Below are 288,358 nucleotides of genomic sequence, written 5' to 3' on the forward strand. Positions count from 1 at the left end.
AGCCATATGAGGGCACCGACACAGACTGTGCGTTTGGGGTCGTGCACCGGCACCCACACGACTGCCAAGCTGGGAGCAGTGGCTGTGTCTACAGCCTGTGCATCCCAATAGATATCACTGGGACTTGGCTGCATGGGGATGCAAGGAACACGTCATTGTGGCATTTTGTGAAGCTGAAATGTGAGCACTAGTTGCTCTCTGGCTCCATTGGGGACTATTGAGGGCAAGTGTGTGCTCTTGATTCTTACCAATTGGGCTTCTCTTCTAGATTTCTAATGCTGTCTGGAAGAATCTGATTGCTGTGTGTGGCTCCATTGCACTTCTTTATTTGGGTTCTGTTGAGGGACAGCCATTGTTTTTGAGTTTCAGCACTAGTTTTGAGGACTTCTGGAATAAAAGGGCCTTGTTGTGGTGATTAGATGATTGCAAGGGTTGGTAGCTACTCTTGCACATCTTTTTAAACCTATCTGAAATTTTCACCATGCATTTAGTGCAATTCACACTCACACTCACTCTGTCAAAGAAAAGCACTTCTAATGTTCAGATTTAAAATTTTCTTCCTGATGTTTTGCTTTGTGACCGATTTTTCTTCCCCTTTTAAAGAGATATGGCCAGCAGTGGTAGTAGCCAAATGTGACAGACAACGGTAGACCAGGTGGAGACCTAAGGATGAACTCAAGGCACACATACTTTCTACATAAATATAATATTTAAACATAGGTGTGGGCACCCTGTGCAGTGACCATTCCCCCATGCTTCCTGTCTCCACATTTCAGAGCTGCCAGCTTCCCTCCTCTCCTGCCGGCTGCTGGAGATGAAACGTGGGGAAGAGGCCAGTGAATATTTCATTTATTGGACCCTTCCTTTTCTAAAGGAACACAGTGAGTGATCTGTACAGATTTCTCCCATGTTCATTCTTAACGGAAACATAGGCCACAGGAAGCAGCTCGGCACAGAGCACGTCCCATGTATTCACTCTCCAGTGCAGCTGAGGCTACAGAGGGTCTGGTAAGACCCTTGATATGTGGTTGTCCTCTGGGGTGCACACCCTGATGCAATAGGCTGTGCACGTCAATGGTTATAAATGCATTTTGTATGCAGCGTGTACCTCTTCAAATCCAGTAAAATTAGTGGTGACTGCCTCACTGTGCTGAGCAGAGCTGTAGGAGTGACCCAGTAGGTCCTCCTACTACAGGCATTCAAAAACGATAAGGGGGGCATAGATACAACAGTAGATGGTCGCTTACAGGCAGCACCTGCACAAAGGCAAAGTGCAGCAGTAGTTTTATGCTGGACTACTGGACAGATTGCAAATAAATACACAAAGGGCACCAAAAATACTCATGCCCCTTGTATGTAGTTAAAATGTAGTATCTGGGAGATCAGCTTTAGGACCCTGTGCATGTTTGCCCCCCCCCCCCCCCCCCCCACGGATGTGATGTGAATGTAGCCCAGGCAGGCTATGAATGTGCTTTTTATGCCTAGCGTGGTTAGTTTGTATCCTGCCAGTCCCCCTGATTTTACACAAAGGAAGCAATACAAAGAGAACCGGATACTTTTTAACACAAGTACATGGCCTATATATTGGGAATATAAATGTACACCAAGGTATATACAGTGACTTGGAATCTTTTTTCTTTCTTTCTTTGCCATCACAGAGGTGTTTTGAAGTGATTTTAATCTTTATGGTGTAGTGTATAGCAAATACTGACTCAAAAGAATATTCAGTTATACTACACTTAAGCCGGCTCAACAGGAACTGGGTGAGATCAAACCACGTAAGAAAATTGCTCCATTAGGGCCAACCTTATGTGAAAGCCTGATCTCCATTTTCTTTGAAAAGAGTTGGATACACCAGTGGTGATTAAGGTGTGTCGCATTAAAGGGGTGTACACTTATGTAATCAGTTATTGTAATTTAAATTATTGGCAGACATCAGAAAGCTGCTGTGATTCAATGACAATAAAACATACGCCAAGGAGGTAGATACTTTTTTCTTTTTTTTTTTTTGGAAATCCCGGTACCTAGACATCACAACAGTCCCCATCCCCATGCAGTTACCTCTAAATTTGTATACCTGCTGCTGCAGGTTTCTTTCCCTTGAAATGTGTGCATGAGGTTCTGATATTGTAGAATGTACTCTGAAGGCTGCTCATCCTTGCGTTGTACCCGCATTGGCACTTAGCGACTGAGCTGTGGCTGTTGTCATAGACTTGTGCATACAGTAGGCGGCAAAAAGCTGAAACCTGTTCTTGGATGGCTGTGTTGTATTTTACAGCCTCCATTCATTTGAAGGTAATGATGCATAATAAAATGTATCATCAAGCAAAGTAGTGCTGATCTGTTATCTTGACAAAGAATATCCAACCAAATAGCATTTGTTTTTGTAATGCCCTACAAAGCAGTGGTCAGTATTGGCAAAAAAAAATACATATTAATGCCCGTTCCTTCACTGTACTCCTTCCACTACTTTTTTTTTATTTATTTTTTTTTTATATATATATATATAGCATTTGCATTTAAAAAAAGCAGTTTGCATTTAAAAAAAAAAAATGTTGGGACAAGGTTCTCATTGATGGGAAAGACTTACTAAAGCCAGGAAGAGGTTGCATTTCCAATAACAATAGAGTTCTGTGTCGTCAACCTTAAAAAAACTATTGGGGGGGGGGGGGGGGTTGTTATTAGAGTAGCAGAGTAAGGCCCCTTTCACATGGGCTGTCCAATCAGGTCCGTCTGTCAGTTTTTCAGGCAGACCTGATTTCACCCTTCATTCATGCCTACGATGACACCTGCCGCTGTTCTGTCTGCAAAAATCTAGACGGCTGGTGGTCCAATTTTCCATCCGTCTGGCAGATGGGATTGGATGAAAATGGACCGGCGGGAAAGACTCTGCACAGTGAGTGGAGACGGACCTGTCATCCACCTGCTCAGCGGGGATCAGAGGAGTGATTTTTCTACCCAACAACCCCCCGCGCTAAGCAAGCGGATTCCGTCCAATGAAGGCATCTATGTGAAAGGGGCTGGGCCTTAGGTGGACTTTACTAACAAATTGAAGCTGAACTCCAAGCTAACACAATTTTTTTCCTTTTTGGTAAAGGTTTTAAATAAATGACTTTAATCTGAATATTGTAAACACCCTTATCGGGGTTAGATGGTTTGCCTTGACACTATGCTACTTTGGACAGCTTGGTCTGGTTAACGAAGTTGAAAGACTCGCTGGCTGGATCATCAAGTAAAATAAAGGAAACCATGCCTAAAAACGAATACAGCCACCACATCTAAGGATGAGTAAGCTGAAATTTAATAAACATGTTTTTGGGTTTAAATGCATAGTTGTAGGTTTTGGGTTTTCTTTTTTTATAACTTGCAGTGTACCCCTGAACTTGATAGAGAATTGACACTTTAGCGTCAATTCCTTGGCGCAGGCCTCTCCCTTATTGCATGGCACAGCTCTCTTCTCTTCTATAGTGTCTAATTACTATGTTGACAGCTCTTCTGTCCCTCCCTACCGAACCTGTTATGTAGCAGCCAGGGAAGAAGCAAAGGTGAATAACTTCAGTAACGGCTCTGTATCTGCTGGGGCTGCTGACATCATATCCAAGATGGCAGCACACCGCAACAGTCTCAGATTTTGGATGTCTAGACAAGGGAGGTTTTTAAACCTAAATAACTTGCATAGAATATGTTAAATGCACATATTTTGAGGGAAGATCGTTGTTAAAATAAATAGGCTGGTAACCAAGTCACTTTAAAACCCTTAATATATTTGTTTTTGTATGAGTTGTAGAAATTTTCTATAGCAAATGACTTCCCCGAGGACTATGTTTGAATGAATCTCGGCTCTCCTTTGCAATTCACTGTAGATAACAAAAGTAAGCTTATGGTTGGCTGTTGTGTGTAGAAGACAATTGCAGTATTTGTATAAACCTATCTTAAAGGATAAGTTCACCTTTGAGAACATGTTCCACCCATTTTTAGGGTGGAACATGTAACCTATGCCCACTCAAATCCCCCCTCCTCCATGACAGCAGGCTGGGGATCCAATTCCCACACCTGCTGTCACTATTTGAAAAGAGCGTGGCCATGAGGGGCTCCCCCATACACTTGCATCATTCATTCAGTGTCCTGTGAATTAACTACAAGTACCGACAGCCTTTTCAAGAGATGGTTTGTAGTCCTTAATGCTCTAGCAGGGTGCTGTTGAGCACTGCGGTAGTTCATTGATTCTTCCCATCATTGTGTAACTGCTGTTGGGGTTTTTTTTTTGGTGAACTTACCCTTTAAATGCATGGACTGCACCTAGAACACTGGGGAAAAAAACAACACTGACTCTTTCCAGGTATACTGTATAATCACTCATTCACAAACTCCTAATTTTGACAACACCAAAAAGGGTCTGGTCACTCCTGTGGCATTGACTGCATTGGTGGCCCACAAGAATGTGGACACATTCTATAATCAACTTGGGAAAGCAATTAAAAAAGAAAGGGTTAAGTGCATTCATTTTTATTCCATTATATAAAAGAAAAATACCATACATATAAAATTTAAATATTTGTATAGATTCAGTGTGCATATATAATATGAGGTTGTCTGTGCACCAAAGCATTTGTAGATATGCTACATTTTTGAAGAAAATATTCTGGTTTATGTGAGATATTTGCCCTTAGTGTGTATAATGCCAATATTAAATTGCAAAGCTACTAATGGTTAAGCCATCTATGGGGCCCTATGTTTTAGCTGCATTGTCTGCACCCTAGCACTTAAAATGTTACTTATTTTGTAACATGTTTGAATGTCTGACTCATTCTAGATGGCGTAACCTCAACGAGCCCTAAGTGTATATGTCTGGCATAATCATTATGGTTTCTCTGTGAAACATCCACCATACATTACTCACACATAATAGTGTGTAATATCTATTCAGATGCTGTATGTAACAATTTGCTGTGCAAAATATGGTTGTTGAAATGCAACTTTATATTATGCAATATAAAATTCAGATAAAGAGACACAATGAATTGTTGACTTTTTTTTTTTTTTCGTTTTTTTAGCGACCATTTTGATGTGTATCTAACTTGCTTGCAAAACTGTAAAATCCATTTTAAAAGGAACATGGAAAAATACAGGAGGCTGACTGCTTTATGAAAATACTTGGTGCCTGTTCTTAACGAATAATTTTGACTAATCCAACGTCACCATAGAGCAAGTAAAGTCTGATATTTATCCACATACCTTGCTTCAGGTGGGTCTGGACCAACAGGGAAACCAGGCAGTAAGCATTGTTCCACGTGATAAGAAAAGCAGCCTACATATTCTGTTTCTGCTGTAATAAAGTAGATTTTGATGAAGAGTTTCTAGGGTAATATTGGAACCCCATACTATGTAATGCCCTTTTGAAATCGTAGCAGAATAGTGCCAATGGTCATATTTTGGGAGCATCGCTTGTGTTAGGTACCTTAACCACTTAATCTGGTGAAACTCTGCACAGAAGATACCAATCAGCTTCTAGATTAGTTACCATGCATAGCTGCTTCAGTTTTAGTAAATCTCCCCCTAATGGTCTTATTTAGGTAGGAAATATCAAGGTTAAAAGCCAGAGAACCTAATTTCTTGTATAGTTTCACCTCCATGGGGTACTACTGAGCAAATTGCATCAGAGGTGAATATGCCTCCTTCTAGGTCAGCCTAACTGACATACATCTATCCCTGAAAGCGTTGGCATTTGCCAGCACCCAAATCCAGTGACTTTTGGAGAAGAGAATTTCAGAAGTGGTAAATTCCAAATTAGTATGCACCATGTCCGCCAGGAATCCCACTGTGGTCCTTAGTATCTGCAACAGTCCCAGACCCCAAGATTCCGCTTTGGAGGACTTGTTTACAGAGGATTTCCAAGTCTCAAGAGCTTCCTCCTTTTCCTCGTCTTGAGGATGCTGTCTAATGCCAAACGTTTATTCTTTAGAAAGATAAGCAAAGACAAGACTTACATAGTGACATCTGGTAACATATGCTAGGGTGATGGCTTCAGAAGGAGGAAGAGATATCAGATGTTACATTCTCCAAAGTGTAGATTTCCTTCCCTCTCTTCCTCACTAGCCATTCAACCCTACTCATTTTCCTATACTGTTTCATAATGTTATGTCAGGTGTACAAGAGTAACACCCATTCTTGCATATATGCTTTATATGGCTTCAGTCTAAATTTAAGTTGCATAACTCCACCCATTCTCCTGACATAGTAACTCAGAATAGAAATACCTACACAGCAAAAATAGGATTTTTATAACAGCTTACCTGTAAAATCCTTTTCTTTGAAATACATCATGGGACACAGAGCCATTACTATGTGGGTTATAGGACACTGGCACGCCCTGAGACAAAAGTGCACTCCCTATATAACCCCTCCCACTACTGGGAGTACCTCAGTTTTGTAGCCAAGCAATACACGTGTATACCAAAGAACGGAAGGCCCTCTGTGTCTAGTGATTTACTTTAAAAAAAAGGATTTTACAGGTAAGCTGTTATAAAAAATACTATTTTCTTATCGTACATTACGTGACACAGAGCCATAGTAGTTACTATGTGGGATGTCCCATTGCAATGGCAACTGAAAGGAGGGAGACGCAACAAAAAAGCAGGGCATTAAGAGACTTGAGGACTGCCTGCAGTACACTGCGCCCAAAAGGTAATATCCTCATGACCTTTTACATCGATTTAATAGAATCTGGTAAATTTATGGATTGAAGACCAAGTTGCAGCCTTGCAGAGCTGAGCCATGGAGGCCTGGTGATGCACTGCCCAAGAAGCACTAACAGCCATGGTGGAGTGTGCTTTAACATGAAAAGGAGGAATCTTCCTCTTTAGACCATAAGCTTGAACAATCACTCAACAAATTAATTTGAAAATAATAGATTTTGATGCTGCCTGTCATCTTTTAGGAGCTTCTGGCAATACAAACAAAACATCTGTTTTGAAAATCTGAGCGGTCTCCTTTAAATACACCTTGACCGCTCTCACTACATCAAGGGATTGTAGTGACTTTGCTTCCCTAGATCGAGGTTCTGGGAAAAAAGAAGGCAGACCAATATCCTGGTTTAAATGAAAACCTGTCTGTACCCTTGGTAGGATTTCAGGACGAGGCCACAATACCACCTTATCCTTATGAATAAGCAAATATGGCTCTTTACAAGAAAGAGCCGCCAATTCCGATACCCTTTTGGCAGAGGATATGGCAACCAAAAAGATTATCTCTCTCGTCAAAAGAACCAAGGGCATATCCCGTATAGGCTCAAAAGGCTATTTCTGTAAAGCCGATAAGACTAAATTCAAATCCCAAGGGTTCAGGGTTGTCCTGACAAAAGGATTAATCCACGTTATCCCCTGAATAAAGTTACAAACCAGAGAGTGAGAAACAAGAGGCCGTTGATAGTACTCAAGGCCAGCTTCATTTCCAATCCCATCTGCAGGAATTCAAGGATCCTACCTACCTGACATACTTTCTGGGGTGCCAACCCCTGGATCCACACCAGGAGACATACGCCTTCCAGACTCTATAGTATATGACTGGAGGCCGGCTTCCTAGCATTAACCAAAGTAGACACTACTGAAGGAGATAACCCACAGTCCTTTAGAATGTGGGTTTCAATAGCCAAACTGTTAAATTTAGCGTTTGTAAGGTAGGATGGAATACTGGACCTTTGCGCGAGAAGGTCTGGCCACAGCGGTAGGGTCCAAGGGTCCCCTACCGCCATCTTTATGATCTCGGCAAACCAAGATCTTCTGGACCACCAGAATCACCTCTTTCCCTTCCTGCTTGATCCTGCGAAGAAGGCCCAGAAGCAGCAGAATTGGAGGAAACGCATATATCAGTGAAACTGATCCTTTGGAAAGACCAAGGCATCTGTTCCACATGCCAGTGGATTCCTTGTCCTTGACACAAAGTTGTGGACTTTGTTGTTGAATCTGGATGCAAACAGATCCACGCCCGGAACACCCCATTTTTGACATATCGACAGAAAGATGTCGAGGTGAAGGGACCATTCTCCCCTGGAAAAAATTGTTGGCGACTCAAGTAGTCCGCCTGCCAATTTTCTATCCCTGGAATGTTGTTTCTGCCCAAAATAGAACATGATTCACCTACTTTTGGGCTGCACAACTTCTCATGCCCCCTTGGTGATTGATGTAAGCCATAGCCGTGGCATTGTCGGATTGAATTCTGACAGGACAATTTAGTAATCTGAGTGTCCAGGGCCTCTAGGGCCAGACGTACCACCTGAATTTCTAGAATATTGATGGGTAAGGTACTTTCTGACTTGGACCACTTCCCCTGAACAGAAGTCTCTTTCAGGACTGCTCCCCAGCCCAAGGTTGGCATCCGTTGTTACCACTTTCTGGGATACTAATAGAAAGGATTTTCCCTGTTGAAGGTTGCTGGATATCAACCAATTGAGGCTCTGATGCACTTCAGGGGATAAGCGCATTGGAAAGTCCAAAGCCTGGATCTTCTTGTTCCAGGTTGACAGAATACTGTTTTGCAGCAGTCTTGAATGAAACTGCGCATAAGGAACGGCCTCGAATGAGGCCACCATCTTCGATAACAATTTCATGCACAGCCCAATGGAAGGATTTCTCTTTGTTTTGACAAGTCGAATCAGTCCCTTTATGGAGCTGATCTTTCCCTGGGGTAAGAATACCTTCTTTTGAACGGTATCTATGATCAGGCCCAAGTACTGTAATCTCCTTGATGGTTTTAAGGAGGATTTTTCTAGGTTGAGAATCCAGCCTAGGAATTCTAGGTAGCTTACGGCTGAGATTAAACTTTGGTTTAGACAGGTGACTGACTGATCTACTAAAAGCAAATCATCTAGGTAGGGTAGAATTGTTATACCCTGAGTCCTTAACCTGGCTAAAGGAGGAGCCAGGATCTTCGAGGTAGAGAATCGTAATTTCCAGTTTGTGGCTCTGCCCTTCAGTTTAGCCACAGGACCGTGAGTGTTCACGAAGCATAGAAACTTCTGATGAGCGGGAAAAATTGGCACGTGGAGATAGGCATCTTTGATATCGATCAATGCGAAAAATTCTCCTCCTTGTAGAATGGAGACAACTGATCTGTCCTGACAATTTTCCTGCCAGATCTTTGAAAATTGTAGAAGGCTCCCCCCCCAAGCGAGCGGGGGCAACCCTTCATAAGGAGGCTTTAGTATTTTGCTTTGCAGGCTTCCTGCCCCAAGTCCTTTATTGGCCCTAGGACTGCCCCTGAGGTCGTCCTCTTGAACCCGATGGTGGATGCGGTCAATGCTCCTGGCACTGGAGAAGATGCACGTTTAAAGGAAAAACTTTTAAACTTCTTTTTTAGTAGTAAAAGAGAACTTTTCCCATTAGAAATTCTTTGGATATACTTATCCAGATTGTCTCCAAACAACCGTTCACCATGAAATGGGAAACTGGCCAAGAGCTTTTACATGACGCTTCGGCTGACCTATTCTTCAACCATAGGACTCTGCGCATATGTACTAGCCCTAGCATAAGCCGTGAGGCTTGAACAATAGAACCTTTCATAGCATCAATTGTGAAACACAGTGCCTCTGATATGCCAGCCAATTGCTGGGCCTGTCGATCAGGAATAATCTTGAGTACCTCCACAAACTGGTCCTTTATGGACTGAGATACTCCAATCGCCGCAAAAGCCAGCTGCACAACTGAACCTGCAAGAGCAAAGTTGTTTTTAAAAAGAAATTCCAACTTTTTATCTGTTGAATCCTTCAAAATTTGCGCATTGTCTACAGGACAAGTCAGGTTTTTATTTACAGAGAATATAGCAGCCTCAATTGCTGGAATCCCCCATTTCTTATAGAATTCCTCCTCCATAGGATAAAGTATAGAAAACTTTTTTGGAGGAAAAAGCTGTTTATCTGGGTGCTCCCACTTCGAATACATCAGCTTTTTTAGCCATGAATGGATAGGAAAGGCATCAACAGATTGGGGAGGCTTTAGTGATCCCAAACCAGAGGTGGGCTTATCAATAGACTGCTATACAGGCAGTAAAAAAGTTGAGCAAACCAACTTAGTAAGGGAGTATACCAGTAGTCTCTCTTGTGAGGCTGCTCCCTCCATATTAGAATCTTAGAAAGAGGAGATATCAGCCTCTTCCTGATCCTTTGAAAGAACTTCATGATCTCCTGCCCCTTGTTCCTCAGTATGAGGGTCCTGCTATGCTTGGGTCCACTGTGGGAAGCGAACATAGCATCAATCTTCTGTTTCAAACTTAAAATCTTCTGTTCCAAACTTAAAAAACCTCCTGAGTAATAAATATAGGGGATCAAGTGTCCAAAGCTGCTGCAACACCAGTCCCCCCTGACGGCTCACTCTGACTGGCCGCATCACTCTCAGAGGAGGATGTAATTTTTTTTTTAGACATGGATTTAGGTTGCCCTAAAACAATCGATCCTTTAGAACCCTTTGAGGTGTTTCTTGTCCCCCTTCCACTCATAGCCTGATGCACAAAGCAAAGGCACTACCAGAAGGAATGCATACACTGCTAGGTCTATAGTCCAGCACAATTGTTGCTATTAATGCCCAGCCTGATGCAGCAGTAAAAAAATGTGTCAAAGGAAATGCCCGTGTCACCAAACCTGTTAACGCCACCTTTTTGCTCGTGTCCCTCCACAGCCTGCAGTAGCACAGTGTGCTTTTAAAAACTTGTCTCCTCCGTGTCCTGGCATCGGAGAATGCCAACACTGCTAAGCCCCGCCACCCGCATTGCCTACAGCTCCACTCCCCTATTTTAAAATAAGGATTTTCCTGTGCGAGCTGCGGACCACAGGTCCTCTCCGACCTACTGAGAGAAGCATGACGAGGGGCCGGGTTACAAGCCGCTGAGCGGCGCGCTGATCGTGCTTCCGTCCTTTAAAAAAAATAAAAATCGGTGGAACGCTCGCTAAGAAATCACTGCGCGCGGAGTGGAATTTCCAGCTAGAGACGAGCTCAACAGCCTCAGTGCTGGGCGAAGGCACCTTCTAATGTAAGCAGCCACCTGCTATCTGTTTTAATTTTTTATTCAATAAACAGGATTACACTATTTCGATCTTTGCATCCTTTTTATACATATCTCCGGCTACTCATATTGGTGGAAAGGAGGGGGTGTTCCCTACACAGCTCATCCTGCTTATGGTAGCAAGCGATCTCTTGCTCAAGGCTTTTATGTAACCTTCTTTTAATTAACAAGGTCAACAACTTCTGGTAAGCAGACATCCATTCCAGAGCACTTTTGGGTGTATAGTGCAGTCGGTGAAGGTGGTCCATTTACAAAGCAGAAGCAGCACTTTTTTGATGTCTATTTGCACTTTGGAGTGGAATTTTGCCTAATGAACTTTTCTTTAAGACTGAAGATAAGCTTTGTTTAGCACTTGCAGAGCACATGACTGAACATTTTTCATTATAATTTTTATGTATGCACTATTTATACATAATTTTGCAACACTGATGTAGTTGTGGTTTTGGGTGGTTACACATTTATATTGTTATTCGTTGTGATCATGGTATTTATCACTGATTGAGCATTATTATGAATTTAGTTATCCAGCGTCCCCACCTCATTTATCATACTTACACTAGAATTCTATATCTAGCACGGGGGATAGCAGCTTCAGTTTTTCTCATTTATTAATATTTTCTTATTTATAAATTTTTTGCCGCAAGGATTTTATTCATTTTTAGCCCTCAGCAAGGATTGCTCCAGCGGAGCACAGCACATCTTTACTCGTGACCAACTCCTTAGACACTGGCGTACTCCCAGTAGTGGGAGGGGGTTATATAGAGAGTGCACTTTTTGTCTTAGGACGTGCATGTGTCCATCACCTGAAGGTAGCCTATAACCCACATAGTAACTAGTATGGCGCTGTGTCCCGTGATGTACGATAAGAAATGTCTTTTTTTCTCCGTCAGTAGGGATGAGCTTCGCGTTCGAGTCGAACATACGTTTGACTCGAACATCGGCTGTTCGCCTGTTCGGCGAATTCCGAACGTTATGGGCCATTCACGCCAAATTCGTATGGCGCTCACGGTCCACAATGCACTGCGTCATCGCAGTGCATTGCTGGCTCATGATTGGCCAAGCATGCACTGTGACCCCACATGCTTGGCCAATCACAGCGCCAGCAGCGAGGAGAGCCATGATGCCTGTGGCCAATCATAGCTCAGGCTGTGTAGTACACGTCCCACACTATATAAGGCCGCCAGCGCGGCGGCCTAGTGTAGTGTGTTGGCGTCTGAAACAGTTAGTGGGTGTTCTGTGTACCTTCAACACAGTACACACCGATCGTTATCGGCCGATTTTCGATCTTGCTCTTCTGTAGTGGTTGTTGTCTGTGTGCCCTGACCGCAGTATACACCGCTATATTCACCTCACCTATATAGCTAGTGATCTATCTTTTATAATAGAGCTTGCAGTCAGTAGTGTTAGGAGCTTGTGCGTGCTGTCTGCGTGCTCTGTACCCAGTACACACCGCTATATCCACCTACATAGCTCTTATCTATTTGAGCCCACTTGCCAGCTGCAGGAGTTATTGGAAGTTGTGTGTGCCTCCAGCACAGCACAGTATACATCTGTATATACCCCTTTATCTCTGGTGTTCTATAATAAAGGCATCTGCAGGAGTTAGTGGGTTTTTTGTGCCTCCAGCACAATATACACCTGTATCTACCCTTTATTGCTGTTCTCTAATAGAGGCATCTGCAGGGCTTAGTGGGTGTTGTGTGACTCCATTACACTGCTGTTTTACCCAACTCCCTTCAGGCCATTACCATGTCTGGAAGGCCAGCAAGGAGAGGCAGACAGGCGCGAGCCGATAAAAGAGGGCAAGCAGGCTCTGTGTCTAGAGACAACAGTGCTGGTCGTGGGCGTGGTGCATTGTCATCAGCACGTGGCCATGGGACACGCTTGTCCTTCTTTTCGGCAGCTGGACATGTTGAACCGCAACATGCCAACGACTTGGTAGAGTGGATGACCAAGCCCTCTTCATCCTCTCTCACCCAGTCTCAGGGTACTAGCAAAGCAGCTGCCAACGCATCGTCTTCCCTCGTCTCAATGTCATCATCAGTGACTCCTTCCCTAGACCCACCACGTCCTCCTGAGGAGTCTCCTGAACTCTTTGAGCACAGTGTTGGGTACATGCTCCAGGAGGATGCCCAGTGTTTTGTGGGCTCTGATGATGACACTCAGCTAGAGGAAGGCAGTAGCGTGAGTGCAGAGAGAGGGGATGCTCAAGAAGGACAGCAATCTGGCAGTCATGTTCCACAAGCTGCAGCATACTGCCAGGTTTGCTACAGCGATGAAGAGGGAGGGGATGATGAGGGCACTGACTCCACGTGGGTGCCTGGTAGGAGAGAGGAGGAGGAGGAGAAGGAGGAGGCACATGTCCAACGAGGCAGGATGCCCTCCGGGGGCCAGCTTAGGGGCAGCACACCGACTGAATCACACCGCAGAGCTCCGCCTGTGCAGGGCGCTGCCTCTGCGCGTTATTCTAAAAGTTCTTTGGTGTGGGCCTTTTTTGAGACGAGTGCATCAGATCGCACCGCTGCTATTTGCAACATATGTCTCAAGCGTATCTCGCGTGGCCAAAACATCAGCCGCTTGGGCACCACATGCTTGACCAGACATATGTTGACCTGCCATGCAGCTCGTTGGCAAGCGTACCTCAAAGACCCACACCAAAGAACAAAGCGGACCTCTCCTTGCTCCTCATCAGCTGGCATCTCCAACCCCACTAGACCTTCAGTCCTCTCTGAAACCTGCTCTGAGAGGAATGAAAGTGTAGAATTAGGTGTGTCACAGCCAAGTGCTTCCGGGAACTCTGCTAGCGGTACACCCACGCCCGATTATAGCAGGCAAATGTCCCTGCCCCAGCTGCTGGACCGGCGAAAGAAGTTAACTCCCAGCCATCCACATGCCCAGTGGTTGAATGCTAGCTTGGCTAAATTGCTAGCACTTCAACTGCTGCCTTTTCAGTTGGTAGACTCGGCCCCCTTCCGTGAGTTTGTACAATGTGCGGTTCCTCAGTGGCAGGTCCCCAAACGCCACTTTTTCTCACGGAAGGAGATTCCAGTTCTCTACCGGCATGTGGAAGGCAATGTCCTTGCCTCGCTGGACAGGGCGGTCAGTGGTAAGGTGTATATTACCGCTGACTCATGGTCCAGCAGGCATGGACAGGGATGTTACCTGTCTTTCACGGCCCATTGGGTCACTCTTCTGGCAGCTGGGAAGGATGCAGGACAAGGTGCAGTAGTGTTGGAGGTTTTTCCGCCACACGCCTCCAAAATGCTACTATTGGTTGTGACACACCTCTCTCCTCCACCCCCTCCTCTTCTTCTTCCTCCATGGCCTCTTCCAGTGCTCTGTCCTCAGAACCAGCGGTGCTCCGTAGGCGTTCCAGGGGCTACGCAAGTACGCAGGCAAAACAATGCCATGCCGTGCTTGCGCTGGTTTGTTTGGGGGACAGGAGCCACACTGGGGCGGATGTTTTGTCAGTTCTGCAGGTGCAGGCCGAGAGGTGGTTGACGCCACGCCAGCTTAAGTCAGGAATGGTGGTTTGTGACAATGGCACCAACCTCCTCTCCGCCCTCCGAGAGGGACAACTGACCCATGTGCCCTGTGTAGCTCATGTCCTTAACCTGGTGGTGCAGCAGTTCTTGGGCAGGTACCCCGGCTTACAGGATGTACTGAAGCAGGCCAGGAAAGTCTGTGTGCATTTCCGCCGATCATTTAATGCCTGTGCTCGGCTGGCTGAGCTCCAAAAGGAGTTGAACCTGCCCAAGAACCGCCTTATATGTGACATGCCCACCAGGTGGAACTCAACGTTGGCCATGCTGCAGCGCCTGCACACGCAGCAGAGGGCCATCAATGAGTACCTGTGCGACTACGGCACCAGGACAGGGTCAGGGGAGCTCGGTTTTTTTCTCACCACGCCAGTGGGGCATGATCAGGGATGCATGCACTGTCCTGTCACCGTTTGAGGAGGCCACAAGGATGGTGAGCAGTGACAGTGCATGCATCAGTGTCCACCTCTTGGAGCATACGCTGCGTGGAATGGACAGGGCACTTGAGGCAGAACAGAGGCAGGAAGAGGAGGACTTCCTTGCCTCTCAAGGCCCCCTTTATCCAGACAATGTTCCTGCTGTGCCACCCATCACACAGGAAAAGGATGAGGAGGAGGAAGAGGAGGAGGAGGATGATGATTGTGTCAGCATGGAGGTGGAGGCTGGCACTCAGCATCAGCAGCAGTCTTGTAGGGATGATTTACAGTACCAAGAAACACGTGGACTTGTATGTGGCTGGGAGAAGGTAGCTGCGGATCACATTGCCCTTAGTGACCCAGAGGACTCCGGACCGAATGCCTCAGCTAACCTACGCTGCATGGCCTCCCTGATCCTGCAAAGCCTGCGGAAGGATCCTCGTATTCTTCGGATCAAGGACTGGCTGGCCACTCTCCTTGATCCACGGTACAAGGGTAAGGTTGCCGACCTTATCTTGCCATCGCAGAGGATGAGACATCTCCGGGAGGCCTTGCAGAAAGGTCTGTGCAACGCGTTCCCAGAGAGGTTACAAACTCCTGGTCCTGGACAACGTGTTGCTGAGGCATCGGTAAGAAGGAACGGTGGAGAAGGTGGCCGTCTGACTGATGCTTTCAGACAATTTTTTAGTCCGCAGCCCCAAGGTATGATCGGTTCCAGCAACCATCGCCAGCGTCTGATTTACATGGTGCAGGAATACCTAGGGGCAAGGTCAGACTTGGACACCTTTCCCACCGAAAATCCTCTGGCTTACTGGGTCTTGAGGATGGATCACTGGCCAGAGCTTGCACAGTATGCAATTGAGCTACTGGCCTGTCCTGCATCCAGCGTTTTTTCGGAACGCACCTTCAGTGCTGCTGGTGGCTTTGTTACCGATCACAGGGTGCGCCTGTCCACCGAATCAGTTGATCGACTGACCTTCATCAAGATGAATCAGTCTTGGATCACCCACAGCTACCAAGCACTTGAAGCTGATGTATCCGAATAATTTTTTTTGAAATATCACATCCCTTCAAGACTGCCTATGCTGATGCTGAGTGACTGTCCTGTTATGTTGATTGTCTATCCTCTTCCTCCTCCGCTATTATGTTGGAAGAACATTTCTGGTTCTGGGTGATGCCATTAGCCCAATTTTTCTGCCCCTGTTTAACAGGGGCGTTTAAGTACAATTTTTGATGCAATGCTTTGCAGCAGGGCTAATTCCTGCAATAAAACTAGAGTATATGGGAGAGGTTGCAGTGTCGTGGCACCAGCACCAGTGCCTAAGGCCCAATTTTTCTGCCCCTGTTTAACAGGGACATGTAATTACAATTCTTGATATAATATTTCACAGGAGGGCCCGTTCCTGTGCCCACCCAGAGTAACTGTGAGGACTTATAGTGTTGTGGCACCAGCACCACAACCACCAAAGGTAAATTTTTCTACCACTGTTCAACAATGGCATGTAATTACAATTCGTGATATAATCGTTCACAGTCACTTTAAGGGCTTACAATGTTGTGGCAAAACCAACACCTTGTTCCGCCATTTCTGCAGAGCATATAGGGCAGGCCCTTACTTTCAAACATCCAACTTACAAACATCTCCTACTTGCAAACGGAAGGAGACAACAGCAAGTGAGATGAAAAAAGATGGACGACAAAACAAATTATACAGGGGTGATAACCCTTCCCTATGTTTTCCAAAAAGCTTAAAAATAGTTTTTTTGACTGGAGCTACACTTTAAAAATGTACCAGTTGAAAATTACAGATTCAACTTAACACAACAAACCTACACAGTCCCTGTCTTGTTTGCACCGCCTGTATACTGCTGTTCTGAGTATATAGGGCCTGGGGGCCACACGCATTTCCTTTTTTGAATATGGGTACAGGGTTCCCCTTGATATGCGTACAAGACCCAAAGGGGCTGGTAATGGGCAGGGAGGGCTACCCATGCCATTTTTCTCAATGGTTTTCAACCATATTGCAGGAACCAGATATAACATTAAGGCTGGGTTCACACTGCTGCGGGGGGAGATCCGGATGTGATTCGCACCGCAAATCACATCCGATCTCCGTAGCGATGCGAGTTCAGCCATACAGATAGAATGGCTGAATTCGCATCGCTCCCGCAGCAAACTCGCACGGGACTCTTTTTTTGGTCCGCAACAGAATCGGATCGCATGGGGGTTCACACCATGCGATCCAATTCCTGTGCGAGTCGGCAGATCGCATTGCGATATGCGGACGGATCTGGGGGTGTCATTAACATATCATTGACACTCCCAGCCGTCCGCATAGGGCAGTGTGAACTGCCGGCGGGAGTAATGCGATGCGGGAAAACGCCGCGGATTCGCGGCGTTCCCGCATCGCAGCGGTGTGAACCCGGCCTAAAACCGCAAGCAGTTTTCAATGATGTTATTTCTGTTTAATGTCATTTTGTGCAGGGACTGTTCTAAACACGGGAAACACGTGGCACTTCACAGGCATACTACAGACACCCCCCAGGCACCATATTTAAAGGAATAGTTCACTTTTTTTTTCACTTTAATCATCATTAAAATCAGTGCTCCCGCCAAAACGGCCATTTTTAAAAACATTTTAGGCATTGACCCATGTCCCCTGGGGCAGGAGCCAAGTCCCCAAACCCTTTTTAGGACAGTATCTTGCATATTAGCCGTTAAAATTAGCACTTTTAATTCCGAACGTTCGAGTCCCATAGACGTCAATGGGGTTCTAAAGTTCGTTCGAATTTGGGGTCCGTTCGATAGTTCTGGTGCGAACCGAACCGGGGGGTGTTCGGCTCATCCCTATCCGTCAGTAACCAACATTACAATTACATTACAACATTCATGTGTTTCATATATTTTTCAGAAACGTATCACTTAAACTAGTAATAAACTCAAAATCTCTAACACAGCATCAGACCAATGCTCCAGCAGAGAGCTGATTATGCATATTTATTTTTTTTATAACCCAATACATCTCCTTTTTAATTTGCTGGAAAGACAGTACCGCCTTCTTAAAGCAGCAGTTATTTGCAGGTATCTTATAGAAAACCTACTCCAAAGTAAGAGGTTTCAGTACACAAAGACTGGAGAAGAACAGAAAATGTTTATTCACAAGCAAAATAATTTTAAAATGTATTCACAGGCAAAACTACATTGAACAGCAGCCAAGTGGTTTTAGTAGAGAAGTGTTAGGAGACATATCAGAACATCGTAAATAAAACTTCTGTTCCCCAACTGTCAAACTTTTTAGCAACATACATAATCAACAGGTACTTGTAGTCTCCTTATAATTCACCTCCACCCAAAAGGACTGAGTGGACTTTTTCTTCAAGGTGCTTACTCATTAGGGAGGGTGCATTTAGTGCACAGAATTATATATTCAGCTTAGTAGAGCAGATCTCTTCCTGTTCCCCAGCAACTGCATCCTCATGAATCAGGACTATAAACACCAGTCCTACCATCTTCTCTGAAATGCCTATTGACTGGTTTTACAGAAGATCAATGCAAAGCATAGATTCGACATTTTATTTACATCATGTCAGCAATTTCTTTTATCTTCGCTTTTTCATGTTCTTTGGATTATATCTGTAATAAGAAAACAAAATACAAAAGTTATATTTTGTCAAGTCCATGCTTTAACCATCAAGCCATTTTCTGCCAGGCTCAGGCTTTCACTTTGCACTTGAACCTATTACGCATACATATACAGTGAACCCGGAAAGTATTCACATCGCTTCACTTTTTCCACATTTTGTTATGTTACAGCCTTATTCCAGAATGGATTAAATTCATTATTTTCCTCAAAATTCTACAAACAATACCACATAATGACAACATGAAAGAAGTTTGTTTGAAATCTTTGCAAATTTATTAACCACCTGCCGTCCACGCTATAACGCGGACTCCATTTGCCGGGAGGATGTCCCTGGATGCCCTCCCGTGCTCAAGTGGCCTGCGCGCCCTGTGACCAGCGAGTCTATGAGACTAGCCTGATCACAGATCGGAGTAAGGGGTCGATCCCAAACCCCTTGCCACGTGATCAGCTGTCAGCCAATGACAGCCGATTATGTGATATAAACAAACCCGGTAATCTGCTGATGGCGTGAGGAGGGAAAAAAAGGCGTTCACCAGTGGCTGCGAGAGGGACATCGGTCCCGATAGTGAAGGTACCACCAATGCCCACCAGGGCCATCTACCAGTGCCCACTGCACCACCCATCAGTGCCTAGTATGTCACCTCACAGCGCCACCTATCAGCGCCGCCTATAAATTATTCAGTGCGTGACTACCAGTGCCCATCAGTGCCATCTGTCAGTGCTGTCTTATCTGTGCCTATCAGTGTCATCTTATCTGTGCCCATCAGTGTCATCTTATCTGTGCCCATCAGTGTGGCATTATCTGTGCCCATCAGTGTGGCATTATCTGTGCCCATCAGTGTGGCATTATCTGTGCCCATCAGTGTCGCCTTATCTGTGCCCATCAGTGTCGTCTTATCTGTGCCCATCAGTGTCGCCTTATCTGTGCCCATCAGTGTCGCCTTATCTGTGCCCATCAGTGTCGCCTTATCTGTGCCCATCAGTGTCGCCTTATCTGTGCCCATCAGTGTCGCTTTATCTGTGCCCATCAGTGCAGCCTTATCTGTGCCCATCAGTGCAGCCTTATCTGTGCCCATCAGTGCAGCCTTATCTGTGCCCATCAGTGCAGCCTTATCTGTGCCCATCAGTGCAGCCTTATCTGTGCCCATCAGTGCAGACTCACCAGAAAATATCAATGAAGGAGAACTACCACCCATTTTCAAAATTTTATAACAAACTATTAAACTTTTTTTTTTGTTTTGTTTTTTCAAAAATTTCTGTATTTTTTTGTTTGTTTAGCAAAAAAAACAAAAACAAATGGTGATTAAATACCACCAAAAGAAAGCTATTTGTGTGAAAAATATTTCATTTGAGTACAGTGTTGTATGACCATGCAATTGTCATTCAAAGTGCATCAGCGCTGAAAGCTGAAAATTGGTCGGGGCAGGAGGGGGGGTTTAAGTGCCCAGTAAGCAAGCGGTTAAAAATAAAAAATAAAATCCCATGTACATAAGTATTCAGCCTTTGCTATGATGCTCAAAACTGTTTCCACTGATCAGCCTTGAGATGTTTCTACTACTTGATTGGAGTCCAGCTGAGGTAAATTCAGTTTGTTGGTCATGATTTGGAAAGGCACTCACCTGTCTATTTAAGGTCCCACCAGTTAGGCCCCTTTCACACTGGGGCGGTTTTCAGGCGCTACAGCGCTAAAAATAGCGCCTGTGTAGTGCCTGAAAAACTGTCCCAGATGTGCAGTCACATCTGGCAGCCTATTCTCACACCAGACAATTCCAGGAGATGCCCCCCCCCCCCAGTACACTACCTCCTACTCAGGTACTGAGGTCTCATATTACACTCAACTCCCTGCTCTATGCTGTACAGTGTGTGATGTGAGATCCCCACCACCTATGTAAATTCTATAGGTTGAACTGATGTAGAGGAGAGATGGCTGCAGATAAACAGGTAAACTTATGTAGGATTTGTTTCCTCTCTGTGTATCACCTGAGGCCAATCAAATCAGTTGGTATATGTATGGATTAAAAAAAAAAAAAAAAAACTTATATAAGAATGTGTTGGTGCTATTATTATACAGGATTTGACGTATTTGCATTCCACCCACAGAACGCATATAGGTCATTTCCTGCCTGTCACTGGTGTGCTGCACTTCCGGTATGCCAGTGATTGTCTTCTAAATCCATTTCCGGCTCACAGTATGTCGACGAAACGCGGTGTGAGGAATCTGGTCACGTTACGTTTCCAAGCTCGACAGTCGGCCATCACACTGTATGGAAACATTGATTGTTTTTATTGAATTGGAATGCACTTTTTACTGTGTTGTTTGAGTATTCTGGCCTTTGTTGTACTATTAATAAATGTACTTGTCAGTAACACTGAGCAATTACTTTTTTTATACCTATTTACATGATGTCCTGATGTGATGAGTGTCTGCCTAAGGAGGATCCTATTAGTGTTCATGCAATCTATCTCCCCAGGTGTATAGTGAAATACATGTGGAGGATTTTCAAGCGTGTTTGACTGCTTTTGATTAAGCAGTCCACTTATTGGGGTAAGAGTCAGTGTGAACCTTTTCCTTTTGGCGACTGTTATAAGAAATGCAACAGTAAGGGCCGGTTCACACTGCGGGCGATGCGAGGCGACACCGACTTGCCTCGCCGCGACCTGCCGCGACCTCAGCGGCGATTTGCAAATGACTTCTGTATAGAAGTCAATGCAAGTCGCCCCGAGGTCGCCCAGAAGTAGTACAGGAACCTTTTTTCTGAGTCGGAGCGACTCGAGTCGCTCCTCTCAGAACGGTTCCATTGTACAGAACGGGGGCGACTTGTCAGATTGCGGCGAGGCAAGTCGTGTCTCCTCGCATCGCCCGCAGTGTGAACCGGCCCTAAAGCGTTGTACTGAGTTAGTCATGAGCAGTGGTAGGAAAGTAAAAATGTAGGCGATACCTTTCATGTGTCTAACTGAAAATATTTTGAGGTACAAGCATTTGAAAACATTAAGACCCCTTTCACACTGGGGGGGGGTTTTCAGGCATTTTAGCGCTAGAAATAGCCTCTGCAAAGCACCTGAACACCGCCTCAAATTCATTACAGTGTGCCTTTTTCACACTGGGGCAGTGCGCTTGTGGGACATTATGAAAAGTCCTGCAAGTAGCATCTCTGGGGTCGGTTGGGAGAGCTATATTTAGCGCTCCCAAAATGCCCTGCCCATTGCAATGAATGGGCAGCGCTGCAAAACTGGATTTTTTTCTTTACTTTTTTGGGGGTAAAATGTGTCCCTCTAGTGTGCACAAAAATGAGCAGCTCTTTAGCGCCAATGGCCAGCTCTGCCAGTGTGAAAGTAGCCTTAGTTGCCTTCTTCAGACATTGTTTTAGGAATGCAAACAACCATATTTAACTGCTTCCCACCTGCCCTAGATTCAAATGACAGCTGAGCGGGAGCTCTTCCATCCTCACCCCTACCCTAGGGTCTGCGCTGCAACGTTAGCGGATAACAGATCACTGTACTGGACTGATGCCGGTACCGCAGTGATATGTCATGACATGAAAGTTGTTTGCAATGAGTAGTTTTCATTGATAGCCATTTATTGTGTACTATTGTATTGATCTCTGTGATTGGTCACCGTGATCACATGGTACAAGGCAGGGCTAATCACAGTGCATCTGTACCATGTGATAGCTGTGGCCACAATAGTACACAATGAATGAATGGATGGATGCCATTCATAAAAAGGATCGCTTATAACAGTGCTCATCACTGTTATAAAGCAATCGTAGTGCGTGTATATAATATAATATAAAAGAAAAATCCAGATAACTTCCCCAGAGTAGTACAGTGCCACTATGGTAACACTATACTGCTCTGGTCACAGCACGTAAAAAGAAAAATGTAACAAAAAGAAAAAGCAAATGAAGTTTAAACAATTGAAAACCTTTTTTTTTTTTTTTTTTTACACTACATACTGTCACCAGTCCAGTCATATGGTGAAACTGTTCTGCTCTAGCGACAGTATGAAAAAAAAAATGTTTTTAAAGATTTGATTTTCTAGAAAATTGCGATAAAAAAATGACTTACCATGCCTCTTACTAAATACCTTTGACTGTCTACTTTCCAAAAAGGGGTCATTTAGGGGGTATCTGTACTATCCTTACATTTTAGGGTTTTAAGAAATTAGATAAGCCATCAATACATCAGGATTGATCGATTTTCAGATATATGCCATAGTTTGTGGACTCTAACTTTCCTACAGATTAAATAATATACACTGATTTGGGCTATTTTTCCCAAATAAATTTGCAAATTTTATAACAAATAAGAAAACGTGTTTTGTTTTAAAAAAATGTTTTATTTTGTTTATAGCAAAAAAGAAATAATCCAGTGGTGTTTAAATACCACCAAAAGAAACACACAAGCAAAGCTGCTCCAATTGAGTGATTAACCATCCATCTACCAACCACCTGTGGTGAATGTGCTAGCACAGCTTGTCTTCAAAGCTACAGAAAACCACCAAAAGAAAGCTCTATTTGTATGAAAAAAACGATAAGACCCCTTTTACACTGGGGCATTTTTCAGGCACTTTAGCGCTAAAAAAAGCACATGTAAAACGCCTGAAAGAAGCCTCATCTGCAATCCCAATGTGAAAGCCGAGTGCTTTCACACCGAGACCCCTTTCACACTATGGCATTTTTCAGGGGCCTTAGCGTTAAAATAAGTGCCTGAAAGAAGCCTCAAATGCAATCCCAATGTGAAAGCCCAAGTGCTTTCACACTGAGGCGCTATGCTGGCAGGGCGTAAGCAAGCAGCTTCTTTGCAGCGCATTTGGAGTGGTGAATACACCGCTCCTAAAGGGCCCCTTCCCTTTGAAACCAATGGGAAGCGCCTGCAAAATGCCTGCAAAGTGCTTTTGGCAGCAGCGCTTTGTGGGCGCTTTTAACCCTTTATTTGGCCACTAGCAGGGGTTAAAAGCGCCCCAATAGCTCTCGAAAAACGCTAGTAAAGTGCTGCTAGTTTAAGCGGCGTTTTATGAGCATTTTTTTCGGGCGCTGACATTGTGAAAGGGCTCTTAAAGTACTTGGGCTTTCACATTGGGATTGCAGATGAGGCTTCTTTCAAGAGCTTTACAGGGGCTTTTTTAACGCTAAAGCGCCTGAAATACGCCCCAGTGTGAAAGGGGTCTAAAAAATTAATTGGGACTAGTGTTGCAGGACTGATTATTTGTCATTCAAAAAAGGTAAGTATACTGATTTCTTCTTTACAGGGCTAGATAGGTTAGTGTTAGATAGTGGCCGTCTGTAGATTCAGAGGTTTTAGTGTTAGGGTGGACTTACACTTTAATGTTTACTTTTCTTTAAGTTCTTAACGACAATCTAAACTCAAGAATAAAACTAATATATTGCAGCTTACCAGCCCTTACATAAAGAGGCTGCAGTTGTTGTTTTTTTCTGCAAACTTTTTTTACCTTTATTTTCACCCACTGGCCCTGCCATTCACTGTACTGTATCAAGTAGCGTTGTCACCCTAGGCTACAAGCCTGCGTTGGACTACAGAACACTTCCTTTTGCCATCATCCACATAACATAGAGGAAGGTGCCCTATGTCTCAGAATTGAGCTGGGCTCATAATTCAGCTTGAGATTCCAGTGCAGCAGAGGCAGGTTGCACAGAAGGTTAGGGTTAGGAGCTCACTAGATTTTTGGCAGTATCAACAGGTACTGTGTAAAGTATTGTATAAAGCAGACACTTTACTACCATCACTGTGCCTCCTGCTGACTATTCTATACAAATACCAAGTAAAATACACAGTGCCCAGGCCTGGCAATAACCTGCTCATACCTGGAAAACACTGCTGCTTCTATTTTTTTCCAACAGGTTTCCCAAGGAGGTGCTAAAAGGGCAACACCTTGCAGTGTAACACTTTCAATACTTGTGTCTATCATCTGCAAACTAAACATTACATAAAAAATAAAAATAAATAATGGTGTAAAATTGTAATCACTGCTGAAAAATATTTGCATGTGTGTTAATAAGTGCATGGGTTACACTATAGTAATTAGACATTTTCACTTCTTCCTTGAGCCTGGTTACTGAGCCCTATTTATTTAGGCACGGGAAATGCTGCAGCCAAATTGCATCATCACTTAGCTGGGAAAATAATTGTAGATGGCTGCTGTTTCCAGGCAACTCCTGATTATCCTTCATAGAAGACAGGAAGGAAAAAGCACACAAGCGACTGCAAATAACACGAAGGGCAGCTTCCCCCCGGGCTCTGACAAACACCCTAAGAGTACACAGTGCTGCCACTCTGTGCCTAGGGAAACACACAAGTCATTCTAGCTCATATATGGAGATTCAATATACTTCCATATGAAGCACAATCATACAGGTGCACTCAGAAATGCAGGCAGACAACAAAGCCTTCCCTATCACGTCTTCTCTAATAATCCAAGCATAGATGTAAGATAGTTATCCAGGAACCTCTTTTCCTTAGCCTTTGGAAATGCACTAGAAGCATTCTCTAGCACACTCCTCTTCTATAAAGACAGCCTAAAGGCCCGTACCCACGTCCCGAAAATCGTACAAAAAATACCGCTTTCGACGTGATCGTACAATAATCGGCTCGTTAGTACAGAGCTTTCGAGAGCCGATCACGACAGTTCATCAGACAAGCGCGAAAATTTTCCTTGTGCGATACCAGATTTTTGTTTAGTCAGTACAGTTGTCGTCTGAAAATACAATACAAATACACTACAACACATGACATCACTTCCGATTTTTTATGTCCTACGAGAATTTTCATGACTTTAGTAACCTATTTAATTTCTACTTGTGCCTAGTAAGTGAAAAAGGTCAGACGTTTGATTTGTTGTCCGATTTTCAGATTGTGTGTACGGGCATAAGACCGGGTTTACACTGGCACGACGCGACAGTCGTACCACTTTGGATCCGACATTGCCTTGCGACTTGAAGTCCGACTTCAATGAACAGGGATCAGACTTTGATCCCCGATAATACCAGGCACAGTGTCTGGTATGAATCTTTAGGGGGAACTTCACGCACAATGTAAAAGAAAAAAAAACGGCATGTGATCCTCCTCGCTGGAGCATACCAGGCCCTTTGGTCGGGTATGGATTTTGCAGGAGAAACCCCCCAAAATCCATACTAGACCCTTATCTGAGCACACAGCCCGGCAGGTCAAGAAAGGGGGTGGGGACGAGTGAGCGGCCTCCCCCCGAACCATACCAGGCCGTATGCCCTCACCCCAAAGCACTTTGTTCCCATATTGATGAGGACAAGGGCCTCTTCCCAACAACCCTGGCCAATGGTTGTCGAGGTCTGCGCGGGGGGAAGCTTATCGGAATCTGGAAGCCCCCTTTAACAGGGGGCCCCCTACCCTATGTGATTAAGTATGGGTTACATTGTACCACTACCCATTCACCTAAAAAAAAAAAAATGTCAAAAACAAAACACATTACACAAGTAATTTATTAAGGCAGCTCTGTCATCTCTTCCGATCTCTTCTCCCCTCTCTGGCTCTTCTGCTTCTTCCGCTGACGTCTTCTCTCTCTCCAGGTCTTCTCCCCTCCCTGGCTCTTCTGCTTCTTCCGCTGACGTCTTCTACGGCTCTTCTGCTGATGTCTTCTCCCCTCTCCGCTGATGTCTTCTAGCCCTCTCCAGTTCTACTCCCCCCTGTCCGCTGTCTTCTGCCTCTGCTGGGTGTTCTCCTTATGATGTTGACTCCATGCTCTCTCCCGCTCTAATGCTGGGTGTGCAGTGTGCCACTACTTATATTGGCATGGGGCTGGGCCAACCGGGGCATAATGGGGTGGTGACGTCATAAGAGGGAGGCCTCCGGGGTGACATCACCCGGTGACCCCACCCCGTGCCAATATAAGTAGGGGCACACCACACAACCAGCATTAGAGTGGGGGAGAGAGCGTCAAGTCAACATTGGAAAAAGAACAGAGGGAGAAGACAGCGGAGAATCGGCAGAAGACAGAGGGAGAAGAACCGGATAGAGAGCTGGAAGAAGAAGAACCAGAGAGGGGAGAAGAACCGGCAGAGGCAAAAGAGCCGGAGAGGGGAGAAGAAGTCGGAAAAGACGCCTGAGCTGCTTAATAAATAAAACCTTTGTACTGTTTTGTTTTTGACACTTTTTTTTAGGTGAATGGGTAGGGGTACAATGTACCCCATACTCATTCAAATAGGATGAGGGGCCGGGATCTGGGGGTCCCCCTTGTTAAAGGGGGCTTCCAGATTACGATAAGCCCTCACTCCCCCATGTTGAGGGCATGTGGCCTGGTGCGGTTCAGGAGAGGGGGGCACGCTGCTCGCATGTCCCCACCCCCTTTCCTGACCTTCCAGGCTGTGTGTTTAGGATAAGGGTCTGGAATGGATTGGGGGGGGGGGGGGGGGGCACGCCGAAAAAAGAGTGCTCGGATAAGGGCCTGGTATGCTCTTGGAGGGGGAACCCATGCCTTTTTTTTAATTTGGTGTGGAGTTCCCCCTTCAAGATCATCAGAGCACAAGTCGCATGCCAAAGTTGGATCAGTCAAGGCGGCAAACCCACTTCAGTGATATTCAATGGGGTGAAGTAGGATCAAAGTCGGACCAAAGTAGTGCAGGGAGCATTTTCAAAGTCTGACTGACTTGTGTTGGATCAGTTAAGATGGCTCCCATAGGGAAACATTGATTTTCACACGCCATGCGACATGAGCTCCCAATGTCGGAGCGTTTATCGCACCAGTGTGAACCCGGCCTTATGCAAGGTTTCTCATTATGCACAAAGTCAAGGCACACCAGTCTGAGGGTTCACACCAGGTGGTGCGTCTGAGTGTGCGCTTTTTTGCACTGTGTGTGTGTAAAAGAAGCAAAAAGGCACGGACATGATTTTTTAAAATTGTGCCGCACAAAATACACATGGCACAGAATTACCATGCATTTTAGTGAGTGTGAGCACATGCGCATTTGCTAGATGTGTTTGGTTGCCTTTAAAGTGTTACTAAACCCACAACAAAAAGTCTGTATATGCAGTAAAGCTGGTTATGGATAGTACAAAGTATAGGGGGAAAAGCTGTACATGCTCTGTTTGGTGTGTATTGCTAGAGGGTTTTTTTTTTCTGGGGAGACTGCATGTGATCAGCACTGTCCAGAGAGAGAGAGTCAGGGGTCCTCCAATCTTATAGGACAGTGAGAGCAGTATGAAAACTCCTCCTACAAACTTTAACCAGACACTGATAGAAGTCGCAAGACTACTCTAATTCCTGATGAGAAAATGTTTTTGGCAGTTTATATTTACTAAAATAATTGCATTTACGTGTCCTGTTTACTGTTGGAGACAAGATATAGTGAATGCAGATTCCTGGGTTTAGTAACACTTGAAGAATTAATGGCACCTGTGTGTGTCTGCAAAAGGAAGAACATTTTTGTGGGGGAAACACGTGATTTTGCACGTGCTACTGCATTGCATCTGGTGTGAACCTGCTAGCACCCAACCCCCACCAACCCTCCCCCAGAATCACCCTTCCTAGTATAAATGCCTCCTATCCCAAATCCCTTCACCTTGCACAAAACCTCTTCTCCCAAGCTCAGAAAGGAGGGAGAGAGCACAGCCTGCACCTCCTCCCGGCTTTACCCTCCTCTCTGCCGCTGTCACTACTCCTGTCAGCAGCCCATAAAGCTGTGCAGGTGCTCGGCATTTCCTTAGCAACTAATGACGACACTGGTGGATAGGAGAGCGGCCCGAATAGTTAAGTAGTGACAGAGGCAGAGGAGGAGGAGAGAAGCGGGGGGTGGTGTGGGTGTGCTCTCTCTACTCTTTCTGTACACATGAATTAACACAGGATAGCTCAGATAGGAGTGTACAGGGAGTTAATTTGTCCTTTTGCTGCAGCACTCTGGTTGAGAAATGCTGTTCCAATGTATTATTAGAGTTTTTGTTCTAAGTTCTGATAATTCAATCACAACCACCGATCAAATTCAAGCCTGTCTTTGATAAGTAAATCAAGCTCAAATGATTATGATCAATAACGAGAACAAGAGAGAGAAGAAATTGCACAGGGCCCAAAAAGGTTAACACACATACTACACATTTAAGCAGCTCTCTTGAAACTTGTCTCTCGAGGAATGTATCAGGTAAAAGCAATCCTGTGCTAAGAAATGCGTTGGCTGCCTCTGCTGACCCCTACATAAAATAATAACCATCTGGCAGTCGTGATAATGAAATGTAATGCTCTGTCAATGACATGGGAACAGGTATGCAGACCAGGAGTTCTGTAGGTTTGTAATGAAATGAGCAGGGCAGCAGTTCACTGCTTTATAAGAACAAAACAAAGCAATGTTATAAGCAGCTTTGAATTAAGCCTTGTCGTTACAAACTGTAAAATGTATCCTGACGTAGAAGACTTTGAAGCGACCCTGTAAAGGTAAACCAGAAGCAGCCTGTAAAATGAAGGAATATTTTTCTACTCACTATAACATCCCATTCTCTGAGTTCTCTAGGCAAGATTCTTGACTGCATGGTTATAGTGCCATTTTCAGGAGGAGGACACTAGGCCAAACCCCCTATCTGCTATAGACAGCTCAGTTTGTTACAAAGCAGTACAGAAAATATATGAAATGGGTGGGAGCTGTGTCCCCCAAAGGACTACCTAATCTTGTGCAAGACCATGTTAAGGGGATTAACAGGACAGAGCCATCAGCTCCAACACACGGCATGCAGAAGTAATAGCCAACAACCAACCCTTTGTAAAGAGTCCCCGAGGGTAGATTCCTAAATATTCAAAGTGGAGCCTCTGCAAAGCTGACAGAACCAAATACAAGTCCCAAGATGGCAACGGAGAATGCACAGAAGCAGATACATATCTAACCCCTTGAATGAAAGTAAAAATCAAGGAGTGCATAGCCAGCGGACTTTGAAGGAAAAACTGCAAGGGCCGAACCCTGACTCTTAGTAGTACTCAGTGCCTTCTTCAAAGTCTGAAACGTAGACTAACACATAAGCTAGAGAATGCAGCACACAACCAGCACCGAGACAGAATTTTGAGAGGAAGGGGGCAATATCCAGCGACTCATCACAGGCATACTTGAGACTCTGGTCTGCCAGCTCCATATAGATCAGGGACACTTCTTCCTTACCCAAGCCCTCATGAAGAAACTTTGCTCATTCTGTGAGAATTTGGGACACTAGGGCTGAACATGGAACGCACAACAGCTTCAGTCTTCCCATTGGCCGGGTCCTTGAATAACAGGTATTAATCCACTGGAATAGTAGTAATCTTGTTGAGCCTAGAGATTTGTCCACAACTGGAGTAAAATTCCACTTTTTTGAGAAGAGCCTCCTCAGAGTAATACTGAACTGAAAACAGTTTGGGTACCACAAACGTCCGCTTAGGACGTTACCATTCCTAGTACACAAAATAGACAGGACATCAAAAACCTTGTGGCACAAGGCAAAAATAGGAAAACAGAGACTGGAATAAATACAAGATGGCCACGGCTATTATGCTCCCAAAAAAATAGCCGCCTGCCAGGAGAGTCTTAGACGACCCATTACATATGCTGGTACAGCTGCCCCAGAGATGCGCCATGATTGTGATGGGAGGAAGTAATGGACACCAGGGAGGCACATACAAGGTACCTGTGATGCACCGCACCATGTAGCTGCCTTTAATCCAGGGAAAGAATTCAAAATGACCGCCACTAGCCAGCAATTACTCCCCGTGACTAATGAGGGAAGAGCAGCAGTATTCTGAAGGGAAATAAGTGTCCAAGGAAAGAATTGACAAACCCCTAACAGACCAGCACACAGGGGAGAAGGAAAAGTGGTGAGACAAAGACAAGGTGCCCAGGTCCCACCCAACCCCCATAAAGGGAGAGGGGGAGCTAAACACTTACCTGCAGCAGAAAGCGGGTACCTCTCCCAGAACAGTCTCCCACTGGTGGGTGGGCTGTCGGTCCCAGAGTCACTGTGACAAGAACCTATAATGTTGGGTCATATGTGTCCCGCCCGTGAGACAACACACAGGCCACCCCGCTCCTTGATGGGGCTGTCACACATGACCCAACACATAGCTAGTGGTCTGCATGCGCTTGCTGGCTGGGCTGGAGTGACTACTAGGATCTATATTATTCAGCCTGTCATCCAGCTTGACTGTTAATTGAATAACTCTCAGAAAAAAGAAAAAGACTGAATCTGCTAAAATTAAAGTGGAGGGTCACCCAAAAAAAAAAAAAAAAAAAATGCATTAATAAAAATAAAAAAAACACTTTTTTTTCACTTTCCTGAAACGCTGTTGATAGGCAGTCTTCCTAATCTGCCTCTTCCTATTCCGTGGCGCTTCCTCCTCTTTGGTGAGCGGCCCCGTTGCCTTCTGGGACATGTGTGTCCCAGAAAACAATGGGGCCATTCACAAAGCGACGCGCGACTCGCGCATGCACAGTAGGAAACGGACAGTGAAGCTGCAAGGCTCCACTGCCCGTTTCCCTTCGTTAGGATGGAGGCGCTGGCAGGCGATCCGATGGATGGATCGGCCTCGGGGCGACCGACATCATGGGATTGTTGGACAGGTAAGTGTCCTTATTAAAAGTCAGCAGCTACAGTGTTTGTAGCTGCTGACTTAAAAAAAAAATTTATTGGCAGGAATGCCCCGTTAAAGGGAAAAAAAACAATGAAACTAAGAGTCCCAGCAAGTCCCTACTCCTTGAATGTATGCAAAAAACAGAGACGCCTATGAAGATAGGGAGTTTTGCCTTCAATAAGAATTGCCAATAGGTGGTGCTTTGTTTTTTTTATGCCTATTGTCTTACTACTGAAGGTGGTGTTATAACACTGCTGACCGGTGTCCTTAAATTAACATAAGAGAAAACGTGTTTCATACTTACCTTTCCGGCAGGTGGGGAGTCAAAAACTATTGTTGCCACTGGTATCTAACATTATCCAACATTTAATGTTGGATACCAGCAATGTCTGAAACTCTACAACAGTGAACACTTGTTTCACCGCCCAACAAAATAAGAAGTATTAAATATTCTTCTACAGGCTGCTTCTGATTTACTTTTTTATCACTTGTAGCAACAGGGTTCGCTTTGAAAGTTTTAAACATAATATGAATATACAAAAATTATTAAGATGAGATTTTGCATTTGTCAGTAACCGAGATCAGTTTTAGGCCCCTTCCACACTGGGGCGGGAGGTTCATCATATTTTTAGGGCTGCTTTACCGTCATTTTAGTGGCGTTATAACCGCCCCACTAGCGGCCGAGAAAGGGTTAAAACCACCGCAAAGCGCTGCTGCAGCAGTGATTTGCCTGTGGTATAGCTGCACTGCCCCATTGATTTTAAATGGGCAGGAGTGGTGTATACACTGCTTCTTCACCACTCCAAAGATGCTGCTAGCACAGGCTTTCAGGCTGGAGACACAGCGGCTGTTTCAGGTCAGTTTTCAGGCGCTATTTTTAGCGGAATAGCGCCTGCAAAACGACCCAGTGTGAAAGGAGAACTGCAGAGTGAGCATTATTTCAGGGGTGGGCCTGAAAGCAAAATTTCACTTCTTTCCAAATCTCCTGTGACTAGTCCAGCAGTCACTGTTTCAGTATCAAATTTTACTGCAAAAAACATAAGTGGAATCTTCCAAATTGCAGTCTAGACTAGAGCTCATTTAGAAGTGGCTGCTGCAGGCCCTGGGGGAGGAAGTACTTAGGGCAAAAACTATAGAAGAAGAATCTATTTCTTAAATGAGAAATTGCAACTTGTTCAAGAGAGGAGGATTAACACCTTGAAGTCACCTCTACATTATTGCTCAGTCTGGAGTGTATCTTTAAATTTTCTCAGCTGGTCAGAAAACGACATGAAACGATCTTGTGCAGCATGCAGAACAAGTTGTAATTCTAAATTTAAAGGGCTGAATTCAGTTTGTAACATTTCAAGCTGCTCAGAACTTATCTAACAGAGAACAGAAGAAATTAGACTTTTATGCCTATTCTTCAGTTACATAAAACTATCAACCAGGAATGGAAACCTTTTTACGAATTGCTTCCTGTCAGCTTTAAAGCCTCAGTGACTGGAAAATGTTCCAAGCCTTATTAATAATACTGACTATTTTAATGTCACTTGAGTAATAGAACGCATATGTAATATACGGTAGTACTGAAAATACATTTCCAGGCTCAGTGAACAGCCGTCTAAATGAATTGAGTCAGTGAAAAATATTAGATTGCAGATCAAAAGCGATTTTGCATGCACCATAAAAATGAAGCAACCACAAATATGTTTCTGTAAAATCCATCTGCCATATATGTTTGATTATAATGGATTTTCCTTAAGTGTATACTGACCTGAACAGATCCTCAGCCAGGGATTGTTCTCTAGCTTGCTGAGTCTGCTCCTGTAAAGAGAGCAATAATAGGTTCAAATGTTACATAAATGTCATTATGCAGCAAGCTCATATTAGGTTCACACAGACAGGCGTGGAGGAGAAAATTGTGATAACTACATGATGTGTGCCAGAATACAAAGGCCCAATATAGTAAAATAGCAAAACTCCCCACGCACAATAACACTACAACAATAATACTACACATTACAAGGAGATTATGATGTGGTCATGTTCATCCTTGCTTCACTCTACAGTAAGTGACCGACCCAGACCAAACATGCAGCGTGAAAGAAAACCCTTTACATTGCATGATTGTTCCAGATCAGTGATTAGGTAGGGAAGTATAGATAAAGATTATGTGCCATCGAATCAACATAAAAGCCAAGGAATGAGCATTATTATTATTAGGAGAGACAAGCAATGGCCACTATCAGATTCACTCAGTACAGGTTTCCTATAACATAATTCTACCATTCTCATCTCCCAGCTGACAGTTTACAGACACAAGGACCAGCAAAAAAGGAGGCAGTTTGGAATTTAGTACTAATCATCTGCAATGTAAATCACAACCTATAAATCTACACGATCATATCTATGACAAGAAATTTACATTATTGGCTAGTTAGATATCCCATGCCAGCAGCATGGACTAGCACCACATGATCAAAGCCTGTAGACCCTGCAGGCACAACTATTGTAGGGCACAGAAAAGCAGAATTTTAAGAGCTTGCGTGCTGAGCCTTCCCACATAACACAATTTGATTGAAGACTGTGCATATACCAGGTGATTCTTTTGTGAGCTTAGTAAATAAGGTGAAACTGTGTTCTCTTTAAAGTGGAATAAATGCGGTAGTAAACCGAGTGCATGTTCCTCTGAAATCACTGGCTGCATGCAGTGTGAATATCTCCTAAAACCAGCGCAAGTTTAGGAGATATTCACACTACTAAGTTTTTCAGCTTGTACCTACAGGCAAGCCTATAATAAGGCTTGCCTGTAGGTACAAGCTGAAAAACTCCACTTTTGAACTTGCACTTACATGTAAGCCTATAATAAGAATTACTTGTAGGTACAGTGAATGTCTACGAGTAAGCACTGATTATGGTGCGAAATGCGTCAACATTTTCCTGTACCCTGTTATTCCTTTTGCTGTGGACTTTTTTATTGTGTTTTGATGTGACCCACGTTGTTTCAATTAAAGATGGGATTTCAAGTCTTTTTCCAGTGTGCGGCTATCCTGAGTTTTGTCCTGCTTGTTTGCTTACAGTGAATGTCTTCTAAACTTGCACTGTTTAGGACAGGGATCTCAAACTGGTGGCCCTCCAGCTGTTGTGAAACTACAAGTCCCATGAGGCTTTGCAAGGCTGACAGTTTTAAGCACGACTCCCACACTCAGAGGCATGATGGGACTTGTAGTTTTGCAACAGCTGAAGGGCAGCCAGTTTGAGACCCCTGGTTTAGGAGATTTTCACACAACATGCAGCCGGTGACATCACCACTGTATGCACTCTGAAGAGGCAGCACAGCTTGCTGGATCTTCAGAGCTCAGTGTCAGAGCCGAGGGATCCAGTGTGCATGCGCGGAAGTGGTATAATCGCGGCCTTGGCCACTCATACAGCTGGAGCCTGGGAACCTGAAAGGAAGAAGGTTGAAGATGGCAGTGCCAAGCAGCCGTGATAGCGCTGTGCTGGAGGGCTCGGTGTACAGTTAAGTCTGTCAATGTTCTAGTATGTGGTGCATACTAGTATATTATAACTTAAACCTGCGGGGGGGGGGCCTATTTTTTTTTCCTATCTTTTTGGGCGGTTTACTACCGCTTTACAATGGAACTCTAGCCACAGGCATCTTTAAACGTTCACAAGGTAAAAAAAAAAAAGTTCTTATGTAAGATGTATTACATGCTCTCAGCTCCATCCTGTTTGCTGTATATTTCATTAATTTCTAGCAGCCTGATTTTACAACCAGCACTCTACTTTTGGCGCTGACTTTAAGAGCTTTGGCTCCCATACAGTGAAGAGATTCTGTTGTTTACTCTCTTTTCTCTCTCCTTGTATATTCAAAAGACACTTTGTATTCTGTGAACAGAAAACAAGGCACTCTGTAAATGGACAAGAGTGTACACTAAAGTCACAATATCATGTACCTGTTCCTACTCTCACCTCATCCATTCACAGAATGCCTTCTATTCTGTTTATGTCTTGAGAATGGACAAGGGGAGAGGAAAAGGATTACAAGAAATGCAGTGTATGTAGAAATCCTTCTAAAGTACATTAATTCAAAGAAATTATCATCTTCTCCTGGCTTTCATAATGTAATAAACATGCCCAGAGCGGCTAATGTTATTTCAAGCCTGATGACGTTATGTACAGTATCTACCACAGAAATGAAGAATTATACACACAGCACCATATACAGAGATTTTCTGGAAAGCGAGAGCCATTAGTGAAAGGTCTGACATACTGTGAAATGAAATGTGATGTATACGTCAACTCTTTTATATCTAGCCCAAAAGAAAAAAAACAAAAAAACAAACATAAACAAGATTTACTGCTCCAGGGAATGAAATAAAAGTTTTCATGTCAAGTAAAACCTTGGATTGCGAGCATAATTTGTTCCGGAAACGTGATTGTAATCCAAAGCACTCATATATCAAAACTTATTTCCCCCATAAGAAATGGAAACCAATAATTTGTTGCACATCCATTTAATATAAAAATGATTACAGCAATACAAAATACAGTAAAAAATGTACTGTAAAAATAAAACAAATTAACCTGCACTTCTGGAGCTACAGATTATAAAAGAGTAGTTGCCATGGCTAGACAACTTCAGGGTAATCTTCCTGTAATGTCGGATCCAAATCACATCAATTAAGATAAGGATCCGACATGAAGGCAACTTCCAGTAAAGTCTATGGGCACAAGTCAGATAGAAGTTGCCTTGAAGCAGTAAAGGAACCTTTTTTAAAGTCGGAGTGACTGTCAGTCATGCACCGTTTCTGGTTAATGTTGTTGTGCTTTGTGCCTTGCAATGAACTTTGATTCACTGCAGAAGGGGACAGGGAAGTGTAATAGTATAAACTATACATTGAATAAAGAGCCATTCAGATGGTGGGGTGCTAGCCAGAGGAAAGAATATATAAGAAAGCTGTGTTGTATTCTAGGCACCAGAGAGGCATATGTACTAGTAAATAGGTCAAGAAGCACAGCATGTGATTTTATTTCAAAGCCGATACTGTTAACTTGTCTTTCTTTACCTCCATCTCCTGTCGTAGCCATTGTTCCAATTCTGAATTCTTCTTCTTGTCATGAGCTATTAAGTCAGAGCCTCCTATGATATGAGGAAAGCTTCCAGCTCCCGGATAAGCAGTCTGTTAAAATTAATAAAATAAATATATTAACCTATTTAAAAGAAGAAATAAAACTGTAATTTTATGGTGTCCCAAAGCTCAAACGGTGGTACACACATAGCAGAATTCATCAGCTTAGGACTTGGCTGATGCCACTCATTTATTCTTCAGCCAGTCTGAATCAGGAACAAAAACTAAAGCCTTGCTTCCATAGACCAACAGCAGCTTTTATTCCTGTAATTACATCACTCATAATGATACAATGGGGTCAGCATGGTACTAAAAACTTACCTGTCCAGGCATCTCAGGGTGAGGGAAACCGGAAGTGAAGCCCTGTGGCTTCACAGCCAGTTTTCTTCTGTTCCTTGTGAATGGTCCCATATTCTTCTGGGTCCTGTGAAGGCTGCAGGGAAAGGGGGGGGGGGAACTTCTGTCTCAGATCACTGTGGCAATCTGCGCTAGAAGTGGGAGCAAGTACCTGTCAAAACCAGGTACCCGCTCAACCCCCCCCCCCCCCCGAACAGTGCCAAATGTGGCAGTGGAGGGCAGGGGGGGGGTTGCAAATAATTGGAACGTGCCCTTTAGGGTGCAGCTCTACTTTAAGCCATGTTTTTACCAATCCCCAATTGCTCCACCCCTTTAGCTGCAAAGGCAGAAGGATTATACCGCTATGGAATATTACAAATTAAAATAAGGAGTGGCGTATTGGCATAAATCTCATTCAGGACTCCCATAAACAATATCAGATCCAAAACCAAACATTTGGGACTTTAGAACATGCCAATAGGAGTCGGATATACACAAACTTGGTTAACAGTAAAATTAACTGGGATCACCTTTGCATCAATGTAAGACTGAAAGAATGGATAGTGCCAGTAAAACCGCGTTTATGTTCTAACAAACATCTAAGTTGGAACGTTAGTACCACAATTTCATTATTGTCCCAATTCTCGCCCAATAGATAGGATTTAATCTTTTGCATGTTTCCCTGCCATGCACCACCTCAAACATCAGCCATACCAAGAGTGCACAAATAACAAAGATTATAGAAACAAAAACATTAAAGAATATACTGAAGATAATAATATTAGGCTACCAAATACTCCATGGGGAATTTAACCACCAAGTACATATATGGACTATCACAAATTCAAATGAGGAGTGGAGTACGCGCATAAATCTCCTTCAGGACTGCCAAAGGCATCATCTCAAAACTGTTAACAAAATTTGTGCATACCCGACTCCCACTAGCATGTTCATGTTTGGTTTTGTCAGGAATATATCCCGTCAGGTTTGATGGGCACTATCGCTCACCAAACGGGACCCATTCAAGTGGATCTAGCTGTTCTGCACCCGCCCATTTGCACCATGGTAGTGTGGCATTTAGCGGGTTGAACGGGTAGTGAGGAGGTGACATATGATTACCATTGGAAATCAAGTTCCTGCTTTCAGGAACTTATTTTCTGCCACTACTTTGAACTTCAGCAATTCATCTTCACAATGTCTAGATGCCTACATGCATTGAGTTGCTGCCATGTGATTGGCCGATTAGCAATTTGTGTTACCAAACACTTGAACAGGTGTACCTAATAAAGTGGGCGGTGAGTGTATTTATTAAAAGTACAGCATCTAACAAAAGTACAGCATCTAACAAAAGTGAGTACACCCCTCACATTTTTGTAAATTTTATTATATCTTTTCATGTGACAACACAGAAGAAATTACACTTTGCTACAATGGAAAATAGGGAGTACACCCCTAAGTGAAAGTGTCCAAATTGGGCCCAATTAGCCATTTTCCCTCCCCGGTGTCATGTGACTCAGTGTTACAAGGTCTCAGGTTTGAATGGGGAGCAGGTGTGTTAAATTTGGTGTTATCGCTCCCGCTCTCTCATACTGGTCACTGGAAGTTCAACATGGCACACCTCATGGCAAAGAACTCTCTGAGTATCTGAAAAAAAGAATTATTACTTTACATAAAGATGGCCTAGGCCAGGGTTGCCCAACCAGTGGCCCGCGGAGCCCTCTGATGTGGCCCTCGACCTCCTCCTGCCCACATCATGGGTTGCAGACCCGCCATCCCAGAGCATCCGTGTTGTTAATGAAGCTGGCAAAGCAAGAATCTGTGGAGTAGAGCTGTATAAGCTGATGCTTCCTGTATAGCGCCATCACTTGCCACAGGTGGAGTGATGCCAAATACACTCTGCCTGGGTCAGCAACAGCAGGCAATACCTGAATAGATTATTAATGGTTATTAAAGGTCAGTTTATTACTAAAATTGCAGTATATATATGGGCATATCTGCGCAGTGGTTACTGGGCTGCTTTCAAACTGATCCGCAGGTGCAGTGCACCTTCAGGTTACATGCACTGAGGCATAGACTTCTGTTATTACTTGCAGGTTTGCTGTACTTTCAGAAAGTGCACCACACCTGCAGGATATAATAGAAGTCTATGGCAAAGTGTAGCTAAACCGCAGGAAAGACAGAGGTGCACTGCGCTGCATTAGTGTACAAGGCCCCTTTCACACAATCGGTCCAACTCAGCAGATGTAAACAGATTTGTGTCCTTTTACACTTGCCTACCACCAATCTGATTCGCTAAAAAAAGAGGGGATCAATCCCCTTCCGCTAGGGTGGATCAGATCAGTGGACTCAGAGTAGAGTGGGCCGTGTCCACTCTGCATGGACCCGTCATCCGCCTGCTCTGCTCATTGTGGCCCGCAACCGGTTACCAAGTCGTTTAAGTGGCCCTCTCTCTTCAAAAGGTTGGGCACCCCTGGCCTAGGCTATAAGAAGATTGCCAAGACCCTGGAATGGAGCTGCAACACGGCGGTCAAGACCATACAGTGGTTTAACAGGACACTCCGAACTGGCCCCACCATGGTCGGCCAAAGAGGTTGAGTGCACAAGCTCAGCATTTTATCCAGAGGTTGTCGTTGGAAAGTAGATGTATGAGTGCTGCCAACATTGCTGCAGAGGTTGAAGGGGTGGGGGGGGGTCAGCCTGTCAGTACTCAGAACATATGCCGCACACTGAATCAAATTGGTCTGCATGGCTGTCGTCCCAGAAGGAAGCCTCTTCTAAAGATGATGCACAAAAAAGCCCGCAAACCATTTGCTGAAGACAAGCAGACTAAGGACATTGATTACTGGAACCATGTTCTGTGGTCTGACGAGACCAAGATAAAGTTATTTGGTTTAGATGGTGTCAAGCGTGTGTGGTGGAAACCAAGTGAGGAGTACAAAGACAAGTGTGTCTTGCCTCCAGTCTAGCATGTTGGCGGGAGTGCCATGGTCTGGGGCTGCATGAGTGCTGCCGGCACTGGGGAGCTCCAGTTCATGGAGCGAACCATGAATGCCAACATGTACTGTGACATACTGAAGCAGAGCATGATCCCCTCCCTTTGGAGACTGGACCGCAGGGCAGTATTCCAACATAACGACCCCAGACATACCTCCAAGACAACCACTGCGTTGCTAAAGAAGCTGAGGGTAAAGGTGATGGAATGGCCTAATGCCTACTGTGCATCTGTGGGTAATCCTCAAATGAAAGGTGGAGGAGCGCATGGTCTCTAACATCCACCAGCTCTGTGATGTCGTCATGGAGGAGTGGAAGAAGACTCCAGTGGCAACCTGTAAAGCTCTGGTGAACTCCATGCCCAAGAGGGTTAAGGCAGTGCTGGAAAATAGTGGTGGCCACACAAAATATTGACACCTTGGACCCAATTTGGACATTTTCACTTGGGGTGTACTCACTTTTGTTGACAGTGGTTTAGACATTAATGGCTGTGTGTTGAGTTATTTTGAGGGGAGAGCAAATTTACACTGTTCAGTGTTGTCACATGAAAAGATATAAAAAAAATTACAAAAATGTGAGGGGTGTTCTCACTTTTGTGAGATACTGTATTTATAGAACACTCAGCTACCAATCCAAGGTTCCTACCTCACACGCATACATTCACTCACACAAACTAGGGTAAATTTAGACAGTAGCCTATTCAAGTACCAGCATATCTTTGAAGAGCGAGAGGAAACCAGAGTATCCAGATGAAACCTGTGCAAGCACAGGAAGATGATGCAAGCTCCATGAAGATAGTGTCCTGATTCAAATTGGGGACCCCAGTGCTGCAAAGCAAAATTGCTAAGCACAGAGTCACCGTTTCTGCTCAGTATGTGCCTCCTTACCCTCCTCTCTTGGGCCAGGGATCTTCTCCCCGCACCCGCTGTCACAATTCAACACCACGGCTGTGCAGGACTCCACCCACGCCATTCATTTAAAGATCCCTGTTAATCAATGACCAGTACCTCAATGAACTACCACAGCGTTAATGAGTGCTCTAGGTAGGTCACTGAGATTCCAGTCATTCAGTAACTGCCTGCACGTATTGGAGGTTCAGGCAGACAGCTACACAGACAGCCTGCAGGAGTGTGGCATTACACCCACTGCTGATCCTGGGTGCAATGCTTTACAGGCTCCTAATAAATAAAATGCATTTTTTTACTTGCAAAATAAAAAAAAATTTGTGAATGTATCCTTCAATTTAGTAGTGATTTAAACCTGCCAGTTACAACAAAAATAGGGAAGGATCAACTGAAATAATAGCCACTGTAATAAAAAATAAAGCAAATTATGTAAACAGTATCCCCTTCAGTGATTACCTTTTTGAATTTTTTAAAATTAGATCCATTTCTTTGCTTGGCATTGGTGGTATACTGACTGCATCCTGCTGGTCGACTGACAACAAGTGTTCGAAACTCTGTCAGCAAAACTCTGTTTGGAAGGTTGTCATCATTTTCTTTCTTTGGGTGCACCATCATCATCATAGTCTGTATGAAGGATTTTGAAAGTTTTAATTGAGAGAAGATCATTTACTGTATATATACTTTTTATATATAAAAGAGCCACATTAAAATGCACTGCAGAAAACCCCTGTGAAAAAACGTTATCTTTTGTATCCGACAGCCACACATTCGAGAATTTGAATCCTAGATCCTGTGTGTGGAAATAGGCAGTGCGGCCTGTGACTTCGGGGTCAACATCCACAGCATTATTCAGAGTGATGCTTATCTGTCCATATTGGAAGTACAACCTGAGGTAGAAATTGGAACTAGGAAAGGATCGCAAAAAAGGGATTTAACTAACAAATGCTACGGCTACAGATTAGTACCCTTGTGACCTAAAACTGGGGTCAGATGGGGCATCTCATAGGATCTAATTGCCTAGCTCACTGATTTATACCCAGCATAAAGCACTATAAAATCCAGAGTTCGAACTGTTTGGTGTCATGTACTTGCATGGGGGATTGGGAGCGGAGCCATCTGACAAAAGGTAATAAACAAACTCAGAAGCCCCCATGGGGGTACCGCTACACATCCCTACCCTATTTTCCTTCTTCTCCCTGCCTTGCTTGTTCTCCTCTGCCTTCCCTCTAGCACCCGTTTCCCTCTTCCACCTGCAAAATTTCTCCAACATACAAGTGATCCTTCTCCCACAGATAGCCATGCAAGAACCACCCCATGTAAGACCTACCTTGTTCCACTATGGTGAATTAATTATGGGCTTTCTTGTGACATTACTTTGAATAGTCATTTCTAGTCTGTACGATCAAAATCCCACTGCCTTATGGATTATTCTACCACTGGATAATTAATGTGTCATTTGCACTGTATTTCGTAGATAAATATTACTTTGATGTTCTTGTTGTCCCTCATCTGTGGAGGGGTTGGGACTCCGTATAGGTGTTCCTGTACAAAATCCACCATAATTTGTATATGCAATTACTTTTATTCCCTTTCAATAAAAACAAAGTGAAAGAAAACTGCAGTTGGGTTCTGTTAGTTAAAATAGCCTATGAAAGGAAAACATAATAGCCACCATTGCTGACCTTCGAAAAATTGTGTCTTTCAGCCCTCAGACCACGTAATTGTGAAATGCAACTGGAGGCTGTAAACATCTCTGTACATGTTCACAAGTGTGCAACTCAAGAAATGACGACAACCATTTTAATGCACAACAACCCTATTCATCTCTATGGGGAGTTTAACCTACACAGTGCGTTGCAACACAGAGATAATATTTCCAAATCCAAATGCACACCATAGGAATTGTAACCTCTATGTACTGTGATGGAATGCCTTGCACTGGCCACAGTATGACTGTAAAGATACAGTAAGACACAGCTTCATTCACCCTTGTGCTGAAGGCATTTTGAATGAAGCAGATACCAAGATAATTTTATTTCAACCAGAACATGTGTAAGGGCAGGTATAGATAGTTGCTTAAAGAATATGTAAAACCTTACAATATTAATTTGCTTACAATGGCTGTAAAGCCTCAAGGTTTTTCACCTTAACCACTTCAGCCCCAGAAGGATTTGGCCCCTTAATGACCAGACCATTTTTTTGCGATACGGCACTGCGTCGCTTTAACTGAATTGCCGCGCGAAGTTGTGCCCGAACAAAATTGATGTATTTTTTTCCCCTGACAAATAGAGATTTATTTTGGTGGTATTTGATCACCTCTGCGGTTTTTATTTTTTGCGCTATAAACAAAAAAAGAGCGACAATTTTGAAAAAAATAAATAAGAAATAAAAGAAATATCTAAAAACAAATCACAATAACATACAGCAGCTATGCACAATAACCCACAATATAACAAAAAAAGTGCAGCTATTGAAATAAAAGAATGATAATAAAAAGTGATAATTAACCACTTCAGCCACGGACCATTTGGCTAGCCAAAGACCAGAGCACTTTTTGCGATTCGGCACTGCGTCGCTTTAACTGACAATTGCGCGATCGTGCGACGAGGCTCCCAAAAATAGTTGACGTCCTTTTCCCCCCACAAATAGATCTTTCTTTTGGTGGTATTTGATTGTCTGCATTTTTTTTGCGCTATAAACAAAAATGAGCGACAATTTAGAAAAAAAAAATTGCTATAATAAATATCTCCCAAAAATATATTAAAAAACAAAACTTTTTTCCCCCTCAGTCTACGCGATACGTTCTTCTTCATATTTTTGGTAAAAAACCAAAAAAAAAACGCAATAAGCGTATATTCATTGGTTTGCGCAAAAGTTATAGCGTCTACAAAATAGGGGATAGCTTTATGGCCATTTTATTTTTTTACTAGTAATGGCGACGATCTGAGATTTTTATTGGGACTGCAACATTATGGCGGACACATTGGACAATTCTAACACATTTGGGACCATTGGCATTTTTACAGCGATCACTGCTATAAAATTGCATTGATTACTGTAAAAATGGCACTGGCAGTGAAGGGGTTAATCACAAGGGAGCAGTGAAGGGGTTAAGTGTGTCCTAGTGTGTGCTCTAACTGAAGGGGGGAGGGGACTGTGCAGGGGAGATGACAGATGTCTGTTCATACTCTGTATGGACAATCTGTCTGTTCTCCCCTCAGAGAACTGGAAACTGCGTGTTTACACACATCCCGGTTCTCAGTGTGCCCCAATCGATCGTGGAAGCCCATCGGTGATCGCGACCGCCGGGTACTCGTATCGACTCCGTGGGTGAGTACCTCATCTAGAGGCCTGGAATGATCATCCAATATGCTGAGCTCTCACCTCCAGATGATACTGGGCGATACTCCACTCCAATCCACGGTCAAAAGTGCAAGTGAATATAAAAGAAAACAAAAAGGAAAACTCCAATAGTGCAAAAATAGGATTTTTTGTACTCACTGTAAAATCCTTTTCTCTGTAATTCACCGACTGACACAGCTCCTCTCTTAGCCATATGATTGTTACGCCACCTTTAGGAGAAGACTAGGCATAACATGTTATGAAAAACACAGAACTTTTAGTTTCGCCCAAGGGGCGGTCCCTTAGGTAACAACCCCCCAGCCTGCCATGCAGACCTCAGTACGTCAACAAGCAGTATAATGTAAAGAAAAATAGGAGGGGCGGGTGCTGTGTCAGTCGGTGAATTACAGAGAAAAGGATTTTATGGTGAGTACAAAAAATCCTATTTTCTCTTATATTCACCGACTGACACAGCTCCTCTCTTAGCCATTGGGACGTCCTCAAGCAGTGCCAAAATGAGGGGTGGAAAAACAACATAAAAACTTCATCAACCATGGCAAGTGGGAACTAGTATAACTTTACACACAAAAACTACAGTGTGTGGAAAAAAAACACCACAAAAAAAAACAGTTAACTGCAGTAACAAATGCAACAGTGCACTGCGTTTTTACCCAAAAACCAGGAAAAAATTGCATATGCATGGACGCAACACCACCTTATCTTTGTGGATAACCAGATAGGGCGACTTGCAGGACAAGGCCGCCAGTTCTGAAACCCTCCTGGCCAATGTAATGGCCACTGGAAAGACCACTTTTCTGGGAAAAAGTCAACAGAGGGACCTCAAATGGCGGCTTTTGCCGCGCCGATAACACCAGGTTCGATCCCATGGGGGTAATGGTGGACGCACCGGAGGAACTACATGCCGCAACCCTTGAACAAAAGTACTCACTAAAGAGTGAGATGCCAGGGGTCACTGAAAAAAAGACAGCCAATGCTGATATTTGTCCTTTAATGGTGCTCAAAGCCAGTTTCTGGTCTACTCCTTGCTGAAGAAACAGCAGGACCCTGTATATAGAAAAGGAGCGCGGATGCCATCCTTTCACCTCACACATGGAGATGTAGGCCTTCCAGGTATGATGATATATCTTCCAGGAAGATGATTTCCGTGCTCTCAGCATAGTTGGGATCACAGAGTCCGAAAGACCCCGGTTCCTCAACACCTGGCTCTCAATAGCCATGCCGTTAAAACCAGCGATGATAAAGCAGGATGAAGAATCGGACCTTGAGACAGAAGGTCTTCGTAACGGCAGTTGCCAGGGAGCGTCTGCCACCAGGCGCACTAGGTCTGCGTACCAGGGACACTGGGGCCAATCTGGGGCAATTAGTATTACTGTGATCCCCTTGGCCTCCACTCTGTGAAGCAGACGTGGTAACAGCTTCAGTGGAGGAAAGGCATAGATCAGCTGGTACTGATCCCACTGAGCCACCAGCGCGTCTGCCCACAGATGTCTTGTCCTGGACACGAATCTCGGCACCTTCCGACTGAGATGGGAGGCCAGAAGATCCACGTCTGGTGTGTCCCACCGCAGGCACAGTAGCCTGAACACCTCCGGATGTAACGCCCATTCTCCTGGGTCCAGCATCTGGCGACTTAGATAGTCCGCCTGCCAGTTCTCCACTCCCGGGATGTAAATGGCCGACGGGGCCGGTACATGCCTCTCTGCCCACCAAAGTATGTGAGCGACCTCCCATGCGGAGGCCGAGCTTTTTGTTCCTCCTTGGTGATTGATGTATGCCACTGCCGTGGCGTTGTCTGACTGGATCCTGATCGGACACTCTCGCAGTCTCATCGACCATGTGGAGAGGCATGGCCTGATCGCTCTCCGTTCGAGCAGATTGATCGGCAACTTGGATTCCTCCGCCGACCAGAGGCCCCAAGTCGACTGAACTCCCATTATGCCACCCCAGCCGGATAGGCTGGCATCCGTTGTGATCACCGTCCATTTCAGAGGTAGGAACGACTTCCCAGACTGAAGTACCGGGGACCTCAGTCACCAGATCAGTGAATCCCTGACTAACTCGCTCACCTCGATCCAGGACAACAGAGATTTGTCCCATTTTGTCAAAATCTCTTTCTGCAGGACTCTGCCTCGAAGGAGGCCACCATAAGTCCCGGGACTCGCATGCAGAAGTGTAGCGACGACCAATTGCGGTTCATCAGCAGTTTCACCGCGGCTCTGAGAGTCTGCAGCTTGTCTGAAGGGAGAAATACTCTTGCTTCCATGGAGTGCAGCAGCAAGCCTAGGTACTCCAAATGCTGAGTTGGTATGATCACTGACTTTCTTAGGTTCAACAGCCACCCAAATTCCTGTAGGGTCTGCATGGTGATCGCCACATCCTCCTCTAACTCTGAGGCGGAAGATGCTCTCAGGTGGAGATCGTCTAGGTAACCCACGGTCGCGATCCCGTGTTGCCGTAGCAAAACAGGAGCCAATACCTTGGTAAAGACTCGGGGGGCTGATGCCAAACCAAAAGGGAGAGCCACAAACTGATAGTGGGCTTCCCCGACTGCAAATCGCAGAAACTTTTGATGCCGGAGGCATATAGGTATGTGCAGGTACACATCCTGGATGTCTAAGGATGCCAGGGAGTCCCCTTGATGGAGTGCAGCGGCTACTGAGCGAACTGATTCCATTCTGAACCTCTGTACTTTTACAAAGTAATTGAGGGCTTTTAGATCCAAGATTGGACGTACCCCTTCAGTCTTGGGGACTACAAACAGGTTTGAGTAGAACCCCTGGAAACGTTCTGGTTCCGGAACAGGTACTATATCACCCCATGATTCAGCAGGTCCCTTACTGCCCCCAAGAGGGCCTCCCGGCGAGCTGGGAGTATGGGTATGCTGGAGGGGAAGAATCTGTTTTGCGGCCGAGAGGCCCACCGGGCTGCAAACTCCCGAAGGCGACACCCCACCCGTGTTGCGGGTGGGGGCAAACCTTCATGCGTGTGGCATTTTTAATGTCATCCAAAGAGGCTCCAAAGAGCCCGTCGTCAAGGAAGGGTAGATCCGTCAGGGCTTTTTTGGATGCCTGGTCAGCAGACCAGCATTTTAACCATATCAGGCTCCTCAGCACCACTGCTGACACTGAAGCCCTGGATAACAGAGGGAGGGTATCCAGGGCCGTGTCACAAATGTACTTAAGGCCCTGCACTAGTTGGTCTGCTAGTTCCACGCACACAGGAGAAGCCTGTTCTCCCAATTCGCGGTGCAACAGTTTTGCCCAATCAGTGTCTGCGACACAAGTGTGGATGCCAGTACTGGTCGCATGGTTGACCCCACAACCAGAAACAAGGAACTGTCCGTGGGAACCTTAAATGCAGGAGTCCCCTTTACTGGGATCGTGGTTACTTTGTTTAACCTGGATACTGGGGGGTCCACGACCGGAGGAGCCGACCACTTTTTGAGAAGGCTCTCCTCAAAAGGGTAACACACCGCCATGTATTTGGGGACTGAAAAGGTCCGTTGCGGTCGACCCCATTCCTTGTAAATGAACTTGTCAAAATAAGTCAGATACGGGAACACCTTAGGTGAGCGGGCTGGCTTACGGGACTCAAAAGGGACCACTACATCAGCGGAGGGATCGGCTGGCTCCTGAATCTTCAGGGTATCACGCACAGCTGTGATAAGTGCTCCAACAAGCGCTTTGTCGCGCATGGACCCGGACGGGGACTCATCCTCACTGTCCTGGTCAGCGTCACCTGAAACGACAGAGCAGGGGTCACCAGCCTCAGCAGGGCCCAAGTCTGCGTCAGAGCTCTCCCCAGAAGATGGGGGCAGGGGCCGCTTATTAGCAACTTTGCGCCCACGCACCGCCTCCATCTTGGCAACGAACGAATTGAGGACCGCCGACAAAGCGTCCAGGGGCACTGCACATTCTGCAGGCGAACCAGTTGCAATTGCCTGGATTTCGGGAGAAGAAGAAACCAGTTTCTGAAGCCATGCTGACCCTACCCTGTCTGACACCTGATGGGGACTTAGGACAGTGATGGTCCCACCCTCCTAACTGCTGCTGGCTGAGGGGCTCTTTCCCACAGGACTCACCACCCTGACAGGTTCTGCGCTGTCTAGCAAGTAGTGCCTGTGTTAATTGTCAGCTCCCAGGTGCAGAAGAAATCACACTGTGTCATGCAGAGCTGCTGCTTATGTGCTCAGGCTCAAAGAAAATGGTCGCTGAGCGTCCAGTATAAGGACATAAAGCACAGAGAAAATGGCCCCTGGACTACAGGAAAGCATGCTGCTCCTAGAGACTGACCAAAAAATGTGCTCAGGCTTCAAGAACATGGCCGCCGGGCGTCCAGAATAAAGGAAAAAAACACAAGGAAAATGGTAGCTACAGGAGAGCATGCTGCTCCTTGCCCTCACCTAAGATGGCCGCTGAACACTGAAAAACCATGAGGGAGAGTGACAGAAAATGGAACAGCGCTGCAGGGATCTCAGACACCCCCAGGGAGAGAAAAACACACATCAGGGCACAGCCAGCCAGTGCAGCCCCCCCCCCCCAAATGAGAGCCCCTGCACGACACACACACCACTCAGCAGCCACATGCAGCATCCCCCACAGGGAACGAGGGAGGGAAGATAGGGACAGGGAGAGAAGAAAGGGAGGTAAGGGACCCCCGAATCGACCTCCCAGGGAATGCCCAGCTGCTCAGCCCCACCGAGGCAGGAAGAGCCGTACTTGCCAATCCTGAAGAGCTGGGAGACATTTCATCACAGACCCACTCTCCGATCAGTACGGGTTGGCTGCTGACCATGGCACACTGATGCAGACATCAGTAGCCCAGTCATGTGTCGCAGAGCATTAAAGCTCACCAACCACCTCTGGAGCTGAGGTATGTCGTGGCTGACCCAGCGCATAGCTCTGGTCTGCACACGCTCACTGGCCAGGCTGGGGATAAATATATATATATATACACATATATACATATACAATTTCTTCCTCCGTTTAGGCTGATATGTATTCTTCTACATATTTTTTGTAAAAAAAAAAAAAAAAAGAAGAAAATTGCAATAAGAGTATATCGATTGGTTTGTGCAAGAGTTATAGCATCTACAAAATAGGGGATAGATTTATGGCATTTTTATTATATATATAATTTTTTTTTTTTACTAGTAATGGCGGCGATCTGTGATTTTTATTGGTACTTCGACATTGCGGCGGACAGATCGGACACTTTTTTGGGACCACTGACATTTATACAGCGATCAGAGCTAAAAATAGCCACTGATTACTGTATAAATGTGACTGGCAGGGAAGGGGTTAACACTAGGGAGCGATTAAGGGGTTAAATGTGTGTCCTAGGGAGTGATTCTAACTGTGGTGGGATGGGACTGCCTGAAGGAGGAGACATATCGCTGTTCATACTCTTTACATTGACAGACCTCCATTTTGTGTCTTCTCAGGAGCGATCGTGGGTGCCCGGCGAACCAACCTGCTGCAGTACAACCGCGGCGGCTGGTTCGTCTAGCCCTTAAAGCATTCTATGCATTAAGGTGAAAACCCTTCTGTGTTGCACCCCTTCTTACCGGAGCCTGATCCAGCGATGTGCACAAGTGCATCGGCTCTGGCCACTGTCTTTCTCCTCATTGGACAGATTGATAGCAGCAGTAGCCATTGGCACACACGTACGGGTGCCCCCAGGGAAAGCGGCTTTCAGTGGGGGGCCCCCAATGAAGAGGAGGAGCCTGGAGCACCAGTGGGACACCCCAGAAGAGGAGGATCGGGGCTGCTCTGTGCAAAACGATTGCATAGAGCAGACAAGCTTAAGGGTAAAAAAATCGAAGTGCCCAAGTATAATTTTGCAACTTTGACATGTGTTAGTAAAACCATACATATCATCAACTACTTTGTGCATCCAGGTGAACTACACCTTTTTGTTTCAGGACAAATTGGGCTTTCACTTAGTGGTAAATAGTAATGGATATATCCTGATTTATTTAATTTTAATATCAAAGGAAAACTAGCCTAAAATAGTAAACAAAAAAAACAAAAAATTTTATTTTATTTTTTTAATTTGGCTGTATATTTCTTGATGCTACCATAACCTTCCACCAAAGAACAACCCAAAATAAAATTCTTCTGCTCCTGAAGATCACAGCAATAACACGTGTATGTTTGTTGTTTGTACCCGTAGTACAGCTACGCATTTTGCTTTTTTTTTTATCCTACCTAAAACACACTGACACTGATACTAATTTAAAAAAATACGGATCCCGACCTTTGACCGAAACATATGCAATGTAAACATATGAGATCATATCTCATCGCCGGCTCTCACTCCTCACACAGAGACAGCGTGTGAGGAGGGAGAGCAAATGGCTGCAGCGTCAAGGTGAAAAAAATTAATAAAAAAGTGGGAAAATAAAGTGCTCACAGTGCCATCTGTCCCCAGTGTCACGTATAAGTGCCATCTGTCATCAGTGTCACATGTCATTACTGCCATCTATTAGTGTGATCTGTCAGTGCCACGTATTAGTGCCATCTGTCATCAGTGTCACGTATCAGTGCCACTTGTCAGAGCCACGTGTCATCAGTGCCTTATGTCATGAGTACCCCGTATTAGTGTCATCTGTCATCCGTGTCACGTATTAGTGTCATCTGTCATTAGTGTCATGTATTAGTGCCACGTATTAGTGATACATATTAGTGCCATCTGTCATCAGTGTCATGTGTCAGTGCCACGTATTAGGGCCATCTGTCATCAGTGCCACATCAGTGTCATGTATCAGTACCATCTGTGCCACGTCACTGTCACGTGTCATTGTCCTGGTGCTCCAGGGCCTTCACAAAGTTTAATAGGTAGTCAAGAAGATAGAGGTGTAATTTATGTTCCTAGAACACCTGATGGTGCTCCCTGCATGTTGGGCCTCTCTATGTGGCCAGGCTGTGAAAAATTCCCACACATGTGGTATTGTAATACTCAGGAGTAGCAGAATGTGTTTTGGGGTGTCATTTGTGATATACACATGCCATGTGAGAGAAATAACCTATTGCAATGACAATTTTGTGGAAAAAAAAAAAGTCTTAATTTTGCAAAGAATTGTGGGAAAAAATTAAATCAAAAACCTCACCATGCATCTTACTAAATACCTTGAAATGTCTACTTTAAAAAAGGGGGTCATTTGGGGGGTATTTGTACTTTCCTGGCTTGTTCGGGTCACAAGAAATGAGAGGCCACCAGTACATCAGGTGTGATCATTTTTTTATGATTTACACAACAGCTTGTAGACTCTCTAACGTTCATAAAGACCAAATAATATCCACGAATTTGGGTTATTTTTTACCAAAGACATGTAGCAGTATAAATTGTGGCCAAAATTTATGAAGAAAAATTAATCATTTGCAAAATTTTCTCACAGAAACTGAGAAAATTCGTTTTTTTTCAAAATTTTCGGTCTTTTTTCATTTATTGCACAAAAAATAAAAAAAACAGAGGTGATCAAATACCACCAAAAGAAAGCTTTATTTGTATGAAAAAAAAAAGGACAAAAATTAATTTGGGTACAGTATTACATGACTGAGTAATTGTCCTTCAAAGTTTGAGGGCACTGAAAGCTGAAAATTGGTCTGGTCACGAGGGGGGTTTAAGTGCCCAGTTGTCAAGTGGTTAAACAGCCATTAACACCTTCCATAAATAAAATTACCTTTTTGTCCTCACATGGGGACTCTGGTTCCTGTTTCACTGTCGGTTCAGTTTTTATTTTCTGTTCTCTTTGCTGAGAAAATAAATAAATAAATATAAGAGGCATATTAAATACAAAAAGAAACCATTTCAAATAGAGTTTAGCATCATTACCAGGATTCCATCCCTGTGAATGGTGGATAATCTGTGTGTGGAATTTTCAATTAGTGGAAAACAAAGTATGCCACATTACTTACAAATAATTAATCCTCTGAGGCATTGCTACAATTTCTGGAATGTAAAACTAGCAGCGTGTTTCCCCCTCTCTATTCATGCACAGCTTGTGAAAATGGACAGGGCTGTGAAATCAGTCTAATAGTCTGGTATGTCTGACCAAGGCCAAAAATATGACACAGACTTATTAAGAGCTGACCTTATGATCAGATAAGATGGTGGGGGGAATAAAAGCTATTGAGATTATACTGGACCAACTCAAGGACAGAACACAACTGGATCCAGACTCCCAGGTTAGTTAGCCTTATGCCGCGTACACACGATCAGACTATCCTGCGGACAACCCGCCGGACTTTGCAGTGGAGGTCCGCCGGACTTTTCGAACGAGCGGACCTGCCCACACAGGACCAGACTGGTGGACTAGGTCTGGCGGACAAGCCGCCGGACTATGGCGGGGGTCCGCCGGACTTTTGAAATGAATGGACTTGCCCACACACAGTGTAAAGTCCATTCATTTTGAACATGGCTCCAGGTAGACGGAACTAGCGAAGGAAGTCAGTCAATGTCACCGCCTGCCTCCATCAGTGAGATTGACATTTCGTTAGCCCCTTTCACTTGGTATGGATTTAAAGGGGAACCCCTATGCTGAAAAAATGGCATGGGGGACCCCCCGGTCAGGAAAGGGGGTGGGGACGAGCGAGAGCTCCCCCCCTCCTGAGCCATACCAGGCCGTGTGCCCTCAACATGGGGGGTGTTTTGGAGAAGGGGGGCTCTGCGGGCCCCCCACCCCAAAGCACCTTATCCCCATGTTGATGAGGACAAGGGCCTCTTCCTGACAACCCTGGCCGTTGGTTGTCGAGGTCTGCGGGTGGGGGGGCTTATCAGAATCTGTGAGCCCCCTTTAATAAGGGGGCCCCCAGGTTCCGGCCCCCTACCCTATGTGAATGAGTATGGGGGATGATGTACCCCTACCCATTCACCTGGGGAAAAAAGTGTACATAAAAAAAAACAAAAAAAAACACAACACAGGTTTTTAAAACACTTTATTAGACAGCTCCGGGGGTCTTCTCGACAGACTCCTCCGCTATCTTCTGCTCTTTTGCTAGCTCTTTTACTAGTGAAGGAGCCCGGCTTTCTCCATCGTCGCCACCGTCCGGGGGTCTTCTTCCGACTTCGGGGGTCTTGTCCTGCTCTTCGGTTCTTCTTGCTGGGCCTCTGTTTCTTCTTCCAGCTCTTTTACTAGCATTGGCCCGGTCTTCTGTCACTGTCACTGCCTTCTGCTTCTTCTTTTCTTCCGATGTTGACACAACGTTCTCTATGGCCGTAATGGCAGGGACGCATTGTGCGGCGACTTATATAGGGATAAGGGGCGGGGTCACGGGTGATGTCACGTGCTGCCCCTGCCCCTTATGATGTCACAGTCCCGGAGGATGCTGGGCCCCTGCCATTACAGCCAGAGAGAGCGTTGTGTCAACATCGGATGAAAAGAAGAAGCAGAAGGCGGCGACAGTGACAGAAGACCGGGCCAATGCTAGTAAAAGTGCTGGAAGAAGAAAGCGGTGGCCCGGCAAGAAGAACCGAAGAGCGGGACAAGTCCCCGAAGTCGGAAGAAGACCCCCGGGCGGTGGTGACGACAGAGAAAGCCGGGCTTCTCCACTAGTAAAAGAGATAGCAAAAGAGCTAGCAAAAGAGCAGAAGATAGCAGAGGAGTCAAGCGAGAAGACCCCTGAAGACCACCACAGCTGTCTAATAAAGTGTTTTAAAAACCTGTGTTGTGTTTTTTTTTTTAAGTACACTTTTTTCCCCAGGTGAATGGGTAGGGGTACATCGTACCCCATACTCATTCACATAGGGTAGGGGGCCGGAATCTGGGGGCCCCCTTATTAAAGGGGGCTCCCGGATTCTGATAAGCCCCCCGCCCGCAGAACCCGACAACCCTGGCTGTTGGTCCTCATCAACATGGGGACAAGGTGCTTTGGGGTGGGGGGTCAGCAGGGCCCCCCTTTCCCCAAAGCACCCATGTTGAGGGCACACGGCCTGGTGCGATTCAGGAGGGGGGCCGCCCGCTCCTCCCCACCCCCTTTCCTGACTGGGCTGCGTGCTCGGATAAGGGTCTGCTATGAACTTTGGGGGGACCCCAACACCATTTATTCAGCGAAGGGGTTCTCCTTTAAATCCATACCAGGTGACGGGGCTAGCGAGGTGTCAATCTCGCTGATGGAGGCGGCAACATCGACTTCCTTCCCTAGTTTTGTCTACCTGGAGCCACGTTCAAATTGAACTGACTTTTCTCCGTGTGTGGGCAAGTCCTTTCATTTCAAAAGTCCGGTGGACTAGTACACAGATGGGCGGATTGTCAGTCGGACTGCCGAGTCCGGCAGACAATTTTGAGTCAAGACTTCTTTCTAAGTCCGCTGAACTTTTGAGAAGAAAAAGTCTGCCTGAGCCCACACACGGGCTGATTGTCCAGCGGACGCTGGACCAAGTCCGCCGGATAATCCGATCGTGTGTACGCGGCATTAGACATTCCAAGGAGATGCACAACTACTATAGATGGAGTGGTTCTTCACAGACAACATTCTATACCAGGGGTCTCCAAACTCTCTAAACAAAGGATCAATTTACTGTCCTTCAGGCTTTAGGAGGGTGGGACTGTGCCCAGTGGGAGTAAACAATGCCTTATCTTTGGTATTAGGGGGAGAAATAGTCAGTGGTGCCCTGTTCCTGTTGTCAGTGGAAGAAATTATGCTCAACGGCCAGATAAAGGCAAGCAAAGGGCTGCAGTTTGGAGACTGGTGATCTATAGCAACTTCACACAATATGTATAATTGAGCAGCAAAATAATAATGCATGTTATTCAGAATATAACACAGATATGGCAATGTCAAGTCTACTCAATTTACCATACATTTTTTTTTTATATATAAACTTCCTACGATCAGACAGATTAAGAGTGACTTGCACACTTGTGGGAAGGGACTCTCCCTCTGACAATGTCTGAAGCTGTGATAGCTTTCGTTCCAAAACCGGGTAAGATTTTGGAGCATTGTGCCTCTTATCGCCCTATTTCGCTATTAAATGTGGATGCCAAGTTGCTCACGAAGATCCTGGCTCGATTGAACATGGTTATCACTGCCTTGGTAGATCCAGACCAGTCTGGCTTCATGCCGGGCAGAGAAACCAACATAAATATCAGGCGGGTATACACCCATATTACCATAGCAGCCGAGGATTCCCCAAGCTTCCTTTGATGCTGAGAAAGCATTCAACTGTGTCGAGTGCGACTATGTCTGGATTGTTTTGGGTTTGGGCCCAAATTCATTGACTGGTTGAAGCTGCTATATTGGAGTCTAACAGCAAGATTTAGGGTCAATGGGGTGCTTTCTGCCCCCTTCCCCTTATCCAGAGGGACACGACAAGGACGCCAACTTTCCCCAGGATTGCTTGCCTTGGCTATTGAGTCCTTGGCGATTCTAATGCCCCATGACCCCAGGGTGAAGGGAATTCCAGTTGGATCCTTGTATGAAAAACTCTCCCTTTTTGCAGATAATGTTCTGATGTACCTCCATGATGCGGCTTTATCCCAGCGCTTTATACCTGTTGGATATCATAAACCAGTTTTGGTCATTATTCGGGTGTCCGCATTAACTGGGGGGAAATCGGTCCTTTTTTCCATTCATCCCTCATGGTCAGGTGGAGTGACACATTAGCCATTGCAGTGGGTGGAGGAATTCAGTTACCTTGGTGTCAAGGGTGTGAAATAGATTGGATGCTTGAGAGGATCAAGGAAGCATTTCATCTTATCTAAATCAATGCTTGATGGTCACTCTGTGGCCGATTATTTCTGGTGAGCGCAACTGATTTTTTTACTTTGGGTGAAGCACAGGTTTTCCTATTGAAGTACATTTCATGTTGAACATTTTTATATAAATAATATTTTGATATCACTTTTATTCACATATCAATTGGATGGACTTTTGATTCATTTTGTTTTTTAGTTTGGACAGGTTAACCTTTATATACAGTTGTGCTCATAAGTTTACATACCCTGGCAGAATTTGTGATTTCTTGGCCATTTTTCAGAGAATATGAATGATAACACAAAAACTTTTCTTTCACTCATGGTTAGTGTTTGGCTGAAGCCATTTATTATCAATCAACTGTGTTTACTCTTTGTAAAGCATGACGACAACAGAAACTACCCAAAATGACCCTGATCAAAAGTTTACATACCCCAGTTCTTAATACAGTGTATTGCCCCCCTTTAACATCAATTACAGCTTGAAGTGTTTTGTGGTATTTGTGGATGAGGCCCTTTATCTTCTCAGATGGTAAAGCTGCCCATTCCTCTTGGCAAAAAGCCTTCAGTTCCTGGAAAATCTTGGGCTGTCCTGCATGAACTGCACGTTTTGAGATCTCCTCAGAGTGGCTCAATGATATTAAGGTCAGGAGACTGAGATGGCCACTCCAGAACCTTCATTTTATTCTGCTGTAGCCAATGACAGGTTGACCTGGCCTTGTGTTTTGAATCATTGTCATGTTGGAATGTCCAAGTAGGTCCAATGCGCAGCTTCTTGGCTCATGAATGTTCCTCCAATATTTTTGATAACATACTGCATTCTCATCTTGCCATCAATTTTGACCAAACTTCCGGTGCCTTTGTAGCTCACACATTCCCAAAACATCAGCGATCCACCTCCGTGTTTTACAGTAGGAACGGTGTACCTTTAATCATAGGCCTTGTTGACACCTCTCCAAATGTAGCGTTTATGGTTGTGGCCAAAAAGCTAAATTTTGTTCTGATCACGCCAAATGACTTTGTGCCAGAAAATTTGAGGCTTGTCTCTGTGCTGTTTGGCGTATTGTAAGCATGAATACTTTGTGGCATTTGCGTTGTAATGGCTTTCTTCTGGTGACTCGACCATGAAGCCCATCTTTCTTCAAGTGCCTCCTTATTGTGCATCTTGAGACACCACATGTTTTCAGAGTCCTGTATTTCACCTGAAGTTATTTGTGGGTTTTTCTTTGCACCCTGAACAATTTTCCTGGCAGTTGTGGCTGAAATTTTACTTGGTCTACCTGACTGTGGTTTGGTTTTTAACAGAACCCCTCATTGCCCATTTCTTGATTAGAGTTTAAACACCGATAATTGACATTCTCAATTCCTTTGATATCTTTGTATATCCCTTTCCTGTTTTATACAGTTCAACTACCTTTTCCTGCAGATCCTTTGACTAATATTTTGCTTTCTCTATGACTCAGAATCCAAAAACTTCAGTGCAGCACTGGATGAAAAATGCAAGGTGCTGTCAGGAATCCAGAAACTCATTGACCTTTTAAAAATGCATTACAAGCAAACAGATCACAGGTGATGATGGTTACCTTTAATAGCTATTCAAACCCCTTTGTGTCAACTTGTGTGAATATTATCAGGCCAAAATCCCCAGGGTATATAAACCTTTGATCAGAGTCATTTGGGTAGTTTCTGTTGTCATTATGATTTAAAAAGAGTAAGCACAGTTGATTGATAATAAATGTCTTCAGCCAAACACTAACCATGAGTGAAAAGTCCAGTCGTATGTACACGGCATAAGGCTGTACATTTTTGATTTCACTCCTCACTGCCTATCACAGTTTCGGAGGCCATGGAATGCCCAGATGGCACAAAATCCCCCCAAATTACCCCATTTTGGAAAGTAGACACCCCAAGCTATTTGCTGAGAGGTATGGTGAGTAGTTGCAGATCTTGCTTTTTTCTTAATTTTCAAAAACAAATGAGAGCTGCAAAAGACTCACCATGCCTCTCAGCAAATAGCTTGCAGTGTCTACTTTCCAAAATGGGGTTATGGGGGGGGGGGGGCATCTTTGCATTTCATGGCCATCAAAACTGTGATAGGTAGTGAGGAGTGAAATCAAAAACGTATGCCCTTAGAAATCCTGAAGGCGGTGATTGATTTTTCGCGGCCCCGTAAGCGGCTAGGCTCCCAAAAAGTCCCACGCGTGGTATATACGTACTCAGGAGATGCAGCAGAATGTATTTTGGGGTACAATTTCACATATAACCATGGCATGTGTGAGCAATATATCATTTAGTGACTTTTTGTAAAAAAATAAATAAAAACATTTTTGTTGTCATTATTCAATCACTTGGGACAAAAAATAAAATAAAATATTCAATGGGCTCAAATGCCTCTTAGCAATTTCCTTAGGGTATCTACTTTCCAAAATGGGGTAATTTGGGGGGTTTGTACTGCCCTGCTATTTTAGAAACTCAAGAAATGAGACAGGTAGTCAAACTAAAAGCTGCATAAATTCCACAAAACGTACCCTAGTTTGTAGACACCAACTTTTGCGCAAACCAATAAATATACGCTTATTGACTTTTTTTTTACCAAAGACATTTGGCTGAATAAATTTCGGTGTAAATGTATGACTAAAATTTAGTTTATTGGATTTCTAGTAAAAGTAGAAAAAAAAAAGTAGTAAATATTTTTTTTTCTAAATTTTTGTTTTTTTCTGTTTATATCGCAAAAAATAAAAAATCGCAGAGTCAAATACCATCAAAAGAAAGCTTTATTTGTGTGAACAAAAAGACGCAGAATTTAGTTTGGGTACAACATTGCATCGCAATTACCAGTTAAACCAGCGCAGTGGCAAATTGTAAAAAGTCCTCTGAGCACTTAATTAATATTTTGGACTTCTTGTATTGTTTAATATTAAAGCGGGAGTCCACCGGAACTCCGCGTTTTTTTTTTTTTTTAAAGTCAGCAGCTACAAATACTGCAGCTGCTGACTTTTAAAATAGTGACACTTACCTGTCCAGCGCGCCCGCGATGTCGGCACCCGAAGCCGATCTCTAGGTCGCCTGTCGGGTCCTGCCGCCGCCATCTTGGGTATGGGAATCAGGAAATGGAGCCTTTCGGCTTCATTTCCGGGTTCCCTACTGCGCATGCGTGAATCGCGCTGCGCAATAAGGACGCTCCCCGCTGCCTCTGGAATCTGTGTGTTTCCCAGCAGGCAGCGGGGCACTTGCGGGAAGGGGCGGGCACTTGCGGAAAGGGGCGTAAGTTACGCCCCTTTCCGCAGAAAGCTATCCCGGAAGTGGGTGCAGTTACCTGGATTATCCAGGTAACTGCACCCCCCTCCCCCCTGAAAGGTGCCGATTGTGGCACCGGAGGGGGGGAGGGTTCCGATGAGCGGAAGGTCCACTTTAGGGTGGACCTCCGCTTTAATTGTGTGTACAATTATGCGCAGTTGGATTATTTGAACACGTTACATTGTTGTTAGTCATAGAAGCAAGCGCTGTTTTTTTCCACAGAGAATATTTCTCTTGTGGATTATAAAATTATGGAAGGGACAGCAGCAGCCAGCGGTCTTGCAAATCTGATATCATAGGCAAGGAAGCTTCTTATTTAAATGATGCACATCCATCATCTCAGTAAATATGGACTGGGAAAACAAATGTACAAAGGCATGGAACCACAAGCAGTTACACAGAAAAAAGTTTCTGCCCGAAGTTCTGCTTTCAAACCCCTTAGTTGCGACCTTGGCTTTAAGGGTTTATACCGGGATGATGTATGCATTATCCCAGTACCATTTTTTAAAGGGGGCGGTTGGCTCTTCAGGGATAACAACCGATGTGACTAAGCTGCTCGGCTGTTATCCTGGAGGAGCTGTAGGGGACACCCCCCCCCCCCCCGCCGATCTTTCCGGGCCTCCCATCCCACCAGGAGACCCTATCCACGATCCGGCACTTCCGCCGGCTAGAGTGAGACTGGAAGAAAGCTTAAAATTGCTTTCTTACAATCTTCTTTGTGTAAACATGGAAGCGACGTCACAACGTCACTTCTGGCTTACTCGGCTGCCAATGGTGGCATTTAAAAAAAAACTGTTTTCAGAATCGCAGTTTTTGGCGATCTGAATACTTTGAAGCGCAAAGGAGGAATTTGGGGTCTTTTAGACCCCCGATCTCTCCATAAAGACTACCTATCACCACCTATTACTTTCACAGGGGATGTTTACATTCCTTGCGACAGCAATAAAAGTGATTTCTTTTTAAGTGGCAATGTAAAAAAATAAAAATAATTTTAAAGTGCCCCCATCCATGCAAGGACCTGCAGCAAAGAAAACGCACATGCAAGTCGCGCCCGCATATGTAAACGCTGTTCAAATCACACATATGAGGTATGCCTGCGATCGTTAGAGCGAGAGCAATAATTCTAGCACTAGACCGTCTCAGTATAACCTGGTAACCGTTTTTTTTTTTTTTAAAGTGCTCCCTATGGAGATTTTTAGGTAATGTAGTTTGTTGTCATGAATGTGTGCAATTTGAAAAGCATGTCATTTTAGGTATCCATTTACTTGGTGTAATATCTTTCACATTATACAAAAAAATTGGGCTAATGTTACCGTTTAGTTTTTTTTTTATTCATGAAAGTGTCTTTTTCCTGAAAAAATTGCATTTGAAAGATCGCTGCGCAAATACAGTGTGACAAAATATTGCAATGATAGCCATTTTATTCTCTAGATTCTCTGATAAAAAATATTTATAATGTTTGGGGGTTCTAAGTAATTTTCTAGCAAAAAATATGGATTTTAACTTGCATGCAACAAATGTCAGAAATAGGCTTAGGAATGAAAGGGTTAAAATGATTGTAAACATTCTTTTTTTTATTTTAAATAACAAACATATCATACTTACCTCCGCTGTGCAATTAGTTTTGCACAGTGCGGCCCTGAACCTAGTCTTCTGGGGTCCCCCAGTGGCGCTCGCAGCTCCTCCCCACATCGGTAAACCCCCAGGAAGAAGCGCTCTCCCTGAAGGTTACCTTGCAGGCGTGCTCCTGAGTCCAGCATTTGCGTCCATAGACACAGAATACCAGACTTGGCCCCAATGTCATTGGATTTGATCGACAGCAGCGGGAGCCAATAGCTGCGCTGCTATCAATCTATCAAATCAAGAGCCGAGAAGTCTGGGCAGAGAAGGTGAGTAAGTCTCTGCTGAGGGAACTAACGGGCTCAGGTGAGTAAAATGGGGGGGCGGTCAGTGTCCGAAGTTTTTTCACCTTAATGCCTCCTATGTAAACACAAGGGACCTGCGTAACAAGGTTATGGAACTTTATAAAGATGTAAAATTATATAAAAAGATATTCAAAAATATGAATTTGCCAGTCAGTACTGTTCGATCACTTTTCGATCACTTTTTAAGAAGCAGAAAATTCAGGGGTCTCTTAATACCAAGCCAAGGTCAGGTAGACCAAGAAAGATTGCAGCCACAACTGCCAGAGTAACTGTTTGGGATACAAAGAAAAGCCCACAGGTAACCTCAGGAGAAATATAGGCTGCTCTGCAAAAAGATGATGTGGTTGTTTAAAGGACTACAGTAGGACGATACTTGAATAAAAACGAGCTGCATGGTCAAGTTGCCAGAAATAAATCTTTACTGCACCAATGACACAAAAAGCCCGGTTACAATATGCCCGACGACACCTTGATACACCTCACAGCTTTTGGAACACTGTAATCTAGAGTGACAAGACCAAAATAGATCTTTATGATCACAAACATAAGTGTTATGTTTGGAGAGGGGTCAACAAGACCTATAACGACAAGAATACCATCCACACTGTGAAGCAAGGTGGTGGCTCACTGATGTTTTAGTGAAGGTAAATTGGTTATCTGGAACTCCAGGAGTCAATGCCCTTAGTTTGTAATTATGTACAATTGATTAGTCAGTCTTTCGGGAAAAACAAAGTTGAACCACGGTAAGGGGATGATTTAAAACTGATGTTTATTTGGGGGGGGGGGGGGTGATTAAGCTCTAAAGCCACGGGGATTATTTTGAAAACTGATGGCAAGATGAATGCAGCACATTATCAGAAAACAGTGGCAATTTGCATTCTTCTGCATGAAATCTGCGCATGGAACGCTCTTGGACTTTCCAGCACAACACTGTCCCTAAGCACGAGGCAAGATGAATGCAGCATATTATCAGAAAATAGTGGCAATTTGCATTCTTCTGCATGAAATCTGCGCATGGGACGTTTTTGGACTTTCTAGCACAACAGTGACCCTAAGCACAAGGCCAAGTTGACCCTTCAGAGGTTACAGCAGAAAAAGGTGAAGGTTTTAGAGTGGCCATCACAGTCTCCTGACCTGGAATAGCATCAAGCCACTCTGGGGAGCTCTCAAACGTGCAGTTCATGCAAGACGACCAAAGACTTTGCATGACATGAAGGCATTTTGCCAAGGCGAAGGGGCAGCTATGCCACCTGCAAGAATTCAGGGGCCTCAGACAACTATTACAAAAAAACTGTACTCTGTAATTGATGCTAAAGGGGACAATACACAGCAATAAGAACTATGGGGATGCAGACTTTTGAACAGAGGTTATTTCATTTGTTTACTTGTTGACATGTTTTGTTTTATGATTGTGGCATTCTATTATGACCTATAGTTGAATATGAAACTCATAAGAAATAAAAGAAATGTGTTTTGCCTATTCACGCATGTTTTCTTACAAAATGGTGCATACTGTATATTATCAAGTCTCCAAGGGGATGCAAACTTTTGAGCATAACTGTATGTGTTCATCATGCAGTGGGGTCCTCTTATTTTTAGGCATTCCCCCCCTTCTACTATATTCAGCAGTCTGATGTCATTGTAAATAAGGTCAGCCGCATGGTTTTCCCATATCACTGTGCTGTGGCTCTCCTCTTTCTTCTAACCTCGGTTCTGGATAAATGGGTCTCAATGGCCTGAAACTCTGCCACCGACACCGATTGAGGTTTTTAATAATAAATGTTCCAGGATAATAAAACCACCTACCGTAAGACTAATCTGGGTTTTTGCCAATTAAACGTTAACACATTGCTTAACCACTTTCAGACCGGACCATTTTGCTGGTCAATGACCAGAGGTCTTTTTACAATTTGGCACTGCGCTGCTTTAACTGGTAATTGCGCGGTCATGCAATGTTGTACCCAAACAAAATTTGCGTCCTTTTTCCCCCACAAATAGAGCTTTCTTTTAAAGGTATTTGACTGACTCTGCGATTTTTATTTTTTGCGATATAAACGTAAAAAGACCGCAAATTTTGAAAAAAAATGATATTTTCTACTTTTTGTTATTAGAAAAATCCAATAAACTCAATTTTAGTCATACATTTAGGCCAAAATGTATTCAGCCACATGTCTTTGGTAAAAAAAAGTCAATAACTGTATATTTATTGGTTTGCGCAAAAGTTGTCACATCTACAAACTAAGGTACGTTTTCTTTCTCATTTCTTGAGGTGCTAAAATGGCAGGGCAGTACAAAACCCCCCCAAATGACCCATTTTGGAAAGTAGACACCCTAAGGAAATTGATAAGAGGCATGTTGAGCCCATTGAATATTTAATTTTTTTGCCTCAAGCCATTGAATAAATGACAAAGTTGTCACTAAATGATATATTGCTCACACATGCCATGGTTATATGTGGAATTGTACCCCAAAATACATTCTGCTGCTTCTCCTGAGTACGGGGATACCACATGTGGTCGACTTTTTGGAAGCCTAGCCGCGTACGGGGCCCCGAAAACCAAGCACCGCCTTCAGGATTTCTAAGGGCATACATTTGTAATTTCACTCCTCACTACCTATCACAGTTTTGAAGGCCATAAAATGCCAAGATGGCACAAAACTCCCACAAATGACCCCATTTTAGAAAGTAGACACCCCAAGCTATTTGCTGAGAGGCATGTTGAGTCCATGGAATATTTTATATTTTGCCACAAGTTGCGGGAAAATTACAAACTTTTTTTTTTTTTTTCACAAAGTTGTCACTAAATGATATATTGCTCACACATGCTATGGGCATATGTGAAATGACACCCCAAAATAAATTTTGCTGCTTCTCCTGAGTATGGGGATACCACATGTGTGGGATTTTTTGGGAGCCTAGCCGTGTACGGGGCCCCGAAAGCCAAGAACCGCCTTCAGGCTTTCTAAGGGCGTAAATTTTTGACTTCACTCCTCACTACCTATTACAGTTTTGAAGGCCATAAAATGCCAAGATGGCACAAAACCCCCACAAATGACCCAATTTTAGAAAGTAGACACCCCAAGCTATTTGCTGAGAGGCATATTGAGTCCATGGAATATTTTATATTTTTCCACAAGTTGCGGGAATATTACAAACATTTTTTTTTTTTTTTTCACAAAGTTGTCACTAAATGATATATTGCTCACACATGCCATGGGCATATGTGAAATGACACCCCAAAATAAATTCTGCTACTTCTCCTGATTACGGGGATACCACATGTGTGGGATTTTTTGGGAGCCTAGCCACGTACGGGGCCCTGAAAACCAAGCACTGCCTTCAGGATTTCTAAGGGTGTAAATTTTTGATTTTACTCCTCACTACCTATCGCAGTTTTGAAGGCCATAAAATGCCAAGATGGCACAAACCCCCCCCCCCCCCCCCAATGACCCCATTTTGGAAAGTAGACACCCCTAAATTTAGGGGTACACTAGTGAGACTCACAGGTAAAAAAGCACCTAGGCTGTCAGCGACTGTATCAAAACGCTACAAAAAAACTGTTAGCGATCGCAGGGATCAGGCCTGACTCTGGGAACGCTGCAGTTATGTGTGTTGTGTTTTGTAAGTGACAGTGATCGATCGATACTACACTTGGGTGGGCTGGTCTGGGCTTGGCGGAGGGGCTAAACGCAGGTGCTAGCAGGTATCTGGGCTGATCCCGCTAACAATGCGTTTTGGGAAACCTAAACTGCTGGTGACGCTAATATAGATCTGATCAGATACTATATTACTAAGGGAGGTATATGCTTTGTGCGTGGGTGTTAGCGGTACTGGCACTAACCTGACGCTGCCTGGGGCGACGCAGACCTTATCTGACCCTCAAACTTATATCACCCGCCGGGTGATCAGGGGGTTAAACCTTTATTAGGTAATAAATGGCGGGTGCCCTGAAGCTATAAAAAAATAACTAACCAACCAGCGTCACCTGTAACAGTTATATGGTGATCACTGGTGAAAGGGTTAACTAGGGGGCAATCAGGGGGCTTTATGCGGTAGTATATGGGGGTCCCTGGCGTTATAGAAAGCTGCGGCGAACCTAAATACCTACCTGCCTAACTAGCGTCACCTGTGACACTAATACAGCGATCAGAAAAACGATCGCTTATTAGGCTGGGTTCACACTGGAGCGATGCGGGAACGCCACGAATCTGCGGCGGGTTCCCGCATCACACTGCCCTATGCGAACTGCTGGGAGTGTCAGTGAAATGTTAATGACACCCCCAGATCAGTTCGCATATCGCAGTGCGATCTGCAAACTCGGACAGGAATCGGATCGCATGGTGTGAACACCCATGCGATCCGATTCTGCTGCGGACCAAAAAAAGGGTCCCGTGCGAGTTTGCGGCGGGTGCGACGCGAATTCAGCCATACTATCTGTATGGCTGAACTAGAATCGCACAGAGATCGGATGTGATTTGCACTGCAGTGCGGTGCGAATCACATCCGTTCTCATAAACCGCTGCAATGTGAAGCCAGCCTTAGTGACACTGGAGACGGGGGGTGATCACGGGGTTAAACCTTTATTGGGGGGGTTAGGGGGGTACCTTAGAACTAAAGGGGGCTAACCCTAACTGCCCTAACAGTTATTACAGTCACAAATTACACCAATGCAAAAAAAAATTAAAAATGCAATTGGTGTCACTGTGACTGGGGGTGCAGGGGTGATTGGGGGGGTGATTGGGGGGGTGATCGGGGGGTGAAGGGGGGGTGAGAGTGTGCCTGGCATGTTCTACTGTGTAGTGTAGTGTTGGTGCAACTCACCGATCCTCTCTCCTCGGTGCCGGAACGAAAAATACCGACACGGAGGAGAGATTACATCACTTCCTCTGCCTGTGTTTACATTACAGGAGAGGAAGTGATGTCATGCTGCACTTCCATTCGTCAGGAGCGATCGCGAGGGGGTGGCCATGAATGAATGGCCGCCCCCTCATCCCCGATCGGGCCCCGCACCCGCGAGAAGGCAGGGACGTACAGGTACGCCCATATGCCTGCCCGTGCCATTCTGTCGACGTACATCGTCGTGCGGCGGTCGGCAACTGGTTAAAGTCACAACCCGCTGACAAAAAAAAATATATATATTAAACCAATACATATACTGAGAAAAGAACCCTTTATAGATATAAATTAGCCTACATCATTTGTCAAATACATTATTAAAACCCAACTACAATTAAAACTATTTTGTAGATAAGTGTGGAAGACTCCCGCATATTGCTCTCCGCTTCCTATCTGATGATGTCAATGAACAGGAAGTCAGTAGAAATCTCCCCAAAAGGAGAAAGAGAGCAATAAAAACAAACTTTATTGTAGAATAACCCCGTTCAACTGGCTGTACACATATTTGGGAACACGGGGTGGGCATTACTCTCTGCTGCCACATACACTGATCAGCCATAACTTTATAACCAGGTTAAGTGAATAAAACTGATTATCTTGTTAAAATGGCATCTGAAAGTTGTTAGGATATATTAGACAGCAAGTAAACATGTCCCTGAAGATGTGTTGAAAGCAGAAAAAAATGGTCATTGCAGTTTGTTGTGTATGGGGGGCAACAGACCAGTCAGGGTGTCCATGCTGACCAGTGTCCACAGCCAAAAGTGTCTACAATGGGCACATGAGCATCAGAACTGGACCACAGAGCATACAGCATACAGAATACTGCATCCATACAGCATCCTGGTCTGATGAACCACCATTTATTTTCCTTAAAGTGGATGGCTGGGTGCTTTTGGTTACATGGGGAAGAGATTCCACCAGGATGCACTATGGAAAGAAGACAAGCCAGAAGATACTTTGGGCAATGTTCTGCTGGGTAACTTTGGGTCCTGCCATTCATATGGCTGTTAATTGAGACGTCCCACCTACCTAAACATTGTTGCCAACCAAGTACACCCTTCAAGTAAACGGTATTCCCTAATGGCAGTGGCCCCTTTAGCAGAATAATGCGCCCTGCCACACTGTAAAAATGTTTTAGGAATGATTTGAGGAACACAACAGCTAGTGTGAGTTGTTTACTTAGCCTCCAAATCTTAATCAAATCAAGCATCTGTGGGAAGTGCTGGAAAACATTTGATCCAAGGAGGCCTCACCCTCTCTATTAGTCATATCTCCAAAAATACAATTCTAGCCTCCTCTCTGCCAAGCAGAACTATTTTATCACTCTCATCAGCAACCTATCATCCCGTCCCCGTCAACTCTTCTCTACTTTCAACTCTCTACTTCGTCCTCCACCGCCTCCACCCGCCAACTCACTCACTGCCCAGGAGATTGCTAATCACTTCAAACAGAAGATTGATACAATTCGCGCGGAGATCTCTACTGTTCTGATACCCTCCAAGCTTTACACATCATGCCCACAGGCACAATCATTACTTCCCTCTTTCAACCCCACCACTATAGACGAAGTTGCTAAACTACTTGGTAATGTCCACCTTACCACCTGCCCTCTGGATCCTGTACCCTCGCCAATGCTGCGTTCACCCTCTGACTCTATGCTACACTCTCTAACTCACATCTTCAATCTCTCCCTCTCTTCTGGCATCTTCCCCAACTCTCTAAAACATGCACTTGTCAAACCCATACTTAAAAAAGCCTCACTGGACCCATCCAATCCAAACAACCTACGCCCCATCTCCTTGCTCCCCTTTTTATCCAAACTAATCGAACGTCTGGTCTACAACCGACTGAGCGTCCACCTCGCTGATAATAGCCTTCTTGATCCCCTTCAGTCTGGATTTCGTCCTCAACACTCCACAGAAACTGCTCTCCTAAAACGAACAAACGATCTACTAACGGCCAAAACCAATCGACATTATTCTGTACTCCTCCTCCTGGACCTCTCTGCTGCCTTTGATACGGTTGACCACCCCCTCCTTCTCAAAAAACTCTACACCTTTGGTCTCCGTGACTGTACTCTACGATGGTTCTCTTCCTACTTATCCAACCGCACCTTTAGCGTTTCTTACAACTCTACTTCCTCCTCTCCTCTTCCTTTCTCTGTTGGGGTCCTCCAAGGTTCTGTTCTTGGACACTCCTATTTTCAATCTATACCTCCTCCCTGGGTCAACTGATAGCCTCCCACGGCTTCCAATACCACCTCTATGCTGACGACACCCAAATCTATTTCTCTACCCCTCAGCTCACTCCCTCTGTCTCCTCACGTATCACTAATTTACTATCGGATATATCAGTCTGGATGTCACACCACTTCCTCAAAATCAATCTATCCAAAACCGAACTTATAATTTTTCCTCCCCCATATGCCCCTTCCCCTGATCTCACTGTCAAAATTGATGGCACAACCATAAGCCCATCCCCTCATGCCAAGGTTCTAGGTGTAGTCCTGGACTCTGAACTCTCCTTCAAGCAACACATCCAATCACTGTCCAAATCCTGCCGCCTCAACCTCCGCAACATCTCCAAAATACGCCCCTTTCTAACCAATGAGACAACAAAGCTCTTAATTCACTCGCTGGTCATCTCTTGCCTCGACTACTGCAACTCCCTTCTCATTGGCTTACCTCTACATAGTCTATCACCTCTTCAATCCATTATGAATGCCGCTGCCAGACTCATCCACCTTACCAATCGCTCAGTGTCTGCTACTCCTCTCTGTCAATCCCTCCACTGGCTTCCACTCAGCCAAAGAATTAAATTCAAAATACTAACAATTACATACAAAGCCATCCACAACTCTGCCCCCAGCTACATCACTAGCTTAGTCTCTAAATACCAACCTACTCGTCCTCTTCGTTCCTCTCAAGACCTCCTGCTCTCTAGCTCCCTCATCACCTCCTCCCATACTCGCCTCCAGGACTTTTCCAAAGCCTCCCCAATCCTATGGAATGCCCTACCCCAATCTGTCCGCTTATCTCCTACTTTATTAGCTTTTAGACGATCCCTGAAAACACTTCTCTTCAGAGAAGCCTACCCCACCCACACCTAACTGTATTTTCATTTTCTCCATCAGCTCATCCCCCCCACAGTTAATACCTTTTGTTTCAACTTGACCCTCCCTTCTAGATTGTAAGCTCTAACGAGCAGGGCCCTCTGATCCCTCCTGTATTGATTTGTATTGTAAGTGTACTGTCTGCCCTCATATTGTAAAGCGCTGCGCAAACTGTTGGCGCTATATAAATCCTGAATAATAATAATAATAATATCTGACAGGTTTCTTGTGCTCCAAGGGGATAACTGCCAGAGCTCTGACGCCGCTTACTTTAGTCACAGTTCTTTCAAGAGCAGAGTCACTGGAACTGCTATGCCCACCCCTCCCCTCAGTTTCACATTCACAGAAGCCTTTGTAAAATGTGAACTGCATTCTCTGCTCAAATTCATCCCAAAGGTGTTCCATCGAGTTGAGGTCAGGACTCTGTGCAGGACAGTCAACTTCCTCCACCTCGAACTCGCTCATCCAGCTCTTTATGGAACTTGCTTTGTGCACTGGTCCTAATCATTTGGTGGAGGAGGGATTATGGTGTGGGGTTGATCTGCAGGAGTTGGGCTTGGCCCCTTAGTTTCAGTGAAGGGAACACTTAAGGCGTCAGCATACCAAAACATTTTGGACAATTGCATGCTCCCAACTTTGTGGGAACAGTTTGGAGATAGCCCCTTCCTGTTCCAACATGACTGCACAGCAGTGCACAAATCAAGGTCCATAAATACACGGATGAGCGATTTTGGGGTGGAGGAACTTGACTGGCCTGCACAGAGTCCTGAACTCCACCCGACCAAACACCTTTGGGATGAATTAGAGCACAGACTGCGAGCCAGGCCTTCTCCACCATCATCAGGCCTGACCTCACAAATGCGCTTCTGGAAGAATGGTAAAACATTTCCATAGACACTCCTAATCCTTGTGGACAGCCTTCCCAGAAGAGTTGAAGCAGTTATTGCTGCAAAGGGTGGGCCAACTCAATACTGAATCCTACGCACTAAGACTGGGATGCCAATAAAGCTCATGTGCATGTAAAGGCTGGTGTCACAATACTTTTAACAAAATACTGTATATAATAAATGATTTAGGTATGCAAGTTAGTCAGTGTTATTGTTGAGTTTACTGACAGTGATGCCTGGACTTCTAGGCATCTGATTTCTGGCCATAAAAGATGACTTAAAAGTAGAATCTTCACCCAAAAATACTAACTTGTATTTAAATTGAATATTCTCATTTCATATTTCTTTCTGTACCCTACGGACTAAGACTGGGATGCCATTAAAGTTAATGTTCGTGTAAAGGCTGTCGTCACAAAATTTTTGACTATATAGTGTAGAGTCACTTTATTAAAGCGGAGTTCCACCCACTTTTACAAGGTGGCCTTAAACTGAAGACCACCCCTCGATTTTGGATATCTATTTTTTATTTAATATTGTTTCTTACCTACGTTTTTAGAAAGAATACATTTCCATCCTAGCCCGACCGTGGCGCAGTACGTCATGTCCTCTTCTGCGGCAAACCCTTCTCCTCCTTCCCCGCTGCCTTCTGGGACCTGTATATGTGTCCCAGAAGACGAGCTGGTCATTCACAAATCACATCGCGACTCACATATGGGCAGTAGGAAAAGGGCTGTGAAGAATGAAGGCTCCACTGACGGTTTCCCTTAGCTGGAATGGCAGCGCCTGCATCCGAGCCAGTGGACAAATCAGCATGGGGGGGGGGCAACATCATGGACTCCCTGGACAGGTAAGTGTCCTTATTAAAGAAGTCAGCAGCTACAAGTTCTTGTGGCTGCAGACTTTAAAAAAAAAAATTGTTTGCGCCTAGAACTCTGCTTTAAGCATGTTGTGATAAAGAGATTGTAACTAGAGGTGTATACTGTATATTAATTATTAAAGGGGTTGTACAGGGTCGCATTTTTTTCACCTTAATGCATCCTATGTATTAAAGTGAAAAAACATCCAACAATACTGGCCCCCCCAGCCACCCCGTTTTACTTACCTGAGCCCTTTCACCTGCAGCGCTCGCCCACCGATGTCCTCTGTGCCGCTCAGCCTGGCCCTTGATTGGCCAGAGTGGATGAATGTCAATCACATCCAATGACGCAGTGCGCCGGGGACGAGTGATACAGTGAGCGGCTATAGCCGCCAGCCATGTCACGGAATCGCGCAAACAAAAACTAACCACCATGCGAGAGAGCTCACATGAAGGTGGTTAGTTCTTGCGGGGAGGAGTGGAGACAGCCAGCGAGGAACCTCAGAACACCAGGTTCGGGGCCACTCTGTGCAAAACGAGCTGCACAGTGGAGGTAAATAAAACATGTTTGTTATTTAAAAAAAAAAAATAATAATAATTTGTCTTTACAACCCCTTTAAGGTTTTATCTCAGTCCAATCTGCTGATGTGAGAACAGTCACTCAACTCATAAATTGCTCTTACAGGTCACTGCTTTGCAGCCTACATACCTTTAGAAACCAATGCTTTTATTAGGGAGCACATTTAATCATTTTATTCCAGTGCAGATGTGTGTGAATGATAGATGGTGACAAGCATACAAAGGCTCACCACGGACTCAGCAAACACAAGTATGAAACATTTTGGCAGAGCTGTCTGATGTTGGTGAGATTAACTATATTACAAAAATATATTTTTTTTCTTCTTTACTAATATAAAACAAATAAAACTTATAAGTAATATAAAACGGATGTGATCTTCACAAAATCAATTACTCGATAAAAATATTAAAACTTGAATACCCAAACGTATTTTTCTAGATTTGGATAGAGCAGAGAAGGGTAGAGTCTGAATTTATTAGTCTATGGTGAAGTTTAGACTTACATCTACACTGCTGTGCCTCTGCTTTGCCATTTAAGTGTGTCTGACGCCTCATTGTCTGTTTTAATCCTGTAATTGCGTGGAGCTTCCCACTTCGCTTGAACGGGCTTGCTGCCTGTCCAACACCTCAAAAGAGAATTTGTGGCCTGGGCACAAAGTAAAGCATTGCTTCCTTGGCATGTGAACACTCCCATCTGCTGCCTTTGCAACTTCATGGGTGGTGGGGCACTAAAAACACAGAGGCACAGGTCTAAATGAGCCCTTAGTCTACACTGGGTAGATCCTATTTGTCCTTGTGACCATTGTCTCGGACACAGAATTAACTGGAGGTCACCAGAACAGGACCTGTTTTTGTGACAAATGTCAAAGAAGGGCTTTACATCACTTTGAAGAACTTTCCTCCCACTTCCTGTTATGTCTCCAGGATAGGAAGAGAAGGGAAATCTCCCCAATTAGACACAGGAAAAACTGACAAGGGTTTAACCCTTTCTTGCTCTACCCAAACCTATAGACTATATAGCAGGGATATGCAATTAGTGGACCTCCAGCTGATGCAAAACTACAAGTCCCATCATGCCTCTGCCTCTGGGTGTCATGCTTGTGGCTGTCAGAGTCTTGCTATGCCTCATGGGACTTGTAGTTCTGCAACAGCTGGAGGGCCGCTAATTGCATATCCCTGCTATATAGGATAAAAAAAAAAAAAAAAGTCAACCGAATGGAACAACATCAAAGCCTCCAAATGTCAACTGATTTAATGGAATGGCATCAAAATGTGGGCTGAAGGTCACCTAAAGGCCTTGGTAGTGTAATAAATCCAGCTGCAATGAATTGTGTATAATTCAGATAACAGAAAGCCAGAAGACATTCTGGCTTTTTGCACTCTAGAGCTGCTTTCTAAGTTATGTTGCAAACAACTCAGTACACATTAACAAAAAACATTTATCTTCAGAATTAAACCTACAGCCCCCCGCGATGCACAGCTGCAACACATTTCTGCAAATCCCCCATCCCCCCACCCCACTACTGGGTTCCACTGGAAAGTGGGTGCTCAGGGTGGAGACAGTACCAGCTGGTGTTTACAGGTTAACATTCTAAGGCTAACCATAGATCAGGGGTAGACAACCTTCTGAGCACAATGCTTTCAAAGAAATTGAGCGTGCCAATTTTATAACATAAAAATGTCAACTTCGCACTCTCAATCACGAAAAGGATTTTCTATAAAGTAAATGCTGTGAACTACTTTAGTATGTGAGAAATTAACATTCCTGCACTCTCACGCCTCAAATCAGCATCCCTGCTCATCTGCCCCACCACTGTAAACCCCCCTTCTCTGCTCATCTGCCCCATCAGTGTACCCCCCTTTCTTATATGTCCCACCACTGTACCTCCCAGCATATTTGCTCCACTGCCGTATCCCCATGCACTTTTGTCTCACTACTGAATCACCTTCTCATCTGCCCTAACACTGAACCCATCTGATCATCTGCCCCACCACTGTAACCCGCTTTCTCATCTGCCCCACTAATGTACCTCCTGCACATCTGTCTCACCTCTGTACCCCCCCCCCTGTTCCCCCATGCTCATCTGGCCCAACACTGAACCCTCCTGCTCATCTGCCCCACCACTGTAAACCCCCCTTCTCTGCTCATCTGCCCCAGCAATGTACTCCCTTCAACTGCCCCATCAATTTACCCCTTTTCTCATCTGCTCTCCCAATGCAATTCTCTGCACATCTGCCCCACCACTGTACCCCCTTGCTCTTCTGTCCCACCACTGTACCACCCTGCTCTTCCGTCCCACCACAGTGACCCCTTGCTCATCTGCCCAACCAATGTTCACCCTTTCTCATCTGCCCCACCACTGTACCCCCTTGCACATCTGCTCCACCACTGTACCTCGATGCACTTCTGTCTCACCACTGAACCATTTTCTCATCTGTCCTAACACTGAACTTATCCGCTCATCTGCCCCACCACTGTAACCCCCTTTTTCATCTACCCCACCACTGTAACCCCCTTTCTCATCTGCCTCACCACTGTAACCCCCTTTCTCATCTGCCTCACCACTGTAACCCCCTTTCTCATCTGCCCCACCACTGTACCTCCTGCAAATCTATCCTACCACTGTCCACCCTGCTCTTCTGCCCCACCACTGCAACCCCCTACTCATGTGTTCCACCAAAGTACCTCCTTTCTCCTCTGCACATCTGTCCCACCTCTGTACCCCCTGTTCATCTGTCCCACCAATGTATCTCCTCCTTTCTCCTCCGCCCCATCACTGTTCCCCCCCTGCTTTTCTGTCCCACCACTGAACCCCCTTCTTATCCCTCCCACCACTGTACCTCCTGCACATCTGCCCCACCACTATACCCCCCTGCTCATCTACCCCATCAATGTACCCCCTTTTCTTATATGCCCCAACACTGTAACTCCCTGCACATCGGCTCCACTGCCATATCCCCATGCTCTTTGCTCTTCTGTCTCACTACTGAATCACCTTCTAATCTGCCCCACCACTGTAACCCGCTTTCTCATCTGCCCCACTAATGTACCGCCTGCAAATCTGTCTCACCTCTCTGTACCCCCCGTTTTTCTGCCCCACCTCTGTTGCCCCTGCTCTCTTGCCCCAGCACTTTAACCCCCTGCTCGTCTGTCCCACCAAAACACCTCCATTCACTTCTGCCCCACTGCTCTACCCTTCTGCTTTTGTCCCACCACTAAACCCCCTTCTCATCTGTCCCAACACTGAACCCCCCCTCTGCTCATCTGGCTCAACACTGAACCCCACTGCTCTTCTGTCCCACTGCTGAACCCCCTTCTCATCTCTTCCACAACTCTACCTCCCTGCACATCTGCCCCACCACTGTACCCTCTTCTCATCTATGATATGCAGAGTGGTGAAAGGAAGCAGAGATGAGACACATGTACCTGTCCTGGCACACTCATCCTGCTGATCCAACTCTCGCATGCAGACCACGTGCTTGTATATGATGTCACATACAAGCATCTGGAATGGATGCGCAATGATGAGCTCAAGTCAGAGGTATTTTCTGAAAGCAGTGGGCCTGTGTGCAGGATCATAAGTTGGGCTCCTGCAGCTGAGAAAAAGTGTGGCACTCTACACCACAGGAAAAGTTGGAGGAGATTTTCATTGCTGGCTTAAAGGGACAGTAGTAAGTGACACAAAGTTTCAGGAATAATTATAATAATTATAATAGGAATAATTTCAACAAAGTTCCCAGAAACTCAACAGTAATTCCACAAACGGTGACCTGATTGTGGTTTTCTCAATTACAGTGAAATCCCCTCTTTGTGAGATTGGTAGTGGCAACCAAGCAAGTCATCTTCCTTCAGATGGTGGATGGGGCTAGCAGGACTGTGATTGGCTTTAGCAGTTCCCAATGACAGTCCCCCCCACCCCCTGGAAACAGGGAACCCCTCCCCCCCAGCCGAACTGCACCCAATCTTTAACCCTTTACAAAAGCTGTTGATCGCAGCTACAGCAAAATTAGAGAACCAAACAATGTTTCCCATCTTTTACAATGTGTGGGGGTGCAGTGCCTCCCACTCAGTGCAGGTGCTGCGTGGGGAATTCCGAAACGGGAAAGCATTAGTGTCTCACTGACATTTTCCAGCGCTTGTGATGGGGAGGGAGTTGAGTGCCAGTGTTCCGTCGAGAAGTGCCCCCTATGTACCGCTCATGTGCCGTACAGAACAGCACAACCGATTTTCCGATCAGCTGTGCTGATGTAACCACGGCGCATGCGCACATCGTAGGCGGTATCTCTCAATGGTAGATACCATTTCACAGGCACAATTTAAACATATACAAAAAGCAGGGGAGACCGTAGTTCTCAGATTGTGCGTCGCTGCTGCTGGAGGGCAGCTAGTGGCTGTGTTGAAGAGCTGGTTTTGTCTGTGTTGCAACCCACTCTTTCACACAGGCAAAACCGGCTGTTCAACACAGCATACTCACTTTGCAACACAGACAAAACTGGACCATCAGCACACTGTAAAGCCACCCCGCAACAGCGAGGCACAATGTGAGAACTGCGCCCCCCCCCCCCCACTGTTTGTATAGGTTTCAAATCATGGCCGTGAAATGGTATCTCCCATTGAGAGATGCCTCCTATGAGGTGCCCTTGCGCCCTGGTCACGTCACTCCAGCTGATTGGCAAATCAGCTGAAATGCGGCTCCGTCCTGCGCATGCGTGGGCGCTATTCAATGGGGGGCACTTCTCGACAGAACACTGGCAAAAGAGGCTTTGTGTGCCTACCCCTGCCATGAATTCATTTTTTTTTTTGTTTAGCCAGCAGGCTAAATGAAAAAAACAAAAAAAAACAAAAAAAACTAAAAATCATCAGATGCCGCCATACACACAATCAAGGTGGATAGAGAAATCCTCCCCACTGAGACATATTATTCTGACAGCAGGGACTCCCCACACTCAGAAAACACTGATCAGCAGCTGTAACCACTCAAGATAATTTTTCCAATAAGCCCATTCTACGGACGTTGATCAGTAGATCTGCTGAACGGGACAAATTTCGATCCATCTATGGCCAGCTTAAAACTGTATTAAACCCAAAAGGAAACATTTATCATATTGCAGCTTACCAAGTCTTAGATGTGATGGCTGCATTTTTTTTTTTTTTTTTTTTTTTTAGACTTTCTTCTACTTTCATTTGGTGATCCAGCTAGCAAGTCTGAGGTTTTTCAGAGCACAAACTCTCCAGCAGAATGTATCAGTTTACATGGATGGACCATTTAATAACGGCAGGGGCGATTAAACTGATAAAAAATCTTTTATTTAATCGTGCAAAACCTTTATCCCAAAAGGAAAGAGAATGTTTTCTCTAGCTGATTATAACATAACATGTTAGCTGGAGTTTGGCTTCAATTTGTTACTGGTTCTAAATCTGCTAACACATTAAATATTACACCCCTTTCCCGACTGACAATGCTGCTATCCGTTGTGGTCTCCTGCACTCATTCTTCTAAAATTGTGTGTCTAATACAGAAGGTGTGTTTCTGGCCAGATCACCAGGTGAAAAGATGGGGGAAAAAACAGAGAGAAAACCGATGCAGCCACCACATCTAGTGACTGGTAAGCTTCAATATAATAGTTTTGGTTTAATACCGCTATAAGACCCAGCATCATGTGACAGGAATATTAGGCCCAATACACCAGTTAGGTGTGTTGAAGTGTGGTTTATGCACACAGGCTGAAGCTGAACTCCATGCTGGAACCTTCTCTAAAAGTAAAAAGAAGACAAAATTTGGGGTGTCCAGGTGAATTCTTGGCAAGATTTATCGTAGATCTGATACTCTTACACTGATACACTTACCGTAATTCTGATACTGTTTCCAGACAACAATGCTTTGAGGTCCTCTCCAGAATTTCCTGAATCCAAGCGTTGCCTTTTGACCATGACTGGATCTGTTTTTGGGATTTTCTTTTCAACCTGATCACTAATTTCATCATTTTCTACATCAGATTCTTCCACCACATCATCATCAGGTTGCTTCCTCTTCATTGATGCATCTTTCACTGTACCAGACATGGAGGCATCATTATTACCTTTAAGCCACCGATCTGACACGTCTGTTTTCTCTTTAGATACGACATTGGGCTCTGTATCTAAATCCATATCATTAGAAGATAGAATATCCAAGTCTTTCTGTTTTACTGAAGAGATGTTTTTACCAGGATTTGAACCCCGAGAAACGCTGTTCTCCACTCTAGCTATCTTGGCAGTAGACAGTTCTCCTTCATCCACACCTCTATCCCTGTAAAGAAAGAAAAGGTTTATTCCATCCTTGGTCCATGTTAGATATCAGAATCTCCATTTAAAGAGAGCTAATATTAAGAAACAATTGGAATTCTGAAAACTTTGTGGAGTGAATACACACAATGATGGTACTTAGTATATTATATATACACACACATTTTTTCCCCCCTTGCATACTTTTTGCATGTTTTCCCACATTTACATGCAGACAAGCTGTCTAATATGGGAGTGACAAAAATGTGAATGAATGATAGGGGTGGTCGAGTAGTTGCAACAGTATATTTTTAAGAAGATTAAGAAGAATTTAAGAAGATGAAAGCAGTACTAAAGCCTCATAATTTGTAACCAAACCTATTGCTATACATTATTGTATCGCAGAGCAAAAAAACAACGTCTTCCTAAAAAGTGCAGAAAAAAAATCACATCAGTAGTGTCAGTATACACTTCCTGCTGCAGCCTACTAGATGGACAGCCCAATCTCTAATTGTAACTGCAAGTCACATAATTACACACCTGTGAACTACATGTCCCATCATTCATTGTCATTGCCTCCCCCCGGGAAGAGAAGCTGAAGGGGTGTGTCTTACTTGTTTTCATATTGGGATGCTTGTGCATGTTGGTGCAGGCAGTGTCCACACATTGGCATGTAGTTCTATTCCTAGGAGCATGCATGATAGGGTGGCTCCATAGGACCCTTCAAGGGAAAGCAGCCACCCTAAAACCAGAAACTGGGGCCAGCGAAGAGGAGGCAACGTTCAAGACAAGAAAAATGGCAGTTGAAATGGCTTGAAAAAAGTGAGGATTTAATTTAACTTTAAAGGCTTATGCACACAGCCAGTTTTTTGCCTGCAGTGTTAAAACACGGCAGTCTCTGGTGGCCGGGAGGCACAGGAGCAGCTGTTCTCTGAGGCACTCACATTCACGGATGTTTGTGTTCAGGGAGCTAAGCCCAGACACAGTATTTCTGCATTCAAGGCAAACATCCATTAACGCATATGGCCCTGTATATGAGAACCACACAACAGTGTACAGCTGTCGTATATTTCAGCCCGTCATTGATGTTCACAGGGCTGATGGCACTGGCCAGTACATTGCGCCTGTACCTCCCAGCTGCCGGAATGCCTTTTTTTATGAAATATGGGCAAAAGCGCAACCAGTGAATAAGGTCCAAAACTCTTTAAATATAAAAAAAAACTATAGGAATCACCCCTGGCAACATACGTGACAGTGATCAGAAAAAAATCTTATCTTGGACATTAATGTAAATGTGGGAAAAAAAAAAAAGTATAAAGTCTAAAAAAACAAAACGGAAGTTCAGATGAAGCCATTAACCCCAGCAGCGCTAGATGTTCAGAGCTGTGAAGAGGACCAGGAATCATTGCGGAGAAGATTTCTACAGGAACCATCAGTCTTGCAAGACGTGGGAAATTCTTCATTACAGGTAAGTTATGTTACTGAAGCTGTAGATTAAAAACTTAAAGTGGAACTTCCCCTGAAAAGGGAAGTTTTGCTCTCCCCTCCTTCTCTAATCATTATGAAGTTTATTTTTTATTTTTCAGGGAGTGGGTACCTATTTTTAGCAGGTACCCACTTTGGCAGGCCCCCCACAACCTTATGGGACAAGTCACACGTTCCAGGAAACTGAAAAACCACAGAGAAAACGCAGTCCATTTCCCACATGCGCAGTGGGAAGCTGGTTGTGAAACACTAGAGAGTCACAGCTGGCTTCCCACAAGCAAGATGGCAGCCCAGGGATCTGCAAACTGGTAAAGAACTGGCCCAGGTGATGACAGCGCAGGATCCATGGGATCCATGTAGCTGTATGCTGAGTGAAACCATTTGCCAGGTGAATTAATCTGAATGTAAGCAACAGATAAAAGGCTTTAAAATCAGGTATGTTCTATTGATACAATACTGAATCTGAGAACTTTTTTTTATTTTCAATATTTTTATTGATTTTATGCAAACCGAAAGAACAATAAAACATGACATGTCAGCCTTACATCATCAAGAAATACTATAGTAGATGGTTGTTCATTGACAATGGACGTTAAGAAAAAGGCACATGTTATCGGTAAACATCGGTAATACACACTGCAAGATCCTAAGCTAACAAAACCAAACATGTATTAAGCTTCGGTCAGGATCTATGTAGACACATCAGGATACCCGATCGCCCTAAGGAGAATAACTTTGAGGGAATCTAACGGGCGCGGGACTCAGCTATTCAGGCAAGATTGTCCGTTAGCGGTAACTTAAATACGAAGTCGTCACTGCTTGGTGCTGTTATTAGGGGTGCATCTCACACCTACACCCTATTTCGGGCGGTCTAGGAAAGAGTGACAGAAGGCCCCCCACCACCCCGAAAAGGGTACTTGCTGTGGTAGGAGACCCCCCCACCCCGCCCCGACCTAGATAGGCTGACAGAGACTGGACTAGTTAAAACATAATGAAGGACAAATTAGTAATAAACTAGTAGCACGGAAGACTGAGTACCTTAAGGAAGCCCGGAAAGCCAAAGCGGCGCCGGGTGCAGTCTGTGCATAACACTTATAACCAACAAGAATTATAGTAACCATTACACCCTGTACCATCTATGAGGGAGTGTAAGGCCTTATAAACTATCAGGTGGGAAAATAGAACAGTTAACTGAGCAGGTATCAAGGAGAGAATGGGATCAGTCCGCTCCAATCTCGTCCTAGAGTAATCCAAAAATAAAAAACAAAACAACAAAACAAAAAAAAAAAGGGGGGGGGGGAGTAGGAGAGGGGGAAGGAGAAAGGTGAGGGGGGATCGAGGGGGGGTGGGGGGGTCTACCAGGGTTTCTGAGCATAAGGATTAGTCAAGTTATAAAAATGCAAGTTATAACCCCTGAACGAGGGGGATTTTGTGGAATGTGGCCCAGGGTTCCCACACTTTCTCAAAGAATGAGGCCTTGTCCTGCATGCGACTGACCAACTTCTCTTGCGCCATAATCCAGGAGATCTTTCGTTTAACCGCCCCGAATGGGACTGTATGTTGTTTCCAGTGGGCTGCTATCGTGATTTTGGTGCCTAAAAGGATAAAGAATATACGTTTCTGAGAAGATTTATTGGCTTTGTCCACTTTGCGGTTAAGCAATGCCACTTCCGGATTTTGGGGAACTGGAAGCGATACCAACTTGCGAATTAGGGCAAATACCCTGTTCCAAAGGCCCCTGATATGTGGGCAAGTCCACCATGTGTGGAGCAATGAACCTATATGTCCGCAGCCACGGAAACAAATTGGAGACACCTCCGGAAAGATCTGTGCCAGTCGGGCGGGAACCCTGTACCACCTAGTGACAAGTTTAAGGCTAGCTTCAATCAGGGATACATTGAGGATCCCGGTGAAAGATCTTTGGAAGCAGGAGTACCATAGGTCACTATCCCACGAAATATTGAGATCATTTTCCCAGGCTAATGCATAGGAAGGTTTGGTCTTAACAGAAGCTAGAGCTGTATAAATCGTAGAGATCCCTCCCCTCTGACTCGCTATGTCCGAACACCATGACTCGTATGTCGTGATAGTAGGAGGATTTGGTCTATCGGGCCATTTGGAGTGCAAGAAATGGTTTAGTTGGGAGAATCGAAATCGTTCAGCTAGTGGCATCTCGAGTTTTTTCAGGCAGAAAGAAAGTGAGACAGGGCCCGAGGCGTTAAAAAAATTTCCAATCCTGAGTAGCCCTTTATTGAGCCACCAACTAAAGGCTAGGATATTCATACCCGGCGGGAAGTCTGGATTGTGAAAAACATGCGTTAACGGTCGTAATTTGGAGATCAATGCAGGGTTTTTATGTAACCGATCGCATAGGGCTAGCGAATGGGAGAGGGTGGGAGACATGATAGGGGGACGGCTTCTAGGCGGAGCCCAGATGAGATAGTCAATGGTGTAATGAGGGGCAGCCAGTCTTTCAATAGCAACCCAATCCGGTTTGGGGCCCCGGGAATAAACCATAGAGATCTGGGTTAATTGAGCTGCTTGGTAATACCACCAAATGTTAGGTAGCGCTAGGCCTCCTTGCTTTTTGAGTCTATACAATAATTGTTTTGATCCTCTGCAACCCTTGGAGCCCCAGATGAATTGAAGGATTTTAGATTGAAGTGGTTGGAGTTGGGCTTTCTTTACGGGGAGAGGAAGGGATCTAAACAGATACAGGATACGGGGAAGGAGGGTCATTTTGACCGCAAAGATGCGACCTAGCCAGGAGAGACCGAGATGGGACCAGGTTAGTAAATCTGCAGATAATTTTGCAAGGGCGGAAGGATAATTGGCCGAGTAGAGAGTGTTCATATTAGATGTTAGTCGGATGCCTAGATAAGGTAAGGAATCACGGCACCATGTAAAAGGGAAATGATTCTGTAGTGTACTTACTATAGGCAGGGGAACGGTGACATTGAGAGCTAGGGATTTTGATGCGTTCATTTGTAGACCCGAGGCTAGTCCAAATGCTTCCAAGAGGGCAAAAACATTAGGTGTGGAGATCAGTGGGGAAGTTAAAAAGAGGAGGAGATCATCCGCGAATAAAGCACATTTGTGTTCTTGTGGACCACAACGGACTCCTCTAATATCAGGGTGAGCTCTAATGGCAATGGCTAGAGTCTCTATGGCTATGGCAAATAGCAGGGGTGACAGTGGGCACCCCTGTCTGGTGCCTTTTTTGATGTTGAACGTCTCTGAATAACATCCTTGTAGACGGACTTGTGCACTTGGGGTAGAATACAAGGCTTTGAGAGTACCCAGAAAAAGGGGACCAAAGCCCCATTTCTCTAGGACTCGAAACAGAAAGGGCCACGTAAGTGTATCAAAGGCCTTTTGCAAGTCAATGGACAACAAAAAGCCGTCCTGTGAGGGACCGCCATCCCAATGTGAGTTAAGAATAGAGATGATATCTACTGCTCGCCTGATTTGGTCCGGACCTTGTCTCCCCGGGATAAAGCCCACCTGATCCTTGTGAATATATCGTGAAATAAATGATGAGATCTTATTAGAAAGCACCTTAGTTAAGATTTTTAGGTCATTGTTGATAAGCGAAATTGGGCGATAGTTTTGCACCAAGGATGCGTCTTTGCCAGGTTTAGGAATGACAGAAACATAGGCTAAGTTCAGGGCTTTATCCAAGGGAGAGCCGGACCGGATGGAGTTGAAGAAATCGACCAAAAAAGGGGCCAGGACCGGGGCAAATTTCTTATAATATCCCACAGAGAAGCCATCAGGACCTGGGGCAGAATTACTTTTAAGATGTTTGATCACCTCTAGGACTTCAGTAACCGTAATTGGGTCTTCTAGTAGGTTTGCATGTTCAGGTGACAATGTCGGGAGGGAGACAGTATCCAGGAATTGATCCACGGAGGGTTGTGGTTTATCCTCGTCAACTTTATATAGGGAGGAGTAGAATTTATGAAAGGATGACATGATACGGAGGGGATTCTGTGTTAGAATTCCGTCCTGATCTCTAATTTTCGGGAACGCCGAGGGACGAGGCCTCGGGGATAATTTGGCTGCAAGTTTAGAACCCATCTTGTCTTTCTGATAATAAAACCTGGCCCCAGACCATCCTAAGTGTTTCTCGGCCTCGGTGGTGAGAGCCAAATTGAGAGCAGTCCTAGCTGCTTGCAGGGCTTCCAGGGATTCTCTAGTGGGGGTACGTTTATGAGCTTTGCTTAGTAATCGGAATTCCTTGGATAGAGAATCTACGTGAGCCTTCCTCCCTCTTTTTAGTTGGGACGAGATTTGGATGATTCTCCCCCTGATCACAGCTTTATGTGCCGCCCAGAGAACATCAGGGGCTGTAAAGGGATCCTTATTAAGGGAGAAGTATTCTTTTATGGCAGTGGAGATGTCTGCACTATGAGCTGGGTCACTAAGGAGACCCTCGTTAAGACGCCACGTGAATCTATTGCTGAGGTTGTGGGTGGACTGAACGTGAAGTAGTACAAGTGAATGGTCAGATAATGATGTGTCCCTGATTTCCGATCTTATGGCCAATGGAATAGTGTGTGATTGCACAAAAATGTGATCGATCCTGGCATGTACCTGGTGGGGGGCTGAGTAATGGGTGAAGTCTTTACATGTGGGGTTCTTTTCTCTCCATATGTCCACTAAGCCTCTCGAGTGTAGGGTAGCCGCTATCTTAGTGCTCTGTTTAGGAGGTTTTCTGTTGCGAGCTGACCCCTTTCCTGTTTTATCCAGGGACTGGTCAAATGGGATGTTAGTATCACCCCCCATTATTACCTTACCCTCTAGTAGAGGGTCCAACGTGGACATCATGGAGTGAAAGAAAGCTGATTGTCCCTTATTAGGAGCATAGTACGACACAAATGAGTAGATATTTCCATCCAGGGATCCCTTAACCAAAATAAACCTACCTTCCTTATCTCTAAATATGTCTGTTACGGTGAATCTAAGGTACTTAGATATGCATATTGCGACCCCTTTAGTTTTGTTTTTGGCGTTAGCCAGGAAGAAGAGGGGAAATCTACTATGTAGGAAGGAGGGATTATACGTGGATTTGAAGTGAGTTTCCTGCATGAGAATTACATCTATCTTTTGGGCTTGGTATAATTGAAATAGTTTTCTCCTTTTGATGGGAGAGTTCATCCCCTGCACATTATGTGTTGCTATACAGAAGGAAGGGGGAGTTGCTTGATCAGGCATAGCGAGTCAGAGGAAATAGCCAGTATGTTATATAGGGATCTCTTACCATATCCTTGCGAAGAGAGGGACCATCTAGACGTAGGAAGGCCTCAGCAAAAGGAAGTGAGGCTGTCAGCTTAGAGGAGCCCTGGTAGACCCGGGAGAAGAGGGGAGGAAAAAAGGGGTAAGGAAGGAGTTGACTGATCCTGCAGAGAAAGTGCAAAAGACATCGTAACCACCTTAAAGCTATGGATATCTTTGAAAGAACAAAAACAGATAAAACACATACAATGCATGAAACAATCTGCAGGGGAGAATGACACACGTCAGTCCCCTGCATGTAAGGCCCGAGAAGCCTAGTCTCGGGAAAAAGTCCCAAAAAGGGAAAAGTGTGGGAGCCTCTGAGTGAGGGGAAGAGAAGGCCCGTCACTCGGAGACCGGTGGGGGCGCAGTGCAAACCACCCCGACCGAGACCCACCTAAGGCCCAATGCCCCTTCAAATGAAATGAGGGACATCGGAAAACCCGCTTAAAAAAAAAAAAAAAAAAATTATGAAAAACCAAGCAAATAAAAATAGAACTGTAGAACAAGAATGGGAAAACAATCATAAGTGGGAGAGCCGTAAGCTTGCGATAGCTATCGAAAGCCACGTGGAGAAGAGTCATGTAGGAAGTCTGTGGTAGTGCGAATCGCACCCGTCTGAGAAGGAATGTACCCTTACAAAAAGGGGGGAGAAAAAGGAGAATGCGTAAAATACGCGCTGTAACCATGGATTCTAAAACCAAGAGTCATTAGCATAAAGAGGTAATCATTGTCGACTCATTTAGAGACAGTCTTTCAAGTTGGGCGTCCATCCTTGGGACGTTTAGCCTTCTGCTTTTGCCAGAGGGGCTTGTCGGGACTTGCAGGGGGAGGCCTCTTCGCAGAACTGGAGGACTTGGGATCCGCAGGGTCAGCAGGAGAGTGAGAGATGAGGCCCAATTGAAGAAGCAGGCGTTCACCATCGGTGAAGTTGGAGAAGCCATATTGTTTATTGGAATAAGTGAAGTGCAGTCTGAACGGGAAAGCCCAGCGATAAGCTATGGAGTTTTGTGTTAAAATTTGCAGGAGTGGTTTCACGGATCTCCGCAGTTGGATCGTGTATGGGGATAGATCCGAGAAGATTTGGACTGGATGGCCCTGGAAGGATAGATTTTCAGTTTCTCTGGCCTTGCGCATGACTTCTTCCTTAGTTTTAAAGAAGTGGGGTTTGACCACAATGTCTCTGGGTAGGCCATCTTGGCGAGGGGGTTGAAGTGCTCTGTGAGCGCGATCCAACTCTAGACGATGGTCAGGCAGATCAGGTAATAGTGACGAAATAAAGGCGCGTACCACCGCGTCTGTTTCTTTAAAAGATTCAGGTAGGCCTCGGAGCCTAAAATTATATCGGCGATTCCTGTTTTCAAGGTCATCTAATTTAGAGTAAGCGGTGTCCAGCTGCTCCTGTAGTTCAGAGATCCTGTCAGTATTTTGTATGGTTCTGGCAACAGTCTGGTCAGTTTTAAGTTCTATTGCTTCAATCCTGGCCCCAAGTTGCTGTAGGTCAGCTTGAATGATTGAGGTAATATGGGATGCGTTCTGAGCTAGGCCTCTGGATAGCATTTGGGAGAATGTCTCTAGCAGGGCAGGGATATCAGTGGGATTAGTCTGGATAGATGGGGCAGCCCCACGCGCCGCCGGTGAGGAGAGATAGTCCTCCATAGAAGTGAGTGGGGATCTCCCATTAAATCTCCCCAGCAATGATTCCGTGGATGCTGGGGATGAAAGTGATGTCAGCTGGTAACTCACAGACTGAAGATTCGGATCCGTGGAGTTAGGGCCGGATGTGAGTTGATCCTCGATGGATGGCATCGGATGAAGACGAAGGCCTTGTGCGACGGGAGCGGCGTCCGCCATCATGGCGGCGGATGCGGCCTGGAACTCCGGAGTCAGCTGCCGGGATAAGCTGCGTCTCGCCGTGATTAACGGTCGTTAAGTGGGTGGCGCTGATCCGCGGGGACGAGCGGGTGAGTTTGCGGTAATGATCTCTTCTCCGTGTGGCTCAAAGGCTGCGGATCACGGTCGGGGCGAACGGAGCCCTCAGGACATGCGACCGTCCATGGAGCTGCCGCGCATGCGCCTCCTGAGAACTTTTTTTAAATAAATAAAAGTTAAATATTATTTGCACTCCTGATTACCAGAAAGGCATAAATATTTAGGGAAAAATAATACTGTTATTACAAACAAAACATTATGGACTTCCAACTTTTGTGTCCTTATTTTATGTCAGTGTGATTATTAAACATTTATTCCATTTGTTTGTTTTGACTACACTAATAGGAAGTAGGTTTCATCACTGGAGACTGCACACAAAATAGTAACGTCTTCCTCTATATTTGACTAACAAATGTGCAGAGCGTTTGATCAACCCACCTTCACAATGGGTATATTATAACACAAGTTCTCAGGAAGTGGTATGTATAACCTGGGCCTACTTCCAACAGGGTATATTTCTTCTTAAAAAGTAAATTGATCATGAAGAATTAATAGTCGTTAATAAACAATATCTAAATATGGACCTGACAAAGTATTTTGGTTAAAGTGTCTCCCCATGCAGGGCCACTAATAAGGCAGTACAACCAGTCCTGTTGTACTGGACCCAGGCCCCATCAACTAAACAGGGGTGCCCAGGGCTGCTTTATTGTTCATTTCAGTCTAAATAATTAAATGAATGATGTAATACAGATAAGGCACCAAGTGAGTTTAATTACCATTACATTTCCTTGGGCCCCATCAGGTTAATAGAGGGGCCCAGGAGGTGGGATGAAAAGAGGAACTTTTTTTTGTCGTTTTCAGGGCAAAGGCGGAAGGATGGTGCTGCTGTTCTGCTATACGGGGCCCCATGATTCCTAACAGCAGCCCTGTCTCCATGTAAAACATTTTTCTAAGTTCTGAATAGAGTGAGGAAGGGTACTTCTGTTATTAGGTTAACCATACATTATACAATTTTCCTTTAGATTTGCCAAAACCATATATTATGAGGTTAAATCTAAACACAATTTGTCTGCAATCAGGCAGGTCCTTGCACTACATAGTTAACCACTTCAGCCCCGGACCAATTGTCAGCCTAAGGACCAGAGGTCTTTTTACAATTTCGCACTGCACTGCTTAAACTGGTAATTGTGCGGTCATGCAATGTTGTACCCAAACGAAATTTGCGTCCTTTTCTTCCCACAAATAGAGCTTTCTTTTGATGGTATTTGATTGCCTCTGCGATTTTTATTTTTTGCAATATAAATGGAAAAAGACCGAAAATTTCGAGAAAAAAATATATTTTCTAATTTTTGTTATTAATAAACTCAATTTTAGTCATACATTTAGGGCAAATTTTATTCAGCCACATGTCTTTAGTAAAAAAAATGTCAATAAGCATATATTTATTGGTTTGCGCAAAAGTTATAGCGTCTACAAACGAGTACATTTTCTGGAATTTACACAGCTTTTAATTTATGACTGCCTATCTCATTTCTTGAGGTGCTAAAATGGCAGGGCAGTACAACCCCCCCCCCCCCCCCAAGGAAATTGCTGAGGGGCATGTTGAGCCCATTGAATATTTTTTTTTTGTCCCAAGTGATTGAAAAATGACACAAAAAAAAAGTTTACAAAAAGTTGTCACTAAATGATATATTGCTCACACATGCCATAGTTATATGTGGAATTGCACCCCAAAATATATTCTGCTGCTTCTCCTGAGTACGGGGATACCACATATGTGGGACTTTTTTGGAGTCTAGCCGCGTACGGCACCCCGAAAACCAATCACTGCCTTCAGGATTTCTAAGGGTGCAAATTTTTGATTTCACTCCTCACTACCTATCACAGTTTCGAAGGCCACTAAAGGCCAAAATAGCACAACCCCCCCCCCCCCCCAAATGACCCCATTTTGGAAAGTAGACACCCCAAGCTATTTACCGAGAGGCATGTTGAGTCCATGAATTATTTTATATTTTGCCACAAGTTGCAGGAATATTACAATTTTTTAATTTTTTTGCACAAAGTTGTCACTAAATGATATATTGCTCACACATGCTATGGGCATAAGTGAAATTACACCCCAAAATAAATTCTGCTGCTTCTCCCGAGTACGGGAATACCACATGTGGGAGACTTTTTGGGAGCCTAGCCACGTACGGGCCCCCGAAAACCAAGCACTGCCTTCCGAATTTAAATATAAAACGCTACCAAAAAAAACTGTTAGCGATCGCAGGGATCAGGCCTGACTCTGCGAACTCTGCAGTTATGTGTTTAGTGTTTTGTAAGTGACAGTGATCGATTGATACTGCACTTGGGCGGGCTGGGCGGAGGGGCAAAACGCAGGTGCCAGCAGGTATCTGGGCTGATCCTGCTAACAATGCGTTTTTTTGGAACCCTAAACTGCTGGGGACGCTAGTATAGATCTGATCAGTCAGATATTGATCTGTTCAGATTCTATACCACTACGGTAGGTTTATGCTTTGCGCGTGGGTGTTAGCGGTACTGGCACTAACCTAGCGCTGCCTGGGGCGACGCAGACCCTGACCCTAAAACCTAATTGATATCACCCGCCGGGTGATCAGGGGGTTAAACCTTTATTGGGTAATAAATGGTGGGTGCCCTGATGCTATAAAAAGCAAACTAACCAGAGTCACCCGTAACACTTGTACGGTGATCACTGGTGAAAGGGTTAACTAGGGGCAATCAGGGGGTTAAAATCTTTATTAGGTAGTATATGGGGGTCCCTGGCGCTATATAAAAACCTGACGGGGAACCTAAATAACTAACTGGCTAACCAGTGTCACCAGTGACACTTATACGGTGATCGCTGGTGAAAGGGTTAACTAGGGGCAATCAGGGGGTTAAAACCGTTATTGGGTAGTATATGGGGGTACCTAGCGCTATAAAAACCTGGCGGTGAACCTAAAAAAATAACTAGCTACCTAGCGACACTAGTGACACTAATGCAGCGATCAGAAAAATGATTGCTTAGTGACACTGGCAAAAGAGGGTGAAAGGGTTAACTAGGGGCAATCAGGGGGTTAAAACCGTTATTGGGTAGTATATCGGGGTACCTAGCACTATAAAAACCTGGCGGTGAACCTAAAAAAAAAATAACTAGCTACCTAACGGCACCAGTGACACTAATGCAGCGAGCAGAAAAACGATCGCTTAGTGATACTGGTAAAAGGGGGTGAAAGGGTTAACTAGGGGCAATCAGGGGTTAAAACCGTTATTGGGTGGTATATTGGGGTACCTAGCGCTATAAAATTTGTGGGAGGTTAAAAACCCCTTATATCGAAATAAACCAGCTAGGAAGGCATTGCTGTAGAAACTGCTGCAATTTGTGAAGACGCAGGTCCCCGGCGCAGATATCGATTTTTTGGATAAGAAAATTGGTAGCTTGAGAAGCACGTATAGGAAGGAGCTTAATAAAGTCCAGGCTTCCATGAAATCAGGAGCAGCAAAGGATGTGTATGTACCCAGTCTGTGGCACTACAACAGGATGCGGTTTCTGGAAGACCAGATTGAAGCCAGGGAATCACTTTCTACACTTCCATCCACCCTTCCCTCAAACCCCAGCTGAGGTTTCCAAGGACCAACCTGGGCCTTCCATCCTGGAAGAAGTTGAGGAGCCCAGCTGGAGCCAGGTAGAGTATTTTTTTTACATATTTATTGTCCGAAAATGATTGTTGTTAACTAGATGTTATTATTGATAAATCTTTCATTTCTTAACAAAAGGTGTTTTACATATCAATAGACAGTAGGGGCCAAAAAAGATTGTGACAAGAATGAAAAATGCTGGGCTCAGAACGATAGTCTTTTCTATTTATTAACATTCAATTTGCAACAGTCATGAGCTGAAAAGAAGGAACCTCAGCCAGGACGAGGCTCTGGAATGTGGCAGACAGGGGGTAAGTGTCAGCCAAGAAGTGGCCAGGCCCAGTATCCTCACTTCCACCTTACAACAAAAAGGGCCAGGAAGGAGAGTAGCATGGAGGAGGAAGCACTGAGCCTCATTAAGGACGCTAATGTGGCCCTGAAAACACCCCCCAACGCCAAAGAGGCCTATGGCTGCTATGTAGCTGCAAAATTGCAGCAAATGGAGGAGGGTCGACGCCTCGTGTGTGAGAATATTATTTTTCAGGCCCTTCAGAAGGGGTTGAGGGGCCAAATGAGTGATAACATGCACTTATGTGCACTCGCCCAGCCTCCTCCTGCCACAAGTCCACCTCCAGAGCCACAACCTCCAAGGAAGGCTGCAGGGAAGTGTGGTGGGAAGGCTGCAGGGAAGACAAGAAAGTGATGGCCTGGGTTCAGTCTGGTCTGACAGAAGATGCAGGCTGTGGTAGTACCACAGCCTGGGGACATATATGTCATCTGCTGCTGTTCCTAATCTCTGGGAGTCCTGGACCAGATTGTGCTCCCTATTCTATGGACTTCTCAGGCTACCAATTTTTAGTTACAAGGAGTGTGCCCTGGGGTACAAGGTCTTTGTTAAATCAAGCACTTTCTCCAGCGTTGCCTTCCTCTTTATTTTGTTATGAGTCACAATAAATGGAGATTTTTTTTATGTGAAAAAACTTGCTTGTGTGTTTTTCTTCAAATAGGACAGTTTATTTGTGAGTAGGTAGGTACATTTTAAAAATACAATGTCTAATTAACAAGGGACACAAACCAACATCCTTGAGGTTAAAAAATACAGGATAATAATGGAGATCACTAGAAAATAATAATAATAAAAAAAAATATGACAATAAAAACAAATTATAAATATTATTATGGAGCTCTGGCTTGAAAAACAAAAGATTATTCAGGAGATCACGAGAAATAACAAAGAAATATGTTTTCTTCTAGCATTATAAAGAAGAAGATAATGCGCTGCATTAAACTATTAAAAAAATTGCAGCGCGACGAATGTGCCATCTCCATTACGAATGGTAGTTTTACCAGACTGGGTGCTTCCATCTCATACTTGATTCCGAGCATGCGTGAGTTTTTGCACGTCTGAACTGCATACAGATGAACGCATTTTCAGATAGGAACTCTTTCCGACCGAAAAATAGAGAACCTGCTCTCAATCTTTTGCTGGCGGGAATTGCACCAGCAAAAGTCCGATGGAGCATGAACACGGTCGCATTTTCCGTCCAAAAGCTCTCATCGGACTTTTGCTTGCGGAATTTCCGATCGTGTGTACGGGGGCATTACTGCTCTCCGGGGGCTCCATCAGAGTTCTTGAACAAGCATTGCTGAAAAGCCTTGAGGTGATTCAGTTCGCATTGCATCGCTATACAAATCATTCATTCAAAAGTCAGTTTTTTGCATATACTCATATGCTAAACTTGTGTTTAGGACAGCACAAACATATACTCAAGTACAGCAGCACATAGCCATTCAGGTCTATAGGAGGCTGTACACTGCACCAGGGCTCCCCTGGCAGGGGAATGACGCAGGCAATTGCATTGAATGGTGTCAGCCATCTGTGTACAATAACCATGGAGAGATTTACCCTCTCTTGCCGTCCTGTTGACAACCTTTTATCAGACAGGAAGTGAAGAAAACTCTACAGCAGCAACACAGACCAAAAAAAAAAGTGCTTCTTATTAGTATATTAGGGGAAGGTTATAACCATTATCAGATTTGTATTTGTCGGGAAATCAGAATAAATCTCATTAAAAGAGCCCCTGGTTAGAAGAAAAAACCCGACAGGAGGTTCTATTTCCTCCCCACTCAATCCAAAACCAGAAAATGTTTTTTGGCTTGACATACATTTTAAACCACAAAAGACTGCTTAGATTATTGTTTTTAGAAAATTACAGAAGTCTGGTATTAAATGTATGCAGATCCAGGGTTATTAGATACAGGGAACCCTATACAATCCAATGGAGATCTCAATATATTGTTTGCGCTGAAATAAACAGCTAAACTATAGTTCTTTCAGTTCATAAGTATAGGGATGGTAGTAAACTGAAGTGAACAGTCTCTTAATATGCCAAAATCTTCATTAAACCATTGCTGTGCTCCACATCTATAGTAAGTGCCACCACCGATATAAAAGCCGCTTACCAGATGATAAAATTTAGATAGCAATCATATAGACCCCGCTGTGATCTTTACACATAGGGAATAGACACACACCACAACCTCCTCCAGGTGAATATGAACCCTTTGGACTCATCAATCCGTGTGTTTCGTAATGGCAAAGACCATGTACATTGAAAAGAGGACCATAGCGTGATACTGTATTAGTACTTAATATGCAAATGGATCTATATAAATCTAAATTTTATCATCTGGCAAGCGGCTTTTATATCGGTGGTGGCACTTACTATAGATGTGGAGCACAGCGGTGGTTGAATGAAGATTTTGGCATATTAAGAGACTGTTCACGTCGGTTTACTACCATCCCTATATTATGAACTGAAAGAACTATAGTTTAGCTGTTGTTTATTTCAGCGCAAACAATATATTGAGATCTCCATTGGATTGTATAGGATTCCCCCTTCCATTCCATGTTGGACACTTATTATTATTGTATTTTTATTCTGTATTTAATGTAATTTATCTAATTAATCTATTTTTTATTTTTATTCGTGGTGCAGTTTGTTTGTTATTTTTTTTGTTATTATTTATATTGTGTTTATCCCACATTACTGCAGCCTATTGAGCTATTTTTTTATTTAATATTTTTTTGGTCAGCATGGTTTTTCTTTGTACCTCACTAGATATAGGGACATCAGGGGTACACAGTAAATACATCCTTTTGTAAAAGACTACATACCGTAATACAGAAACACTATTCTAGAAAATTGAGAGGAAAAGCGAAGATATTATCCATACCATACCATACAAAACCAGATTTTACACTTAAAAGAGAAACGCAGCTAATTACAGTTGAAAAATACATGCATGTTTTACCAGACATAAAACCTTTAACATACACCTGTTATGACAGAATTAAGCAAGCCGCTATTGCTGATCTACTTCAGAAAATGTTCAGAGCCTCTGACTGATGTGCCCTGACTTCAACTGGCTCTGAGTCACTGACACAAGGATTAAGGATTTGTGGCATTTATTTACAGCATACTTGTTTCAGGTCAGTAATTCAGAAAATACTGCGATATAAAAAGACAGCCAGGCAATTAGTATTTAAAGGAGGCCAGCAATGGCAGCACCCACACTCCCCACTGGGTACATTTTAGGCCAGAAAGAGTTGTCCAATGTATGCACATAATATTTGTGCTAATATTTCATGCACATAGTGTAAATGTACATTACTGGCTTCCAGGGCGGACATGTAAATATCAACAATGCGTAATAAGAGGCAGCTGCGCTACGAATTACATACTACGGATGTTATGTCAGCTTTGAATGAGTCATACATGTTCCGGCAGTGCATATGCAGAACGACCTTGACTAGTGAGTGACTGTAGACTGTCATTTGGCCGCAGTGCCTGTGCAGAATGACGAGACTTGTTCAGGGTTGACATCTCCACATTGATGGTGTATAAACAGAGGCACAGACACATTGACTATACATTAGGGGTGCAACAGATCAAAAAACTCACGGATCGGATAATTTTTCGGATCAGCAAATAATAATTGAATTTGAAAAAAAAACCTGTGAAAATTCCACCACCATATAGTTCCCACTGTAATATCCACAACCTCCCCCACTGTAATGGACATCTCCCCCACTGTAATATTGACTGAGTATGGCTGTGTACGACTGAGCATCGCCGGGTATGGCAAAGTATTGGCAGGTTGTATTGCAGAGTATTGGCAATTTGTATTGCAGAGTATTGGCAATTTGTATTGCAGAGTATTGGCAATTTGTATTGCAGAGTATAGGCAATTTGTATTGCAGAGTATAGGCAATTTGTATTGCAGAGTATTTATTGGTAACTGTATTGCAGAGTATTGGTAACTGTATTGCAGAGTATTGGTAACTGTATTGCAGAGTATTGGCAGGTTGTATTGCAGAGTATTGGCAGGGTATGGGGGGATGGCTGTGACTGCAATTGTCACAAAGCAGCCCTGTGGGCACTCCAGATGCAGCTCACAGCGCTGCTTCCATCCGATCTCTCCCCTCCACTGTACAGATCAGTACAGAGAGGAGAGAGAAACCGGTTTCATGACGACGCTGGTTTGTTTCGGAGCGATCACATTGTAAACGGCCTGGGTGTACAAAGATGGCCGCCGCTCTGGAGCTAGACTGAAGCCACTGCCTTTCCTAAGGCCGAGGCCACGAATCGCGGCGTGTGCCAATCCGAACAGGGTGACCCGTTCGGATCACGGATCGGTGACGATCCGTTGCACCCCTACTAAACATGGTTAGTAGTTACATGTTAGCGATGGATAGTGGTGGTAGCTAACAAGGTTAGATTGCCCTGAGTTTAAAGCCCAACTCCAGGATATGTTTTATATATGAGTGCAACCTTTGGATTTTAAAAATAAAAATATGTTTTTTACATACTTCCCTATGATTGTGATATCCTGAGGCAAAGGTGCTTCACATGGCTTGTACCAAGAGGCCTTTGAAGGATGATTCAGCTTAAACACGTTTGACCATTAATAATTTAATGGTCCATATTGTCTGGTTAGAGGCTTCTTTCAATGGTGACATATGGTGTTGGAAATTCCTCGGTAACATGAGCTTGAATACACAGAGTCAACAGATGAACTGTTGCAGTTTATATGCACAGTGAGGGGAAAAAAAAAGTATTTGATCTCCTGCTGTATTTGTACATTTGCCCACTGACAAAGAAATTATCAGTCTATAATTTTAATGGTACAGCTTGTCAGTTGTAGCAAAGTACCTCCGGCCCAAGCTGGAACACATAATCAGAGTATAGTTAGTCATAGCAAATATACAAACAAGAAAAGGGAGGGTCGTTGCTGTCCTGAACTCCTGGAAAACAAGTTACCGGTAAGTCTAACTTGCATTTTCCCTAAACGTCTTTCAGGACAGCACCTGAAAGGATAATTGAGACTTGCCAACTAGGGAGGGACAACAGCCTGCAGGACCTTTCTGCCAAATGCCTGATCACTGGCTGACATATGAGCCAGTCTGCAATGACGGACAAACGTTAGATAACTTAACCACGTATCCGCCTTACAAATTTGATCTGGGGTGGCACCAGCCTTTTCTGCCCATGTAGCTCAAGTAGTGTGATCGAGACAAACCCAACTGGGAATAAGCTCCTGAAATAGCTGATTTTAGCCATCTAGCAACTGATCCCTTTGATGCTTCTATAGCCAGAATAAGGAACAAATATAGAGTCCGAAGACCTTTCCCTAGTTACTTCCAATAATGTAATACAATTCTTCTTACATCTAAGTTAAGGAATAAATTCTCCTTTTTTCCCAGAAGGATTTGACCAAAAAGTTGTCAGGATGATTTCCTGCGACCTATGATGAACTGATGCTACTTTTGGCAAAAACCCTGAATTTGTTTTTAAGTACAATCCTGTCTGGGTAAACTAACAAAAAAGGTTGCTTTACTGATAGAGCATGTAGTTCATGGATTCTTCTTGCGGACGTAACTGCAGCTAAGAATACAGTTTTAAGAGTTAAATTCCTTAACGTGATTGTCTGTAACGGTTCAAAAGGATCTTTTGTGAAGGCTTGCAAAACTACTGACAGGTCCCATTTAGGAAAAGGTTTAGTAGCAGCTGGTCTGGACATACTAAGTGCCTTAAAGAATATTGTAACCAGAGGAACTTTAGAAATTGGTCTTTCTAGGTATACTCCCAGGGCAGCCACTTGCACTTTAAGAGTGCTTATCACAGGACCGGGTGGTATACTGGGCCTTGAAGTAGTAAGTCCTGTCTGAGAAGAAGCCGCCAGAATGGTTTGACTGTTATTTGTACAATGGAGGAAAACCAGGCTCTTTTCGGACAGAACGGAGTGATCAGATTTATTGACACTTTTTCCTTTTGTATTTTCCTCATACCAGTGGAATTAGATGGGGGGGGCGGGGGAAGCATAGCTCAGCTGAAAGTTCCAGGCATGTGCTAAGGTATCTATCCCTAGTGCGGTACAGTGAAAAGAACTGAGGGAGCTGAGCATTTTCTTTTGGCGCAAACAAGTCCACTTGTGGACGCACCCACATCCTGGCAATCAATGAAAATATTTCCGGATTCAAGCTCCATTCTGCTTACTGAATTTTTCGTCTGCTACTTCATTTAGCGTACCTTTGAGATGCACTGCTGACAGGGAGAGTAAATGCTTCTCTGCCCACTTCAGGATTTCTGATGACAGCAATAGAAGAGTCTTGCTCCTTGTGCCCCCGTTTGTTCAGGTATGCCACGGTAGTGGCATTGTCTGATAGAATCTGCACATGGGACCCCTGGAGGTTTGGAGAGAAGGCAGCCAATGCTAGGAGGACTGCTTTTAACTCCCTCCAGTTTGAGGACCTTCCTGCTTTGGATCGGGACCAAATTCCCTGTGCTATATTTTGATCCCCAACTGCTAGCATCTGCCGTGACTCGGAAAAGACCATAGTAAGCCTTTTGACAAAACTGACTGACTTCTCCACCAACAAAGGGTCCTCTTGACCCTGGTGGGGAGTTTTACTTTTGTGTCTAAGGTTTCTGGGCTGTGATCCCAAACTTTTAAGAGAAAACTCTGGAGGGGCCTGAAATGGAGCCTCGCCAATTGAATGGCCCGCATTGTTGAACTTAAGATTCCCAGGGCTGACAATCTCCTGGTTAGTTTGTAGCCTGGCTACTACACTCATGATTGTTTTTCTTTTCTTCTGGAAGAAAAAAAAAACCTTTGTCCTACAGAATCTATTTGACAACCTAGAAACTGAACTTTCTGAGCTGGATTAAAGCTTGATTTCTGAAGGTTCACAATCCAGCCCAAAGCTTCCAAACGATTGTGGGCCTTGGCCAGGTCTACCTGCAATTTTTCTCTGGAAGGGGCAAAGGAGGTTGTCCAGATAAGGGATCACCGCAATTCCTTGCAGACGAAGAGGAGCAAGAGCTTCCGCCATTATTTTTGTAAATATTCGTGGGGCGGATGAAAGACCAAAAGGGAGGGCTTTGAATTGTAGATGCAGCACCTTCTTCCCCATATTTATTGACAGCCTGGAGGTACTTTTGAGACCGAGAGGCTATAGGCACATGCAGGTACACATCTCTTAAGTCGAGTGATGCCATGAAGCATCCCTTGACTAAGATTATTGACCGAAAAAATGGGGTCCATATGGAATCATCTCCTGTATTGGACTGACCTGTTTAAAAGTTTTAAGTTAAGAATGAGACGAAAGCTTCCTGATGGTTTCTTTATCAGGAAAATATGATAATAGAAACTCTGATAACATTCCTCTGGAGATACCTGAATCACAACTCCCTGTTGCATCAGATCCCCTAACAGGTTCTTCATGACTAGGGCCATTGTTGTGTCCCTTGGCAGGTTTGTTACAAAGTATCATTCTGGAGGAAAGTCCAAAAGCTCTATTTTGTATCCCTGGCCAGCATGTCTAGAATAAATGGGTTTTCTGTCATGCTTGCCAGTGAGGAAGTAATTTCCGAAGCCTTCCTCCCACTGGCAATGACGAGGCATTGCGATTTATTGGTTGGCACAGGAGGATGGAAAAAGACATTCCCTCTGCCCATATGTGCCGACCAATTCTTTCTCTTCTCTTGGGGCCTATTGCCTTGTTCCTGAGTTTTTTGAGGTTGAAAAACCCGCTCAACTGGCTGCATTTTATTTTTTAACAGGAAAAGATTTTCATCAGCTGTCCTATCTAAAACTGAATCTAGATCAGGACCGAATAAAAGATCTCTCATAAATGGGATTCCACACAATTTACTTTTAGACGCTGTGTCTCCTGGCCAGGTCTTCAGCCATAGGGCTCTCCTGGCTGAATTAGTTTAAGGTCGCCGATCTAGCTGACATCCTCATTGATTCTTCAGATTCTGCAGGTGCATCAGAAATGTAAGCCACAGCTGCTGTTAGGGTTGAAAAAGAATGCAGAATCTCCTGCTTGGGTGAATCTGCTATAATGTGGGCTTTTAGCTGATTTCGGCAGAACTCCATGTTTCTAGAAATGCAGGTAGTAGCCATTGCCGGTTTGAGGTTGCCCATGATGGATTGCCAAGTATTTTTAAGCTGTTGATCCATCCTTTTGTCCATGGCATCTTTTAACATTCCCATGTCTTCCAATGCTAAGTCGGCTGATCTGGAAACTTGGGAAAATGCCGCGTCCAATTTAGGAACTTTGTTCCAAAGCGCCTCTAGGTATTAATTGAACGTGAAGAGCCTTAATGCGCTCGTGGGAAAAAAGTTTATTTCTCTGGATGCACCCATTCATTTTTGATGGCTTCAGAGATTACTGGGAAAGTGCAACTTTTTGTTTCACTAAGCCCTGCATACATTTGGTCAGGCAGCGATAATTCTCTCTTTTCTTCACCTAAATCCAATGTTGCATAGAGTGCTTTCCACACGCTGTCTAATTGTTCTAAGGACAGTTTGTAATCTTGAAGGTGCATCTTCTGGCCCTTCCTCCTCCTCTTCCCTGGAATGAGAGGGGGAATGCTCCTCTAGGGTAGGAGGACCAGCTTCAGATTCCACTGCTGGGATTAAATTGTGAGCCCTGAGAAGATCCTGAGGTAGTTGGATGACTCAAGAGTGGTGGTGTAAGAAAAGAGCAAAACGATTGGATAGTAGCATCTAGCTCCTTAACTGATGCAATTAAATTGCTGCATGCTGAAGAAGCTTCTTCCTTAACTAGGGAATCAATGCAAATTTGACACAAAGGGGGTTATTTGTGAAAGGCAAATCCACTTTCCACTACAAGTGCACTTGGAAGTGCAGTCACTTTAAATCTGAGGGGTAGATCTGAAATGAGGGGAAGCTCGGCTGATTTTATAATCCAATCATGTGCAAGCTAAAATGCCGTTAATTATTTTACTTGCATGTCCCCCTCTGATCTACAGTGACTGCACTCCCAAGTGCCCTTGTAGTGCAAATTGGATTTGCCTTTAGTAAAAAAATTAATAAAAAAAAAGTCTTCTTCCAACCCTCTGGTAACTTCATTTTACATGAGGGACGTCTCTTTTTGTTCGTTGGATCAGAGCTCTTAGCCTGTCAAAAAAAGAAAAAAAAAAGAACACCTGAGCATCCCAGTGAGTCAAACCTGCCTCCTAATGGGCTCATCACAGGTGCACAGGTAGTACAATAGCCAACTCCCGGTGCCCAGACAGGCCCCAGCCATCAGGGGAAAAAAAAAACGGAAAGAGAGAGGCACCACAGTATACAGGGTAGACCCCCCCCAATACCTGGGCTTTGCTGGTGCCTGTCCCATTTGCTGCTACCACAGCAGTTGGTGGCTTAAAATGCCGGTTCCAGGGTCCATCAGCGCCTCTGCGCCAGACCGGAACCAGAATATAGGCACCAGGACCGCTCATCTCCTCTCTCTCTGCGCAATTCCTGGTGAAAATGACACTGCACCTGTTACCCTCCTTGCCGGATACCCAATTTCTGGCTGGCCGAGTCTCTACTCTGCCACCAAAAAGATAGTGGCAGCCTGTAACGCTGACATGCTGGGGAACCCCGCGAACAGCTGCCGCGACCTATGAACGGCCCTAGAAACAGTCAAACTCTCTCTGAGCTGAAGAGGAAGAAGGAGCCCACTTAACAGCTACCCTCCCTTGGTGCTGCGTGGAAGAGGTGGACTCTCTGGAGGCAAAAAGGTATGGTGGGGTAGGCAGTCTGGCCTCTCAGGACAGCACCTAAGAGACCCTGACTCCCACTTTCCTTGCCGGAAAAAAAACACAAACCGACAAGCTGTGGGGAGAAGTCTCCTTTTAAAATTTGGTGGAGTTGGTGTTTCCCGTTTCCTAGTGGATGGAGCCACTCTCTCAGGTGCTGTCCTGAAAGATGTTTAGGGAAATACTGATTTTAACTTGTAAACAACAAATCTCAGAGATAGGCCTAGTCTTGAAGTGGTTAAACAACCATCCTGACTACTGTATTCTACATCATGCAAGCATGGCAATCTATGTGAAACCTTTTTTGCACTGCACATACCTTTTCTTGGCAGTAGGCTGAAAATAATCCAGCATCTTGGATGACACCATTTTCTGCGAGGTTTTCGCCTTTTGTGAAGCGGGTTTTTCAGATATAATTGGCTGGCTCTTTTTCTCTGTTGGTTTTAATTGCTTCTGAAACAATGCAGATCTGCTATCCCCACTAGAACTTGATTCTAGATCATGGTCCACACTCATAGCAGATTTAGTGCTGTTGTGGCTACGACTGCTCTTGGGTGTCTCTTTAACTGCTTGAGCTCCGCTTATATCCACCCTAAATGAATTACAAATAATATTAAATAGGAAAAAAAATGGCTTTCATATTAAATTTCACAGGTCACACTTTGCTTATCTAAAATTCTCTTTCATACAAAAATGTTTTGTTTTCTTTTTTTAGGATAGTGCAGGGAAATGTTAGAAACACAGTTGGTTTTTACTACTGCGAGTCTCTAATGTGGACAGAGACAGACAAGGGATCCTGTTGCTGGTGACATCTCACCAGCAACATGTTTGTTAAGAGACCACTTACCTTATCCTGTCAAATTGGTCCCTCACTGATGAGACTAGCAAGCATTCTACTGCTGCCTCTATGCTAGCATGTCGGGCAGCAAGAACAGAACACCGTGGTGACGTTATTTGGAGATTCAGCCACTAGCGATATGTTGCCAGCAGCATATTTTCCACCCGGCAACAGCCTAAATTATCTTAGGAGGATACCTGATCAACAGACAGACCAACTGCTCAAGCATTTATTCATGCCAATGTCCTTTACCACAAGGCCAATATGTGCACTGTCCAGCTGATTTAGTGGCAGCCTGGGAAAATCTCACAGGGAGAACACTTTAGAACATGCTTGAAAACTTCTCCTTCCCATCCCTTCCATGGTAACTGAGCTCACCTTGTTCCTCTGCGAGCCAGTGAATGCTGCAGAGGAATTTAGGGTGAGAACTCCTATTCACCAATTTGATGTAGGCTGATTGAACCCAGAAGGCCTCAGCTCTGAGCATTGCCAGGTTCAGAGCTCTCAGATCTCAACTACAGAAGCTATGTAAGCAGCAGACTGGAGACACAAAGGGGTTGATTTACTATAACCGGAGTGCAAAAACTGGGGCAGCTCTGCATAGAAACCAATCAGCTTCCAGTTTTTTAAAAAGGTACCAATTTTTGTAGGAAAAAAAAATGGCGAATAAAAATAAAAATAAAAAAATGTATATAGTGTATAAAACTGCGACACGAGTCATATTGTAATTGAATGTTATCAACAATTACCTTGCCTTTTCAACCTGCAGCTGTGTAATTTTCTGTAAAATGCAATATTGCTACCTGGAGGTGTTCTGTACACATTCTGCGTACAGAACACCTCCCAGAAAGGTAATTTCCTGCTTTTGTGATTGGCTTACTGATTTTCCCAGAATTCTGCACCTAGATACAAAACAGATTTTCAGCAACCCCTGCAACAAAAATGTCATTTTTGGTGACGTTTTTTTTTTTTTTTGTTAACAAAAATGGAGTTACTCTTTAATTGAACATGCTAAAAGTTAAAAGCTTATTGGCTACCATACATAGCTGCACCAGATTTTTCACTCTCCAGTTTTAGTAAATGAACCTCAACACTGCCTGATCTACACTGGCTAGCGGAAGAGGAATAGAAATAAATGATATATACATAAAAAACACACGGAAAACGCACAAAAGACCCATTCATCACATACACGCATTTAGACTGCATGTACATATGTAAGTGCCTATGGTTCCACATGCAACAGAGCTTGAAGAATCATTTTAGGTTCTTGCATACACTTCTGAGGTGAATTTCTCTGTCATATTACATCAAGTGTTTTCTTTTTTTGGACCACCTGGTTGAAAGTACACATACTTAATGTAAAAACTGAAAAGAATGTTAAAGAGCTGGTTTTCAGGGAAGAGTACCTAAACAGGTAACATGTACATCATGATAGAAAATAAAATCAAAGTATGTAGCACAGTACAGAATTTATTCTTGGATGATTTGTGACAGAAACAGAAAAAGGGCAGTACTAGGAGTTTCAAATGTAAAATATTTTCTAAACAAATCTTGCAATAGGTGAACAATTCTTCCTCTATTGCCATATAAATACTGTATGGTCTGGATATAAAGACAAACTAGCTGAACATTAGGTATCTAAAAAAAGACACAACATACCAATTATGAGTCTGGTCTTGTGGCTCTGTATCTGCAACATAAGCTGTGGTGTTGAAGGTGGATACAGGCATTATAGTTTCATTGACAGCCATGCTGGATGAAAATGAAGATCCAATGATATTACTCTTAGTGGCCTTTCCTAAATAAAATTGAAAACAAAGAAACAAAATTTAAATTAAGAGATTTTTTTTTTTTTTACAACACTTAGAAACTATTGCTTACTGGGTTATAGCATTTCACAGCCAACCAGATCTGCCGATTCAAACTTTTCCAGCTACATTAGATCTGTTCTATGGCCACTTTTAGGGATAGTGCTCATGGGCATGTGACAAGTGTTAAATGTTAACTCCGCTTTTTGCACTATGTTACAGATATACTGTAGGATGTAACATGTAACTTGTTGCCAAGCATAGCCCACCCATACCCTCAGTCCGACACACCGCAACTCCGATCTAGGTAGAGAGTCTCTGACGGAGACTCTTTACCACATGAGCAGCTGTGTCCAAACACGGCTGATCACAGTGTATAATCTAGTGTACTGTGGAAATTTCTGTGTGTTCATATTACTATGTATAGCTGTTTCATTATGTTTACTGTACATATCTATTCTTATATGGAATTGATAATATTATATGTATACTGTCTATTAATTAATCTTTATGAACCAATCAATACATTTTCTCAATTGTTCACCAAATTTTACTTCATTGCACTCACGCACTTCATGTAAAGTCCCACCCTCTTTGCTCTCCCCAATTGTAAACAGGAAGAGCCAACGATCGGCTTTTCCTCCATCGCGTCTGTCGGACTCATCTGAAGGGGGGGGTTTGTGCTGCAGGGATGCCACCACTAGTCACCACCAGGTATGCCACCTTAGAGCACCAGGGAAACCAATAAGTGCCCACAATGGATGACAATCAGCTGATTGGCAGGCATTGTTTAGCACTGATTGGCATCCATCAGTACCACTAGTATACAGTGCCACCTATCAGTGCCCATCCATGCCACTTATCAGTGCTGCATATCAGTGCCACTTCATTAGTGCCCATCAATGCAGCCCCATCAGTGAAGGAGAAAACATACTTATTTACAAAGTTTTGTAACAGAAACAAAAAAACATTTTTTTCAAACTTTTGGCCTTTTATTTGTTTAGCAGAAAATAAAAATCCCAGAGGTGATCAAATACCACCAAAAGAAAGCTCTATTTGTGGGAACAAAATTATAAAAATTTAGTTTGCCCAGTATTGAAGTGGTTTAGTTAATTTTTGTGCGCTTTACGTGTAGTATGAGGGAATGTGCTAATTTTCTGCATATGTAGCGGAGGAAGCATGGTTGATTTTACACTCCTGTTTACAGCTGTCGCAGTATTCATTGTGGCTGAGCAAATGGCAGAGATCATGGAAGATGAATTGTAGCTGAGCACATAGCAGGTATACAGGGAAGGTGCACGCACCCATAAATGCATTAAAGTTCACAATATGTGCATTTTCATGCACTTCCATAGATTTGAATGGAAGAAAACGCATTTAAATGCATGTTAAATTGGACATGCCTCATTTTTAACAATACAGTGCACAGATGTTAGTAGCCTCATTACAGTTAATGTATTTTTGTGACATGTATTTTTACGCGTTCCAAAACACACAGAAAAACAAAAAGGTGTGAACCAGACCTTATGGTCATTTACATTTTACAATAAATCATTTATCAGCTTGCAGCAAGTAAGAATTCAATACTGAAAATTACTTTAAAGCAGACTCTGTAGATAGAGAGCAATGACAACTATTTGATCATCAATGCTGATCAGATAGTGATAGAAAAATGTTCCATTGGTCAGTGGTCTGGTTAGTAGCGTGAGAAGGTTTAAGATGATAAACAATGGTTATGGCTTATGGTACAGTTCATGCCATGCCCGTCCTTAACTATAGTCTTAAACATGGGATAACTAAAAGTGCTTGGTATGGGGTGTGAACTGTATAAGGGCTCATTCACACACGAATATACAGTATTATTTACTAAACGTAATGCTAGTTCTTGCTGAAATGAAAAATGCAGGTAAAGGGCTCCCATTTAGATGCACCTATGTCTGCAAAGCATTTAGACAAGCACAATTCTTTTAGCTCTGTTGTCAATCCCAGAATGTCTCTTTTCAAACTCAGAATAGGCTTTTTTATTTTTTTGGTTCTGTTGCTTTTTTTTTCCTGCTGTTTGTTGACCCCTGCTCTTTGAAGAGGTGTGCAAAGCTGGCTTTTCGTCTGAGTATCTTGATTTTGTAGATATGATGGACTCCACCATTGATCTGATCGATCACATTATGTTGCAGAAGGTTAAGGCAGCAGGAGAAATGATCAAGGTGTTGTTACTGGGCCCATCCTTGAGTGTCACAGCAGCGGTCAACTGGTTTATTCACCAAAATATATGATGAGCTTCACAGATACCCAAAGTTTTTTTATATCTTGTAACTTCTCCAGGATGTCAGTTTACATCTTTGATGTCCTTCTTCAGATCATGACTCACTGTTTGGAAACAAAGATGAGGGTGTCTGCTGTGAAGTGATTCTTGGTCATAATCTTGTGCGTTCCAACCATAAATACCACCATGTGTTACTGCCTTAGGCCGCGTACACACGCGCGGACTGTTTGCCCAACCTTGTTCGTCAAACAGTTTCGGCAAACAGTCCGCTCAAAATTTGCATGAGCGGACTTGCCCACACACGAGCGGACTGTTTGACGAACAAGGTTGGGCAAACAGTTCGCTCAACTTTTGAAATGAACGGACTCGCCCACGTAAGGAGGAGGCAAATCCGCCCATTTCGAGCGCGTGTACAGGTAGGCGGGGCCCGCGAAGGAGACGTCGCGGGCTCCGCCGCCTGGAATGGGCTTAAAGGGGAACCCCAACGCCGAAAAAAATCGGCGTGGGGGTTCCCCCCAAGTCCACACCAGACCCTTGTCCGAGCACGCTACCCGGCCGGCCAGGAAAGGGGGGCGAGCGAGCGCGCCCCCCCTCCTGAGCCGTACCAGGCCGCGTGCCCTCAACATGGGGGGTGCCTTGGGGAAGGGGGGGCCGCGCGGCCCCCCCACCCCAAAGCACCTTGTCCCCATGTTGATGAGGACAAGGGCCTCTTCCCGACAACCCTGGCCGTTGGTTGTCGGGGTCTGCGGGCGGGGGGCTTATCGGAATCCGGGAGCCCCCTTTAAGAAGGGGGCCCCCGGATACCGGCCCCCCACCCTATGTGAATGAGTATGGGGTACAATGTACCCCTACCCATTCACCTGTGAAATAAAGTACAAAAAAAAAACACAACACATGGAAAAAGTATTTTATTGCACAGCTCCGGGGGTCTTCCGTCTTCGGGGGTCTTCTCGCCGGACTCCTCCGCTATGTGTGTGTAGCTCTTTTACTAGCGGAGGAGTCCGGCTTTCTTCCTCCCCGCCGCCGGCCTCTTCTCCCGACTTCGGGGGTCTTGTCCCCCTCTTCGGTTCTTCTGCCAGGCCACCGCGCCTGGTCCGGTGGCCCGGTCTTCTGTCGCCGCCTTCGGTTCTTCTGCCGGGCCACCGCGCCTTCTTGTAGCTCTTTTACAGGCGGTGGCCCGGTCTTCTGTCGCCGCTGTCGTCGTCGCCGCCGCCGCCGCCTTCCGTTCTTGTTCTTCTTCTTCTCCTGGAGATGTTGACTCGACGATCTCTCCGGCCGGAATGCCAGAGCCGCGCTGTGCGGTCACTTATATAGTGACAATGGGGCGGTGTCACATGGTATATGTCACATGGGTTGGTCACATGGTGACCCCGCCCCCTTACGATGTCATAGTCCCCATGTGACATCAACCCATGTGACCAACCCATGTGACATATACCATGTGACACCGCCCCATTGTCACTATATAAGTGGCAGCGGAGCGTGTCCCTGGCATTCCGGCCGGAGAGCTCGTCGAGTCAACATCTCCAGGAGAAGAAGAAGAAGAACAAGAAGAAGAACAAGAACGGAAGGCGGCGGCGGCGACGACGACAGCGGCGACAGAAGACCGGGCCACCGCCTGTAAAAGAGCTACAAGAAGGCGCGGTGGCCCGGCAGAAGAACCGAAGGCGGCGACAGAAGAACGGAAGACGGCGACAGAAGACCGGGCCACCGGACCAGGCGCGGTGGCCCGGCAGAAGAACCAAAGAGGGGGACAAGGCCCCCGAAGTCGGGAGAAGAGGCCGGCGGCGGGGAGGAAGAAAGCCGGACTCCTCCGCTAGCAAAAGAGCTACACACAGATAGCGGAGGAGTCCGGCGAGAAGACCCCCGAAGACGGAAGACCCCCGGAGCTGTGCAATAAAATATTTTTTCCCTGTGTTGTGTTTTTTTTTGTACTTTATTTCACAGGTGAATGGGTAGGGGTACATTGTACCCCATACTCATTCACATAGGGTGGGGGGCCGGTATCCGGGGGCCCCCTTCTTAAAGGGGGCTCCCGGATTCCGATAAGCCCCCCGCCCGCAGACCCTGACAACCAACGGCCAGGGTTGTCGGGAAGAGGCCCTTGTCCTCATCAACATGGGGACAAGGTGCTTTGGGGTGGGGGGGCCGCGCGGCCCCCCTTCCCCAAGGCACCCCCCATGTTGAAGGCACGCGGCCTGGTACGGCTCAGGAGGGGGGGCGCGCTCGCTCGCCCCCCTTTCCTGGCCGGCCGGGTAGCGTGCTCGGACAAGGGTCTGGTGTGGACTTTGGGGGAACCCCCACGCCGATTTTTTTCGGCGTTGGGGTTCCCCTTTAAGCCCATTCCAGGCGGCGGAGCCCGCAACGTCTCCTTCGCGGGCCCCGCCTACCTGTACACGCGCTCGAAATGGGCGGACTTTCCGAGCGGGAACAGTCCGCTCATTTCGAAAGTACAGCGGACAAGCCCACACACGGGCGGACTGTTCGCTCAAACACAGTTTCAGCGGACAGTTTTTCGGAATTTCCGAAAGACTTTGTCCGTCCAACTGTCCGCTGAAACTGTCCGCTGAAAGCCCACACACGAGCGGACTGTCCGCCCAAACACTGTTCAGCGGACAAGGTTGGGCGAACAGTCCGCCCGTGTGTACGCGGCCTTACATTGTTCAGTGTGGTATACGATTTAGTATAGTATGTTACCAGGGTTGGGTAAACTTCTGCACTCCAGATGTTGTGGCGTTACAAGTCCTATCATGCACCCTGAAGGAGACATGCATGTGACTCCCACAGTCTTGCAATGACACTTAGCACTTTTAGTTCCACAGCACTTGTAGTGCCATATGTACCAAGAAACTTTCAGTTGGATTGTTTTTTTTCACATTTCAGATTTTTGCAACTAGACAGCCTTTTGCGTCTCTCAACCACTACTTTCTACTAGGTGCGACCACATGGTCGATGGTGGCCGGGGATACTTGCATGGGGATGTGAAAGTAGCTGTGTCGGGACATGATACCCAAGTTAACAGAGAAGCTGTGGGAAGAGTTGGTAGAAGAATATCTGGAGAAGGCACAGTTTCTCAACTTCTTAGAAGGCCTAGATGGTAATCTCACCACTAACCTCCCCTGGATGAAGAAAGGGCGCTGGCTCTGTATGCAATGATCATGTAGTGAAGAAATTCCAGATAACCGCACTCCTATGCAATCACCTTCATTAGTATAAAAAAAACAGCCCATATAGCACAAGAAGTTCAAGCAACATCCAGCTTAGAAGGACTGGTTAGAAAGCATTTGGGATTAGGACAGCACCAAACTCGAGGCAAAATATTTCAGTTATAAAATATATTTCTTCATCATTCTCTTGAGTATGGTGGATGCCAATCTTTGCTTCACTGCCATAGATGTGGGGGCACAAGGAAGATAGGGGAATTACTGCATCTTTAAAGGAGTCTGCAGTGAGGCGTAGGATGTATAAGGGATGCCTAATAACACAACCTAGGAGATTTCTGCCAGGTACAACACAACCAAATCTAACCATATGTCCTTGTGGCAGATAAGGGTTTTGACTTGCCTAAGAATCTGTTGTGCCACTACAGTGGCCGTGGACTTACATAGAAAACATTACGTTTTAGTAAAGCCATCGTATGGTAGAGTTCACATTTGGAGTTACTATGAAGTGGCAGATTCTCCTGTCCACTATTTAACTTGATGTGCAGAATGCAATGCAAGTTGTGCTTTTGTGCTGCATTCTACACAACTTTGATATGGACCAACAAGAGCATCTGCACACATTTGAACCCTGGTCAGGATGTTCAGTTTGAGGACATGTAACCCCATTCTTATGCCATTAATATTTAAAATGCCTTTGCAGACTACTTTGTATCCCCAATTGAACAAGTGCTTTGATAAAATTATTTGACAATGCTTTTCAAGTGTCTTGACAGAATGAATATACAGTATATAAACACAAACACTTACAATAAATAAAAAAGTGTTCTTTATTAAATAGTATTCATACTAATTTTGGGCACTTTTTTTATGTGAAATTTATACACCATGATGCATTTCAAACTGCAATGATTGCCATGACTTGGCAACAATAGCAGTGTGGGAAACATGGTTTCAGAATATACTATGGTGGTTTCAAATCACAGCATGAACACTCTGTGATATGAAATGTTATAATAATTACACAGCGCACAGCAGAGGCAGGTGTTTTGTATTCCATACTGTGTGCTATGGCTCACTCCATGCACCTTACCCAACTTCACTATCAGGTGAGCATGTGGATAGATGCCACCATGACACATTCACACCATGGAGACAGGCATCGTTTAGCATACAGGATTATGCTTCCATTCACTGTGAATGGGAAACCCAATACATTCCAGAGCCAGCTGTTAGACGAAGGGACCTGATATCCCTGATGTGTACTAAATAACACATTCACTTTAGAGATTAGACAAGGAGAAATACTTTCAAAAAGGGTTTATTTATTTTTTTCGAAACAAATAAAAAACATAACATAACAGGTTCTGATAGTGGGGGGTCAGGTCTGGTAGACAGGTTTGGGTGCTGGGAAAAACGTAAGGGGTAGGGGAAATGTAACAGGAAAGGACTGGGTGAGAAAGGTAAGAGACCAAATGTATAAGGATCAAAAGACAGTAGGTGATGACAGGTAGGTGTAGGGCAGGGAGAAGGAGGGCTACTGGCTGAGTGCAGGAGGTAGGTGGGATTCTTTCCATGTGCAACCTTGGATGCGGAAGGCCTCTCCAAAGAGTGGATCTGCGAGCCACCACATAAGAGTAAATATCATCCCTGACTTGCATTTCATGCTCTGCATGGATGTGTTCTAGTATCGACATGAGGCTGTGGCAGAAGACTGTCCAGTCATTTGTGTTGTCCTGGTGTGCATCTGGCTGCTAGTCACAAAGCTTGTACAGAAGCTGCGGGATCTGGTCATCAGTGAATGTTGTTTCTGGCTGCTACCAATGGTTTCATCTCACCCAAGCACATACTTTTACTAGAGAAGAAAGAAGAAAAATAAAATAGAATGCTTTGTTTGAAAGTTAGGATACAGAGGGGATATAGATATATTGATATAGAGAGATACCATATCAGCCATAACATTATGACCACCCAAATGTCTCTCCTTTTTGCCACCAAATAGCCATGACCCATCAACACATGGACTCCAAAATAACATCCACGTAAATGACCCAAGATTTCCCAGCAGAAAACTGTCCAAGGCATCACACTGCCTACGCCAGCTTACCTTCCTCCCAAAGTAATTCCTGGTGCTAGCTATTTGTTTCCCAGGTAAGTGACGCACACACTGCAGGCGCTTTTGGCTTTGAACAGCATGGGTCTGACTGGATACACAACCTCATATACAAAAAAAAACTGCTATGCACTGTGTTTTGCCACCTATCGGAATACAGATTAACTTTTTTTTTTTTTTTTTTTTTAAATGATTAACTTTTTTTTCTTTTCAACTATGGTAACTCGTCTACTGGATTGGACTACATGGGCCAGCCATTCCCTACATGCATCAAAGAGCTTTTGGCAGCCCGTGACACACTGTTGACAGTTTTCCTTATTTGGACCACTTTTGGTAAGTCCTAACCACTGCAGACAGGGAACATCCAACAAGAGCTGCAGTTTTGGAGTTACTCTGACCCAGTTGTCTGGCCATTACAATTTGGCCCTTGTCAAAGTCGCTCAAATGATATGCTTGCCCATTGTTTTTTTCTTCTTTCAACACATCAGCACACTTTCTGCCTAATATATCCCACCCATTTTCAGGTGCCATTGCAACCAGATAATTAATGTTATAGCTGATCAGTGTATATATGAAATTTGTACCTAGACAGGCATACATATAGAGTAGAAGAGAAATGCAGAAATATAAGACAGTAAGATATGAAGATATTTCTGTACCTGCTGGATGCATATACTGTAAATGTTGCCTCCTCTGACTCTCCAGGTCTCAGTTAGTTGGATAGTGTAGATCCCCTCGAGGGACAAGCCTCACACAGTTCCTGCTCCTCTTGTGCCCAGTTGAATCTCGTCCTATAAAAATTACATGTTTACTACATTTATAATCAACATGCAAACTACTTTCTCTCTTACATGTAGTCCAGATAACAGGCCCACATGTTAAAAAGGCACAAACAACATTTTTCTTTAAAGACTTTAATATACTTACTCCACTGACTCCATAGGGCAGTGACAGAGAAGCATCTCTTTAGCAGGGGTGGCATTTTTTGAAGTGGCGTCTTGATGAGGCACCACTGTAGTATCCTTTTCCCTCTGCGGTGAGGATAAATAGTGACCCCCACCTGTTGGTGAGGATATCCCCTAAAATTGACAAGACTATGTTATAAAGACCTTGCAAACCATTGATGTCATTAAAATATAGGCTATGTTTTTTGGACAATTAGTGCTAGGCAAGAGAGGGCAACTGAAATACCAAACTCCCTACTACCAACTCTCGCTTAGTGACCTTGATACCAATGACAACAACCCTGGATAGCACAAAAAAAAAAAAAAAAGAAGAAGATCAGGGAGTAGGGGCTGGGAGTAGTGGTTCTGGCATTTCACTGGAAAACTATTAGCTCACAGTAGTGACATGTCTGATGGATCAGCACAGGAACAGAGTGCTCAGAAGCACTAAGCCACTAAATAAGGATGGACAGGCACAGCCTCCAATTCAAATGCATGCACTAAGAAGCATGTCTCACATATATGGCTGCCAGTGCAGCGTTGCAGCATGCTGCAAACTGCTGGGTGGTCACACTACACAGATCGCTCGTCACAGACAATGGGGTTGATTCACTAAAGGCAAATACACAAGTAATGCAGTGCTTAGTAAAAGAGGTAAAGCTTCACTTTGCAAAGAATACCCAATCAAATGCAAGGAAAAAAATAGCAATTTTACTGGCCCAGGATTGGATGATAGTATTCAGCAGAGCATCCCCTCGGATCTAGAGCAAGTGCACTTGCAGTGCACAGTATATCTGCCTTTAGTAAATCAACCCTATTGTATTAAACATAAGCATATGGTAGGGACATGTTCCATCTGTGTCACTGTTATGTACCAATGCAGTTTTCCAGTCTCTCTTTCACATATTACACAAATCACAGAAATGACAGACATATATATGCACTTACCTCTTTCCTATCTTGCTCCTTGACGAAGGCAGTCCTAGAACAACATGAAGATCGCCTCTCAATTTTTCAGCTGCATGTGATTGAAGTACTCGGGTTGCTCAGTGTCCCAAATTGTAGGCTGTTGAGGTACCAAGGCAATAAGTACGACTTGCCTAACATCTTTACTTATCCCTCCCTCATAGAGCTCCAAATGCACCTCCTGGACTCGAATCAGAGGACTCAGGTTTTCTTGTGTAGGCACTGCCTAGACAGGTTACCTGGTTAGTTACATAATAAGCAACAGAATTAACTAAGCTGTGAACACATGTACATTTACAAGGGTACATGTGTAAAATCTGCAGAAATTATAGCACCGAGCTCTGTTCCATTTTCCTCTTCTTGTTTTTTTTTTAGATGCCAAGCGCAATGCACCGCACAGCCGTGAACACATCTGTCTGAATGGGCCCATAGGATTTGTATGAGGCGATTTACAGAACTAGACACTGTATGCAGCTTTTTTTTATGCCTGTGTGAATAAGACCTAAATATTATGTTGTAAAGCACTGTGTAAACTGTTGGAGCTATATCAATTCTGAATAATAATAAATAAGATTTTAGCGATCTTGAAGTATCCGTAAGTATAGCTACTGCTCCTCCAAGTCAAGAGGTGTAACTTGAGATGGTCTAAGTATATATTTTATGGATGAGCCCTCAAGGACTCTATAGGAAGCTGCTGTTCTCAATCTGTGGATCAGAGGCAAGTTCTGGTCTATTGCCCATTAAATAGCAACACAGAGCAGACATTTACAGCAGTCAGTGCTACCCATATGTATATTTTCTTTACTACATAGTATTCCACTGGATTATACACCAGGATGTGTCAGGAGTTGTCCGTGTTCCTGAGCTACAGAGGTTTCTAACTGGAAGAGACCAAGAATATACTGATGGTATTTTATCTCATAGCTAGTATGGCAAAAGAAGGTATGGCTGACTAGTTCAGCCTGTGATGACGCTCGTACCCATGGATTAAAGCGGATATCAGACATGAATGCGCAACCAGACGTCCAACAACCGGGACGTAAAATTCTATGGTTTTAATTATCACTTTGCAGGAAATTTCATTTTGCAGAAGAGATCATTAGCTCACAATCCCTTACCAACACAACCAGATGCCTGTTTTCCAAACTGAACCTAGCACATGCACTAAAGGAAAAAAATAAAAAAATAAAAATAGACTATAGTATGCTAAAATACTTCCAATAAATTAGTCCTAAAACCAACACAGATGACATTTAGCAACAGACCAGAGGCTGAGGAACAAAGATTTGCAATTTACTACATGACTTTTTCTGAAGCAGAAAGTAGATTAAGTGCCGTCATACCCGTCTCATTTCTATTCCCTGCACGTTGCTGAGGATTGCAATATATTTCTGTTGACATGTAGATAACGGCTAAACCAATTTCAGCTTCTGGAATAGCACGCAATCCTTTACTGTAAAACAAGAGTTATGTTTAGTATTTCTTCTAACACAATAGAACAAGGAATGTCAGACAAGAATCCACTAGGAGTTTCATTGTGTTGCATTATCACATAAATTGAACAAGACCCTGGTGAGCTGTAAGTACAATTTACATCACAAGTCTGAAAACACAAGGATAGGACAATCCGCATAACTAGAGCTGCACAATTCTGGGAAAAAATAAAAAAAATAAAAAAATCACAATTTTTTTTTGCTTAGAATAAAGATCACAATTCTCTCACGATTCTTGTAGCGTAACATTATCGTTCACATTATATTGGGCCAACTTTACTGTTTATTTTTATTTTTTTATTTATTAAAGTGTATTTTTTCCCCCAAAAAATGCATTTGAAAGACCACTGTGCAAATACAGTGTGACATAAAATATTGCAACAACCACGATTTTATGCTCTAGGGTCTCTGCTAATATATACAATGTTTGGGGTTCTAAGTACTCACCTATATGGCTGCAGCACCAATCCCAGCTGCAGCTTTCCCCTGCTGGCTCTAACCCACTGATCGCCAAGTTCTCCCCCTCTGCTCTGAGCAGAGAGCGGTGACTGTCAGTCACTGGCTCTCTGCTCTGCCACCCTAGTGCTCACTGGAGCACCAGGCTTTAGCAGGGGAGAGAGCGGCTGGCTTTGGTGGCATGCTGAGAGGCCGAGCAAGCTGCCAGTCTAGGCATCTGGGTGGATCCCGACTGTAAAGTCATTTCCCCCTCTTGCTCCCTCTCCGGGCTCTTACATCCCTGAAAACGGCTGTTCAGATGGCTTACCCTAGAGCTGGTGAGAAACCGGTATATCCCCGATCAGCTCCATGGTATACTAAACCGGAGGCAATGAGTATTTCATCACAGTTTCAGTCTTTTGTTCACCAGCCACCACCATCAAAAGAAAGCTTCGGATCAAACCGATCCAAGCTTGATCCGAAGCTCTCAAGGGCAGAAGAGAGATCTGGGGTCCAATAGATCCCAGATGTCTCAGTAAAGAGGACCAGTCAAAGCCTATTGTTATCATAAGGCATGTGTACATTCATTGTGATAACAAAAACAACAAAAAAGAAATAAAATTGCAAAAGGGACAACGTTAAAAAATTTTTTTTTTAAAAAGCGCCCCCGTCTCCATGTGCAAATGCAAACTAGGTCGCACTCGCATATGTAAACGGTATTCGCATCACACATGTAAGATATTGTCGCAAACGTTATGGCGAGAGCAGTAATTCTTGCACCAGACCTCATGTGTAACTTGTAAAGGCTTTTACAGCATTGTAATGAGATTTTTAAGTACCGTAGTTTGGCGCCATTCCCCGAGCGTTAGTAACTTTAAAATGTGACATATTTGGTATGTCATCCAATTCTCCCACTAACTTTTATTTTTTAACAAACAATTGAGTATTATTTTGTGTTTTTGCGCAAATTTATTAAACTTTTTTTTTTTATTGTTTTTGTAAAACTTTATAAAACAAAAAATACTTAATTTCACATGTACAAAAAAAAGTGTCAGAATAGGCCTGGTCTAAAAGTGCCTAAATACCCTTCTGCCCACTTTTACAAGATGTCTCACTTTGCTGGATGATATGGATAATCTGTACAAACATGGTTTCCCTTGTATATTTAACAGCTGCTGAAAGGACCTATGGCAAAAAGGCTCAAGAGTGAATGGCGTGAATTTTTTTAAAAATTTTCCCGCTTAGATGTTAAATCCAGCCACAGGATACATGAATTAAAAACATTTTATGCTAGCACATACAGTATATTGTTAGGGGTCCTTTTCGGATGCAAAGGTGAACTAAATATGTCACTAAACCCAGGAGCCTGCATTCATTATATCTGGTCCCTCACAGTACATAGAACATGGAAATGCAATTCATTTAGTAAATATAAACTGCTAAATAAATGTTTTCATCAGCAGTATATAACAGTCTTGTGACCCCTATCAGTGTCTGGTTAAAGCTTGTAGGAGTCGTCTTCACTTATGCTATGACTGTCTTATGCAGGACCCCTGCCCCCTTGTCTGGACAGTGCTTATTGGCCCTGTGCAGATCACATGCACCCTCCCCCCAAAAAAAAAAAAAAAAAAAAAAAAACCTCTCTGGCAATGCACACTAAACTAAACAGGTGCAGCTTGTCCCCTAGCCTCTGTTCCATTAGGAGATGGATTGGGGACTGTAGAAGAGGGGAGAAACAGAGATCAAACAGCCTTTTTACACAATGCAGAGGATTAACCCCTTAGGTTCCACAGTGGGTATAACAAGCATGCTTTACCACATATACACACTGATTTTACTGTTGTGGGTTTAGCTTTCCTCCAGCCAAACCAAGTTCTTTTTTGTTTTTTAACGTTTTGAAATGAGTGGGGTACAGTTACATTTGTTGTTATTTTCCTATTGTCTGTGGTTAGTGTTCCCTTTACTTTTTTATCCCTGTGACATCAGGAGAAGAGAAAGGGGGAACAGAAGTTCTTGACATATTAGGATGCCTTTTTTCTATGACTTCTTGTTCCTCGATACCCGCCACCAACAAAGGAATCAGGATTAAATCTCCCTAATGGGCATAGAAAGAAAGTAATAAAGGCTAGCAAAAGTCTATGCTGACCTACAGATGTCAAGAAGCCATTCAATGGGCTCTAATATGCCTTGACAAAACGAAGCGTACGCATGCATGCACATACATTGTGAAAGACTACAACTGATTTTTTTCATTGTAGTGTAAGCAACAAGTCTAACTGATCAAAGCACAAAATCAAGATTCCTCCTCTCATTAGGTCTACGAGAACATATATGGAATGCTGTCTTACCCTTGAAGAATATTCATAATAGATGTAACCCAGGTTGGGGTTTGAGATTCAGAGAGCTGAGATTCTGTTGCTCCCACATCAATCACCAAAGTCTTCGGGTTTTCTAGCAGGTGCTTGTCCTCCCATTCTCCCACTAACAGCTGGGCTTTGCCACCTCCAAAGTGAACTGCTGAGCTTAGTTTCTTGTGCTGCACGGAATATAAATCTTTACATAACCATCAAATAAGAAAAGAAGAAAAGCAGAAATAAAAGAAAATCCCTTCAAATGCATGGTATTCAATTAAACACTAGTGGAAGTCTGTCAAAATGTATGCAATCTATGCGTTTTTACTTGTGAGCAATAGCAAGAGCTCTGTAACAGGCAGGCAGTTTGGTCCTTGACAAAAAAGCCAACATAGATCTACAGCAGAGGCCCAAAGGAAGACTGTTCAGGAGTTGAACAATTACTTAATGATCAAACATCAGACAATTTTTTGCAGCTGTACATTATATATCAAAAGAAAAGTTAATCCACAGAATTGGAAATCGTAGTTAATAAGTACTGATTTTATATAACCTTAAATTGGTAATAAAGGTTTGGCTTTAAAAAAAAAACAAAAAAAAAAAAAAAAAAGACAAAAATCATGTCATACTTGCACAGAGCAGCCCCGATCCTCTACTACTTGGGTCCCCCAGGTGGCGATCTTGGCTCCTCCTCCTTGTCCAGTGCCCCTAACAGCAAGCTGCTTGCTATGGGGACACTGGTGCATGCTCGCTCCCGACCCCTGCTCTATGCATCCATAAGACACAGCCACGCTACACCCCCTTCCCCATTAGCTGTGAGATTGACCAATGGCTCCCGCCGCTGACAGCCAATGAGTAGAGGAAGTCTGGGACAGCCAAAGCTCTCGTGCATATTGCTGGATCGAGAGGGGCTCAGGTGAGTATTAGGGGGTGCTGTGGTGGGAGCAGGCAAAAAACCTTCAGCTTTTACAACCACTTTAAATTTTATCTCAATTTTCATCGGACAATTGTTCTACATGCCTGTTTTTTGCCCATAAGATAACTGAACAATTGCATGAAGTAGACACACATACATTTCCTGTGCACGAAAAGACTGTTTGTGATCACATCTGTCACTTTCATGTGTGTATTTTGCAAAAGTAAATATTTTTCAGAAAATAGTTTTTTTTGTGGATTGATATGTTGTCAGAAAATCTGGAAATCTTTGTCTTATAGGAAACCCTTTCTTCAGAAACTCACTGCTGATCCGATTTTGATGATGCTAGTTACATGGACCTTCTGGGTCAGAGTACAGCCAGAATTCTTTTTTGGCATACTTTGTCCAGGTAAGGGAAACAAAGTGGGGCATTTATAGCAGAGAGAGTGCATTCCACTGTCTGCTCTCCATCCTACACTGACCACCTTGTGCAGCACAGAACAGATGGAGCACAGATTTGGTTATATTGAGATACTGAAAATACACGGAATATCAATTGCTGACTCTTACCTGCTTGGCAGTCAAGAATAAAAAAATGTGGTCTTTGAAGATAAGTTTTCTTTTTATATTTTCTGAGAGATCCAATGAGTCAGTCTGCAGGGATGGTTCATCAATTATAGGAACAAAGCTGGAAGAAAATAAAAATAGGGAAATGTTTTTTAATAATGGTGTGGGGCTATAAGAGGGGGTCTTACACTCCCTTAAGGAAAAACAACATCCCTGCTAATTAGCTCTCATTTTCCTATTAGCTTTGTACAACTAGTTGTCATTCTGTGGAGTGCCTACCGTTGTTGGCATCATTTTCTGAATGGTAAAAGAAAATACAGAAAGATGTGCAGCACGAGTAAAAAAAAAGTACGTAAAACACTGAAGATAATCTTGCAAGTCCATCCGAAAAACAAAAACACTATTCAAATATTAATCTAAAAATCACAGAATATATTAGTCAATCTAACATAGTAAACCAATAATAGTTTCTATAAATCAAATGGTGAACATTCAATAGTGACTTATATGAAACAACAACAACAACCGTGTCCATCAAGAGTCCCAAAATTGATAGTCAACTGAAAAAAGTGACATAAAATAATCATCCTGAGCTGAGGGTAATGGAGCCTTCAAAATAGTTCTTCCACCAATCAGAGAGAGGAGAGGAGAGAAAACACTTTGCCAAACGCCACAATGTATGCAAATGAACTTTACCAGATGACGCGACCACCAATAAAGGAATAGTCATATGCGCACTTATGAAAATCAACACCGGGATGCCCCTGAATCTCCAAATGCTCCCCCACACAGCCCACTCCAAAAGGTGTTCACAGAATCAAGAATGAATATAGAAAACCATCAGTGTAGTACAACTGATCATCCAAATTATTAAAAAATGGTTAAAACACTTGCATAATAAAAAAGCCAAAAGCAGGCAATACCGCAGATTAATGCAAGAGCATCCGATCCTCGTCTTGTTGTTGGCAAAAGCCCACTTCTCGCCTTTACTGAACCATTTCATCACAACAGACGGCACTCCCCCCTGATGATGTCTGTTATGATGAAATGCAGCAGAAGGGGCCAGCGGAGGCGTCACCTCCAGTAACCTGAATCCGGAAGGGGGCTTTTGCCAACGACGAGCGGAGGATCGGATACTCTTACATTAATAATCTTCAGCCTGACAGGTTTGTTTTACTCTGAGTTTTACATAATCAACTGCATCCAGCCCCATCAGGGTTTTTTCACTGTACTTGCAGGGGAAGGGGAGGTGGGGGTGGGGGGTGAATTGCATCTTTCTAACACCATTCTGTACAAGCTTTCCTCCTTCAAAACTAGAGGCCAGTGCTCATAACCAAGTGACACACAACCTTAATTCTTTCACACTTACATTGAGAGACATTGAGAAAATACAGAGTAGCAGCCAAAGAAGCTAGCTGCACATAGTAAATATCCCATGGAAAACTAGAGGCAGCAAGTAGGCTGGGTCAGTATACATACAATATTTATATTCTTTACTGGAGTGTCCCTTTTAAAGCAAGCACAGTGATATCTAAATGCCCTGAGAATGTCCTGACTATCAAAGTATGGCGGTGCACATCCCTATGGCAAAATATAGGAAGGTGTCAACAAAATTTTGGAAGCACAAAAGAGGCAGAAAAGGTACTGACACCAGGTCAGCTACACGCCAATATTTAATCAATATCATATTAAAAAACTCCCGGGGTGGAATGCTACTTAGAGTGCCTGGTCACATACCCATTGATGCCCTTGATATTGTTAGGGTACCCGAGAATGCTTTCACCCAGGGGTGCTATATTTTGCTGGGACGGGTGGGGGGACTGGGACAGTTCGGGCAGGGTTGGGTTGGGAAGCACTGGTTTATGTTTTTTGATATGATGTTGAATATTGGTGTGTAGCCGATCTGGTGTCAGTACCTTTTCTGACTCTTTTTTGTAGTTCAGCAGAGGATTTCCATTACCTACATCTCACCCACAGCACCATTCAATCTTCAGGTCACAGCTGCTCAATGAAATACCTTGTAGGTTCAGGTAGTGATCGTTTCTCTTTGATGGCTTTGATTATTTCACTAAAGTATTCCGGTTTCACGATGGACTTGCAACAAATTAATGCACATATTGTCTGGAAAGGAATATAGAAATATTGATATAATGGTCAATGTTATCTGTATTTTTTAGAACATCATTTAAAACATGTAGAAGGCCTTGTGAAAGGGAGCCGTTTACCTACATTTGACGTGTGTGTGAAATGCTAGTCAAACATAGGTCAGTAGCTTCCTACCCAAAACATGGTACAGTGTGGATGACAGTTTGGAGACTGTGTTTAACATGCTTTGCACTGCGTTTCTCTGGATGCGGGAGGTTCTATTGGAGATTTGCACTGAAGGTAAAGCAGGTCAAACCCAGATATTTTGCATTCAAAGCCTGCATTTAAGCTACACTGTGTCTGAATGTAAAAGCCAGTATTATGTACAATAGCCCTAAAATATACCAAGCTGCAATTTTTATACATCTCCTACACACAATAAATGGTATAGAGCAGGGGAGTCTCCTTTGATTATTCCCCCATACAAAAAGAACACAAGGCCTCCATATATACAGAAAAGTGTGATGAGATTCCCAATGCACATGATACCCTTGAAGGACACAAAAAAAGTGATGGCTTCCCATGAAGACTACTTTCTGTAGTCACCAGATAGCGGGTACACTTGCCTCTCCCTACTTAAGTGACCAAAACAGTATGTACACGGTACAAATCAGAAATTCTGTGAGTCACATTAATATATATGACAAGGTATCCTATAATTTCACAAGTAGCAAATGATGCTAAGGCTGGCCATAAACGGTTAATTTCTATCCCTGCAAAAGAATTTGATCAAATTATTCAGTCCCTGCTGAATTTCGTTCAGTGTATGGCCAGCTTAAAAGAGAAGTTCGGGATTACACTGCATCTGTCCCCTGCCGGCTATGCAGTGGGAACAGAGTGATCCAACACTGCTGATCGCTCAGTTTTGCTCTCTGACTGTCAGTCAACCGCTCTCTCCTCTATAGAGGGAGCAGAAGGGGCTTGCTCAGGCTCCCAGCAGATTGCAGAGAGGCTGAGCCAGATGTCCAGGCATCTAGGTGGAGCCTGACAATCTTTCCCGAGCCTGGACCAGCTGAGTGACGCCAGCCAACAACGGGCTTTGGTATGTCACAGGAGTGCAGTTCATTCTGTGACTCACTAAAGCTCTCTTTGGCCATATCTCTCCTATAAGTCAATTACATCAACATTTCCAGTGAATGGATAGGTTTTTTTCATGCAACTATGGATTTTAACCAGTGCTAACCAAAATAAGGGTAGTACTAAATGATAGCACAAGGTAGTCTTGTGAACCCTCAAAGTCTGCACTGGGAATAAATACATACACGCCAGGCAACAAGTCAGAAGACTTTCGCTCTTCAGTATGCAAAAAAAAAATTGTGGAGGATAAAGGACACAAAATCCAGTTGGAAGCCAACTGTGTGGGTGAGTAGAACATGTTCTAGTAGTTTAAGGTTAAATAATTACATAGTTGGTAAAGACACCAGTCCATCCAGTTCAACCTGTGTGTGTGCGCGTGCATGAGTTTGTCAATAAATATATTCCTGTATGTTTGGTCCTTAACCTGCCCATCGGCATATAACGGCGGAGTGGTGCAGCTCTTGTTCTGGGCCGCCTGCTCCGTCGGTGCCACCCTGTCCCCGAGACACAGCGCATCACAGACAGGGGTGAACAGCCATTGATCACATTGCACCCCCCATTACAGTTGTCACCCAACAGTCACATCAGTGCTTATAAAAGTGCACCTGTCACCCGTCAGTGGCCACAAAGTGCACCTGTCACCCGTCAGTGGCCACAAAGTGCACCTGTCACCCGTCAGTGGCCACAAAGTGCACCTGTCACCCGTCAGTGGCCACAAAGTGCACCTGTCACCCGTCAGTGGCCACAAAGTGCACCTGTCACCCGTCAGTGGCCACAAAGTGCACCTGTCACCCGTCAGTGGCCACAAAGTGCACCTGTCACCCGTCAGTGGCCACAAAGTGCACCTGTCACCCGTCAGTGGCCACAAAGTGCACCTGTCACCCGTCAGTGGCCACAAAGTGCACCTGTCACCCGTCAGTGGCCACAAAGTGCACCTGTCACCCATCAGTGGCCACAAAGTGAACCTGTCACCCATCAGTGACAGTGACCCATCCGTGACCCTCATCTGTCACCTATCAGTCCCATAAAGTGCACCAGTCACCTGTCATCCACCAGTGACCGTCGCACGTCACCTGTCATCCACCAGTGACCGTCGCACGTCACCTGTCATCCACCAGTGACCGTCGCACGTCACCTGTCATCCACCAGTGACCGTCGCACGTCACCTGTCATCCACCAGTGACCGTCGCACGTCACCTGTCATCCACCAGTGACCGCCGCACGTCACCTGTCATCCACCAGTGACCGTCGCACGTCACCTGTCATCCACCAGTGACCGTCGCACGTCACCTGTCATCCACCAGTGACCGTCGCACGTCACCTGTCATCCACCAGTGACCGTCGCACGTCACCTGTCATCCACCAGTGACCGCCGCACGTCACCTGTCATCCAGCAGTGACCGCCGCACGTCACCTGTCATCCACCAGTGACCGTCGCACGTCACCTGTCATCCACCAGTGACCGTCGCACGTCACCTGTCATCCACCAGTGACCGTCATTTGTCACCCATCACCTGTCACCCATCAGTGACTGTCATTTGTCAGCCGTCGCACAGCCCATCAGAAAAAATGTCCAAAAGATTCTATACAAGTGAGGCGGCATTCCAGATCCTTTCCATGACTGATGAGAGCAGGGTGGAGTTCTCATCAGATTCAAATAGCAATTTCGATTGTGAATCAAATGCAGCATTTGAACCGATCAATAGTAGTGGATCGGCAAACGGATCAGGAAGAATGGATCCCACCTAAAATAGCACGGCACTCTGGAAACCAGGCAGCCACCAGCAATATACCCCAGGATCAAATTCCTAGGCCCAGTACCAGCGCTGCTGCCAGCGATAGACCCCAAAACCAAAAGGCCCAGTACCAGAGCTGCCACCAGCGAACGGCCACAAGAAATGCCCAGGCCCAGTACCAGCACTGCCACAGCATCACGCCCAAATGCCAGCACAGGAACTCCAACTACCAGCACTGAAATGCCACCTCCCCCATGAGCCAGAGCCACTACATATCTCCCATATGGTCTTGCCAATCCAACATGGCTGCCTTCTGACTCAGGATCAGCAAGAATTCCCCCTTTCACCACACAGCCAGGTGTGCAGGCCAACACTCACAATTTTCCTGAAATTGTTTGTTTATTTTTGCCCAATACTTTGCTGAAACTCATCGTGGACAGACCAATTTATATGCCCAGCAGCATATTGCCAACAATCCCCAATCTTCATACGCCCGTCCATTTGAGTGGAAGAATTTGACTCTGGAGGAGTTCAAAGTGTTTACGGGCCTCACCATAAACATGGGGCTTACAAAAAATAAAAAAAAGAAGAAGAAGAGAGAAAATACCTATTGGTCCACCCACCCCATCCATCACCACATGCCCATTTATTCTTTCGTAATGTCCAGGTCCCGATACGAGATGATAATGCACTTTATTAATTTCAGTGCCCTCCCTGCAATCATCCAAACTACGATAAATTATATAAAATTCGCCCACTCATTAATTTCCTTTCCCAATGATTTGCAGAACTCTATGTCCCAGATAAGCATATATGTGTAGATAAGTCCCTGGTACCCTTTTCAGGCCGTCTAGGAATAAAAAACATTCCTAGCAAAAGGGCCAAATACGGAGTGAAATTTTATAAGCTTTGCAAGAGTCACGGGATATCTGTAGGTGTTCCGCATATATGAAGGAAGAGATTCCCAGCTCCAGCCCCCTGAGTGCCCAGCCTACATGGGCACAACTGGTAAAATTGTATGGGACCTGGCATAGCCACTGCTGAAGAAAGGTTACCACATATACCTGGATAACTTCTACACCAGCCTGCCCCTTTTCAAACACCTATACCTCGCACAAACCCTGGCCTGTGGAACCTCCAGAAAGAATAGGAAGGGCTTCCCACAAGCCATAGTAAATAAATTGGGAAGAGGAGAAAGAACAACTTTGAGATGGCTGGCTTTGAGGTGGAAGGATACCAGGAATGTGTACATGATGTCCACCGCCCATGATGACACTACAGTTGAGTTCAGAGAAGACAAGGTCCCATTGTAAAGCCGAAATGTGTACAAGATTACAATCTGTTTACATAAAAAAATCATAGAAGAAGTTGCCGTGTCCCTCATCTACCATTAACCCCCCCCCCCCCCCCTCCAGAAAAACTTTGCTCTGATGCTGTTAGACTTCATGAAAGCAACTTCCCGGACCACATTCCACCATCTAAAGCATGCCGAAGACGCCAAAAGAGATGTTGAGTATGCAGCAATAAAGGATTTCAAAGAGATACCAGCTACCATTGTCCCTAGTGTCTCTCCAAACCCGGCCTTTGCATTGGTGAATGCTTCAGACTATATCACACATCCCTAAAATAGTAGCCCATATTCTTAACCATATCCCCATTTTCATCATCTGTGCTGACCATTTCCCATACTTCCTCAAATAACCATGCCACTGCCGTCTACGTGAACTGACCCTGGCCTGTTTTTGACTATCCCTCTGTCAACCGTTTGGACTGCTTACATATGAACTGACCCTGGCCTGTTTTATCAACTACACTTCTGCCCACCGCTTGGACTGCTTGCACGTCATCTGACCCTGGCCTGTTTTACGGACTATGCTTTTGCCTACCGCTTGGACTGATCTGTTGCCCTGCTACTGTAGGACACAGGGGTCTCACATGTGAGGGGCTACAGAAATTTTTTCCGGATGGAGAATTTTTTTTTGTCATCTCCGGGTTTTGTAATTTCCAGATTAGGGTCTGGAGTCCAGAGACTTCATAGAGATTTGGTTGGTCGAAGGCTCTACCCCTGTGCCCAGGTCTTACCCGACTGCGGCCCTCAGCCTGCCACCGACTTACTGCCCCCCCGCCTGCAGCATAAATTGACCACACCTCTGCCTGCTACCTGGACTATGGAAATAATTAGCTGGAGCAAGAGGCAGTATGTTTATGAAGGGCTGGAGAGAAGTACAATAATGAGTGCAGGGAGATAACGGTGTACCAGGACCAATGTTATGGATGTGCTGGCCGTCTCTGCCTGGACAATTTCTATGGACAAATGCTTTGGCTGTGCAGACCATATCCTTCTGCTGACTATAGACAATATTCCTGCCTGCTGCTGATAATTACTATTATTACTAAGCACATCCCTGCCTGCTACCTGTTGCCTGCACCAATTCTCTCCTCTGGGGACACTACTAAAACCACAGGCAATACTCTTGTTTTTTTTTGCCCTTTCCTCAATAGAATTTATTTTGGAGTGTAATTTTTGGTATGTAAATGCTATGCTAGAAATATAAGGGTCTTCAAAAATAATAGGTTGTCAGAAAATTAGATGTGTAATTTATGCTTGTAGAATGCCTGAAGGTGCTACTTCAATGTTAGGCCTCTGTATGTGGTCAGGCTGTGTAAAAGGCTCACACATGTGGTATCGCCATACTCAAGAGTAGCAGAATGTATTTTGGGGTGTAATTTTTGCTATGCACATGCTATGCGTTGGAAATATCTTCAAAATGGCCAACATTTTCCAAAACCTTCTGGAAAAAAAATGAACCGGGTTATTTTTTACCAAAGATATGTAACCATATAAATTTTGGCCAACATTTATAAATATATAAAAAAAAAAAAACAACACTAGTGATTAAATACCACCAAAAGAAAGCTCTATTTGTGTGAAAAAAAGGACTCGAATTTCATTTGGGTACAGTGTTGCATGACTGAGTAATTGTCAAAAGTGAGAGAGCGCTGAAAGCTGAAAATTGGTCTGGGCAGGAAGGGGGTGAAAGTGCCCTGTAGGCAAGTGGTTAAGATGCACATCTAATAGTTTTTTTTAAACTATCAACGCTCCCTGCTGATACCACTGCTTGAGGAAGAGAATTCCACATCCTTACTGCTGACGGTAAAGAACACTCTACGCAGATTAAGGGTTAAACCACTTCTCTTCCAACTTCAGTGAATAGCCACATGTCTTTTTAAACTCCCTTTCACTTAAAAGTTTTTTCCCTAAACTAGGGTCACCAGTTATTTGTAGATCGCTACCATATCTCCTCCCACATGTCTCCTCTTCAGAGAGAGTAAGTTCAATGCTTGGCGTCTTTCTCCATAGCCAAGATCCTCTAATCCTCTTATTAACTTTGTTGTCCTTCTCTGAACTCTTTCCAGTTCCAGCATATCCTTCTTGAGGACTGGTGCCCAGAACTGGATGGCGTACTCAGGATGCAGTAGGACCAGCATCTTGTAGAATGGGATAATTATCGTTTTATCTCTGGAGTGAATGCATGCCAATATTCTGTTGGCTTTTCTTGCAGCAGCCTAGCATTGCATGCCATTGCTGAACCTGTCATCTACTAGGACCCCCAGATCTTTTTCGATCCCGAATTCCCCCAGAGGTTCTCCCCCTAGCGATTAACTTGCATTCGTATTTTTAGCACCCAAATACATTACCTTACCATTTTTCAACATTAAACCTCATTTGCCATATAGTTGCCCACCCCAATTTCTTTTTTAGGTCTTCTTGGGAGGTTTCCACATCCTGTGCAGAAGTTATTTCCCTGCTTAGCTTTGTATCATCAGCAAATATGGAGATTGAGCCAGTTATCCCATCCTTTAGATCATTTATGAATGAATTAAACAGAATTGGTCCCAGGACAGATCCTTGGGGGACCCCACTTACCCCACTGGATCATTCTGACTACTCACAAATTTATCCTAACCCTTTGGCCCCTGTAGTCAGTTATTAACTACTTCAATACCAGGCACTTGCACCCCCCCCCCTTCCTGCCAAAGCAAATTTAAACAACAATTGCACAGTCATGCTACACTGTACCCAAACAAAATTTTTATCATTTTTTTCCCCCACAAATAGAGCTTTCTTTGCGTTTTTATTTTTTGTTAAGCAAATAAAAAAAAAAAAAAGACCTAAAATTTTGAAGGAAAAAAAAAAGGTTCTCTTGTTTGTTGTAAAATTTTGTAAATAAGTAAGTTTTCTCCTTCAATAATGGGCACTACCCTTTAGGCCCTTTTTTTTTTTAACAAACTCTACAATTAACTAAGATTATCGTTATTGTATTCTACATATTTGGAAATTGGTTAAGTCCTGTCACCAGCTACAATGGCCTATCTATGTTCACCTAAGCCTCGAATACTTACTGTGTCATGACTATATTGATGTGATACCTTTTCGATTGCCTGTATTCTCTTGTATGCATACATTATCTTAATAAAATTTTGTGGAAAAAAAAATAAATAAAATAATGGGCACTAATAAGGTGGCACTGATGATGTGGCACTAATAGGTGGCATTAATATGCAGCACTGATGGGCATTGATAGGTGGCACTGATGGGCACTCATGGCTTAACATTAAAGTTGGTCATAGATGGACCGAACAGATTTCCCCCATCCACACATTCGAGGTGGATGGTGGATGCACCGCCACTGCACTGTTGTCTTCTGTATTGTATTTAGGATTCCCATGCTGCCAGAATACACTGATCAAAAGTTAAAATGAACAAGAAAAAAATAAATACATTTTTTTTAAACGCGCCCCGTCCCGCTGAGCTGGCGTGCAGAAGCGAACGCATACGTGAGTAGCGCCTGCATATGAAAACTGTGTTCAAACCACACATGTGAGGTTTCACCACGATCGGTAGAGAGTGCAATAATTCTAGCCCTAGACCTCCTCTGTAACTTAAAACATGCAACCAGACGTCGCCTATGGAGATTTTTAACTGCTTCCCGACCGTGCAGATATAAGTCGGCAGAAGGGCACGTACAGGCAGAACCCCGTACCTGTACGTTGCCCTTTAAGAGCCGGCAGGGGCACTTGCGTGGGTATCTACATGAGTCGGGTCGCGGGTCCCGTGGACTCGATTCGCTGCGGGGATACCCACGATCGCCTCACGGAGAGGAGGAACGGGGAAATGCTAAAGTAAACAAGCAACTCCCCTTTCTGCCTAGCAACAGTGTCACTGATCTCTGCGCCCTACGATTGGAGCAGAGATCAGTGATGTGTAAAACACAGCCACGACCCCCACAGTTAGCAACACACCTCTAGGACACACTTAACCCCCACACTGCCACCTAGTGGTTAACCCCTTCCCTGCCAGTGTCATTTACACAGGAATCGGTGCATTTGTATAGCACTGATTGCTGTATAAATGACAATGGTCCCAAAAACGTTATGTTGAGAACAAGGGATCCACTAGCAGTGGTTAATTCAGGTACATACCCTACGGCCCATGCCGACAGACCTCAATTTGTAAAGTAAACATTTGTGGGGAACTGTATCAAAAGCCTTTTTCAAAATCCAGATACATCACATCCACAAGCCTTCCTTTATCTAAATGGCAGCTCATTTCCTCGAAGAATGTTAGATTGAAAAAAAAAAAAAAAACATTCCCCTCTGGGTGATGTCCTACCTTTTGTTATTCTGAAGTAATCCCTGTATGAGTGAGTCTAATAGGGGTGGTTTCATAATTATCTATCATCTATGACAGTGGCTGCAGATTGTTATTAAAAGTGACCTTTCCTTTTCAATCAATTACAATATGACTTGTGTCGCAATTGTACACGCTGTATTTTTTTTCCCTTTATTTGCTACTTTTTTCCCCCATGAAAGTGGAGTTACCTTTTAAGTTTTTCAAGTCTTTTCTGATACTGGTTTCTGTTAGCCATGAGGGTACATTCTAGGACGGGTTATTAACATTACAGTCTGGTGTTACTGAGACACTGAAAAGACTAAGCCCTTGTACACACGGTCGGAGATTCCGACAACCAAATCCGTTGGCGTTATTCTGACGGATTAATTCCGGAAGAGATCTAGAAGTGATGTTGCATACACACGGTTGGACCAAGTTGTCGGAAAATCCGATTGTACATAACATGATGACGTTATTTCGTTAAGATGGGACTACGTTCAGGCTAGTAGCCAATAGCTTTGGTCTAGGAATTTGATCTGAGCATGCATGGCACTTTGTCCGTCGGAGTAGGCTACACATGATCGGAGTATGTCCGATTGGAGCATTTTGTCGGAAAATTTTACCGGCAAGTTGGAAAAGTTGGTCCGTCGGATATTCCGACGGAAACAGTCCAATGCAGACCTCACACAGTCGGAATATCTGACAAAACAGTCCGATAGGAAAGATTCCGATGGAATCTCCGACCGTGTGTACACGGGGCTAATAGCTGTACATAAACTGATCAACGCTTAGGACACCATTTTAGCTTTCAAAACCAGCAATACTGTCAAGGAGGTTCATTTATGAATAATTCCAGTCTGAATAAATCTCCCAGCTGACTCCAGCAAAATCTAAACAGACACTGACTTCCTGTTGCATAAATATGAATGAGATGGGTAAAAAATGGCTTCAGCTCCTGTTCTGCACCTGTAGAGAACTCTTCAGACATGTTTTGCCACTTTTAGGGAGGTTAATTGTTGAAGCCAAATCTCCCAGCTGTTTGCATGTGGCAACTGAGCACCTTTGGTATTATACATTATCATGCGGTCAGTTCTCAGTCCTTAAATGGCTGCCTTCATTTTATGGGGATAGCAAGTGCACCTAAAATTTTAAAAACATCCTCAGATACTGAAAGCAGGGAATTATCAACCATGCAAAATAAAAGCAAATGAGAGGAAGTGTGGTATCATTATACATATTAGCATGTATAAACAAATATAAAAATAATTTCAAGCCTCAGAGCATCCAGACATGACAGCGGATATTTGTGTTCTGGCTGCCCTGAAAAAGTGAATCAGGTCAGAGATTGAATTTCAAATTAGAACCTGCTCTCTACATGGTGTGAAATATACTAGGCTCAGCTGGGAAGGGAAATGTCAACAGAGGAAACACATTACAGTAGCCGACATCCGGTCAGGAAAAAGCACGGTGTGTCTGTGTCACTGTATGAACAAACGTCACAATTGGATGAAGATTTATTTAACCCGTTCACTGCCATTTCATTTTGGAGAGGATTTTAATAGCCAAGAAGCATAAGCACTTGTCCTTTATTGTAACCTTTTGGTTCTTTACTCTAGAACATTCCTTCAGCGTTAATTAAGGAGGGACATAAAAGCTGCATTGTTAACTTATTAAATTACTGCCTGCAGGCATTGCTTGGTAACAATGATGAGCTTTCAGTGGAATGCACAATTCACATGCTGCACAAGCTCTATATATAGACCCATGCTATGCTGGAAACCCAACAGGAGGAAATCTGTATTATTCAGAAAAGTTCTGGATGAGGGGCTGTCACATTAAAAGATACCCCCTCATTACAAAAATAAGTGGTTCCGCTGCAGATTTTTTATTTTATTTTTTTAAGAACTGTAAGTTCCTAAACGGTCATCCTCTTCTTTCAACTTTAGTAACTAAGATGTCACTACAAAAAAAAAAAAACGTTTGCAGCCACCAAACTCTTGTTTCTCATGTATCCCAGTCCTTATTCTGTACCAAAAAGGAGGACGATGACAGCTTAGAAAAAAATAAAATTGTCAATATTAATGTCCATATTACGTTTGTGACAGGTTATATGATATAAACTCGGTGTGACGTTTTCCAATTTTTGTTGTAAATATCTCAGGCCATCCTCTTCTGTAATGCTGCCATAAACAGATTAGTCCTGGGCTACAGGATCACTCCCAAGCAGAAAGGCAGTCTTTTACTGTAGTAAAGGGAATGACCACTTACAATCGGGGGGGGGGGGGGGCATATAAATACAGAATTCAGTAATCAGGTGGTCTCCTCTAGGAGGCAGCAGGGACCGCAGAAAAACATTAGTGACCGTTGTAAATCGTTTAGAATCATTGGCCATCTGCCTCATGGGATGGATACAATTCTGACACTAAAACATTAAAGACATCTACACAACTTAAAGTGGAACTTTACCCATAACAACTTGATAAAAAAAAAAAAAAAATGTTCTTTAGTAAGGAACATACATGCCACATGATTATTATGCTACTTAGATTAGTTTGTGCTGTAGATTGCCTTCAGCATTGCTCCTGTTTCTTCTTGCTATAGGCTGCCATTTTGCTGAAGCCCAGAGCCCCTGAACAGCAGTAAATCATAAAGCGGAACTAACCCAACTGGTTTAACAGTTTCAAAAAACAGTTAAATTCCTTGAATGCTGGGATTGCCAACTGTCACATTTGCCTGTGTCCTCAACTAACCTGTCAAACCATCAAATGGCTAGTGTCATAACTGATCACATGTGCAGCACCATGACAGTTGCAGATCAAACAGAAGCAGCTTCCTTGGCTGTAAAGGATAGAAGAGTTTAATTCCACTTTAAGGGCCATTTCACACAATGGTAATGCAGTCCGGATGCAGTCCAGATGCTTTTCTACATGAACATTTTTGATGCGTTCCAGTGCTTTCAATGCCATCTGGTACATCCCCCTCCCTTTATTCTTCACTTTAAATAAGGATGCGAGAGTCCCAGTGCATTTTTGATGCATTTTACTACGTTCCAGTACAGTTCAGTGCAGAAATCTTTTTACATTTTCTTCTGGAACTCACTGTACTGCTGTTAACTATACCATTGAAAAACAATGACATACTATCCATGCGTTTTTGATGCAGGAACGAAAAAAAATGCACTGGACTGCATGTGGTGTGAACTGGGCCTAAGGCTGTCAGCAGACTGACCTCTACAAACTCACCTGTGCCTAAAAATGGAGAGCAACTGAGCATGTGCAGAGCAGGGTGAGACAGTATTAAAACAGCATAGGCACCTAATGTTTAATGGTTTTACATGGCTATACCTGCAAAAGAGGCCAGCCTGAAGTGATCCAGCAGGATTTCATTTTCTGACTAAAGGCCTCGTTCACACCATAGTGCAGAGACATCAGTCTTTCTGCACATGTTCTGCAAGGGCACACAAAAACAATTGTTCTCTATGTGCCCTGCTGTTCACACCACAACACCGGTATGACGTGCAGATATTTTTCTGCACGGGAAAAAAAACTGACACGACATCAGTTTCCATGCATGTATGGTGTGAACAAGCCCTAAAGCTTTGTACACATGGTACGATTGTTGGCAGGGGATTGTCTGTTGACAGACTGTTGTCCTAAAATCTTACTGTTAGGTACGCTCCTTTAAAGAATTGTTGTCCAACTTTTGGCCAACAAATGTTGGATGGCAGGCTGGTAAATTTCCAGCGGACAACGATTTGACTTCAGATTTTCCTATGATCAGTACACAAATCCATCACACAAAATTGGAAAGTATAAACACGCATGCTCGGAATCATTGCTTGCCAAACACGAAATTAGCAGAAGGGGAAAAAAGGGTGGCGCTCAAGAGCTGAAATTCCTCGTACATCACTACATTTGTGTTTGTTACACGACAATTGTGTAATGTTAGTATGCAAGACAAGATCCTGGCACATGCCTTTTTGGCAAAAAATCCGATGCTCAGTTGGCCAACAATCGTACCGTGTGTACGAGGCTTAAGGGCTCGTTCAAAGCATACATACATGAAAACTGATGGAAAAACCGACATCATTTTCCAGGCATGCTGACATCAGTTTTCATGCGCGTCAGTTATGAGCCCTATTCACACCAATGTTGATGTCGTGTCAGTTTTTTTCCTGTGCTGAAAAAATCTGCATGTGATACCAGTGTTGTGGTGTGAACAGGGCACATAGAGAACAATAGTTTTTTTTTGTGTCCTTGCAGAATGCATGCAGAAAAATCGTTTTCAGCCAAGGAACCACATTGGCCTCTGTTTGAACTTCAACCATAATACTGCACGTGACCAGTTCGGATACCAGCCATTTCATGGTTTGACCGTTTGGATGAAAGCAAAACCAATATGACAGTTAGCAGCATGCCCGCTAATGTAATTGTTTTCTTAAACTGTCAAATCGCTGAGTTCAGATCACCCCACAGATTCAGGTCTGGGTTCTGGCTGGGCCATTCCAAAACTTTAATCTTCTTTTAGTGAAGCCATTCCTTTGTTGATTGGGATGTATGCTTTGGGTCGTTGTCATGCTGAAAATTGACAGTTACTTACCGGTACCTGCTTTTATAGGATATTTTCCAGGATGGCACAACCTGAGAGATGACTGGTCCACCTGACAGGAAACGCAATCAACATGTGAGGTTAAAAGGCCCCTCCCTTCCCCCTGCACCTCACCTCTGCCAAAGTAATAAGTTATCCGGGTGCAAGAGAGAAACTCTTCCCGTAGTACTTACATCAAACCAGGGGTGGGAAGTAGGCCTGCCGTCCTGGAAGATATCCTAAAAAAAAAAGCAGTTACCGGTAAGCAACTGTCAAGATTCTCTAGTCATCTTCCAGGACGGCACAACTTGAGAGGATGGGCAAGAAGTTCAAGGCCTACCTTAGGGTGGGACCACCGCCTGTAAGACCTTCCTTCCAAATGTCAGATCCTGAGGCGATAGCGGTTTCACTCTATAATGCTTCAAGGTGGTGTCCTGCTTCGCCCATGTGGCTGTTTGACAAATCTGTTCTATTGAGGCCCCAGCTCTTGCTGCCCAAGAGGCCGCCAAAGATCTCGTTGAATGGGCTTTAACCACTTCCATACCGGGCCTATTCTGGCACTCCTCTACATGTAAAAATCATAATTTTTTTTTTTTTGCTGAAAAAAATACTCAGAACCCCCAAGCATTGTAATATATTTTTTTAACAGATACCCTAAGGAATAAAATGGCAGCTGTTGCAACTTTTTCTCTCACACGGTATTTGCGTAACAATTTTTGTAAAAAAAAAAAACTGTTTCATGATTTAAAAAAATAACAAAACAGTAAAGTTAGCCCCATTTTTTGTATAATGTGAAAGATTTTACGTCGAGTAAATAGATACCCAACATTTCACGCTTTAAAATTGCGCACACTCAAGGAATGACATCAAACTTCGGTACCTAAAAATCTCCATAGTCAAAGCTTTAAAAAATTTTTTTTACAGGTTACATGTTTAGAGTTCTAAAATTGTTGCTCGCTCTCCAACGCACGTGGCAATACCTCACATGTGTGGTTTGAACAGCATTTACATATGTACTTACGTTCGCTTCTGAGCACGAGCTACTACAGGGGCGTTAAAAAAAAATGTTTACATAATTTTTTTATTTTTACATTTTTTTTTTTGGATCACATTTATTCCTATTACAAGGAATGTAAACATCCGTTGTAATTGGAATTGTTCGCGACAGATCCCCTTTATGGAGAGATGCAGGGTCAATAAGACCCCACATCTTTCCTCCAGGCAGGAAAGCATGAGATCGGAAAAAAAAAAAATCCACAATCTCATGCTTACCAGCCGAGATCACGGCTTTGTTTACATCCGTGGCCCAGACGTGATGTCATAACGTTGCGCCCGGGCCTCCGACGGTCATAGAGATGACTGGTGACCATCTGGTCACCGGAAATCACTATGGTTGTCATCCAGCGGCAGACGACTATCTCTGGGTCCCCAATGGCACGGGAGAGCCCAGAGAAGTACCGGATGGCGGCGGGAAGGCGGTGTCCCCTCCCATCACCTTTAAGTACGATCAAGTGGTGGAACTGCCACTATGATCACTCTTATGGTGCACAGAGTCACCGCTGAAAACAAGTATGTATCTGAATGATGCCTGTAGCTGCAGGCATCATTCAGATATTCCCACTGAAAGTCAGATGTTATATGACGTCTTTGGCCAGGAAGTGGTTAAGGTTAACTGGTACTGGGGAACCTGTCTGTTCATAAGCCATTCCAATGGTTTTTCTATCCACAGTAGTTCTAGATGCCTGCCCTCCCTTTCTAGAGCTGCTAAATAGAACCAAAAGGTGACTCTACTGCCTGAAGTCTTTCACTCCAAGTATGTCAGCAAGCGCTTCCTGACATCTAATAAATTCAATTTTTCCTCTCTCTCATTTTTCAGGTTTTCACAAAAGGAGGGCAAAATGATCTCTTGAGATCTATGAAACTGTGATGCGACCTTGGGAAGATATAGTGGGTCTTGTCTCAGCACCACTTTGTCTTCCAATACCAACAGAAGAGGCTCCTTAACCACTTCAGTTCCGGACCAATAAACACCTTAAGGACCAGAGGTCTTTTTGCAATTTCGCACTGCGCTGCTTTAACTGGTAATTGCGCGGTCATGCAATATTGCACCCAAACGAAATTTGCGTCCTTTTCTTCCCACAAATAGAGCTTTCTTTTGATGGTATTTGATTGCCTCTGCGATTTTTTTTTTTGCGATATAAATGAAAAAAGAGCGAAAATTTTGAAAAAAAAAGATATTTTCTTCTTTTTGTTATAAGAAAAATCGAATAAACTAAATTTTAGTCATACATTGAGGGCAAAATTTATTCAGCCACATGTCTTTAGTAAAAAAAATGTCAATAAGCGTATATTTTTTGGTTTGCGCAAAAGTTATAGCGTCTACAAACTAGAGTACATTTTCTGGAATTTACACAGCTTTTAATTTATGACTGCCGATCTCATTTCTTGAGGTGCTAAAATGGCAGGGCAGTACAAATCCCCCCCAAATGACCCCATTTTGGAAAGTAGACACCCCAAGGAAATTGCTGATGGGTATGTTGAGCCCATTGAATATTTATTTTTTTTGTCCTAAGGGATTGAATAATGACAAAAAAATAAATAAAAATTTTTTTTTACAAAAAGTTGTCACTAAATGATATATTGCTCACACATGCCATGGTTATATGTGAAATGACACCCCAAAATACATTCTGCTGCTTCTCCCGAGTACGGGGATACCACATGTGTGGGACTTTTTGGGAGTCTAGTCGCGCACGGCACCCCGAAAACCAATCACCACCTTCAGGATTTCTAAGGGTGCAAATTTTTGATTTAACTCCTCACTACCTATCACAGTTTCGAAGGCCATAAAATGCCAAAATAGCACAAAACCCCCCCAAATGACCCCATTTTGGAAAGTAGACACCCCAAGCTATTTACTGAGAGGCATGTTGAGTCCATGGAATATTTTATATTTTGCCAAAAGTTGCGGGAATATTACAAACTTTTTTTTTTTTGCACAAAGTTGTCACTAAATGATATATTGCTCACACATGCTATGGGCAGAAGTCAAATTACACCCCAAAATAAATTCTGCTGCTTCTCCCGAGTACGGGGATACCACATGTGGGGGACTTTTTGGGAGCCTAGTTAACTAGCTACCTAGCGACACTGATGCAGCGTTCAGAAAAATTATCGCTTAGTGACACTGGCAAAAGGGGGTGAAAGGGTTAACTAGCGGAAATCAGGGGGTTAAAACCATTATTGGGTAGTATATCGGGGTACCTAGCGCTATAAAAACCTGGCGGTGAACCTAAAAAAATAACTAGCTACCTAGCGACTGTAGCGACACTAATGCAGCGATCAGAAAAACGATCGCTTAGTGACACTGGCAAAAGGGGGTGAAAGGGTTAACTAGCGGCAATCAGGGGGTTAAAAACATTATTGGGTAGTATATCGGGGTACCTAGCGATATAAAAACCTGGCGGTGAACCTAAAAAAATAACTAGCTACCTAGCGACTGTAGCGACACTAATGCAGCGATCAGAAAAACGATCGCTTAGTGACACTGGCAAAAGGGGGTGAAAGGGTTAACTAGCGGCAATCAGGGGGTTAAAAACATTATTGGGTAGTATATCGGGGTACCTAGCGCTATAAAAACCTGGCGGTGAACCTAAAAAAATAACTAGCTACCTAGCGACTGTAGCGACACTAATGCAGCGATCAGAAAAACGATCGCTTAGTGACACTGGCAAAAGGGGGTGAAAGGGTTAACTAGCGGCAATCAGGGGGTTAAAAACATTATTGGGTAGTATATCGGGGTACCTAGCGCTATAAAAACCTGGCGGTGAACCTAAAAAAATAACTAGCTACCTAGCGACTGTAGCGACACTAATGCAGCGATCAGAAAAACGATCGCTTAGTGACACTGGCAAAAGGGGGTGAAAGGGTTAACTCTAGGGGCAATCAGGGGGTTAAATCTTTATTGGGGGGTGATAGGGGGCTACCCTGGACCTAACACTAACTGTCCTGACAGTTTTTACTGTCACAACTGACACTGAATGCATTGATCAGTAAAGAAATGATCAATGCAATCAGTGACACTGTGACTGGGGGGGGAGGGGGGGCGGGGGGGGGGATCGGGGGGCGATCGGGGGGGGGGATCGGGGGGGGTTTGTGTGCCTGTGTGTACCTACATGTCAGTGTAGTGTTCGTGCAGACTTACTTTTACTCTTCTCCTCGTAGTCCGGTCAAAAAGACCGCCCCGAGGAGAATGACATCACTTCCTCCTTCCTGTGTAAACAATACACAGGGGAGGAAGCTTCTCATTGGCCAGGAGCGATCCAGAGGGGGTGGCCGAAAACGAACGGCCATCCCCTCATCACGGAGCGCTCCTGGACCGAATCGGACCGCCGTAACCAGCGGGAGGGGGTCCGATGGGACCCCCCACCCGCTGGAAGGCAATCACGTAGATGTACGTGATTCTGCCTGCCTGTGCCATTGTGCTGACGTACAATGGCAATACGGCGGTCCTGAAGTGGTTAATTGACAGGGCCTGCAGGTCGCTTACCATTCTGGCTGTAGTGATGGCCAGTAAAAAGCCCATCTTAAGCTTCAAAAATTTAACTGAGATCTCCTGAGCTGGTTCTAAAGGCGCTTTCATCAACACCTTCAGAACCAGTGTTGGATTCCACGGTGGGAATCTATTAATCTTTACGGGGGGTTAATCTCTCCCTTGCTAGTAGAAATCTCTTAACCAGGGGCTCTAGTGGGAGCCTCTGGTCGAGAAATACAGACAGGGCTGCTATCTGTACCTTCAGGGTGTTCGGGTCAATCCCCTGATCCCCCCCAGCCTGTAAGAATTCAAGTACCACTGGTTCCGAAGGATTAGAAACCTCTCTATCCTGGCACCAGTGTGAGAAAAATTCAAGATTTTTGAGTAGATCTTCCTAGTGACCGGTTTCAGGCTACCTAGGAGGGTTTCAATTACTCTATCGGAGCATCCTCCCTCTCAAGAGCCATGCCGTCAACTTGCTGGGTCGGGGGTGAAGGACTGGCCCTTGTAGAAGAAGGAGATCCCACCTGGGCGGGAGATGGAATGGAGGAGAAACCGACCATTTTCTTAGAGTAGCAAACCATGTCCTCTTTGGCCACCATGGGGCTATGAGGATCAGCTTGCACTCTGAGTGGGCCAACCTCTGTAGAAACCGAGGCATTAAGGCTAGTGGAGGGAAAGCATATGCTAAGTGGCAATCCCAGTCCTGAGATCTACTCCCTGCGATCCCCCCTCTATGGTGAGAGAAAAAAAAGCTACACCTTTCTGTTCCCTCTGTCTCCTATCTGGAGGAATATGTCCTGGTTTAACTCCCATTACCCCTGGATTATGGAATGTCGGCTTAAGAAATCTGCCACCACATTGGCGGTCCCTTTTATGTGGACTGCCGATATGGACTTAAGGTTTCCTTTGAATACCCAAAGTCAGGTTCAGTAGCTTCCTGGACCTCGTGGCACCCTGACGGTTCAGATAAGAGACAGCTGTCACGTTGTCCTACAGGACTTGGACCTCTAGTCTCTGAATTCTGCCTCCAAAAGCCTTCAATGCCTGACCCACCGCAAGGAGCTCCCTGTGGTTGGAGGAGGCCCTTGCTTGGGTTGGGGTCCAGGATCCCTTTGCTTGGAGGTCCCCCAAGTGAGCACCCCAACCCCAAGCACTTGCATCGGTAGTAATTCTTAAAGGGTTCCACTGGGCCCAGGGATGACCCAGGGTAAGCCTGTCCTGACCAAGTCACCAATTTCGGGAGGCCCTTACACTTGGATGGAATGGACACTTTTCCATCCAGCTACTTCCTCTTCTTTTCCCAGGAGGATAGTAGGAAAAACTGCAACTCCCTGGAATGGAGCTGAGCCCAGAGAACTGCTAGAATACACAAGGTCATCAGACCTAGGACCCTCATAACCTGCCTGGTAACAGCAGTCTTCTCTCTAATGGAACCCAGGGACTGCTCTTGCACTTTTAACCTTTTTTCCTCTGGGAAGAAAAGTTTGAGCCCCTGCATCCACCAGATATCCTAGGAAGGTTTTTATTTGGGATGGTACGAGAGAAGATTTCTCCCTGTTCACTTTCCAGAATGAGGATCACTGCCTACGTCTACTCTTGCTTGTTCTAGTGACTGCCCATAGATCAGGAGGTCATCTAGATAGGGTATAAGATATACCCCCTGTAGATGCAGGTAAGCGACAACATCCGCCAGGACTTTTGTGAAAACTCATGGACTTGCAGTTAATCCAAAAGGGAAGAGCTTGGAATTGCTAGTGTTGTATCCCTTTGCTCGTAAGGACTGCGAATCTCAACAGGGATTGTATTCCCGGGCAATTGGGATATGGAGATACGCGTCCCTCAGATCTATTGTGGCCATATACCGTATATACTCGAGTATAAGCCGAGATTTTCAGCCTCTTTTTTGAGGCTGAAAGTGCCCCCTCGGCTTATACTCGAGTCGCCGCTGTCTGACTGCTCGATCAGCGTATCGAGCAGACAGACGGCGGACATTAATTTTCAAAAGCCGCGCCTCCTTCTCCGCCTCCGCCTGTGATAGGCGGAACACTGAATTTCCCAGCAGTCAGTGTTCCGCCTATCACGGACATCCGCTCATTCTCATACTACGGACGAGTATGAGAGGATGTCCGTGATAGGCGGAACACAGGCTGCTGGGAAATTCAGTGTTCCGCCTATCACAGGCGGAGGCGGAATTTTGAATTGTAGAATGGCCGCCGAGAAGAGCGGCGATCCATCGGCACGGGACGGAGGAGGCACGGCACGGCACGGGACGGAGGAGACACGGGACGGAGGAGGCACGGCACGGGACGGAGGAGGCACGGGACGGAGGAGGCACGGCACGGGACGGAGGAGGCTCGGGACGACGGCGGCTCGGGACGGAGGCTTGGGACACAGGTAGGCTGGACACACACACAAGGCTGCACGGACACACACACACACACACACACACAGGGATGGATGGATGGATGGATGGATACACACACACACACACACACACACACACACACACACACAGGGATGGATGGATGGATGGATGGATACACACACACACACACACACACACAGGGATGGATGGATGGATGGATACACACACACACACACACACACAGGGATGGATGGATGGATGGATACACACACAGGGATGGATGGATGGATGGACACACACACAGGGATGGATGGACGGACACACACACAGGGATGGACGGACACACAGGGATGGACAGCCATGTCTCACCCTCGGCTTATACACGAGTCAATAAGTTTTCCAGTTTTTTGGGGGTAAATTGGGGGCCTCGGCTTATACTCGGGTCGGCCTATACTCGAGTATATATGGTAAGCATCCTATAATAGATGCTTGCGCACAGTGTATATTGCTCGCCATCTGAAAGCTCTTTTGGTCGCAAAAACCTGTTCAGTTTTCTGAGGTTTAATATCAGGCGAAAGTTCCCTGATGGTTTTTGGACTACAAAAACATGGGAGTAAAATCCCTGATAGAGTTTTTCCGGTGGAACGGGGACGATCACCTCCTGGTTCGCCAATCCCTGCAAGTTTTCCATCAACCCTGCTGCCCTCAAAGTATCCTTGGGGAGATGAGTCAGAAAAAAATTTGAGGGGGAGGGGAGAGAAGTTCCAGCCGATATTCCTCTGTCAAGATCTGTAAGATATAGGGGCTTTCGGAGATCTTCCTCCACTGAGGTACAAAGCGAGAAAGACCCCTACGTTGGCTTCACTGACTGCTTGCTGGTGTCGAAGTCCAGAAAAGAGCAGGCCACCCTTCTGTCTGCTCTTTCCCTTCCCCCACCTTCTATTCACGTCCTTCTTGGCCTTGAATTGGCCCTTGTTAGGTGGGGGCAAGAAAAACAAAACTAAAACTTTCTGCCTCTCTCCTGGCTTTTACCGGAAACGTTTTCCCCTTTTCCGCTGATCCTGATAAGACCTGATCCAAGACAGGCCCAAAAAGCTGGGAACCCTCAAAAGGGCAACCCGAGCCGTGACCTGGACATATGGTTCCCTTCCCACGATTTAACCCACACGGCCCTCCTTGCGGAGTTAAGGAGGGCCGTTGATTTACCCGTGGTCCTGACAGTTTCCACTGCCGCCTTGCTTATCAACTCTAGAGAGTCTGTGACTTCTTTGCAATTACTCCCTCTAGGAACACATGGCCGGAGAGCCTGCCCAACCAAGCATCCACATGCTACGCAGGCTGACACCAAGGCAGGAGCCATGGCTGCCACATTGGAACCCCACGCTCTTCGCTGTAGCGTTTCAGCCTCTCTGTCCATTTGGTCTATAATGTTACCTAAATCCTCAAATGACAAATCAGATTTCTTAGAGACCTGTGACAGGACTACGTCTAATTTGGGGGTCTTGAAGAACTTATTTTCTTCCTCCCCAAAGGGAAACCAAGTTTTGAGCTTAAAGACCTTTCACTCCGGGTCCTTCCACTGTCTCAAAATGATCTCTTTCAGAATTTGATGAACTGGGAATACCCGGGACTGAGGTTTACCCAACCACCTGTACATCTTATCCCGGGCTGTCACCTCAACAGGAGGTTCTGGGATATCCTCAGAGGCATAGATTGCCCTGAGTAACTGCCCCATGTCCTCCACTGGAAAAAGGCGTCTATTACATCTAGTGCCATTACTATCTTGGCTCTCAGAGTCTGAATTTCACACCTTGTCTAATGAGCTTTCATCTGACTCCTCCGGGTCCTCAAACTCATCTACTTCTGAAGTGAAAGAGGCCTCTGCTGAGTTTTCAGACTTTTGACAGAAGTACCTTCTCTAGAAGACAGATTCTCTCTCTGCCACTAGTGCTAGTTCCTTCCTTAGATGGTATAACTGTCTACGGACATTGGCGCATAGAAAGCATCTCTGACTGTACTGTAAGGAAGTATCTCATAACCTGTGAGGTTTTCTTAACCACAATTTATGTATGTTTACCTGTAACAAAAAGGATTTACATGATGTTGTGGGAGCTTTTCGTTGCAATACCCACACTTTTTTGTTCTGGGGGGGAGGAGGGTTTTTGCCCTTAGTCTTGTGGACCCCTTGAGTAGATCCACTGGGTTCCAAGGAGACAAAATACAAGACAGAACAGACAAGACAAAACCCAAAATTTTACAGTATATACCATTTCTCCTGCCCCCCCCCCCCACCCACACACACAAGGGGGTGTGGGTAAGACGCGTCCTCCTGGGTTGTAGGCACCGCTGTGTCCACCTCTCTTTCCAAACCTGGTCCCCCGCTGGTTCCATACCAAGGAGTCCTGTTGTGAGGATCCAGAAGGGGAGAGGGCTTGAGGGACCTCCGCCTGGCTCCACCAGATTCTTATGGCCAAGACGCTGCCATTTTGCAGGAGTCTCGCCGCCAGAAGGAGCATTTTGGACTCTAATGTCTCTGGACCTGACATTTTGGCATAGACCAAAAAAGGAAGCAGCGCCATCTTGCTCCACCGGGATCAGAACGCTTACTCCTATCTCAGGAGTGTTACCAGCATTCCCTATGAGAGTTCAGATGTGTTTTTGTAAAATGTAGCTGGGCTTGGATATTTTTCTTCATAAGAAAAGGCTTCCGTGTTGGGACTCTACCCCATAGCCCAGACATATGAAGAATACGGTAGCCTCCCTGACCAGTTTTCTTCTCGCCTTTTCCTCGAATTTGAAAGGACATCCAGTTCTTAGTAATGTCACTGTTGTGCCATATTTTCTCCACTTGATGACTGTCTTCACTGTGTTCCATGGTATACTGAATGCCTTGGAAATTCTTTTGTACCCTTCTCCTGACTGACACCTTTTAACAATGAGATCCTGTGAATACTTTGGAAGCTCTCTGCAGACCATGGCTTTTGCTGTAGGATGCGACTAAGAAAATGTCAGGACAGACTTACTAGAACAGCTGAACTTTATTTGGGATTAATCAGAGGCACTTTAAATGATGGCAGGTGTGTAATGACTCCTATTTAACATGAGTTTGAATGTGATGGCTTAATTCTGAACACAGCTACAGCCCCAGTTATAGTATGCAATTTAAAATCAGCGCTCAGTGAAACTCTGAGTTCCACTGAGCGCTGATTTTAAATTGTACTCATGTGAACCTCTCTCCGCAAGTTTCTTCAGCTGTACTGGATATCACGCGGAATCCCTAGTTTTTAATCCGACTTTGATAGGTTGTCTCCAATAAAGCTGGCCATACACCATGCAATTTTCTTATTCAATTTCCTTTGGGTTTGCCTTCAGCTGTGTGGTACAAGGGCCTGTCTGATTGCACACACATTGGGAGTGTTTTGGTAGATCTGGGGGAGATCCACAGAGGAGAATTGTATGGTGTATGGCCAGCATAAGACTAAAAAAATCTTAGCGCTGGAGTTGTGTTGTTGACAGTTATAGTATGTACTTATGCAACCACAATATTTAAAAATTGTATTTTTACTTCTTCCCCCCCCCCCCCCCCCCAAAAGATTTCAGTGTATTTTTCAATTGAGTTGTACAGTTTATAGGTCACATTAAAATGAAGAAAAAGTTCTGAAATGATTTATCTTTGTCTAATTTTTTTCATCACAGAAACCTCACATTTTAACAGGGGAGTGTAGACTTTTTATATCCATTTATGTAGCTACTGGTGAAGGAATGAAGGGGAATACTTTAGACCACTTAAGTGACAGCTCCGAGTCTGCTGGGCTGCCAACATCACATCCAAGATGGCAGCACCAATCAGCAATCTCAGGGCTTTTTAATGTGTAAGTAAACATCGTGCATATAATATATTAAATGTTAAATTCCCATTATAATCTTATGGGATTTAATTTTTTTAAATCAATGGTCTTATGAGAGGGTCTCTAAAAAGAGCATATCAGTCAAAACAATAGAAGATAATGATTGGCAACGGCACTTTGCACATTGTTTTGATTCCATCATTCTTCAGTTAAAATGGATTCGCGTAAGGAGAAAAACTACCATAAAAAATGAAATGCACTGATGCTATCCTGAAGGATGGTTGCAGCTTTTAATGTTAACCTCATTTTGTGGGTAGGTTTAGGGCTCTTGTTTAAAAACTCACATATACCAAGATGTTTCAGTCCAGTGCTTTGAAAGAAAAAGCCACTCTGACCTATCCTAGGAGGACACGCATTCTTGAATCTGACTTTCTCCAAGCGCAACAAAATTGCCACCTGCATTGGGATTTGTCTTAGGTGGGGTAAGTGGGAGTGTGCCCACCAGCCACTAATTACACTTCTAAAAGTCAAGTGTACGGGTGAAAGAAAGGATGGTGGCTACCAGTGCTGACCTTGTGAAAATGTTTGGTGCCTGGCTACCATTATATACAAATATGCAAAGCTGGTCCAGCCACCTTAGGTGCAAAATGAGAAGCAACACCTAGCACTGAAAAGGATAAAGCTGTCAACAGAAATTTCTTTCATGCCTGCAACACATACCTTGATAGTTACTTTAACTGAGGTCATCACCAGATGTGTACAGTTCTCTGTCCAGTTGTTCACAACATGGCCACCAAGTAGCTGCAGTGCTTGATTTAAAGAACTCTTCTCTGTGATGCTTAAACAGGATGAACAAACCACTAAAGGTTCATATACCACTCTGGGTGAGGGGGGAGAAAATAAAAAAAAGAATTGCATGATATGAAATTGTGAAGACAAGTCATGGACAGATTAGACAGATGTAGATTAACTACACAGAAAGTTTTATTGATAAACAGTGACACTCCACAAGCCTACCATGTGTAAAATGTAATATTGGAGGTCCCCCTGTAAGTGCAAAGTATTGGACGCTTTACTGCCATACTGCTACAGGGATTACTGAGATTTAAAGAGACACGGTCACACCTTTCCCACTGAATGTCTGCAGGTAGCCTCCCCGTTCTACCTCCCAGGAAATGGTTCTCTCAAATTAGCCCTTCTCTTGCTCCATCAAAACCATTATTGCTCTATTGCTCTGACAGAGAAAGTCTTCCAGGTATGGGGAAGCATTTGATCGCCTCCATGTGACGAGTTGACCAAAGCAGCCAACTGTCAGGCCTGAACACTGTCGCGTAGGGAGAGGCAGCGATGTCATCCACCTGAGTAAGCTCCAGAGTAGGCTCATACAGCAGAAAGGTGGTAAGCATGGGTAGCTCGATAAACACTTTACTATGGGGCAGAAATAGTCATGTTGCTAAATGACAGTGTCTGTTTAAACAAATCTCTTGCATTTACAGTGGTTCTAAAGTCTAAACCTCATTTTTTTTTTTTTTTAAACTTAAATGCATTCCCTGCATTAAATAGTTTCTAAATCCTTACGGTAAAAATTCTTCTGTCCTGCAGCTCACCCCCAGAACCCCACCCCCCCTTACCTAAGCCCAACCCATCCAGTGATGTGCACAAGCGCAGCGGCTCCTGCCACTGTCTTCCTTCTAACTGAAGAGATTAATAGTCAATCAAATCCGGTGACACAGGAGCAGGCCTGAGTCCCACTGTCTGTGTCAATGGACGCAGCAGTGGGACTCGGGAGCAAGCACGCACTGGTGCCCCCAGGCTGGAGAGCCGACGAGTAACCCCAGAAGAAGATCGGGGCTGCTCTGTGCAAAACCAATCGCACAGAGCAGGCAAGTATAGGCATTTTTTTTTTTTATAAAATTAACAAACAACAGTTTTATAACCATAACGCAAAAAATGTACTTCTAGTTGTTGGGAACCCCCCTCCCTAAACACTTAACTGATTCCTCCATCAATACGCCTGTCTGCTCCAGTGTTCTCACAGGACACACACAGCAGCAGGAGCCTGTCACTCAAATCCTGTGAGGAGGGAGTGGGAGGCGTGACCTTGCCGCACTGTATGTATAATGATGCACAGTCCGGCTTGGGAGCATGCCCACATGGGTGCCCCTTCAGCACACAGCTTGTTATAGGGGCACACAGAGTAGAGGAGCTGCGAACAGAGCTGGTAGAGGAGAATAGGAGGTAAGAAACTGCTTTTTGCAATGCTACTGCACAGAGTAGCATTTTAACCACTTCATTACCGGGCTATAATCATATGAAGTCCACAGATGGATCTCCCATTCTGGGCAGGCGTCATATGACATCCCCGGTTTCTCACTGCTCCTGCGGACCCCCGGGGACCCACATCGTGATGATCGGGGATTAGGTGTGTCCCTTGGAGACAGCCCATCCCAGATCCGTGTAAAGAGCCAATAAAAAATGGCTCTTTACCACGTGACCAGCTGTGTCCAATCACAGACAGTCGCATGTATTGCCCACGTGCACAGAGCGGCGATCGGGGACGAGGCTTGTCATCCTGACACAGCCCAACCACGAACGCAGTAAAGCTCTTTACCATCAATCAATGAAATTGGCTCTTTACCATGTGACGGCTGTGTCCAATCACAGCCAGTCACAGAACGTCAACAAACTGCGGTAACAAGATGTTACCAGTTCTCCTCACACACTGATCATGTATGAGAAGGAGATTGCGGTAACACTTCATTACCGCTTACAGTACACACCAACCACACTGACTGCCACCCCCCCCCCCCCGCCACTAATAAAGAGGACCTGTCATCACCCATCAAAGTACCAGTCCCCAGGCCGTCAGAGTACCTGAGTACCTGTTCCCAGGCCATGCCTCATAGAATATACGTTGGGGTGTTTGCTTTCCAAAATGGGGTCATTTTCTGGGTAATTCCACTGTTCTGGTGCTCAAGGACCTTTAAAAGTGTGATGGGTAGGAATGAATTGAGATGTGTAATTTCTGCTCCTAGAACGCCTGAAGGTACTACTTCAATGTTGGGCCTCTGTATTAGAGGTCGACCGATATATCGGCCGATATTTGCAGTTTTTTAAATAATCGGCATCGGCCGATTGTGCTGATAAAAAGCCGATTTAGAACTACAGCTGGACTTTGAAATGACTTCTGTAAGAAGTCAGTGTGAGTTGCCTGAGTTGTCATAGCAACACTTTCCTCCTTGCTGGGCAGACTGCCAAGAAAAGAACTAAATGATACAATGTTTACACTTCAATGAATGAAGTCATCTCTGTGTAGAAGTTCTCAGTTTAACCATTTAAAGACTAAATCTTTTCTGACACTTGTTGCTTACAAGTAAAAATCCTGTATTTTCTGCCAGAAAATCACTTAGACCCCCCAAAAATTATATATATTTTTTTAGCAGAGATCCTAGGGAATAAAATAGCGGTTGTTGCAATATTTTATGTCACACGGCATTTGCACAGAGGTCTTTCAAATGCATTTTTTTGGGAAAAAAAATACACTATTTAAAAATAAAATAAAAACAGTAAAGTTAGCCCATTTTTTTTTTTTTCGTCCAAAAGTTTTGACTACCTGTTTTTATTTAATACATAGGTTTTTTTTTTTTTTTTATCTAAATCATACATACAAGTAAACTGATTGGAGGTTTGTTTTGTTTAATAAATGTTTAAATGTAAGAAATTTTCTGTATCACTTATGAAGGCCGCTTTCACACTGGAGCGTTGATGGTAAAACGCAAGTTTTAGCGGCTCTTTACCATCATTTTAGCGGTGCTATTTGGCTGCTAGTGGGGCACATATAACCCAGCTAGCGGCCAAGGAAGAGGTTAAATGCGCCCATGAAGCACTGCTGCCAAATCGCATTGCATGCGCTTCGGCAGTGGTGCCCATTCATATCAATGGGCAGGAGTGGTGGAGGAGCGGTATACACCACTCCAAACGTGCTGCTTGCAGGACTTTTTTTAAGATCCTGCCAGCGCATCGCCTCAGTGTGAAAGCACTCTGTCTTTCACACAGACTGCAGGGGAGCCATTTTGCAGGCACTTTACAGGCGCTATTTTTAGCCCAAAAGCGCCTGAAAAACGCCCCAATGGGAAAGGTGTGTTAGATCAAGGGGGATTAAAAAAAAAATAATAATAAATAAAAAAGGAAAAAAAATAAATAAATAAAAATCGGCCTAACATATTGGCCCAAAAAAAAAATCGGCATCATATATCGGCTATCGGCCGCCATGATTTCTAAATATCGGCATCGGCCAGAGAAAAACCCATATCGGTCGACCTCTACTCTGTATGTGGCCAGGCTGTGTAAAAGTCTCACACATGTGGTATCACCATACTCAGGAGGAGGAGCAGAATGTATTTTGGGGGTGTCATTTTTTCTATATACATGCTATGTGTTAGAAATATCTTATAAATTGCCAGCTTTGTGAAAAAAAAAAAAAATTTTCATTTTCTTTCCACGTTTTCTGAAGACTTATGTAAAAAAAAAAAAAATGAACCGTTCAAAAGACTCATTATGCCTCTTAGAATATACGTTGGGGTGTTTGTTTTCCAAAATAGGGTCATTTTGTGGGCAATTCCATTGTGCTGGTGCTCCAGGGCTTTCAAAAGTGCAATAGGTCGTTAGGAAATTATAGGTGATGTGTAGTTTATACTCCAAGAACGCCTGATGGTGCCCCCTGCATGTTGGGCCTCTGTATGAGGCCAGGCTGTGTAAAAGTCTCACACATGTGGTATTGTCATACTCAGCAGTAGCAGAATGTGCTTTGGGTTGTCATTTTTGCTATATACATTCTTTGAGTTGGAAATATCATATAAACTGACCACTTTGTGTAAAAAAAAAAAAAAATATAAGTTTTAATTTTCTTTCCACGTTTTCTGAAGACATGTGGGGGGGAAAAAATGAACCGTTAAAAAAAGATTCATTATGTCTCATAGAATAGACGTTGGGGTGTTTGTTTTCCAAAATGGGGTCATTTTGTGGGTAATTCTACTGTCCTGGTGCTCCAGGGCCTTCACAAATGTAATAGGTCGTTAGGAAATTAGGTGTAATTTATGCTCCTAGAACCCCTGACGGTGCTCCCTACATGTTGCACCAGGCTGTGTAAAGGATCCACACATGTGGTACTGCCATACTCGGGAGGAGTAGCAGAATGTATTTTGGGGTGTAATTGGAAGTATGCATATGCTGTGTGTGAGAAATATCTTGTTATTATGACAATTTTGTGAAAAAAAAAATAATAATAAAAAAAAAATCTAAATTTTCCCCAAGAATTGTGGGAAAAAATTACAACTTCAAAAAACTCACCATGCCTCTTACTAAATACATGCATCTGACTGACTACTTTTCAAAAAGGGGTAATTTGATGGGGTATTTGCACTTTCTTGACATTTCAGGGCCTCAAGAAATGAGATTTAATTAAAATTTTCAATGATTTGCACCATAGCTTATTGACTCTAGAACTTTGACAGAGACCAAAAAATATCCACTAATTTGGGTTATCGTTACCAAAGAGATGTATCAGTACACAATTTGGCCCAAATGTATGAACAAAAATTACTTATTTGCAAAATTTTATCATAAAAACTAAAAAAAAAGGGAGTTTTTTTTCCCAAAGTTTTAGCTCTTTTTTTCAATTATGTCGATTAAATACCACCAATTTGTATGAAAAAAATTATAACAATTTTGTTTGGGTACAGTGTTGCATGACTAAGTAATTGGCATTCAAAGTGTGAGCACTGAAAGCTAAAAATTGGTCTGGGAAGGAAGGGTGCATAAATGTCCGGTATTGAAGTGGTTAAAGTGTTACTAAACCCACAACAGTAAAATCAGTCTGTATATGCAGCATAGCACGCTTGTTATACTCACTGTGGAACTTAAGGGGTTAATCCTCTGCATTGTGTAAAAAGGCTGTTTGAGCCTCCCCTCCCTGCAATGTCTATCTGGCCAAGGCCAGCTAACACAGGCAGGGTAGCCGACCTGCACATGCTCAGTCGTGCTGGGAAAGAACAGTTACTTGTTCTCAGAGGTCACATGATATTGGCATCACACATGTGGGCATGTATACAGGCTGTAGTTAAACTCTCCTTGCATCTAAACTCTCGGCACTGGAGAAATTGTACAATTTATCACTGTCCATGGTATACAGATCAGCCAAAAAAGGTATACAGTGGCAATATTTTAATGTAAAAATAAGTTTTATAAGCTGTGTCCACTGTGGGGGGGGGGGGGGGGGGGCTATTTTCATATTACTGGGTTTAGTAACACTTTAAGTCACCAATCTCAACAATGCTTGTAATTAGGCAATCTACAAGTATTTTGGCACATTATGATACAGAACATCATAAACCTATAAAAAAATACATTTTTTAGAACTGCGATGAAAGAAACAATTGCCATTGCTGAACATGCTACTTTCCTGGCTGTCATGCGGATTATCTGGCTTCAGTATTCCTATTTCTCTTGTTGCATGCTTATTCTGAATCAGAAGCTTAAAATATTGATCTCATAGACAGCCAGAAAACTCGCACTTTCAAAAGGACGTAAGCAACTGAGTCCAACATATTTATTTCAGAAAGGGTCTACTTTATTTTTGGAAGGCCCTATTTTTTTTTGTTAAGCAACAAAGAAAGTTAATAATGACTTACCTGAATTTGCTATTGTATACCCCAAAAGTAATCTTATCTCCTGATTTCAAATTCCTAGATGTAGCACTCTCCATCTTTTCACCATTAACAACGGTACCATACTTTGAAGAATCTTTAACAGACAGGACAGGCACGATGTCTGGATGGCCCTGTATAAAAAAAAGAAAGAAAAATACTCCAGCCAAAAATAATAAAAATGAATAGCTCAATAAAACATAAAATAATAAAAGCAGCTTTTCATGCAATATTCAACTTCAATCCAAAGATTTCCCTCGCAGTATTTGTTTCCGTTACTAGAAGTCCTCAATCTGACGTCCAGCATTGACAACTCACTTCCTCTGAGCCCAGGTCATTCTGGACCTGCCTCAGCCTGTGACAGGACACTGAAATGAGAAGAGTTATGAGCTCATCTCTGTCACTCTGCTCTTTCCTTCTATCAGCATGCTTCATATCAGCACAAACCTGATTGGCTACTAATACAGCTTCTCGCAGGGGCTGTAAGAGCTAAAAAAAGATGCATTTTATGATGTATAAAATGACAAAGCTGCATTCCTTTGTGTCTTTTGTTTTTTTTGTTTCTTATGATCCTAAAGAGATTTTGATAGGGAAATTTTCCTCTTAGGCAGATACAACAAGCTGAACAACCATGAATAAACATGAACAGACTTAAAAATCTGTGGCTGTAGTTCAGCTTTAAAGTGAAATTAAACTCGGATAGTTTTTAATAATTTTTTTTCATTAAATTAGCCCCCAGGAGCTTTATGCCATAATGTACTACTACGCACCGAATAATAGCGTATTATGGCACACTTACCAGTCAAACGATGCCCTTCAGCCCTGCGCTGTCATGGGCACTTCCATCTTCACCCAGTCTTCCCTCTGGGTTTGGTCTATTCTACTGCTTGAACGGCCGGACAACAACGACATAGCTCTCACGTATGCACATGGAAATCACATCATCACAGCACAGAGGTGGTGCTATAAATGTACACTGAGCTGTGTATGTGCGGCTCAGTGTACATTACTGCTGGCAGGCAGGGAGAAGCATTTAAGGAAGAGACCAATCACCTTTAAAAGAGGAAGTAAACCCTAATGAGTTTACTTCCTCTTTCATTCCCTGCAAAAGTAAAGCATAATGGACTACTATGCATCGCATAGTAGTCCATTATGTGTCACTTACCTGACACAGGAGCCAGCGAAGTCACCGCTGTCCCCTGTAGTCCGGCGCATCCATCTTCTCTGTGGGTCTCGCTGCTCCGCCGCTGTCATTCGGCACCGTGTAGGTTTAGGAGATATTTCTTGGACCTACAGGTAAGCCTTAATCTAGGCTTACCTGTAGGTCAAAGTATGTTGTAAGGGTTTACAACCACTTTAAACCCTTTGTTGCCAGAGACATTTTGCAGTTTTTGCACACATTTAAAAAAAAATTTTTTAGGCCTGAAGCTTCATTAAAACTTGAACAAAAATAACAGTAGTTCCAATTTTTCATGTCACGCGATATTAGTGCAATAGTTTATCAAGTGCAAATTTTCAGTAAAAAATTACACTAAAGTTAATTTTAATGCACATAAATGCAATATATTGACCATTTTTTGGTGTGCGTGGTGATATGCCCAGAACTCAATTCTTCTACGTTCTGGGCATTTGTGCCTGAAAGTAAAAGTTCTCCAAACACGGCTACCACTCGGTCCAGCCATAGACTTTGATAGGCTGCAGGCAGCGGAGCTAAACGTTGCAGCTTTTGAGCTCTAAAAAAGTGAGAGGGACGCACAGCAGCTAGATGTCCCTCTGTGCAGGAGTCTAAGGATAATTTGTCGTTTTTTTCATTCCCTAAAACTCACCAGACTGGAGTGAGGGTGGTTGACAGAGAACGTTGCATGAGATCTGCTGATGGACTGATCATCTTCAATCAATATTAAACAGTTCTTTCGTCCCACTACATATTCGGCATTGCTGAGAAAGTAATACAGCTGTCCTGGAGAGAAGACGACAGGTCATGGTCAAAATGTATTACGCCTGACTTTTTATCAACTCACTTCAATGTAGAATTTATAACAGGCATCTTTAGAGCATTGACAGTTTACTCAGCACTTTACATATTGTACATTCACTTCAGTCCCTGCCCTCAGGGATCTTAAAATCCAAGGTCACCATCTTGCATGCACACATGTACACACACTACTGACAATTTGGAAAGGAGCCAATAAAACTTCCACCAGTTCTAAGAGCAGGACCGCTAATTGGGGGTACCACAGGGCCTCCTATAGGGGGGGGATCCGTGCGGCAGGATGGGAGGACAATTACAGAAAGATGCACTGTGTCTGTGTCTCTCTTCAGCAGCTGAAAGCCAGTTTCCTCCCCTCCCATTGGCTTTCAGCTGCTGGAGGGAGAGACATGGTGCATCATTCTATAATTTTCCCATCTTGCTGCACTGATCCCCCTCCCTGTGCTGTCCACATCTGATTTTCCCCTATGTGCCTGGGCCCGCTCAGCGCTGCCGGCTTTCCTCTCCCACCACCTGCTGCGGGTACACAGGCGGATGGAGGGTGGGGGAAGGGGCTGGCAAATATGTCATTTACTGGCCCCTTCCTTTTCTGAATTGGAAAGTGAGCAATTGGTACCAATCGCTTCTGTGTTCACTGATAACTGAAAACGGTGCTTACTATGGTTCCGTTTATGAATGAACGGGAGCCTCTGTCTCCTGTTCATTCATCTTCAGTGCAACTGAGGCTACAGAGAAAGGAACCGAAGAATCTGTGTCCCCAATTCCTTTCTTTGTCTCAAAAGGTGAGATGCCTGGGTCTGTTTAGACCTCTGATATTTCATCCAAGCACCCCCCCCCCCCCCCCAAACAGCGCCCGGGAGGAAATAAATTGTAAAAATCATTTAAAACATTTTTTTTTTTTAAATCTTAAAATTGGAAACATAATTATAAAAATAAATTGTCATTTTTGTAAAGTCAGGTAAGCTGGACAGGGCACTGTGATTTCTAACAGTAGCCCTGACTACCACCATTGCATCTCATTCTGCACTGAAAAAAGACACTTGATGACAAAGTCCAAATCCAATTTTTGGCTCTGGGGCAATTTGATCAGTTTTTCATCTGATACTTTGTTCTTTACTGACGGTTATGGGAGATGTTCAAACAAAAATATCCACTAGAAAAAAGTATAAAAAAGGTGACAAAAAGGGGCCTTAAAGGGGTGATGCAAATGACAAACAAATGATGTATGTACTTTCTAATGAAGTGATAGGCTGATTGATTTTTGCTTAGTGTGCTTAATTCGTTCAGTGAGAAATCTAAGACTCAATTCATCAGTCATATATAAAGAAAAGAAAAAAAACAGACATTTGATGTACAGCCGACTTCAACCCATTCTATAAACAGCTGCCATTACTCTACAGGCTGTCTAATGCCATAATAGTATTATCTAAGATTACCAGTAAAGTACCACTTACACTGGCTGACAGATCATAACGTCTGACAACCCCAATACAGATAATCTATGAAAACAGATAGCCTGAAATCTGTCAGCTAAAGGGAAATTTCATGAAAGAAGCATATAGGTTGCCATTACTTGCTTACGTCTTAGAAATTGCCATTATCCTGGTGTAACAATGTCCTCACCTTTACTTCAATACTTTAACTCATTGACTCAGAACAAGAATGGATATGAGGGCTTTAGGACTTCTCTCACTTTCCAGGATGGTAAGCTTGTTCTAAGTCATGGTAACTCCTGGTATAACAGTCTCTAAATCATCACAACAGCCATAACACCAGGAAGGTGGTCAACAAAGGCAGACCCCATGCTTTTACCATAATAGTTTTTCTTCCAAAAGGTAAGCTTGAATAAAAATTTCTGATTAAGTTATACCACGTTTATTGCCATAGGACACCATACTTTTTGTAATGGTTCTTCCTGTGACTTCTCACTCAAAACCTGTTGTGTCTCGTAGAAATCCCGGCCACAGCCTCGCCTGGAATCCTGAAGTTGAAATCTCAGGCACCATCTAGTGGTTTGAGTTGATAACTGCCATTGAGTGATCCACAGGCATGCACCCAGGTCCAGTGGATTTGGGTATTACTACTTGATAGGAAATTTCCAGGCATACTTGTAGATATCCTTAAAAGGATTAGTCCAATTTTAAAACATGTAATAAATGCACCTACATTAAACATTTCAGCCCCATAATGTTTATCCCCGTTCACGAACAGGCCATTATTTACGATACGGCACTGCGTTACTTTAACCGGCAATTGCGCGATGTAGTACCCAAACAAAATTTATGTCCTTTTATCCCCCACAAATAGAGATTTCTTTTGGCAATATTTGATCACCTCTGTGGTTTTAATTTATTGCGCCATAAACAAAAAAAGTTTTTACTTTCTGTTATAAAACATATCCAATTAAAAAAAAGTCTTGATAAATTTAGGCCAATATGTATTCTGCTACATGTTTTTTAGTAAGAAAACTCACAATAAGTGTATATTGATTATATATAGAGACTTCCGCGCTCTATGGGAAAAGATAGGAGAGGGCGAGAATAGCAAATGAAAAAAAAGCAGCAATCACTAAATGAGTTGTCTCTCACTGGTAAAGGTAATTGAATAAAGATGTGATGCGCTAATTACAAAACATTCAAATAGCCACAACAAAACTAAAATTGTGCAATTATAGAGCTATATAAAGTGCAACCGTGCATAAATCAATCAGAGAATATCCCTATACATATATATCAATTTAAAAAACCATGCCGGTGATTAACTAGTGCAAAAAACATAAATTTTAACGTAAAAAATAAGATATATGCACGTGTTCAACGTGTAAAAAATGAAACTGAAAATATATATGTACAAAGAAAAATAGATGAATATTAAATCCAAATAACAATAGTGATTTGTGTAGAATGTCCCATACACAATCAAATCAAAACGTGCAATTCGGTAAGCACTGATTGGGGACCAGCACAACCCTACTATCGTCCCTATGATCACTATTCAGTCCCCACTTACAATCACTACGCACCATTGAGGGACTATCGAGAGGATGAAAGAGAAGATCAGTATTATCAAACTTACTATCCCGATCCAAATGAAAATAGGGCTTTTTTAGGAAGAGGCCCGGATCATCATCCTCCGAGGGCGAGGGACATGCAGGGAGACAGAGAATCAAGTCCAAAAAGAAGAGAGGTAGAAGAGCAGGAGCGAGAACTCAAGCGAAAAAGAGAATAAAGGGAGAAGGAGTATTCAACCTGAGTGGTATTTCGTTAACAACGGAAGAATTGGCAGTACTTGATAAAGGCCTTAAGTTTGCACCTAGAAAGAACATGAACAAATTTGAGACCTATGTAAATATTCAGAAGTATATAAGGGGCCTAAATATGAAAAAATACTTCTTAAACAATCCTAGAAATATCCACGCCCCTCTACCTGATGATATTAAACATAGCACTTTTAAGAACAAATCTGTTTTTAACCCTCAAATCGGCAATAATAAATTTGTTGACGTTTTTAAGAAAATTGTCGCAGAAGATTTAAAAAACCTTGACACTAAGAAATACACAGAACCTAACTATATGAGATGTGGAATGAAACGTCTCAGCGAGCGGAAAGATATAGTGATCCGTCCAGCCGATAAAGGTGGAGGTATTGTAGTCCTGTCCAAAACGCAATACAATGAAAATATGGCAAAATTGTTGAGCGATACTAAGACCTACACTACTTTACCGAAAAACCCTATCTTCAGAGGAAGAAAGGAGCTTGAACTTGTAGTGCATCTTGGCCTGAAAAAAGCAATTCTGAGCAAAAAAGAAGCTCAATACCTTATGCCAGAATCAGCAAGAACACCAATCATTTATTATTTACCCAAAATCCACAAGGACAAGATCAACCCTCCACCTAGGCCTATCGTAAACGGCATAGATTCCCTTACCTCAAGGATGGGATCCTATATAGATAATTTTTTGCAGCCCATAGTACAGAAGACTAAGGGTCCTTTCACACGGGGCGGATCAGTTCTGATCCGCCCCGTGGATGTCCGTTTGCTCAGCGGGGATCACTCCGCCGATCCCCGCTGAGCAGGGAGATGACAGGTCTGTCTCTGCACACTGCGCAGGGACGGACCTGTCACAGCGCCGCTCTCCCCTATGGGAGATCGGATGACGACGGACCGCAGTGCCCGTCATCATCCGATCCGATCCGCAGACGGATGGAAAAATAGCTTTTTCCTCCGTCACACTTTTTCGGATCGGAGCGGGTCGGATGTCAGCGGACATGTCACCGCTGACATCCGACGCTCCATAGAGCTCTATGGAGCATCCGTTCAGGTCCGCCTGAAAAACTGACAGGCGGGCCTGAACGGCACGTTGGTGTGAAAGAGGCCAAAGGCTTATCTTCGTGATACCAAGCACGTCTTGCAGATTCTTGAGGAGCTTGTACATGATGGACCTTTCATTATGGTTACGGCAGATGTGACTTCGCTCTATACCATAATTCCCCACCATGAGGCATGCGAGGCCGCTAAGTGGGGTTTGAGAAATCACTCTGACCTTATTTGCTCTCAAAGAAAGTATTTAGTTAAATGCCTCGACTTCTGTCTAAAAAACAATTATTTTTGGTTTAACCGGACGTTTTATCACCAAACCACAGGTGTTGCTATGGGGGCTAAATTTGCCCCGAGCGTTGCCGGTTTATTTATGGCTAGATGGGAAGAGCATGCAGTATTTTTAAACCCACCTGAAGAACTAGCGCTATACAGGCGCTATATCGACGACATTTTAATACTTTGGAAAGGGAGTAGTGCCAGCCTGAATTCGTTCCAACAAAAATTGAATGAGAACAATTTGAATATAAAGCTGACCTGGAACTCGGATGAGAAAGAAATTGTCTTCCTCGATTTATTAATTTCACAAAAGGAAGGGAGAATAGAAACCAAGACACACTTCAAAAGCGTAGATAAAAATAGTTATCTCCCAATAACAAGCTGCCACCATCAAAATTGGCTTTTCAATATCCCTAAAGGGCAATTTATGCGCTTAAGGAGAAATTGCAGCAAAAAATAAGTGTTTCTTGAACAAGCCGAGTCCATGGGACAGAGATTTCAAGAAAAAGGATATGGCAAGAGCACAATTCAGGAAAAAATATCAGAAGTGGAAAAGATGGATCGTAATCACCTCCTTAAAGATATGAAAACACAACGTAAAGATAAAAAAGGAGTAGAAGGAGCAATAATTCTGGATTATAATAATCAATATAAAAATGTCGAAAAAATAATTAAAAAACACTGGCACATCCTCCTGAATGACAAAGATTTACACAAAGTCCTACCCCCTAAACCGAAGTTCATCTACAGACGCTCCCCCAGTCTCAGAGACATGCTAGTCAGAAACATACCTGATCCTCCCGTGAATAATTTTACGTTCTTTGCAGGGAAAGGTTTCTTCCCCTGCAAAAGGTGTTTGGCGTGCATGAGAGCGAGTAAACCAAATAAAGTCTTCGAATTTCTAGCCACAAGTACCGGCAACACACATAAGGTTAAAGATTTTATCTGCTGCAATACAGTAGGCGCTGTTTACGTTTTAGAGTGTAGTTGCGGCTTACAATACGTAGGCCGCACAAAAAGGCCTTTAAAAACTAGACTCAAAGAGCACATACAAAATATACAGAAGGGGTACGATAAATATAATGTTTCGAAACATTTTGCTAGTCATCACAACAGAGACCCCAAGCATCTAAAATTTTGGGGCATTGTCCCCTATGTCAAACATTGGAGGGGAGGTCACAAGGTGAGGACCTTGAGTCAGATAGAGTCCAAATGGATATACACCCTTGATACTTTTGCCCCCAGGGGTTTGAATATAGAATTCGATTTAAACTGTTTCATTAGCGATTTTTAGCCCCCTAATATTATCCGTGTGCGCGCCATTGATCTTTTAGGTTCTGTGTTGATATTTCCCTTTTTTACCATTTATATATCTTTAAAAGGGATTTATTCATATAATTTTACTAAACCTCATGCGATTTTTAAGACATGTTTTTAAGTTATATGGTTGAATTTCTTTTGCGATTTTTATGCATTTTATCTTTTTAGATATTTATATTTCTATCACACATATGCATTTATGTGATTTTAAAATAATTGCTATGTTTTGATGTCATCTGGAATATGTACGTCATCTCCGTGTTTCCATAAAAAATATAAATCTCTATGCACATTCATTATTGCCCAGTTAACTACATGTTCTATTTAAAATAGTTTTTTGGAAAAAATATTAAATAAATTACTATTTGTTTTTCCAATATAGCTGTTTATGCACACCTTTTTGTATTTTTACCTATAGATACGAGCTGGATATTTTTATAATTTTTATAATTTTGATATTTTCTTATTCATTAGTTATCATCCTCCTTGATCTATTAGGATATAATAGTTTTCTATGTGCAGTTTCTTGTTTACTGTGGCTCACATTTTTCTCTTTTAAAACTTCGTTCTCAGCTACTGCTGACATGAAACTGTCTCCTCAGATGCTGTTTGACCACCAGAAATATGGCCACTTGCATAATTTGAAACTAACTCCAACAAAATGGCCGCCGGGCGTGCTCTAGTGCTCTATATAGTAGAGTTCAGTACGCTCTAAATTCCAGTACGGCGCTATGTGTAGCTGCTTCTACTTTATATACAGTCATCCTTCAGTATGCTGAATAAGGATAATATTCGTTTCGCCCCCTCCCCTCGTTCCTTTATTCGTTCGCTTTATGCGTTCCCCTTGTCTGCGCTGCTGTCCATAGATGTTATCCACTCCCAGAAGGGAGGGCATTCAGCATGTCTTTTGTGTACTGGTTGACTCCCACAAGCATCGCTGCGCTGTGTACAGCGGTGCAATGGTATGTCAATCAAATGGGCAGCGTAGGTCCGCCCAGTACACCTATAAATCACTTCCTGCACCCTGGTAAAATATCCCAGTTGAAGTCTTGACGACGTAACGCGTAGGACACCCGGAAGTGACGTTCGTATCCGGTTTTGTTTGCTGTCTGTCATATGTGCCTATCTTTCTTGCTTCACTTGTGAGTAGTTTTAAACTATTTAAATAAATTGCTATATTTTAAAAAACAACTACACTATGGCAGTTTTCTCTGATTCATTCCCCTGAGTCTACCTACCATCCATGAGGAAGCCAAAAGAAGTCTCCCAAAGAAAATTTGTTTATACAGCCATCCCTGCAATCACCTTGGTGCCCATTACTATCTTTTGCTGTGTTACTCACAGCAGTGAGGTAATTGCATAGTATTAACACTATTCGCACGGATCATCACGGATGGATCTATCACCCAGCACGTTGCACGCTTAATTCTGTGTGTCTACGTAATTGCACGTTTAGAATTTGTGTCCATTATTAATTTTGCTGTGTTACCCACAGCAGTGAGGTAATTATATAGCATTTACACCACCTGCACGGATCACCACGAATGGACTTATTACCCAGCACATTGCATGTCTAATTGAGTGTGCTTACCGAATTGCACGTTTTGATTTGATTGTGTATGGGACATTCTACACAAATCACTATTGTTATTTGGATTTAATATTCATCTATTTTTCTTTGTACATATATATTTTCAGTTTCATTTTTTACACGTTGAACACGTGCATATATCTTATTTTTTACGTTAAAATTTATGTTTTTTGCACTAGTTAATCACCGGCATGGTTTTTTAAATTGATATATATGTATAGGGATATTCTCTGATTGATTTATGCACGGTTGCACTTTATATAGCTCTATAATTGCACAATTTTAGTTTTGTTGTGGCTATTTGAATGTTTTGTAATTAGCGCATCACATCTTTATTCAAAGTGTATATTGATTGGTTTGCTATGGGATATTTTTAATTATATTTTTTACTAGTAATGGTGGCAATCAGCGACTTAGAGGTACTGTGACATGGCGGCTGACAAATCAGACACCAAATGACACTTTTTGGAGACCAGTGACACCAATACAGGGATCAGTGCCAAAAATAAAATAAAATATGCACTGCACCAATGGCAGGAAAGGGGGGCTAATATCAGGGGCGATTAAAGGGTTAAACATATCCCTAGGGAGTGCTTACTAACTGCGTGGGGGTTGCTTGTACTGTGGGAAGGATCTCTGTCCATCCTCATCACAAAACGGCAATCTGCCTTGTTTACATAGCAAGACCGCTGTTCTGCCTCTGTCAGGAGCATTCAGCTGGTCCCGGCAGACATAGGGTCTGCAGGACCTGCTGATTGACTCCCGCTGTGTCCAATCAAACCCGGAAATTGAAAAAACATGCAGGTATGTGATTCTGCCAGTAGGAGCCGCTGCCCCGCAGTAGGGCAGTCAGCAAGCAGTTAAAGAGGAAGTAAACCCTGATGGGTTTACTTCCTCTTTCATTCCCTGTAAAGGGAAAGCATAATGGACTACTATGCATCGCATAGTAGTCCATTATGTGTCACTTACCTGACACAGGAGCCAGCGAAGTCACCGCTGTCCCCTGTAGTTCCGAGCGTCCATCTTCTTGGTGGGTCTCGCTGCTCCGGCGCTGTGATTCGCCGGAGCAGCGATGACGTCACTCCCGCGCATGCACACGGGAGCCGAGACTCACGGCATTGCCATCATCGACGATGCCCCGCTCAGTGCGCCTGCGCGCCGCTGTCTACGGCGCATGCGCCATAGATAGCGGTGCCCGTCTTCAGGCAAATATCTCCTAAACCATATAGGTTTGGGAGATATTTCTTGGACCTACAGGAAAGCCCTAATCTAGGCTTACCTGTAGGTCAAAGTGGTTTGTAAGGGTTTACAACCACTTTAATAAGATAAAATTTGTGCATTTATAAAATGTTTGCATTGAAGTCTGCAAAGCATTACAACCATAAGTGCATCGCTGGTGCAATGCACAGGCTACTGCAGACTGTTCCTCAAGCCCCAGGTTCATACAGCAGTACCGACCTTCAGTTATGAAGTATCAACGAACTATGAGTGTGATAACATCACTGCACTTGTGGTTAATTGAGCTCTACAAGGTCATCTGCCATTGGTCGAAGTTGGTACTTGTAGTCTTTCCTTCTACAGATCCTGTGAATGGATCTGTGGATAGATGAAGTTTCTCTGTGGGTGGAGCTATACATTACCATGTCTAATTAAAAAAAAAAAAAAAAACCCAACAGACAACACTGAAAGGATTAAATGCTCCCAATGTCGAAGGGTGCACAGAACAGGCTCTATCACTCACCTAATAACCTGCTCCAGCAACCTCCTGGTGGGTCTGTGGGTGGAGTCTCTGCATCATCATGTAAAATATAGAGACATTAACCTAGTATGCTACACTGAGGAGGCTGCTGTTCACTGCCAGGGTGATTATTTGTTCTTTTTTTTGTCCCTGGAGTTTGGCTTTAAAACTGCCTCTGGACACATGAAACCTTTTCCTGCCTGTGATTTCATACCTGCAATTTTGTTACTCAAGAGGATATTCTACCACAAAGCATGACTCAATAAAAAATTATAACTTTCTCACTGACCACTACACTAAGTTCATAAATAATAAACTCAGTTAAAAAAAAAAAAAAAAAAAAAATTATGTTTACATATAGTTTCCATTAAAAATAAGTAATGCTCTTATATTGCCCATGCTTTTTTTTTGTTTTTTAACGATTAACTGAATTGACAGCCTAAAGAGTAAAGCAAACCCTATCTATTAATACAGAATTCAGTAGCCATGTGGTCTCCACTAGGATGAAGAATTGTTTAGAAGCATTGGCTATCTGCCTCATGGGATGGACCCAATTCTGACACTAGCAGCTCTAAGACCCCTTTCACACTGCCAGCATTTTTTCAGGCTATACAGCGCTAGAAATAGCGTCTGAAAAAGCGGATCCTTTCACTCCTCACACTGGAGCGGTGCACTGGCAGGGCGTCCCAAAAAGTCCTAGCAGCAGCTTCTTGGAGCGGTGAACTCAGCGTTCCTCCACCGCAGCTCCCCATTGAAATCAATGGGGCAGCGGTGCTAAACCGCTGGCAAAACGCCGGTCCAGCAGCATTTTGTGGGCGGATTTAACAACAGTAAAGCGGCTCTAAAAATAGCACCACTTTAACGCCGATGTCCGGGGTAGCTCGGTGTGAAAGCTATCTTAAACTTGAGTTTCGGATCTTTTGAAGTTTTTTTTGCCAAAGCTCCTAAACTCAACTCCATAAAAGTCTGTGTTTCCATGAACACATTGGGGGTTATTTATGAAAGGCAAATCGGCTTTGCACTGCAAGTGCACTTGGAAGTGCAGTCGCTCTAAATCTAAGTGGTAGATCTGAAATGAGTGGAAGCTCTGCTGATTTTATCATCCAATCATGCACAAGCTAAAATGCTGTGTTTATTTTCCTTGCATGTCCCCCTCAGATCTACAGTGACTGCACTTCCAAGTGCACTTGCAGTGCAAAGTGGATTTTCCTTTAGTAAATAACCCCCATAGACTTTTAGGATCATTTAGGAGCTGCAGAGGTTAGGAGGAGGTTCAACCTCTCCTGAATGGAGAAGAATCACGTTTAGGATAGGAACGTTTTGACCGCAGGCTGCAAAAAACTCGATTTTGCCATGTTTTTACGCGGCAAGCGGTCAAAGTAGTTCAAGTGTACTTATTCTTATTTATTTATTTTTTATAAAAAAAATCCTGTCCAAATAGACACTGACCCTTGACCCAAACACTAACCCTGGCACTCACCTAGATCACACTTCCATTTAGGCATTTTTTCCTTTTATTTTTATTTTTTAATATTATTAATTTATTTTTTATTTTTTTACAAACACTTGTTTTTTTCCCCTTTCTGCAAGGAACAAGAAAGGTACATTGTATCCTCCTCCATTCACAGAAGAAAAAAAAAAAAAAAAACACAGGGACGGGCTTAGAAGGCTACCACAGGGATCAGGTTATCCCGAATCAGGACCCGGTCTCTGTGCTGGGAATGCGCCGTACTCCCAGCACATAGAGAAAAAACACATATGCGGCCCCATGAAAAAAAGCCCAGTCCAGTGGAGTCGCATATATGTATTAAGACGGTGTGAACAGGTTAAGAACCTGAGAATAAGGGGCAACTAGATAAGAAGTAGAAATAGCAGCACATAGCACAACACAGCAAAAATGAATCATGGCTACTGCATTGCTTTTCGGGCATAGCTTAAGAAGCATAATTAAATCTCGACCATTAAAAATCCCCAAGGTCGTGGGAGTTAAAAATGCTCCAGCATTGGGGGCTGGCCCTGGGGGGGCACAAGAACCCTCGGACAGCTCCAATGAGGCAGACAGCTTGGGCTGCAGACCACCCCAGAGACCACTTTTATCTTGTAGCAGACCGCCGGCCAAATACGAGGATAAACGGGGGTATAGCAGCTAGCTAGATATCCCACATCAAAGTAAGGACGTATATCGGGGATGCAAGTCTAAAATTCCACAGGTGACCACTCCACTCTCCCCCCCCCCCGCTCTAAAAAAGGCCAAGAGACACATGAAATGCCATCAGATCTAGCTAGACATAGATGTGTCCTACACACGCGCCTAAAATTCCACAGGTGATTCCCCCCCCCCCCTTCTAGAGTAGAACAAGATACATGTAAAATGTCCAAAGAAAAAGGCAGATCCACTTTTAGACAAAGATGCAGCCTACATATTGTCATAATAACTGCCAATCACAACACACGAGCATAAATTAATTCCATTTTGTAGAATAGGGACTGGCCAGAGAGGGATTACTTTTACGCAGTTGGCCGACAAGCATGCATTGAAAATTTATAAACAGAAAACGATTAGTCAAAACAAGTGTTTTTCATTTATCACTACTTTACAATGATGCCAGCAATTATAAGGGCCGGTTCACACTGCGGGCGATGCGAGGCGACACCGACTTGCCTCGCCGTGACCTGCCGCGACCTCAGCGGCGACTTGCAAATGACTTCTGTATAGAAGTCAATGCAAGTCGCCCCGAGGTCGCCCAAAAGTAGTACAGGAACCTTTTTTCTGAGTTGGAGCGACTCGAGACGCTCCTCTCAGAACGGTTCCATTGTACAGAACGGGGGCGACTTGTCAAATCGCGGCGAGGCAAGTCGTGTCGCCTCGCATCGCCCGCAGTGTGAACCGGCCCTTAGGCCGCGTACACACGGGCGGACTGTCTGCCCAACTAAGTCCGTCAGACAATCCGACAGACAGTCCATCCTACTTTCGAATGAACGGACTTGACCACACACGATGAACAGACAGTCCGCCGAAAGCTTGGGCGATGACGTGTACAGCACGTACGACGGGACTAGAAATACGACGTCCAATACACTGCAATGCAACCTTTCGCCGTGTAAATCCTTTCTGAGCATGCGCCATACTTAGTCCGTCGAACTAGCCTACTCACGAGCGGACTGTCCGCTGAAACCAAGTTTGGACGGACAATATTACGGAAATTCCGAAAGACTTAGTCCGCCAGACTGTCCGCTAAAAAAGTCCGCTGAAGCCCACACACGAGCGGATTGTCCGCTGAAACACGTTTCAGCGGACCAAGTCCGTCAGACAGTCTGCCCGTGTGTACGCGGCCTAAGAAATACAAAACTTTAATTCTAAAAGAATTCCTGGCTGTGTTCACAAACTGACAAAGACTAACCTAGTTTGATGAAAATGTTCCTTTCCTGAACGCGATTCTTCCGCATTCAGGAAAGGGAGATTGAAACCTCCCCTAACCGCAGCAGTTTCTAAACTCTGCTAAAAGCCTATGTGTATATGGTACATGGACACATAGGTTTTTATGGAGTGGAGTTTACAAGCTTTGGCAAAAAATAAAAAATAAAAAAAAAATGGCAAAAGCTCCTAAACTCAAGTTTAGAAGCTGTAGTGTACAGGAGCCCTAAAACATTAAAGAGATCATCCCACCAACTTAAAGTGATTTTATTTTTATTTTTTAAATAACAAACAAGACTTTACAAACATGTTATACTTACCTCCTCTGTGCAGTTGGTTTTGCACAAAGCAGTCTGGATCTTCCTCTTCTCAAGACCCTCTTTGCTGCTCCTGGCCCCTCTCTCCTATTGAGTGCCCTCACAGCAAGCTGCTTCCTATGGGGGCACCCGAGGCGAGTCACAGCTCCATGTGTCCATTCAGACACGGAGCCCTGACCCGACCCCACCCCCTCTCTCCCCAGATTGACACCCGCAGGAGCCAATGGCACCGCTGCTGTGTCTCAGCCAATGAGGAGGAGTGTACCGGATAGCTTAGACATTCGAGGACATCGCTGGACAGAGATGGATCTCAGATGCTACACATAAAAAAAAAAAAAAACTTCTATCTTAATGTATATAATGCATTAAGTAAAAAATCCTTCTGCCTTTAAAACTCCTTTAACAGCTTCCCGACCTCCTCACGCCGATATACGTGGGCAGAAGGGCACATACAGGCAGAATCACGTACCTGTACGTTGCCCTTTAAGAGGCAGTGGGGGCGCGCTCCTGCGCCCGTGGGAAGCCCCGCAAGTCCGGTCGCAGGTCCCGCGGACTCGAACGCCGCGGAGATACCCGCAATCGCCTCATGGAGAGGAAGAATGGGGAGATGCTAAAGTAAACAAGCATCTCCCTGTTCTGCCTAGCAACAGTAACACTGATCTCTGCTCCCTGTCATTGGAGCAGAGATCAGAGATCTGTAAAACACAGCCACGCCCCCCCCCAAGTTAGCAACACGCCCCTAGGACACACTTAACCCCCACACTGCCACCTAGTGGTTAACCCCTTCACTGCCAGTGTCATTTACACAGGAATCAGTGCATTTGTATAGCACTGATTGCTGTATAATTGACAATGGTCCCAAAAATGTGTCAAAAATGTCCGATGTGTCCGCCATAATGTCGCAGTTATGATAAAAAAAAAATCGCTGATTGCAGCCAAAAAAAATAATAATAAAAAATAATGAATGAAAATGCCATAAAACTATCCCCTATTTTGTAAACGCTATAACTTTTGCGCAAACCAATCAATCGCTTACTGCGGGTTTTTTTACCAAAAATATGTAGAATACGTATCGGCCTAAACTGAGGAAAAAAAAATGTTTTTTATATATTTTTGGGGGATATTATAGCAAAAAGTAAAAAATGTGTTCTTTTCAAAATTGTCACTTTTTTTGTTTATATCACAAAAAATAAAAAACGCAGAGGTGATCAATTACCACCAAAAGAAATCTCTATTTGTGGGACAATAAAGGACGTCAATTTTGTTTGGGAGCAACATCTCACGGCCGCGCATTTGTCAGTTAAAGCAGCATAGTGCCGAATTGCAAAAAGTGCTCTGGTCAGGAAGGAGGTAAATTCTTCTGGGGCTGAAGTGGTTAAAGCGGAACTAAACCCTCTTATTTTAAGCCAAGGAAACTGCCATCTTGGCTTCTGTTTATTTCTCAACTGCCATGATGCTGCACATGTGATCAGTTATAACACCGACAGTTTGGTTAAGAACACAACCAATGTGACAGTTACATTACTGGCACGTGCCAGTTTTTTTTTTTAAAAACTGTTAAATCAATGGGTTTAGTTCCATTTTATAGCAGGAAAGGCTCCACTATGATGGATCTAAGGAGACAGCTTATCTCGATACAATAGGGACATCCACCATAACAGTCAGGTTTTTAAAAGGAGAAGCACTGAGAACTCAGCAGTGTTTGATCGTTCAGTTCCCAGTCTTAGAGCCCCCTCAGACCCGGTTGGGGACAGATGCAGAATCGGATCAATGCTGCACCCACCTAGGCAAGTAGGATTTCTTAAAGAAGAAAAAAGAAAAGAAAAAAAAGCCAAACTTTTTTTAACCACTTCCCGCCCACCATATACCAGAATGACAGCCAGAAAGTGGTTTCATTATCCCAATTGGGTGTCATTTGATGGCCATCAGGATAAGTCGTGACCACGTACTCGTGGGAGCACGCAGCGTGGTGATCGTTGGTGTGGTGTGTCAGTCTGACACACCACATCTCCCATCTAGGTGAAGAGCCTGTGACGTAGGCTCTTTACCATGTTATTAGCTATGTCCAATCACAGTGTAAACAGGAAAAGACATTTATTAACTTTTCCTCCGCTCGCACTGACAGACATGAGTAGAGGAGAGCCGATCGTCTGCTCTCCCAACGGGGGGAGGGGGGTCTGATTATCAGTGGATCCCCCCAGAGGATGCCCACCCGTGCCAACCAGGTATGTCCACCCATGACCACAAGGGATGCCAATCAGTAATGCCTGCCAGTGCACCCATCGGTGAAGGAGAAAAAACGTATTTACAAGATTTTATAACAGAAACAAAGAAACGGGCAGCACAGTGGAGTAGCACTCTCATCTAGCAGTAAAAAGGGTCGCTGGTTCGGATCCCAACCACGACACCACTTGCCAGGAGTTTGCATGTTCCCTCTGTGCCTGCGTGGGTTTCCTCTGGGTAATCCGGTTTCCTCCCACACTCCAAAGACATGCTGGAAGATTAATTGGCTTCTGTCTGAAAAATCGGCCCTAGTATATGAATGTGAGTTGGGGACCTTGGATTGTGGCTCCTTGAGTGTAGGGACCGATGTGAGTGTGCGATGTATGTGTGGAGCGCTGCGTAAATTGACAGCGCTTTATGTGGGTACCTTAAATAAAATAGGGATAATTGTAGACATGCACCCACACTCTCTCAGGATGGACTGGTGTCTTTATTCAACCTTACTATGTAAATACTTGGTTTTGTTTTTTGTTTAATATTTTTATTAGCAAAAAATAAAAACCCCAGTGGTGATCAAATACCACCAAAAGAAAGCTAAATTTATTTTTTTTTGATAAAAACTTTGTTTGGGTACCGTGTTGCATGACTGCGCAATTGCCATTTAAAATGCGACATCACTGAAAGCTGAAAATTGACCTGGGCAGAAAGGGGGAAAGTGTACTGTATTGAAGTGGTTAAATCTATGTCCCCATTAGGAGGACTCACCCCCTCTAAATGTCCAGATTACTGTTATCGCTAAAAGTGAAAGAGAATCTCAATATTTAGGTTGTCACTAGCACAGGAACAGCAAGAACAAACCTTCCAATATGGACACCAGTTCTGGAGACCCTGGTGACTATCAGGAATTTCCTAACTTTGGAGGGATTTCCTTGTACTTCCTGTTTTGGCTATGGGACAGGAAGTGAAGGGAAATCTCCCCAATGGAGCACAGATGGCCCAATTGTGGGAAATGAATCCAAAATTAAAAGCGTTTTGCAATTAGTTCTACTTAAAGTGTAACTAAACCCAGGACTCTGCACTCACTATATCTGGTCTCCCATAGAACATGGAAATGCAATTATTTTAGTAAATATAAACTGCTCAATACCTTTTATCATCAGTAGTATATAGCAGTCCTGTGACTTCTATCAGTGTCTAGTTAAAGCTTATAGGAGGAGTTTTGGTTCACCTTTGACTGTCCTATGAAGCTGCATGACCCCTGATCACATGCACCCTCCCAAAATAAAAAACTCTCTAGCAACACACACCAAATTGAGCACGTGCAGAGTGTGCCTGCAAGGCTCTCTACGACCAGGAGATGGATTGGAGACAATGGATGAAGGGAAGGATCAGAAAAGACAGAATCAAACAGCCTTTTTACACAATGCACAGGATTAACTAAATATTCTGAACTGCAAAAAACAAGTACACAATGTTTAAAATAGAACTAAAGGCAAAACCTTTTCCTGGTGCACCAATGGCAGCATACTAGTCATAAGCTCCGCCTTGAACTCCTCCCCTCAGGAAAATTAATTTTATAAAAAGAAAAGGTTAAGGACCCCCCAATAATTCTTCCGCTCTTCTTGGCTCCTGACTCTGGTGCTCTCCATGAGCTGGACATCTCTAATGTTCTTAGACTCTACCTTCAGGCTAAAGCCTTCTTTAGAAAGTCAGTTAAACTATTTATAATCCCTTGGAGCAAAAACAAAGGCAAGGAAGCCTGCTCAAGAACAATTGCATTTTGGATAGTCAATCTGATCCGTAAAGCATAAAGGGCTAATGGTTTGGGTCCTTCTCCTTCGGTCAGAGCTTATTCAACCAGATCAGTTTCATCATCTTGGGCTGCAAGGGCAAATGTCCCACTTAAAACAATTTGCAGAGCAGCAACGTGGTCTTCCCAACACACATTTATGTGGCACTACTGGGTAGATCCAGGAGCACTCACTTCAGTGGAGTTTGGAAGAAGGACAATTGAATCAGCCTTTGTTTTCTAAGCATTACCCACTCTTTTCAGCTAGTTATTTATCTAGTATGCTGATACAGAAACTTACCAAAACATATTTACCATAATCTACCTATCCTGGTGTATATCAATGGCAGCATACATACCCATCCTCTGTATTCTAACCTTTTCTTTTATAATATTTACTGCCCTGAGAAGGGTGAGGGAGTCCAAGGTAGAGCTTATCACTAGAACATTGTGTATTACTCCCGTACGACCACTTAACGTGCAAATTGTGATCTGAACTGCTGCGGACACTGAATAGTTTATCCATAACTAATGGTGATGTATTAATAAAGTTGTAAAATGCTGTCATAGATTTCCACCAGGAAAGGAAAATTACAGTAAGTATAATATAGGGGGGGGGGGGGGGGGGGGTTGACCGATACTGATATTTCAGCCGCCTTTCAGGCCGATAGCGGGTGCAGATATTCTGTACATCACTGTCACTTGCCACCAGATGCAGTATGTCACTTGCCACCGTCACCTGCCACCATCACCTGCCACCAGATGCAGTATGTCACTTGCCACCGTCACCTGCCACCAAAATGAAGCTTGTCACTACTTAGGCTACTTCTGGCAGCCTCTCGCCAGTGGGTAAACTTCCACATGCGGGTGGGTGGTGAGAGTTGATGTAACTATCTCTCTGCTGGCCCGTGGCTGTATCTCTGTAAAGAGCAGCCTTTGGAGCCCTGCTGTAGGGGCGGAACAGCGGTGATGCAAGGTGGGCAGTGAGAGATGATGTCATCTCTCTGCTGCCCACCACACCACTGACAGAGATTGCAGCAAGCACCACGTGGGTACAGGGGGAGGAGTTCTGACCAATATCGATACATTTTTGACCAATACCGATTATTTGAAAAATGTGAATATCGGCCCCGATAATTGGTCGGCCTATATGATACAATTATTTATTTTCCATTTTGGACGGAGTAAGGGAAGGTCATAATCCTCTGCAGATTTTTGCTTTTACAATCTTTGTCCCATTGGCGAGATTTCCTTTCACTTCCTGTCCCTTAGCCACAGCAGGAAATCCCTCCAAAGTTAATGAATCCCAGGTGTCCCCATTGGAAGATTTCCCTTCTATTCCTGTTCTGGTGACAACCCAAAAATTTGGGATTTTCTTTCACTTTCAGTGACAATTGTAAACAGGACAAATAGGGGGTCTTCCTAATAAGGACACAGGCAGAAATAAAACCCGTCAGGGGCTCTAATCCATCTCAACTCTGTTCCACTGCATCCAAAACTACAAAAGTTTTGCTATACTTTAAAGTGTACATATGTGCCATGCAGAATGGTTTCCTAATTCACCAAACATGGCACAGCCCTGCCACCAGAGGACTGGTATTACCCACAGAGCTGTGCAGGGCAAGTACACTTTACCAGACTCATGGAGCCATGCTGTGGGAGCTCCAATGCACATGAACGAGTACAGACCGTGCTTTACAAACACTTTGCCTAGTCAATGTGACGGCATGCTTCTCCTGACAAGTTACCTCCTCCTCCTTCACTCTCCCTCTCCAACTTCCACATGTCTGCTTCCTTCTCCTCTGTATTTGCTGGCGCGAAATCATGACGTCACCTAGCAGCCCCTCCATGTGTACATGGCTCCCTCTCCGTGTAATATTGGACCACATCGCCATCTAGTGACCGAAGCTGTAAGCGCGCTTGCAGTACACACTCCATTATTTTTGAAAGGAAAGAGAAATAGAGGGAGAGAGGAAGAATAGAGAGTGAGAAGAGAATGATATATATATATAGAGAGAGAGAGAGAGATGGGGGGGGGGGGGGTAGAGAAAGAGAGGAAGGAGAGAGAGTGAGAAGAGAGGATAGAGAAAGAGAAGATAGAGTGGTAAAAGAAAGGAGAGGGAGAGGAGGGAGAAGAGAGAGCTGAGAGATAGAAGAGATAGAGAGAGGAGAGAGAGAATAGAGAGGGGGGGGGGGGGGGTCTGAGAAAAGAGAGAGAGAGAAGAGAGAATTGAGGGAGAGAGAGACAGAAAAAAGAGAGAAGGGAGAGAAGAGATAGAATAGAGAAAATAGAGGGGAGGTAGGAGAGAGAGATAGAAGAGATAGAGAAAAAAAGAGAGGGAGAGAAGAGAAAGAATACACAGAGGAGAGAGGGGGGGGGGGGGTGAGAAGAGAGAGGACTGAGAAAAGAGAGAGGGGGAAGAGAGAGAGAGAGAGACGAAAGATAGAAGAAATAGAGAGAAGAGAGAGAATAGACGGAGGAGAGGGGGGTGGAAGAGAGAGGATTGAGAAAAGAGAGAGGGAGAGAATTTAGTCAGAGGGAGAAAGAGAGAGAGAGAGGGGAGAGATAGAATAGATAGAGAAAATAGAGAGAGGAGAGATAGAATAGAAAGAGAAAATAGAGAGGAGGTAGGAGAGAGAGAGAGGGATAAAGAGAGAGAGAGGGATAGAAGAGATAGAGAAAATGGCAAGGGAGAGAAGAGAAAGAATACACAGGAGTGAGAGAGAGAGGGGAGAGAAGAGAGAGGATTGACAAAACAGAGAGAGGGGGAGAGAGAGATAGAAGAAATAGAGAAAAGAGAGACAGAAGAGATAGAGAGAAGAGAGAGAATAGACAGAGGAGAGGATGGAGAGAAGAGAGAGGATTGAGAAAAAGAGAGAGGGAGAGAGAGAGAATTGAGTGGGGGGGAGAGAGAGAGAGAGAGAGAAGAGAGATAGAGAAAAGAGATAGAAGAGAGATAGAAGAGATAGAGAAAATAGAGAGAAGAGAGAGAATAGACAGAGGATTGAGAAAAGAGAGGGGGGAGAAGAGAGAGAGAGATAATTGAGGGAGAGAGAGAAAAGAGAGAGAAGAGAGATAAAAGAGATAGAGAAAAGAGAGAGAAGAGAAGAAAGAAAAGTTTGAGTTTTAATTCTGCTCTATACAAATATAAAATCTGATAAGCAGTAACATTTGATTGGCTTTTGTATGTGTGAACACCAGGAAGACTGAGTTGTACATGCGAAGCTTCTAAGCTCTCCCTGAATAGTAGCCTGCCCAGTCAGTGACCTCCTTCCAGGGGCATCAGCCAGGTATGGTATAGACAGTTACATTGGTCCAAGCCACACCAATGTAACTACGTAAAAGCTTCCATTACATTCTATGAATTGACCACTTGCCAAGCGCACTATAGCCAAATGATGGTTAGAGCACAGTCACCTAATTCTGCCATCACCCCAGATCTCCATAAAGAGTACCTGACACTGCCTGTTGCTGTCACAAGGGCATGTATTCCATGTAGCAGCAATACAAGTGTTTTAAAAAAAAAATGTAAAAAATATTATTTATATTTTAGCAAATAAATGGTTCTTATATTATGTTTACAATTAAATAAATATGTGAAAAGTGTGGTGTGCATTTGTATTCAGCCCCCCTTTACTCTGACACCCCAACTAAAATCTATTGGAACCAATTGCCTTCAGAAGTCACCTATATAGAGAATCCACCTGTGTGTAATTTAATCTCAGTATAAATACAGCTGTTCTGTGAAGCCCTCAGAGGTTTGTTAGAGAACCTTAGTGAACACATGCACCAGACCCCAGTACAGTGGGAAAAAAAAGCATCTGGAAAGGCATCGGAACATGCTAAAAACATGTTAAAACGTGCATGCAAAAACGCATCTGGAACAGATCTGGAGTGAGTTTTTATGGCGGGAACCAGCCCTGGGAAAAAAAAACAGGGAAAAAGAAGAAAAACAGCATCTGGGATGCATCTGTAAACGCATTAAAAACATATCAAAAACGCATTAAAAACGCACATGCACATGATTTAGAAATGCAATTTTGTGGTTTTGATTTTTTCCTTTAAATTTACCAAAACCACATTATGAGGTCATACCTAAACACTTTTTTTTGCCATCTGTGTCCCATAGGGGAGATGTCCCTTCACTTCCTGTCCCATAGCCAAAACAGGAAGTGAAAGGAAATCCCCCTAATGTAAGGGATACCCTGGTTGTCATAGAACTAGTGTCCCTGTTGGAAAATATCCCTTTTGTTCTGGTGACTAAAGAGGAGCTCAGGCATGTTTGCAACTCCACGTGCCCGCGCCTGCTAGGAAGCTGACACTCCACAGCGCTAATCACAGGTAGTGAGACATTTCCTCATCCGCGGCTGCACAGATGCCTGTCTGTGATTAGCGCTGCGGAGTGTCAGCTTCCTGGCGGGCGCAGGCACATGGAGTACACCTGAGCTCATCCTTACTGGTGACTGAGGATGAGCTCCGGTGTCTTGTAAAATAGTGTCCTCCATCAGATGCTGTCCCCTGCGTACTGCGCATGCGCAGTACACAGGAACACACATTCCGAAAATTGCCGAGGACGAACGGCGCCTGCGCCGTGAGTCCAGGTTCTATCCCCACTATCCAAGTGGACATAGAGTTAGAATAAAAAAGAGCCGAGCGGAGCGAGGCCGAGCCCGAAGCGTGGCGAGCGAAGCTCGCCCGCGAGGGGCCCTCTAAAATTCACTACCCTATGTCCGCTTGGATAGTGGGGCTACCTCCTCCACTCACGGCGCAGGCGCCGTTCAACTTCTGAGTTTTTCCGAAGCTTCGGCTGCTCCGTACTGCGCATGCGCAGTACGGAGCGGACAGCATTTGATGGGCGGACTGTATTAGGCAGAACACCGGCGTGTTCACATGCTCCACATGCTGAGCCCGCCAGGAAGGAGGCGTGGCGCTGCGTTAATCACAGGCAGTGAGACATTGCCCCTATGCGCGGCTGCAGAGATCGGGAAATGTCTCACTGCCTGTGATTAGCGCAGTGCTGCACCGGCTTCCTGGCGGGCTCTGCACGTGGAGCATGTGAACACGCCTGAGCTCATCCTTACTGGGAACCACTGAAAATGTGGCATACGTGTAACCCAAAATAAATGAAGCTCAAAGAAGGTGATTAATAAACTTTAAATTAGTCAGCAATGATGAATATGTTTGTGTGATTCAGACATTTATGTATGATGATAGCCTGGGCTCTGCCCTCCTATGCATTGTTTCTTGTGGCAGAATCAATGCTGTTTCTCAAGAGCAGTGCGAGCACCGCGATTGGTTACACTTACACACACACACACACACACACACACGTGTGGGGAATCAGCCAATAGAATCACACCCTGAACACAGCTAGGCGTTCCGTCGCTCTCCGTCAATCATAAACCGGGCACCTCGTCACGTGACAGATCTGGAGCGCTGTCAACGAGCCCGACCAAAGTTCTACGCGAGAACGTTTGTGTGAATAAAGTTGTGTGCCTTTGTATCACCTCTACACTGAGTAGCGGAGGGATGGCGGCGCTGGTGTCTGTGCTGGGCCGGAGGGCTCTCCTGAGGACGGGGGGAGCGCCGTGCGGGCTCAGGGTAAGATTTTCCACTTGTCTGTGAGCTCAACCACACTCTGTGCAAGGAGCAGCCCTGCACGCTGGAGGCGCACTATTCTGTCACATGACTGAGTTCTGTCCAATAGGCGGAGACCTGGAGGTAATAGGCAGCTGTCATTATGCAGAGTTCCTTGGGGGGGGGGGGGGGGGTGTTTATAATGCCTAGAAAGACTGGACGTTTTCTTACCTTCATACATTCCTTGCATTGAGGTAAACCATGTTTAGGTGTCTTCCCCCCCTTTACTTGCTTCGGCCCTTACTGCATCCAGCGCACATTTGTAGTCACTCCCTCTCCTTTTCATTGGCTCCCGCTACTGTCAGTCAAATTCCATGAGGGGATGAGACCACGCTGTCTGTGTCTATGGAGATGGGCAGTGCGGCTTGGGATCCAGCATGAGCCACCATAGGAAGCGGCTTCACATACTAGTACACTGAGAAGAGGAGGAGCCTGGATCGCTGGCGGGGGGACCAGAAGAGGAGGAGCCTGGATCGCTGGCGGAGGGAGTCAGAAGAGGAGGAGCCTGGATCGCTGGCGAGGGGACCAGACGAGGAGCCGCAGGGCCACGCTGTGCAAAACCATTGCCCATCAGAAGACATTGGATCCAATAGAAATAGGGAAAACAGGGTTTCTATCCAGCTGGATTTAGCGGATCGGATGTCGGCGGACATGTCAGCGCTGATGTGTGTCACTCCATAGAGCTACATGGAGCGTCCATTCAGGTCCGACCGAAAAACTGACAGGAGGACATGAACAGTCCACATGTGTGAAAGAGCCCTAAAGGGACTAAATAACAAGCAGGTTTATACATACCTGCTTGTTATTTAGTCTCTTGGGGTCCCTTTAGGGCTCTTTCACACATGTGGACTGTTCATGTCCTCCTGTCAGTTTTTCGGTCGGACCTGAATGGACGCTCCATGTAGCTCTATGGAGTGACACACGTCAGCGGTGACATGTCCGCTGACATCTGATCCGCTAAATCCAGCTGGATGCAAACTCAATTTTTCCCTCTGTCTATCATGAAAACGGACAGGCGGATCCATTTTCTTTCGATTTCCCCATAAAGGAGAGCGGAGATCTGACAGGTCCGTCTCTCCACCGTGGGCTGGGATGGACCCATCATCCACAGGCATCTGTGGGGATCAACGGATTGATCCCTATTGAGCAAGTGGAGTCTGTGAAAATGGACAGCCCTGTGTGAAAAGACCCTAAGGGGGTTCAGGATGACAGGGTTTATGATCATGTGACTACAGAGATTGGCGGTCACATGATCAGAAAGCTCCAGATTGCAAGCAATGACCAGGAGCTTTCTGTTAGCTGCCTTGAGCACATGTTCCCGATTGCAAGCAAGGAACGGGAGAGCGTGCTCTGGGCACATCTGTATTTGCACTAATGCATGCAAATATGTGACCACTCAGCGCCAAGGCCCACCCGCCGAGCAGCCGCATATTTGTGTGCGCCTGGCTTCAAGAGGTTAAAAAAAAGAAATGGAGTTTACGATCATTTTATAAACTTGCTGTCTGCCCACAGTAGATTTACTGCAGGTTGGTGGCACAGGCAGGCCGGACAACGTACTTGTAAGTCACTGGCTTGCTTTTGGGTTTGGGACACGCATGCACACGCCCTCTGTCAATCTGTGCTGCAATTGGACACAGCACAAGCTTGGCAGCTGATTTCAGCCATTTGTTCAATCACACACACAGTTCTGTATCTACAAAAAACACAGAGCTCTGTGTATAGGGAACAGCCAGATCGTAAAATAAAAGCAGCACACAGTTAAAACCTTGATTGCCCCTGATGTTAACCCCTTCCCAGCCAGTGTCAGTGTACAGTATTCTCACTGTATTGGTGTCATTAGTGACGTCAGTATCGGTTGGTGACCCTCCAAGCCAGTGTCTGTTAGCACCAGATTGCCCACCATCCCATCACAGTGACACTGTAGGTTGCTGATCACCGTTACAATATAGCATCTATAGCTGCATTTAACTTTCACACAGAATCCAATTCATATAAATGTATACGTATTGGGATTTTTACTAAATGCATGTAGCAGAATACATTTTGGCCTAAATCTTTGAAAGGTGTGTTGTGTGTTTTTTTTTTTTTTTTTTTTTTTTTATTGGATAAAGTGATGTTAAAGTCTTGTTGGTTTAAAAATAAGAAACGTGTTCTACATACCTGCTCTGTGCAGTGGTTTTGAACACAGCAGTCCAGATCCTCCTCTTCTTGGGACCCTCACCAGGGCTCCTGGCCCCTCCCTCCTGCCCCCACAGCAAGCAGCCCCCCCCTCCTCATTAGCTCACTGACTTTGACAGCAGTGGGAGCCAATGGCGAAGGAGAGTCCCAGGCAACCCGAGACTCTCGTGCAACATTGCTGCCTCGAGATCGGGCAGTATTTGGGGGGGGGGGGGGGCGGGCTGCTGCACGCAGGTTTTTTTTTTTTTTATCTTAATGTATAGAATGCATTAAGATTTAAAAAAAAAAAACTTCTGCCTTTAAAACCACTTTAATTGAAAGGAGAAAAAATACATTTTTTTTATTTTATTTTTTTTTAAGTCTTTTTTCGTTTATATAATAGAAAATCCAGTGGTGATCAATTCCCACCCAAAGAGAGCTTTATGTGAAAAAAAAAAAAAATATTTCGGTACAGTGTTTTGTGACTGTGCAATTGCCAGTTAAGTTAGTGCAGTGCTGAACAGCAAAAACTGGTCTGGTCACGAGGGCGGTAAAACTTTCTGGAGGTCAAGGAGGAGTTAAAGTGAACGTCATCTACATGATGATAGTGGGGTGTGTGTGTTGTTTTGTTTTTCTTTTTATTTTTTTTATAATACACTGGGGGGGAATTCAATAAAGCTACTGCCTAGAGCTGCACGATTAATCTTTAAAGTATCGCGATTCAACTCTCAAGATCTGATTCTATGTAACAAGAATATAGTCCTTTGCTCACTTCTGACAGCTGACAAAACTTGGCAGGTTGCCTGGATTTTTTTTTTTTTTTTTTTATCGCAACGTTGTGAAGATGAAGAGAAATACTGTATCTTTGTGTTCTTTTCGATCAAAGAAATGAACTCCGGTCTGTAAATGAGGTCAGTTTAACCACTTGCCGACCAGCTGCCTCCGGTGGCAGGGTGGGTCTATTGCGCGAATCGCTGTACTGGTATGGTGGTTTGTTTTAGAGAGATGCTGAGTGGGAGGCGCAGCCGTGAAGTCTGCCCCCCCCCCCCCCCCGAGATCACTTCTCAGAGAGGCAGAAATGTAAACAAACCAGGTCCCCGCTCTGACATGGGAGTAGAGAGCTCACCTGTTCCTAGTGATCAGGAATCTCTCTCTCTCTCTCCCCCTCTCTCCCCCTCTCTCTCCCTCTCGACACAGTTAACCCATTCCCTGCCAGTGTCATTTATACAGTAATCGGTGCATTTTTATAGCACTGATCGCTGTATAAATGTCAGTGGTCCCAAGAAAGTGTCAAGTATCCGATCTGCCTGCCGCAATGTCGCAGTCCTGCTAAAAATAGTTAATCGGCGCCATTGGTAGTTAAAAAGGAAAAATAATAAAAATTACATCTATCCCCGATTTTTGTAGACGATATGTTTGCGCAAACCAAACAATATATGCTTATTGCAATATTTTTTTTTATTTTTTATCAGCGCAAAAAAAAAAAAAAAAACCCAGAGGTGGGGGGAAATGAATATAAGGACATTTGTGTACAGTGTCACAGCGTATTGAGTCTGCAATTGTCAGTTAAAGCAAAGCAGTGCCGTATCACAAAAAATGGCCTGGTCATTAAGGAGGTAAATAAGTTTATCTCGGTCTCATCAGACCACAGGACATGGTTCCAGTAATACACATCCTTAGACTGCTTGTCTTCAGCAAACTATTTGCAGGCTTTCTTGTGCATCATCTTTAGAAGAGGCTTCCTTCTGGGATAACAGCCATCAGACCATTTTGATGCAGTGTGCAGCATATGGTCTGAGCACTGACACGCTGATGCCCCAACCTACCCCCCCCTTCAACCTCTGCAGCAATGCTGGCGGCACTCGTATATCTATTTCCCAAAGACAACCTCTGGATATGATGCTGAGCACGTGCACTCAACTTCTTTGGTGACCATGGCGAGGCCTGTTTGTCTTGGCCACTGTATTGCAGCCCAGTTTCAGGGCCTTGGAAATCTTCTTATAGCCTAGGCCAGTGATGGTGAACCTTGGCACCCCAGATGTTTTGGGACTACATTTCCCATGATGCTCCACTACACATCAGAGTGCATGAGCATCATGGGAAATGTAGTTCCAAAACATCTGGGGTGCCAAGGTTCACCATCACTGGCCTAGGCCATCTTTATGTAGAGTAACACTTTACATTGCAGCAAAGTGTAATTTCTTCAGTGTTGTCACATGAAAAGATATAATAAAATATGTACAAAAATGATATGACGTCACCGCCCCATCATGACCCGGGCGGTGACATCAAAAGGGGCGGGGTCACAGGATGACATCACCTGGTGACCATGCCTATATAAGTGGTTGCGCACCGTTCACACAAACTTGCAGTGGGAGAGAGCGTCGTGTCAACATCGGAAGACGACGGAGAAGACCGGGCCAATGCTGGCAAAGGAGCAGAAGACACCGGAGAGCGGGAGAAGAACTGGAGAGTGGGAGAAAAGGGCGGAGAGAGCAGAGAAGTTGGAAAAGACCCCCAAGTCGGAGGAGACCCCCCGGAGCTGCCTAATAAATTACGTTAATCAGTTTAGTGGCGGGGTTTCTCTGCTAGGGGGTTCTCAGCTGCCATTGGCTCCCACTGCTGTTAATCAAATCCAATGGCGGGGCCGAGTCCTGCATTTAGCGTCTATGGACACCAAATGCTGGACTCGGGAGAGCGCCCACAAGGTAACCACCTGAGAGAGCGCTTCTCCGAGGGGGTTATCTGATGTGGGAAGGAGCGGCCGGGGGACCCCAGAAGAGGTTTGGGGCCACACTGCGCAAAACGAGCTTCACAGTGGGAAGTAAGTATGATATGTTAGTCCTTTTCCCTTTTTTTTTTTTTTTTTTTTTTTTTTTATTTTTATTTTTTTAGCTTTGCATACTGATCCCAGTATAACAGTTGTACATCACTATATCATTACATATATGGCTTCTAATTATTTCATGTTGGCAGGTTAAATAATATTGCTATCAGTTCATAAATAGATGCAAAAAAAATAAAGTAAATTGAAATACTTTTTATTAGTATCAACATAGCAGACTGCTGCAATATGCAGGTTACCATTCTCACATGTCTTGATGAACAGTTCTGTAAAAGGTGTCTATACACAATTTATAACAAAGCAAATGTTAACAAAATTTTTATAATACTAATCGTTCTTGAAGCGCTTGTAACAAGTGTACTGTAACTCATGATGAAGGTCCAGTAATAAAACATTCTAATAGAAGCACCCATTATAAACCGTTAGAGGAATCTTTAAACATTGTAATTCACAGTAGGTTCCAGTAGATGGCAGCATTGATATAATGCTGTGCAGTGTATAGCTTGGTTTCAAGTCTTTAACCACTTCCATACCAGGCCAATTCTGGCACTTCTATATGTAAAAATAATAATTTTTTTTTCTAGAAAATTACCCGGAACCCCATTAAGAAAAAATAAAAAATATATATATTATAATATAAAAATTTCATTCACACACTCTCTAGATCTAGAGCAGGGGAAAAAAGACAAATAACAAAACCGTAAAGTTAGCCCAGTTTTGTCGTATAATGTGAAAGATGATGTTACACCAGTAAATAGATACCCTACATGTCACGCTTGAAAATTGCACATACTCATGTAATGGTGCCACACTTCAGTACTTAAAAATCTCCATAGTTGACGCTTTAAATTTTTTTTTTACAGGTGAACAGCCCTTGTAATAGAAATGGTGCATGACAGATCCTCTTTATGGAAACATGCGGGGTCAATAAGATGTAAAATTGGGCTTCAAAACAAAAAAAAAGTTAAACCTCTAGCACATATATAAAAATTGAAACTGGATATGAAGAAAGATCATAATTGAGCCCAGGTTCACATTGGAGTGGGTTTGAACCAGCAATGCAGTCCAACTTCAGGTGTGATTTGACAGACTTCTGTGCGGGTACATGCACAGATGTCTATACGAATCGCCCCCGAACAGGAACTACTTTTGGTAAATGGTGCGGCGCCGTAAAATCAGTGCTGCACTGATTTGCACGGTGCCATTGCCGGCAATAGCCACCGATTTGACATGTCAAATTGTGTGCCAAATCGCTTCAATGTGAATCTAGGCTTAATTGCCATTGTTGTTAGAAGGTGAACGGAGATCTGCCCCAATGGAACATGGAGGAAGGCAAAAAAAAAAAATGGCTAGGGTTTTAACCATTCTATAATTTGTGTTTTAAAAATGGATTTAGTTATACCTCCGTAAACATTTTCTAAGCTACTCCTGTGCATGTGGTGTAGCAGCTAAGTGCACTGATCCACAGGTGATCAGGGACAGAAGCTGGCTGCATGGTGGGGGCAGCTTTCGGAAAACCTCAGTAAGTAAATGATATCCGCACACCTAACGGGCACACTTACTAGACACAGGATAGTGGCAAATGAGCTCAACAATAGTAATGCTCACAAATTGGGCTTCGGTAAGGGGAGGAGTTGAAGGGCAGGAACCGCCAACCGCCGATATACAGCCTCACTTTGAGGACTTTTATTGTTATGGCAGCAGCTAGCTGCCTTAAGCCTGGTATCTCCATGTTTGACCGGTGGTCGGCTACAAGATAAAAGTGGTCTCTGTGGCAGCTTTGCTACGAGATCACTTATCGGCGGAGGAGAGGCTTTCGGATCCAGTATTGGATAATGACAAAAAGAAAACCTGAAGCTTGCATCCTGAAAATTCTAATTAGAAGCCATCTCTTAAGGCTCGTACACACGATAGTATTTTCTGCAAACAAAACCTCAGAATTTTGTCTTGCATACAAACGGTAATTGACGGCCAACAAACACAAGTGTACTGACGTACTACATGTTTTTTCAGATCTTTAGCGCCACCCTTTGGGCTCCTTCTACTCATTTCATGTTAGTAGGCAGTTGAGTTTTGTGCTTTTCGGTTTGCGCTTTTAATTTTGTGCTTTTCAGTTAGTTTCCGCACTGTCGTTTGTCAACCAGACGTGTTGCATAATCGGAAGAGATAACATGTTGTTTATTATTGGCCTTGGAGTTATTGCTTTGACCTAAGTCCAGTCCAGGAACAGGAGGAGGAGTTCTTCGACCAAAAATGGGATGCTTTATTGTGACCAATTATGTCTTATGCCTTTGCTGTGGGAGCTCCAGGAGAACAATTCAGATGTTTGTTTTTCGGAATTTTCTCTGGATGACGGACCCCAACTCTTGGCATTGTTGACCTATATTAAGAAGCAGGACACATGCATGAGGCTTTTATTTTATTTTTTTGGTTGAATAATGATGATGTGACTTGTTGTTTTTGGATGCATAGAATGCACTTTTTGGTTAAGTTCTATTGGCAGATAGTAGCATGTCTAATTTTATTTGTTTTTTTTCTTTTTTGAATACACAAAAAAAATTGTGGAGAATAATACTTGGCTATGTGATTTACTTAAAAAAATGACAGTTTGGGAGTAGGCAGTTACATTATAAAAAGAAAAAAAATACAATGTAAAATTGACAAGGGACACCAACATAGTTGTATCTTTTTGATATTAAAAAAATACGGGATAATGGTGTGGTAACTTGCCCAAAAAAAAAGCATAATATTCTTGATATCACTAGAAAAAAAAAGCCTTTTGTTTGCAATAACTCCATCAGTATCACCAGCAAAGCAGCTTCATTATTATCCCATTAGCGAAGAAGAGAAAATGCGCTGCATTTCGAGATTTCATAATTTGCTGCTTCACGAAAGTTCTCTATTACGAATGCTAGTTTACAAGACCGACCACTTATGGCTCATCCTTGCTTCCGAGCATGGGTGTTTGTACTTTTTGGACTTTTGTCTGATGGACTTCTGTATGCACGCTCAGAAAATTAGAAAACCTGCCATCCAATGTTTGTCCACGGAAATTCTGACAATTGTCCGATGGAGCGTACAAGTGGTCAGATTTTTTTTATTTTATTTTTTTTCTGCCAGCAGCCTGTCTTCAGACATTTCCCGTTGGAAAAGACGAAAATGCATTGCCGTGAACATGTTCCATAGAAACCCATGTTACAAAAAAAATGTCCTGCATTTCTGCAAAGGGCAAAAGGCATGAAAAAATGCACTGATGTGAATGGAGCTGTTAAACTCCAAACAATGTTTCCAGTGGTGCTTAACATAGTACAACAACAAATTATGATGGTTTGAGGCAATTGCTACCACCCCTTAAAGTCCAAACAAGTCCCAGATTCGGTTACTATGTGATGCACAAGACCAGGGGTCTCTAAAATTTTTAAACAAAGGGCCAGTTTACTGTCCTCCTTCAGGCTTTAGGAGGACCGGACTTTGGTCAGTGTGAGTAGAAAATCCAATACCATTGGTTTTAGCAGGAGGAATAGTGCCCTGTGGGTAGTATCCATTGGAGAAAGAGAGAGCCCCATTGATGGTGGAAGGATAGGGTGCCCTGTTGAAATGGTGGTATTATTATTATTATTATTATTATTATTATTATTATTATTATTATTATTTTTCTAACCTGAAGGTAATGTTATAATGTGCCAGTACTAGCACATTATGCTAAACTTTAAAAACGATGCCTTACAGTGCCGCACTGTGACCGTTGCAGGCACTCCCATCTTAACCCAGTCTTCCTTCCGGGATCGTGGACTAACAATGTCGCTCACACACAAATGCACGTGGAAGCCGGCGTTTACGGCACAGGACTCTGAAGGAACAGCCCGGATGGCCGTTCTTTCAGAACGCATGACAGTAAATATCTCCTAAATGGCGCAAGTTTAGGAGATCTTTACAGTACCTAATAGGTAAGTCAGAGATGGGAGTTTACTCCCCACTTTAATGGTGTCGGTGGAAGGAATGGCGCCTCATCATTGGTGTCAGTTGGAGGAATAGTGTTCCAAGGGCTGGATAGAGGCAAGCAAAGGGCCACAGTTTGATAACCACTGCACAAGACTCCTAAACTAAACAAAACCTTCCTTTCCTAAGAGCCCATTCACACAGGGGCAACTCCTGATCCGACTTCAGGTCGCCCCTAGTCGCCTCAGGTCGCCTCAGGTCGGACAACATTTAAAAAGCAATGTAAGTGAATGAGAGCCGTGTTAATGCACGCTACTGAAGTCGCTCCGACTTCAAAAAAGGTTCCTGTACTACTTCTATCCGACTTGTAGGCGACCGGTACCCATTGATTTCAATGGAGGTCGCCTCCAAGTCGGATCTCCGTCTATACGGAGGCGACTTTGACAGAATTATCAGCTCTCAAGAGGGAACTCCACGGCAAATTTCTGAAAAAAAATTGGCCTGGGTTCCCCCTCCGAGAGCATACCAGGCCCTTAGGTCTGGTATGGATTCCAAGGGGAACCCCCTACGCCGAAAAAACGGCGTGGGGGTCCCCCCCAGATCCACACCAGACCCTTATCCGAGCACGCTACCCGGCCGGCCAGGAAAGGGGGTGGGGACGAGCGGGCGGCCCCCCCCCTCCTGAGCCGTACCAGGCCGCGTGCCCTCAACATGGGGGGGTGCCTTGGGGGAGGGGGGGCGTGCGGCCCCCCCCACCCCAAAGCACCTTGTCCCCATGTTGATGAGGACAAGGGCCTCTTCCCGACAACCCTGGCCGTTGGTTGTCGGGGTCTGCAGGCGGGGGGCTTATCGGAATCCGGGAGCCCCCTTTAATAAGGGGGCCCCCGGATACCGGCCCCCCACCCTATGTGAATGAGTATGGGGTACAATGTACCCCTACCCATTCACCTGTGAAATAAAGTACAATAAAACACACAACACAGAGAAAAAGCATTTTATTGCACAGCCGGGGGTCTTCCGTCTTCGGGGGTCTTCTCGCCGGACTCCTCCGCTATGTGTGTGTAGCTCTTTTGCCAGCGGAGGAGTCCGGCTTTCTTCCTCCCCGCCGCCGGCCTCTTCTCCCGACTTCGGGGGTCTTGTCCCCCTCTTCGGTTCTTCTGCCGGGCCACCGCGCCTGGTCCGGTGGCCCGGTCTTCTGTCGCCGTCTTCCGTTCTTCTGTCGCCGCCTTCGGTTCTTCTGCCGGGCCACCGCGCCTTCTTATAGCTCTTTTACAGGCGGTGGCCCGGTCTTCCGTCGCCGCCGCCGCCTTCCGTTCTTCTCCTTCTTCTTCTCCTGGAGATGTTGACTCGACGAGCTCTCCGGCCACAATGCCAGGGACGCGCTCCGCTGCCTCTTATATAGGGACAATGGGGCGGTGTCACATGGGTTGATGTCACATGGGTTGGTCACATGGGTTGATGTCACATGGTGACCCCGCCCCCTTACCATGTGACATCAACCCATGTGATCAACCCATGTGACACCGCCCCATTGTCCCTATATAAGAGGCAGCGGAGCGCGTCCCTGGCATTGTGGCCGGAGAGCTCGTCGAGTCAACATCTCCAGGAGAAGAAGAAGGAGAAGAACGGAAGGCGGCGGCGACGGAAGACCGGGCCACCGCCTGTAAAAGAGCTATAAGAAGGCGCGGTGGCCCGGCAGAAGAACCGAAGGCGGCGACAGAAGAACGGAAGACGGCGACAGAAGACCGGGCCACCGGACCAGGCGCGGTGGCCCGGCAGAAGAACCGAAGAGGGGGACAAGACCCCCGAAGTCGGGAGAAGAGGCCGGCGGCGGGGAGGAAGAAAGCCGGACTCCTCCGCTGGCAAAAGAGCTACACACACATAGCGGAGGAGTCCGGCGAGAAGACCCCCGAAGACGGAAGACCCCCGGCTGTGCAATAAAATACTTTTTCTCTGTGTTGTGTGTTTTATTGTACTTTATTTCACAGGTGAATGGGTAGGGGTACATTGTACCCCATACTCATTCACATAGGGTGGGGGGCCGGTATCCGGGGGCCCCCTTATTAAAGGGGGCTCCCGGATTCCGATAAGCCCCCCGCCCGCAGACCCCGACAACCAACGGCCAGGGTTGTCGGGAAGAGGCCCTTGTCCTCATCAACATGGGGACAAGGTGCTTTGGGGTGGGGGGGCCGCACGCCCCCCCTCCCCCAAGGCACCCCCCCATGTTGAGGGCACGCGGCCTGGTACGGCTCAGGAGGGGGGGGGCCGCCCGCTCGTCCCCACCCCCTTTCCTGGCCGGCCGGGTAGCGTGCTCGGATAAGGGTCTGGTGTGGATCTGGGGGGGACCCCCACGCCGTTTTTTCGGCGTAGGGGGTTCCCCTTGGAATCCATACCAGACCTAAGGGCCTGGTATGCTCTCGGAGGGGGAACCCACGCCAATTTTTTTTCAGAAATTTGCCGTGGAGTTTCCCCTTGAGCTCATTCTCTGCTTGGCCGCGGCAAAAGTCGCCTGGCCTGGGGCGACTTGTAAGTCGTCCCAAGTCGCGCTTGAAGTCATCACAAGTCGTTTTGAAGTCGTCCCAAGTCGCCGCTGTCAAGTCGTGTCCAAGTAGCCTGATCAAGTCGCCTACAAGTCGTGTTGCCCCTGTGTGAATGGGCTCTTACTGAACCAAATCCCCTTTTATATAATCCCCCCCCCCCAACCTCAGACACTGCAGCTCTCTGTGGGAAGGTGTCAGCAACAGAAGTAGTGCTGTTGATCCAGAAAGCGGTGGCTAGGAGCATGAATGCATCTAAGTCAATGAAGCGTTTAATTAAAATCTTACACTTTGCTTAGGGAAATGTTTGTTAGTAATTTGATGTCTTTGAAGCGATAACTATAATCGCTCTCATATAATACTGAAGGACCAATGTGCTGCATAGCGCAATAGGATTTTCAAACTGATAGAAAAGTAATTGGATCAGACAGCAGAGGCATCTAACATAATGGGCTCCTCGTTCATCTTAATAACACAAAGCTTATGGAGACACACAGTGACTCTTCTGGGAAGACAACTTATTTTAACTCTTTACTTGCTGCCCACTCTATAGCCAAAAGACAGCTGTAGCGCAGGCCTTAATTACCAGGATGGCGTACATGGACATCCTCCCGAACAAGCGCAGTCTGTGCGATCGTGCGCGGCACGCTCTGTGATCACCGAGTCTGAGACTCTAAAGATCGCAGATCCGCGTCAGCGTGAGGGGTAAAAAAAAAGCCGATCACCAGCTTCTGTCAGAGGGACATCAATCCCTCACTCAAAGCCGTGGCTGTGCCCACCAGTGTCACCTGCCAGTGCCCACTGTGCCACCCATCTGTGGAAAAAAAAAAAATATGTATTTGGGTAAACTGAACATGACCGAGCAATTGTCATTCAAAGAGTAACAGCGCTGAAAATTGGTCTGGGCAGGAAGGGGATTTAAGTGCTCAGTAAGCAAGTGGTTAAGTCAAAAACTAACACCTGTGGCTTCTCTTGTATGGATCACAGGAGGGTAGAATATAGATTTACATATATAGCCTAATAGAACTATGACTCAAAGTACTTTCATGACCTAATTGTGAACCATAGGATACACCTTTTATAATTGCATGCAAGTGGGTATTATAATGCAAATGGCTAACAACGCATAATTTCTGCATGTAATGTCCAATCACCACAAGCAAAGCATGGATTGGAGGCAAGGACAGGGCCATATATAGCTTTAAAGTTTAACTATCACCTCCAATTTAAAGAAAAGGGGCTGCAGCACTTCATTATAGGCTGAGTCTTCCAGTCCCGCACACCTAATTCAGCTTCCTGGTGTGGCAACTCTGCTACACTGCTCCTGAATGGAGAGCAGCATTCACTACAGTGGGAGGAGAAAATGCTGCTGAGGGCATGACTTTCAGCATTGTCACAGGCCTGTAGCCTGTCAATTAGTACTTGTATAGCTCTGTCAATTTGCGCAATGCTTTACATATCATACATTCACATCAGTCCCTACCCTCAAGGAGCTTACAATCTAAGGTCCCTAAATCGCATTCATACACATACTAGGGCCAATTTAGACAGGGTCCAATTAACCTACCAGCATGTCTTTGGAGTGTGGGAGGAAACCCACACAGGGACAGGGAGAACATGCAAACTCCAGGCAGGTGGTGTTGTGGTTGGGTTTTGAACCAGTGAATCTTTTTACTGCTAGGTGAAAGTGCTACCCACTACACCACTGATTCCACGATGGCACAGAACTCCCACACTGCACCTGAGCGATACCGTCGGCAAAACTCTGGTGATACATATTGCAATACTTTTTTTTACGTTGTTCTGTTTGTGAATTGGACTTGGCAGCTAAACCGCATGCTTGGTGCATCAATGAGACTCGGCTGATCACAGATTGGAGTAAGTGCCCCCTGCTCGCCCCTGGAGCCAATGCTAATGCCGGGCAGTCACGATCGCCACCTGGCTCCCGGGATCTGTGTGTGTAAACACAGTTTCCAGTTCTGAGGGGAGAACAGACAGATCGTCTGTTCATACAGAGTATGAACAGCGATCTGTCCTCTCCCCTGCACAGTCCCCTCCCCCCCCCCCTTCAGTTAGAACACACAATAGGGAACGCAGTTAACCCCTTGATTGCCACCTAGTATTAACCCCTTCACAAGCAGTTACATTATTAGAGTAATCAATGCATTTTTATAGCAATAAATGCCAATTTTCCCCAAAAATGTGTCAATTGTCCGTGTCCGCCATAATGTTGCAGTCTCAATAAAAATCGCAGATCGCCGCCATTACTAGTACAACATTTATAATAAAAATGGCATAAAACTATCCCCTATTTTGTAAATGCTATAACTTTTTTGCAAAAACCAATAAATATAAGCTTATTGCGTGTGGGTTTTTAACCCAAAAAAAAAATAAAAAAATACCTGTTGCACTTTTTTCTGCTCCAAGCCAAAGAACCCAAACGGTTCCTTGCCATGCCTATTCTTCCAACATCTACATTCTAAATATGCTACATGGATGTTTGCTTAAATTTAGTAATGCCTTTCACTGGCCTTCACGGTGCCGGTCATTTGCAAATATCTCCTAAACCGTGTAGGTTTAGGAGATATTTTTTGGACCTACAGGCACGTCTAAATCTAGGCTTACCTGTAGGTCAAAGTGGTCTGTAAGGGTTTACAACCACTTTAAGGGTGGGTATGTTTTGCCCACACAGGTGTTTTGTGCATCTGCCTGCAGCCAGTTCCTTTCTTGCCATTTGGGATGCAGCAACTACATTTTATTTGTGTATTAGTTACTTATGTAGTGCTGTCAAGTTATGCTTGTTGAGGGTTCATGTAGATCTGTAGTTGGGAGCTACTGAAAGATCTCCTTAATACGACCGACAAGCTAAATGGGACCCCTCAGCAGAAAAGCAGACTTGCCCTTTACCCTTCAATCCACATTGTGTGTGTTCCTCGGAGACGGAAGACGATATACATCGCTCAATGGTGAGTGCAGTACGGCGTTCAGGCTCCTTTAGCACCACAGCCCTGATCTTCATGTGAGTTATGAATCTTATGTTTTTCATTTTCAGCAATTTGAGTTTCAGCTTATTTTTATCTAATTATGAAGATGGTTCTTAAACCAGATGTCGCTGGAAATTAAAACCATGGATAACAAAAGTGACCTTTTCATTTTAAATTTGCTAGATGGCAAAACTAGCGTGCTGTCTTGTTGTAGTATGAAACCCGTGCTTCAGTATTTCAGAACAGTTAACACTAACCTTGACACTTTACATCCTTTTTATAATAGGGAGAGAATGTGTAATGCTTTTAATTAAAAACACGAAGGTCATCACGCCTGTAAATTTTAAGACAGGCCACTTACATTATATACTAAATGTACAGTATATGCAAATATGGATCAGCAAGAAGCCTGACATTAAATCAGTTTTTTTCAGATAAAGAAAACATTTCACGAGGGAAATATTGGCAATGAATGGCCCGTCTGTCACGCGAAATCCCAGACTAGCTTATAGCCTACCCTATGTGAAGAATTGTACCCCTACCCATTCACCCAAAAAAATGTCAAAAATAATACACATTACACGTTTTTAAAGTAATTTATCAGGGCAGATCCGGTGTCTCCTCTGATCTCTTCTCCCCTCTATGGCTCTTCTGCCTCTGCTGGGTCTTCACCGCCTGGGGCATGATGGGGAGATGACGTCACAAGGGGAGGGGCCTCTGGAGAACATCACCCGGTGACCCTGCCCCATGCCAATGAGTAGTGGCACACTGCTCACCAAGCATTAGAGCAGGAGAGAGCGCCGAGTCAACATCGGAAGAAGAACAGAGGGAGAAGAAGGCAGAAAGACCCGGCAAAAGAACAAGACAGCAGAGAAGACCCGGCAGAGGCAGAATACAGCGGACAGAGAGAAGAACCGGAGAGGGCTAGAAGACTTCAGCGGAGAAGACCCGGAGAGTCTGCAGGGGTGCCGATGCATGTGTCCGGCTGTTGGGGGCACGAGAGCAAGATCGTGTGTGTGTGTGTGTGTGTGTGAACACACAAATCCCTGTTCTGTGAGGAGAGACGGATCGTAAGAACAATGATCTGTCATTTCCTCCAGTCACTCCCACCCCCCCCCCAGTTAGAACACCCATTAGGGAACACACTTAATCCCTTGATTGCCCTCTAGTGTTAACCCCTTCCCTGCCAGTGACATTTACACAGTAATCGGTGCATTTTTATTGCACTGATCGCTGTACAATTTTCAGTGGTCCCAAAAATTTGTCAAGTGTCTGATCTGTCTGCCATAACGTCGCAGTCCCAATTTTAAAGATCACTGCCATTACTAGTAAAAAAAAAAAATTAATAATAAAAATGCCCCAAACGTTCATAAGTGATTTTTTTTTTTTTTCTTTTTTTTTTTTTTTTTAGCAAAGACCTTAGAGAATACAATGGCAGTCATTGCAACTCTTTATCTTGCACAGTATTTGCGCAGAAATTTTTCGAACTTGTTTCTTTTGGGGGGAGGGGGAACGTTTTGTGCTTGGGGGGGGGGGGGGGTGGAACAACCGTAAAGTTAACCTTGGGTGCTTTACATTTTTTTTTTTTTTTTTTTTTTTTTTTTTTTTATTATGCTTTTCACAAGGTGAAGAACAGAACATCCCTTGTAAAAGCATGGGCCACAAGGGGTCCTGTATTTTGAGAGATCAAGGGTCCCCACATCTCTCCTCTTTGGGCTCCAATGCAGCTGATCGGACACTGATCGGCTGCTTCCCTGGGCAGTAATGGCCAGGTAAACAAAGAGCTGAAACTGGAAGAGACAAAATCCTTGTCGTTTCCGGAGTCAGAGGGGGAGGGAAAAAGTCAGTTCCTCTCTGTGTGGTGCCACTGATTGCATCGCTCCTGGGCTCCACGACCGGACAGCAGAGCCCAGGAAAGGCAGTGGTGGGAGGAGACCTCCTTCCGCCGCCCGCAGAAGTAATTGAGTGCCTATTCAGCCACTCTAATCGCTTGTGGTAAAGAGGGAATCGCCGGCTGAAAATGTTCATACTGGGATGGTGTAGGCATTGTCCCAGTGTAACCATTTCAACCCAAGGTCGTCATGACATCATACAGGTGGGAAGTAATTAAAGTAGAATTCCAGCTAAAGCCTAGCCAGTTGGGGAGGGGGGGGGGGAACGCTCCCTCCTAACACCTATACTACCTAACATGTTCAAAAAAGATGCACTGCAGGGAAATTGACAGAGACCGAAAACGTCAGTGAAAGGCAGGAGAGATGATGTCACCCACAGGCTTGCATGGTGCAGCTAGTCTCGGCACTCCCTCTCCCCTGCAGCTGTCACTGGCAGACACGGGAGCCAGATCACATGACCGGACTGGAGCAGTGTTAGGAGGGGGGGGCTTTGTTTTTTTTTTTTTTTTTTTTTTTTTTTTTGTTTAGGCTTTAGCTGGAATTCCAGTTTAACTATATTTTTATTTTATTTTAAACTGCAAGCAGTGCAAATGTTTTATTTTTTGCTTGGTATTGGTCTCTTGCAGTCTCTGTACAGTGGAGCTCAGACTGGGGAAGGGAACAGCAGCACACAAAGTAAAGTTGTGTTGCAATGCAAGGAGCGTGCTGATGGGAGGAAAGTATAGACAGAAGAGTACTTCAATCTGCTGCTTTTCCGTTTACTGTGCAGTCGCCGGGTAGGGGAGTGACAAGACCTGGAAGTTTTACTTAAAGGATAAGTTCAGCTTTTGGAACCTATTTTTAGGGTGGAACATGTTCCAGCATCTTTAGCCTCACGCCCTCCGCTCACTTGGCCGTGTCGCTCATACGGTTTCCTGTGAATGAAGGCATACAAGTACTGTCGGCCATTGCAGCTGACGGCTTGTATTTCTCAATGAGCTGCGAGGGTGCCGGTGTGTGTCCTCATATTCCATCGATCTTCCTCTCAAAGCGTTGAACCCATCCTTCAACTGCAAAAGAGAAAAAAAAATGGGTCTCCTGTCCTGCCAGATAGGGATGTGTACTGTGACAGAGCTGTGTGAATCTCAGGACTGGATAAACAAAAATGTAAATCCTTTGGCTGGCAAAACCATTTCATATATGTAGTTCTGAAATGCAGAAAAATGAAAATGTGACACTTGAGCTGGGGCTAGAATCATTTTGGAATGTTCTTATTAATGAGGAAATGTGCAGTGCCTTGATTGTACTTGGGAGGGAATCCTGTGTGAGTACTATGGTAACCACTTCTTCTGTCTTTTTATGTTGTCAGGCTTTCAGTCGTGGAACCCCAGCTTTATCCAGTGATAACGTGGATGCCCCTCAAGCCAGTTTCTTTCCTGTACAACAGAATGTGATGCTGCCTCCCAACACTTTTAAAGGAAAAGTGGCCTTCATCACTGGTGGCGGTACAGGCCTTGGCAGAGGCATGACAACCGCACTGTCTAGACTTGGAGCTGAATGTGTAATATCTAGCAGGTAATGTGCTATCCTTATCCAACAATGACATTAGACAATAGTCCTTCAATGTATGTAGGTAGAATTCATCACCTACGGGAGAACACTTAAAAGTGTGAGGGAACCCATTTAAACGGAACAGAAAAAGGCCTGTGGATTGCCAGGGAACAGACCGACCCGATGCCAGTATTACCCAGGGGAAAATTCTGATCAGATTTCTGTCACTTAATCACCATAGCATATTCTAGTGTGTCTTTCCATGTGAATTTCTGACCTAAATATGGAAAAATAACATAAAAAATAAGTTGGAGGAAATGAGAACAGGGATATCTGTGGCTGGCTATTGAGACGCCACCAACCTGTGCCATCATACTGTAGATTAAGGCTTCATGTACACTAGAAGCTTCTAAACTTGAGTTCAGGCGCATCTCCTCAACTTTATAAAAGCCGTATGTCAATGTACATAGGCTTTCAGCAGAGTTTAGGAGCTGGTGCCTTTTTAGGTGAGGGGAAAACCTCCCTCTTCTGAACGTGTAAGAAGAATCGTATTCAACAGGCCCAGACTGGTCATAAGGCACACCGGGCACTTGCCCAGTGGGCCAAAGCCGCCAAGCTACATGTGCTGGTATGACCAAAGCAGCTGGTCTGCTCCTTAAGCCTGCGCCGCTCACATGGCCTCTCCACGGCGGCCAGTTCTGTTTTGCCATCAGGCCAGGGAGGGAGCGGAAACTACAGGTCAGGTGATCTGTGACCATGACGCCGAAGGGGATCTGGAGGAGACACCGGACCAAAAAGAAGGTAAGCTCCCTGTACGCTTGGATAGGAGGAGCGGCGGGGCAGCTGCATAGAAGAATCGGTCTCTCTATTCTTCTGCAACCTCTTAAAATGTCGTCATCATCATCCCATCTAAGTACTTTCTGCTGCCCCCATTGGCTCTCAGGTCCCTCCCCCCATATGCGCTCTATATGTGGCTTCTGTCAATTAAATGAGAAACAGTGATAAATCCCAGCTCTACAAGGGATAGGTTTGTCATTTTCAGGCCTGGTCTTACAGCCAGTCTTGCCAAGTAGAAATTAAATAGGTTGCTAAAGTTGTCATCATTTTCGGATGACAACTGTACTGACTAAATGAAAATGAACAATCTGGTATATTATGAGGAAGATTTTGATGCTTGTCCGATCTAATAATATCAGATCAACTGTCGTAATCGGCTCTCGAAAGCTCTGTACTAACAATCCGTTTATTGTACTGTCGTGACGAAAGCTTTTTTTTTTTTTGGCCGGTTTTCGGATTGTGTGTACGAGCCATTACTCTGTAGTGGTGCAAACTTAATTTATCATTTACAAAATTTCTTCTTCCTCTTCCTCTTCCTCCTCTTCTTCCTCTTCTTCTTCCTCCTTTTTTTTTTTTTTGTGTATTTTGAGTTGCCTTCCAGTCTTTTGTCATTTTACATGCTTAGGGTTAAATTGCCATACACACTATTCGCAGACTGTAAGATTTGGCACTTGAGCCAGTATCATTGCTTTTTAATATACAGCAGACTGGTCGCTATAGTTCCTGTAGACCTCAAGAAAGACCATTTTAAAACTGTATTTTAGATTTTGATTCTGTTTTCAGGAAATTGGATGTGTTGAAGGAAACAGCAGCTGAGATCTCAGCAGAAACTGGAAATAAGGTAGTTTTAATTTTGACTTTTTAAATTTAAATCTTATCAGTGTTTAAAGGTTTTATATAGTGTGTTTATTTTTTTTTATTTTTTGTTTGCTCTTGCATGTTGAGTCTGCCTTTTTTACATAGACATGTTTATTCCCTTTTTATTGCCCTTATGGTCAGTGATTCATTATTTTCCATTCATACAGACAGACCCTGTTACTGGCTTTTCAGTCAGTGATGTACTATTTCATATTCATACAGATAGACCCTGATACATTATTTCCTATTCATACAGACCATTCCCCATTATTGCCCTTTCACTCAGTCAGTCAGGGCCAGTTCACACCAGATGCAGTTCCGTTCAGTTCTGTGCCCTTTTTTTCTGCACTAAAAATGCATGTACTGTGTTTTCCATGTATTCCAGAACTGACTGTATTGGTGCAGAAAAAACGGAACTGCATGGAACTGCATCTCGTGTGAACTGGCCCTGATATTTTTCCTAATCATACAAACTGTTTATTGCCCTTTTACTTGGTCATGTAAGGCCTCATGTACACTGCTGTTGGTAAATGGACATTCAGAGGCAGTTGGATGCTTTTTTTTTTTTTTTTTTTTTTTTTTTTTTTTTTTTTTTTTTTTTCAGCTGCCCCTGAACTCATCCAATGTTCTCTTTATGTGTACATGTACACAGGTTCGTTTACTGACGTTTTTAGGCAGTTGCATTTATTGGCTTTTCTTTGAAGGCAAAAAAATTAGTTCAGACGTTGACGTTTTCAGATACTAAGCGCGGGAAATCGCATTTAGCCACGTTTCGTTTACAGGTGTTTTTCATTTTTGGCTATTTTTAAAAAAAAAAAAAAAAAAAAAAAAAAAAAAAAGCTTCTAAACAAAAACATGGCAAACCGGTTCTAAAAATGGGTTAATGTCTATCAAGTTAAATCTTTCAGGAGAAGTTGTAAAAACATCCCGTGTACATGAAGCCTTATGCCGCGTACACACGATCAAACAATCGGGTGGAAAAGTCCGGTAAACTCAAGTCCGCCGGACAATCCCCCCCGTGTGTAGCCTCCTGCAGACTTTTTTTGACCCGAAAGTACGGCGGACTTAGAAAGTAGTTTTGCACTCCAATCTTCCCGCCGGACTTGCATTTCGGCGGACAATCCGGCCGTGCGTATGCCAGTCCGCCGTACTTTTGAAATGAACAGACTTTTCCCGCCCGGAGAAAAGTCCGCTCACTTTGAGTGGGTCTCCAGGTAGGCGGGGCCCGCGAAGGAGACGTCGCTGGCCCCGCCACCTGGTATAGACTTAAAGGGGAACCCCAACGCAGAAAAAAATCGGCGTGGGGGTCCTCCCAGGTCCACATCAGACCCTTGTCTGAGCATGCTACCCGGCCGGCCAGGAAAGGGGGGGAAGAGCGAGCGCCCCCCCTCCTGAGCCGTACCAGACTGCGTGCCCTCAACATGGGGGGTGCCTTGGGGAAGGGGGGGGCTGCACGGCCCCCCCACCCCAAAGCACCTTGTCCCCATGTTGATGAGGACAAGGGCCTCTTCCCGACAACCCTGGCCGTTGGTTGTCAGGGTCTGCGGGCGGGGGGCTTATCGGAATCCGGGAGCCCCCTTTAATAAGGGGGCCCCCGGATACCGGCCCCACACCCTATGTGAATGAGTATGGGGTACAATGTACCCCTACCCATTCACATTGTACCCCATACTCATTCACATAGGGTGGGAGGCCGGTATCCTGGGGGCCCCCTTATTAAAGGGGGCTCCCGGATTCCGATAAGCCCCCCGCCCGCAGACCCTGACAACCAACGGCCAGGGTTGTCGGGAAGAGGCCCTTGTCCTCATCAACATGGGGACAAGGTGCTTTGGGGTGGGGGGGCCGTGCAGCCCCCCCCTTCCCCAAGGCACCCCCCATGTTGAGGGCACGCGGCCCGGTAGGGCTCAGGAGGGGGGGCCACTTGCTCGCCCCCCCCCTTTCCTGGCCGGGTGGATAGCGTGCTCGGACAAGGGTCTGATGTGGACCTGGGGGGGAACCACCACGTCCATTTTTTTTTATTTTTTTCGGCGTTGGGGTTCCCCGTTAAGTCCATACCAGGTGGCGGGGCCAGCGACGTCTCCTTCGCGGGCCCCGCCTACCTGGAGACCCGCTCGAAATGACCGGACTTTCCTCCGTGTGTGTGGGCGAGTCCGTTCATTTCAAAAGTAGAACGGATAGTACGGCGGACTTAGTACGCCGTATTAGTCTGCTGAAAAAGTGCCGTGTGTGGGCAAGTAGCCTGTTTGGAAAGTCGGACGGACAGTCTGGCGGGAAGTCCGTCAGACTAAGTCCGTCGGATAGTCCACTACGTGTGTATGCGGCATTACTCCCTACTTGTATGGACAGACAACATAATGCCTTCCCACGTTGATGTCAGCCATCTTGTTACTTTTTTTTCAGATAGTAAACATCCACATTTCAATTTACTTTATCATTAGAAACCATTTTTTTAACTATAGATAACTTTATTAAACGCCAACTTCACTTTTTGTGAAAAAAACGCACTGTGCAGTCAAGAGGCCCCAGTACTTAACACTGTGTAGATTTTAAAATTGGAGTTTAATATGTGCTATTCCTGTAGGCCCATGGCTTGGCTGAAAAATAATTCCTGCCAGGATCTGGGCTGCCCCATAAGCATTCACATTCAAGTATGCTGAGCTCAGCCTCTGTGGTGATGAGGGGAGTACAGCGCATGTGCAGGTTTTAAGAGGCAGGACATTCATTCATTAATGCTGGGAGTGTGCACAATGTACCTCCCATATCACAGGCAGCATGACGCAGATCTCTCCCATTAGTAATTCTTCAGCCAGGCTGTAGGAAAGCCCCAATGGACCTACATGTATGGCACTTTAACCTTTTTAAAGCCATGCAATGTTTTTTGTTTGTTTTTTAAAGGGCGCCCTTGGATGAATAGTTAATTGTTTTACAAGAATGAACATATCCTTTGTAGATTAGTGCCATTGCTTTCCTGTTTTATACAGGTAGGTAAAATACAAACGTCCTACATTTTTACAAATGCAAGACAATTGTGCAAGCAATAGAAGAACATTTTTTTTTTTTTTTTTTTTCATGCTGTTTAAATGTTTTTCTTTATACAATTAGGACTTTTCCCATGTAAATAAAAATGACGGTAAAACTGCCAAATAAAAATTGAGAATTATGAAGTTATTTACTACAGATGTAAATAACAGAGTGTTGAAGAAAGAAAGCACAGGGGACATGTATTAAAAAAAATAAATAATAAAAACTGTCCTTATTGAATGTTTAGCATAATGGAAGCATTTTGTCAGCAGCTGAATTTGTGGTGCTCTTTGGTGTCTGGCAGGTCCATGCTCTTCAGTGTGATGTCAGAGACCCCGAGTCTGTTAAAAAAGCCATTGCTGAGATGATAGAGGTGGCAGGACATCCAAGTGTAAGTAATGTTTCTCAGGATATAACCATGTCTATATTCTAACAAACGTTTTCCTTTTAAATGGTGAACTAGTATTTTCTATATCATATATATATATATATATTTTTTTGTACAATAAATAACCCTGTATACTTGCTTGCTCTGTGGTATTGAACATAAAGGCCCAGAGCTTCCTCTTCTGGGGTCCCCCGCCAGTGCTATACCTGTCCTCTTCTCAGTCTGCCCCCATAGCAAACTGCTTGGTTCTAGGGGGAGATGTGCAGTTTCAATCCTAAGCCAGGCTGTGTGAGTCCATAGACGCACACGGCCTGGCTCAGCCACGCTCTCTCTCCATAGCATTTGATTGACAGCAGCAGGAGCCAATGGCTCTCATTGCTGCCTCACTCCCTGTGAGTAGAAGGAGCGGGAAGAGACTGGATCATATGTTTATATTTTGTCAATTACAGTGCATCCAGAAAGTATTCACAGCGCTTCACTTTTTCCACATTTTGTTACAGCTTTATTCCAAATTAAGTTTAATTATTTTCCTCAAAATTCTACAAACAATACCCCATGTGAAAGAAGTTTGTTTTGAAATCTTTGCAAATTTATTAAAAATAAAAGAACAAAATCGCATGTACATAAGTATTCACAGCCTTTGCTCAATGCTTTTTTGAAACACCTTTTGATACCAGTTACAGCCTCAAGTCTTTGAGTATGAAGCTACAAGCTTGCCACACCTATTTTTGGGCAGTTTCTCTCATTCTTCTTTGCAGGACCTCTTAAACGTCAACAGCCATTTTCAGATCTCTCCAGAGTTGTGTGATCGGGTTCCACTCTAGGCTTTGGCTGGGCCACTTGAGGACATTCACAGAATTGTCCCCTAGCCACTCCTTTGTGCTTAGGGTCGTTGTCCTGTTGGAAGATGAACCTTTGCCCCAGTCTGAGGTCCAGAGCGCTCTGGAGCAGGTTTTCTTCGAGATGTCTCTGTACATTGCTGCAATAATCTTTCCATCAAACCTGACTAGTCTCCAGTTTCTGCCATTGACAAACATCCCCACTGCATGAGGCTGCCACCACCATGCGTCACTGTAGGGATGGTATTGGCCAGGTGATGAGTGGTGCCTGGTTTCCTCCAGACATGACGGTTGCCATTCAGGCCAAAGAGTTTAATCTTTGTTTCATCAGAGCAGAGAGTTTTGTTTCTCATGGTCAGAGTCCTTCATATGCCTTTTGGCAAACGCCAGGCAGGCTGTCATGTGCCTTTTACTGAGAAGTGGCTTCTGCCTGGCCACTCTACCATACAGGACTGATTGGAGTGCTGCAGAGGTAGTTGTTCTTCTGGAAGGTTCTCCTCTCTCCACAGAGAAATGCTGGAGCTCTGTCAGAGTGACCATCTGGTTGTTGATCACCTCCCTGACTAAGGCTCTTTTCTCCAGATCGCTCAGTTTGGCTGGGTGGCCGAGTCCTGGTGGTTCCAAACGTCTTTTATTAATGGATGATGGAGGTCACTGTGCTCATTTTAATGCTGCAAAAAAAAAAACTCTGTACCCTTCCCCAGATCTGTGCCTTGATTCAATCCTGTCTCGGAGGTCTACAGATAATTCCTTAGACTTCATGGCTTGGTTTGTGCTCTTGCATGCACTGTGGGACCTCCTTATATAGACAGGTGTGTGCCTTTCCAAATCATGTCCAATAAACTGAACTTGCCACAGGTGCACACCAATCAAGTTGCAGAAACATCTCAAGGATGATCAGTGGAAACGGGATGCACCTGAGCTCAATTTTAAGTGTCATGGCAAAGGCTGTGAATACTTATGTATATGGAATTTTTTACATTTTTTTTTTTTTTTTTTTTTTTTTTTTTTTATTTAATAAATTTGCAAGGGTTTTAGGCTCCATGCACACTGAAGCTGATAAACTGCAGTTTATTGGAGTTTGGGCGTTTTTTGTAAAAGCCCATAAACTCCACTCTATGTTAGCCTATGTGTCCATGCACACATGGACGTTTTTCAGCTTTAATGAGCAGTGGAGTTTATGGGCTTTTTTCTGAACGCCAGAAATTCGCGTTCAAAGTGCCGTTTTTCAGCGGCAAAAAACGACAAACGCTTGTAAACGCTCGTTCATTAGTGTTCGGCATTCTATTTTTCAATGCATTGTGGGATTTTTGGAGTGTCCTCTGTGTATTTTTATAAAAAAACGCCCATTAACGCTAACGCTGTAAAACGCTCATAAACGCTAGTATAAAACGCTGTTAAAAGAAGGTTTTTCAACCAGCGTTTTCTGCCAGCAATCTGGCGTCCAGAAATAGCTTTTTTGAGCTTCAGTGTGCATGGAGCCTTAAACAACCTTCTTTCACATTGTCATTATGGGTATTTGTTTGTAGAATTTTCAGGAAAATAATGAATTTTAATCCATTTTGAAATGAGGCTGTAACATAACAAAATGTGGAAAACTGCTGTGAATACTTTCCAGATGTACTGTATATTGCTTTTAACATATTGTCATGTTAATTCATCTCCTCAACAAACCATTTCATGATGGAACATGTTTGCCTGAAAACAAATGACTAACCTCCCACAGCAAGTCTTCTCAGTCCTGCACCTCATCCATGGTGTATGTGTGTGTATTTGTAGCCTTGTGCTTTGCAGGGAAACGAAATCCACACATCCCTGCTGACAGGGAGGAGCTCTGCCTTGTTTACATAGTCAGAGCTCCATCCCTTGTCTCTCCTCGCTGAACAGTAGGTGCCGGGGGACATCTATTGGCTGGCACCTGCTCATCGGCATCTGCTTTGACTGACCACAGCAGAAGCGGCACCCCAGCACACCGCCTATGCGGAAGTGCAGAATCCCATGTGTGCGATTCTGAACAGATGCTCTGTAGCAGTAAATATGCTAGAGGGTGGTCGCTAAATGGTTAATTCCCCCCCCCCCCCATATAATTTTTTTGTTGTTGTTTGTTTTGTTTTTACTTGTTTTTGGTTTTAATTTGTTAGGTACGTTTTACTTACAAGTTTATATAAAGGGGCCCCAAAAAATGTATACACACTTCAACATGAAGAAAAAGTATATACATAAAAATTAGATAAAATATAATAATAAATTATTAGATTTATATAAGCATCAATGGGTAGCTGTAAGTAATAGATGAATAATGCAAACACTTTAGGTAATCAAAATGGTCAACATTAGCATCCTGAGGACAGAAACGCATGCATCCAGGTCACCTATGCGTGAAAACGTCAATTGTGATACATGTTACACATCGCAACGCACATCAGAGTGAGAGCAATAATTCTAATGGGGACATCTTCACTGACAATCGAGGTACTGATCATCAGTGTTCTGATGATCAGTGCTGCATATTCGTGCAGCCTCATCGAGGAGAAAAATAATTTCTTTACAAAATTTTAGAACCGAAACGAAAGAAAACTTTCTTTGAAAAAAAATTTTTTTTTTAGTTTGTTTAGCAAAAAATAAAAAAAATCCAGTGGTGATTAAATACCACCAAAAGAAAGCCCTGTCTCAAAAAATGTTGGGTACAGCGTTGCAAGATGTGCAATTATGTGCAATTATCATTAAAAGTGTGACTGCGCTGAAAGATGAAATTTGCCCTGGGCAGGAAAAGGGGGGAAAAGTACCCGGTAGGGGAAGTGGTTAATCGGGTTAGACACAGTGTAACCTGATGTACTGCATGCTCAACAGAATACATTATAACAGGGCTTGACAAACTCCAGGCGCCAGGTCGCCATGGCGACCAGAAATCGCACCCTGACGTCTAGGCTGCCACCAGCCCACTCACTGCCATAACATAACTGCCCCAGACATCATTAACATCGACTGCCGTCCTCCTCCGTTCTTCTTGCCAGAGCCGCTGAGAGACAAGGATCTGTCAGATTTGAGCTTGATGTCGGGGTGGGCGGGACCCAGCAGTGATTAAACTCCAGCCAATGGGATCTGGGCGAGCTGCTAAGTGCATGTGGCCCTGCCCCTTTTCTTAAGCAGCCCAATCATTGGCTGGTGTATGATAGCTGCTGGGTCCTGCCCACCCTGGCCGGGTCCTGCCCACCCCCTGACATTCAGCTAATTTCCGACAGCTCCTCTCTCCTCTGTTACTTGTCAGTTTCACACAGAGTGCTCAGTGTCACCTGCCAGTGCCACATGCCACCGTCAATCGGTGCCACCGCCAATCGGTGCTAACCATGTGCCTGCCAGTGCCACCTACCATCACCAGCCAGTGCCAATAGTGCCACCTGTCAGTGCTGCCTGCCAGTGCCAACCAATGCCACCTGCCATTGCCACCTGCTAGTGCCATCTTTCAGATCCACGTGCCATGGCCAATCGGTGCCATCTGCCAGTTCCAATCCAGTGCCACCTGCCTAACCCAACCAGTGGCACCTGCCAGAGCCAACCAGTTCCATCTGTTGCCAGCTTTACTCTTTCTGGTCAGCCCATAACCCTGATGTAACAGCGTTACATTGGAGTTATTGGCTAGGTGCTCCGTTGCGAGTTTGGGTTAGGGGGTGAAAATTACTGCCTTACCCCTGGAGCTGATAATCCATACCACTCTAAAAAAAAAACTGGCTCCTAACTTTTTTTAACTGGCTCCTAGATTAAAAGCAAATTTGTCAATCCCTGCATTATAATATGTTTGCTAAACTGCATTGTCTACCTCCTACACTAAGTGGTTGCATCATGTACTTTTTAAATGAAAATAAAGAAAGAAAAGATTAACGAATGAGCTTGTTTCTTTTGGTTTCGGTGAACATTTTTGACTTCTAGGGTATCCTGGGACTTGTAGTTTGACCACAGAAGGTCAATCAGCATTTCTGCGAAGACTAGCACAGACGTAATGCTTAACTGTGTTCTATCTACCTGTATTCTCCTCCACATGTCTTCTCTCTCTCTCTCTCTCTCTCTCTCTCTCTCTCTCTGTGGTCTCTACATGTCTTCTCTCTGAACTCATTCATTCACTTTATCACCTGCTGGACATGAATTGGTAACAGATGTGTCACATCACTCCTCGGTTCCCTTTTAGTTCTGCCTTCTGAGACCTTCTCCTCATCCTGATATATCTTCCTATGGCGGCACGCTTTGCATTTGCACCGCTGTATTAGTGCTGTGCCTGGAAGGCTGATGAAAGCAAATGGACACCTCTCTTATTAAAGTGTTCTCTCTATTCTGTTTGAAGTATAATGTCCACTGTTTAGCAGGTGAGCAGGAAAAATAGATGGAACTGCTTGTAACCCTTAAAAGGATTTCTTGGTATAAATATTAACGCTTTGTGCAAACACTAAGCTGAGCAATATTACTGGCCTGGAAACTTTCGTCTAGAAAATGTTATCAAGTAAACTGATTTCAAGAATACTTCCAAAATCTGAAAGCAGTGCTCATTGGTTACCATTAATGCAGTGGCCAAATGATTGAAGAGATTTTCCACTTTCCTTGGAAATCCTGTTCAGATTTTGTACAGCTGCTGATTGAAAACTATTCAGCCCTAGAGAACATAATTGACATCATTACACATAATTTTCACTGGTTTATGTGAAATGTTTTACAACCTTCATAGATATATAAAAAGTCTTTCAGGAGATCATCGGAACAGAATATATCAAATTTTTTGTCTTGTGGCGCACCAAAAAGATCAAACATTTCCTCTATCCGCCATCTACTATCCACCTCATTTGTGTGGATGGACAAATCTTTTAAAAATTCTTTTTTTTTTTTTCCGTTAAGCCCGCTAGCTGAAAGAAGAAACTTCTTTATTTGTTTTATTGTTAGCTTTGGATAAAATGGAGATGTATTTGAACACCTGCCAATTTGTATTGTGGTCTGTGCCCCCATTAAGGATAATATAGTTCTCTCGCTTTTTCTCTGTCTGTGTGTGTCTCTCATCATTGACATCAGGACACTAAGGCTGGGTTTACACTGCAGCACACTCCAGCTCACAGCAAAAGACGCACACGACTCGTGTGCAATTCCCACCGGAATGTGGCTCTAATAGAGAATCGGTCACAATCTCCTGCTATGCAAATTGGATGCGGAGAAACCCGCGTCCAATTCGCAATAGTGTGAATCCAGTCTTCTACAGGGGATATCTTCCAATGGTGACGCAGTGGGATTCCCTTTTTTTTTTTTTTTTTTTTTTTTTTTAAGGGATTTCTCCTCCCTTTCTTTTTCGGCTACGGGACAGGAAGCAAAGGGGAGGAACTCCCAATGGGACACAGATGGCCACAAAAACTGACACCGGTTATAAAACTCTCTTGGGCCCCTTTTACACGGGCTTGTCCATGTATGGACTCCGCTTTGCTCTGCAGGAATCACTCCGCTGATCCCCACCCGCTGAGCAGGTGAATGGCAGGTCCGTCTCCACTCACTGTGCGGAGATGGATCTGTCAAAGCCCTGCTGTTCTCTATGGAGATTGGATGAAAATGGACCGCCTGTCTGTCTTTCATCCACACCGTATCGAATTGGGTAGTGGCGGATGTCAGCGGACATGTAACGGATGACATTCGCCCACTCCATAGAAGTGAATGGAGCCTCTGATGAGGTCCGCCTTTACAGGCGGACCTGATCGAAAAGCCTGTGTGAAAGGGGCCTTACTCTACCTACACAATGAAAAAAAGTCTGACTCGCCGCTTACTGTAAATGAATGATGAGTAAGATTATAAGGAAATTGGCAACCTTTAAATTCTCAATACATGTGCCATAGATAGCCAGTTCTTTTTCAATGGCTCCCCAGCACACGGAGGCAGTTCAGTTAAGCTGCAATATATTGTGGTGTGCTGCATGTCTGTTTTGGGTACAGTGGCAACCCATTGAAATTAAAAAGCTGCCTGAATGCAACACACTTTACAATGCCCCTAAGCAGACCAGTGTTAATGGGCCCTAAATAAATAAATAAGTTTTTAGCCCCCCAAAAAAAAATAAAAAATCTACTCCAGCAGCAGGTTGGCTTAAAGATCCATTTACATCAGTTATCTGTTTTAAGTGCATTTCGTGCATGCATGTTAATGTGCAAAACAGAACATTCATTTTATTGGACTACAAAAAGCACCTCCATGGATCTAAAACAGTACCTGCTGCATCTGGTAATGTGGTGCACTTTGCACTTTAACTCATGGTAGTGTGGTGTGGGGCAATACCTCCAGCTAAAGTCATTTTGAAGCTGAGATTTTTAAGGCCAATTAATGGCTACATTGTGCAGGCCATTTTTCAGTGGTATTGGGAGAGGATGTGAATGAGGGGCAAGTGAGGTTATGCAAACCAAATTGGAAATCCTTTATATGTCGTCATGGGATTCTGCTGATGGAGTTTGGCTTTTACCCAGAGCTTTAGTTTTAGTATTATCCCAGTTTTTGAGAATTGTTTTTTCTAGTCCACTAAACCAAGTAAACAAAACAATTGGGTTCCAAATAATTTTCCTTGCAAATCCATGATTTTCCTAATCGCTGCAGATCACCTGTCTCTGTGACACTAGTTAAACAAAACACCCAGAGAACTGATACACCTGTTAATATCAGACAACCTGTTTGTGAACTGCCATGCAGGACTGTTAAACAGTTTACACACCATGTTCGGTATTGTATAATGCCTGAGAAAAGACTCTAAGCAGTTTTAAAAAAATATATATATAATTTTTTTTTTTTTTTTTTTTACTTAAAGCGGGAGTCCGCCAAATTTTTTTTTTTTTTTTTTTAAAGCCAGCAGCTACAAATACTGCAGCTGCTGACTTTTAAAATGATGACACTTACCCGCCCAGCGCACCCGCGATGTCGGCACCCGAAGCCCATCTCTCGATCGTCTCTCGGGTGCTGCCGCCGCCATCTTGGGTATGGGAATCGGAAAGTGGAGCCTTTCGGCTTCATTTCGCAGTTCCCTACTGCGCATGCGCGAGTCGCGCTGCGCAATAAGGATGGTCCCCGCTGTCTCTGGGATCCGTGTGTTTCCCAGCAGGCAGCGGGGGACCTTCGGAAAGGGGCGTAGATTCTGCAGAATCTACGCCGAAAGTGGGTGCAGATACCTGTACTGTACAGGTACCTGCACCCCCTCCCCCCTGAAAGGTGCCAATTGTGGCGCCGGAGGGGGGGAGGGTTCAAATGAGCGGAAGGTCCACTTTAGGGTGGACCTCCGCTTTAAAGCATACTATCCACTTTTGCAGTCAAATTTCAGAAGATCCCGCTGTATGTGTTCCCATTCATACAGCGTAGTTATAAAAAGTGTGGGGGGTTTTTTTTTTTTTTTTTTTTTTTCATACATCATGGGACACAGACAGGCTAATATTCATTACCTGCTGTGTTATACGCCATCTCCAGGTGAATGGGCACTGGTAGACCAAAGGTCTTTGGACAGGAAGTGATCCCCTATATAACTCCTCCAATACAGGAAGTACTTCTTTTGTTTTTTACCAAGGTGGATGGCATGGTTGTTGGAGCTGTCTGAGCTCCAGATTTCTAGTCCCACAAACGGTTCTTAAATGAATCAAGCGATTGACGGATCGGATCTATTTGATGCAGGGTTTATATGCTTGGATAAATGGTACCCGAGCCTCGCAAGGAAGACTCTCAAGATCCTGCGAGGTTTTGCCTGTAATGCAGCCTCTGGGCGCTGCACACTGAGTAGTGGAATCTTTGACACCACAGCGCTAAGGCATTCCTGCAGGGTGCTGTACATGTCCAAGGGAGTGGACCCTAAACATGAAAAGGGTACCTAGTCCTTGAAGGTCCTCAAGTGACAGGAGCCCGCCGTGATCGGTGAAGTTTGGGCTATTAATTTCTAAGCTGCCCTGCACCTGGATGGGTAAGTGAAACCCCTTTTTTATTATTGTGGGGTGTCCCAGTGATTGTAACAGTCAAGCTAACTAGAGGCCTGTGAACATAGGGGGGAGTTTTGGGCTAGCTGTGCTGTGCTAGTTGTTTTTTTTTTTTTTTTTTTTTTTGCTTGTGTCTGGCTGTTTGTTACCTGTATGATGGTGCACGACGGTGTGCCATTTCGCCTTGGTTCACCATGGCGCACATGCGTTCGCAAGAGTGGCACTGTGCTAAGCGTATGTTTGGTGGCCAATACACACATGCATTTGCAAAAGCGCAGTTGGACTTAGCAGTGTTTTGGCAGCCATGGCGCAGGCGACTTTGCCGCACTTGCACTGTAGCCTTTATCAGGGCGCACCATGATTCACGTCATAAGCGAATACAGCCACACCAGTTTGCCTGGACTGTGTGCATGCGCACGCACAGAACGTTCCGGTGCACACCCAGCTTATTTAAGCTGTGTAGGCCAAGCATGCGGTGCTTCCAGAAGGCAGCTGTGGGACACAGCAGCTCTGAGCAGACACTTGCAGCGGTTCATTTTTCCTTACCCGGGTCATGTGAGTCACCAAGTGTTGCTTGGCAGCCTAAAGGTGCTTTAGCAGGATTGTTACATAGAGGCTTGGTGAGCCCTATTAAAGGGTCTCCCTTCTGAGGTGTTTTAATACTATACCCTTCCTACCTCCCTTCATGCAGACACGACTGTCCAAATTACTACGGAGACTGGTGTTGTGCAGAAACCCCTTTGTGGCCACGAATATAATCAAAATATGGGAGGGGTGGACCTCAACGACCAGCTGTTGGTGCCGTACCTAGTTGCCCGTAAGACCAGGCGCTGGTACCAGAAAGTGTCTTATTTATTTCAATTGGCTTTGAACGCTCATGTTCTATACAGAGCTTTAGGACGGACTGGATCCTTCCTTGAATTCCAGGAAGAGATCGTCCGAGCCCTTCTCTTTCCAGACGGTGCTCCACCTCACCTTTCCCAACCAAATGCAGTAAGCTGGCTGCATGAGAGGCATTTTCCTTATGTCCTCCCGAGTACCCCTACCCAATGAGCCCCCCAAAATGTCGTGTCTGCAGCAAGCACTGATAGAGGCATAACACACGTTGTTATTGTCCCTCTTGTCCTGACAATCCTGGTCTTTGCATTGGTGACTGTTTTGAATGCTACCATACACTAGTTGAGTATTGGCATAGGGTACAGCACTGCACAGACTAAGCACACTTTCACAGTGTCTCCAAAGATGCCATCGCATTTTGAGAGACCCAAACCACTGGAACTGTTACAACCGTTAGTTACAAAAAAGTGTGTGTGTGTATGTGTGTGTATATGTATATGTGTGTGTGTGTGTGTGTGTGTGTGTGTATATATATATATATATATATATATATATATATATATATATATATAATATATGAGAGAGGTGTTTTTCTCTCTATTGCGCGAATCGCCGTACTGGTACGGTGGTTCGTTGTAGAGAGATGGTGAGTGGGAGGCGCGGCCGACAGCTGCAATGCCGTCGGGCATACCCACCGATCAATCTTCTTCCCTGTGTTTGTCTTTTCTTTTCTTTTTTTTTTTTTCAAGAAAATGAAAATGCGTTTGCGTGTGTGTGGGGGGGGGGTTAATGAAAACCCACCATTTTAATCTGTAGGGCCTTTGCTTTAAAAATATATATAATGTATGGGGGTTCGAAGGAATTTCAAATTGCAAATTTTTTTTTATTTTTTCATGTAAACAAAAAGTGTCAGAAAGGGCTTTGTCTTCAAGTGGTTAGAAGAGTGGGTGATGTGACATAAGCTTCTAAATGTTGTGCATAAAATGCCAGGACAGTTTCAAACCCCCCCCCCCCCCCCCCAAATGACCCCATTTTGAAAAGTAGATACCCCAAGTTATTTGCTGAGGCATGTTGAGTCCATGGAATATTTTATATTCTGACAAGTTGCAGGAAAATGACAAACTTTTTTTTTTTTTTTTTCACAAAGCTGTCACTAAATGATATATTTCTCACACATGCCATGGACATATGTGGAATTGCACCTCAAAATACATTCTGCTGCTTCTCCTGAGTACGGCGATACCACATGTGTGGGAATTTGCCAACGTTATGGGGGCCCCGAAAACCAATCGCCGCCTTCAGGATTACATTTTTGATTTCACTCCTCACTACCTATCAGTTTCGAAAGGCCATAAAATGCCAAAATAGCACAAAATCACCCCATTTTGGAAAGTAGACACCCCAAGCTATTTTCTGAGAGGCATGTTGAGCCCATTGGATATTACATTTTTTTTTTTTCCCCAAGTGATTGAATAATGACAAAAAAATTTTTGTCACTAAATACTATATTGCTCACATATGCCATGGTTATATGTGGAAGAATTGCACCCCAAAATGCATTCTGCTGCTTCTCCTGAGTACAGGGATACCACATGTGTGGGACTTTTTGGGAGCCTAGCCGCGTACAGGGCCCCAAAAACCAATCACCGCCTTCAGGATTTCTAATGGCGTAAATTTGATTTCACTCCTCACTACCTAGTATTTTATGGCCTTCAAAACTGTGATAGGAGTGAAATCGGGGGCGTGGCCTGAACGCTGAGGAGAATGGCAGCTTGATTCCTGTGCTCCCGCTGACACGGAGGGAAAACGGCTCGAAACGGAGGTATACTTACCAGCCTGACTTACAAACCGACATGGGAACGTCCTCCCGCGGGTCCTCCACATCCCGATCTAGGTCCCCTCGCGACCTAACAAACAGGGCGACTCAAAACATACCTGACATGTTCCGCTCCCAGGCCGGCAATATGGCGCCCACATGAGGCTCACCTCCCCCTCCCAACTCTGCAAGCTCCACACGGCCTTCCTCTGCCAATGGAGAAATTATCCTTGCTCCACAGCAGCACCCCAGTCTCAATGATCTTAGATCTGTGGCTGCAGATATCAAAGATACGCTGACGGCGGCGATCTCAGACCTTCGGATTGACATCCAGGCGATCGCAGGCAGAGTGCAAGACGTGGAACAGAGGACAGCACAACATTCGGCTGTGATCCGCCGATCCTGTCAAGTCATTGATACGCACACCATGCAACTGAGAGAGCTGAACCGTCACATGGAAGACTTGGACAATCGCGGCAGACGCCACAATCTCCGCCTCCGAGGCCTTCCAGAGTCGATCGAAGCAGAACACCTGCAAGCTGAGGTGATAGGCCTCTTTAACATCATCCTGGAAAGAGACCCTGTGACACCTATAGGCCTGGAACGTATTCATCGCGCCCTCCGCCCACGCGGCAAGGACTCTGATCCACCCCGGGATGTGGTCTGCTGTGTAATAGACTATCAACTTAAAGAGGACATCCTTAGGCAAGCTCGCACCAAGAACCCGCTGTTATATAAAGATGTGGCGGTCCGTTTATTTCAAGACCTATCCTCCATTACTTTACAACGCCGCAAAGAACTCCACCCTCTACTGGATGTCCTTCGCGCCAAGGGGATCCCGTACCGTTGGAAATACCCATTTGCTCTATCGGCTTCCTCACAGGGCCGCTCCGCAATTCTCAGGGTCCCTGAAGACCTCAGGCGTTTTTGTGCTACGCTGGAAATTCCTTACACAGAGGTCCCTGACTGGTATGCAGAATTTCGTCCGCAGTCTGCAAGACGTCCACCACCAGGAGCCGAACCGATGGACACCCAAGAGCACCGTAACCGTAGGCAGCGTTCGCCTTCAGACGACAGAGCTCGCGACTTGGCGCTGAGCTCCACTTATGGATCCAGTCCATCAAAAGCACCGCATACAAGACGGGCTCGCAGGGATCGCTGAATTGAGCCACTTCATGTCCAACCATCCAGCTAAGTGGCTATACTTGCCTAATCGGCCCTTCTACTTTTTTTTTTTTTTTTTTTTTTTCCCTTGCTGTTCAGATTAACTTTATTGTGCTCCCCTTTTTAGAAATGCCTGACTTTACTTATAAGCCGAGCGGCTCTCACCAGTTTATCTAAGCTATTCTTACCCCTCTGAAATGAGGGATTTCATTGACCATATACTGTGCGCAAGAGACTGTCTGTTACAGGTTTACGGTTCACCTAACCCCCCAAATCCGAGATTGGATCTGCTGTAGGCCCGCATACCCAGTGTGTTTTTGGGCCTGAAATATATTTTTCTTTCTTCTTTTTTTGTTTTGTTTATTCCCTTTATTTATCTCTTCCGAGGGATGATCTGCACGGATTTGATGACATGGCCCTCATGTCTTAGTCACACACTGACCACATACGCCCATCTTCTGAGGTATTGTGTGCCCTTTTACTGGGCTGTTTAATGAGAAGTCACGTAATCGGCGTCAACAACTCCACCAGACTACGATGGCCCCTGCGCTCTGGAGACTGATCTCCTGTCGCGCGACCTGCTCTCCACCCATACTCCCTGATTAGGGAAAGCTGGTAACACGACCCGTGCAGGTCGTCCTTCGTTGCTTATGTTCACTAGTTTTGGGTACTTTTTTATACTGGGATATGTACTCCCCCCTCCTTTAATAGGAGACATGATCTGTTTGATGGCCATTGCTAATCGATCCCAAATAGGGTCCAACCTTATTATCCAGGGCCGACATCCTTAATTTCTTGCGGGAGAGGTAGTTCTGTCTGCCAGAACACATACACCCCCTTTCCCTCAATACAAGATGGTCACACTATCACTGGCACCAATCCTGCCAAAATTAGGTTCAACGGAAGGTTCCCACATGGCCACAGCTCCCGAAACTGCAGCGTCTTTTATAATTAAAATAGTTCCCTGGCTTCCAACCAGGGCCTATAGCAGTTCCTCAGTTGGGTTTATACCCCCTTTATATGATAAACACGAACACCCATATTCTGGGTCAGATACGATGTTACGCACTGGTGGGACGTACTATATAGGGGGCATCAAATCTAGTCTTATGGTCTCACATAACAATGTGAGTGGTATCCTATGTTGGAGAGGATTCCTGGAGATTGTACAAATCCACACGCACATCCACTCCCACATAAGGATGCATCAGATGGGTTCCATTTGAAATCTTTTTTCCTACTGATGTTGGTTTGTCTTGCCCGACTCACATACCCTAGTTTGGGCTCGGATGGTCTCATCCTCACCCAAAACCAGACACTAACCCCACCCGAACTGGGGAGAGTACGGCACATCACAAATACAGACGAAACTGACTTGCTCTGATTGTTTTTGCCGAAGTTTTACTTGTTACCTATTGTTTTCAACCAAGTTCTTATATGGTTTAGTTATGTTTTATTGAATGTTAATGATGGTCACACTAAAGTAGGTCTTGCCTGTTTTACTTATACCATGACCTCCGCATTTATTTATTTATTTTTTTGCCTCACACCGGTTGATAGCTGACCCTTAATCTCTACCCTCTCATGAATCCTTATCCCCCTACCACAGGATCCGAGACGCCTCCTAGTATAGGACACATGTTTCACCTCACAGCCACATTTCACACTTACACAAGTCCCTTTTGACCCCCCTTTATACTTACATTACCTCCTCCATTAGCACCTTCACCAACCCCTCCGTTCAGCAAAATGCACCCCTGATTGTACTACTACTACTTCTCCTCACATCGGACCCCACCCCACACAGAGGTAGTTAGTTTCGCTTCTCTATCCAGATACCTTTCAGCACATATTACCCCTGAATTACCCTGGGTGCACCTTGTGTTGGATATATTCCACACAAGGGTTAGCGAGCTGGTTCTTGCTGCACGCCAGACACCATTAATTGGTTACACTATATATACCCTGTTCCTCTTATCTCAATACTTTTTCAACGCTCAGACGGTACACTGTTCCCCCCCCCTTTTCCAAATTTCGATCTTCCACCTCCCCCCTCACCCGTGTCTTGTTCAGCTTCACTTTAAGTGCAGATAGCATCGCACATACTCCTAACACTTATCACAACTCCAGAAGCTCCGATAGACCATGGCCTCCTCACACCTACGCTCCGCTGCCCTTTCGCTGAAGATGGTCTCTATCAATGCTAAAGGCTTGAATTTTTCCGGAGAAAAGATCCCATCTTCTTCGAGAATGTTACAAATTTTAGAGCGAATATAGTCTGTATCCAAGAAACGCATTTCATGAGAAGTAAAATCCCTCGGCTGTCTGATAGAGCATTCCCCACAGTCTTCCACGCGACCAACGAACAATCTAAAACAAAGGGAGTGTCAACCCTTTTCTCCAAAAACACACCTTTTAAGTTGACAGACTCTCTAAGTGACCCTGAGGGGAGATACCTATTCCTTAAAGGCACCATTCACTCTAAACCTATCACGATAGCAAATATTTATTCTCCCAACACCAAACAAGTTGCATTTTTCCGCACTATATGCGACCTCCTAACCTCCTTTTCTTCAGGAATTTTAATTCTTGGAGGGGACTTTAACATTCCTCTCAACCCGATAATGGACACATCTTCAGGTACCTCAGCTATACCATACAAAGCTTTAAAACAAATCAAATTACAACTCCAACATCTTATGCTTCATGACACCTGGAGAACGCTGAACCCGCAAGATAAAGATTATACCTATTTCTCTCCTCTCCATCAAAAATATTCCCGAATCGATTACTTTTTCATCTCTCAATCCGACATTCCTCTATTAAAAAAAGCCTCAATTGAGCCCATGACATTCTCTGACCACCATCCGATCACCATCTTATTAGAGTTCCCAGACACAACCACCTCGACTAAGACTTGGAGGCTAAATTCTTCCCTACTAAAAGACCCAGTGAATATAGACAATCTCTCCAAACGTATCAAGGAGTACTTCCTATTCAATGACCTCCCAGAAACTCCCGTTCTTATCCAGTGGGAAGCCCATAAACCTGTCATCCGGGGAGAACTTCTAAAATTGTCGGTCACCATTAAAAGAGAATGCCAAGCCAAAATCGCGAAACTTACCTCTCAGATAGGCGCACTGGAGGCCACACACAAACAGACCCTTGCTTTACAAACCTACCAGGAACTGACTCAGGCTAGGAGACTACTATTGGAAGAAATACACTTAAAAACTAAGAGGCAATATATTTTGAGACATAAACTCTTTTACGAACAGGGTAACAAAGCGGGTGGTCTCCTGGCCAGAGCTGTTCAACATAAAAAACAAAGTAACACAGTACATCACATCACCAACAAAAGCGGGACCACTCATGCTTCCAATGAAGCCATAGCCCAACAATTTGTGGAATACTACCAAGCCCTTTATAACTTACCTCTCGACCCCAAAAGCACCCATGATCCAGATGCCAGGAAAATATTCATCAAAGATTTTCTTTCCAAATATTGCCCTACCCCACTATCGCCGGAAGTCAGCCAAAGTTTAAACACCCCTCTCTCGGAAGATGAATTTACAAAGGCCCTGAAAGAAATGAAAGTCGGAAAAGCTCCTGGCCCGGACGGCTTTTCATTACTGTATTACAAAACCTTTAAAGATGTACTCCAACCTCATTTTCTTGCGGCCTTCAGATCCTTTGATTCCAATTCATCTCCCCCTCCACAAATGCTAGAAGCACATATAGCGGTTTTGCCAAAGGAGGGCAAGGATGCATCCCTGGTTACAAACTACCGCCCCATTTCGCTCATCAATGTTGACGTAAAAATTTATGCCAAGATCCTTGCAAATCGTCTGTTACCCCTTCTCCCGTCCCTGATCTCCTTAGACCAAGTAGGATTCGTCCCAGGACGGGAAGGTAGGGACAATACAATAAAAGCATTGAACATTCACCATTGGTTAACCTCTAACAATAAACAGGGATTCTTTCTGTCTCTTGATGCCGAGAAGGCGTTTGACAGAGTGGCCTGGGACTACATAGACTTGGTCTTATCCACTATCGGCATCCCGGATACATTGTTGTCATATATACGTGCATTGTACACTCGACCTATTGCTAGGGTCCGGGTCAATGGCCACCTGTCAAACGCCTTCCAACTCCATAATGGTACTAGACAAGGCTGCCCCCTTTCGCCCCTACTCTTTGTCCTTACCCTAGAACCCCTGCTCAATAAAATTAGGCTTAATCCAGACATTAACGGCATCACAATCAAACATCGCACCTATAAATTAGTGGCCTTTGCTGACGACCTTCTTCTCTTTTTGACCAATCCGCACATTTCTATCCCCAATCTTCTAAACGACCTAGATCTTTTTAATTCCATCTCTAATCTGAAAATAAATTACTCTAAATCTAACGCCTTGAACATATCCTTACCCACAGAAATGGTCTCACAATGCCAATCCAACTTTCCCTTCAATTGGGCTAAGCATTCAATTACTTACCTGGGCATCAAATTACCCACATCCCTCTCCAACCTTTTCCAAGAAAATTTTGCTCCTACCTTGAGAGAAATCAGGGAGGATCTTAAAAGGTGGAATGCCCTACGGATCTCCTGGTTTGGCAGGGCTGCCCTCCTTAAAATGTCGATTCTACCGCGTGTCCTTTATTTGTTGCAAACAATCCCGATACACATTCCAGTCTCTTTTTTTTTAATTCCTATAGACAAGCATGCTCCTCCTTTATCTGGCAACATAAGAAGCCCAGAATCCAATTTGCCCGCCTTGTTCTTCCCAAAGATAGAGGTGGAATAGCCCTCCCTGACCTACGCAGATACTACTGGGCAACGCATCTATCCAGAATAGTAGACTGGAATGTCCATCAGGAGGTAAAAGATTGGGTTTTCTTAGAACGCTCCACCACTCCACAACCTTTAGGCTCGTTACCCTGGGTTCACCCACGTCACATTCAAATGCACAACAAACACCCCTTGATTGGGGCCACACTGAATACTTTTTACCAAATGACCAAAAAAGTGACACTGAACCCTGAGATAGGTCCTCTTACTCCACTCCGTGGCAATCCGGCTTTTCCCCCAGGACTGAGCAGTGATTTTCTTACTCAAATCTGGCCTTACAAAGACCTCCAAGCCCGACACTTTTTTACTAAAAGAGGTGCCCTCCTCTCCCTGGAGGAGCTGAATACTATCACGTTCCCCAACCGCATCCCCTTTGGACTTATAGACAAATTCACCATTTCCTGTATAGCAGGATTAACGTCCCACATTGGACGAGAGATTTAAACACACTTGAGAACTTATGCTCCCAAGATACTCCTCAGAGGCACCTCATATCTATCCTCTACTCATCACTCTTCACAGGTAGCTCAGCGTTCTCCAGCGCACCTTTTTCCTCATGGGAACGGGAGCTTGACGTCCAGCTCTCGGACTCGGACTGGTCCACAATTTGTAGCTACGTACACAAGGGTTCACTTAATGTAGCAATACAAGAATGTGGTTACAAAATACTTTCTAAATGGTATAGGACGCCCTCACTGCTCCACAAGTTTTCAAATTCCTGCCCAGATAAATGCTGGCGTTGTGGCGCGGTTGAGGGCGACATGCTCCATATCTGGTGGTCGTGCCCTCTCATTCAGAATTTCTGGAAGATGGTCCACGAAACCATCTTTGTGGTCACATCCCAACGCAACGACTTTTCCCCTGCTTCCTACTTACTTCACTTCACCAATATCCCCAAACGATGATATCTCAGATCTCTCAATATGTACATGACCAATGCAGCAAGACAATGTATCCCCTGCCATTGGGGTACTTCTTCTACCCCAACGAAAGCTGAATGGTTTCACAGATTGAATAGCACCGAAACCATTGAAGAACTGATCAGCATTTCGCATGAAACCGTTTCCAGATTTACTGCAACATGGTATGACTGGCAGCGTTTTAAATTTACAGATGCTTACCTTAGGAGTGATGGCTAATTTTACTACACATATCTAGCTGAACACCCTTATGTATACTCTTGTCCCTTTTGTACCGCCCCCTCCTCTCCATGTTTACTACAAATACTGATGTCTGTTATACCCTGTTGCTTACAGTATAAGATAGCAATATAAATTACTTTGAATCAATACAATTCAATCCTTTAGTGACTACCGTCTCTAAGAAAATAGTCATTATATTTTTTCTTTGTCTTTTTTTTTTTTTTTTTTTTCTTATATTAGACCTTCATTGATTACAAACCGAGCCTTATATTTCACCTGTTTTGATAACACCTTTGCTTGTATACATCCAAGTATATGTTCTTTATCATACTTGTCTTTTTGCTCTGCAAACATACGTGTAAACATGTACTTGCTTGTTCTTGTTGTTTTCTGCTATCAATAAAATTTAAAAAAAAAAAAAAAAAAAAGGAGTGAAATCAAAAATTTACGGCCTTGGAAATCCTGAAGGCGGTGCTTGGTTTTTGGTGCCCCGTACAAGGCTAGACTCCCAAAAAGTCCCACACATGTGGTATCCCCGTACTCTGAAGAAGCAGCAGAATATATTTTGGGGTGCAATTCCACATACAACCATGGCATGTTTGAGCAATGTATCATTTAGTGACAACTTTTTGGGAAAATTTTAATTTTTTTTGTCACTATTCAATCACTCAAAAAAATGTAATATTCAGTGGGCTCAACATGCCTCTCAGCAATTTCCTTAATTTCCAAAATGGGGTCATTTGGGGGGGGGGGGGGGTGGTACTGTCCTGCCATTTTAGCACCTCAAGAAATGAGATCGGCTGTCATAAACTAAAAGCTGTGTAAATTCCAGGAAATGTACCCTAGTTTGTAGAAGCTATAACTTTTGCGCTTTACACGCTTATTGATACTTTTTGGTAAAAAAAAAAAAAAAGATATGTGGCTGAATACATTTTGGCCTAAATGTAAAAAAAAAGCTACAACTGTGGATCAGGGTAGCAAAAAGCACAGGAAGTTAAGGGTAGGCACCTCGGCATGCTTTCTATACTGTGTGGGGATTAGCCTGTTGAAACATTTCTATGTACGGGTGAACTTCCAATAATGTGATTTAAAAAAAAAACTGTATTTTGATTGGGCATACCAGTTGTATTGAGGGCACTTTCACATTTGTAGAGTGCTGTTGGTTTTTGCCAAAGTATCTAATTAAACCAAGCCAATCGTTTCATTTTTGGACTGTTGACACAATTTTACAACAAAGACAATCTTATGGACAAGAAATGTGCAGTTGCATATCTTCACTGAAAATGGTGTGAGCAGATTATAATTTATAGATATTTTATGAGGTTTTGTAGTGTGCCAATACATTTTGTAAATGGGTCACAACAGGCACTGGACTATATTAGGCAGCAAATCTAATGGAGTTCCCCTAGGCTTTCCCTTAAATTATTAACGCTAAAAATGTATCATCTATCCACAGGGATGTCAAACTCATTCTAGACATTTCTTATGAAGTGTATTATGTACTAATTGAGTTTAGTGTGAATTTGTATGTTGAAGATACTAATCTGCCTAAAGCTTAACAATTTAGTATAAACTGATGAAATAATTTTTCTGTGTCAGGATGGGGACGCTGAGGGTGTTCATTATGCTTCCAAGATGCTAAGGAATGGGGGTTCAATTTTAGAACAGAATAGATCAGTATATAGGCTAGATTAAAACACATGTACAATAAAACGGCAAATTAACTGAAAGTGAGAAGATGAGCTTAATTTGTCCAAGTGTCTTAAAAATGGACCTACCATCATGTGTCAGCATTTTGAACCCACTTTGGAATATGAACAAACAAAAGCATCTCTTCGCACAAAGGTAAAACACTGTTGGGAACCCATTGCGACATTTTTAACATAGGAAAAGACATTCCAGTTATCGACTTTCATTGAGACAGGAAGGCCACACACTGATCATTATTTAGCTGGTCCCTGCTGGACTAAACAGTGAAGGATCCTTGCCATATCATCTGCCATTACCAAGCATCAGGTTGAGCTCTACTGCATTAAACAGAGAAGTGTTAACTGCCATAATGTGTTCACATAAATCATGTATATCATCAAGCCACTGTATTTATTTATTTTTAAATCTTCGAGTACCTTATTCCTGCAGCGCTGTTGTGTGGTCACATGATCTTTCCCTGTTCTTTGCTAACTGCAGGGAGAGCACTTTGGGAGGAGCTTCTATTACCTGCTGATGTATGCTCTCTGCAGTAGGATAACAAAAACACACAACTCACAGTTCTGTCAGAGGAAGAGAGCGATCGTCTGCTCCTAAAGATTAGGAACTGCTATCGGTCTCCTCCAGTGAGTCCCAGCTCCCCACATTTAGAAACTCCTAGCAGGGAAAACCTTTAATCCCTCGATCGCCCCTAGTGTTAACCCCTTCCCTGCCAGTGACATTTAGCAATCTGTGCATTTTTATAGCACTGATCACTGTATAAATGTCAATGTTCCCAAAAAGTGTCCGATTGCAATGTTGCAGGCCTGATTAAAAAATCGTTGATCGCTGCCATTACTAGTAGACTCTAATCCCCTATTTTGTAGACATAACTTTTGCGCAAACCAATATACGCTTATCGCGTTTTGTTTTTTTTCACCAAAAATATGTAGAAGAATATGAAATTATATTCGGCCTAAACTGATGAATACATTCCATTTTTTTTTTGGTGTGGGGGGGAATATTTATTGTAGCATACATTTTTTTTTTGTTATATAGCACAAAAAATAAAAACCGCAGAGATGATCAAATACCACCAAAATAAAGCTCTATTTGTGTGTGTGAGGGGGGGGGGGAGGATGTCAGTTTTGTTTTGGGTACAGCGTTGCATGACCGAACAATTGTCAGTTAAAGTGACGCAGTGCCATATCACAAAAAATTGCTTGGTCATTAAGGGGCAAATTCTTCTGGGCCTGAAGTGGTTAAGAGCTAAGAAGGGACCTGAAATAGAGCATTCTCCATAGAGGACACCAGCTGGGCTACACAATCTCAGGTTGCGGGGGGGGGAAAGCTGAAGTCAGGATCAACAAGGTATATTGTACTCTACACAAGATGTGAGTATGAACACTCTGACATGTAATGCGTTTTCCATAGTCTGGGTTTACTGACACTTTACTACTGTCAATCTATCTGATCCTCCTTTTCTCAGTCCTGCTGTACAATTATTGTGTATGCAAAGTCATCATCTTTTTTACTTTTTAGTTCTAGATAGACTGGGGAAGGGTCAAATCTAACCGTTTCTCATTCTACCCAAGAAATATTATTATTATTATTATTATACACTTAAGGCCGGGTTCACATTGCTGCGATGCGGGAACGCCGCGAATCCGCGGCGTTTTCCCGCATCGCATTACTCCCGCCGGCAGTTCACACTGCCCTATGCGGACGGCTGGGGGTGTCAATGTTATGTTAATGACACCCCCAGATCCGTCGGCATATCGCAGTGCGATCTGCCGACTCGCACAGGAATCGGATCGCATGGTGTGAACCCCCATGCGATCCGATTCCGTTGCGGACCCAAAAAAGGGTCCCGTGCGAGTTTGCTGCGGGACCGCTGCGAGTTCAGCCATACTATCTGTATGGCTGAACTCGCAGCGCTACGGAGATCGGATGTGATTTGCTGTGCGAATCACATCCGGTTCTCCCCCCGCAGCGGTGTGAACCCAGCCTAAAGGGAAAAATGACAGCTTGAAACTGTCCCTAGTTGTGTGTTTTTTTTTTTTTTTTTTTTTTTTTTTTTAAATATATACTTTAATGATTATATAAACTGGATTAATTTTAGATCTTTTATCTGCCTCAAGATCAGTTTTGTTGGTGAATTGGCATTAGTTTCATGAACAGATATCAGAGGATCCTGTAGCAGATATTAATAGATGCAGTAGAACAGAGTGTAAAGAAATGCCACCAAATAAGTAAACGGGAATTTAACAATGGATGAACTGCCGGAGACCATCTTTCAAAGAAAAATTTAGTTAAAAGTGGCCACTTTGTAACTTTACGAGTCTGCATAATGCTGATATTGTCATCCATTTGTGTTAATCGGGCCAGGCAGATATTGGAGGACCTGAACTTTAGAAGCTGTAACCCCCAAAAAATAAAGGGGGAGAGGCCAAACGATTGTTAAAAGCTGCCTCTGATGTTTGGTGGGAGAACATTTAATAAGCAGTATTAGTATGAAACACAGATCCATAATGAATAAAGCAAAAGCGGGCAGATGCATGCAGTGCAGTTTTCTCTCCAGCAAGCAGCACAATGGTAAGATCACCAAATCTCACTTCCAAGTCTTGTGAGACTAGCAGTCAAAGGCATTAGTGCCTTGGGTAATCTCACACTGCATATATACAGCTATGAAGTTGTATGCACAATATTGTGGCACACTTGCATACCAGGAAGTGTTGTGTGGGTTTTTTTTTTTTTTTTCAGAAGGAATGCAAGACAAAGTGGTAAATTTTTGCATAGTACTGCTTAAGAACAATTAAATAAACATTCTCCTAACATGGCAAATCTTGGCTTTCTGAATTCAGGTCCACTTTAATTTCCAAGTATCTACAAGCATTAGAAATGTCTACTATAAGATTCATTGAATTTACCGGGTGCTCTAAAAGTTTTTCTATCTTCTCCATGGAAAATGTAACTGCCCCTAAATGTGTGCTGTATCCAAATGTTAGCCAAATCAGAGGGCAGGACGATGACAATCGGAGCCTTAAAGCGGTTGTATACTCAAATTTTGCACTTTTAACTACAGGTAAGCCTATAATAAGGCTTACTTGTAGGTAAAATTAATATCTCCTAAGCCTGTACAGTTTAGGAGATATTTCCCTATGCATGCAGCCGCTGACGTCAATGGCCCATGGGCTCTGAAGGTCCGGCAGCGTTGACGGACCTTGCCGGGAAGAAAACTGCGAGCAAGCGCAGGAGTGATTTTATCGCAGCTCCAGCCACTCACAGCGCCAGAGCCACGAACCAGAAAGATACGCAGAGGGCAAGATGTCAGCTCCCTCGGCGTGGACCGGGTGCCAATACGGGGGCTTCGTTCTGAGGAAAGTATTTTGATAATGAGCTAGTATGCGTTGCATACTAGCTCATTATACCTTTTGCTTTGCAGGGTTGTGTTTGTTTGTTTTTTTTTTTTTTGTTTTTTTTTTTTTTTTAATGTGCGGGTTTACTACCGCTTTAATTATTCGTTCTTCTCTGTAAATTCACCCAAGTCTGACCATTCAGACATGATCTATAATCTTTTAAAGCTCAGTTACACCTGGGACGTCTTCATTTTACCACAAATTAAATTGTATAACTAACTAAAACTTTTTTAACTGAAACTTCTTTTTTTTTTTTTTACTTTTTTGGATACAATGAAGCGGTATTACACCTATTAGGTTTTATATTGCTGTCTGTGCCCTCGTTGAGGAGATTCACTCTTTGTCCTGTTTACCATTATCATTAAACGTAAAACCAAGTTTTAGGTTGTCCATAGAAAAGTAATAGCTGGGAAATCTTCCAACGAGGATACTAGTTCTGGTGACCCAGGAATCCAAGGAATTGCTTTTTTTAATTTGCAGGGATTTCCTCTCACTTCCTGTTTGGCTATGGGACAGGAAGTGAAGGTAATTCTCAATGGGATACAGATTGGGGGGGGGGGGGGAATAAAAAATCTGACAGGGGTCATAACCCTCCCTTGCTCTATCCAAAATTAAAAACACAAGTTTTGCCTATAGTTCTACTTTAATAAAGGCACTTAAATTGGTTGTGAACCATTACATCTATCCAGTGAAGTGACTGGCCTCAAGTGATACAGATGAGAAAAATCCTCCTAGATAAGTTGTACCAGTTTGTCTGTAGCACCCTCTACAAATCCAGAATTTAAAAAGCTTGTCTGAGCTGTCAGAAAACAGGGGACGAAGATCTGAAATTGCACAATGTAGAGCTCAGTGAGGAAAGTTCTGAGGTCTGATTGGAGGAAAGGGGAACACACCCCTTCACACAGCACACCGGGACAGAGCTGAGGCTCAGTCAACTGGAGCTCTCTAGCCTGTCACCTTTTATCTCTTGGTGTCAGGAAAACTTGTCAGATGTGATTCATGCTGATGGCAGAGGAAGGAAGCAGCATACAGAAATGACACTTGGTGCTCTGAATTGAGAAAAGTACACACTATAGAGGAATAGGCTTTGTTTATATTTCATGGCTGAGATTTACAGCTCAAGCTGTAAAAGGAACATTATGGTTTATTTGTATGTCTGTATTGCTGGTGATGATGGGTATAGCAGTAGTAATATTAATAATTTGTTATCAGGTTGTGATAAACAATGCTGCTGGGAACTTCATCTCTCCTACGGAAAGACTATCGGCAAACGCCTGGCGAACGATCACAGACATTGTTCTTAATGGCACAGCTTACGTAACTCTTGAGGTTGGGAAACAGCTAATTAAGGCAGGAAAAGGTAAGACATATATTTATATCAGCCTTGATGTGACTTGACCTTTACCTACTGTGAAACCAGCTCATAGCTTTCAACCACTATTGCCACCCAAGCCCCAGCATCCTATCATCTGCTCATTTCTTTACATTACACTGTGCAGACTTTACATAGCAGCTGCCAGCACTTCATCAAGATCTCATTAATGTGTTTATAATGCTTGTTTTTTAAGACTTTGTGAGCGTGTAACTTCTACCAGTGTGTTTTGGGCTGCACTACATAAAAAGAAATTAAGTTTGAAAATGCCACGTCAAAAGATCATTTTGGTGAAAACCAATTAAGCATTAAAATGCATAGTGATATCTGTATGGCATGCATTCTATTGCCTAGACTCTCAAATGGTAGCATTCAATGAAATGCAACGGAAATGTTTTTTTATTTCACTGTTTAAAATAACTTGTGATTTGTGTTTTGTGCTCTCTTCCTATGAGGCAGACATGACATGAAAATTTAATACAACACACAGCCAGTAAATTTGACATTCTATTCCATAAGTAGCTACAATAGGTATAGGTGTTGTGTGTTTTTTTTTTTTTTTCTTAAACCGCGCAAAAAAAAAGGTGCTGTGCACACAGATTACACTGGCCTAGAGCACATTCATCCTCTCCAGCACGCCTGGTACTGGTAATGAAACTGTGTATTAAAGTGGAAGCAGAAGTGACTAGAGATCACTGGACCTCTGGACTTATGACAGAAATTCACCATAAATTACATATACAGTTTTTTATTACAAAATTAATAAAAAAAAAATAAAAAAAAACTTACAAAGACAAGAATTTTACATAATCCATTGTTGCACTTTCAAAAAATTTTCTCAACATGTTTCGCTTCACAGACCTTCCTCAGGAGATACTGCATAGTGGCTATTGAAAATATAAGCAACAAAAAATGTATATATTATGAATATTTGTACTCTTCTTTAAACATACCGTATTTATCGGGGTATAACATGCACCCCAAGTTTAGGAGGGCATTTTAAGGAAAAAAGTTTTAGGAGGGAAGTTTAAGGAAAAAAAACTTACATTTAAATGCCAGTCAATGCAGCCTCATCAGTGTGCATCTGCAGCCTTGTCCATCATTGCAGAATGATCAGTGTCATTTGCAGCTTGCCCCATGCTGTTTGCAGCTTTGCAGTGTCATTTGCAGCTTTGCAGTGTCATTTGCAGCTTGGCCAGCGCCGTTTACAGCCTTGTCCATGTTTAAATTTCCCGCCGCCGAGACAGACTGAGCGAGCGCCGCCGAAAAATACAAAGCGCCGCCGAAAAATACCGAGCCAACTTGCTCGGCTCCGCTCATAGTCCCACCTCCCTGCTGTTTCTCTAGCGAGCGCTGCCGAAAAAGACCGAGCTGTCTGTACTGTGTATTCGGCTGGGCTCCGCTCGCAGTCCCACCCAGTATGGGCGGGACTGCAAGCCGAGCCGAGTACACAGTACAGTCGGCTCGGTCTTTTTCGGCAGCGCTCGCTAGAGAAACAGCAGGGAGGCGGGATTACGAGCGGAGCCGAGCAATCGGCTCGGTATTTTTCGGCCGCGCTCGGTATTTTTGACTCGCAGACAGTGGGGATCGGCGTATAACACGCACCCACGACTTTCCCCCAATTTTAAGGGGGGGAAAGTGCGTGTTATACGCCGATAAATACGGTATATATTATGTATAAATTTAATGTTACATGTAACAATACATTTTGGGAAAAATTAATCCATATATACAGATTATGCATTACATACAAAGAATATAAATCATATATTTAAATTTGTTAGAATAAATATAAATTTAAGGAAGAGGAGGGGGACAAAAAAGGGGAAATGGATAGATATTTAATATCTCTCTCTCTCTCTCTCTATATATATATATATATATATATATATATATATATATATATATATATATCTCTATCTCCTATTATATCAGCTTCCATAGGATTAAATAGAGTACCTTACTATTTTTATTATATTTAAATGGTTGAATCAGTCTAATAAAAATCACCTCACTTTTCTCTATGGAATGCGAAAAGACCATCTCTCTTTAAATCTCTGATTAAGGGGTTTGAAATGCAGCGTTATTTTGGCTGCCGACAAACTAATTTTGCTCAATCAGTGGGCACTTGTCTGTAGATAAAAAAAAATAAATAAGTCTACCTTATAGGGAACTATTTGTTGTAGAGAAATATGGCTATCTGCCTTTGCAGACCCGAATGCCATCTGCGCGCAGGCTAGTGTTCGTCCTTTTTTTTGTAACGGGGAGGGAGGTGGGATGTGGTAAAGGGGCGCGGATTAAAACAGGCGGCGCCGTGTGTGAGATGTAGCGTCCACGTAGAGCACACTCTGAGGGGCGGAAGACGCTGAAGATGCCAATCAGGATCACACCTGAGGCTTTTAAAAACAGATGCTCTCATTCTCAGAAGATCTCTATCAGAGCAACTGAAGAGAGGAAGTCTGACACACAGGACACGGGAGCTCTGGGGCACGTAGGGGATGTATACAGGCATTTCCAGTACAGGAAATACATTGTTACTCAGCACCAAGCTGATCTTTATGGTGGCATTATTTTTGCTAGACTATTGCTCAGCAAGTAGTACATTTTTCTTAAAGTGCCTCTGCTTTTGTGCTTAGCACTATGACTTTGAGTTACCACAAAGGTACCTAAAATTACACCCCAAGAGCTGGGAACTCCAGTCAAGCCTCCACACTGTCATCTTCTCCGGAGATACCAGATATGGTAAGCCAGGGTGAGTCATTGGAACCAATTATCTGAATCTAAATCGGTTCCTGAAAATCCGCTCCTTTCACATGGAGTCGATCAGGTCAGTAGTTTCTATCCTACAGGGAAGAGAACTTCTGGCATCCATCGACATCAGGGATGCATAGCTGCATGTCCCTATATTTCCCGCTCTCCAAAGGTTTCTGCAATTCGAAGTAGAGCAGCAGCACTTTCAGTTTGTAGCCTTGCTCTTTGGGCTAGCTACAGCACCCCGGGTGTTCACAAAAGTGCTGGCCCCACCTCTAGCCAGGTTAAGGGCACAGGGCATAAGTCTTGATGTACCTAGACAATCTATTGCTAATAGACCAGTCGGTGGCTCGCTTGGAGCAAAGTGTACTCATTACAACCAGTTACCTGGAAAATCTGGATTAGATTCTCAACCTAGAGAAGTCTTCCTTAAAACGGCTAAAAAGCTGGAGTATTTGGGAATGATCATAGCCCAGAAAAAGGTGTTCTTGCCTCTAGCAAAAATCGGCTCCATATGAGAGCTGGTGCTGATAATTGGGTCGAAAGGAGATCCCTCCATTCGCCTTTGCATGAGGTTGTTAGGAAAGATGTTGGCTTCGTTCGCAGCCGTTCCCTATGCCCAGTTCCATTTGAGACTGTTGCAAAACAGTATCCTGTCTCCTTGGAACAAAACTATCCAAGCTTTGGACTTGCCAATGTGGCTGTCCCCAAGGGTGTCCCAAAGACTCAGTTGGTGGTTACTAACCCAGAATCTGCTGAAAGGAAAATCCTTCAGACCAGTTATCTGGAAAGTAGAAATGACAGATGCCAGCCTTTCAGGCTAGGGAGCAGTACTAGAGAAGACAACTGTCCAGGGACAGTGGTCAAGAGCCGAAAGAGCCTTGCCCATCAACATCCTAGAGATTCGGGCAGTGCGTCTGGCTCTGAATGCCTGGACTTTCAGGTTAAGGGATTGTCCTGTCAGGATCCAATCCGACAATGCCACAGCTGTGGCCTATATCAATCACCAAGGGGGCACCAAGAGTCTCTCAGCGCAGAGGGAGGCGAACCATATTCTAACTTGGGCAGAAAGGAATGTTCTGTGCCCATCGGCAGTCTTTATTCCAGGAGTAGAGAATACCAGCATGGCCCAGAAGGTCATGGTATGCAGAAATTGTAAAGATGGCAGTGGAGGATCCGTTGTCCCTTCCACTAAGGACAGACCTGCTCTCATAGGAGCCGATATTCCATCTTTCTTTACAAACACTAAATTTAACAGCTTGGTTATTGAAACCCTCATTCTAAAGAAACGTGGGCCTTCCGGGCCAGTTCTCTCCACTTTAATTCATGCAAGGAAGCCAGCTTCCAGAACTATATATTACAGAGTCTGGAGGGCTTATGTCTCCTGGTGTGAATCCAAGGGTTGACACCCTCAGAGGTATATCATAGGCATTATTCTTTCCTTTATACAATTAGGAGTAGAGATGAAGTTGGCCTTGAGTACTATATCGATCTTATTCCAAAGGCCGCTTGCTACGCATTCTTTAGTCTGGGGTTTTATGCAAGGGGTGTTGCGGATTAATCCGCCAGTTAAATCCCCTTTTGAGCCCCTGGGACTTGAATTTAGTTTTATCAGTTACAAAAACAGACATTTGAACCGATGCAGCAGATTCCCTTAGTCCTTCTGACAAGGAAGCTGGTGGTCTTTGTTGCTATATCCTCAGCAAGGATGGTTTCGGAATTGGCTGCTCTTTCTTGTAAAGAGCCGTACTTGATTATTGAGGACAGGGTGGTGTTATGCCCTCGTCCAGACTTTTTGCCATAGTTTTTTCCAAAACCATGTTCCAGGAAAGAGAAGTCACTACATTGTCTTGATATGGTGAGAGCAGTGAAAATCTGTTAGACAACTGCTCAGATTAGAAAGACTGATGTCTTATTTATTCTGCCAGAGGGTACTAGGAAAGGACAGGCAGCATTGAAATCCACTGTCCCTAAGTGAATTTGGCAAGTTATAATTCAGACTTATGATTTAAGGGGAACGATTCTTCCTTTTCAAGTCAAAGCACACTCTACCAGGTCGGTTAATGCTTCTTGGGCAGTGTGTCACCAGGCCTCCATGGCTCAGATCTGCAAGGCCGCAACTTGGTCTTCAGTACATACATTCACAAAAGTTTATCAGGTGGATATAAAAGGTATGAGGATATCTCCTTGGGGTGCAGTGTGCTGCAGGCAGCAGTATAAGTCCTCAAGTCTGGGGGTGCCCTACAGGTTGTCTCTCCCCCTCAAATAGCATTGCTATGGGACGTCCCATTGTACGATATAAAAAATCCTAATTTTTTTAACGGCTTACCTGTAAAATCCTTTTCTTGGAGTACATCTTGGGACACAGAGGTCCCTCCCCTCTTTTTGGGGTATAAGTATATTGCTTTGCTACAAAAACTGAGGTACTCCTGGAAGGAGGAGGGGTTATGTGAACTTCCTGTATTGGGTATACCAGTGTCCATCACCTGAAGGTGCCTAGGTGCTCTGTGTCCCATGATGTACTCAAAGAAAATGATTTTACAGATAAGCTGTTACAAAAATGCTACTTTTGTTCCTGTTACAAGGAATGTAAACATCCCTTGTAGTAGAAAAAAATTATGACCGGACCTCTTAAATATGAGATCCAGTGTCCAAAAAGACCTCAGAACTCATATTTACACTAAAATGCAATAAAAAAAATGTAGTTTAAAAATAAAAGTCCCCTTTTTTTTTTTTTTTTTTTTTTTTTTAAGAGCTATGGGCGGAAGTGACATTTTGACGTCGCTTCCGCCCTGCAATGTTAGCTTCCCCGGTCAGCTCCATACCACAGACTGAGAAGGATCTAATTGCCTCCGCTGCTGCCAATGGCTCTGGTAAGCGGCAACTGGAGGGGCCCTCTCCTGCCACGATTTAGAAGCGATCTCGTGGCGAATCTACTGCAGAGACCACTTTTATCTGAAAGCTGGACAGCTGTGTGTGACATTTGTAGAATTTATATCTACTATGTCATTTTATATCACTGGTCCTTTTTTTTTGTCCTCTTTCGGGAGTAAGTAGATCCTACTATGCTGCAGAGAGAAGCCCTATATAATGACTTGCATTCTACTGAGTCCAGGGAAAGGGGGTGGGTCTTTTATTCACAGGAAGTGGATTGAAGGATGCTGGGCATCTTTCGGCATGGAAGGGAAGCTGTAGCCAAGAGCCGAAGTGGTGAATCTACAGGCGAACCGAGCCAGAGATCACCCGAAGCTATTTGTTTTTTTTTTTTTGGGAGCTCTTGGGGATCCCTTAAAGTATTACATAACCCAAATGCAACTAATTGGTGAACTGGCAATGCTAGTCAGCAAATAATGCAACAGTGTTTGGGAGTATACCTCTTAGCAGTCATAGCCATCAGGCTTTTCTTTGTGAATCTTTAAAAAAACGCAGCCTCAAATTTTTCTGCACCTTGAAACTTGTTTATTGTGCTTTAGTGAATGTGTGTTGTTTATGATAGGAATAGAGATCCTGAAACCAATAAAGTGTTACTGAATCCAGGACCCTGCATTCACTATATCTGGTCTCCCACTCTTCTATGTACATGGAAATTCAATTATTTTAGTAAATATAAACTGCTAAATACCTTTTCTCATCAGCAGTATATAGCAGTCTTGTGACTTCTATCAGTGCCTGACTGAGCACTGGTTAAAGCTTGTAGGAGGAGTTGTATTCTCTTCTGGCTGTCCTATAAAGGCAGCAGGACCCCTGGCCCTCTGCCTGGACAGTGCTGATTGGCCCTCTGCTGTTTACAAAATGCATCCTCTAGGAATACACACCAAACTGAGCATGTGCAGAGTACCCCTAAAGCTCTTTAATATCAGCAGATGGTTTGGGGATAGTAAAAAAGGGGGAAAATCAGAAGTCAGGATGAAACAGTGCTGGGTAAAAACACCTTAGGTTCCACAGTGAGTATAACAAGAATGCTCTTACTGCATCTACACACTGATTTTACTGTTCTGGGTTTAGTAACACTTTAAAAATCCTTGTCTGTATTATTTTGAGGTCCAGATTCACAATTTGATGGTAACTATACGGTTAAACAGTATAATGGCCAACGTCCCACGAGATCAATACCAGGAAGACATTTGGGGGCACTCTGCAGGCAGCTTGTGTCATCTAAATTCAGAAACAAAATGTATGTTGTGTAGCAGGGTATTGTTTAAGCTGCAAATATTTGGTGTAGCTTGTTGAACATGACAGCTCAGAGACATAAACTGTGAAAATTGTTATTTGGAAAACTTGTTTCCCAATTCGAACTGTCACCAACATGTGGAAAATATTGTCCTTCCAAAGAGAATTGGAGTTTACAACCAAAACACTGTTAACTAATGTGTCAGAGCCCAGAGCCTGAAAAGCTATAATTTATTATAGATGACAGTATAATAACTGAGCAAGGCATCATAACTCGCGCAACAGAAACATTTTCATCTGATAAGGGTTTCTTCGCGGCACACAGACTTTAATGAAATACTCGTTGTGAGAAATGACACCAAAGATGAATGCATTGTCCTTAGCCGAGTATTGTAGACAGCCGCTCGTGTTTATCAGAATAGATCTTTAAAAACACTTGTAAAAGAAGCTGATCAAATCAGAGGTGATCAAAGAAGAATATATGGGGGAAATGCAGGACATTGATGGACAATTCAGTCATTAAAGTCTCTAGTGACAAATGTAACATCTAGGAACTATACCGGATTCGACAAATCCTGTAAAAGGGCAATTGGATTAGGGTGTGAAGATCTGCCTTTAATCTGCTGAGAACATCTCTTATTATGAAAGATTGGAGCAATGAGATAAAAGTAACGGTTGTCTGTATAAAGTAAGTCATATGTCATGGTGGCTCTTTTTTCTACTTTTAAGACTTTTTAACATGATTATTTTTTTTTTTTTTTACTTTTAAGTGCATTTTTGCACTTCTCAACTTCTATCATAAAAAATACAATTGGCAAATCAAATTTCTATTCTTTCTAGGGATAGTAAAACAAAATTAGTCAGAGGAAAGTTAGTGGATGCTTGTAATCCTTAAAGCAGATCTATAGGCAAAACATATATTTTATTTATTTTTCCCATTTGGGATAGAGTAAGGGCGAGTTATAACCCCTGTCATGGATTTTTTTTTTGCTTTCTGTGTCCCATTGGGGAGATTTACCTTCACTTCCTACCCCATAGCCAAAACAGGAAGCAAGAGGAAATCCCTGCAAATTTAAAGGAATCCATTGGGCTCCACAGGTCACCAAAACTAGCATCCCCATTGGAAGATTCCCCCTCTATAGATTTTCTGGGGACAAACCAAAATATGGGATGTTTTACTTTCAGTGATAAAGGTAAACCAAACAAATGGAGGGTGACTCTCCCTAATAGGGACACAGATGGCAATAAAAGCCTAATGGGTGTTCTAAACCCTCTCCACTCTGTCGAAGAAAAAGAAAAAAAGCTTTGCCTTTTAGTTATAATTTTAAAGCTGATTTCCACATTTCATGAAACTTTTGAAATGGTTAGTTTTGACCAAGCTGGTCCAAATAAACTATGGAAAGGGGTATGGTCCAAACAAACTGAATGCGGAAAACAAACTATTTACCCCATTCACAGTTGCCACGGCTCTTTTCACTGTAAAACCTGTATGTAGCATCAACTACATACAATATACAGCAGGGGTCCTCAAACTATGTCCCTCCAATTCAGGAACTACAATTTCCATCATGCCTAGTCATGTCTGTGAATGTCCTCCTGGGACTTGTAGTTCCACAACAGCTGGAGGGCCAAAGTTTGAAGATCCCTAATATACAGTGATGTGTTCTGACAGGGGGATGAGAACTTTCCGTCCCACTCCCGGAAAAAAATTTACTCAGGCTGAGCGCTGCTCAGCCATGCAGAGGAAACTTTGTACTCTATGAATGAATGCAAATCTTCTCCTGATTGGTGATTACATCAGCCCACCTCTCCACCTCATCGAAGGATCTTTGAATTCATTTATAGAATACAAAGCCTTTTCTGAATTGCAGAGGAGTGCTCATCCCAACTCCTATTTTGTTCAGGAAGCAGGGCAGGAAATTCGTCCCACTGCCAGAACACAACACTGTATATGGTATGTAGCGGGGGCTACATATACAGCGCACACAGCCGTTTAAAATGTTGGTAAAGTTTGTTTAGACCAGCTTGTTCCAAACAATCTATTTAAAGCTAAGTAAAATATGGCGATCAGCTTTAAATTACAAGTAAAGGCTCCTATATGACACTCTAAACAAGTCCCAAATCAAGTTATGGGATGCACAAGCTTCATAAAGTAAACAAAAAAAAGTTCCTTCCTTGCCTGAGCCGCATCCTCCATCTGAGTATCCCACACTACCTCCCAGACACTGCATCCCACAGTAGGAGGGTTTCAAGAATGAAGGCAATGCTGTCGAACTAGAAAGTGGTGGACCAAACTAGGTGTGGCTAGATGCTGATTAATAGAGCTACGGAATTGTGAATCGGCATTGACAGTGCTGAAAACCGCACTTTCTGCAAAAATATATATATTTTTTTTTTTTTTTTTTTTCATCCCACTTTAGTGCAAGCACTAGAAAATAAGAGACAAGGCACCTATGAGTATCAGTGGGACAGTAATTATCACATTTAATAGAAGGTTCTTGCATCCTAAAATGGCTGGGAAAACGCTGTATTTGCGATGGTGAACCAGCATATCCAATTTTCTTTCACATGGTAAAGATGAAAAGAAACCTAAATAAATATAGGCTTGCTGTTTTTTGAAGTGCAGCGATTTATAACACTGAGAACAGATTGGCATGGGAAGGCTCACCTGGGTAAAACGGCGGGTGAGTAAGCCATGGAAACTGTGCCTTGTAAAATGTGTTTCTGTAAAAATCGAAGTATCTGAGGAATTCAGTCTAACTCAGCGCAGTTTGATTAAAACTTCAATTTAATAAAAAAAAAAACTGTAAAATAATTCAACGTATTCCAGAGCAAACATCGCTCCCTCTTCAGGTCATGCTGCACCTCTATTAAGGGGCAATTCCATCTTTTACACAAACAAATGGCCACACCCTTTCCACTCCTGGTTTGCTGCCACCCACATCTGCCAGTAAGCTGTGCCGTACACTTTTAAGGTACTTTCACACTGGGGCGGGGGGACGTTTAGTGGTATATCTGTTATAGCGGCGATTTTAACCCCAAAGCGCTTTGGCGGTGGTACCTATTGATTTCAATGGCAGGTGCAATGGAGTAGCGCTGTATACGCTGCTCCCACACCGTTGGAAAGACGCAAGCGCACCGCTCCAGTATGAAAGCACTCGGGCTCGCACTGGGGCTGCAGGGGTGGCGTTTTTCGGAGTTTTAGACCCCCTTCACATTGGGGCGTTTTTTCAGGCGCTTTTGGGCTAAAAATAGTGCTTGTAAAGCGCCTGAAAAAACGCCCCAATGTGAAGGGGGTCTAAAACTCCGAAACACAGCCACAGGCCACCATAATGGTGGCAAAGGCCTACGGTAATTGGTTAGCGCAGACCCCTTACAGCACTGACCACGTGAAAGCTTGTTCTGTTCCGGAAACAGACTTTCATTGTCCAGCGCAGTCACGTTACTTTGCTGACCAATTAGTTTTAAATGTGTGTAGATTAGTACAGCAGTCATAGGTGGTGGATGATTCTCATTAAAGCAGGTGAGTGCAGTGGGGACTGGAGGAATGGGGAGGGTCTTAGAAATTCATATTTACATTTTTTTTTTTTTTTTTTTTTTTTTTTTTTTTTTTTTTCCAAGTTTAAACATTACATCAATGTTCAGAAAAATAACAATACAAGCTGACATAAATCCAAACTATGTAGAATAAAGTACAAACTTGGGGGGTGGCTTTATCTAAGATTGCTGTACATTAGTGCTAAATATATGGTTATACATACTACATGGTCTCATGGATAGTGGATACCGTTCCAGGGTAATAGAGAAAGAGTAAGGGGTGATGGGAAGCCCCTTATAAGGTGGATGCAGATGTTCCTCCGCTAGGATGAGGGGGTTTACTGCCCATGTTGGAGCTGGAGTCGGGTAACTTTAGTTTTCCCAAAGAGTTGGTAAGATTTGCCTTGACATACCAGGTAGTGTATTGGAAGGTGGCCATTAGTTGGTGGATTTCTGGCAGTGTAAGTGTACTCTATGAAGACCTTCCAGCGTGTGAAAAAACGATTGGTAGTTCCAAGGTTTTGTAGCATAGCATCCATCTTTTCAAGGTACAGGAGTGAATTCAGGTCTTTCTTTACAGTGGAGAGCGATGGACTGTGAGTAGAGGTCCAGGCCCACGTGAGGGCCCTCCTGGCTGTCAAGAGACCTAAATGCATCCATGGAGTCAGGGGTATTGGTCTCCCGTAGTTTGGTGTATTCGAAACCACAGGGGAGGAATAACTGAAGAGACAAATTAGATGGTCTTTAGGTAGTTTTGTGGACGTGATACCACGAATATATTGAATTATTCAATCCCAGAAAACATGGCTTGCAGTGCATGACCAAAAGCATTGTAAAAGTGTTTGTCCTTGCTGCAACGCTAGCAGGCCTTCTGCTAGGAGTGGGTTGGCCCAATCCATCAGGGCTGGTATAAATGCCCTGTGTACAATTTTTAAATTGAGTCTCCCTCCGTTATTTGATTATGATCTTGTGTACTGTCGTGTATCCTTTCAGGATTTGTGTAGTGTCCTCTAATTCTGGAAGCTCGTTAGACCAAGCTTTCCCAATGAAGTGCGCTATGGAAGACGTAGTGTGCTGCAGGATTTGGGAATATAGTATCGAGGTAGATTGAGGTTTTTTGTTGTACTGCTTTGTCGACCACTTGATGAACTAGGTTGGTTCCCACCTGGCCCAGTTGTGATTTACCAAAAGCCACCAGTTGGAGATAGTGGAAGTAATGGTGCGGGGGTAGGTTATGTTTTGCGGCCTCCTGAAAGGTTTGAATGTTGCAGGTGCCTGGGTAAAGCAATGAGGCTGCCCGGGTTAGGCCCAGTGTAAACCATGTTAGGAATGCTTCATGTGTTATTCCTGCAGGGAACAACGGATTGCCTTGTATAGGGAGGTGATTTGAGATGGTATAAGGTACCTTCATATGCTTACATACCTCTCCATGCCACTACTGTGTCTCTTATCAGAGTTGCTTCTCAAATGAGATGGCAAGACCTTGAGAGGAGAGTTGAGTACTGCTGATAGGTAGAGGGGAGAGACCAAGGCCGACTCCAAGGCATAGTTGTCATAGTTGGAGCTAGGTAATAACCAGTCCATGCCCTGTTTAAGGAGACCTGAGAGGGTTTGTATAGGTGGAGATCAGGTAATCCCACTCCTCCCTCGTGTTTCGGAAGATGTAGTTTGTGCCTAGCGATGTGTGGTCTCTTGGATTGCCACAGAAAAGTCATCAATACCTTGTTGAGATTTTGAATGTCTTTGTGCTTAAGTAGCAGTGGAAGTGTTTGTAGGGGATATAGCAATCTGACAAATGAAGACCATTTTGTATAAATGGCATCTTCCTAAAAACAATAGTATGGAGGTGGTATAGAGAAGAGGGATCCTGGCCTATTCTAATACCTAGGTACGTTATGGAATGTTTCGCTAATTGTAAAGGGGATTGGGTCCAACGATGGGAGTGTCGAGTGTAGTGGAAGTACCTCACTCTTAGTGAAATGAATGCGTAGTCCTGAGCAGTGTCGAAAATTATAAAAAATATCTTAAATGATAGGAAGAGCACCGTTTTCATCTTAACGTCTCTGATTTGGATTCCTGAGAGGAGTGGGTGGTCCTTTAGTAATCGGGACAGTGGTTCTATTGCGCATTCCCTTTGTCAAATGGATTGGGGCTGGTATGTTACCTGACCTCACTAGACAAGCTGTGGGAGTGGAATACATTGTTTGTATGAAATTTGCTACTGGGCCCAGGATCCCAAACTTCTTCAATACCAAAAACAACCATTGAAAGCTGATTATTATCAAAGGCTTTTTCGACATCAATAGAATGGCTATGTCTTTTGTTTGGGTGGCGTTTGGCATGTTCCAGGGCTAGTATGCCTTTGCTAATGTTGGGCACTGCAGACCTACCTGTGACAAACCCCCGGTTGGAGAAGTGTAGGGAGTATAGAGGCTAAGCGGGATGCAATGATTTTGGACAAAATTTTCAAGCCAACATTAATTAGGGAGAGGGGGCGATATGACCCCCAAAGAGTCAGGTCTTTTCCCTTTTTTGCCAGTAACTTTATGAATGTCATAGATCCCGTAGGGAGTTATGGCCCAGCCTCCCATATACCTGTAAAGACTCGTAGGGTTTGTGGTATGTATTCCCTTGTTAGCTTGTATAACTCCGCTGGATACCCATCAGGGCCAGGTGCTTTGTTTTAATGTTTGATGGTGGAGAGAATTTCAGTCAGGGAGATAGGAGCATTTAAGGAGTCTAGTTGGGCATCTGATAATGTAGACATTTAACTGAAGTGAGGAGAGATTGTGCTTTGTCCAGGTCAATTCTATTGTTCATAGAATTCAGTCGGTAGAGCAGTTATCTCTGATTGGGAGATCGTAAGGGTCCCATACTGTCCCTCAGCCCTGTAATGTGCAAGGGTGTAGGGGTCTCTGTTACCATATTTATGTAGGTGGAGGGAACAGTAAGAGGTCTTAATCTATTCCCTTTGATCTGCCCATAGGTCGAAGCATCGTTTAGCAGCTAGCCATGCCTGCCTATTCCTATCCTATTGGAGAGTGGTGTAGGGTCAGATCTGCTTGGGCTTTCCTTAGAGCAGCACTTGCCTGCCAGTATTACTCTGGAGAATGAATGCTTTTTATATTGGGTAGTGTAAGAAATGATTATACCCCGTAGAACGCCTTGCCTGTCTCCCAGAATAGATTGATTGGGGTTAAATACATGTTCAGCATTTAGTGAGCACATAGTCATTCCAGATTTTGTTGATTGTATGCCGGAAATCCTCATTGTCTGCTAAAAACTATGGGAACCGCCGGGGGGGGGGGGGGGGGGGTTTATCTTTGGGTTTGAAATCGTCCAAAACTACCGCTATAGGGCTGTGATTGGAAATTGCTATTTCCGAAATTATGGAATACTTTACCTTCGGGATTAGGACAGAGGAGCAAATAGAAGAATAGAATAGAAAGTATGTTCCCTAATCTGTAGGGTGGGTTAGATGCCAAATATCTGACGTGTAAAAGGGACATTATAGTGGCTAATAATGTAGTGGGCTGTTGAGTGGATGATTGGGGGGGGGCGCCTAATGATGGACATGGCGATGATTTATCCTCCTATTTGTTTATAACACTGTTAAAATCCCCACCCATTAGGTGAAGTGTGTCTGAGGAACGAAGTACCCACGAGGAGAGGTCTTGGAAAAATGCAGTATCCAGGGAGTTGACTGCGTAGATGTTGGAGATGACTATATCTTTTGAGGCAATTGTCAGATCGTTGGTCTTTGTCAAATTATCGAATGGTGTATGGCAGGTTTTTATGTAGAAAGATGATCACCTCTGCTTTGCGCCCTAATGCTGAGGAACCAAGGACCACACCCACCTGTAGTTTCTTGAGGCGTTGAACATCTTGCTCACCTAAATGAGTCTCCTGGAGGAGGGTGATGTCTCCTTCAGGAGACATTGTGTATGTCCTGCCTTAGCTGCTCCATGCCATGCTGGACAGCCTTGTCCACTGCCTTTGCTATCATGGGGGTGAGGAGCTGGGCTACCACCAGAGCTATCTTGGCATGTGTCGCCTCTGTGTCCTCGGGGAGATACAGAGCCTGATAGAGAGGCAGAGCGGAGATATCCTTGGCCGCGGTAGCGGCCGCCATGGCAGTTTCTGCCTCGGGCGGGCTGCAGGGGGAGCCTGTGTAAGGCGGAGAGCGGAACGCTCCACAAATCGATCCATCCACCCCTCCAGATCGAAGCGGTGTCTGCCGCTCGCAAAGGCTATTGCTGTGGTGCAGCGTATGTGTGCGGATGAGCCAGGGGGGTGTGGGAGCCAAGGCAGATCACTCCATGCTCACATGGCGCCAGAGTTTACATTTTTTTTTATGTAACGGTGGAATTGCCCCTTAAATTGGATTAAAGAGTAAGACTATGGCGAAGAAAATAAAACATTTTGACACCAGATGGAGATCGTGTTGCTGGACTGAGCAAGTGATATAGGAAGCCAGTGGGTAACGCAATCTCTTGCCAGGGTCCATCAATTACTGATAAATCAGTTTGAAGAGAAACGATCCTTTAAAAGGGCTTACAATTTACAACCTACTGAACAACTGAATACATTTACAGTATATTCAGCCACATATTACACCATAACCAAATGACCTTCATAGACATTTACAGTGATGTGTGTCTTGTGATAATGAGTTATTCTACAAGGAGACTTCTATTTATGTCCACTCTTTTGATTTATCGGATCTTTGGTCCATTGTGTGCAATATGGGGGTATACGATCTCCAGCTCAATTTAGTTGTTCTTGGATCTCTCCAGGCGCGTCCAGTAAATGTGTACATAGCTCATGACTCAATTTATTGTGCTCCAATTGAAGCATATTTCACTGCTATCAATTTTGATTAGCCGAGTCAGATTCTCCATCCCCACTGTGGTATTAAATTTTGTATAGATATCCTTAAGGCAGGAATAGTTTTAATTAGAATTGTTTTGATAACTTTTCATTTATTATAAAACGATTAATAATTTAACTAAGGTTGATGCAGAATACAAATGCATGTCTTCCCCCGATGAGCTGTGGTAAGTTTGAATTGTAAAAAAAAAAAAAAAAAAAATCTACTATTCTGGACATTGGGAAATATTCTAAAAGCATGCACTAATGCAAAGCTTTTTTTTTTTTTTTTTCTTTTTTTTTTTTTAATCTCGCAAACCAAATGCTGAGTGGCTCTGTGTCGGGGTACTCTGTAGTGCAGTCCTAATCTCAATTCTGGGTGTACTGCCAGTGAGACATTTTTAAAGCAACAGAACACATTGTGGGAAGGGTTACCTATAGGTTAGCTAGTTCCTCTCCATGTCATAGTAACCCATTTTCCAAAGTTATAGCCTTGGGTAGACGTGCATAATATCCTTATACAATCCTGCAAATACGTTGGTTCATACTAGGCTGCTCTTTTGAAACATGTAAACATAATCGTACCTCCATTTCAAACACTTTCCTCTTTTCCCCAAAATACGCAGCCTAAGCAGACTAAATGTGCTGTGTAACAGAGATATGCAAAGTTTTTGACGTTTTTGTAAAAGAAGCTTGACCTTCATTTCAGTTTCTAACAACTTCTTCTGAATGCAGTTGTATGAAGAGAGCCACAGGAAGGTCAGAGGTGTCTTCTGACATTTTAGATTTTAATGAACAACCTGGCTTTACCTTCTCTGTACGAAAGGTAACCTACTAAGACTTGTATGCTGGTGGAAAGTCTTTAACCACTTCAGCACTGTAAGGTTTTACCCCCTTAATGACCAGATCATTATTTGCTATACGGTACTGTGTTAGTTTAACTGCCAATTGCATGGTCATGCAATGCTGTGCCCAAATAAAGTTGATGTGTGTTTTTTATTTTTTTTATTACCAAACACAAATAGAGCTTTCTTTTGGTGGTATTTGATCACCTCTGTGGTTTTTTAATTTTTTTTGCGATATAAACAAAGCAAAAATTCTGCTGTAAAACGCATCCAATGGGGAAAAAAAATGTAAAAAGAAAATGTCTTCATCACTTTAGGCCAACGTGTATTCTGCTACATGTTTTTGGCAAAAAAAATAAAATAAATCCCAATAAGCCATGGGATATTTTTATGGAATTTTTTATTTATTTTACTAGTTTTACCTTTATTGGCGGCAATCGGTGACTGAGAGCGGCACTGTGACAGAAGAAATCGGACACCTAACTGACACTTTTTTGACACTTTTTTTTTTTTTTTTTTTTTTGGGGCAACAGTGACATTACAGGGATTAGTGTTAAATAATATGCACTGTTACTGTACTAATGACAATTGCAGGGAAGGGGTTAACATCAGGGGCAATCAAAGGGTTAAATGTGTTCCCTGGGAGTGCTTGCTAACTGTGGGGGGGTTGCCCTGACTGGGTGAAGACAGACAAACACAAGATCTCCATCTTTTCCCCTGTCAGAATGGCAATCTGCCTTGTTTACATAGGCAGAACACTGTTCTGCCTCTCGGAATGATCACGCTGATCCCCCCTTTTGTCCAATCGGTGTACGATCGCGTCTCCGGCAGCGCACATGCACACCCTAGAGGCTATTGCATTAAATGACATACAGATGGGTGATTTCGCGCAATAGAGCCATATTGCTGCAGTAAATGTACGTTACGCAGTCGACAAGTTGTTAATTTCTTATTAGATATTGCTACTCTTTTTCAAAGACATCATCTTTCTTAACTAGTCATGAGCTCTTATAGGCAATAAAAAATTTCTGCTGGTGCTAGAAGTCTATAACGTCAAGGTTTTTATAAAGATATCTGTGCTTGGAATCTTAAAACGGAGTTCCACCAATTTAAAAGTCGGCAGCTACCGCTTTCTCCATGACCAAATGGGCTCTCCTGCTAGCCTTGACCCAAAGCTGTGCCTGCTTGGTCTATTGCCAGAATTGGACGCTGACAAATCCTTTCGCACCTTTTTGCATGAAACGCTGTTCCTGGCGAGAAAAGTGATTGCTCGTGGCTGGATGCAGGCCCTCCCCCCCACGATCCAATGCTGGAAGAAAGAGGTTAACGATACCCTCCCGTATAAAACTGATCTATACGCATAGAGGATGTCCACTTAAATACGAGCGGATCTGGGGTAGATGGTTGGGGGATGGGGAGACATGTACTTGAAACGTTGACATATTGATCCCTTGCCTCCCTCCCCCCTCTGCTTTCCCCTTTCTGTGCTTCCTCCACCTCATGGGCCTACTTGCACTATGTCCCCTTCCCCCTTCCTTTTTTTTTTCTGTCTGCTCCCCCTCCCCTGGTTGACACAAATTAGCTCTATGCTGACTATACCTATGATGGGTGTCTGAACCCTATACAGCACAGCTAACCCAACGCACTCATGTATGCAACGCTGCTTTGGCCAGAACGGCCCTTGTTACTAGATGTTACCGTATGTATGCCTACTATGTATGTCATCTTCTCTGTTTCCTTCTTTTATCAATAAAGTTTGTTTCTTTGATAAAAAAAAAAAAGTCGGCAGCTACAAAAAGTGTAGCTGCTGACTTTTAATAAACAGACACTCACCTGTCCCACGATGTGGCCGCTCAAAGCCTTATCTCCCCCTTCTCTCTGCCAGGCCGGCATTGCAAGTGTCTTCACAGTTGGGCACGCACTGCCCTTCCCTGAGCCGCGCTGCACGTTGTCAATGATCGGGCAATCCTCTGGGACCTGGGAGGTGTCCCAGAAGATTGGAGGGAGAGGTGAACTTCTGCTCTGTGCCACACCACCAGGAGAGTAAGTGGGAGCTAGGTACCTGTGAAAACGCGGTACCCGCTCCCCCCCCCCCCCCCCCCAAAACGATGACCATGCCAAATGTGGCATGTCAGGGAGTCAAAAGTACTTAAAGCGGAAGTTCCATTTTTGGGTGGAACTCTGCTTTTAAGGCTCCAAAAGTCCCAACTGGTTTCGTAAATGAAGAGATGATGATGATGATGATTATCATCATCATCATCATCATCATCATCATCAGATTTTTTTATTTCGTTTTCTAAAATGACATTCTTTTAAAACTTATAGCACTCTCTTCTTGTGATTTGGTAAAAGCCAGGAAATTTCCAGTAGAAGAGTATTACAAGACACTTGCAATTTATTATTTTTCAGCGTTCATATGTTGCTCAGTGTCCTCTAAACCTCCTCAAACAGTTATGAGTTTATATAGCAAAAGCTTTCTCTATTCATAATAAACTTCACATTTCTGTTTCCATTAGAAACCGAAACGCTTAGGCATTCTTCAGTTGCATTGCAGACTTTTCAAATATGTAAAGTAAATTTACACTGAAATTACGGTAAAATCTTACTCCTATTGTAGACAACTAGCACTTTCCTCTTGATCTCAAGTCTAACTGGTGGAATGGTGGAGCAGTAAAGAGATTAGATAACTTTTGGATTGTGTAGCTGACGAGTTTTTTTTTTTTTTTTTTTTTTTTTTTTTTTTTCCATGTGGGGGGGGAATTCAGCTTTGCTCAGCTGTTATTTTTATATTTTTAAAATTTCACAGTTCTTGCAAGCTCTCCTGAGACCACATTCATTTGAAACTCATTTCTCTAAAAAAAAATCTCTGAAAAGAGGAATTTTTGCAAGATTTATCTTTGATATGCTGAAACATTCCATTTTCTGAGAAACTCCATTATCCTGTATGTATTTCTAAGCAAAAGATATTGGGTCTCCAGAAGCTCTTTAGAGGCTTGTAAAAGAAAACAATTAGAATATGTATAAGAGTTATCGGACACCAGTGAGGCTTTTGAAGACATTTAGTTATTCCTTATATTAAAGGTTTTATTGGGACAGGAATCTTTAGCCAGTCCTGGTTGCACCTGCTAAATCTATTTTGAAGAAATAATCTATTTGAAAAAACATAAATACAGACAATCTTTTTAAATCCAAATGTCTTTTTTACTTGGCTATCCCTCTAGCCTAAATATAGTCTAAGTATTGGTGGTGGCAAACTCTCTATGGGAAGATAAATGACAGACATTCCTCATTCTAAAGACTTATGGAGATTCAAAACATGCCTATGAAATTACAAATGGCAGAAACTCTCTATAGTGTAGTTTTTTAGATCATTAGTTCAGATATTGAGCTTATCTGAAAGTGCACATAAATATGTTATGAAAAAACATGAAACCAATTCTTATTTGTGTGAATGTTAATCATTTTTATTATTGCATTTTCAGTAAAATTGACTGTATGTCTACCAGTCCTGTTTATCTAATTTCAGGTGCTGCATTTCTGGCTATTACGACAATATATGCAGAAAGCGGGACTGGCTTTTTAGTCCCTAGTGCTTCTGCTAAGGCAGGTGTAGAAGCTCTGTGCAAGTAAGTTCTTCATGATACTCAGTACACCTTAATACTAATAACTGCTTTAAGGGCAGAACAGGAGCATGGTAGGCTTTCCTTACAGTGCTGGGCTACTGTTGTGTTTTTTTTTTTTTTTTTCCTAGCAGTGATAATTCCTACGTGTTAATGTTTGCATGACTTTTTCTCTAGGACTCCAGAAATTTTTGGTAGGTTAATAGTCTTCTACTGAATTTATCCCTAAATGTATATGATTTTGTATTGCTAAAGTAGACACATTCAATTTTATGTTTCTTCAGGGTCAGGTTCAATGTACACATTTCTTGTCAGATAACCTGTTGGTAGCATATAAGTAATCAAAATGCATATTCAATAATGCTTATTTATAACGAGCCAATAGCATCTAATTGAATAATTGCTTTATCTTAATCATACAGGACACAGGTGTTGTATTCTTAGAAAATGGGTTATTTGCATGCTTTTTTTTTTATTTTTATTTATTTTTTTCTTCTGTACAGGAAATGTTTTCTTTTGGGGCCCCCTTTTTTTTTTTATGTACACACCAGCCAAGTTACAATATCCATTATGCCATGCTGATCAATATATCATGTATGGGAAAATTTGACAATGAAATGTGATGTTACCTGTGCTACCAAGCAGCCGTGCATTGTATTAGTAATGTCCCCAAAGAATAGATACCCCACTCTCATGACCCAACAAGTGGCAAAGTAGATATTTTCATGTAGGATTAAGAGGAATATAAATTGCATTTGTGGGCTATTTCAAAGTCTTTTGCAGAAATGATGTATTTTTGCTTTCTTCCATATTGAAGATCCCTTGCTGCTGAATGGGGAAAATACGGAATGAGGTTTAATGTGATACAGCCTGGGCCCATAAAAACAAAGGTGCGTGAAAGTTTCATAAACCGTAGTATAGATTTCATAATTAAAGTTTTTAGAATTGCACACGATTTTTTTTTTTCCTAATTATTCCTTGTTTTCTCTATATCAGGGAGCTTTTAGCCGCTTAGATCCCACTGGAGCTTTTGAGGCTGATATGCCAAAAAGAATTCCCTGTGGACGCCTTGGAACTGTTGAAGAACTAGCCAATCTTGCAGTGTACCTGTGCAGTGACTATGCCAATTGGGTGTCTGGAGCAGTAAGTTTATTGCTTGGGATTTTTTATTTTTTTTAATTATTTTTATATGAGAGTGTAAGTGGAACAGTGAAAATTACGTCTGCATGAACCAAGTTTAAAGCAAAAAAGTCCATAATGGAGGAGGCCACAACTCTGGCTTCAGAAAAGTAATTCAATTTTGGTTATAATAAATACTAAATATTACCATATATTTGGTAAAATCACCTCATTCAACTGACCTTATCCATTAACCATAACCCCCCCCCCCCAAAAAAAAAGGTTTAAATATAATCCAACACATCACTTGGGAGGAACAAGAAAATCCACAAAAACACATTTCAAAAAAGTTATAAACTGATTTCCACTTAATGCGTGAAATAAGTATTTGACCCCTTCGCAAAACATGACTTGGTACTTGGTGGCAAAACCCTTGTTAGCAATCACAGAGGTCAGACGTTTCTCATCTGACCAACACTTTCACCCATTTCTCCTCTGTAGAATCATTCAGATGCTCATTATCAAACTTCAGACAGGCCTGTACATGTGTTTTCTTGAGCAAGGGACCATACAGGCACTGCAGGATTTCAGTCCTTCACGGCGTAGTGTGTTACCAATTGTTTTCCCCCGGTCGTCTTCCAGGTCAGTCGTTGAGAGATGGAGCTCCACACACACAGGAAACACATTGCCATTCATTTCTTTAAAAGGCGTACCCTGGTCAGTCTTAGTGTTTCCACCGTCCAGAGGAGACATGTTGCCTGAAGGGACTGCCGGAAGCTCCTTCTCCCAAGTGCTGAACTGGGACATGTGTCTCATGGCCAGCAGGAAGCACGCGGTGTGCGCTTTTGGGCTGGGGGGGGTAAGTGCACTCTTACCGTATGTTTGGCGGAGGAGGTCGGACATGCGGCCACGGGCAACCCTCCTTAGGCTGCAAGCAGGAGGTGACCAGGATTCTGGCTTCTTCTTAGCCCAGGCGTGGAGAAAGGTGCCGATACATCATCCCCTTGGTGGCTTCGCATACCCGCATCTGGAGGCTGATTGACCCGGAAGACGCGGCACATCGTTTCCGGGGTGGGTTGATGTCATTGGCGTGTGCAGGGGAACTGGTCCATCCCCTTAAAAGCGTGGGAAGCTTGAATGGCTGGCTGGTGCCATTATCATGGATGAGGCTTCAGGGGACAACATGGACACCACTGAAAGGTCCAGGACGCAGGAGGATGATGCTCTGTCATCTGTCCAGGCTCCCAGGGATGCAGGCACCAGCGGGACACAGGTAGGCACCAGTGGGTGACCCTTTGTTGTCCAGTTTGGGAACAGCTAGCTAGATGGTGGTGGTCTCTAGCGGGCTGGGACAATACAAGGCTTAGTACTGGGTGTGCACATTGTTTGGCGGGTTGAGTATACTTTTTTTTTTTTTTCTCACAGCCATGAGCCCCTGTGTTTGTCTTGGCAGGCCAAGCCTTCTTAAGAACCAAAACCCACTCCCAGAAAGCGATGTGCAAAATGTGCTATCAAGATGCTCTTGAAATGCACAGAGCCGCTATGCCAAGTGTGCATTGACAGACTGGTGGTTAAAAAAACAGTCAGGTGCAATCTACACAAAAAGCTTTGGGAGAATTTAGCCACTACCTTGATCTTAAAAAATGTATTGCACAGGTTAAACCCCCAATCGCTCCCTCTGGAAGTTCCTCTTCCATAGCCTCGCTAAGATCAGTTGCCTCCGGGTCACAGGAGATGGGGAGGGAAAGAGCGGGTAGCAGCGCGGTTGGCATAATCACCAACAGCTCAAGTTCGGAGCAGGAGGATGGGGAGGAAAAGAGAAAAAGGGGCAAAAGTACAAATTGTCCCTAGAAGACGTAGAGGACTTACTTGGGGCCATATATAAGACTTTGGAGATTGAGGAAGAAAAAACTTCCATCAAAACGTGACTTGTCAGCACACTGGTACTGACTAGTATTCCAGTGTTTTTCTTCTCCCTTAGTATCTCTCCCTCACCCAGCTAATGTGACCCTGTGTTGACAAGGAGTGACAGAGTATGCAGGCACCCAATGTACCCCTTATCAACGATTGTCATTGGTACGTTAGTGCACCGATGACTGGAAGGTTTGTTATGGTGCACAATGCAAAACCTGTGGCTTTGTGCAACTAAGACAGGATTCATCCACCCACTGGTTTGTATACATTTTTTTTATTTTTATTTTTTATTTATTTTTTAAGCATTTTGCCAAGGCACCACTGAAGAAACTGTTTTTTTTTTTCTTTTTTCTTGATTTGTTTTTTGTAACAAAGCTTTACTTATTGACCCTGTCCATAGATCTAATATTTTTCAACAAATTCACCTCAGAGCGAACAGTGTTACCCTATTCGTAACAGTGTGTCACCCTGTTGGCCTTTCTTAGACATGTCATTTTAAAGATAAAGCAGATTAACCACTTTCGGCCCTTAGGGGATGTCCTTGGGTTTCAGTGGTTATACCAGGGTCATGGCTGCAACTGCTGTCATGAGCCTGGTATGTTTTTTTTTTTTTTTTTTTTTTTTTGGGGTTTTCTTTGGGGATTCTCTCAAAGTGTTTGTTTTTAGAGACTATACACCTGCTGAGTCACTTCTACATATGGCAGAAGGTAGTAATGCTAAAGAGAGACTACATCATATGTAATTTTTGATTTATAATTCCACTTTAAATTACTGATAAACTGATTCCTGGGAATATAGTTGTCAAAAGTAAAGCTAGCCAGGTCCTATACCTGTGGGGTTTTTTTTGTTTTAAGGTTAAAATCTTTGATAGCTATTAACCACCTGCCAACCACTCACAGTAAATTATACTACAAGCCGGCAGCAGCTACAGACATGATCATGTCCCTGCCGACCCGTGCTGTGATTGGACACAGCTCAGGATTGGCAGCTGCTTTCAGCCAATGGTGGATGAAGTAAGCTGATCAGCTGTGTCCAATCACACACACTATGTACAGGGAACATGATCTGTCTCCTCTCCCTGCAAAGCAGAGAGGAAAAAAAGCCAGATAGTTAAAGTAAAAGCAACACGCATTGCACATTGTTGGGCACACTGTTAACCACTTTCCAGCCGGTGTCGAGTATTATCACCAAACACTGTATTAGTATCACTTGCGACGTTTGCTGTACAGACTAAGGTCTGTCGGCATGCACCAAAGGGTGAGTACATGGATTGAAAACTGCCTACGGAGTCCAAAGGGTGGTGATAAATAGGGAGTACTCGGAATGGTCTGGTGTGGAAAGCAGGGTCCCCCAGGGTTCTGTCCTGGGACCAATACTATTTAATTTATTCATAAACGATCTGGAGGATGGGATAAACAGCTCAATCTCAGTGTTTGCTGTCAATACTAAGCTAAGCAGGGAAAAAACTTCTACGCAGGATGTGGAAACCTTGCAAGAATATCTAAACTCACTACCTGACAAATGAGGTTTAATGTTGAAAAATGTGAAATAATGCATTTGGGTGCCAAAATTATAAATGCATTCTCACTAGGGGGGAAACCACTGGGGGAATCTAGGATGGAAAAGGACCTGGGGGGTCTTAGTAGATGACCGGCTCAGCAATGGCACGCAGTGCCAGGCTGCTGCAAGCAAAGCCAGCAGAATATTAGCATGCATTAAAAAGGGGGTAAAACGATAACTATCCCACTCTACGAGACTCTGGTCCAGCTGAACCCTGGAGTATGCCATCCAGTTCTGGGCACCAGTCCTCAGGAGATATGAGCTGGAGGGGGTCCAGAGAAGTGTAACAAAACTAATAAAGGGACTGGAGGATCTCCGCTATGAGGAAAGACTGCAAGCATTGAACTTATTCTCTCTGGAGAAGAGACACTTAAGAGGGGATTTTATTTCAATGTATAACTACCGTACTGGTGAGCCCACAATGGGGATAAAACTTTTCCACGCAAGGGACTTTAATAAGACACGAGGCCATTCACTAAAATTAGAAGAGAAGCGGTTTAACCTTCAACTGCGTAGAGGGTTCTTTACTGTAAGAGCGGCAAGTATGTGGACTTCTCTTCCAAAAGCAGCAGTTTCAGCAGGGAGCATCGATTTTAAATAAAATAAAAGAAACACGGTAGATGAGCACCTACAGGAATATACAATGTACTATTAACATAAAAGCACACACATAGGTTGGACTTGATGGCCTTGTCTTTTTTTTTCCTTTTTTTTTTTTTATTTTTTTTTTTTTTTATCAACCTCGCCAACTATGTAGTGTCCATTAGCGACCCTCCCAGATAGTGTCCGCTGTCACCGGGTTGTCTGCCACCATATCACAGGTCCACTATAAGTCATTGATCACCGCCATTACACAGTGTCTATAGCTGCATAAATTGCCATGTATGTGTTTTGTAGATGCAAAGAACTTTCACACAAACCAATTAATATACACTTATTGGGATTTTTTTGTTTTTACCCAAGACGTGTATCATGTCATTTGCCAGTTAAACTTTAACTGGTGCAATAGCAAGTTAAAGTAGTGCAGTGCGGAACATCAAAAAACAGTCTGGTCATGAACGGAGTAAAACCTTTCGGAGGTCCATTGGTTAATCTGTCTCCACCATGTGTGTATAAACAATTACAAGGGTGATGCCCTGTGCTAGGGTTATGTTTATAAGCATCCCTTTTACATTCAAGACAGTTTGAGTCCCCACTGAGGATCAGAGTCAAACTGCATGTTTCCTGATCCTATGATCATTGTGTCAGTAATTGCATAGTGATCATATGCAAGGCAGAAACCTGCAGATGAACATTGTTGCCATTATTTCAGTATTAAAATGAAACCAAAATAATGTATTTCTTAATTTTATGCATTTGTAAGCCAATGCTAAAGGAACAGAACAAAGTTTATTTAAAGCGGAACTCCACCTTAGACTCCTTTCACACCAGGGCGTTTTGCAGGCGCTATAGCGTTAGAAATAGCTCCTGCAATCCGCCCTAAAGAAGCTGCACCATTGTATGTAGTGTGCTGGCAGGACTTAAGGGAAAAGTCCTGCCAGCAGCTTCTTTAAAGCGGTGAAGGAGCGGTGTGTTTACCGCTCCTCCACCGCTGCTTCCCATTGAAATCAAGGGGGCAGCGCTGTAATACCGCCAGGAAAAACGCCACTATTGCGGCGTATTGCTGGCGGTTTTAACCCTTTCTCGGCCCCTAGCGGGAGGTAGCTGCTGAAATGCACTGCAAATCCGGTGGTAAAACGCTGCTAAAAATAGTGGCGTTTTACCGCCCATGCTATGGGCAGTGTGGTGTGAAAAGGGGTCTTAAAAGGGAATTTATACTGATCCTCTCCCCCCTTCACTTTTGGAACTTTATCTTAGGGTGCAGATACCTTTTTCTGGAAAACACCAACTCCCACTTGCTGGAATCACCTAGACAATTTCAGTGGAAGTTTTTACTCCCTCCCTCCCTGCCCCCAACCACCTGGGACACATCACAGATCCCGGAAGGTTGTGGGACCATTCACAGAGCGCAGCACAGCTCGCACATGCACAGTGGGGAACTAGCTGTTGCCTTCAGGAACCTGAAGGCCAACCATGAACCAGCCCAGGAGAGGACAGCGCTGGTAAGTGTCTCTCTTTAAAAACTGACCGAAGAGTCTCTTAAAATATTTGTGGCAATTAAAAGCCTTATACAACCTTAAAAAAAAAAAAAGTATAAAAAATATTTAGGTATGCAAGTTAGTGTTGGAGTTATTTTGTTGTGTTTACTGGCATCAGTGATCTCGGAGCACAAAAGAGATTACTTAAAAGAAGAAGAACCTTCACCCAAAAATACTAATTTCTTTTTAAGTTGAATATTCTCATTTCATATTTCTTTGTTTCAGGTAATAAGAATGGATGGCGGTGAATATGTCTATTTGGCTGGAGAATTTAATAGTTTGCAGAAGGTAACGTATACATTACACTTCCTAAAGTCACTAAATCTGTTCTGTTCTTTTTCTGATTTTTGTGTTTGCTATGTGTAGTCTTCCTTGTGTGGATTCCTTTGTGCAAATGTTTATCAAAACAATATTTTCGCTAACAATACACTAAAATCATTAATAGTGCACATAAATACAACAAAACTTACAACATTTCTGCAAAATTGCTACTACAGCATCGTTCACATGTGGCATACTAAAGTGTACACCCATGGGGGCCATGTTTACCCACACAGAATTGCACAGGTGTTCCATGCATCCCCATACAGGCAGTCCCATTTATGTCAATTGGGATGTGATGGCTGCACAGGCATAGCTGCTGTTTCCAATCTGACATCTGTGTGGGTATGGGTACACCACCCCAAACGCAGACACTGTGAGCTTGGGGACATGCATACGGACCTACATGGATGTAAAATTGGGAGCAACAGCTCTTCTGTTTGTGCAGTTGCTACATCCCAAATTACATCAATGTAAATGCCTGCACAGAGATGCACTGAACACCTGGCCTTAGGATCCTTTCACACAAGCACACCGATCGTATCTGCCTGTCCGTTTTTTAGGCGGGCCCAATCAGACCACCCATTGTTCTCTATGGAGAGGCTGATGTAAATGGACGTGTGTCTGTTTACACCCGCCTGCATCCGACCCAGTCCAGTTCGCTAAAATAACAGACGGATGGGGATCCCATTCCCCATCTATCTAGCAGATCGAATCGAAATGGACAGGTGGTCCATTTCCATCCCACCACTCCATAGAGAATAGCAGGCTGTTTCCCTGTCCGCTCTGCATCAGTGGAGCGGACACAGACCTGTCATCCGCCTGCTCTGCAGGGATCAGCAGACAAATTCCCCCCACTGAGCAGGTGCATCTGCTTGACAGTCAGTTCCATGTGGCCGGTTCATTAGAGGCGCCACCCCCTGCAGGGTGCTGGACTCATACGTTTTGTATGATTTTTTATTTTTTTTTTCAAGCCACATGATTAGAGCCTGAAGCTATAATTGAAAAAGGTTGGACTCGGGACACAGAGCATTGCACCCCGAACCCACCCACTTGTGACAATAAAAAATTAAAAGTTTTCTTCCGGGTTCTCCCGAGGAGGGGTGAGTGCAGGGGGGCCTACCTGGGGGGGGGGGGTTCCATGTTTGTCATTAAATTTAATGCAAGTTAAGCCGCGCTAGCTTTCAGATGCGTTTTTCTGTCTCTATTCAAAAACCAATGGTTTCCTATGGGAGCCCATTGATTTGAATAGAAGTCGTACCAGAAGTCGGACCAAGATGATCCGACTTGTGGTGTGACTTGTGTACTGAGAATCTTGAAGGGGAACCCCGCGGAAATGTAAAAAAAAATTGCATGAGGATCCCCCCCAAGACGATACCAGGCCCTTATCCGAGCATGCAGCCCAGCTGGTCAGGAAGGGGGGTGGGGACGAGCAAGTGCCCCAAACCACCCCCTCCCCCCCCAAGCACCTTGTCCCCATGTTGATGAGGACAAGGGCCTCTTCTTGACAACCCTGGCCGTTGTTTGTCGGGGTCTGCGGGGGGTTATCAGAATCTGGGATCCCGGCCCCCCACCGCTTATCGGGAATCTGAGATCCCGGCCCCCCACCCTATGTGAATGAGTAAGGGGTACTTCTCCGGCCTCTTCTCCCGCTCTCCTCCGCTATCTTCTTCCAGCTTTTTTGCTAGTGTTGGCCTGGTCTTCTCTCTTCCGATGTTGACATGATGCTTTCTCCCGCTGTAATGCAGTGTACGCGGGGCGCAACGATTTATATAGGCATGGGGCGTGATGATGTCACAGCCTGGGGCAAGATGGAACTCTGATGTCATAAGGGGGCAGGGTCACCGGGTGACCACGCCCCATGCCTATATAAATCATTGCGCCCTGCCTACACTGCATTACAGTGGAAGAGAGCTTCGTGTCAACATCAGTAGAGAGAAGGCAGCGAAGACCGGGCCAACGCTAGCAAAAGAGCTGGAAGAAGATAGCGGAGAAGTCAGAAGAGACCCCCGAAGTCGGAAGAAGACCCCCCCCCCCAGAGCTGTCTAATAAATTGCTTTAAAAAAACCTGTGTGTGTGTTTTTGACACTTTTCCCCCAGGTGAATGTACCCCCTTACCCAATTACATAGGGTGGGGGGCCGTTATCTGGGGGCCCCCTTATTAAAGGGAGCTCCCAGATTCCGATAATCCCCCCCCTGCCTGCAGACCCCGACAACCAACAGCGAGGGTTGTCAGGAAGAGGCCCTTGTCCTCATCAAAATGGGGACAAGGTGCTTTGGTCTGGTATTGTCTTGGGGGGAACCTCGCACAATTATTTTTTTTTTTTTTCCACATGGGGTTCCCCTTCAAGATTCTCATCTTGATCTGACTTCTTGTATGACTTCTATTCAAATCAATGGGCTCCCGCAGGAAACCATTGGTTTTGAATAGAGACAAAAGCCAGACAAGGCTTAACACCGCATTAAGCCTTGTTAATTTGCGTTTAACACCATTTGCCAACGTCTGGCGTTTTTACAGCTCTAACGCTGGAGCCTCAGAACACACTGGTCCTAGGGTGTGTTTTTTTTTTTTTTTTTTTTTTTTTACAGCTTAAAAATGCCTATGCCATTTGCAGCTCAAAAACACCATGGTGTGTATGAGCCCATTGAATAACATAACATCGGGTGGCCTTCTTAAGCAGCAAAAAAGCTAAAAAAAAAGCCACTGTAAAAACGTCCGTGTGTATGAGGCCTTACTGTGACACGTACTTGGGTACTCAGATGGGCTGTGCAGGTACTCAGATATACTGTGACAGGTACTCGGGTACTCGGATATACTGTGACGGGTACTCAGATATACCGTGGTAGGTACTCGGGTACTCAGATGGACTGTGACGTGTACTCAGACCGTGGTGGGTACACAGATGGGCTGTGACGGGTTCTCGGGTACACAGAGGGGCTGTGACGGGTACACAAACAGGCTGTGACGGGTACAATCTGTGTGAGGAGGAGAACCCAGTAACATCTCCTTACCGCGATTTATTGACATTCTGTGACCGGCTATGACTGGACACAGCCGGTCACCTGGTAAAGTCACTTTTTATTGGCCCTTTACATGGATCTGGGATGGGCTGTGTCCGAGGGACCCATCTCATCCTTGATCGCTGTAGGAGCAGTGAGAAACCGAGAACGTCGTATGACGCTCGCCCAGGATGGGAGAGCCTACCTGCGGACATCATATGACTAGCCCGGTATTGAGGTGGATAATGGGGGTGGGGGGGTTTCTTTGATGAGATAGACATCACAGCTCTAGACCCTCATATCGCTTTTTTTGAGACAGAGAAATTTCCTTTTCTCTGCAGCATTTTACATGAATGAAATAAGGAATCTGTATAGATTCCCCATTTCCCCATTCATTCAGATGAGTCTGATGTATAGTAACACTCGTGGTTACTATATATTAGCTGTTAGTGGGACATCTAGGAGGGATCTGTAGTGTTTGCTGCCTGCGCCCACTCTACTACAGGGGGAGCTTGGTGAACACATGCCCCTCCCCCCTTTCTGGCACGCTCCTGACGGGAGAAGTGGTGCAGGGAGAAGCTGCAGGAGGGGAAGGAGGGATGCCCCAAAAAGCCCCAAACCCGAGTACCGACAGCGGCATAAAGTGAACGGCTCGACTGTGCTCGGGTGAGGGGGGCGGACCCCACTTCGCTCGGCTGGGCTTGGCTATGCTCAAGCAGAGGGGTGGTCTCAGCTCACCTTGGCTGTGCTGTGCTCGGGCTATGCTCAAGTAGGAGGGGGTAGTCCCCGCTTAACTCAACTTGGCTGTGCTCAGGCAGGCGGTCTTAAATCACATTGGCTTGGCTCGGCGGAGGAGACGGTCACAGTGATGTATCATGTAAGTAATGGTGACCGGCAAATGTATTAGAAGAAGGCTGCTGACCATGTCCACAGTCTCTGACCGTCTACTGTATCGTGTCCGCAGCCCCTGACCATGTCATGTCTGCACTCTGACAGTTTCCTGTATCATGTACACAGTCTCTGTCAGTCTCCTATAGGATATCTGCAGTCTCTTACCAACTCCTGAGATGGAGCTCTAATAGGAAGAGATGGAGTTTACAGAAGGGGTGGGTCTTACACAGGAAGGGGTGTGGCAAATTCAGATGGGGGGGGGGGGGCGCGCCTGAATTTTGTCTTGCCTAGGGCAGCACAAAATCCAAAATACACCACTGAATGTACATAGGTTACTCAGAGGGAAATGTGTTTTTTTTTTTTTTTGTTTTTTTTTTGTTTTTGTTTTTTTCTGAACAAAAGTGGTTACGCTTTAAAGAGGAAGTAAACCCTGATGGGTTTACTTCCTCTTTTTTTCCCTGCAAAGGTAAAGCATAATGGACTACTATGCATCGCATAGTAGCTCATTATGTGTCACTTACCTGGCACAGGAGCCAGCGAAGTCGCCGCTGTCCCCTGTAGTCCAGAGCATCCATGTTGCTTGTGGCGTCTCGCAGCTCCGACGAATCACAGCGGCGCAACCGCGATGACGTCACTCCCGCGCATGCGCACGGGAGTCGCGTCTCGCAGCTCCGCCGCTGCCATACGGCGAAGCCGCGATGACGTCACTCCCGCGCATGCGCACGGGAGTCGACAAATTTGGCAAATCCATTCTTGGATTTGCCGCATTTAGTGCGCCTGCGCGCCGCTGTCTACGGCGCATGCGCCGTAGACAGCGGTGCCCATTTTCGGGCAAATATCTCCTAAACCATATAGGTTTAGGAGATATTGCTTGGACCTACAGGTAAGCCTTAATCTAGGCTTACCTATAGGTCCAAGTTGTTTGGAAGGGTTTACTTCCTCTTTAACAATGATCTTGAAGTCATGAATCTGGTGAAATTCATTACATAAATGTTGATTTTAGCTCAGAAAGTCAGGCTCTTGCAGACACCCTCCTGACTCGTGTACATTACTTTACTTTACTTTTGGTCACAGCATGATGGGTGGGTTGCCTGATCGACAATGAGTTCTAAGAAGCCCTGTTCCAGAGTTCTGCTTTGTAAACTAAAGTCAAGATTTGTCTTGTTTTGGGATTCCAAGAGTCTCATCTGAATATATTGTGTCTTGAAGGCTACTTTACGTCCTGATAGAAGCTTAGTTTAGTAGGGTTAATCTAAGCAAGGTTTACAGTCATTCTTCCTGTAATAATTTCAACATTATAAGACTTTATGCAGCCTTGCAGGAGGTTGGCGTGTATATAATGTGTTTATTTTTTACTTTCTGCCTTTTTCCACAGGTAACAAAAGAACAATGGGATATAATGGAAAAATTAATCCGGAAAACTAAAGGTTCCTAAGTGCATTCTGTGCTGATTCCATGGACTGTTAAAGAAGAGCTTTGTGTTTTATCTCCTAAAATTCCTGTAACGTCCTCATACCATGCAACACTGTGATTGTCCAATAGGCCTAACCAAAATTACACTACTATAAAGAAATAAACTGTCAGGAGCTGTCTTTACTGATCTTCAGTTCACCTAGATCAAGATTGGTATTTAACATTAAAAGGTCAGTCAGGATTGATAATTGTTGTGCAAATGGATATTTAACCACTGAAAAACATTTTTTTTTATTTTTTTTATTTTTTTATAACAAATCACAATTTTATCTTTTGTATTGATATCCATGTCCAGCGCAAATTTCCCAAAACTGCTCTCCTTTATGGACATCACACCACAATCATCACCACTGAAGAGCTAATGATGTATGAAAGAATAATAACTTGTGTGACAATCTTTGTGGAATAACTGTCATACTTGCAATGAAAAAAATAGCATTAGGTTGATTTACTAAAGGCAGATATACTGTGCACTGCAAGTGAAGTTGCTCTAGATCTGAGGGGAAGCTCTGCTGATTTTCTATCATCCAATCATGTGAAAGCAAAAATGCTGTCTGTTTTTTTTTTTTTTTTTTTTTTTTTTTTTTTTCCTTGCATGTGATTGGGTATTCTTTGCAAAGTGAAGCATTACCTTATTTCCTAAGCTCTGGAGTAACTGTACTTGCAGTGCACAGTATATTTGCCTGAAGTAAAATCAACCCCTGTGTGTGTTAATCTTGTCTGATAAGTGCAATTAAGCATAGTGGATTGAAAAAGAAAATTTTGATTGTTACAGTTGGAGAAGTATGCATATTAATGAAATAATCATACTTTACTAAACCGGTGCATAGTATTTCAATGTGTTGACTGTAGAGATGTCATCCTGATCCTTTGTTTTTGTTGATACTGTGCCTATTCCAGGTCCGTGACTCTTCAATTAACAAAGTCCCCAACAGGCCTGCAATTATTTCTTGTGTGACAGATTCCCTCTAATAAAATGCTAATAATAATAATAAAAACAATTTATTTAAATAATGCTTAAAAAAGAAAGAAAATGTACTTTCTGTTTATGAATAATATTTAATCATAAACTAGCTAATGCATCTTTCAACATAGTTTGTTATTATTAAGACTTGTAGGTTTATTTTAGCTTTTTTCAAGAAATAAGCCACCTCAAGGTTCAGGCCTTAAATTGGGAAAATTCAATTCTCTGTATCAAATACATTTGTACAAATTGCATGGTGCTACCATAATAAATAATACTTGAGGAAAAGCTTTTGTCGCGTATGTGTTTTCTCTTTCCATAGCAGAAATCTTTTATTACATAAGAATGTGTGAAAAATGCAAGTGTCCAGAGTGTCTGCAAGCAAAAAAAAATAGCAATTTATTTCAGGGTGGGCTCTTGCCATAAATGTAAAGTATGCACATCATAGTTTCACATTATGGCACATTAACCTAACCGTATGCCTCCCTCTAGAAACGTGACATCCCTTCTCCCCATTCGTTTCTATGGCCTCTGATATATTCTGTATCCTCCATTTGGCAGCCACTAATGATGTCACACTTTCACATGCAGGGTGAAGTAATATTGTCCTGGGACCTGGCTATATTCTTGGCATCTAACAGATGCTAAGAATGAGCTATGTGTGTTCACTATAGCAGTTGTAGTGTATACTTCGCCAACGCACAGAGCTTCTGATGAAGACAAATATTTTGTGACTTCGCTTTAAACGGCCTAACGAGCAATCAAATCAACATTTTCAAGCAGCACTCATAACAGTTGAACTATGTAGCAACGAGAGAACAAGTTTCTATGATCAATAAAAGGGTTTGTGATTGTTAAAAAGATTTTGTAACCGACAGCAAAAATGTATTTTTCTGTAGAAAAATAAAGGAAACAAGTTTTTGCACACGTGCCATTAAACAATTTGAAGAAGGCTCCTGGTGTGCATAACTTAATCACAAATGGGCAGATCGCTGCTTGTTCTTGAAAACATCAAGCCAAATATTGCCTCCAATAAGATGGCTATACATTTTTACACTGCAACTGTACAATCTGTGTTCATGATTTACCAACAACTGTGTAACATAAAAAAAGATGACTTCTCAATCCTTTATGTATATATTTAAAGACACTCTGTCACCACCTGATGCATATTAACACACCAAGACAAGTATATGTTTCATAGTGATAACTTTGTCTTACAGTGGTGAAAATAATTATTTGATCCCATGCAGATTTTGTAAGTTTGCCCACTTACAAAGAAATGAAGGGCCTATAATTGTTATCATAAGCATATACGGGGCCCCGAAAACCAAGCACCGCCTTCAGGCTTTCTAAGGGCGTAAATTTTTGAGTTCACTTCTCACTACCTATTACAGTTTTGAAGGCCATAAAATGCCAAGATGGCACAAAACCCCCACAAATGACCCCATTTTAGAAAGTAGACACCCCAAGCTATTTGCTGAGAGGCATGTTGAGTCCATGGAATATTTTATATTTTGCCACAAGTTGCGGGAAAATTACAAACTTTTTTTTTTTTTTTTACACAAAGTTGTCACTAAATGATATATTGCTCACACATGCTATGGGCGTATGTGAAATGACACCCCAAAATAAATTCTGCTGCTTCTCCTGAGTATGGGGATACCACATATGTGGGACTTTTTGGGAGCCTAGCCGCGTACGGGGCCCCGAAAACCAAGCACCGCCTTCAGGCTTTCTAAGGGCGTAAATTTTTGAGTTCACTTCTCACTACCTATTACAGTTTTGAAGGCCATAAAATGCCAAGATGGCACAAAACCCCCACAAATGACCCCATTTTAGAAAGTAGACACCCCAAGCTATTTGCTGAGAGGCATGTTGAGTTCATGGAATATTTTATATTTTGCCACAAGTTGCGGGAAAATTACAAACTTTTTTTTTTTTTTTTTTTTTTAACAAAGTTGTCACTAAATGATATATTGCTCATGCATGCCATGGGCATATGTGAAATGACACCCCAAAATAAATTCTGCTGCTTCTCCTGAGTACGGGGATACCACATATGTGGGACTTTTTGGGAGCCTAGCCGCGTACGGGGCCCCGAAAACCAAGCACCGCCTTCAGGCTTTCTAAGGGCGTAAATTTTTGAGTTCACTTCTCACTACCTATTACAGTTTTGAAGGCCATAAAATGCCAAGATGGCACAAAACCCCCACAAATGACCCCATTTTAGAAAGTAGACACCCCAAGCTATTTGCTGAGAGGCATGTTGAGTCCATGGAATATTTTATATTTTGCCACAAGTTGCGGGAAAATTACAAACTTTTTTTTTTTTTTTTTTCACAAAGTTGTCACTAAATGATATATTGCTCACGCATGCCATGGGCATATGTGAAATGACACCCCAAAATAAATTCTGCTGCTTCTCCTGAGTATGGGGATACCACATATGTGGGACTTTTTGGGAGCCTAGCTGCGTACGGGGCCCCGAAAACCAAGCACCGCCTTCAGGCTTTCTAAGGGCGTTACAGTTTTGAAGGCCATAAAATGCCAAGATGGCACAAACCCCCCCCAAATGACCCCATTTTGGAAAGTAGACACCCCTAAATTTAGGGGTACACTAGTGAGACTAGGTAATAAATGGCGGGTGCCCTGAAACTATAAAAAAATAACTAACCAACCAGCGTCACCTGTAACAGTTATATGGTGATCACTGGTGAAAGGGTTAACTAGGGGGCAATCAGGGGGCTTTATGCGGTAGTATATGGGGGTCCCTGGCGCTATAAAAAGCTGCAGCGAACCTAAATACCTACCTGCCTAACTAGCGTCACCTGTGACACTAATACAGCGATCAGAAAAACGATCGCTTATTAGGCTGGGTTCACACTGGAGCGATGCGGGAACGCCACGAATGCGCGGCGGGTTCCCGCATCGCATGCCTCCCGGCGGCAGTTCACACTGCCCTATGCGAACTGCTGGGAGTGTCAGTGAAATGTTACTGACACCCCCAGATCAGTTCGCATATCGCAGTGCGATCTGCAAACTCGGATCGCATGGTGTGAACACCCATGCGATCCGATTCTGCTGCGGGCCAAAAAAAGGGTCCCGTGCGAATTTGCGGCGGGTGTGGCGGGTGCGGCGAATGGCTGAACTCGAATCGCACAGAGATCGGATGTGATTTGCACTGCAGTGCGGTGCGAATCACATCCGTTCTCATAAACCGCTGCAATGTGAACCCAGCCTTAGTGACACTGGCGACGGGGGGTGATCACGGGGTTAAACCTTTATTGGGGGGGTTAGGGGGGTACCTTAGAACTAAAGGGGGCTAACCCTAACTGCCCTAACAGTTATTAGTCACAAATGACACCCGCCGGGTGATCAGGGGGTTAAACCTTTATTAGGTAATAAATGGCGGGTGCCCTGAAACTATAAAAAAATAACTAACCAACCAGCGTCACCTGTAACAGTTATATGGTGATCACTGGTGAAAGGGTTAACTAGGGGGCAATCAGGGGGCTTTATGCGGTAGTATATGGGGGTCCCTGGCGCTATAAAAAGCTACGGCGAACCTAAATACCTACCTGCCTAACTAGCGTCACCTGTGACACTAATACGGCGATCAGAAAAATGATCGCTTATTAGGCTGGGTTCACACTGGAGCGATGCGGAAACGCCGCAAATCTGCGGCGGGTTCCCGCATCGCATGCCTCCCGGCGGCAGTTCACACTGCCCTATGCGAACTGCTGGGAGTGTCAGTGAAATGTTACTGACACCCCCAGATCAGTTCGCATATCGCAGTGCGATCTGCAAACTCGGATCGCATGGTGTGAACACCCATGCGATCCGATTCTGCTGCGGGCCAAAAAAAGGGTCCCGTGCGAATTTGCGGCGGGTGCGGCGGGTGTGGCGGGTGCGGTGGGTGCGGCGAATGGCTGAACTCGAATCGCACAGAGATCGGATGTGATTTGCACTGCAGTGCGGTGCGAATCACATTCGTTCTCATAAACCGCTGCAATGTGAACCCAGCCTTAGTGACACTGGCGACGGGGGGTGATCACGGGGTTAAACCTTTATTGGGGGGGTTAGGGGGGTACATTAGAACTAAAGGGGGCTAACTCTAACTGCCCTAACAGTTATTACAGTCACAAATGACACCAATGCAAAAAAAAAAAAAAAAAAATGACATTGGTGTCACTGTGACTGGGGGGCAGGGGTAATTGGGGGGGTGATCGGGGGGTAAAGGGGGGGTGTAAGTGTGCCTGGCATGTTCTACTGTGTGTGTAGAGTGTTGGTGCAACTTACTGATCCGCTCTCCTCCGTGTCGGAACGAAAAATACCGACACGGAGGAGAGAATACATCACTTCCTCTCCTGTGTTTACATTACAGGAGAGGAAGTGATGTCACCGGGGATTTCTATTCGTCGGGAGCGATCGCGAGGGGGTGGCCATGAATGAATGGCCGTCCCCTCGTCCGGGATCGCTCCCGAACGAATACCGACCGCCGCAGGCACCGGGCGGGGGCCCGATCGGGCCCCCGACCCGCGGGAGGCAAGGGACGTACATGTATGTCCTTATGCCTGCCCGTGCCATTGTACCGACGTACATCGGCGTGCGGCGTGCGGCAACTGGTTAAAAAAAACTCACCATGCTACTTACTTAATACCTTGAAATGTCTACTTTCTAAAAAGGGGTCATTTGGGGGGTATTTGTACTTTCCTGACTTTTTAGGCCCCTTTCACACGGGACGGATCAGTAATGATCCACCCCGTGATGATCCGCTTGCTCAGCGGGGATTGCTCCGTTGTCCCCGCTGAGCCGGCGGATAACAGGGCGGTCCCTGCACACTGTGCAGGGACCGCCCTGTCAGCTCTCCATTCTCCTCTATCGGGGATCGGACGAACGCGGACTGTCTGTCCGTGTTCATCCGATCCACTCTTCAGACGGATAGAAAAATAGGATTTTCCTCCGTCTGCAGAATCGGACAATAGTGGAGGCGGACGATATCGGGTGTCTCCGGATGTTCATCCGCAGACACCCGCTATCCCATAGGAATGCATGTATGTCCGTATTTCATAATGTCTGCATGTGTGAAAGGGGCCTTTGTGTCTCAAGAAATGAGATACACCTGATGTACTGAAGGCCTGATCAGATGTGATCAATTTTCAGTGATTGGCACCATAGTTTGTAGACTCTATAACTTTCACAAAGACCAAATAATGCTAACACTAATGTGGGTTATTTTTACCAAAGATATGTAGCAGTATAAATTTTGTCCAAAATTTATGAAGAAAAATTACTAATTAGCAAAAATTTATGACAGAAACAAAGAAAAAAGGCATTTTTTTCACAAAATGTACATTTTATTTATAGCCTTAAAAACCCACGAGTGATTCAATACCACCAAAAGAAAGCTCTATTTCTGTGGATAAAAGGACACACGTTTTATATGGGTACAGTGTTGTAATTGTCATTCAAACTGTGAGAGCTGAAAATTGGTCTGGTCAGGAAGGGGGTGTAAGTGCACTGTATTGAGGTGGTTAAACAGGGGGCCGCTAATGATCTGGTAAGCCCCCATCTTATTAGTGATGATTAACCTCCCTGGCGGTATGATATTTTCAGATTTTAGGTGCTGAAAGCGGTACCATTATTTTTCATGGAAATTTGGCGTTTTATATTGCAGGCTTGTAATTCTTAGAAATAATTCACTTAAATCCGTCCAAACAAGAGTCTAATAGACATCCCGGGTATGATAAAATGTTAAATATGAAATCATAAATTATATATAATTATAACAAATAATATAATAATAATAAAAAATATTCAATAATGTAATAAAATCAAAAACACTGAAATATGCTGAGTTGCAGAATTGTCGCTGTCATTAATTTTAGTGTTTGATGACGAATTTCCCCACAAAATACTATCGCTCAATTCTGCGAGTGATTCTAATTTATTATCGCTGTTTTCTAGCTGGTCTATAACCACTTTTGATGTAAACTGACATTTTTTGGTTGCTATGGACAATCTCCAGTTTCCTGGCATAAAGAACAGTATTTATAATATAAAACTGCATGCAGGACATTGAACAGACCACTAGGGACAAAGGGGATGTGTAATTATTTGATACAGTACTGTAATCTGTAAGATTACAGTATACTGTGTTTTTTCGTTTTTGAATTTGGCGCCGAACTCCGTCCCCGTGCGTCGCAACACTTGCAGGGAACGGAGCTCGGCACTGTCACAGATCGAGCGAGACAACGGCTCGCTGATCACAACGGGGAGACATCGCTGGAGCCAGGAGACAAGGTAAGTAACCCCCTACATGGATCCAGCGATCCAGCCAAGTCTGGCCCAGGAATACCGTTTATGGTAATTTAAATCTCACCCCAAGCCAGACTTGGGAATACTGCCAGGGAGGCTACAGATGACGGGTCCCACGTGGCCAAGTATATTATTATTTTTATTCAATCAAGTCACATTATCTGTTGGATTTTTTTGATATTTCTATGGACATTTATTTATGATTTATGGACTCCTTTTGTTGCTTGTTGGTATGTTTTGGGTCATTTTCATGCTGGAAGACCCATCCACGACCCATCTTCAGTGTTCTGGCTGAGGAAAGAAGGTTCTCATCCAAGATTTTACAATACGTGACCCCGTCCATTGGCCCCTCAATGTGTAAAAAGGCAGCCTGTCTCTTTAGCAGAGAAATAGCCCCAACGCATTATGTTTCCACCTCTGTGTTTGACTGTAGGGGTGATGTTCTTAGAGTCATAGTCCATATTTATTTTCCTCCAAACACGACGAGTCACGTTAATGCCAAAGAGCTCAATTTTAGTCTCCTCTGATCACAGCCCTTTCTCCCAATCCTCCTTGAAATCATTTAGATGTTCATTGGCAAACTTTAGAAGGGCCTGTACATGTGCCTTCTTAAGGAGGGGGACCTTGCAGGGTTTCAATCCATGGTGGCAAATTATGTTGCCAATGGTTTGTTTGGTGACTGTGGTCCTAACTGGCTTGAGATCATTCACAAGCTCCTCCTGTGTAGTTCTGAGCACACAAACATTTTCTTGGTTCTTTTGTGTGCCCGCAGATGAACCATTTATGGCTGTGACATCACCCATACTCCTGACAGACTGGAAACCCTTACAGGAGCTACATTAATAGATCCCACAAGGTTTCCGGGCAGTTGACAGAGTTTTGACTGTAGTTTACAAAATAGAGTAAAAGGATACATGTTGGAAGAAACATGTAAGGTGGTTTTGATGTCCTTTTTTGGGAATGATAATTTGCTGGCTGCCATACTGGTACTTTGACTTGGAACTAGTGCAGATATTCAGAATGTTAGCTTTTTTTTTTTTTCTTTCAGTGCATTCTTTGACACACACAGGCCACCAACATTTTGAGCAGTAGTCTGCAATTGCTGCTCCTGTATTTACCTTTATAACAGTTGTACTTTAAACAGCAAGGGAAGATGGACAATATAGGGTTGATTTAGTAAAGTAGTATGTGGGGGGTGGCCTGGCACTGGTGCGAGATGGCAGCTTAGTCCAAGCTCCAAAATCTAGATCTTCTTCACCTGGCATCAGTGTGAGAGCCCCAGCCCTAGTGTCTGTAGATGGCCAGGAGAAGCAGATCTGCTACCCGATCCTAGATAGACTTTTCCACCCAACTCAGCCTCAATATACCAGCGATGTTCCGCTCCCAACTTGCTGACTTTCAGGCCTCATCACAGGCCTTGGACTGTGGTACGGCCAGCAGTGCAGCCGCCACTGACTCCCCGGCCTCAGCGACTCCAGGCTTACATTTGGTCCAGCCCTTTCCTCTGCTGTGTCTGGTGGACTTACAACAGGTAGCTATGGATAATAAAACTACCTTGTCTGCGGTCATATCAGTCTTAAAATCGGACCTTAGCACAGTAGCCTTACGGGTGGAACACATGGAGGCAGTGGCCATGACTCAGGGGAGTGGCCATACAAGTCAAAAAGGCTACCAGTGTGCATGCTCAACACCTCATAGACATGCACCGATACATGGAGGACCTTAACAACAGAGGCAGGATGCGCAATCTGCGAGTGCGAGGAATCCCAGAGGCGGTGGAGGGGCCCCAGCTGCAATCTGTGATATCGGTTTTATCTAATACTTTACTGGGGAGGCCGCCAGATGAAATGGAGCGATGCCACAGAGCACTTAGGCCTCGGGGACTGGACACAGATCCACCCAGAGATGTGGTGTGCTGCCTTGTTAATTTAAAAAAAAAAGAGAAGATATCTTGTGCCTAGCGTGTACACATGGGAACCTGGAACGTAACGGAGCTCACATACAGCTTTTTCAAATCTTATCCACCATTACCCTCCAGCACAGGAGAGATCTCTGCTCTTTCATCCTGTCTTGCGGGACAGGCATACCGTTGGAAATTTCCTTTCTGCCTACAAGCAATGACTGGTAAGCGTACTGCTTCATTCAGAACCCTGGCTGACCTCCGCACCTTTTGTGACGTCCTCGGCATCCCAGAGGTTATTGTTTCTGACTATTAGAGTGCTTTCCTGCTACCTGAACCCTGGATCCAAACTCACCCAGATGTGATACCACGTTCCAAAGGAATAGGCAGTGGAGGCGCAGGCCTTCATCCAACTCTCCGAGATTCCACAGAGACATGGATGCTGATGAATGTCCGATAGTTTCACCATCTTCTGTCAACTGCAGAACAGATCGTCAAACCCAAAGAACTCTGCCAGGTGATAGGAAACCAAGGCTGTCTCCCTCAGCAGCTTCACTCTTCATACACAATTACCTGCTTGCATTTGCTGCCTTCACTGCTCATATTCTTGGCCTTTGGATGGTTATGGGATTTTCTCCGATGGGGGCTGATTTTTTTTAGGAACGTGAGCACACATTTTCCCTATGTTATGTGGTCTGTTATACTCTACAACCTGACAGGCCCTCTAACTCTCCTCAAAGGGGTGCTCTCTCTACCCTAACATATAATAACATTGGCACCTGGCAACTTGGCATGCATGGAACGGATACAATAAGAACAATAAAGCTGCGCTTAAATAACATAGATACCTAATACAATGATAATGTGAAATATTGTGAAAAAGACCGTGAATAGAATAACCAAATGAATGTGATGAAAAATAAACAGTATACTATGAAAAAAGTCCATGATATCAGATAATCAGATGAGTGACATCCTCGGAAAAAGGTCAATCGACAACTTCACCAAGAAGCACCAATGGACTAGTGTACCTCCACCGTATAAAATACAAGCTTACCAGATAGTAAGCTTAAGGAAGCCTGTGGCTATAACCCAGCAAGGGTTCTTGATCCAAGGCAGCAACGCCAGCACTTCCGGGTATAGTAGATGGACAAACTACAGCAAGCTTCCAGGTAGGTGTGGGTGAGTACTCGAGCCACAGTGGTATCGGTCAACCACCAAAAAATGAAGGGGAACTCACATAGTGTAACCCGTACAATAATCAGTTTAAGTAAAAAAATCTATGCACTTTCATGGTAAAAACATTAAAATGTAAAACCATCCGGTAAACAGACGAACACCCGTCCACTGCAGAGATAGCGCAATGATGTCAGCATGTCCAACCTCCCGATACGCGTTTTGTCGTATAAGGACATCGTTTGGGGCATGGAACGGATACAGTCTCTGGTCAGCAGTGGTCTGAGCCCGGCCCTGAGACTTGGTGCTTTCGATTTGCCCTTGCTATGTCTTCTGTTTCTGCACCTTGGAAGGGGTGATTGGGACATCTATGCCCACTGCTGGACTTTATGAAATTGTTTCCACTCCTTGAGATTCTAGGACATATAGCAGCAATGCAGCACTTACTATGCAACTAGAGCCTCACAATTAATCGTCAAGAATCGTTATCGCGATCTTGACAAAAGTGTTTGAAAATTCTTTCTATGCAGAGAATTCTCTCTGCTCTTCTGAAGCCACAGCCATCAAAAGAAAGGAAGAGAAAAACTGGGCAGTCTACCAAAAATCACAACATTCTTTATCAGTTGATCTTAAGTATAAACATTGTAACAATTTGTCAGTGGAATAGACTTTGTGTGTAAGTGAAAAAGGTTTAACCACTTAAACGCTAAACCTTTTCTGACATTTGTTGGTTTCCACTTAAAATCATTTTTTTTGCTAGAAAATTACTTAGAACACCCAAACATTTTATATATTTCTTTTAGTAGACACCTTAGATAATAAAATGGTGGTTGTTGCAATATTTATGTCACAATATATTTGCGCAGTGGTCTTTTAAATGCAATTTTTTTTAATTACTTAATTAATGAATTTAAAAAAAAACTAACCAGTAAAGTTAGCCCAATTTTATTTTTTTTGTATAATGTGAAAGATTTTACATTGCGAGAATCGTGATCTTTTTATTCTAAGCAAAAAAATCATGATTCTTATTTTGCCCAGAATCATGCAGCTCTGTATGCAACCAATGACATTTTACCTTGGCCACGGTGCTCCGGGCTGTCTGATCCCGAGACTGCGCCACTGAACCTCAACAACCACAATAGAGGGTGCTGTCTACAGTCTTTATGACGCAGCTTAAATTTTGTAAATACTGCTGATACTGTTGTGTTTCAAGGCCTCCTTTCCCACCTCCCCCCCCCCCCCCCCCCCCCCCCCCCCACACACACACACGCATGCACACAGTGCTATATAAGGTTTATTCAGCTTCTGATAAATGTAAATTTACCTGTGCTGCATGGATACCGTTGTTTGCCTCCCCCCCGTGGACTCTGTCTCTAGCTGATAGGTGATATGGTGGGCTTGCTGGCTCCCGCATCGAGTGGGTTACAGCTCTTTGTGACTACCCCTGGGCTCAGGGGCTCCTCTTCACCTGGCTGTTGCATCCACGCTGCGGTGGTCCATCCGAGCAACTCTATTCTTGTACTGTTCCCCAGAATATTACACAGAAGGCTAATATTGTGATATTTATAAGGTAATTCCTTTTGAAGGTTCTCTTTTTAAGGTCACCTGGAGAATTCCACATGTGGCTGACTCTCCGGAGTCGTACCCAGTCCATGTGGCCCTGGTGCTCCTTGTCCTTGTCTGCTGATGACATGGACATATACTGTTACTAAGTTAAGTACAGATATGTTGATGCATGCTCTTTTACCTTTTCTGGTGGCTTTGGATTTATGGGATGGGGAGCTTCAGACGAGGGCACGCCCAATTACCCTGGGTGTCCCTGGACTGCATCTCTCCGCCCCCTACAGCTGGGGATTGCTCCATTTTTGGATTGTTTTTTCATATATGGAGTTTCTAGATAGTTGACTTCTATAGCTACTTTGGTGTTAGACCACTCTCCCACATCAGAATGGCGGGTTCCTCTTTGAAACTTCCCGGTTTGCCCCCTGTTTTCCTAACACCCCACACTTTTTTTTTCCCATTAGGTGGTTTAGCCAGTCTGAACCCACCTCTGGGTTTTCTTGAAATGATACTCCGGATTGTATCCCTGTCCTCACTGGGCAGTGTCCCTTCACTGACCCGTACATAAGCTAGAACCCTTTCCTACTTTTTTCCTACTCTCTCACTTTCTCTCCCCCCCCCCAGTCCCGCTTTCTCTTTCCACCCCTTGCCCTTTTACCCTTTTCTGTGCAGACATTGTTGATACCCTAGCATGCTCTTTTTACCATGCCCCCTAAGCTGACAGGCTTAGTCCCTCTCTCTCTCTCAAAGTTTCCTCCTTAAATATTAAAGGCCTGTATATACCAGAAAAAATGCAGTAGTGTGCTTGCGGAAGCCCACCACCATAGAGCACAAATTGACACTAAGGGGGAGGATCCATTCCAAAAATTAGGACATTACTTCTCAGTTCCAATAATTCTACAGAAACCTATATCATCTTAATTCTAGTGACCCAGACCCCCCGGTGGACAACAGGTGAATGAATCTGATATGTGACTTCTTGAATCAGTACAGCCCACGCATATTATCTAGGGCCGACTCAAAAGCCTTAGAAGCCCCACTATCTGGGGAGGAGTGGGAAATGGCACTGAAGGCCACGAAACCGGGCAAATGCCCTGGCCCGGATGGATTCCCGACGTTATACTACAAAAGCTTTGCAGCTATCCTGGCCCCAAGATTCCTACACCTTGCTCTTCAGCTAACTTATTAGAAGCCTATATTTCAGTGATCCCTAAGTGAAATAAAGATCCCACAGATATAGCCAATTACCGGCCGATTTCTCTTTTAAACATCAAATGGTTTGCCAAGATTATGGCAACCCGATTGGCTCATGTTCCAGCCTGGGTGGGATTGGATCAGGTTGGATTTGCCCCTGGCAAAGAAGCTAAGGATAATAACATTAAAGCGCTGAACCTACATCACTGGCTTACCTCTACCCATCGGGAAGGGTTCTTCTTGGAAATGGATGCGGAGAAGGCGTTCTATCGAGTGGCATGGAACTATATGGGCGCTGTTTTGTAAGCTCTGGGGATTGGGCAGCGCATGAATACCTTTATATTATCCCTATACGCTAATCTGTGAGCTACAGTCGGAGTCATCGGTCACTTGTCGAACGCCTTCACCATTCACAATGGAACTACATCCTCGCAAAATTAGCAACGCACTGTCAGACGACCTTCCCTTTTAAATGGAAAGCAGATGCTATTACCTATCTAGGCATACAACTCCCAGTTAGATTTGCAGACCTCTTTGAAAACAATTTCCTGTCAGAACTGAAATCCATACAGCTCGATCTCCAACGATGGGATGTGCCCACCATTTCCTGGTTTGGGCGGGCCTCCATCCTGAAGATAACAGTTCTACCATGCTTGTTATACAAAATTCAGACTCTCCCAATTCACTTACCACCCACCTTTTTTGTGGCTTATAAGAGGATGTGTAGGGCATTCATATGGGGTTCCAAGTCAAAACGAGTTGGGTGGGCTAAACTGGTATCGCCTAAGGCGATCAGGCAGCTCACTTGGCACGGGTGGTGGATTGGAAGCTACATTGTTGTTGTAAAGGCTGGGTGAACCTTGAACACTTGATCTCAGGCTCAGAATTGAGCTCAGTCCCCTGGCTCCCTAAAGGGCATGTTCAGCCTTGCCTCCACTCTCATCCTCTTATTGAGGCTACCCTCCATGCCTTCGACAGAGTATGTGCAGTTCATGCACCCTCTGCCAGGATATGCCTGATCACCCCAGTCAGAGGTAACCCAGAGTTCCCACCAGGCTTAGCCCTTGTACACACGGTCGGAGATTCCGACAACCAAATCCGTCGGAGTAATTCCGACGGATTAATTCCGGAAGAGGTCCGGAAGTGATGTTGCATACACACGGTCGGACTAAATTGTTGGAAAATCTGATTGTACATAACGTGATGACGTTATTTTGTTACGACGGGACTACGTTCAGGCTAGTAGCCAATAGCTTTGGTCTAGGAATTTGATCTGAGCATGCGTGGCACTTTGTCCGTCGGAGTAGGCTACACATGATCGGACTATGTCCGATAGGAGCATTTTGTCGGAAAATGTTACCGGCAAGTTGGAAAACTTGGTCCGTCGGATATTCCGACGGACACAGTCCGATGCAGACCACACAGTCAGAATATCCGACAAAATGAATCTCCAACCGTGTGTACAAGGGCTAAGATAGGCCCTTTTCTTCACATTTTGTGGATGTGCCCGCAGATCCAGCCCTATTGGCGTAAGGTGCATGGCGTGAAAACTGCGATCTCTTCACTCCTGCTAGAATTTTTGCCAGCACAGTACCTCCTTCACTCAAACGTACTCAAAAAAAGGTACTATAAATCGGTAGCCATGCACATGATTAATGCCGCTAGATTCTGTATACCGATACATTGAGGATCTGTAGCCCCCCCCCTTCAATGAAAGAATGGGTCTCTCTCATTAAACGCATAGCAGAGATGGAGGAAATTATCTACACCACTCAGTACAAGATCCACCTTCTCGAATATTTGGGAACCCTGGTTGAAATTTCAAAATTCTCAGTTACGTCAGGATTTGATGCAGGTTGATACTGGAACTAGTCTTCTGACGTAAAAACTTATCACCAGAGGCCGCTTTGGGCCTAATGTAAGGCACATATGCACCAGAATCAGCTGGAGAGGGTAGCTAATGGTTTTCCCACCTCTCCCTTCTGTTGAGAGTGTCTTTCCCCTTCCACCCTTTTCTTTCTTCACTTGCTCTTCTTCCTTTTCCCTGTCCAATCGCCCTTATTTCTCCTCTTTTCTTTCCTAATACTTTTGCTTAGTAATATAAGGCAGGGAGGCTGAGAGTGGGCCTAAACGGTTTGCTCATATTCCCACACCTCGCTGATCCTGTCGTTCGAACTGTGTACTTAATTTTACAGTTTCAGCCTCTACGGTCTGAGGTACATATATATCGCTAGCTTTGTAGGCTGCCCGTAAGGACCATGGGCTATTGCCTAGGCCTTTATTATAAGGTCTCCTTAATTCATGGTAGTGCCAAATAGCTATAACGGTTTTTGTTTTTAATGCATATTGTTCTGCAAATACTCACATCCACCTACACGAAGTAATGTACTTGGTACTTTTTCTTTTTGTTACTCTTTGCCAAATTTCTTAATAAAATGTTTATGAAAAAAAAAGAGTAGTATGTAGTGTATTGAGAGTGTAGTTTTATGTTTATTTATACATATATCTAATACACTACATACAGTGCCTTGCAAAAGTATTCACCCCCTTGCCATTTTTCATGTTTTGTTGCCTCACAACCTGGAATTAACATGGATTGTTTAAGGATTTTGCATCATTTAATTTACAGAACATGCCCACAACTTTGAAGATGTTTTTTTTTTTTTCATTGTGAAGCAAACAACAAATGGGACAAAATTACAGATCCAACCCCCTAATTTAATAATTTGTAGAGCCACCTTTTGCAGCTATCACAGCTCCAAGTCGCTTTGGATAATTCTCTATGAGCTTGCCACATCTTACCACTGGGATTTTTGCCTGTTCCTCCTTGCAAAACTGCTCTAGCTCCTTCAAGTTGGATGGTTTGCGCTTGTGAACAGCAATCTTTAAGTCTGACCACAGATTTTATATTGTCTGGGCTTTGACTAGGCCATTTCAACACATTTACATGTTTCCCCTTAAACCACTCAAGTGTTGCTTTAGTAGTGAGTTTGGGGTCATTGTACTGCTGGAAGGTGAACCTCCGTCCTAGCCTCAAATCACACACAAAGTGGTTACTTGTTTTTCTAGACTATCCCTGCATTTAGCACCATCCATCTTTCCCTCAACTCTGACATGTTTCCCAGTCCAGACTTCTGAAAATCATTGATTGGTGTTCTTTGGGTGATGTGATGTGCTGGGTTTGCCAGACATAGTGTTTTCTTTGATGGCCAAAAAGTTTAATTGAAAGCCGCGTACACACGGGCGGACTGTCTGGCCAACTTAGTCCGTCGAAACACATTTCAGCAGACAGTCCGCTCGTGTGTGGGCTTCAGCGGACTTTTTCAGCGTGCAGTCTGGCGGACTAAGTATTTCGGAATTTCCGTAATATTGTCCGTCGTACTTTGGTTTCAGCGGACAATCCGCTCGTGAGTAGGCTAGTTCGACGGACTAAGTATGGCGCATGCTCAGAAAGGATTTACACGGCGAAAGGTTGCATTGCTGTGTATTGGACTTCCTATTTCTAGTCCCGTCGTACGTGCTGTACACGTCATCGCGCAAACTTTCGACGGACTGTTTGTGCATCCGTGTGTGGTCAAGTCGGATTGTCTGACGGACTAAGTTGGCCATACAGTCCGCCCGTGTGTACGCGGCTTTAGTCTCATCAGACCAGAGCACCTTCCTCCATACATTTTGGGAGTCTCCCACGTGCCTTTTCGCAAACTCAAAACATGCCATTTTGTTTTTTGCTGAAAGTGATGGCTTTCTTCTGGCCACTCTGTCATAAAGCCCAACTCTATGGGGTGCATGGCTTATTGTCGTTCTATGTAAAGAAATTCCAGTCTCTGCTGTGGAACTCTGCAGCTCCTCCAGGGTTACCTTAGGTCTCTGTGCTGCCTCTCTGATTAATGCCCTCTTTACCTGGTCCATGAGTTTTGGTGTGCAGCCGCCTCTTGGCAGTTTTGCTGTTGTGCCATGTTCTTTCTATTTGGTTATGATAGATTTGATGGTGCTCCTAGGGATCATCAAAGATTTGGATATTTTTTTTATAACCTAACCCTGACTTGTACTTCTCAACAACATTGTCCCTTACTTGTTTGGAGAGTTTCTTGGTCTTCGTGGCAGTGTTTGGTTAGTGGTGCCTCTTGCTTAGGTGTTGCAGCCTCTGGGGCCTTTCAAAAAGGTGAGTATATAATGACAGATCACGCGACACTTACATTGCACACAGGTGGACATCATTTCACGAATTATGTGACTTCTGAAGGTAATTGGTTGCACCAGAGCTCCCACTGCACCAGAAGATTGGGGGGGGGGGGGAACTAGGAAAAATAAAGATTTTGCTTAAAAGAAAAAGAAAAAAAGAAGTAGCACAAGGGACACGTCCTACTAACTGTAAGTTATGTCCCTTAGGATGATTTTTTTAAATCTTAGCTTAACTTGGGCTTTCAAGTAGAATTCCGGGTTTTACCTATACCTATAACTATGTTAAAGATGCTCCCTCCCCCTCCTAACACCTACAGTATACAAACTACCCTTTGTAATAAAGATGTCTATGCTTACCTTATGTTCAGGCTGCTATGGGTCAATTACATGATTAGCTCCCATGCCAGCTAGCAGGGGAGAGGAGGGATTACAGACAACAGATAGGCCACAGTAACCCTATGGGGGACATCACTGCTCAGGCATAACCAGCTGTTAGAGCGCTTTCTCCTCTCCCCTGCCGGTTGACACAGGGGAGATCATGTGACCGGACTGGAGTGGCTGGAATATAGGTAAGTATAGACATCTTTCTTACACAAGTTGGCATAGGTGCTTGATTAGGGGGAAAAGGGGTATTTTAAGCATTTTTGTTTTTGTTAACCGTGTAGGGTTTTAAGCATAGTTAGGTAAAGTCTGGAACTACTTTAACTCTTTAGCATCTATTAGAAATTGAAATACTAGTTTTGGATGCATTGACCATTTCCTTTACAAAATAAAACCCATAAAAAGATGAAGATTTCGGTTCCTTAGCTGACAGGTCATAGAGTACATGAGTTCTGTCTGCAGGTAACCAGTAAATTGAAAAATAGGGGAAAAAATACAAAAGAAAAGGGTTGCCATAGTTACAAGGGAAAATAATGTATATCTTTGTAGAATGAAAGAAAAGACAGTAGGGATTACTGGTTTATTATAAAGGAATGGTGTCTTAAGAACAAAGTCTTATTCTACAAAGGAAGATTTAAGACACAGCAGATAGTTATTACAGATGCCAGCACAGATCACGCGTTAGGGTCCAAACAACCTTTTGAAGTTGGATCTATAATAATACTTGATTAAAGCAGTTTTGAGAAGCACTTTCACTTCTACACCTTCGAGAAGAAAGAAAATGTTTTAAAGAAAGAACAGAAAAATGTGATACATTTAATATTTGTTATCTGTCATACAAAAGCTTAGGAGAAAAGACTTTCAATATATATTTTTTTTACATGCTATTTCTTTTATATTTGTTGTGAATATATTCTTTCTTGACCAGTGCATTTTTGGCTGTTTTATGGAGAATGAAATGTATGCTGGAAGAAAAGTGATAAGGGGGAGAATATCAGATGGAAGGAAGGGGGCATCCTGCGTGGAAGATAAGAAGGAAGACTGAATAGGATGAAACTAGAGGGACACATGGGATGTGGTAAGAGTGGGATCATCAGATGGAAATGGGTAAAGGTATGCAAAAGTTGGAGGGAGGACACATTGTATAGGCAATGGAAAGAAGAGTATATTGCATGAAAGGGGAAAGGCATGTGCATGTGATTAAAGTACATCTAAACCAAGAACGAAAATTGTAATAGAAACATAGAAAAGTGACAGCAGAAAAAGACCAAGTAGTCCTTCGAGTCTGCCCATTTTTTTTTTCCGGTAACTTTATTGCCTGGGTATAGATCTGTGTTTGTTCCAAGCATATTTGATGCTATTTACTATTGACTGTATCACTACCTCTGCTGGAAGTCTATTCCAAGCATCAGGTACCCTTTCAGTAAAATAATGCTTTCTAAGATTCGTTTTTAACTTTCCTTCAGTTAGTTTGAGGTCATGTCCTCTATTTTGGTTTCATATTGAAAAAACTGACTTCCTGAACCTTATTGATCCCATTGATGTGTTTCAAGGTTTCACTAATGTCTCCCTTTTTCCTTTTGTCCTCTAGACTGTACATATTAAGTTCCTGAAGTCACTCTGGATATGTTTTATCCCTCAGACCTTTCACCATTTTTGTTACCCATCTCTGGACTCTTTCTATTTTATCAATATCTTTCTGTAAATAAGGTCTCCAGAACTGGACAGCATGAGATCTACAGTATCTCACAAAAGTGAGTACACCCTTCACATTTTTGTAAATATTTTATTACAGTGGAACCTTGGTTAACAAGTAACAAGTAACGCGGAGTGTTGTCTCGCAAAACGAGCAGAATTCAAGCTAAAAGGGTGTGCAGTACCGCATTTGGGCAGAGGTGCGGGGCGCCGGTGACAGTCGGAACGGTTCGGAACTGTTCAAAAATACTTGGAATCACTCGGCAATACTCAGAAACTCTATTCCTGAGTGTTTCCAAGCCTTTGCGAAGGTTTCTGAGTTCAGTCGAGCTGTCCTAGAGTATTTCCGAGGCTCTCCACATGCGGTATTGCATGCAATAAAAGTCAATGCGGAACACATTATCTTCGTTTCCATTGACTTCTATGCGCAAACTCGATTTGATATGAGAGTGCTTTGGATTACAAGCATTCTCCTCGAACGGACTATGCTCGCAATCCAAGGTTCCACTGTATACCTTTTCATGTGACAACACTGAAGAAATTCCACTTTGCTACAATGTCAAGTAGTGAGTGTACAGCTCTAACTGTGTAAATTTGCTGTCCTCTCAAAATAACTCAGCACACAGCCATTAATGTCTAAACCGCTGGTAACAAAAGTGAGTACACCCCTAAGTAACAATGGCCAAATTGGGCCCAAAGTGTCAACATTTTGTGTGGCCACCATTATTTTCCAGCACTGCCTTAACCCTCTAGGGCTCACCAGAGCTTTACAGGTTGCCACTGGAGTCCTCTTCCACTCCTCCATGATGACATCACGAAGCTGGTGGATGTTAGAAACCTTGCGCTCCTCCACCTTCCATTTGATGATGCCCCACAAATGCTTAATAGGGTTTAAGTCTGGAGACGTGCTTGGTGAGTCCATCACCTTTACCCTCAGCTTCTTTAGCAAAACAGTGGTCGTCTTAGTGGTGTGTTTGGGGTGGTTATGTTGGAATACTGCCCTGTAACCCAGTCTCCAAAGGGAAGGGTTCATGCTCTGCTTCATTATGTCACAGTACATGTTGGCATTCATGGTTCCCTCAATTAACTGTAGCTCCCCAGTGTCTGCAACACTCAGGCAGCCCCAGACCATGACACTCCCACCACCATGCCTGACTGTAGGCAAGACACCCTTGCCTTTGTATTCCTCACCTGTTTTCCACCACACACGCTTGACGCCATCTGAACCAAATTATTTTATCTTGGTCTCATCAGACAACAGGACATAGTTCCAGTAATCCATGTCTGCTTGTCTTTAGCAAACTATTTGCAGGCTTTCTTGTGCATCATCTTTAGAAGAGGCTTCCTTCTGGGATGACAACCATGCAGACCAACTTAATGCAGTGTGCGGCGTATGGTCTGACAGGCTGACCCCCCACCCCTTCAACCTTTGCAGCAATGCTGGCAGCATTCATATGTCCAAAGACAACCTCTGGATATGACGCTGAGCACGTGCACTCCAGGTCTCTGGTCGACCATGGCGAGGCCTGTTCTGAGTGGAACCTGTCCTGTTAAATTGCTGTATGGTCTTGGCCACCATGCTGCAGCTCAGTTTCAGGGTCTTGGCAATCTTCTTATAGCCTAGGCCAGTGATGACGAACCTTGGAACCCCAGATGTTTTGGAACTACATTTCCCATGATGCTCTGGCACTCTGCAGTGTAGTGAAGCATCATGGGAAATGTAGTTCCAAAACATCTGGGGTGCCAAGGTTTGCCATCACTGGCCTAGGCCATCTTTATGTCACAATTCTTTTTTTTAAGCTCCTCAGTGTTCTTTACCATGAGGTGTCATGTTGAACTTCCAATGACCAGTATGTGAGAGTAAGACCGATAACACCAAATTTAACACCCCTGCTCCCCATTCACACCTGAGACCTTGTAACACCTTGTAACACTAACACCTTGTAACACTAACAAGTCGCATGACATCAGGGAGGGAAAATGGCTAATGGGACCCAATTTGGGCATATTCATTTAGGGATGCACTCACTTTTGTTGCCTGTGGTTTAGACATTAATGGCTGTGTGTTGAGATATTTTGAAGGGACAGCAAATTGACACTGTTATACAAGCTGTACACTCAATACTTTACATTGTAGCAAAGTGTGATTTCTTCAGTGCCGGTTCACACAGGGGCGACACGACTTGCAGCGCGACTCACAGACACGACCTGCACACGACTTCAGCAGCGACTTGCAAAATGACTTCTGAATAGAAGTCAATGCAAGTTGCCTTAAGTCGCCCCAAAAATAGTACAGGAACCTTTTTCTAAGTCGTAGCGACTTGAGTCGCTCCTATTAGAACAGTTCCATAGTACAGAACGGAGCGCGACTTGTCAGGCGGATAAGTCGCCTGACAAGTCGCGGTAGTGTGAACGGCACTCAGTGTTGTCACATGAAAAGCTATAATAAAATATTTACAAAAATGTGAGGGGTGTACTCACTTTTGTGAGATACTGTATATAGTGGAATCATAATATATTGTAGCTTACTAGTCCTCAGTGGGGTGGCTGCATTTATTTTCTTCTTTAAAGCTGTTTTGCTTTCTTTTCACCTGTTAATGCAGAAAATAATACACTTCCTGGCCCTAGGTGGCTATGCCTCGACTATATCTATGGAGAGAGGCATGGTTGTCACCAGTGGCGGCTGGTGAAGTTTTTGGATGGGGGGGCGCCAGACCCCGCCCATCATGACCCCGCCCATCATTTTGGCCCCTCCCACTTCTCACAAACCACGCCCCTTATGTAATCTGAAAAAAAATTGGCGTGGGTTCCCCCCTTCGAGAGCATACCAGACCCTTAGGTCTGGTATGGATTCCAAGGGGAACCCCCTACGCCGAAAAAACGGCGTGGGGGTCCCCCCAGATCCACACCAGACCCTTATCCGAGCACGCTACCCGGCCGGCCAGGAAAGGGGGTGGGGACGAGCGGGCGCCCCCCCCCCCGTCCTGAGCCGTACCAGGCCGCATGCCCTCAACATGGGGGGGTGCCTTGGGGGAGGGGGGGCGTGTGCGGCCCCCCCACCCCAAAGCACCTTGTCCCCATGTTGATGAGGACAAGGGCCTCTTCCCGACAACCCTGGCCGTTGGTTGTCGGGGTCTGCGGGCAGGGGGCTTATCGGAATCCGGGAGCCCCCTTTAATAAGGGGGCCCCAGATACCGGCCCCCCACCCTATGTGAATGAGTATGGGGTACAATGTACCCCTACCCATTCACCTGTGAAAAAAAGTAAAAAAAAAACACAACACAGGGTTAAAATATTTTATTGCACAGCTCCGGGGGTCTTCCGTCTTCGGGGGTCTTCTCGCCGGACTCCTCCGCTATCTTCTTGTAGCTCTTTTGCTAGCGGAGGAGCCCGGCTTTCTTCCTCGCCGCCGGCCTCTTCTTCCGACTTCGGGGGTCTTGTCCCCCTCTTCGGTTCTTCTGCCGGGCCCCCGCGCCTTCTTATAGCTCTTTTACAGGCGGTGGCCTGGTCTTCTGTCGCCGCCGCCGCCGCCCGTTCTTCTTCTTCTTCTTCTTCTCCAGGAGATGTTGACTCGACGCTCTCTCCGGCCGCAATGCCAGGGACGCGCTGCGCTGCCACTTATATAGGGACAATGGGGCGGTGTCACATGGGTTGATGTCACATGGGTTGGTCACATGGGTTGATGTCACATGGCGACAGTCCCAGCATCCTCCGGGACTGTGACATCGTAAGGGGGCGGGGTCACCATGTGACATCAACCCATGTGACCAACCCATGTGACATCAACCCATGTGACACTGCCCCATTGTCCCTATATAAGTGGCAGCGCAGCGCGTCCCTGGCATTGCGGCCGGAGAGGACATCGAGTCAAGATCTCCAGGAGAAGAAGAAGAAGAAGAACGGGCAGCGGCGGCGGCGACAGAAGACCGGGCCACCGCCTGTAAAAGAGCTATAAGAAGGTGCGGTGGCCCGGCAGAAGAACCGAAGAGGGGGACAAGACCCCCAAAGTCGGAAGAAGAGGCCGGCGGTGAGGAAGAAAGCCGGGCTCCTCCGCTAGCAAAAGAGCTACAAGAAGATAGCGGAGGAGTCCGGCGAGAAGACCCCCGAAGACGGAAGATCCCCGGAGCTGTGCAATAAAATATTTTAACCCTGTGTTGTGTTTTTTTTGTACTTTTTTTCACAGGTGAATGGGTAGGGGTACATTGTACCCCATACTCATTCACATAGGGTGGGGGGCCGGTATCCGGGGCCCCCTTATTAAAGGGGGCTCCCGGATTCCGATAAGCCCCCCGCCCGCAGACCCCGACAACCAACGGCCAGGGTTGTCGGGAAGAGGCCCTTGTCCTCATCAACATGGGGACAAGGTGCTTTGGGGTGGGGGGGCCGCACACGCCCCCCCTCCCCCAAGGCACCCCCCATGTTGAGGGCACGCGGCCTGGTACGGCTCAGGAGGGGGGCGCCCGCTCGTCCCCACCCCCTTTCCTGGCCGGCCGGGTAGCGTGCTCGGATAAGGGTCCGGTGGATCTGGGGGGGACCCCCACGCCGTTTTTTCGGCGTAGGGGGTTCCCCTTGGAATCCATACCAAACCTAAGGGCCTGGTATGCTCTCGGAGGGGGAACCCACGTCAAATTTTTTTTCAGAAATTTGGCGTGGAGTTCCCCCTTCAGAGCTCATTCTCTGATTGGCCACGGCAAAAGTCGCCTGGCCTGGGGAAACCTTTCTGGCTGTGAAAGCTTTTTTTACATTCATTCAGCTAAATGCATGAACATTCTCAACAAAGTAGAAACTAGAAAGCCTCACCTCCTGCCTCACTGTCTTGCAGCACCGCTCGGGCTGAGGAACGGAGCTGCCGACGTCACTTCCGGGTTTCGTGAAGCAGCCGAAAGCCGGAAGTGACCTGCCTGTCTAAGAATGACAATGCTCCCGCCCGTAGAATCACAGTGATTTTAAGGGCGGAAGCTAGTCGGAGTTCTACAGTGCGCCGCAAGGCGGGTTTTTAACCCGCAAATGAAGTGCCATGGATGCAATCTTGTGATTGCATCGACGTGGCGCTTCTCATAGTGCACTGTGACTGGCACCACAGTACACTATGTTAAATTGTTAAATGACATTTATTTATTTTTTTAAATGTCTTAAAGGGCCCGTTTTTTTTTTTTTTACTTTTTTTTTTACTTTTTTTTTTTTTTTACACCTAGGGGGAGGGGGGGCGGCGCCCGGGCGCCCCCTATGGGCGGGCCGCCACTGGTTGTCACCCTAGGCTACTCCCCTGATATGGACTACAAACATGTCTGTATCTCTTCATCTCCATTACATGGGGGGATTGGTAGATTGCAGAAGATAACTAGAAAGGAAGCATTTCTTTGGTGCATTTGGCAAGATCGACTGGTATTTTCTGTATTTGCTGGAAATGCTCTTGGGGTGAAAAAAGAAATCAAATGGCGCCACCACATCCAAGAAAAAGCTGCAATATAGGCACATTGAATAGGAATCCAAATTGAAAGAGAGCTGGGAAGCAGGGTGGTAAGGGAGAACACAGAGATTGTAGTGGATTGTTGTGAAGATGGAACATGTGAAAGCTGGGGAGTAAAGCTTACATTTTAAATCAAATAAATATGTAAAGCTTGCAGACAGCAACCATGAGTAGTGGCCCATTACAACCTGATAATCATAGTATCCTGTAATCAGAACAATGGAAGGTGTTTGAAATAAAAATAAATAAGTGTAAGCCAAGAGCAAACATTTTATATAATCCAGCATATCAGTCCTTAAATGTGGTGGATGCATTCACTTCCTTTTTCAGACTTTTTTTCTTCAATTTTACCTGCTGGCTCTACAAATGGCACAGCTGCTATGCTAGCCTGACAATTGTATCTATAGAGAAGCAGCATCATCATCAACCTAGGCTGCTCTCTTGATTTGGACTGCAGAACCCCTCTAACAAAACAAACAGGTGTTTCTTAAAAAGAACTGATGAAAGCAAATCATGTAGTTTAAGATTTCAGTTCAGGGCAAAATAAGTTAGGACACTGGATTTTTGGCAAGATCAACGGGGAGTAAAAGAAGAACATGAAGTGGGTGGACTGGTAGGGGAGCAGATAAGATAGACACCACATTCCAAGAATAAAATATTAGATTGTAAGCTCTTCTGAGCAGGGCACTCTTGTATTTTATTGTATTGTAACTGTATTGTCTACTTTTATATTGTAAAGTGCTGTGTAAATTGTTGGCGCTATATAAGTCTTGTATAATAATAATAATGTAGCGGCCATAACCCCTGCAGGGCGGCCTTGACTTATTGGGCTTAACAGTTACCTTCTCTTGGCCTGCTCTTCCACGTCTAGGGGTTCCCAGGGTTGATACCCAACGACTTGAACGAATAAAGTCCTTTTTAAAAGGTTTTATTTTGCAGTAGTAACATCCAATAACACAGTCTCTCATGGGAACAGAGGGCACGGGTGAAGAACTCAGGCACCTTGAACTGCAGGTTTGACAAAGTCTAATTCCACCCAGAGAGTAGCCACTCGCAGCTGGGTACTTCAAGGCTGAACAGATCTCTAGCCAGAGATCATGGCAGTCAGCACGTTGACTCAAAACTTGAAACAATCCTATCAACGTGTACAAGTTGTAGCTAGGGGTGAATAGGAACCTTGACATTTGTATTGTCTGACACTTCCACCCTTCTTTTCCTCCAAACCCTTCCCCCCCCATTAAACCAGACCAGACTGAGTTTGGAGTAAATGGCCAAAGGCCTTGATTTATTAACCAAAATGTATAAATAACAAATATAAACTTTTATAAATAACTTTTAATAATAATACCTTGTAAACTTTCCCTTTAACACTGGAACATGGGTCCTTAGCATATCAAAGACCCTACTGGTCACTGCACCATCTATTTTACCTCTTGACCTCCAGACGGTATCCCCTGTCTCGGAGGCTAAACCCAAACCAATGCAGTGACCTACCCCTTTTCTCCTCCGGTTACCCCCTTGTAACCAGGAAGTACATCAACAACCATCCCCATCCCCATGGATGGGTACAACCTAATTACCACTAAACTGACCCCCCAAACAACCAGCACACCCCTACACTAACATCCTACCAACCCCAGGGGAGGGTGGGTGGGAATCGCTTCCTCCTCCGCTCCACGAGTGACCTGGCTTCCGCTCGGCTTCCCGCTGGACGTGTTGGCTCCGCCCCCTGATGGCCCCGCCTCCCGGCTTCTTAAAGCGGCCCGTGTAATACAACTAAAAGCGGCGACAGTGCATGCAAACAATTGTCATGCTGTCCCTCCGCTTAGCAGCCTACGGCTGCTGCTCCGTGGCCTCTCTTTTCCTCAGTACCTGGAACATTTCCCGTTTCCTCAATGATACTGGAAAAACGTGAATTCGTCAATGTCCTTCCCAACTCAGTAACCAGGCACTTCCCAGGATGCCACTTGCCGGCCCTCCTCCGAAGAGTCCTCCCCCGGTCACTTCCACAAGCTGTGGTGTCTCTCCAAGCCGAGAGCACACCCGGACACCTTGAATCCTCCCTCGGTTACTGCGCCCCGAACCAGCAGGTTCCGAGACTCGGGAACAGACGGATCCCTACCCCAGACCAGGTAGGTCTATTAGGGGCCTCTAACAGGAGCATGTTGCGGGATGTCGAACACCCCGTGACCGGGACCCCTCACGGGGCTACCCCGGTCCTGGAACCAGAACAGACCACCCAGGTCTCACGAAGTCCTCTGCCTCAAAAACGTGACCCACACATCTTAAGTACCCCCTCCCAGACTCCCCATTGGGGCCTGGCACTCCCACTGATTGGTTCCGAGAAGGTTGATACTCAAAACGTCCAACCAGGCCTGGTTCTGGCCTGTCATGTGCATCTCACTGCTCGCATGACCAGGCAGAACTTCCAACACAGCCTAGCCAGACTGGTGCCAAGGCCAGCCTACGTAATTAACCCTCAGAACCCCTACTGTTCTGAGGCACAAACTAAATTTACATATGTATGACATTTTGTCCAAAATGTCATCCGCTACAATAATAATAAAACAAAATAACTCCAACCCCCATTCCATGTCTTGAGGTACAACCCAGAGCTGGTCTCTGCTTGATTAATGTAATCGGGTAAAAAAGCAACCCATGCATATCAACCTCCAGCTCTTTCAAGGAACTTTTTTGATCTGGATGGTTACAACACTTCCCCACTTGGATCCTAACATGTTTTACCCAAAGACAGCTTATTCACAGAAAGAAATTAGAAAAATCAGAGCAACCAGTAGTATCCCCATTGGAAGATGTCCCCTTTATTCATGGTTTGGTGGTTTCCCCCAAAGACTCAGCTTACTCAGAGATTCTTTGGGATTCTGAGTGGGATTTGTGCTGTGACCATCTGGATATATAAATGTCATAGAAATGTATACTAAATGTAAATATTAATGCAGCCACCATATGTGACTATCAAGCTGAAAATTTTTATGTTTTTTGTTTCAAGGTTTAGATATACTTTAAAGAAGTTATAATTGCCTTACAAACACATCATATAATAGAGAATAGGCATCAGCAGATTGGATTTGGATTTATATTCTGTTCATTTACTTTCCGTTTTGTTAATTGATGAAAATAAATGAATAAAACTTGTATTCCTGAACACATTCTTCATTTAGAGCTTTTTTCACACCTGCCTAAAAATTGTGCACAGTACTGTGTGTGAGCAGAAAACTACAGACAGCATATATATAAATGTGTGTGTGTATATATATTGTGACATTGGGGTGTTTAGCTCAAGTGGTTAGAGGCATTTTTCAGTCCGCATCAGGCAGGCGTTTATAGTTAAGGGCCTGGTAGCCCACGTTTATTAAAAGGAAAAACAAAATAGTCCATCCAGGAATCCCACGCAGGGGTCCAATCTTAAATTAAATACACACAATCCAAATGAAAAATGCTAGCCCACCTGGCTACTCTTCAGCAGTAGTGCTGCTATAAGTACTTGCCCCTCAAACGAGCTGCTTGGATAAACACAGTCTTAGGCTCCTTGGACGCACACAGCTTCAAGCCCTTTAACACACAGCTTTGGGCTCTTTGGACGCACACAGCTTCAACCCTTCAACGCACACAGCTTTGGGCTCTTTGGAGGCACACAGCTTCAACCCTTCAACGCACACAGCTTTGGGCTCTTTGGAGGCACACAGCTTCAATCCTTCAACGCACACAGCTTTGGGCTCTTTGGACGCACACAGCTTCAACCCTTCAACGCACACAGCTTTGGGCTCTTTGGACATGCACAGCCGCAAACTACTCCACCATCCCCTACACTCTACTCCCAACAGCCCTTCGTTATATAGGCTGTGTGCAGCTGGGCACACACCCTGCTCGTTATCACCACGACCTGGACACAGGGTTGGAGATCCCTCTTTCCTCCAATTTCACAGGGACAGAGCCTCGCTCTGTCACATATCCCCCCCCCTTTGTTTCGATCCGGAGGGAGGAACACCAGCACCCATCATGATGGTTGGGACACCTCTGTGCTGGCTGTCAGCCACGCAGGCCCAACCTTTTTCCGGGTGTGCTTCCAGGAACATTCCCCCCCTTTGTTTCGACCCAGAGGGCGGAACCCCCAAGTTACTATTGGCACCTCTGCGCCAGATACCATTTACAGAAGTACACTCCTGTCCAACCTCGCTTCTCCTAACGGGGAACTCTACCCAATGCCTCCTTTGGTGTCTCCCTCTAAGCCTTACTGTCACTCTGCTATGAGCTTTGATGCAACCTTCCCAACTTTTCTTCCGAGTGCATTTCCATAAGCACTTCCTCTCCTGAAATCTTAATGGGTTCCCGTTGGTCTTTCTACCAACCCTTCTGCCTCCACGCTTCAGGTTCCCAGGTTTCCCCAAAACTTTCTCAGCAGTACTGTTCTGAGACTGTAGGGGGCCTATTTCTATAGTGTTTAGAACAGAAACCCACCTCTTATTTCTGGTACCTGACTCAGCAGTCACTAATTGATTACCAGGTTTACCTGTACCTTTGGGCACCACATTATCATGTACCATTAACACATTATTTGGTTCCTCATTGACAGACATATTCAAACCAACATTAGACCTCTCAATGTTGCACATGTCACCAATGCCTTTTTTTTCAAAATTTGCTAGGGCAGAGTCTGCAGAGGGCACACATACCAGAGGGCCGCCATCACCCACAGGAACCTCACAGGACATTGCCTCCCCTGGGTTTACCCACTCTGCAGGCAGCTGTCCTACCACTTGACCCGTTCTGATGCCATCTGTATTTTTATCCACCGGAACAGGCAAGCCCTCGTCTGATCCACATACAATTTTTACCACGCTCCTTGCCCATTCCCCTGTCCCGGGGACCTTATTAGGTTTGTCACCTAAACCAACCACTGGACTGGGGACCCCAGTCTCTTTAACCACCTTTGTTTGTGCCCTGGTCAGGATCTCTGCTGCTTTCAGGTCCACACATGGCCCTTCCACCTCATGTGGTTTTTCTACTGGTGCAGTATACACGCCCTTCACCAACTGACCAGCACCACACTGGACCATAGCAGCAGAAATGCTTCCCATCTGGCTGTTAGGAGGTGTAACCACAGGCAATTTAGGCTTATTTTCAACTTCTCCAACATCTGTCTCAAATATTTCTTGTGGATCTAATCTAGCAGCATACGTAGCGGCAACTTTTAACAAAAGTAGCAAATTTAGGAATAAACCATTCCTGTCCTGTTTTGCTTTGCTCTGTACAGCCTGCCATACAGTGCTCCACCTAGTGGTACTCCGCAATACCAGACCATCATACTGTGGAGGAGACACACTAGTATAGATTGGCTGTACATCCCAAAGTTCAAGCATCTCTTTTAATGCTTCGGTTATAAACCAGGCCCTTGACTCCAGACCTAAGTCCTTCCTGGGGATTTTCATGACACTGGGGATGCAGAGAGACTCCCTTGCTGAGACTTGAAAAGTTGCGACGGTTAACGGAACCTTCTCGCAGCTGGAGGTAAACACAGCCTGGTGCTCCACCAGAGCGCTGCCAGGTGCTGGACTCATACCCAACTTCTCAGGCTCAGCATCAGTGAACTGCTCCAGAACATTACCAGTGACAACGTCACTTTGACACTCCATGCCAACCTCAGTTTTGTGGGTCACGGACAATGTCTCTGCTGTGCCCTTATTTGGTTCATCCTGCTCACCAGGGTTAACCCCTGCAGCAGCCACCGCGCCCTCAGGTACAGGCTGTTCTGCAGCCCCTCCTGCTGGCCCAGCAGAAACCGTGTCCACCTTATTTTTGTGCATAAAAGCCCCATCTATCAGGGAGATAAGATTTTCACCCCAACTATTCCAATTTATTGTATGTGAGCTCCCTTCTGCGGTACTCCTCAGCACCGATCCTTCTGCCCAAGGAGACACATAAGAACAGACTGGCTTAGTTGCAGACTCATTACACCAGTCATTGTAAATCATGTCAGACTGTGGGGGCACAGGTTGCAATACCCCATATTCACCACCTTTCTCTGCTTGCATTTCATAAGCCTCACACACTTTTGCATTTTTCACAGGTTGTGTTAATCCACCATTTACCTGCACATTTTTAGTACTAGCAGCTTGCACTAACACATTACCATTACACAGTACAGTTCCATTCTGTCCCACCAGAGTGACATCGCAGTTGTCCAGGGCAACCTCTGACTCCAATACATGAAGTTCCCTGGAGATTCCTGTGGACAACTGTGCTGTCTTACCACCAGTTGCTACAGGCAACGGCCCATTTTTGATAACCCCAGGTTTTTTCAGAGCAAAAGTTTTCCCAACAGCATTAAACTTTTCATTAACAGTAACACTTATAGCATTTTTCGCATTTGTAGGCTGTCCTAGCCCATGGTCAACTTGAGCCTGATAGTCATTAGACACAACACTTTTAGTCATCAACACAGGTTCTATTTGGATTTTAACCCTTGCATTCCCACTATATAGGAAAAAGTCATTCTCAAGTGCACATTCAGTTGCCCCACTAACTGGGGTCACTCTCACATCGTCATGGACAGTCTCGTAACCAGTCCTTTTATACATGAAATCAGCAGTTCCAGCCATCATTTCATTAAAGACAGTCTTACCCACCGCAGTAGTTGGTGTCACCATCTTCATTTGAGTACGTCGTCTTATGCACCAGTCCTCTGCTGCACTTTTACTGGCCAACTCCTCCTGGTGGCCATGGGATGAAACTACCACAGGCATCTCCCACCGTTTAGCACCCCCTGCAGGCACAACAGGAAACTTCTTGTTGCTAGGGGTGACTGCAAACATATTTTCACCGGAATCTGAGCCTACAGACAAAACTTTTTTCTCAGCAACATTATCTCCAGCCGTATTCCATAACCTAGGGCAAGAAAACACACCATGCCCCAGCTGGCCACATTCCAGGCATGGTACTGGACGATTTTTTCCAAAGCGATTCTCTCCTGGTGATTCCCAGCTGGCCGGAATGCACAGGCCTCTTTGTGGGGACGCTGAACCAAACCTCTACTGCAGCTCCTTTCAGGCATAAATTTCACTCCGGTTGCCATGGGAGACCGCACTCTCCCAGCAGAACTTTGCTGGCTCTCTCCAACATGATAAATTGGCTCCTCCTTAAGCCACTTTCCACGATCCTTATTAGACATAGCCCATGGTACAGAGACAGCCCGACTGGCTTCCTCTGCGTTGCTATGGGCAACAACTCTCATCCTCAGCCTTTGATCAGCCTCGCTCCTTGCATATAGCATGGGCTTCTCTCTGCTGGATCCCGTCTCATGCTGTGACACATTCACATCTTTCACATTAGCTGTTTTAACTGCATCAGCTTTGCCAGGGGCAACAACAGCCCTCTTCCAGTTATGGACATCCAGCGGCTTTCCCCTTGCACTGAGGGTTGGCTTCCTTTCCTCTGTAGCTTGGTTCAGTGCTGCTAAATGCCGCTTGCATCAATCCACTGCAGATTCAAATGCTGGTGGACTCTCCATAACAGCAGTCACCTGTGCACTCATTGCACCAGTGTTGCTAGGGACAACCCCAGCCCTTTTTCTCCTTGATACACTCTGATCAGGTATGTATGGGGCTCGTTCGGGCGGTAACAACCCCTCCAACCACAGAGCTCTGTCTCTCATTTCAGCAAACCTGGCCTCTTTTAGGAGCTTTGACCGCCCCATACTTAGAGACTCCAGAACAACTTTAAACAGTCCAGGAAAATGAAAGTGTCTCTTTTAAAGCAAGTTGCCTTTCTCTTCATGCAAGCTTTCCTCACCTGCACATTGCACACACTGATTGTGCTGTCTCATGCACACAAACACAGTTCATAGCAAGAAAAAAAAAATTAGACTTTTCATTCACAGGTACACCACCTGCACCACGCAATGCCTTTTTGCCTGACTGCACTTCCACACACAGCCAATAGTTCCTGACTTGAACTTACTGTAGAGCAAGGACCCGGATTCCACCGTCTTCTGCCCGCATTCTCCACCACTTGTGACATTGGGGTGTTTAGCTCAAGTGGTTAGAGGCATTTTTCAGTCCACATCAGGCAGGCGTTTATAGTTAAGGGCCTGGTAGCCCACGTTTATTAAAAGGAAAAACGAAATAGTCCATCCAGGAATCCCACGCAGGGGTCCAATCTTAAATTAAATACA

The 288,358-nt window shown here is 44.2% G+C and overlaps 2 protein-coding genes across 2 annotated transcripts; one reads left to right on the forward strand and one right to left on the reverse strand.

Moving 5' to 3' along the window:
* Window positions 1-18,139: 18,139 nt before the first annotated feature.
* Window positions 18,140-171,307, reverse strand: NBN (nibrin). Its single transcript, XM_077492995.1, has 16 exons — window positions 171,154-171,307; window positions 152,252-152,385; window positions 150,411-150,559; window positions 144,442-144,601; window positions 119,770-119,873; window positions 117,756-117,873; window positions 116,267-116,454; window positions 113,334-113,443; window positions 102,395-102,533; window positions 100,214-100,486; window positions 77,024-77,465; window positions 51,612-51,683; window positions 41,021-41,188; window positions 36,270-36,383; window positions 32,975-33,024; window positions 18,140-18,640 (listed from the first exon to the last, which is right to left on the reverse strand). Exons 1-16 carry the CDS (start codon window positions 171,188-171,190, stop codon window positions 18,607-18,609), a joined length of 2,292 nt encoding a protein of 763 aa, XP_077349121.1. The 5' UTR covers window positions 171,191-171,307; the 3' UTR covers window positions 18,140-18,606.
* Window positions 171,308-174,812: 3,505 nt separating this feature from the next.
* DECR1 (2,4-dienoyl-CoA reductase 1) lies at window positions 174,813-256,576 on the forward strand. The gene is made up of 10 exons (XM_077492996.1): window positions 174,813-175,007; window positions 192,746-192,951; window positions 194,548-194,605; window positions 197,948-198,034; window positions 222,957-223,104; window positions 242,815-242,914; window positions 243,726-243,798; window positions 243,905-244,051; window positions 249,865-249,927; window positions 255,227-256,576. Exons 1-10 carry the CDS (start codon window positions 174,936-174,938, stop codon window positions 255,284-255,286), a joined length of 1,014 nt encoding a protein of 337 aa, XP_077349122.1. The 5' UTR covers window positions 174,813-174,935; the 3' UTR covers window positions 255,287-256,576.
* The last annotated feature ends 31,782 nt before the right edge of the window (window positions 256,577-288,358 follow it).

This window comes from Lithobates pipiens, unplaced genomic scaffold (assembly GCF_037356315.1).
Source record: "Lithobates pipiens isolate NorthernLeopardFrog02 unplaced genomic scaffold, aLitPip1_a1.2 Scaffold_19, whole genome shotgun sequence".
Classification (NCBI taxonomy): Eukaryota; Metazoa; Chordata; class Amphibia; order Anura; family Ranidae; genus Lithobates; species Lithobates pipiens.

Excerpts from the sequence above, each read along its gene's own strand:
- NBN (XM_077492995.1), bottom strand. The coding sequence starts at position 171,190 with ATGTGGAAGTTGGAGAGGGAGAGTGAAGGAGGAGGAG. Across the intron at positions 144,602-150,410 it reads GTATACAATAGCAAATTCAG|AGTGGTATATGAACCTTTAG; the intron begins GTAAGTCATTAT and ends CCCCTCACCCAG. Across the intron at positions 100,487-102,394 it reads CAAGACCAGACTCATAATTG|GGTGGATATAAGCGGAGCTC; the intron begins GTATGTTGTGTC and ends TAATTCATTTAG.
- DECR1 (XM_077492996.1), top strand. The coding sequence starts at position 174,936 with ATGGCGGCGCTGGTGTCTGTGCTGGGCCGGAGGGCTCTCCTGAGGACG. Across the intron at positions 242,915-243,725 it reads GGTGTAGAAGCTCTGTGCAA|ATCCCTTGCTGCTGAATGGG; the intron begins GTAAGTTCTTCA and ends TCCATATTGAAG. Across the intron at positions 243,799-243,904 it reads CTGGGCCCATAAAAACAAAG|GGAGCTTTTAGCCGCTTAGA; the intron begins GTGCGTGAAAGT and ends TCTCTATATCAG.